Source organism: Bos javanicus, chromosome 2, assembly GCF_032452875.1.
Source record: "Bos javanicus breed banteng chromosome 2, ARS-OSU_banteng_1.0, whole genome shotgun sequence".
NCBI classification, from domain to species: domain Eukaryota; kingdom Metazoa; phylum Chordata; class Mammalia; order Artiodactyla; family Bovidae; genus Bos; species Bos javanicus.
This window is the reverse complement of record NC_083869.1, coordinates 112,130,843-112,419,200: the sequence shown is the minus strand read 5'-3', so window position 1 is coordinate 112,419,200 and position 288,358 is coordinate 112,130,843. Positions and strand designations below refer to the sequence as shown.

Sequence of the window (288,358 nt, the reverse complement as noted above, 5' to 3'; positions counted from 1 at the left end):
TCATGACTGTTACATTAGATGGCCAAGGAAGATGGTCCAGTGGCCCTGACTCAATCCTGTGTGACCTTCAAAAGCAGAGCATCTTCTTCTGGTCACCGAGGAAAAAGTTAGAGATGAAGCCCAAAAAGAATTTGATATACCATTGTTAGCTTGAAGATGGAGGGGACCATGTGGCAAGAAATATGGGTGGCTTTTAGGAGCTAAAAATAGTCCTGGCTCAGAACTAGCAAAGAAACAGGGATCTCAATTCCAAGGAACTGAATCTGGCCAAAAACCTGAATGAACTTGGAAGTCACTCATTCCTAGAGCTTCCGGATAAAAGCCCAGCTTGGGCAGCACTTCAACTTCAGCTTTGTGCAATCCTAAGCAAAGAACCAGGACTGTGTGATGATAAATAGGTGTTGTGTTAGGTTGCCATGGACATGGCTACTTGTTATACTGCAATCGTAAAGAGGCCACCAAGAAGGATAAGGTAGGAATCGTTGCGGAGTCTGAGTTGGGAGGACACTCACTCTGGGAGAGAGGCAACTGTACATGAATCCTGATCAAATGCAAAATTCTCTTGAGGGTTTCTCTTGTGGCTCAGTTGGTAAAGAATCCATCTGCAATGTGGGAAACCTGGGTTTGATCCCTGGGTTGGGAAGATCCCCTGGAGAAGGGAAAGGTTACCCACTCCAGTATTCTGGCCTGGAGAATTCCATGGACTATACAGTCCATGGGGTCACAAAGAGTCGGACACGACTGAGTGACTTTCACTTTTTCACTTGAGGCCACTAGTAGGAAAAGACTTGATTCCGGGTTCCAAGAGGAAGCCCAAGTCCAGAGCACTACCCAGGAAGGGATGGCTAAGCTTTGGCTCAAATCTACTGGGCCAGGCAGGAAAATCCAGGGGTCCAGGGGATGTCTTCTCCTTTTCTGTATGGTGCATGCCATGTTTGTCAGGACAACTTTACAACAACATTAAACATATTTTTAAAGAAAATGTTTATCCATAACACCATTTACCTACCTACCAGCTTAGTAACTGCTACTACTGCTGCTAAGTTGCTTCAGTCATGTCTGACTCTGTGCGACCTCATAGACGGAAGCCCACCAGGCTCTCCCGTCCCTGGGATTCTCCAGGCAAGAACACTGGAGTGGGTTGCCATTTCCTTCTCCAATGCGTGAAAGTGAAAAGTGAAAGGGATGTCGCTCAGTCGCGTCCGACTCTTAGCGACCCCATGGACTGCAGCCTACCAGGCTCCGCCGCCCATGGGATTTTCCAGGCAAGAGTACTGGAGTGGGGTGCCATTGCCTTCTCTGCCAGATTAGTAAAGTCTTCAAGAATAACTCTTTTTGAGGACCAAGTTTCGTACTTTTAGGCATTGAAAACTAATTCTGATCCAGAAATTAGTTGTTTATTTAAAATATCTCACTTTCCACATTGAATATTAAGTTGCCAGCAAATAAATATTAGATCATGGAGAAAAATATAAAATAAAAGCCAAATCAAATAATTCAGAGAAACACAAGTTACATTTTTAAATAATCTTACCTAATTTTTTCTCTTTGTAAAGTAGCACATGTATCTTGGGGGAAAAATTAAATTTGAACAGGTGAAAAATGGAAAATAAAAATAACTTGCAATTTCACCTCTGAAATTGCATCAATATTTTGTATCTATGCATATGTTTATATATACCTTCCCTCATAACCAGATCATTCTGTGCAGATCATCTGTTAAGGAATTTATGAGTACACACATACATTTCATTTTATACAACTGAAACATCTTTCTATGTCATTATGTATTATCTTCCTGCCACATTATTTGTGTATTTTTTATTGAAGTAGAGTTGGATTACAATGTTCTGTTACTATGACCGCAAAGTGACTCAGTTATACATACGTGTGTGTATATATACATATATATATATACACACACACATTCTTTTTCATATTCTTCTCCATTATAGTTTATTAAAGGATACTAAATATGGTTCCCTGTGCAATACAGTAAGACTTTGTTGTTTATCCATTCTATGTGTACCAATTTACATCTGCTAACCAAACTCCCAGTTCAGCACTCTCCCAGCCCATTTTCCTTGGCAATCATCGGCCTGTTCTCTGTGTCTCTGATTCTATGTCTGTTTCATAGATAGGTTCTTTTGTGTCATATTTCAGATTGCACATACAAGTGATATCAGGTGGCATTTGTATTTCTCTTTCTGACTTACTTCTCTTTGTATGATGTTCTCCTGTTGCATCCACGTTGCTGCAAATGATATCATTTTGTTCTTTTTTATGGCTGAGTAGTATTCCATTGTATATATGTACCACATCTTCTTCATTCATCTGTTGATGGACATTTACATTGTTTCTATGTCTTGGCTATTGTGAATAGTGCCCTTATGAATACAGGGGTATATGTATTTTTGATTTATAGTTTCACCTGGATATAAGCCCAGGAGTGGGAATGCTGGATCATATGATAATTCTATTTTTAGTTTTCTGAAATCTCTATACTGTTTTCCACAGTGACTACCCCAACTAATATTTCCACCAACAGTGTGGGAGGGTTCCCTTTTCCCCACAGCTTCTCCAGCATTTTTTTTTTTTTAAGACTTTTAAATAATGGCCATTCTGACTGGTGTGAGTTGCTCACTCACTGTAGTTATGATTTGCATTTCTCTAACAATTAGTCATGAAATTAAAAGACATTTACTTCTTGGAGGAAAGTTATGACCAACCTAGATAGCATATTCAAAAGCAGAGACATTACTTTGCCAACAAAGGTCCGTCTAGTCAAGGCTATGGTTTTTCCTGTGGTCATGTATGGATGTGAGAGTTGGACTGTCAAGAAAGCTGAGTGCCGAAGAATTGATGCTTTTGAACTGTGGTGTTGGAGAAGACTCTTGAGAGTCCCTTGGACTGCAAGGAGATCCAACCAGTCCATTCTAAAGATCAGCCCTGGGTGTTCTTTGGAAGGACTGATGCTAAAGCTGAAACTCCAGTACTTTGGCCACCTCATGGGAAGAGTTGACTCATTGGAAAAGACACTGATGCTGGGAGGGGTTGAGGGCAGGAGGAAAAGGGGACGACAAAGGATGAGATGGCTGGATGGCATCATCAACTCGATGGACGTGAGTTTGAGTGAAATCTGGGAGTTGGTGATGGATAGGGAGGCCTGGTGTGCTGCGATTCATGGGGTCGCAAAGAGTCGGACACGACTGAGCGACTGAACTGAACTGAACTGAACAATTAGTCAAAGTTGAGTATCTTTTCACATGCCTGTTAGCCATCTGTCTTTCTTCTTTGGAGAAATGTCTTTAGGTCCTCTCATTTTTTGATGGGATTTTTGGGGTTTTTTTGTCAAGTTGTATGAGCTGTTTGTATATTTTGGAAATTAAGCCCTTGTTGGTTGCATCACTTACAAATATTTTCTCCCAAGCTGTAGGTTGTCTCTTCATTTTGTTCATGATTTCCTTTGCTGGGCAAAAGCTTATAAGTTTGATTAGATCCATTAGTTTATTTTCATTTTTATTTCTATCACCTTGGGAGAGTAGCCTAAGAAAAACATTAATACAATTTATGTTAGAGAATGTTTTGCCTATGTACTCTTTTAGTTTTATGGTGTCATGTCTTACGTTTAAGTCTTTAAGCCATTTTGAGTTTATTTTTGTGTATGGTAATAGGGTGCTTGCCATATTATTTGAATGCCTATTTTGTAATACATTCAATGGCTGTTGTATTTCTCCATAAGCAGGCAATGGCATTTCAGAGCAGCAGCCGGGGGCCTTAGTCAGTTAAGCTCCCTTGATAACTGTGAGGTTCATTCAAAGGTCACCAAAGATGTACTAACGTTTATTTAACCAATGGTGGGGAACAAGATTTTAAGGTGGTCCAATTGTTTGCTATGTTTAAAAATGCTGCAAAACTATTTTTGTGGTTGGGTTTCTTTTCCCATCTCAGAATCTTTTAAAATTACATTTCCAGAAGTATAAAAGCTAGGTCAAAGGTTATATACATTAGATAGGTATTAAAAATCTGCCCTACAGAGAGGTCGAGTCAATTTACACTTCTGACAACAAGATGAGAGAGAGCCTGTTTCCTGCAGACTCACCAATATGGGATATGGTCATTTAAAAGTCATTGCCAATTTGAGAAGTGGAAAATGCTGTTTCATTTTAAGTTATAGTCTTTGATTATTTATTAAATTCATCATCTTTTTAGGTTTTTGGTCAAGTTATGCTTTTACTTTATGACTTAGCCTACTCATAATGTCCTATGCCTATTTTTCTGGCAGAGGTATTACACTTTTATTGATTGATTTATGTAAGTTGTTTTTTTTAACTGGATCGTGAAGCACAGGGAACCCTGGCATGCTGCAGTTCACCAGGTCGCAAAGAATTGGACACAACTTAATGACTGAACAACAACAGCAAAAGTATAGAGAGAATCAGACACTCTTTATACGGGGAATATACTACCCTTAGATGGTCTGCCTTAGCTGTTGCAAATGTTATTTTCCTAGCTTTTCATTTATCTTCTGGGCTTCCCAGGTGATGCTAGTGGTAAAGAATCCACCTGCCAATGCAGGAGATGCCAGAGTTGCAGGTTAAATCTGTTGGTCAGGGAGACTCCCCTAGAGGAGAAGATGGCAATGTGCCCCAGTATTTTTGCCTGGAAAATTTCACAGACAGAGGAGCCTGGCGGGCTATAGTCTGTGGGGCCACAAAGAGTTGGACATAACTTGCACACACACATTTATCTTCTAGTTCTGCTTAGAGCAAATTGGTTTTGTTTTGCTTTGCTTTGAAGCACGGAGTTTTTCTATTTTAATATAATCAAATCAATTCATTCTCCTTTCCCTTCTACCTTTCTTCCTCCTTTTTAGAAAGACTCTCTCTACCACAAGATTATTTACATAGTCATCTGTATATTCCTCTAGAAGTTCTGGTTCTTAATTCATCTGGACTTTATTTTAGAGTAGAATATAAAGAAAGGATTGAATTTTTCTTCTCATGTATCTAGCCAATTGTCACAACACTTTTTATCAAATAAATCATAATGTTCTATCATTTAAAAATGATACTTTTCCCATGCAATCATGATAAAAAACCATTATTGAATAATAACTGTATTCCGGAAACTATGCCAAGTGCTTTTCATGTATTAGCTCCTTTCATCCTCACCCCAGGAGTTGCTATTATTGTCTTCTTTTTACTGAGAAGAGCATGATCACAGACGGTCTGGTGATCACACAGTTAAGTGGCAAGCCAGCAATCAAACTCAATCAGGCTAGCTCCAGAGTCTAAATGCTGTAAGTACTACACCAAGCTGCCTCTCTAATTTTTAATATACCCTTCAGCTGATGTGGGGATATTGTATTCTGTTTAGTTGTTTTTCCTTGATGTATTACATTGCTCTTACGATTATACAATATATTTTACTCTTGGGTTGGATGAGTCTCTATGAGTCAGAGCCTGCGCTTAGGGTTCCTCAGCTTGCTTTGCACGCCAAAGATGTGATCAGCAGGCACACTGTGGCCATGTTTCCAGTCCTGAAACCAGAAGCTCCTTCTCTTCTTCCACTGTAGACCCTTGCCGCTGGATGCACGAGGTACCTTCTGCAGAGAGGAGAGCCACTTCTACTTCCTAGAAGGGCTCTGAAAGTCCGTTTTTCAAGGCTTGCTCAGTCAGGGCCCTGTTCTGCTGTATCTGCATAAATTCCTTGACATTTTGGGAATGCAAATGCCTCGTTCTCTTGTCCTGATACAGTCATTTCAACAGCAATTTGGGAAGTACATGCATTGATTCAAAACAGAGTCTTGACAATGTTCTTGTTTTATCTGTTGAGGGTAAAATCCAGATTCTAGCTAATCTAGGTAAGTGCTTAGGGTAAATGCTTCTGATGGAACTAGGCAGAATAAGAAAGAAGTACAAAGAATTAGGCTAGTGATACTGTGTCAGAAGTGCTGCGGCTGCGACTGACCAGGCGAAAACACAGCCGAGAGGAGCTACCCCATGCTTGACGTCGGGGCAGCGACTGAGAGCACCAGACTGTGATGGCACAGGAGTGGCCGAAAGGAGCTGTCCCACGTCCGAGGTCAGGGGCGGCTGCCAAGAGGAGCAACCCCATGTCCAAGGAGCGGCAGCTACAAGGGCTGAGAGGAGCTACTCCACGTTCAAGGTCAGGAGGGGCGACCTCGTCCAAGGTAAGGAGCAGGGGCTGCGCTTTGCTGAAGCAGCTGTGAAGAGATACCCCACATCCCAGGTAAGAGAAACCCAAGTAAGACGGTAGGTGTTACAAGAGGGCATCAGAGGGCAGACACACTGAAACCATAATCACAGAAAACTAGCCAATCTGATCACATGGATCACAGCCTTGTCTAACTCAGTGAAACTAAGCCATGCCCTGTGAAGCCACCCAAGACGGGCAGGTCATGGTGGAGAGATCTGACAGAAAGTGGTCCACTGGAGAAGGGAATGGCAAACCACTTCAGTATTCTTGCCTTGAGAAACCCATGAACAGTATGAAAAGGCGAAATGATAGGACACTGAAAGAGGAACTCCCCAGGTTGGTAGGTGCCCAATATGCTACTGGAGATCAGTGGAGAAATAACTCCAGAAAGAATGAAGGAATGGAGCCAAAGCAAAAACAATACCCAGTTGTGGATGTGACTGGTGATAGAAGCAAGGTCCAATGGTGTAAAAAGCAATATTGCATTTTGTTAGGTCCTGGAATGTTAGGTCCATGAATCAAGGCAAATTGGAAGGGGTCAAACAGGGGACAGCAAGAGTGAACATCGACATTCTAGGAATCAGCGAACTGAAATGGACTGGAATGGGTGAATTTAACTCAGATGACCATTATATCTACACTGTGGGCAGGAATCCCTTAGAAGAAATGGAATAGCCATCATGATCAACAAAAGAGTCCAAAATGCAGTACTTGGATGCAATCTCAAAAACGACAGAATGATCTCTGTTTGTTTCCAAGGCAAATCATTCAATATCACAGTAATCCAAGCCTATGCCCCAACCAGTAATGCTGAAGAAGTTGAAGTTGAATGGTTCTATGAAGACCTACAAGACCTTTTAGAACTAACACCCAAAAAAGATGTCCTTTTCATTATAGGGGACTGGAATGCAAAAGTAGGAAGTCAAGAAACACCTGGAGTAACAGGCAAATTTGGCCTTGGAGTACGGAATGAAGCAGGGCAAAGACTAATAGAGTTTTGCCAAGAAAATGCACTGGTCATAGCGAACACCCTCTTCCAACAACACAAGAGAAGACTCTACACATGGACATCACCAGATGGTCAACACCGAAATCAGATTGATTATATTCTTTGCAGCCAAAGATAGAGACGCTCTATACAGTCAGCAAAAAAAAGACCGGGAGCTGACTGTGGCTCAGATCATGAAGTCCTTATTGCCAAATTCAGACTGAAATTGAAGAAAGTGAGGAAAACCACCAGACCATTCAGGTATGACCTAAATCAAGTCCCTTATGATTGTACAGTGGAAGTGAGAAATAGATTTAAGGGACTAGATCTGATAGAGTGCCTGATGGACTATGGACGGAGGTTCATGACATTGTACAGGAGACAGGGATCAAGACCATCCCCATGGGAAAGAAATGCAAAAAAGCAAAATGGCTGTCTGGGGAGGCCTTACAAATAGCTGTGAAAAGAAGAGAAGCAAAAGCAAAGGAGAAAAGGAAAGATATAAGCATCTAAACGCAGAGTTCCAAAGAATAGCAAGAAGAGATAAGAAAGCCTTTCTCAGCGATGAATGCAAATAAATAGAGGAAAACAACAGAATGGGAAAGACTAGAGATCTCTTCAAGAAAATCAGAGATACCAAGGGAACATTTCATGCAAAAATGGGCTCAATAAAGGACAGAAATGGTATGGACCAAACAGAAGCAGATATTAAGAAGAGGTGGCAAGAATACACAGAAGAACTCACGACTCAGATAATCACAATGGTGTGATCACTCACCTAGAGCCAGACATCCTGGAATGTGAAGTCAAGTGGGCCTTAGAAAGCATCACTACGAACAAAGCTAGTGGAGGTGATGGAACTCCAGTTGAGCTATTTCAAATCCTGGAAGATGATGCTGTGAAAGTGCTGCACTCAATATGCCAGCAAATTTGGAAAACTCAGCAGTGGCCACAGGACTGGAAAAGGTGAATTTTCATCCCAACCCCAAAGAAAGGCAATGCCAAAAAATGCTCAAACTACTGCACAATTGCACGCATCTCACATGCTAGTAAAGAAATGCTCAAAATTCTGCAAGCCAGGCTTCAGCAATACGTGAACCGTGAACTTCCAGATGTTCAAGCTGGTTTTAGAAAAGGCAGAGGAATTAGAGATCAAATTGCTAACATCTGCTGGATCATTGAAAAAGCAAGAGAGTTCCAGAAAATCATCTATTTCTGCTTTATTGACTATGCCAAAGCCTTTGACTGTGTGGATCACAATAAACTGTGGAAAATGCGGAAAGATGGGCATACCAGACCACCTGACCTGCCTCTTGAGAAACCTATATGCAGGTCAGGAAGTAACAGTTCGAACTGGACATGGAACAACAGACTGGTTCCAAATAGGAAAGGGAGTACATCAAGGCTGTATATTGTCATCCTGCTTATTTAACTGATATGCAGAGTATATCATGAGAAACGCTGGGCTGGAGGAAGCACAAGCTAGAATCAAGATTGCTGGGAGAAATATCAATAACCTCGGATATGCAGATGACACCACCCTTAAAGCAGAAAGCGAAGAAGAGCTAAAGAGCCTCTTGATGAAAGTGAAAGAGGAGAGTGAAAAAGTTGGCTTAAAGCTCAACATTAGAAAACTAAGATCATGGCATCTGGTCCCATCACTTCATGGGAAATAGATGGGGAAACAGTGGAAACAGTGTCAGACTTCATTTTTTGGGGCTCCAAAACCACTACAGAGGGTGACTGCAGCCATGAAATTAAAAGACGCTTACTCCTTGGATGGAAAGTTATGACCAACCTAGATAGCATATTCAAAAGCAGAGACATTACTTTGCCAACAAAGGTTCGTCTAGTCAAGGCTATGGTTTTTCCAGTGGTCATGTATGTATGTGAGAGTTGGACTGTGAAGAAAGCTGAGTGCTGAAGAATTGATGCTTTTGAACTGTGGTGTTGGAGAAGACTCTTGAGAGTCCCTTGGACTGCAAGGAGATCCAACCAGTCCATTCTGAAGGAGATAGCCCTGGGATTTCTTTGGAAGGAATGATGCTAAAGCTGAAACTCCAGTACTTTGGCCACCTCATGTGAAGAGTTGACTCACTGGAAAAAACTCTGATGCTGGGAGGGATTGGGGGAAGGAGGAGAAGGGGACGACAGAGGATGGCATCACTGACTTGATAGACGTGAGTCTGGGTGAACCCCGGGAGTTGGTGATGGACAGGGAGGCCTGGCGCGCTGCGATTCATGGGGTCGCAAAGAGTTGGACATGACTGAGTGACTGAACTGAACTGAACTGAACTGAACTAGGGTGGTCATAACTTTCTTTCCAAGGTTTAAGCATTTTTTCATTTCATGGCTGCAATCACCATCCACAGTGATTTTGGAGCCCAGAAAAATAAAATCAGTCATTGTTTCCACTGTTTCCCCATCTATTTGCCATGAAGTTATGGGACCAGATACCATGATCTTAGTTTTCTAATGTTGAGCTTTAAGCCAACTTTTTCACTCTCCTCTTTCACTTTCATCAAGAGGCTCTTTAGCTCTTCTTCGCTTTCTGCCTTAAGGGTGGTATCATCTGCATATCTGAGGTTATTGATATTTCTCCCAGCAACCTTGATTCCAGCTTGTGCTTCCTCCAGCCCAGCGTTTCTCATGATGTACTCTGCATATAAGTTAAATAAGCAGGATGACAATATACAGCCTTGACATACTCCCTTTCCTATTTGGAACCAGTCTGTTGTTCCATGTCCAGTTCAAACTGTTGCTTCCTGACCTGCATACAGGTTTCTCAAGAGGCAGGTCAGGTGGTCTGGTATGCCCATCTTTCCGCATTTTCCACAGTTTATTGTGATCCACACATCAAAGGCTTTGGCATAGTCAATAAAGCAGAAAGAGATGTTTTTCTGGATATATAATGTTGCCTATTGCACCTCCATTCTGAAACCTCTCTGGTGTAAGGAAGGCCCCTTTCAATTTCCCCTCAGTCACGTGTTGGTGCCCTTTTCAGTCCACTCCAGCTCCTTCTGACTGTGGTCAATGCTTCTCTCTTCTACCCACTTCCATTGGCCTTCCAGAATTCCAACCGACAGTTCACTGAGACCTCGACATGCCCATTCTGCCTCACATCTCTGACACTCACCACAGGCTCTAAGACAGCCTCTTAGAACTCTTTGAAGATCAAAATGAAAAAGCAGATTCTGATAAAGAGTAAATTAACTTCTGGCCAAACCAAGTTCTCATGGGCCTTGTGCTTTTGAAAACATCCTACCATGTTACCAAAGCAGGATGTGATTCATCCCCAAGCAGGGGACCTCTCAGTTACACACATCAGTAAAGCAAAGCTTGGGCCAAATGCAACACAACTGCAGGCATCCTCACAGAGCATACTTTCCATGGAATGTGCCCTTTGCCTTCACTTGGCTTATGTCTGTGATGAAATCAGCTTCTACCTTTTGAATTCACATCAGATTGCAATGCTATGGGTGCTTAAGGGTAAGCTGGGTGGGGATGAAGATGTTGACCTGGGACATTTCTTTAAAAAAAAAAAAAAACCTTTTTATTTTGTGTTGGAGTATAGCTGATTAACAGTGTTCAGTGTTGTGATAGTTTCAGTTGAACAGCGAAGGGACTCAGCCATACATACACATGTATCCTCTTTGGGACTTTACATTTCTTACAATATGTTAGTAACCTCTCCAAGGTGATGATTAAAAAAGAAAACTGGTGATTAAAGGAGAAAATGGCCAGATTGCAAGAGGAGGGCTTTCCAAGAATTATCAACTTTGCCAAACAAACACCCTATGCCAGTGCCTGGAACACAGCGGGTCTTAGGGAAAGTTCTCTGCCCCTTGCAGGATGTTAGGGCAGGGGAAAGCATGGGGTGGACTAGAAGGAACACTCAAACCTGTGCCTGGTACCTCTAGCCCTATGTTTCCACTTGACCTTCTCAATCCTGCCACACACTGAGCCCAGATCACCCCAGTCCCTAAATGTCTCCCCTCCTCCTAACCTGACCCTAACTCTGCCCTTCACCTAGAGTGTTTTTCATTTAAAATCTCCCTTCCGAAGGACGAAATCTGCCTGCTATGCACCTGTCCAAAGCTAATATAACTTGGGTGGGGGAGGGGCTACCCCTTCTTTTCATATTAGGTTGCTATCTTGCATCATCTACCCCTTTCCCACTTTCTGTGTCACTTTACCTTATTCGTGTCCCTGTCAGTTTAGCAGAAATACAGCAGCCATTTGTATATATAAAAAAAGAGAACTGTGTTTCTTTAATATGGAGAAGGAATGTAGATTACAAATACAAAGGAAGTCTTATGGGTCTTGTGAAGCTAATGGTTAAAGACTTGACATCTCAGGCCTGAGATGACTTCAGTGGGGGAAAAATCAGCTTTTAATGAAACTCACTGGAAAATTTGGGGCTTTCTTGGGCTTTGTACTATATTTTAGAGAAGAAATTAAATAAAAAGAGAAATCCAAGGGCTCATCTGGAGATTTATGTAACTTGTCTATTACACAATGACTTTTTAACAGCCACGTCATCATGTCTTGCAAGATCTTAAAGGCTCTGTTCTTATGTACAAGTTCTCGTCTTCCTATGTGACACAAAGCTATTTTAGATGATGAGGGTTGTTTGAATGGGCCTGCTTGTCCTTCATCTCACTTTCCACTGACATTCTTCTGCCAGCAAAACACACACACACCTAAGCACATCAATGCTTTAGATCAAGGCAATTTTATAGAAAATATCTGAGGGACTCCCCTGGCAGTTTAGTGGTTGGGAATTCACCTTCCAGTGCAAGGGGCATGGGTTCAATTCCTGGTGGCAGAGCTAAGATTCCACATTCCTCATGGTCAGAAAACCAAAACATAAAACAGAAACAGTATTGTAACAAATTCGATAAAGACTTTAAAAAACAGTCTACATTAAAAAAAAAAAAAAAAACCTTAAAATTTTATTTATTTATTTTAATTGGAGGCTAATTACTTTACAGTATTGTAGTAGGTTTTGCCAAACACTGACATGAATCAGCCACAGGTGTACATGTGTTTCCCATCCTGAACCCCCCTCCTACCTCTCTGCCCATCCCATCCCCATGGGTCATGTCAGTGCACCAGCCCTGAGCACCTTGTCTCATGCATTGAACCTGGACTGGCGATCTGTTTCACATATGATAATATACATGTTTCAATGCTATTCTCTCAAATAATCCCACCCTCGTTTCTCCCACAGAGTCCAAAAGACTGTTCTATACATCTGTGTCTCTTTTGCTGTCTCACATATAGGGTCATAGTTACCATCTTTCTGAATCCCATATATATGCGTTAGTATACTGTATTGGTATTTTTCTTTCTGATTTACTTCACTCTGTATAATAGGCTCCAGTTTCATCCACCTCATTAGAACTGATTCAAATGTATTCTTTTTAATGGCTGAGTAATATTCCATTGTGTATATGTACCACAGCTTTCTTTATCCATTCATCTGCTGATGGACATCTAGGTTGCTTCCATGTCCTGGCTGTTATAAACAGTGCTGTGATGAACATAGGGGTACATGTGTCTCTTTCAATTCTGGTTTTCTCGGTGTGTATGCCCAGCAGTGGGATTGCTGGGTCCTATGGCAGTTCTATTTTCAGATTTTTAAGGAATCTCCACACTGTTCTCCATAGTGGCTGTACTAGTTTGCATTCCCACCAACAGTGTAAGAGGGTTCCCTTTTCTCCACACCCTCTCCAGCATTTATTGTTTGTAGATTTTTCGATAGCAGCCATTCTGACCGGCATGAGATGGTATTTCATTGTGGTTTTGATTTGCATTTCTCTGATAATGAGTGATGTTGAGCTTGTTTTCATGTGTTTGTTAGCCATCTGCATGTCTTCTTTGGAGAAATGTCTATTTAGTTCTTTGGCCCATTTTTTGATTGGGTCATTTATTCTTCTGGAATTGAGCTGCAGGAGTTGCTTGTATATTTTTGAGATTAATTCTTTGTCAGTTGCTTCGTTTGCTATTATTTTCTCCCATTCTGAAGGCTGTCTTTTCACCTTGCTTATAGTTTCTTTCATTGTGCAAAAGTTTTAAGTTTAATTAGGTCCCATTTGTTTATTTTTGCTTCTATTTCCCTTACTCTGGGAGGTGGGTTGTAGAGGATCCTGCTGTGACTTATGTCAGAGAGTGTTTTGCCTATGTTTTCCTCTAGGAGTTTTATAGTTTTGGGTCTTGCATTTAGATCTTTAATCCATTTTGAGTTTATTTTGTGTGTGGTGTTAGAGAGTGTTCTAGTTTCAGTGGTTGGGACTTCGCCTTCCAGTGCAAGGGGCGTGGGTTCAATCCTGGTGGCAAAGCTAAGATTCCACATTCCTTACGGTCAAAAAAACAAAACAGAAAACAGAAACAGTATTGTAACAAATTCAATAAAGACTTTTTAAAAAAACAATCCACATCAAAAAAAATCTTTAAAAAACTTTTTTTAATTAAAAATAAAAGTATTTGGATTCAGCAGGGTTTTCTTCCTTTGATAACTCAGTTTTGAGAGTCTAGATACAGCCAAGCTAAATCCACTCTCATTTGCATTTATGCCTTATTACATGATTTAGTAGGTCATGGATCGTCCACCATTGTAATCCCGGTGGGGACTGGTGACACTGTAGCATAAATAAATTGAGGGTAAAACACAACAGTCTCCAGAGAAGTTCTTTCAGTATCAAATTTGTAATTGAATTTATACTTGGGTTTTAGAAATTTTTCTCTTTTATTTTTTTAAATTGATAATTTAATCAAACTAAATTGATAATTAAAATTGATAATTTAATTGATCAGAAAGACACGGTATCACAATACTTTTAACCATTCATTTTCAATGGACTCTTGTTGGCAAGTGATCTTTCAAATGAAGATCTGTTCTATTTAAATTTATTCTGGTTACAAGAGCCTTAATGTAATACCTCAGTGCAAAGTATATGTCTCTCAAGCATTGTTAACACCACTAGAGTCAAGAACAAGACCTGTTTTCTTTTTCTCACTCTATAGAATTGTACAGGCTCCTGATAATTTCTGATGTTTTCCACTTTTTTATTAGGAGGGTCTCCTGCAAAGAACGGAGAAGGCAATGGCACCCCACTCCAGTACTCTTGCCTGGAAAATCCCATGGACGGAGGAGCCTGGAAGGCTGCAGTCCATGGGGTTGCTGAGGGTTGGACATGACTGAGCAACTTCACTTTCACTTTTCACTTTCATGCATCGGAAAAGGAAACGGCAACCCACTCCAGTGTTCTTGCCTGGAGAATCCCGGGGACGGGGGAGCCTGGTGGGCTGCCATCTATGGGGTCGCACAGAGTCGGACACGACTGAAGTGACTTAGTAGTAGTAGTAGTAGCCTGAAAAGCAATTACTCAAAGCCTCATATGCTCCACTTGAATTTACTTCCATGGAGCAGCCCTCTTTCAAGGCAATAAGCAAAGCATTCAGTAATTCCTTGAACTTAACCCCTAACATATTCATCACTGGGGCTCTTACAGTGGAGTTACTTTGCCAAAATCTCACTACCTTCAGAATATTTTGTTAAGGTTTTAATGTTTTCCAATCAGAGCCATAAAATCTTTTTAAAAAATGTGGCAATATGTTCTAACATAAATCTTACTTAGCTGCGTATTCTTAATACTTTTCTTAAATGAAATGCACATGGTCTTCACTAAACTCCCCACCCCAACCCAAGTGCTACCCTCCCGGTCTGGCCACAGGATAGTGGGTAAGCACTGCTGTTGCTGCTGCTGCTGCTGCGTTGCTTCAGTCGTGTCCGACTCTGTGCGATCCCATAGACGGCAGCCCACCAGACTCCCCCATCCCTGGGATTCTCCAGGCAAGAACACTGGAGTGGGTTGCCATTTCCTTCTCCGATGCATGAAAGTGAAAAAATAAAGTGAAGTCTCTCAGTCATGTCCGACTCCTAGCTACCCCATGGACTGCAGCCCACCAGGCCCCTCCGTCCATGGGATTTTCCAGGCAAGAGTACTGGAGTGGGTTGCCATTGCCTTCTCCCGGGTTAGCACTAGGACACACCATTGTCTATCTGGAGTTCTCTTTAAATGTTGGGTAGTTCCAGAAATATCCATGTGAGGTTATACCCAGAAGACTTGGAAATTACCTGTGGTGTGATTTCTAGGCTGTTGCTTCCTAGAGTGGCTTGAGGAACAGAAGCACGATGCTGTATTTCTGGGCAGTTTGGCTTCACTTATTACAAGTTTTTGGCTTTGGTTTTGGTTGTTCTTTAACATCCATAATCTCCAAAATTAGTCTTAAAAGGAGCATGACAGGGGTCCTTGATGGGAGACTACTACTAATATGACGCCCAATAAAGTACAAATATTTTTGAAGCTATTCTGGGACTCATAATCCAATTTTCTTGATGTTTAGAAAGGAATGCATTTCATTCCCTCCTTCTACCGCAGAAGAACAGGTTTACTTGTTTCTTTGAAGTGACTGTCATGATTATTATGTTTTCCCTTCATGTAGACATATAGCAGAGATGAGAGAGGAGAAAATAAAGTCAAGTTACAGTAAATTTTCATCTGATCTGGTGAAACAATTTTGTTTTAATTTTTGTTTTAAAGCCTCATGCATTTTTGATGGCTTTCACACCTTTGTTATTCACCAGAGGTTATTTAGTCTTGAATTTTCTGTCACCAACTACTGGCCAGAAGAGGGCTCAAAAGTGTTGAGATTTCAATAGGCAACCCCTGTTATTTTTTTTTCCTTGAACTGACTTGTACATATTAAAAATTGCTTTTGTAAATTATCTCACAGGATCTTGGGTCTCATTTTAGATAAAGTTTTTCTCTCTCTTATGCACTTCCCAAGATAACAGTATTTAATTTGGTGCAGCACAGGTTTTTATGGTTCAGCAATATTTTTTCTAATTACAAATATCTTGTGTCTTTAATGCAGTGAGTCAATAACACATTTGGAGTAATTTGATTAATATGACGCATTTTAAAACTGTCAACAAAATTCCAACTGTGTTCCATAGCTTCAATTCAACAGAAAAAATGTACATGCTTTAACTATCGTGACAACCTTAATGTAACCCACATTTGAAGCACTTTAGTCCTTTGTCTCTACAGTTAATGCCTAGCTTTATCACTTCCTGGCCTTTGTTTACTTGTCATCCCTCCTCCACCCCGCCCTCTATTACTTTCAGACCATTTATAAGAACAGTTTCTACGTCAAATTTAGTACATTGAGGTTCAAGGTTACATTACTCAAGATGACTCACATGAGGAAAAGTAGATCCAGAAATAAGCAGCCTTGTTGCCCTGAGCAAGTCATTTAATCTTTGTGAAACCCAGAAAAACAAAGCTGATGATCTCTGAGGTTGGTTTCAAAATACAAGCTGTGTAATCCTCTAGCTAGAAATGCATATCCTCGGGGAAGGCATAGGGGTGACACACTCTTTTTTGAATACAATTTTCATAAGATCCTAGGTAAATACCTAGTCCCAGCTCTAAAGGGCTAAGGGTTGGCAGAACTAGGGTTGCCAGATAACATAGGAGACCCAAGGAATCCATGAGATAAGTTTATACTAAAAATTATTTAATGCTTATCTGAAATTAACTGCTCTATATTTTTATTTGCTATCTAGCAGGACTTTTTGCTGCTGCTTACAAGTGCTCAGTCATGTCAGACTCTTTGTAACCCCATGGACTATAGTCTGCCAGGCTCCTCTGTCCATGGGGTTTTTCCAGATAAGAATACTGGAGTGGTCGCCATTTCGTTTTCCAGAGGATCTTTCCAACCCAGAGTTCGAAACCAGGTCTCTTGTGTCTGCTGCATCAGCAGGCAGATTCTTTACCAGGAGCACCACCTGGGAACTCCACCTGGGCCTTTAACCAGAACTAATTCTTTGGTCATTAGATACTCTAGTACTATCACAATAGAAAGAAGTTTCATCATTAATGCCAAACGTTATGGATTGCACAATAGGCAGATTACAGTTACCTGAAACTTTGCAGGCTCTATAGTCTTAGAGCCCAGAACAAATTTACCCTAAGGTTATGTAAAATCCTTGAACGGGCACTGTTTTAATACAAGAGGCTTCTCTGAGCTATATTCACTCTGCAACCTCAGTCACTCTGCAGTCTTAGCGGCTGGCATATTAGCTATGCTCAGTGGACTACCTGGCTAGGCAGGTATGTTTCCTAGTCATTCGGGGCCACCTGAAAAGTAACAGGGAGACTTAGGGTGGTCTTTCCAATCAGCCAGTGATTATAGTTCGTCGTGCAGTTTATGGTTTAAACAATGATATTTCTTTCTGTAGTCCTGTTGCTTTTGAATGCCAAGAAATTGGTTCATCTTCCAAAGAAAATTTAGGTATAGAACCTCATCATTCCCGTCTTACAACTCAGAGCTCCGTTTTCTCTTTGTGCAGCAGGGAAGCCAACAACATATCATATAACCAAGACATTACAAATTCTATTATCCCTTTATTCTCTAGACCATTGCTTTTCAAATTTTCATGCGCACACCTTGCAAATGGGGATCTTGTTAAGATGCAAACTATTGTTTAGTTTGGGGTGGGGGCCAGATGCTGTGTTTATAAGATTTGGGGAGATGCTGCTGTTGCTGGACTGTGACCATTCAGAATAGCAAGGTAAACCACAGCACTCACCAAGCAACTCCTCACCTGTTCAGGGCATACAAGACCCCAGTCATTCCAGTAAGGAATGAGATAGTCAAGCCACTTAGGTTTATCCATGGAAGTCTGCTCCATATTATCTTTTTCACCCATTCCAGATGAAATTGTTTGTTTAGTAACCCCAACATGTAGCTCAAAGTCCAATTTCAATTCTCCTAAATTATCCCTGGAGTAGATTAAATCTTATAATCCCTGAGTAGCTAACACTACACTCACGGCACGTATTTACTACTTAAAAAATCATTATAAAAATATCAGCAGTGGATGGGGAGACAGCACCAATAAGTGAAATGACTTTACTTACTAAGGTTTTATAGTTTTCCTATTGATATTCTAATGTTCCCCCCTCACTACTAATTGCATAATCTCCTTAGTTTATTCAGAAGACAGTGAAGGCTATCATATGATTGTATTCTGAGTAGGGTCTATATGGCAAAATCACTGTAGGTCAAAGATGAAGCAAAAGCAGAAAATGTTATTCTTTTCTTCAAACACAGGCAGACTTTGAATGTCTACAATGCAGTAAGCTTTTTTTTTTTTTTTTTTTACATTTTATATACTTTATCTCTTTAAATTTTTTCAGTAACCCTCTAGAGTGGTTGTATTATAATCCTCACTTGAAAGACCAAGAACTACTTCAATCTAAAAAGTTTCTGCAGAGCAAAGGAAATCATCAAACAAATGAAAAAACAACCTATGAAATGGGAGAAAATGTGTGGAAACTACATATCTGATAATGTAGTGTGTGTGTTAGTTGCTCAGTTGGGTTTGACCATGAGCTATAGCCCACCAGGGTCCTCTGTCCATGGAATTCTCCAGAATATTGTAGTCAGATGGCTAACAAATACATGAAAAGATGCTCAACATCACTCATTATCAGAGAAATGCAAATCAAAACCACAATGAGGTACCATCTCATGCCAGTCAGAATGGCCGCTATCAAAAAGTCTACAAACAATAAATTCTGGAGAGGGTGTGGAGAAAAGGGAACCCTCTTACACTTTTGGTGGGAATGCAAACTAGTACAGCCACAATGGAGAACAGTGTGGAGATTCCTTAAAAAACTGGAAATAGAACTGCCATCAGTCAGTTCAGTCAGTTCAGTCGCTCAGTCATGTCTGACTCTTTGCAACCCCATGAATTGCAGCACACCAGGCCTCCCTGTCCATCACCAACTCCCAGAGTTCACTCAGACTCATGTCCATTGAGTCAGTGATGCCATCCAGCCATCTCATCCTCTGTCGTCCCCTTCTCCTCCTGCCCACAATCCCTCCCAGCATCAGAGTCTTTTCCATTGAGTCAACTTTTTGCATGAGGTGGCCAAAGTATTGGAGTTTCAGCTTTAGCATCAGTCCTTCCAATGAACACCCAGGACTGATCTCCTTCAGAATGGACTGGTTAGATCTCCTTGCAGTCCAAGTGACTCTCAAGAGTCTTCTCCAACACCACAGTTCAAAAGCATCAATTCTTCAGCACTCAGCTTTCTTCACAGTCCAACTCTCACATCCATACATGACCACTGGAAAAACCATAGCCTTGACTAGACGGACCTTTGTTGGCAAAGTAATGTCTCTGTTTTTGAATATGCTATCTAGGTTGGTCATAACTTTCCTTCCAAGGAGTAAGGGTCTTTTAATTTCATGGCTGCAATCACCATCTGCAGTGATTTTGGAACTGCCATAGGACCCAGCAATCCCACTGCTGGGCATACACACTGAGAAAACCAGAATTGAAAGAGATATGTGTACCCCAATGTTCATCACAGCACTGTTTACAATAGCCAGGAAATGGAAGCAACCTAGATGTCCATCAGCAGACGAATGGATAAGAAATCTGTGGTACATATACACAATGGAATATTATTCAGCTGTTAAAAAGAATGTATTTGAATCAGTTCTAATGAGGTGGATGAAACTGGAGCCTATTATACAGAGTGAAAAACACCAATACAGTATATCCATGCATATATATGGAATTTAGAAAGATGGTAACAATGACCCTATATGTGAGACAGCAAAAGAGACACAGAATTAAAGAACAGACTTTTGGACTCTGTGGGAGAAGATGAGGGTGGGATGATTTGAGAGAATAGCACTGAAACATGTATATTACCATATGTGAAATAAGATCACCAGTCCGAGTTCAATGCATGAAACAGGGCACTCTAAGCTGTTGCACTGGGGCAATATTGAGGGATGGGATGGGGAGGGAGGTGGCGGGGTGGGGGTTCAGGACGGGGAACACACACATGCACACCCAAGGCTGATTCATGTCAGTGTGTGGCAAAAAAAAAAAATATATATATATATATATATATATATAGTACAGTAATTAGCCTCCAATTAAATTAAATTAATTAAAAAAAAAAGAATACTGTAGTGGGTTGCCATTTCCTTCTCCAGGGGATCTTTCTGACCACAGATTGAACCCAGGTCTCCTGCATTGCGGCAGAGTCTTTACCTCTGAGCCACCAGGGAAGACATATCTGATAAGGAGTTAATATCTAACGTGTGAAGAGAATTCATATAACTCAATTGCTCATATAACTATTAACTCTAATAACTAGTAATTCATATAACTAAAAAAAAAAAAAAACCCACGAATAACCTAGCTAAAAGATGGGCACAGAACCTGAACAGGCCATTGAAGACATACAAATAGCCACCAGGTACATGAGAAAAGTGCTTAATGTCATTAATCATCTGGGAAATGCAAATCAAAACCACAGTAAGTTGCCACCTCACCTTCCCCAGGCCTTCCATTTCCGCCACCAAAACCCACACCCATTCTCGACTTTCATGACTTCTGTTCCCAGACCACTTCTGCACCAGTCCGGTGGCCTCACCCTCCTCCAGGAAGCCCCCCTCACTCCACCCTCACTTCTGGGACCTGGACTCCTTCCTGTCTTGAGCCTCCTTAAGGGAAGCTTCTTCTTATTCCTATGCCAAAGCCTTTGACTGTGTGGATCACAACTAACTGTGAAAAATTCTTGAAGAGATGGGAATACCAGATGACCTTACCTGCCTCCTAAGAAAGCTGTATGCAGGTCAAGAAGCAACAGTTAGAACTGGGCGTAGAACAACAGACTGGTTCCAAATTGGGAAAGGAGTAAGTCAAGGCTGTATATTGTCCCCCTGCTTATTTAACTTAAATGCAGAGTACATCATGTGAAATGCCGGGCTGGATGAAGCCCAAGCTGGAATCAAGATTGCCAGGAGAAATATCAATAACCTCAGATATGCAGATGACACCACCCTTATGGCAGAAAGTGAAGAAATAATAAAGAACCTTTCGATGAAAGTGAAAGAGAAGAGTGAAAAAGCTGGCTTAAAACTCAACCTTCAGAAAACTAATATCATGGCATCCAGTCCCATGACTTCATAGCAAATAGATGGGGAAACAATGGAAACAGTGACAGACTTTATTTTCTTGGCCTCCAAAAATCACTGCAGATGGTTACTGCAGCCATGAAATTAAAGGATACTTGCTCCTTGGAAGAAAAGCTATGACCAACTTAGACAGCATATTAAAACAAAGGTCTGTCTAGTCAAAGCTATGGTTTTTCCAGTAGTCATATATGAATGTGAGAGTTGGACCATAAAGAAAGCTGAGCACCAAAGAATTGATGCTTTTGAACTGTGGTGTTGGAGAAGACTCTAAACAGTCCCTTGGACAGCAAGGAGATCAAACCAGTCAATGCTCAAGGAAATCAGTCCTGAATATTCACTGGAGGGACTGATGCCGAAGCTCCAATACTTTGGCCACCTGATGCAAAGCATTGACTCATTAGAAAATACCCTGATGCTGGGAAAGATTGAAGACAGGACAAAAAGGGGACACAGAGGATGAGATGGTTGGATGGTGTCACCGACTCAATGGACATGAGTTTGAGCAAGTTCCAGGAGTTGATGATGGACAGGGCAGCCCGATGTGCTGCAGTCCATGGGGTCCCAAAGAGTCAGACACGACTGAGTGACTGAACTGAGCTCACATTTTTTAGGATGTTTGTTATCAAAAAGACAAGAGATAACAAAATGCTGGCGAGAATGTGGAGAAAATGGAACTCTGGTACAGTGTAGGTGGGAATGTAAATGAGTGCAGCCACTATAAAAGGTAGTATGGAGGTTCCTCAAGAAGATAAAAACAGAACTACCATATGATCCAGCCATCTTCTGGGTATATATCCAAAGGGAACAAAATCACTATCATGCAAAGATAATCTGTACTCCCAGGTTCGTTGCAGCATAATTCACAATAGCCAAGGTATGGCAACAAGCTCAATGTGTGTTGATGGATATATGAATAAAGTAAATGTGAGATATATTTCAGCATTTAAAAAGACAGAAATTCTGCCATTTGCAACAACCAACATGTATGAACCTGGAGAGCATCATGCTAAGTGACAGAAACAAGTCAGGGAAAGGCAAATACTGCATGGTATCACTTATTTGTGGGATCTAGAACAAAGGTCAAACTCAGTTCATTTTATTTAGCCCATACTATGTTCCACTTTCTCTGCTAGGTGCTTTATAGATACTACCTTATTCTGTCCTCAAATTTTAAGTGGATGTTATTCCAGAGAAAATCCTAATTCAAAAAGATGCATGTACATGTGCATAGCAGAGCTATTTGCAAAAGCTAAGACATGGAAGTAACCTCAGAGTGCACTGACAGATGAATGGATAGAAAAGAAGGGGTACATGTATGCAATGGATATTACTCAGCCATAGAAAAGAATGAAATCATGTCATTTGCAACAACTTGGATGGACCCAGAGATGACCATACTAAGTGAAATAAGCCAAGCAAAGAAAAAGACCATAATATATCACTTATATATGGAATCTAAAATATGACATGCCTGTTAGTCACTCAGTCATGTCCCACTCTTTGTGATTCCATGGACTAAATAGCCCACAAGTCTCCTCTGTTCATGGAATTCTCTAGGCAAGAATACTGAAGCGCATAGTCATTCCCTTCTCCAGACTGTCTTCCCAACCCAGGGCTGGAACCTGCTTCTCCTGCATTGCAGGCAGACTCTAACATCTGAGCCACCTCTCTCATTATTTTCCCAGATTCCTTAACTTTTCACAATTTTATAAAATCTCTCTGTTTATCATTGAATCTTATGAAAACCAAGTTCAAGGGAAATGTCCACCATTTGTCCGAATGCCTTTTCCTGCAACTATTCTTTTCATTTCTCTTTTTTTCTTTTATATCCATCTTGCACTCCCATCCAGGAAAGTCAAAACAATGTTTTTTTCCTGCAATATCTGAACTTTGAGTTGACTATTGGCATCAACCTTCATCCATTTACAACAGTCCTTTTCCTAATCAGAATTATAGTTGATGAGAAACTTGACATCATTTTTAGTACAATCAAGGTTACTTGGAAACACAGGAGAGACTATAGTTCAGAATGGTAAGTTAGGCTTTTATTCACACAATAGTAATCTGTAGATTCTTCCACAATATCTCATTTTAAATAGCCTCTTGTGTTTAAAGCCAGAAGGTGGAGAGTGAATCGAGGGAGAAGATTGTGTGCCAAGAACATTCCTCAGTGGGAATTTGACTTGAGGTCCAACATGCCCACTTGCCTGGGAGTGGCCAGTCATTTTGGGTAGATCTGGACCAAGCTTCCACCTTGAATCAGGGCAGAAAGGTCCTTGTCTTCTTGAGTAATGACTTCGGTGAAGAGAATGAGAAATAAATGTGATTTTTCACAGCACCCAGGCCATTTACTGGCAAAACAGTTCTTACATGCAAAGAATTGAGTACTTGGCAATGCCCTGTCTTTCCAGATGCCTGACATGGGGCTACTTTCCACTGACCTGGACTGCCTGGACACCCTAAATTAGGGTCTCTCCTTTGCACCAGGGGAGAGTGCTATGCCTTTCACAGGTCACGACACTGACTGAAGTAAGGGGCCTGGATAGGATGGAAGATTTCCCTTCCATCCTTCCTTCTGGATTAACTGAAGAAGTATTTTCTATCATTGGAACACAGGCCCATGAGAATCAGGGCCCTGTCTGTTGTGTTCACCTTGAGTTCCCAGATCTTATCAAAGTGCCTGTTAAAAAGAAAGGCTTTTCAAGGAACATTGTGGACTCAGTGAATATGGAACAAACTAATGAATGAGTGAGATTCTGCATTAAGCACCCAGTGGATATTGTCCATTGTACACCTTCTGTGACTGATGCTATGAATTGTAAGACAGTATTCTATAAAGGGCTCTGCTAGCCTATTTTTGCCCCCTCTGGATGCCAAAGCCTGAGTGTCTGGTCCACCCTCACCAGATACCCCTTGAGAGCATACCTTAGAGGTTCTTTAAAAAAAAAAATTTTTTTTAACTGAAGGATAATTGCTTTACAATATTGTGTTGGTTTCTGCCATACATCAACATGAATCAGCCATAGGTACACATACGTTCCCTTTCTCTTGAATCTCCCTCCTGGGGTGTGCTTAATGTAAGGTTTATGACAGAGATATAAGTCATTGAAAAAGATTGAGGATGATCAATCCCACACCCCTAATGAGAACAAGTTCCAGTGTCTTAAACACAGGCATACATGAGCCACCATGAAGGGAAGACAATGGGTTTTATATTGATTTTTAGTTCCTCTTCACTAAAAGGCTGGTATCCAGTTTAACCAGGGTCGCTAAGGCCTCTGTATGGGTCCTCTCTGTTTCCTTTCCTGGGGGTTCCACGTTGCTTTTGTCTTCCAAGCTCCCTTTCTTACTCAGGAGTCCTTAGCATGATCACAGAGAGTCGTGAGACTTTGGCTAACCTGCATTCTTTGCCCTGAAATCCTGTCAGTACTTTCTGTGCCGCCCACAGCCTGATCCGGGAATGCCTGAATCATGGAAAATTTGCAAATCCCTTTGCCAGGAGGCAGAGGGAGTCATTACCTGCTCAGAGCCTATCAGAGGTTGTGCTCCTATTTGTCATCATCATGACATCCTCTGAGCATCAGCCCTGAACATCTTTCATATGCAAGCAGTGAGATGTTGCTATCTAAGCCTTTCAAGCCCAGAACCCTTGCATGCATGTCCACATATTACTTGTTTTTCTTAAATTTTTTTTTATTGTCACATAAATTTTTATTTTTTAAAAAATCACACAAAATATACTATTTTAGCATATTTGACTGTACAGTTCAGTGGCACTAAGTACATTCACATTGTTTTGAAACTTTCACCATCATCCACCATCAGAATTTGTCACCTTCCTAAACTGAAATTCTGTTCCCATTAAATACCAACTCCCCAACTCCCTTCTCCACTTTCTACTACCTCCCCACCACCTCGCCCCTGGCATCTCAGTTCAGTCGCTCAATCGTGTCCGACTTTTTGTGACCCCATGGACCACAGCATGCCAGGCCTTCCTGCCCATCACCAACTCCTGGAGTTTACTCAAACGCATCTCCATTGAGTTGGTGATGCCATCCAACCATCTCATCCTCTGTCGTCCCCTTCTCCTCCTGCCTTCAATCTTTCCCAGCATCTACTCATGTACTTTCTGACTCTGAATTTGACTATTTTGGGTACCTGGTATAAATGTATGGCTCAGTGGTAAAGAACCTGCATGAAATGCTGGCGACTCAAGTTCGATCCCTAGGTTGGGAAGCTCCCCTGGAGAAGGAATTGGTAGCCCACTCCAGTATTCTTGCCTGGGAAATCCCATGGACAGAGGAGCCTGGTGGGCTACAGTCCACGGGGTCACAAAGATTCAGACAGGACTTAGCGACTAAACAACAACAAAGTGTGTGTGTGAAGTAGATGGCTGATGAGGGGCTACTGTACATAGCAATTTTTTCAGTTCCTATGATCACTATCATTGTCCCATTTTTCAAAATTTGCTAAAGGCAGACTTTCCCAAGGTGCATCCCATGAAACCTTAGCTATCCAGATACTTCATTCTGAAAAAAAGTATTCCAAGTTTGAAAAAAGATGCATAAATCCCCTTCTTAAATATTCCCAGTGCACATGAATCTCACTATAAAAATAACTCATTTAGCTGCTTTTAACCCAGCGGTTCCCACACTTTGATCTCTCTGTTCCTATATAACACCTTTGGAAATTGGGGCCTAAACCACAGACCCAGTGAGAAGGAGTAAGAGAGAAGGCAGAGGTGTGAATCTGTGGTTTGATGACTCTTACCTAGCTCACTATACAGCACACTTTCTTTTACCAGTTCATTAATATGTATGTTTTTCATAATATATATGTGTTTGCCACAGTATACATAAGTATTGTTGTTTAGTCACTAATTCATGTCTGACTCTGCAACCCCATGGACTGCAGCATGCCAGGCTTCCCTGTCCTTCACTGTCTCTCAAGAGTTTGCTCAAACTCATGTCCATTGAGTTGATGATGCCACTCAGCCATCCTGCATCCTGCATCATAATCTTAGAATTTCTTTGGTGGGCATTTTCCTAAAGCACATCCTCTATCACTCCCTTCTCCTCCTGCCTTCAATCTTTCCCAGCGTCACTCAGCATCTTTTCCAAAGAATCAGTTCTAGGATTGCCTGGTTCTAAATGAAATCAAATACATAAGTATATGGCACAGTATATCACAGCTACCTTCTTCTTCTTCTTCTTTTTTTTTTTTACTTGTTCATTAATACTCATAAATTAATCTGAATACTTATGTAGAATGCTGTAGGGAGAAAATGTGAACCTGAGGGAAAAATATATAGGACCTTTTTGGAAAAGGGACTGGAGACAAACACAAAGGACCAAGAGGGATTATGTCCAGGCTGAATAACTTACAATAAATGGAAGAAAGTTTAAGAAACAGCCCAGCAGTTTCCAGGCTTTGGGCATCACCAGTACCAATATCCTTCACATTTACATGGCACTCAACAGTTTGGAAAACCCCTGTAAATGTATCATAAAATTTGATTCTCAAAGCTAACATGGCTGGTAAGTATGGGGATTCTGCTTCTGTGAATAAATGAAGCATCCAGAACTCACACAATGTCCATACAATTTGTACTCTAGTTGGGAGTTGAGCACAACACTTATTTTAATCCAGGGTCTTTCTAGGCTGAGGCTGTGTGGTTGATGAGAGATGAGGCTACAGTGGAAAGGAAATAAAACCTGGAACAAATTAAGAGAAAAAGCCAGAGACCACTGATTTCACAATTTACCCTGGAACTGGCCGCAGGAGGCCAGTCCATCTAGAGAGCCCCACACAAAGGGCAGGGCCCTTGTTCCAACCCTGGAGACACACTCTTCTACTCTGTCCCTGACAGGTGTTGCCTTGGCTGGTGAGACATTTGGGAATATTAAGAATTAAATAGGTTTGGAACAAAGATTTTCACAGGCTGATACTCCCTCCCACAAAGTGGACAGAGGAACAAAGGAAAAATCAGAGAGGCTGGTGAGTCAGGACCGTGTTAGGTTTCCTGGGTTCAGAAGCTGGATGATTTGAGGAAATCCTGAGTTAAAAGGAACAAGGCAGTTTGGCAAGTGGTAAAATTAAAAGTTGGTTTGTAAAAGGGTAAAAATTCTTCAAAAGAATGAAAACCAAGTGTTCAGACATCCCAGAAAGGAGAACTTCAAGGGAGTCCTAATTGAATCATGATCATTGAGTCATAAATGATTTCCAATGAAAGACAAAAATTTCCTTTTCTCCTGCATCATAATCTTAGAATTTCTTTGGTGGGCATTTTCCTAAAGCACAAGCATTGTGGTAAGATAACAAAGTGGCTGGTCCCATTGACCATGACATTAAATGATGCATATACACTTAAGTTTACCACAAATGAGGAAAGAGTAATGATGCCTAACTTTCTGAACTCCTGGCTGTTATGTACCATCCAAACCCCCAAATGCTTTCTTTTTCCCCAGAAAATGAAGGATGAGTTTCTAAAATCCTGGCTTTTGAAATAGGAACAAACTTTTCCTTTCATTAACATTAACCAGATTTCTTCCTTCACCTCAATGAAGCTCTAAAGCCACTGCTTCCCCCATCCTTTCTGGGACCCCCACTTCTCCTGGCAACTTGCTTTCAGGACCAACAGGCTTAGCAATTTCCTGACCATCCTCCAGTAGCCTGTGATGTACAGTGGGGTCTATGTACCCATCTGAGTGAACCTGGAGCATGTGTGTTCATGCCTCTATTCCATCTAAAGTACTTCGATCTTTAATGAATGAAAGCTACCAGTATAATAGTACTATACTACTCTCCTTCCCCCATCTTTAGCATTTTTATTCCCGTTCCTTAGAATGTTCTCACTTTACTGCCTCTTCCTCCTCCTCCCTTTTTTAATGGACATTTGTGTTTTAGGTGGAGAAGGCAATGGCAACCCACTCCAGTACTCTTGCCTGGAAAATCCCATGGACGGAGGAGCCTGGTAGACTGCAATCCATGGGGTCGCTAAGAGTCGGACACGACTGAGCAACTTCACTTTCACTTTTCACTTTCATGCATTGGAGAAGGATATGGCAACCCACTCCAGTGTTCTTGCCTGGAGAATCCCAGGGACAGGGGAGCCTGGTGGGCTGCTGTCTGTAGGATCACACAGAGTTGGACACGACTGAAGTGACTTAGCAGCAGCAGCAGCAGCAGCAGCAGCGTGTTTTAGGTTGAGCCCCACCTCCTCCAAGAAGCCTTCCTTTGACTCCTTATCAGACCAGACTAGATTCTTCTCTGTATCTTGAATTTACCCTTAGTACTTGGTGACCGTCATTATTAGGTTGTATTTGCCAGTTAAATTAAAATCTTTAAAGGCAAAAAAAGAAAACACGTGGTCCCTGCCCCATCCCCTGCTGAAGAAGGTCAGGACACTTTAGCATGGTGTGCAAGGTCTTTATCGCATGTCCTTCATCTATGTGCCTAGTCTCAACTGGCATGTTTCCGTTCTGCAACTTACCCCCTGAACCTCAGACTCTCTGAGATTTTTGCCTTTACACAAACGGGCCAGCTACATTCCGTCCCATATCCAAGGTTCAGCTCACAGAGTCACCCAACCTGAAAGTCTGTCACCACAAGTTCCCACCCCTTTGTTCTTAGTTGAGCCACCTCCTCACACTCTAAGACTCAGTTCAAGTGTCATTTCCAGAAGTTTTTCCTTTATCCCATCCGCCCAAAACCCCATATGCATTAGAAGAACACCAAGGTTTATGCTGCCATCCCACTAAAAGTAGTGTAATCATCTCTTGATCTATCTACGTTCATTACACAATCATTTATTCTATGTTTGCTATATATTGAATATTCTAGAGAGCAAAACAAACATTCAGCTTACAATCTAGTGGGGAAAACCAATGATCAAATGATCAGATATAAAAATAAAACCATCGACTGTGCTAAGTGCTATTAAGGAAGAAAAAAAGGATTCTGTGAGTGCAGACAGTTATAGGTTGGAGATGGATTCTTTTAAGAGGTTTTAACTGGGTTGGAATCTAAAGAGTAAATAAGAATTAAATAATTGAAGAGAGGGGCTTCCCAGGTGGCGCTAGTGGTAAAGAACCAGTTTGCCAATGCAGGAGACGTTTAAGTTTGATCCCGGGGTGGGGAAGAACCCCTGGAGGAGGGCATAGCAACCCACTCCAATATTGCTGCCTGGAAAATGCCATGGACAGAGGAGCCTGGCAGGCTACAGTCCTTGGGGTCACAAAGAGTTGGACACAATATGCAAGTGAAGAGATTTGAACATGTACGTGAAGCATTTGGAATAGGACAGGAAGTCCTGCCTTTATTTCTCTCTAAGCCTTAAGGCATAGGGTCATGAAACAGTATGTTGGGAGATTGAAGGCATGAACAAAGAAGGGATTTAATGAATGAATGATATCAGAGACCCTGGAGCCCTGAGGATAGCCTCCTGTCTCCATGTTATCAGCCAAAGAACTTATTCTGATAGTCACTGAAGGCCTTCTCTGGCAGTCCAGTGGTTAAGACTCTGTGCTTCCACTGCAAAGAGCATGAGTTTCATCCCTGATTGGGAAACTAAGATCCTGCATGCCACACAGCGCAGCCAAAACTTTAAAGAGAAGAAAGGTACTGAAACTGCCCAATGAGTCTACTGTCACACCCCTTCTTCCCATCGCCTGAGGATAAGGAAAGTGGATTCAAGGGTCAACCCTCAAGAACCATCTGACACCAAAGAATGGTCAACAGTCAGGAAGTCGGGAAGAAAATAGCCTCTCAGAAGTGGAGTCTGGGCCAAAAAGATCTGAAAAATAAGGGCAATGTTGGGAAAGAGGAGGGGAAGTAAAGATAAAAGAAGAGAGTGAGACTCATGCAAAGACACTTCTGGCCACAGAAGAGGCAGCAGCTGAACTCTTTAGTTTGGTCAGAGGCCAGGCATAATGATTAAGAGCAAGATCCTGCTGTAGAAATGGTGAGAGGAAATCTGAACCCCTGGGCTCTGCATAAGTGAGAGTTTGTTTGTTTTCACTGACCAGACTGTGTGTTTACTCTCAGGCCTTAGAGTTATTTGTCGCTGTGAGACCTCCCAGGGCTGTGGGAGGATTTCCATGGAGAATGGGTCTCAGTGCTGGAAGTCAAACTGAGACCAGTTTTACCTGAGGGGTCTCCTCAGAGGGAGACTTAGGGAGTGTTTGTTTATATTTTTTATAATAAAAATGGTGTTACTGTTACCCTGATCTCATTAGGTCATTTTCTCTTTCATTCTTCTAACTCACTGTGCAGGGAGCTTTAGTAATTAATTTTTTCTCTTAAACCTCTAAAGTGATGCCAGGAACAGATATGTCACTGTTCCTCTCAGGAGGGAGTGTTACTTTTCAATCTGGAAAAGCATTTAAGAGCTGCTCCTTATTGATTTTTTGGTCAAAGCCTTTGTCACTACTGTCATCATAGGTGGCTGCCCCATCCTGAAGGGAGTCATTTGCCCAAATACCTGCTCTTTCATGCTACTCCAGACCCAGTACTAATCTGCAAATCTGCATTCAGTTTTCACACCCTCCCACCCCACTCACACCCTCCAGAAACAAGGGTGTACCAATCATTGGCATATGTTCTGAAATATCTCTGACTAGAACTCAGCCCCTTGAAACCTCAATTTTATAAGGAAGGTTTTTTTTTTGTTTTGTTTTTTTTTGTTTTAAAAAGGAAGGAAAGAAGAAAGGAGAATCAAGAAGTAAAAGTACCATGGGCAACCAGGAGCCGCAGGGAAAGTCTCATGAATGGAATTTTGAGCACACTCCTGATAGGAACACATTTCTAGATTTTCACAGTAGCAAAATGCTGGTAAGGAAAGAGTACTGACTGTGAAGCCAGGCAGACCCTTGTCAAGTCTCACCCCTTTCAGTGATCAACTGTGTGAACCTGGATCCATTTTGGTGAGAGGTCCCCATTTCCTCTATCCATAAATCAGCCATATGAAATTTAGATTAAAAGGCTATTATGATTGGAGGTTAGAAAATAAGATCTCAAAGGTAATTATTGTCTTCTTTCCAACATAAATACAGAGGGCTTCCTTCTCTGGTTTTATCCAAGTCCACCTGAGTAGCCCAAGAATTTGAAGCAGTGAGACACTCCCCTGGATGGTGGTGAGAAAGACTCTCGGGTCATCTGATACCAAAGAAAAAGCTGGCACCAGAATTCAAATTGTCCATCTCCCTGCAGTCTTGTAGGGCCCAGAATAAGAGAAAATAGTCTTACTCTCCTATAAAAACTCGGCAAAGAATAGTTCAGTACGACAACACCTACCTCCTGCCCCCAAAGTTTACATTCTATCCAGAATATTATAGTTAAGAAGACAGGGAGTAAGAAAGATTTTGGAAGTATTTTCATCCACGATTTTTCAAGTTTCACTCAATTAACATCTTTCAAATTTTTACTGAGGCCCTGTCACATTTCAGGCACTGATCAATACTTTGGATCAGCAAACAAAACAGACATCTCTTGGGCAGCTTAAATTTTTGCCAAGAGAAACAGGCAATAAACAATGAATTATGCAAGGAAGCAAGCATACACTGTGTTCAAAGGTGCTAACAGTGACAGAAGAAACACAGGGTATAGGTGATACAAGTCAGGAGACGGGCAAAGGAGAGGAGTGGGCTACAGTTTTCAGTAGACAGTCAGGGAGGCCTCAAAAGAAGTTTTGTACTTAAAGGAAAAACTCTCTGATGTTGGATAAAAAAAAAAAAAGAGTTCTGGGAAAGCTGATAATCACAACTCTTTTTCTGTTATTGAATTCATAAACTGGGATTCGACTTTGTATCTCATTGCCCGAGTAGACTTCAAGTCTTTGAGAATGAGCTCAGGTGTGTATCTCACAGTGCCCAGGATATCAAGAGGCATTACATGTGTGAGCTATTTTGATGAATGAACAAATAAATGATGAATAAATGAAACTCTCTCCTCTGAGAAATCATGGCTTAATTTGTTCTAACAAACTGAGTGCCTACTATCTTCCAAGGATTTTGGTCATCTTGTACCCTAGAACAAGAATACCTCTTTCTCCCTACTTCTCTCCCTGATGAATTTCCCATTCACTGCCCCCAAGAGAGAAGATGTCCTTAAGTCAGTATGGAAGGTTTCACTATGAAACTCGACTGTCAGGCAGAATCAGCCCAAGCTACCTCATTATTGAATTTCCCTTACAGTTCCATTTGGTTATGAAGAAGGCCTGAGAACCAGTGTATTGTGTTTAGGGAGACAAGGTCCTAGGGAGGGAGAAACTATAGACTGAACCTCCCAAGACACATTCTTCAGAAGGAGGTTGCAAGAAAGGCAGTCACGTACTGTTTTGTCAACCAGCATGTGGGCAAGCTAAATCACTTCAGTCATGTCCAACTCTGAATGATTCTATGGACTGTAGCCCACCAGGCTCCTCTGTCCATGGAATTCTCTGGGCAAGAATACTGGAGAGGGTTGCCATTTCCTTCTCCAGGAAGAACCAGCAGGTACATGTAGTTTCAAGAACAAATTAGAAAATGGGGAGAGTGAGGCTGAGATTATGAGATAATCTCCTGAGTTGCTGTAGGAAATCTCCCTGGTTTTCATCTTGATACCTTTTACTGCAAGCTGCAGACAGAACTTGAGTAGATTCAAAAGGCTAGACAAAAGCTGGCCCTTAGCCAGGAAACAACCAAGATACTAAATTCTCAAATGTAGAATGCTTTTTATTATATACACTGAACAAACAATTGTGCTTCCCGTATTTAGACTTATTCCTACGTCAAATCACCCATCTGCAAAATCTCAAAAGTTGACTTCGTATCCTAAGTAAGTCCTGGGACAAAGGCCGTATTTGAGAAAATTTATCCAAACCAAAACCCCAGGAACGGAGCTTTATGGAAGTGTTCGCTGAACCACATGGCTGGGCTTGAATCAGTTCTCAAATATCTGAACCACCTGTACCTTTCCATGCCTTTGTTTGGAGGTCCTTCATGTCTGAACAGGCATCTCTTTCCTTTTTGTAGCCAACTCAGGGCCCCACACGAGGCCTTCAGCAGAGCAGAAAGCAGCCTGCTGGAAATGAGTTAAGATGTGCTCTAATTACCAAGGGGGTGGTTACTAGGATGGCCTGGTAAAAACCAACCCGGTTTAAAATGGAGATGACCACACGCTGCAGTCCTCCAGGTTTTCATTTTCCAAGTGTGGGGCAGGGTAGGGCTATATGTCTGATACCTGCCCTTTTCATTAGAATATTTCTAATTTTGTGATCTCACTTCTGGTTGATTACTTGGTTCAGTTCTGGCCTCAGAGCATTTTCTCACCCTATGTACATGTACATTGCACCTACAGGTCCATACTATAGTATAAATAATGAATTTCATATTTGTAAAACATCATATAAGCTATGTGTTATACGTCTATTAAGCAAGGATATACATATGTATGGGCTTCCCAGGTGGTGCTATTTGTTAAAGAATCCATCTGCCAAGCAGAATATGCGGGGTTTGATCCCTGGGTCGGGAAGATCCCCTGGAGAAGGAAATAGCAGCCTACTCCACTATTCTTGCCTGGAGAATTCCATGGACAAAAGAGCCTGGCAGGCTACAGTCCATAGGGTTGCAGAGTCAGACATGACTGAAGCTCCTTAGTACACACACATATATATTTACATACACATACATACATATATGTGTGTGCTAAGTCACTCTTTGGGACCCTATGGACTGTAGCCTGCCAGGTTCCTCTGGTTCATGGGATTCTCCAGGCAAGAACACTGGAGTGGGTTGCCATGCCCTCCTCTAGAGGATCTTCCCAACCCAGGGATCGAACCCGCATGTCCTGTGGCTCCTGCATTGCAGGTGCATTCTTGATGCTTTTGCGCTGAGCCACCAGGGAAGCCCATATACATGTATATCAAATATATATTGATTGGTTCAAACTCTGAGGGTCCGAAAGGAGCAGAAAAACTAAGCTATAGACACTGGGGCAGCTGTTTGGTGGAAATGAGCCATGACTTGTTCCATGAGGCAGCGGCTGTGAAGGGCGTGGGCAAGGATGGATGTGGCCGTCAGGGAGACAAACTCCTAAACCTCACTGGCTCCTTGGCCAGGATTGTGCTCAGGCCCAAACCACACACTAAGTCAAGCTTCTCAGATTCCTCTCAGAACCTTCTTTCTCTGCTCCGCTGTCTGGCAATCATTTCAAGGCCAGTTCCTCCCAGACCATCTTCCATAGCCTCTGCTTCATCCAAACTTGGCTTTGCCCCCAAACAGCAGCTCCCTTGGGTCCACCGCCTCTTTCCTGCTTCCTCTGCAATATCTTTTTACTAACATTTCTTTTATTAACAAGGCCTGAGGACTGGAGCCCTTTTTTTCTGGTGTTCTTTTTTAATAAAATAAACTACTTCCATGTTATTTGTTTTATTTCGTTTCTGAATAATCCCACTGTAGGAGTGACTTTTGTTGTTATTTTCAGAGAGGTTTTTGGTTGTTGTTTGTTTAAGGAGGCCTAGGCTGAAGACACTGTGATGTCCCCCTGGCCCTGCCTCCGGGCTCTGGAATTTTCCTTCAGCCCTGGCCAGCCACGCCCTCGGCTTCCTGTGGGCCCTGGCCTGGCCGGAGCTGCACAGCTGGAGCAGGGCTGTCTGGCCTGAGTGCCTCCCTGTTCAGCCTCCCGCTCTGCAGAACTCTCTGGGAACCATGAATACCCAAATTCCCATGCTTCTCCCCAGACACTCTCAGGTCGCCAGACTCCTCGCAGAGTATTTCCTATCTTTATTTTCCAGCACTCCATAATTTAAATAGGTTGTTTTTCAGGGGAGGTGCAATTGATACCATCCAAAATCAAAACCTTCTGGAGGAAGTCTATAAAGTGAGCAGCTCCTTGTAACACAGTACATCCCCCCAGCCCCCAAATTTATTTTTTAATTTAAGGACAAGGTACTGTTACCAGCACTGAGAACCCTTAAAGATGGGGAAATCCTTTGGATTTCAATACACTGGAGCTAAGAACCACAAAAGCAGGGAGCTCTGTTTTGTATACTGATGTATCCCAAGCCTTCACATTTAACAGACACTCAGGAAAAAGTTTCCCAGAGGGAAGAAAGAGCTCATTATTTAAGTCATTAATATATGAGAGACCCACTGATACAGCTCATTAAGTTTAAACATTGAAATGGTCTAATCTACACCAATGCCCTTGCCAAAAAATAAAATTTCCTCTTCCACCTGTTGTCACACTGTGAATTTTGATAATTTTAAGATCTGTTCCACTCTTTATTAGACTGAATTCCAACCAAGATGCCCCAACAAAGAAAAAGCTCACAGGAAAACAAATTTTAAGGGTGCTAATAATGAATCTGAACATTAAATTCTTTTTTTATATATACTCTTATAGTACAAACATTACCTGAATTTCCAAGATGAAGGCTTTTGACAATGTTTAGTTCAAGTAGATACATAATAAAATATGTTATTTGTTTAATGTCACTAATTCCAAGTCACTCCTGGAAAGTTTTCTGGCAATAAACTTCTTTCTGCTAATAAAACTGATGTTTACACAAAAAGGCTGTATTTAATATATTTATGTTTATAGAACCTGGTACATAACAGATACCCAAAAAATGTTTGTAAAGGGAATGACTTTGGAAATACTTTGTCACCGGGTGAATAGTACCATATTTTGAAGGCTGAATTTGACCAAATGGCCAGCAACATTGGTATACAAACACTGTGGAGCTATAATCTCTCCCTGAAGCATCCCATATTTTAAAAAGGAATGAAAAAGATGAGCCTGGTTTATCTTATTTTGCAGAAAATAGGCTATGAGAAATCTTTGCCTGCTTCCTTGTCTTAGAGAGGGAAGAGGTTGATGAGATGGTGTTTTGCAAAAGTTTTATTTTCGTTTAGGTTTGAAGGATTTGTTAACAAAAGAAACCACTCATTCACAAATAAACAACTTCAATTTTTAATAGAAGATTATTTAACTTGATTTTAATATAGAGTCATTGGGGAAAAAAAAAGAAACAGAAACAATAGAAGTAACAGCATATACACCACCAAATTGAGCTGACCTACATCTAGACTTAAACAGCACAGGGAAGTCCCTCATTAGCAGCAATCTGGAGTCCTAATTGGGAAAAGGTCCCAGGCAGTGTGTCCACTCCAAGGGTGAGACTTCAAATTGTAGCTTTGTGGGCTCACACTTATAATCCGAGGCTGCAAACTGATATCATCATCAGTTTGATGCAAAAATGCAGCTCTAGTTTTCCTTTAATTTTTACAATGCTGTTTGTTTCACCTTGTGATTCACAAGACTTCTTAGACTCCAGGGGTTGGCCAGACCTACAGGGGCTTAAAGAGATTCCAAAACTCACTCCCTTTCTTATCTACAGTGCTGCCTGACTTGCTGTGCTTGCAGGCAGGCGTGGAATCCGGTCAGTATTCAGGCAGGTCAGAGGTAAGTCAGAGGTCAGCTCTCCCACTACTGAAACCTGAACAAGACTTCCTCCATTTTAATTTCCCTAATCAATAGAGTAGACTAGAAAGTTTCCCAGGTTTTCTGAGAGCACTGGATGGGAATAGTATTAAACAGAATAAGCTCATTTGGTCTTAAAAGTGACAACGATATCTCGGGGAGGGCCTCGGAATCTGCGTTTTAAAACATATTCCCTGAGGTGGATTTTTAACTTTGCCCAAGTGGCTAACATTCTCCACTCTTCCCTGTATCCGTGCCACTTGCAGTCTTGCAATGTGGTATTGCAGCTCTTCCCATAAAGATGGGAAGTCTATTTTCCATCTTGAATTTGGGCTACTCTGTTGACTTACTTTGACAAACTGAGTATGGCAGAAGGAACAGTGGGCCAGTTCTGAGCCTAAACCTCCAGAAGCCTCGCTTGTTTCCATTCTTGTGTTTGCTGCTACCACCATTATGATCTATGACCATCAGGTACATGATCCATGAGCATCACAAACCTTCTAAAAATAGATTTCAGTTTCCCCATCCCTCAGCAGAACTGATATAAAAGCAAGTTGTGTTAATCCTAGAGTAACAGTCTATGGTGCAATCATGATCTTCAAGTGAAGAATTTGAGGGCCTGGAAATGGGAACTGAATCCTTCATTTTTTAGCAATGGCTGCATTCTGCACTCCTTCTAATCTCTGGCCTAATAGCAACACTGTGCATTAGTATAGTGATGAAAGTCTATTGTGTGTATGCAGCTTGATTGCTTAATGACCGGACAGAGAATTCTGTGCATACCGACAGGCAAGTTGTCTTAGAGTTATTAATCATCAAAAAGTGAACTCCACTGAGTCACGGGGAAAGAATAAGACCTTAGTCATATTCACTATTTTTTAAACCACTTAAAAATAATTTTATTTATTCATTTAAGGTCTCATTGCTGCATGGGCTTTTCTCTGGTTTCAGGGAACGGAGGCTGCTCTGTAGTTGCAATCCATAGATTTCTCATTGTGGATGCTTCTCTTGGTGCAGAGCACAGGCTCTAGGCACACGGGCTTCAGTAGTTGCAGCTCAAGGGCTCTAGAGCCCAGGTTCAATATTTGCGGTGCATAGTTGCTACACAGCACGTGGGTTCTTTCTGAACCAAGGTTCAAACCTGTGCCTCTTTCATTAGTGGATGGATTCTTCATCACTGAGTCACAAGGGAAGCCCTGTATTCGCCATTTTTCATTTGCCTTCAGGTCAGCTAGAATGCACAGAGCAAGGCAGTACAGGAAAGTTATGTCGAGTGAAGACACCAGGAGTCAAGTTGCTTGAACCAGTCCACATTCCCTTGTGTTTTGGAGGCTGATGAATGAGCGGCAACATGACCCTAACGATCTGACAGCAACAAGGAAATCAAACTACTTTTTCAATTAACACATGGATTAAAGATTTCACAAGTACTTTTATTCTCCTTTTATCTGCTAATAGGTTTTCTTATTGGAGAAAAAGAAAGCCTGGCATATTCTACCCTATTATAATATTTCACTAAAACCAGTGACATTTTGAAATAATAAAAGAAAATAGCACCATAAAAGGTGATCCAAAAAGTAATACCTTTTAAAACAAATTTGCCTGACTATTAAAAATTCATATTATGTTTTGTTTAGCATAAAATAGGTTTAGAAGAGAGTCTATATTCTTTGAGAAACCTTCTTTTATGAGCCAGATTATGAGCTGAAATAACAATATTTCAAGTGGAAGAAGACTGAAGGAATAAAAGAAACCCTGGCTGTGTGTAGCTTTTGTGCTTTGAAGAGTCCTTTGGCATGCATAAGATAATTTCCTTCAATCTCATCTAAGAAGTAGATAGGGCATGTTTTGCTTCACTCAATGTGCAAATGAAGAAATTGATATTAACGTGCTAAGTACACATTCTAGAGCCGATAATCAAGCACATTTAAAACAAGTAGGTTAAAATATACACACTACTATATATAAAACGGGGCTTTCCTGGTAGTTCAGTTGGTGAAGAATTCTCCTGCAATGCAGGAAACCCTGGTTCGATTCCTGAGTCTAGAAGATCCACCGGGGAAGGGATAGTCTACCCACTCTAGTATTCTTGGACTTTCCTTATGGCTCAGCTGGTAAAGAATCTGTATGCAATGTGGGAGATCTGGGTTTGATCCCTGGGTTGGGAAGATCCCCTGGAGAAGGGAAAGGCTGCCCAGTCTAGTATTCTGGCCTGGAGAATTCCATGGACTGTATACTCCGCTGCTGCTACTGCTAAGTCGCTTCAGTCGTGTCCGACTCTGTGCGACCCCATGGACTACAGCCTACCAGGCTCCTCCATCCATGGAATTTTCCAGGCAAGAGTACTGGAGTGGGGTGCCATTGCCTTCTCCGACTGTATACTCTATGGGGTCGCAAAGAGTCAGACATGACTGACTGACTTTCACTTACACTTTTGATATATAAAATATTAAATATATAACCAACACGGACCCACTGTATAGCACAGGGAACTCTACCCAATATCTTGTAATAATGTATAATGAAAAAGAATCTTAAAAAGAATACACCGGGACTTCCCTGGAGATCCAGTGGTTAAGACTCTGTGCTTCTACTGCAGAGGGCATGGGTTCAATCCCTGGTCAGGAAACTAAGATCCCGCATGCCACACAGTGTGGCCTAAAAAATAAATAAAAATAATACATATGTATGTATATATACATATATGTGTGTAACTGAATCACTTTGCTTTATACTTGAAACTAATACAACACTGTAAATCAACTATATACTTCAATAACAATTTAAAAAATAAAATTAGATTAAAAAATAAAACAAGTAGGTAACTTCCACTCCACGGTGGTATATTAGACCAGTGCATCTGTCTGCTTTCCCATCTGTGCCCACACTAAATTTATTGCAATGGATTAATAGTAGCCACAGCAACAACAGGTATAACAGCATAGTAATAGGTATTTGTGTTTCTTCTCACAACAAAGGAAAGAAAGGGGAGACCATCAATAGATTTAAGATTTCAATAAACTCCTAGAAAAATGGAAAGCAGACGCTAGAGTTGTGGATGATTCAAGTGGAGGAACTTGTGGTCAATAACAAGTAGAGAGATGGGTGAGCATCAGGGAAGGGAAATGATTGCCTGATTTCAAGAAGTACAGGAAAGCTTGAATTTGGGGATTCAAAGTACAACAGAGGGTCAGAGTGGGTCATGACAGGGGAACAACTGAAGTCTGTGGACTAACAGGTTAAGCCAACCTTCACCCCAGGAGCAGGTGCCCAGGACAGGCATTACTTTCCCTTCCAATAAGGAGTTCTTTTCTTGATTGAATGGAAGATTCAAGAGAACTAAGATCTTTATGTGGAAGATGGTACCCTAGAGAAATATTCTCTACATTCTAACTTTAGAGTCTCTAAAGCAAAAGAGCTGGATCACCACTCTTTCACTCTGACTTAGTAAACAAGCTTCACCCTTCTGCATAGAGCTACTTAGTAACTCTTCTGGGATCTTTGATTTTTTAATACACACGTTTATTTCTTTAACATTTTTGAAAGCTATCTTCATACATTTAGAAATTAAAACTAAAGTAAACTTCTTACTAAATTATCATCTTAGAGCTCATTTCCCATATATGTTTATAATTTCATATTAGCTACAAATCATAACACTTTTAATATTTTCCTGGCTTTAAAAAAATACCCTAAAGTAACTTTTTAAGTCTGTGAAGTTAGTTATCAGATTGATCTTCACACCATTAATGTTAGAGCAAAAGAAAAAGTTTAAAAAGAAGACAATATGGAAGTGATTAAATAAATCACTTGAATAAAATGAAAATTTATGCAGCTAGTCAAGTTTTTAGACTAAAATTTATTTTCATAAAATATTTATATATTGTTGAGTGAAAAGTAAGTTACAAAATACTGTATAAGGCATTATTATCATTTTATTTAAGTTATACTTAAATATGGGTACATGCATTAAAAAATCAAATTTAACAAAATGGCCCTGGATGGTGAGATTATAATAGTTTACACTTTTTTCTTTTTTACTATGTTTTCTGAATTTTCTATATAAACATGGCATATTTAAGTAATTTAACAGTTCTTTTCTTGTTTTTCCATTTGCCATCCAGCCATCTCATCCTCTGTCGTCCCCTTCTCCTCCTGCCCCCAATCCCTCCCAGCATCAGAGTCTTTTCCAATGAGTCAACTCTTTGCATGAGGTGGCCAAAGTACTGGAGTTTCAACTTTAGCATCATTCCTTCCAAAGAACACCCAGGAGTGACTTCCTTTAGGATGGACTGGTTGGATCTCCTTGCAGTCCAAAGGACTCTCAAGAGTCTTCTCCAACACCACAGTTCAAAAGCATCAATTCTTCGGTGCTCAGCTTTCTTCACAGTCCAACTCTCACATCCATACATGACTACTGGAAAAACCATAGCCTTGACTAGACGGACCTTTGTTGGCAAAGTAATGTCTCTGCTTTTCAATATGCTATCTAGGTTGATCATAACCTTCCTTCCAAGGAGTAAGTGTCTTTTAATTTCATGGCTGCAGTCACCATCTGCAGTGATTTTGGAGCCCCAAAAATAAAGTCTGACACTGTTTCCACTGTTTCCCCATCTATTTCCCATGAAGTGTTGGGACCGGATGCCATGATCTTAGTTTTCTGAATGTTGAGCTTTAAGCCAACTTTTTCACTCTCCTCTTTCACTTTCATCAAGAGGCTTTTGAGTTCCTCTTCACTTTCTGCCATAAGGGTGGTGTCATCTGCATATCTGAGGTTATTGATATTTTTCCCGTCAATCTTGATTCCAGCTTGTGCTTCTTCCAGCCCAGCGTTTCTCATGATGTATTCTGCATAGAAGTTAAATAAGCAGGGTGACAATATACAGCCTTGACATACTCCTTTTCCTATTTGGAACCAGTCTGTTGTTCCATGTCCAGTTCTAACTGTTGCTTCCTGAACTGCATATAGGTTTCTCAAGAGGCAGGTCAGGTGGTCTGGTATTCCCATCTCTTTCAGAATTTTCCACAGTTTATTGTGATCCACACAGTCAAAGGCTTCGGCATAGTCAATAAAGCAAAAATAGATGTTTTTCTGGAACTCTCTTGCTTTTTCCATGTTCCAGAGGATGTTGGCAATTTGATCTCTGGTTCCTCTGCCTTTTCTAAAACCATCTTGAACATCTGGAAGTTCGCGGTTCACATATTGCTGAAGCCAGGCTTGAAGAATTTTGAGCATTATTTTACTAGTGTGTGAGATGAGTGCAATTGTGTCGTAGTTTCAGCATTCTTTGGGATTGGAATGAAAACTGACCTTTTCCAGTCCTATGGCCACTGCTGAGTTTTCCAAATTTGCTGGCATATTGAGTGTAGCACTTTCATAGCATCATCTTTCAGGATTTGAAAGAGATCAACTGGAATTCCATCACCTCCACTAGCTTTTTTTTTTTTTTAACATCTTAGTATAAGCAAATAAATACTTTTAGTAAAAAATGTTTTGCCTAATGTACTCAGACTCTTTTTTTAAAAAAAGTAGTATGTGTACATACTACTATATTATCAACACTATATTATAATTTATTCCCCTGGAGAAGGAAATGGGAACTCACTCCAGTATTCTTGCCTGGAAAATTCTGTGGACAGAGGAGCCTAGCAGGCTATAGTCCATGGGGTCGCAAAGAGTTGGATATGGCTGAGCTCACATGAAGTATCATACTTTATTTAAACATTCCTCTATTATTTGATTTTTTGGAATTACAAATAATGCTGAAAGAAAAACCGGACTTAAAACTCTTTATCTCATCTCTCAGTTTCCTGAAAATGCTTTCTTAGAAGTAGAATTACTAGATTTAGGAATTTGAATTTTACTAGGGCACATGGTATATGTCACCATATTTTACACTTGCAAATCTTTCTGCAGCTCTATTTTTTTTTTAATAATTTCACTTCTTGGATTTAACCCTTTAATATTCTTGTCATAGCTATAAGGCAAGATTATAAATTTAATTTTACCCCCTGGCAGAGGGGAGGGTCTCAGTTGTTCAGTCGTGTCTAACTCTTTCGACCCTGTGGACTATAGCCTGCCAGGCTCCTCTGTCCATGAAACTTTCTGAGCAAGAATACTGGAGTGGGTTGCCATTTCCTACTCCATTATCTCCCAGATATCTAGTCAACTTTCCCAACAATGTTAAAAACCACTTTATTATGTTCGGTACCGTATCTGTGTATGTACATGCTCTGTTGGTTACAGAACTACCTGCTCTTTTCTGGTGATCTTCATCACCTTTTGTTGCTACAAATGACATGGTTTTGATGATCAAACTTTTAAAATGAATTTTAAAATCTCAGATAATAAAGCTTTTCTTAATACTCCTTATTTTCAAAATTTTCCAAGCAGTTCTTACCGTATTAATTTTATATGGCTGTACAACAAAGCTTAGCATCACTTTAAGCACAACACAAGCTTAGTGTCTTAAAACAACACAACCTTACAGTTTTTTCAGGTCAGCGCTTCACAAACCTGAGTGGGTTTCAAGGTGTCAGAAGGGCTGTGATTCTTATCTGAGGATTGGAAACCTCTCCCTAGCTCTCTTACTGTTACAGAATTGAATTTCTTGTGGTTGTACAACTCTATTTAAGTTGTAAGTTAAGCGCTAATCATTTATGATATGATCTGGCAATAATGATCTGCAAAATATCACCATCTGAAAGTCCTAACTAAGGACTTATTAGAAGCAAGGATAAGCATGACTCTGGAGAGTCAATCACACAGACATTTTTGTCTTTTCAAACATTTGAACATTTTTAAATACTTTGACATTTTGGGAGAGCTAATATATAAGGAGGTTGGCTGGTTGCTCTGAATTTTGAAGGACAAAGTGAGGAAACAAAAGGATGATCTCAGTTATAGCGCTAGCGAGGTGGCAATCCTTAGCCACCTAGTTCTCCAGATGGCTGTTTATGCTCTGAACCAACATTCAATATATGGTGTGCTGTTTCTCCCATAACCAGGGTTTAAGAGTCCAGGATCAAGAGGTCAGATGGGAGTGGCACCACTTACCATTACCCTTAGTGACACACTAGCAAAAGCTTTGCTTCCTGTCTCTGTGACCTTATGTTCTGCTGGTCTAGAGGTCTTAGTTCCAAACAGAGCAATGCTTCCACCAGTAGACACAACAATGATTTCATTGAACTGGAAATCAAAACTGTCACCTGGTCACTTTGGGTTCCTCATACTTCTGAATCATCAGGCAAAGAAAAGAGTTACTGTTGTCTGGGGAGATTGGTTCTGAGTGTCAAGGGGAAATTGGACTGTAGCTCCACAAAGTGGGTAAGGAAGAGTGGGTCTGAAATACAGAAGCTCTCTTACGGTATCTCTTAGTATTCCCAAGCCTGCTGATTAACGTCAATGGAAAACTGCAACAAGCTCATCTAGACAGGACTACTGCTGGCCCAGATTCTTCAGGAATGAAGGCAGGGCTGAGTCATCTCTCTTGGTAAAGAACAATGACCAGCTAAGACGTTTGCCAATAGCCAAAGGAATATAGAATGAATGGTGGAAGAAGCAGTACAAATACCAGCTACAATCACCATGATCAGTTACAGAAATGAGTACATAACTGTCAAGTGTATTTCCTCCTTACTTTGTTATGAATATGTTTGCATGTATGTACTAATATTTCTGGGCTACTTAGGTGGCTCAGTGGTAAAGAATCTGCCTACCAATGCAGGAGACATAGGTTCGATCCCTGTCAGGAAGATCCCCTGGAGAAGGAAATAGCAACCCACTCTGGTACTCTTGACTGGAGAGATCCCACGGACAGAGAAACCCAGCAGGCTACAGTCCATGGGGTCACATTTTCTTTGTTTTCTCCCCTCTTACTCCCTTATCTTGCAACATAAGATGTACTGACTCTATATCATAATACTTAAGTCTACTCATCATTGGAATTTACTAATAGACACATTTATCATTGTAATTTTCCAAATAAACTTCAGAGGAGTTCAGTTAAGTTCTAAAAGAAAATCTCATGGAAATGTTTCTCTACTTGCAGAAGACGAAACATCTTATTAACGTATAGCATTTACACAGAAAAGTATACAAATCACAGGCACATACTCAAATTTTCACAGAACTAATACTTGCTCAAGTGAAAGTGAAAGTCTCTCAGTCGTGTCCAACTCTTTGTCACCCCACAGACTATGCTGTCCATGGAATTCTCTAGGCCAGAATACTGGAGTGGGTAGCCTTTCCCTTCTCAAGGGGATCTTCCCAACCCGGGGATTGAACCCAGGTCTCCCGCATTGTGGGCGCATTCTTTACCAGCTGAGCCATACTTCCTCAGCCTGCCTGATCTATCTCCATTGTTGTTGCTGTTCAGTCACTCAGTCGTGTGCAACTCTTTGCGACCCCATGGACAGTAGCACACCAGGCTTCCCTGTCTTTCACTAACTCCTGGAGTTTACTCAAACTCATGTCCATTGAATTGGTGATTCAATCCAACCATCTCATCCTCTGTCACCCACTTTTCCTCCTGCCCTCAATTTTTCTCAGCATCAGGGTCTTTTCCAATGAGTCAGCTCTTTGCATCAGCTGGCATTATGTTTGTAAAATTCATCCAAATTGTAATTTGTAGTTGCTGATTCTCATTGCTGTATAGTATTCCATTGTGGGAATCCACAATTTATTTATACATTCTGCTGGATCATTTCCAAATGTTTGTTATAATGAGTTGTGCAGCTATAATCATTCTTGAACATATGCTTTGGTGAACATATAGCCATGGGGATTTTAATTAGAATTTCTACAAACTCCATACATAACTTTGGCAAGAATTGAATACTTTCTTTCCTTGATCCAGTAACTTGATAGATCTATCCATTTATTTAAAATTCAAGTCTATTTCAGTGGTGATTTTTCTATACTTACCCAATTTGATGCCCATTAGCCCTGGTCAAAGAGATAGAAAGAAGACAAGAGCAAGGAAATTCCTTTTTTTTAGGGATTTATATTTATTTTTAGGGATGTATATTTTAGGGATTTATGTCTAAATAAATTTTTAGAGATGTATATCTTATTTATTTTTATGGAGTATAGTTGCTTTACAATGGTGTGCTGATTTCTACTGCACAGCAAAACATATCAGCTATATACATATATCCCCTCTTTTTGGATTTCCTTCCCATTTAGTTCACCACAGAGCACTGAGTAGAGTTCCCTTTGCTATATAGTACATTCTTATTAGTTGTCTATTTTATCAGTTCAGTTTTATACACAGTATCAATAGTGTATGTATGTCAATCCCAATTCATCCCTGCCCCCTACAGGGCCAAGGAAATTCTGACATCTCTCTTACCTGCTAATGTTCACTATCTTGTCAAAAAATTGTTCTGGGCCATTTCCCCCATATTCTGCTCTGAGAACAGATATTACAACTTTAGCTTCCTTCACTTTTCACAAGTGCTCCTTGAGCCCAGGCATTTGCTTTCACAACACATTTCTTGCTTTCCTTCTTGGTTATCTCTGGCTCATTCAGTTTTTTTTGTACATGACCTTTTAAAATGTGCACTCACTGGGTAGCTCCCTGGGGGACTATTTGGGGTGTTTTTAGAGACTTCCTTTTCTACATCATGCACTTTTAGAAATGCCCTTCCCTTTTGAATCATACTCTTGTTTAGAATCTTTTCTTCACATTTATAAAAATATCTGCTTTGGTAATATCTTGGACGTGTGTCTTACTATGTCTAGAATTCGTTCCAAATAATGAAATGGTCATCAAGAAATGCCAGACATTGAGCAGATATTCTGCCCTAGGCAAACAAACCTTCTAGCTGATGGTGCAGTGCTAAAGCCTTCTGTCACTATCATATCTTAACTTTTAACTGAGCTGGTTTGATAAATTTTCATTAGAAAAACATCTGCTAGACCAAATAGTCTGTAAATGATGGGATCTCATCATGGGCTCTGGACATGTACTTTGGGACACTGAGCACCTTCCAATGATCTCTAGGTGGGCAGCATTTCCCTTGTCACCTGGTCAAGAGTACAACTCTGTTCTTTCCTTCAACCTCTGTGCTCTTTGACCTGGAGCAAAAAGAACCCTGCGATCCTTTTCCAGGCCCTCTAAGAGCCATGGGAAATATTAGTTCTCCAGGTACACCAGACCACAGTCCAAACTCACTCTTCGCATCCCATCTTCTCCATTAAGCATCCTTTGTTATTCAGTTGCTCAATCGTGTCCAACTCTATGCAACCCCATGGACTGCAGCACACCAGGCTTCCCCATTCTTCACTATTTCCCAGAGTTTGCTCAAATTCATGTCTATCGAGTCGGTGAAGCCCTCCAACCATCTCTTCCTCATCGCACGCTTCTACTCCTGCTTTCAATCTTTCCCAGCATCAGGTTCTTTTCCAATGAGTCAGCTCTTTGCATTAGGTGGCCAAAGTATTGGAGCTTCAGCTTCAGCATCCTACCTTTGCATAATTCTAGGTGAGAAGCAGTCACAAACTCTCCCTGTTTACTGATGACCCCAGGCTCCCCAGAATCTTCATGACACTTGTACAGTAACTCCCTCACTGCACTCAGACACCAGGGTCAACCTGCCCACCAGATAGCTTAGTCAGTCTTCTCTCCATGAAGCAGATGTGGTCTTTCCAACTTCAACTCCAGAAACAAATCTCTTGGAGATTCCAGGGTCACTTGGCTGGGCAGAGTGGAGGAAGTAACCTTTCATCTTTACTCAAAGCCAGTGGTCCTTTGCTTTCTCTCTCTCTTTCCAGCTCCCTTTTTTTTTTCTAGAAATTCTCCCTACCCTTTTGTTGGGGTTAACAGGGCCATTTTCTGCAGCTGTTTAGATAGACCCAAGGGAAGGGCTGGCCCTGATTTCTTATGCCAATTTTTAGAATTCAGGAGTATGTAACAAATGATTTGTCCTCAGTTTTGAGCCTAAGTCAGCTATCTAAAAATAATATAAAAGGTCTCCATCAACAAAAGGTTACAAAGGATATATATAACAATGCTTTCCCAAGTGCTATGAAGAAAATGAAATTGTGTAACATGATAAAAGGAGATAGGATTCATTTTACATATGAAGATCAAGGACAGCCTCCTGGAGAAGGTGGTACCTGAGCATCCACCAAAATGATGGAAATCACTGAGCCCTTTGGAGATATGGGAAGAGATAATTTCAGGCAAATGGAGCAGCATGTGCAAAGACTCTGAGGTGGGAGTAAGCTTAGCTATTTTGAGAAGCATAGAGAAAGCCAGTGTTCCTTACAATATGAATTTTGCCTGGATTGGGCAAGACTACACCCTCATCCTCAGCCTCCCACACAAATGGCACACTTCTCTTATCTATGAGAGTGCATTGCAGCATGTCTCCTATGTCTCCTAATAATAAAGTCAAGGGATAGGTGATGCTCAGTGAAATTGTTCTTAGAATGACCAAGAAGCACATTTGACATAAACACATCATTAAACCTTGGAACCTTAGATATCATTAATGTAAAAACTATTCTTGTCTACTTTTAGGTAATGTGTATACTTCTGGAAAGGCTACCCTGGGGGTAATTATCCTCTGTTGATGTCTGGATATTCTTTAAAATAAAGAAACCAACTGAAGTCTTCAAAAAGATTCCTGGTACCTAGAAAGCAGCAGTCTACAGTGCTGAGTAATATAATCAGAGTGACTTTTTAAACAGTCAGATGAAAAAGACAAAGAAATGTGTTTCTTGGGATGCAAATTATCAGCAACAAAGCAAAATAAGTTTGTGGACATTTTATGGCAATTTCTAGGAAGGGAAATGATAAAAATATTTCCCAGAAAGTGGTAAAATAGAAATTAATTTCAAAATTCCCATGCTTAGCTGGGATTTATAAAATGTCATTGATATTTCCTTAAAAATCAAATTTTTATTAAAAAGAAGATTTTTTTTTAAAAACCACTTAATCTTATCCCCTGAATGCAGAGCTATGACCAGGATTCACAGTCAATCCACAGTGGTAGTGGGAAGTGTGAGCTGAATTGTTCTTTTTGTCTCTTCCACCACTCTTGGACACCCACTGACAAAGACAAAACAAAACAAAAGCTCTCCTCTTTCCTCCTTCAGTCAAAAAACAAGTCTCTGTGCATGTCAGCTCATAGTCAAGTAGCTTCATTGTCTGACCTTTCTACTCCATAGAAAACCAAGTCTTGCAAAACTCTAATACTTACAAAGATGTGGTACTGACCATCACAATTATAAGAGAGTCCTCACAGTCCTCTCCCCTGAGCCCTGTGTACCTTTGTCTAGTTCCTGGAACTGTGAATATGATCAGTTTTACTCTCTTGATTAGGTTACATTTATGCCATAATTGACCTTGAGGTAGGGAGATAATCTGGGTTCAGTTTAGATCAGTTCAGTTGCTAAGTCGTGTCCGACTCTTTGCAACCCCATGGACTGCCACACGCCAGACTTCCCCGTCCTTTTACCGTCTCCTGGAGCTTGCTCAAACTCATGTCCACTGAGTTGGTGATGCCATCCAACCATCTCATCCTCTGTCATCCCTGCCTGAGCTAATCACCGGAGCTCTTTGAAGGCAGAGAGTTTCTCCAGCTCATCACAGAAGAGAAAGTGAGAGATTGGGAGTTGGAAAGGATTCCATGAACACTTGCTGACTGGCAGATGGAGGTCATGAGGCAAGGAATGTGGGCAGCTTGTAGAAACAGAGAGCAGCCTTTGGCTGAAAAGCCAGCAGAGAAATGGGGAGCTTAGTCCCACAACTGTAGGGAACTGAATTCTGCCAATAATCTGAATGAGCCTGGAAGTGGATTCTTCCCTGGAGCCCACAGATAAGAGCTCAACCAGACTGATGCATTAATTTCAGCCTTTGAGACTCTTCAGAAATCCTAGACACACCATGCCTTCTGATCTGTAACACTGTGGGCTAATAAGTGAGTGTTGTTATATATCAACTATATCTCAGGATTATTTTTATAAAAAGAAGAAGAGCATTACTTAATTGTTTACCTTTTTCCCAGATCTTTTTCCTTCCATTCTCTGACATGTAGGTAGGCATCTTTCTCATGGACTAATTGCCTATTTCCCTTACTTATTAAATACTTCCTTAGACATAACAGCTTAGCCTGTATCCCTTCTATGTGGGCTGAATGTAGGAGGACAGAGTGAACAGAGATGGTGTACAAGAAAGAAGAAGAAAGAAAGATAAGAGAGAAAAGAAGAAAAGAAAGTAGGGAAGAAGAAGAAAGAGCAGAGAAGGAAGGAAAAAGGAATGGAGGGATGGAGGGAAAAATGAGAGAGGGGGTGCTCTGGTTATCTCTAGCTGTGTAACAAATCACTCTAAAATTTGTAGTTTAAAAAAACAGCTATTCCGTTTTTTCATGATCCTGTGGATTGACTGGCTCTGATGAGTGACACTTCAGCTTCATATGATACTGGCTAGGGCTGCAGATATTAAGGGACTTGGCTGGGCTGGAATGTCCAAGATGGCACTGACCCATGACCATGCCAACTGCTGTCTGGGAGGGATCTTAGCTGGGGCTCTAAAGCACAACCTCATGGTTCTCCTCTATGGGGTGTCTCCATGTGCCTTGGGCTCCTCCTAGCATGGTTGCTGGGTTTCAAGAGGCTAGAAGCAGAAATGACCCATTTTGCTTAGATCTGGGGCAGCAGTGCAATAATGTCACATCCCCTGCATTCTTGTCAGAGCCAGTTGTAAGAGCTTAGATTCAAGAGGAGAGGAAATAGGCTCTGCTTCTTGAAATGAGAAGAGATTTATGTTTACAGGTTGGGGAAGGATTCTTGTGAGACATCATTGGAGGGTCACTACCACAGGAAGTAAGAGAGAAATATATAGAGAACCACCACCACCTGCCCAGGGATCTTCCTAAAACTTAAGTCGGATCACACCGCTCCACCACTCAGGGTCCTACCACTGTCTGCAAAGGAATACACAACCTGCTCCAACCCTTGAGCTCTTCTGAATCCAACTTCTTTTACTCTCTCCCTGGCTCATTGCACTCCAGACACACTGATCTCCTGGCTGTTTTTCAAGCACTTTCTTATCTTAGAGACATTGCCTTTGCTGTTTGTCTGTCTGGAAAGCGTTCTCCAGTAATCCACAAGTTTTCTTGCCTCACTTCTTTATCTCTCAGATCAAATGTCAGGGGAGCTTGTCCCAGCCATCCTACATAAAATAGCAACTTGCATCATCTCACCACTGTGACTGAATTGTGTCCCCTCAACATTCACATGTTGAAGCTATAACCCCCAATGTGACTATATTTGGAAAAGGAAATAATATTAAGTGAGGTCATAAGAATGGAAACTGAATCTGATTTGCATTCTTATAAGCACTCCCTCTTTCTCTGTCATGTGAAGACACACCAAGAAGGTGGCCATCTGCCAGCCAGGAAGAGAATCCTCACCAGGAACTGAATCAGCCAGTGCCCTGACCTTGAACTTTTCAGGCACCAGAGCTGTGAGAATCAATTTCTTTTGTGTAAGCCACTCAGCCTATGGTATTTGTTATGACAGTTCAAATGGAGGAACGTGCTTATCAACACCCTCTAACCACCTATCCTACCTAGTTCTTTATAGCCCTTTATCACCACCTGGACTTTGTATATATATTTGTTATTTGTGTGCTGTTTGGCTCTCCCCATCAGAATACATGCTCAATGGAGAAAAACTTTGTCTGTTATAAGTGCTGCTGCACCAAAAAACTATTGAGAAATACCTGTCAAAAATTTTGAGTGAAACAGTAAGAAGGGATTTTTAGCATTGATGACGGTGGAAAGAGCATTGTTGCTTCACCAAGTGAAAGCATCACACTTAACCTGCCTTTATCAGCAAAGAGAGCAAACATTTTCAAAACGTAGCACAGATGAAATGCTGCCAGGACAACACCTTACTTAAACCTATGAGAGCAAAATGGAACAGGAAATGAAATAGTGTGATGGTGCTAGATGATGCTGGACAGTGAACAGACTAGTCGAGTATGGGGGACATGTTTCTTACCTGTTGGTATCTTTGCAGTGTATTTGAGTGCCTCTCACCCACAGTAACCTGTTAGTGTAGCATAGGTTAGATAGACATGTCCACTGGGAAAAAGTGCTTTAGCTCATTACAGACCAGTGATGTGTGTTTTGAATCTTCACTAAAGGTATATCTCAGAGCATCATCTAAGAGCTCTGGGCCTTTGTTTCCATGACAGGCTTACTGACGGTGCCCACTGAGACATTGCATCATGAATCTGTGGTGGAATATGTTGATGCCAGAATATTAACCCTTTACAGGGGATCATCACTAACTTGCAACACCAAAGGTTAAGGTTGCAACAGCTTCTGGGACAAAGGAACTTGGAAGCAACAATGACACCAGTTCCTTGGGCTTAGTACTGCTCACTTTCTGGCCAGTGGTTGAGTAAAGCAGCTGATGGTGCAGTCCTGTTTTACCAACCAGGAAACTGATATGGAATAAATTGTTTAAGGCCAGGTCACAGAAAGAATTAAAGAGAAATCAAGATGAGGAGTTGAAGAATTCAAACTAGTGATCTGTTTTTAGTTCCAGTTTAGAAAATTCTGCAGCAAGAAAATAAAATTGACCACTTAAGAGGCCATATTTTGTGTGTGTGTGTGTGTACTCAGTCATATCCAACTCTTCTCAAGCCCATGGACTGTAGCCCCCAGGCTCCTCTGTCCATGGAATTTTCCAGGAAAGAATACTAGAATGGGTTGCCATTTCCTACTCCAGGGAATCTTCTTGACTCAGGGATCGAGCCTGCATCTCTTATATCCTCTATATTGGCAGGAGGATTGTTTACCACTATACCCTCTGGGAAACCCCAAGAGGTCACATTATGGGACCCATTTCTGGCTTCCAAGCCAAAGCATTCAGCTCAATTTCTCCATCAAGAAGCCATTTCTCAGAAGGTACACTTTGACCCTGGTGAGACACCAGAGCTCTATGGAACTCTGTGGAAGCAGATCCACAGAAAAAAATGTGACAGGTACTCTGTATCAGTTTCCTGGGGCTGTCACTGCAAATTGCCATGAGCTTGGTGCTTAAAACAGAGAAATAATTTATGGTTTGGAAACCAGAAGTCTGAAATCAGTAAGATAGGTTCCTTCTGGAAGTTCTGACATGGAATCCATTCTATACCTCTCTCCTAGATACTAGTGGCTCTGAGAATCCTTGGTATTTTTTGACTTGTGGACAGATTACTCCAATATCTGCCTTCATCTTCATATGGCTTTCTGCTCTGTATCTGTCTTCTTTTCTGGCTGTTACAGACACTCATCATTGGGTTTAATGATCTTAACTAGTGAACTCTACTTTAATTACATCTACAAAGACCCTTATTCCAAATAAGATCACATTCTGAGGTTCCAGGAGTTAAGACTTGAACATATGTTTTAGGAGGACACTATTCAACCCATTGTCATCATGTCCAACTCTTTGACTGTGTGGACTGTAGCACACCAGGCTACTCTGTCCTCCACTATCTCCCAGAGTTGCTCAAATTCATGTTCATTGAGTCAGTGATTCTATCCAACCATCTCATCCTCTGCCACCCCTTTCTCCTTTTGCCTTCAATCTTTCTCAGCATCATGGTCTTTTCCGATGAGTCGACTCTTTACATTAGGTGGCCAAAGTACTGGAACCTCAACTTCAGCTTCAGTCCTTTCAATGAATATTCAGGGTTGATCTCCTTTAGGATTGACTGGTTTGATCTCCTTGCAGTCCAAGGGATTGTCAAGAGTCTTCTCTAGTGCTACAATTCGAAAGTGTCAGTTCTTCAACACTCAGCCTTCTTTATGGTCCAACTCTCCTTTAACACACTACATGCTCTTAACCCAAGTTCTCAGCAGGGTCCCAGTCACAGGGCCACAAATATGTGCATCACTTGGTTTTAAAGCTCAGATAAGATGAATAGCATTGTGCCCTTGTAATTCTGCAGTGCTCCTCCTCTCTCTAAAGCCCTGTTTCATTCATCTTCAAATCTCTTCTTGATTCATATCTTCCCAAATCACAATAATTTCTATAGATTCCAGCAACTCCCTCCCAAAATCCTGCTTGTTCCTCAGGCACCTCTATTTCTGCAAATCCATATCTTATTACAGAGTATGTTGAAAAACATATAATTCTGATTATTTATCTATTTTGTACACAGCAACATATATATATATTGATCCCAATCTCCCAACCTATTTCCCCCCACACCCTCTTGGTGTCCATACATTGGTTCTCTATGTTCGTATCTCTATTTCTACTTTGCGAATATTGATAGGTTCTAATGAGAACCTTGGAGAAGGAAATGGCAACCCACTGCAGTACTTTTGCCTGAAGAATCCCATGGACAGAGGATCCTGGCAGCCTACCGTCAATGGGGTCTCAAGAGTCAGACACAACTTAGCGACTAAACCACCACCACCACCAATGAGAACCTGCTATAAAGCAAAGTAGAAGGTACAATCTATTTGTAGAACATATTTTAAGTTAACCTTAAAAACACATTCCAAAAGACTGTTCTATACATCAGTGTCTCTTTTGCTATCTCGTATGCAGGGTTATTGTTACCATCTTTCTAAATTCCATATATATGCGTTAGTATACTGTATTGGTGTTTTTCTTTCTGACTTACTTCACTCTGTATAATAGGCTCCAGTTTCATCCACCTCATTAGAACTGATTCAAATGTATTCTTTTTAATGGCTAGTAATACTCCATTGTATATATGTACCACAGCTTTCTTTATCCATTCATCTGCTGATGGATATCTAGGTTGTTTCCGTGTCCTGGCTATTATAAACAGTGCTGCGATGAACATTGGGGTACACGTGTCTCTTTCAATTCTGGTTTCCTCAGTGTGTATGCCCAGTAGTGGGATTGCTGGATCATAAGGCAGTTCTATTTCCAGTTTTTTAAGGAATCTCCACACTGTTAGCCATAGTGGCTGTACTAGTTTGCATTCCCACCAACGGTGTAAGAGGGTTCCCTTTTCTCCACACCCTCTTTAGCATTTATTGCTTGTAGACTTTTGGATTGCAGCCATTCTGACTGGCGTGAAATGGTACCTCATAGTGGTTTTGATTTGCATTTCTCTGATAATGAGTGATGTTGAGCATCTTTTCATGTGTTTGTTAGCCATCTGTATGTCTTCTTTGGAGAAATGTCTATTTAGTTCTTTGGCCCATTTTTTGATTGGGTCATTTATTTTTCTGGAATTGAGCTGTAGGAGTTGCTTGTATATTTTTGAGATTAGTTGTTTGTCTGTTGCTTCATTTGCTATTATTTTCTCCCATTCTGAAGGCTGTCTTTTCACCTTGCTTATAGTTTCCTCTGTTGTGCAGAAACTTTTAAGTTTAATTAGGTCCCATTTGTTTATTTTTGCTTTTATTTCCAATATTCTGGGAGGTGGGTCATAGAGGATCCTGCTGTGATGTATGTCAGAGAGTGTTTTGCCTATGTTCTCCTCTAGGAGTTTTATAGTTTCTGGTCTTCCGTTTAGATCTTTAATCCATTTTGAGTTTATTTTTGTCTATGGTGTTAGAAAGTGCTCTAGTTTCATTCTTTTACAAGTGGTGGACCAGTTTTCCCAGCACCACTTGTTAAAGAGATTGTCTTTAATCCATTGTATATTCTTGCCTCCTTTGTCAAAGATAAGGTGTCCATATGTGCGTGAATTTATCTCTGGGCTTTCTATTTTGTTCCATTGATCTATATTTCTGTCTTTGTGCCAGTACCATACTGTCTTGATGACTGTGGCTTTGTAGTAGAGCTTGAAGTCAGACAGGTTGATTCCTCCAGTTCCATTCTTTCTCAAGATAGCTTTGGCTATTCTAGGTTTTTTGTATTTCCATACAAATTGTGAAATTATTTGTTCTAGTTCTGTGAAGAATACTGTTGGTAGCTTGATAGGGATTGCATTGAATCTATAAATTGCTTTGGGTAGTATATTCTTTTTCACTATATTGATTCTTCCAATCCAGGGCTTACCAATGGATGATGAAATTATTTATAGGTTCTTTTGATTTCCCTTTTTATAATTTCTATGCTTTCAACATTTGTAATTTTTATAAACAGAAAAATATGTAAACAATAAAGAAACTTTATTCTATAGTAAAAAAAAAAAAACACATTCCAAACACATTAGGGGCAGACAAATTCTGTTTTATTCCACTTATTCAAAATGCCTAGACTTGTTAAATTCATACAGTCAGAAAGTACATTGGTAGATACCAGGAGCTAGGGGGTAGAGAGGGTGGGGAGGGGGAATGGGGAGTTAGTGTTCAATGGAGACCAAGTTTTAGTTTAGGAAGATGAATAATTCAGGAGATGGATGATGGCGAGAGTTTCATTGTACATTCATACAACTATGTGAATGTACTTAGTGCCACTGAACTGTTCAGTTAATATGGTTAAAATAGTATGTTTTATATTATGTGACTTTTACTACAATTAAAAAAAAAAAGCATATGATCCTGGCCCTGTCACTTTGTCATGTCACCATGGAGGAGGTATGAACCTCTCTGAGGCTCAGTCTCCTTACCTAAGAAATAGGGATCACCGTAAGAATTAATGATATTTTGTAGAGTCCATCTGGTGGCTCAGATGGTAAAGATTCTGCCTGCAATGCAAGAGACATGGGTTCTATCCTAGGGTTGAGAAGATCCACTGGAGAAGGAAATGGCAACCCACTCCAGTATTCTTACCTGAGGAATCCCATGGACAGAGGAGCCTGGCGGGCTACAGTCCATGGAGTCCCAAAGAATCAGACAGGACTGAGCAACTAAGAACACACACACACACACACACACACACACACACACACACACAAATACACAAAGCACCAGTTCAGTGCCTTTCCCCTATACAGCAAAGAGTCAGTCAATGCTAGCCAGTATTACTGTTCTTCCAGTGAACACAATTTTTTTTTTTTTCTGGGTGACATTAAGTGTCTACACTTGGTATGGCACAGTAGTAACAGGCTTAATGGGAATGTTTCTGAAGCTGGAGAAGAAACATCATTGCTTCTAGAGAATTAACAAAGAGATTTTCCTGTGTTCTGAAATTCCTAGAGGAAGATTTGGTAATGCTCTTGAATGCAACCAGCACAGGTCATGGCTTTTTCTGCCTCTAGGAAGGCAAGTACTCTCACCATTACTGATGATAGGATTATTTATCTTAATTTAAAAACCTCTTCCAAAAAGAAATTACGTTTCCTCTCTTGAAAACCTGCTTTAGGTAGCAGCTTCTTGGCAACTCTTACAAACTAGATAAGCCCATGTCCTGCTAAGTTTTCATGTGATTACTGACTTTCCACCTTTCATTCACTTTTTAGCAATCTTCTCTTGTTCTAAATTGTGGGCAGTGGATTCTAAAGATCTAACCTAATCACAGCAAGTTCCTAAGAGCATTAAATCCCTCCTTGTGTCCCCCTCTGGATTTCCCTGATACAATGAGACTACTGCTCAAAGCATCACCAGGCACTTTTAGTGTCTTCTGAATCATTAATATTAGTCGTTAAGTCGTGTCTGACTCTTTCACGACTCCGTGGACTATAACCCGCCAGGCTCCTCTGTCTGTGGGATTCTCCAGGCAAGAATACTGGAGTGGGTTGCAATAATGAATCATTAAGAGAATCAATAATAATAAGTCAAGTTGGGATGCTAAATACATTTTCCCCTCTGCCAATTTCATGGAAATGGCAAATCTGCATGTTGTTGGTAAGATAAAACTCATGGCTTGCAATCGTGAATCAGAAATCATGATGTTGATAAGCCATCTGCTCTGTTCCCTAGTCCTACCAGATAGCAGAACATTATTATTTTCTAGGATCATTCTGGCTGCTATTACTTAAATCTTGTGTCTCAGTTTTGGGGCCTCCCCGATGGCTCAGCAGTAAAGAATCTGCCTGCAATGCAGGAGACGTGGGTTCCATCTCTGGTTCAGGAAGATCCCCTGAAGGAGGCAATGGCAATCCACTCCAGTATTCTTGTCTGGAGAATCCCATGGACAGAGGAGCCTGGGGGGCTACAGTCCATGGAGTCACAGAGTTGGACACAACTAAGCAAGTAAGCACACATGCACATCTCTCAGTTCAAGACAAGGGCTGTACACTGATAGCTCATGTAACTAATACTGTCCCCAGGTGAGTTTTCTTTGGAAGACATAGGATAAAAACCTTTTTATTTTTTTGCTTTTAAGTAATCAAGTACTCCCCAGTTCAATGTGGTTCCTACCACTCTCCTTTTCATTTTTATTCACTTATGCCATTGCCTGAGGCATCTGAAATGATTTCTAGAGAGATGTAGCAATTTCACTGGAAGATGTTCGGTAGTGTTGGCTAATAGACCCACATAGGATTATTAATGACTCCTAAGTCTGCTAGGCACACCCATGCAGAGCTGGTTTGTTCATCCTGACTCATGGATTCATATTTCAAGTTTACTCAGATAGTTAATTGTCAGATTGTTTGATTCCAAGAACCACAGGCTAACTTTCACTGGGTTATGGTACTTTGGTATTCCCTAAGATGTGCTATAAAAACACCAGAAACAATATACCTGAATTTTTCCTTCAGTGGAATGTTTAATTTTTAATTTAGAATTTTAAATAAAATCTAAACTGGCCCAATAAATCCCAGGACAAAAGTGAAAAATGTACCCAGGAGACTGAGTTCTTGTGGCAGAACAAACACCAAACAGCTAATATCAGTTTTCCCACTTTTGATCTCAAGTTAGTGGATGTTCCACACAACAAGTGTTCCTTGGTCAAATATATTGGGCAAATTCTCTGATTGTTGTTGAGTTCAGCTCAGTCACTCACTCATGTCGGACTCTTTGTGACCCTATGGACTGTAGCTCATCAGGCTTCCCTGTCCATCACCAACTCCCAGAGCTTGCTCAAACTCATGCCCATTGAGTCGGTGATGCCATCCAAACATCTCATCCACTGTTATCCCCTTCTCCCTCCTGCCTTCAGTCTTTCCTAGCATCAGGATCTTTTCTAACGAGTCAATGCTTCAAATCAGGTGGCCAAAGTATTGGAGCTTCGGCTTTAGCATCAGTCCTTCCAATGAATATTCAGGACTGATTTCCTTTAGGATGGATTGGTTGGAACTCCTTGTAGTCCAAGGGACTATCAAGAGTCTTCTCCAACACCACAGTTCAAAAACATCAATTCTTTATCCATACTGGACTACTGGAAAAACCATAGCTTTGACTAGACCGACCTTTGTTGGTAAAGTAATGTCTCTACTTTTTAATATGCTGTCTAGGTTTGTCATTTAATATGCTGATTTTTGTTGCTGTTGTTATTTAGTTGCTAAGCTGTGTCTAACTCTTGTGATCCAATGGACTATAGGCCGCCAGGCTCCTTTGTTCATGGGATTTCCTAGGCAAGAATACTGGAATGTGTAGCTATTTCCTCCTCCAGGGGATCTTCCAGACCCAGAGATCAAAGCTGCGTCTCCTGCATTGGCAGGCAGAATCTTTACCACTGAGCCACATAGGTAAAGAAAGCCCAAATTCTCTGATAAATGTAGTCAAATGTAGTTTTTACTGTAGAATCTGTGTTGTCAGTATGTTCCAAGAAAAGATACAGTACATGCTACTTTCTAAATTCATCTGTCTAGCAAAATCTATGCCCAGAGCCTCTGTTCACCAGTATTGTAAGGCACATACTTTGAAAAAAATGCCAGTGCAATCTGTTGGGCAGAATTGATGACAAATACTAAATACTTTAGCATCACCCCTGGTGACTGAGCCACCCTTAAAAATTATAAGACCTTTATGAGACCTTGAGCAAGTTTCAAAACTCCTGTGAGTCACTCTGTCTTCATCTGGAAAGTGAATAAGTTTTCTTCCAGCTTGAAGTTTCTGATTTGCCCCAGAGCATTATGATATGGCATTTGGTCTTTTTCACTAAGTAGCTAAAGGGGATGAAGAAAAGGAATGCTATCCTATAAAACAGAGTTCTAGGACTTCTCAGACCCACCTGACTTGGCAGAAATACAGTTAGGATTTCAAGGCTAAGTGGTTATTTTTCCCCAGAGACACGCCGATTTGCTCCTTAAGTGGCATTTCAAGCCTTTGTGTGTTAAGATCACTAAAAATGTCTGCTGATGGCTGCTTCATCAATTCAAGATTTTTCATGGAATTATCATGAGAACTCTTACTCATTTGAATAAGGAAACTGAGAGAGGCTAACAGACTTTATTATTCAGTTTCTTAAACATGATAGAAGTGGGTCTGAAGTTAGGACCCCTCCAGTGTTTCCAGTTTATCCTCGGGTTAGATTTTCTTTCTTCATTACACTAAGCAAGGATGGAAAAGGAGGTCACAGACTCAACTCCTCTCCCTCTGAGTCTTCACTTCCTGGGGTTTAAATCTAATGACTCATCTTCAGGATTGGCTTAAATGACCAGACAACAACCCCACTATTTTCAACATTCAGAAAGAAGTAGAAGCAGTTTGTGCAAGTCACAAATACAGGTCACCAACCTCTGCAACTTATGAGTTTTCTTTCTAATTCCAAGAAATAAAAATAAATATTTCTGCTTGTTTCCCAACCTAAGGAAGAAAATAGGTTTTTTGGTTATGTATGAGAACAGAGCTTTGTCTGAATGTTATTCTTCCAGGTAGGTAAGAAGGTTGTTATAAAGTAAAATTCCCATTAAGCAACTATTCTTATTACTGTTTGTTCTTATCACAGATGCAAACATATGCTTTGATTTTTTTTTTTTTTTCTGGATGGTAATCTGTACTTGAAGAATTAAAAGTCTTCTGTTACAAATTTAAGAGAGTCCAGGAAAGCTACCTAACTGTCCTCTATGAGGAGCTGCCAATGTTTGGTGGTGGACGGAACCCATACATGAATTTATATCTAAGTTTTCTATCAAAATTTGGTGAAAATGAGGAAAAAAAATTGGAAGTTGTGTTGACTGAAAGAGATGGAAATAAAACTCAGACTAGCATTTCAGCCAAAAAGACAATGTGTTGGCTGGGAAGTCTGATATGTGCATCTTGCTTCAAGGATAGTGAGATCTGGGGCTGTTTGTGACACTTGAACTCGCTCCCTCTTCATCTTTCCATTCACCACTGCTCGGTTTTAGTCTCAGGCACTTTCTCCATCTGACCTGAAGACTCTATTCATGGCCCCAAGCACCCCTTGTCTATCTTCTGATTCTGGAGGAAGAAAGAGACTATCTTCCAGTATTCTCAATATAAAAATCTCATGGAAGGGCTCTGGTGGGACTTGCTTGAGTCACATGCTCATGGCTACTCCAATAAACGTGACCAGAGTAAAGAGCTACTCTGATTGGCCAATCTTAGGTCATGTGCCCACCCTAGGTCAAGAAAAGCATGGCTGATATCCCACTATCATGGTGGAAGGGACAGTTTTCCAAAAGAAGAAAGTCTGACAGGCACACACAAGGGATGGCTAATACAAAAGACACCGGCTTCCTGACAACCATAGCACTGGAGAGCTGAAGGGAACTTCAGCTCAGCTAGCCTCCTCTCCCTATGCAAGGCACTGCTAAGGAGTCCTACCAGTTGTGATATCTTATACCACATGTGTAAAACCTCTTCCCCAACTATCCCCCTCTCTCTGAGATGCATGAGAATTGGAGACTTGACACCCAGACACTCAAAAATGTGCCAACAATAAAAAGAGGTTTAGTGAGACAAAATGCCTAGAATTCAAAGAAAACATTTTAAAAATATATCTATTGAAAAATTATGCTTCATTTGTGTGCTTGTGTGCTCGGGCTCAGTCACGTCTGACTCTGTGGCCCCAGGGAGTGTAGCCTGCCAGGCTTCTCTGCCCATGGAATTTTCCAGGCAAGAAAATTCTGGAGTGTGTTGCCATTTCCTACTCCAGGGGGGATCTTCCCAACTCAGGGATCAAACCTGCGTCTTTTGAGTCTCCTGCATTAGATAAAGAATCTAATCTGCATTAGATTCTTTACCACTAGCCTCAACTGGGGAACTCCTATGTTTCATTTAGACTTCAAGAATTCCCTCTCACCCCAATCCCCCCACCTCTAGTATTCAGTTGCTTAAAATGAGGTTAAAAACTTTTTTTTTAATACTATCCTTCTATCTTACTCAGATATCCCCCAACCCAGAAGCTAGTCAACTGTTATGAGAACTATGAATCATCCTATGATTGAATACTCAATACTAATACTAATACTGAATACTCAATACTCAGCCTAAAAACATTTGCTGAAGATTTTAGGTAGAGTCAGTGATTCATGGTAGAACATTCTTAAAATTCCAGCTTGCCCTCTGAGTCATGGTTTTCACACTTTCTATTTCCCTTCCTGGGACATCCATCTTTCTTTTCACATCTATATCCCTTCTCCCTTTTCTTTTCAACTTCACAGAGAAGCTCTCTTGCCTGATGTATAATAAAGGCCACTTATCTGTTATTCTCTATTATAGAGCTTCATTTGCTTCCCTCATGGGGCTAATCACACTTGACTACAGGTTTATTTATTTCTTTGCCTGTCTCCTGTTAGTCCTAGATTGTAAGACCCATGAACTCAGGGACATGCATTATTTGCTAACACACATCGAGCAACTAGCACAATGTCTGGCACATTGTAGAGAATGAAAAATGACTCTTATCAAGGGGAAGAGTTGGGGAAGGGATTGTTAGGAAATTTGGGACGAACATGCACACACTGCTATATTTAAGATGGATAACCAACAAGGTCCTACTGGGAACTCTGTAGCTTCCACAGGGAACTCTGCTCAATGTTATGTGGCAGCTCGGATGGGAGGGGAGTTTAGAGGAGAATGGATACATGAATATGTAAGGCTGAGTCACTCTGCTGTGCACCTGAAGTTGTCACAACGTTGTTAATCAGCTATACTCCAATATAAAATGAAAAGTTAAAGCCAAAACAAAAAAGAAAAATGACTGAATAAAGTTAGCCAGAAGAAAGAAGTAACTTAGGACTTCTTGGTTATTAACCAGGCTAAGAAAAGTAGGGAGAATTTAACCTACTAGGCACTGACCATTTCTTTTTTGCAGAAACTGAGAAGGTGATGAGCTGGAGTGGCAGGAGGGGACCAGAACCTCCGCCTTAACCATCTTGTATGATTCCTCCCATCTCCCAGTTTCCATTTCACTATATGTTGTCCACTCTCTGCCCTGGCAAAACTTGCTGTTAGGAAGGAACGAATAAACTCCTACACTCTGTTGTATGTGACTAAGAACAGCTTAACATAATAACTTTTTAATAGAACTGATACTGAAGCTGAAGTTCCAATACTTTAGCCACCTGATGCGAAGAGCTGGCTCACTGGAAAAGACCCTGATGCTGGAAAAGACTGAAGGCTAGAGGAGAAGGTGGTGGTAGAGAAAGAGATGGTTAGATAGAATCACCGACTCTATGGACATGAATTTGAGCAAACTCTGGGAGACAGTGGAAGGCAGAGCAGCCTGGCGTGCTGCATTCCGTGGGACCACAAAGAGTCAGACGTGACTTAGCAACTGAACAGCAACAACAAAGCCTCAAACATCCGGCTATAGATCTCCGCCTTGGAAGCCGGGGGACTTAGGCAATATATGGGGTGTCCGTAGAGTCTGGGAAAAAAGTAAATAAGTAAAATATTCTCTGTGAGACCCTCAGTATATAAAGAAATAGCATAACATTATGTTTCTATACTTAATGGACACCCTGTATTTCCTATCTATATTCATATTTCTTATAATGTGTTCATGAAAGGAAAGGAATCTTTAAAATACACACTTTTAGAAGTTTCTGGAACTGAGAGAAAAATAGATTTTTCTTGATTAAAAGTAAAGAAGAGAAAAGGCAAATAGTCTAGCACTCTGGAGAAATTTTCATGAAAGGCTTTGGGATAAGGGAGAGAGCCAAGTGGGAAAACACAAGAAAAGGAGAGGGACTTCCCTGGCTATCTAGTAGTTAAGATTCCATGCTTCCAGCTCAGAGAGTGCAAGTTCAACCCCTGGTCTGGGGACTATGATCCCACATGTCATTCGGTGTGCAAAACAAAAAGTAAAGATGAATGGGAAAAAGGAAAATGGGGCAAAGCCTTCTTAATCTTGATGAGTTCTAAGAGGAAGGCTGGAAGGAACTACTTTCTCCTGGAGCAGATTAACCAAGGTATTCCCTTCTCCAAGGGATCTTCCCGACCCAGGGATCAAAGCCGAGTCGCCCACATTACTGGCAGATTCTTTACTGTCTGAGCCATCAGGGAAGCCCTAACAAGGGTATAAAGTGTGTTTACTTGTTGGAACATTTTTTTTTCTTTGATCTTATGAAGACTTGAATCTGAAGTCTGAATAAATACATCCTTTACCACTGGCTCAAAGAATTGTCTAGTCAATATCAACGGAATTTATATTTCTTAAAAAAAGTCTGCTTCTTCTGGGACACACCCTCTTGGTTTATAGGCTTTTGCTAATCCCTCTTAAAACACAGAAATGCATTTAATCACCCTCTGAGTATGAATCCAAAGTAAAAACTCTATCATAGTGCCCTATTAATAAAGGCACCAGGTCATCCATGTTTCCATGGATGAAGTCTCTACGCAGTAGCCTGGCCACAGTAGCCTGGTTGTTGTTTAGTTGCTAAGTCGTGTCTGACTCTTTTCGACCCCATGGACTGCAGCAGGCAGGCTTGCCTGTGCTTCAACTATCTCTGGAGTTTGCTCAAATTCATGTCCATTGAGTCAGTGATGTTATCTAGGGCATCTCATTTCCAGACCAGCCATTCCCAGATGATATGGTCTTTTGAGTCCTTGCAGCTGAGCTCACCTCTACCCTGTTACCTATTTCTCCAACTCAGCACTTCAGTGCTCTAAGTAGTATTTATGCCACAGAGTCAACTAAGTGCAACTTACTCAGGAAAATGTAAATAATGCTACCAACCATTATAGATGTTGGGACTTGCTTTACATTACCCTCCCCAACCCCATGGAAGCCACCACTAGAGTTTTAAGGGTGATGAAATGAATAGCTAGGTCCTAGAAATCATCTCGACCCCAGAAAAGACTTGCTGATATCACAGAAACCAAGAGAAGCAGACCTGACTTCCTTCTACTTGTGGTGCTAATGAAAGTGACACTGACCCATACAAAAGAACCTGAAACCGAGGCTCAACTGGCAACTCATGTGCAGGTCATGTGTTTCTGAACCCTGATGACCACTTTTCTGTGGTCAAAGAATAAACATAGTGGTAATAGTGTGCCATTGTCCCCACCAACAAATCTGCCAAGGGGATTTCTCAATACCTTTGTTCTTAACATTAAAGAATAATTTGTTGATACCTTAGTAAATAAGGCCATTGCTTCAAGCATGTGAAATATTTTGATACACCACAAAAGTTTTGAGTTTCCTGTATGTTATTTGTAACCATTTTGAATGGTGGATCCTACTGCTTGATTGAATTTGTATTGGAAATTTCTACACTAACTGACCGTATCCTCTCTGTAAAGTGGTTTGGGAAATCATGAATCCTGGAATTTAATTACATGGATGTATTTTTCCAATAAGGACTTGTTCAGTTTTGGCTGTAGATACACCTTGGGTCAGAACAAGCTGCTTTATGAAAAATAAGGTACATAAATCACTTAGAAAGAGAAACTCCTGAGGTGATGCTACAGCATAAACTAGCACAGTTGTGAAACTCCAAAATGTCTCCAGTCTGTGTCAGTTCTAGTCACATAACTGCAGTCAGGCTGAATCCCTTCTAACCTTTCATTTTACAGGTGAAGACCAGAGAGACTGAAAGCTGTGTCCAAAGTTAGGGAGCTGGTTACTAACAGACCAAGACCAACTCTATACCTTGACACTGAAATGAAGCCCTGCTTTTGCCTTCACATCCTTTTCAAGCCAAACCCGTTCATTATTATTTATTCAATCAGCATGAGCTTATTGGCTGATTACAAAGTACCAGGCACTGGGATTTGACTGTGAAATAATGCAGAATTGGTCACTGCCCTCATGGAGCTTACATCCGGCTGAGTGAAATAGATGAATACATAAGTAAGATGATTACAATGCGTGTGTTCAGTCATGTCCAATTCTTTGTGACCCCATGGGCTCACCAAGCTCCTTTGTCCATAGAATTTTCCAGGCGAGAATACTGCTGTGGGTTGCCATTTTCTCCTTCAGGGGCTCTTTCCGATCCAGTGATCAAACCTGTGTCTCTTGCATCTTCTGCACTGGCAGGTGGATTCTTTACCACTGCCCCACCTAGAAAGCTCCCAGATGATTACTAATTAGCCTATAAGCTCTTAAAAATATTTTTTTAACAGGAAGAAGAGAAAAACAGGGAAGTATCTACTTTAGATACAGCAGCTGCCTATCAAATAATAGCTCCCAACTTTAGACACAAGAGGCATTTAAGGTCAGATCTCTGAGGGGAGAAAAAGAGATAGCCATGAGAAGAGTTCGGAGGGGCATAAGAAAAAGATTCTGAGCATACAAAGGTGCTTTCAATGTTGCTGAGCATGAAGGTCAATCCAGACTGTTCTCTGACATGCTTAAGATGTCCAAGGATGAACCATGCCTGAGTCTTACATATATCTGGTTCAACTCTTCATTCAATTCAAGATAATAAAGCTGGCTTAAAACTCAACATTTAAAATAACTAAGATCATGGCATCCAGTCCCATCACTTCATGGCAAATAGAAAAATGGAAACAGTGACAGACTTTATTTTCTTGGGCTCCAAAATCATTGCAGTGACTGTAATCATGAAATAAAAGACGCTTGCTCCTTGGAAAGAAAGCTGTGACAAACCTAGACAGAGAATTAAAAAGCAGAGACATCACTTTGCCCACAAAATGTCCATATAGTCAAAGCTATAACTTTTCCAGTAGTCATGTATGGATGTGAGAGTTGGAACATAAAGAAGACTGAGAGCCCAAGAATTGATGCTTTCAAATTGTGGTTCTGGAGAAGATTCTTGAGAGTCCCTTGGGCAGCAAGGAGATCAAACCAGTCAATTGTAAAGGAAATCAACCCTGAATTTTCACTGGAAGGACTGAAGCTGAAGCTTTGCTCAGTTTCATACTCGTAGCTCTGCTCAAACCAGCTTGACTTCTTCCCGATTAGACTGAGAGCTGGGCTTCCTGGCAAGAGGAAAAAAAATCAAATATAGGACTTAGGAAATTATTCAGATGATTCATGAGCAGGTGAGAATCCCACCTGTTCTCGTCAGGTATTATATGGTCAGGCCACTCAAGATGGCTGTTCTCTTGCTCTCTGTACATTCGGGCTTTAACAGTCCCTGCTTCACCTACACGGTACTTCCATAAATGTGTTTGCTCCTTGTCCCTCAGACCAGAAGAGCTCCACCTGCTGGTTGGACAAAGGGAACCATTCACCCTTGTGAAGGTCATTAACCTGAGGGTCTGTGAAGGACATTCCCCCCGCTGCTGGTTTCCCTGGTAGCTGATGCACTACCCTGATGTCAATTCCCCTATAAGAGGTAACCTCCTCTCCCACAGGTAACGAAGCCTTCTGCTCTGTCCTGCCCGCTGTCAACTGCATGCTGTGGGAGCCTCATTGCCCCAGGACCTTGCATCAGCTGTGTAAGCCCCCATCTGTTAAATCACTGGTGTCTCTGTCACTGTCTCAGGCTCTTTCTTCTGTCTCGAGGCTGGGCAGCTACAAGGCTGGCAGGCCTGAGGGATACAGGCCAACAGTTATACTTATTGCATAATGAGCTTGTTTTTCAATATTTTATACACTAAACAGATGTGTAGCAAAAATGATGCCCAGAAAGTACAATTACAGTAGACTTGCTCATTTGACAACATGGAAACTTCTGATTGCATCTGAATCTATCGGCCACCTTCAAATTTGTTCTGTTAAAATATCCCAGAGTCACTTATGTTCATCTTTTTGAAAAATAAATCTATTCTCCCTTTTGGGCATAAATAGGATTGTTTCCTCAAAGTTTCAGCCAAACCCCACTAGACTCCATAACATCAGACCTCACACGCTATGATATAAATGTTTTGTAGATAACGCGTATCTAAACCCACCCTGTCTGTCTGACTCAGTCAATAACTTGACCTCCCAGATAATCCTGGATTTAACTGCTGCAGCTTGCCTGAAGACTGGTTGCTCTCCAGCCAGCCGATTCAGCTGGAATGGAAGTAACGAAACTGGGACTACAGACTTGGTTCCCCTGAGGACTAATTAGTTTATCACAGAGAAAAAATTTGTCCAAACTTCCCCCACAACCCCAGCCATCTATTTGGGAAGTGCACTTACTGGGGAAGGAAGGTATTCTAACTCACTCTCCCCAAATCTACAGACTCCCTCTTCTTCTCGACATTTTCTTGCAAGGGATGTTTAGAGTCATTAGCTCAGTTTCCTTTTTTTCAGAGTTATTTCTTCTATGCCCGGATTCCTACCTCCTCCTAACACTCCACTGAAATAATTCCTTCTAAAAACCTCCAACAATCTGCTAACTGCTCTGAGAAAGGACCATTCAGAGCCAATCTATTCTCCCGGGAAGAAAAACAGTGGCAAACATAGTCTTGCTCATAGAAGATAAATGAGCCCTAGTAGAGGCTGTGCTGTCAGCTCCTTCCCCAGCTGCTGGGGCGGTTGGAAGTGAAGGCGTTCAGCTGGGTTGCTCTTTGGGAATCCGCGGCAGCTGAAAGCAGCTGTCTGTCCCGAAGTCTTTACCTTTCTGGGGACCCCATGCAATGACTGGTTGGTGGAGAAGTGAGTATAAAGTGTCAGCCCTCTCTCCTTAAATTAAGACCACCCTACAGGACCATCCTTTCCCCAAGCCCTCTGTGGGATGGACAGAAACCTTTGTTTCAAATGCCGTGACACAACACCATCTCTTGATGAGAACTACCTTGGACTCTCCACCATAGAAGGGACAGCAGTTGACCCTGACAGACATATAAACACATTTTATGGGGTCTGGGTTGGCCTCTTCTTCCCACAGGACCTCACCCAGCAACACTGCGTGAGCATCTGATCCACTGACATGGGTCCTGCATAACGTCATATTGGACCAAAGAACCCACTATAGAGCTCAGAGGTGTTGCAGGGGTCACATGACCATGGGCACTACTGGTCCCATGACTTACTATACCACTCCGAAACTGCTGGCCTGATAGAACAATAGAATGGACTTTATAAGGTATAATTAAGGCACCATCTTGAAGGTGATACCCTGAAAAGGAGCTACCTTCCCTCCCCTCCACCCCGCCAGGACTCAGCATATACTCTAAATCAGTCACCACTGCATGATGTTGGCTCACAGAAGGTAGAACACAGGTATCTAGAATCAATGGGCGGAAGTAGGAGTGGTCCCATCAGCCATGATGCCCAGTGAAATGCTCTTGGTCTTCAAAACTCTACTTCCTATGGATGTAAAGGTCCTAGTTCCCAGAATGGAAACATGCACCAAGGGGCAAGGCAAGGGTCCCACTAAACTTTAAGCTACTGGGCTGCACCAGTCACTTCGCTCTCCTTGTGCCAAGAAACAAGAAGGTAAAGCAAGTTGCCTCTACCCTGGCAGGAGTGGTTGATTCTGATACTCACACGAGATGAGGCTGCTGTTCCAGAAGGAAGATTATATTTCGTACCCAGGTGACCCACCTGAGCCTCTCTTGGTAATGTCATGCCCAGTTTTGATAGTGAATGGGTAACGGTAGCAGCTGCAGCCTGAGAAGGGCAGACTGACCAATGTTCAGACCTCTCAGGCTGGGGGTTCTGGGTCATCCCACCAAGGAACCCTGATGAACCAGCAGAAGTGACAGCTGAGGGTGTGAGAGATCTGGAATAAGCAGATTAGTGGCAGCTCTGAGATGAGCTAAAGTGATGGGACCCATAGTTCATCCTACTAACAGTTTTCTTCCAAGTATCTCTAGAGAAATAGATCAATAGAATCCAAGGAGAGTTATACCCAGAATGTATTATATGACAAAGAGTGGATCCAAGCAGTGTAGAGGGTAAACAGCTGTGCACATGTTCGGGTACAACCCAGATCCTCCCTCTCAAGACTCTGATACCCTCGCCCTCTATTGCTGCAAATTGACAGCAGAGGATTTTCAGATAAGTCGTCTTCCAGAAACTGTCCTCTGCCAAGTAGAGCCACTTCACACAAAACCATGCCTTCTTCTCACTGGCAGCCCATGTTCAGTGACCGGATAATCCTAGGAGAATATAAATAACCACCCCCTTTGCCTCAAGGCAGGATTCACTGAAGGACCATCTCAGTTTCTGAGCTCCCCATAAAACAGGGTGAGGCCTTTGTGACTGCTGCTGCTGTTGTTCTTCAGTCGCCAAGTCGTGTATGATTCTTTGCAACTTCATGGACTGCGGCATGCCAAGCTTCCCTGTCCTTCACTATCTCCCAGAGTTTGCTCAAACTCATGTCCATTGAGTCGGTGATCCATCCAACCATCTCATCCTCTGTCATCCCCTTCTCCTCCCTTCCTCTATCTTTCCCAGTATCAGGGTCTTTTCCAATGAGTCGACTCTTTGCATCAGGTGGCCAAAGGATTGGAGCTTCAGCTTTAGCATCAGTCTTTCCAATGAATATTCAGGGTTGATTTCCTTTAGGATTGATTAGTTTGATCTCCTTGCTGTCCAAGGGACTCCCAAGAGTCTTCTCCAGCACCACAGTGCAAAAGTATCCATTCTTTAGTGCTCACTCTTGTTTATGGTGTGTTACAGTCCAATTTGTTTCTCTGACCAACTCACAATCTCCCATGAGTACTAAGATTGCTGACACTCCCCAATGAACTTTTTACTGACCAACCTCCAACTCACAGTCTGTTCCCTGGGGAAGCTAAGACAGGAGCTTGAATATAAAAATCAGGTATCACAAAGGGTTTAAGGAGAGTGTGGATTCTGAAGATCCATAGAGCTAGTTCCAATTCCATGTACTACTTACTACCTGTGAACTTGTAAGCAAGATGCTTACTTTCTGTTTCTGCATCTGTAAAATGATAATAAGAATGTGACATTCAATGGCATTGAAATATGTATAATATCATATAAGAAATGAATCACCAGTCCAGGTTCGATGCAGGATACAGGATGCTTGGGGTTGGTACACTGGGATGACCCAGAAGGATGGTATGGGGAGGGAGGTGGGAGGGGGGTTCAGGATCGGGAACATGTGTACACCCGTGGCGGATTCATGTTGATGTATGGCAAAACCAATACAATATTGTAAAGTAATTAGCCTCCAATTAAAATAAATAAATTAAAAAAAAAAGAATGTGGCATTCAAATGGCTGCTGCTGCTGAGTAAATTAGATATGATAAAGTTGTTAGCACAGTGTTTGGCATAATAAGCACTCAAATGAAAGCACATATGCTTAAATGTGCCTTCTGCTGGGTTCCTCCTGAAGCAGACCTTGAGTCTAGTTATTTCAGTGTGGGTAGATTACTGGGGAGGTGATCCCAGGAAGCATTCACTGGGGAAAAAGTATGTGAGATGGAGAAAAAAGAGGAAGTCAACAAGATAGTTAATGATGTGGGCAATTAGGACTCAGTCCCACCAGGGAACTCTGAAAGGTTGGGTAGAACTCGCTTTCCTCAAGAAGGGTAAGAAGGACTTCCCTGGTGGTCCAGTGGTTAAGAATCCGCCTGCCGATGCAGGAGACGCCAGTTTGATCCCTGGTCCAGGAAGATCCCCCATGCTTCAGGGGCAACTAAGCCCTGTGCCACAACTACTGAGCCCAGGCTCTAAAGCCCATGCATAGTGACTTTTTGGCCCGAATGCCATAATTACTGAAGCCCAAGCATCGAAAACCCACACTTCACAACAAGAGAAGCTCCCTGCTCACTGCAGCCAGAGAAAGGTTATGCAGCAACAGAGATGCAGCACAGCCAAAAATAAATAAATACATGATTTATTAAAAAAAGAAAAGTAAGGAAGCTGGGACATTTGCCCCTAACTACTATCTGTCATCTGCCGGATCCTTTCCCTAGAGTGTTAATTCCTTGGTAATTTTCATTCTGCCTCACCTGCTCTGGAGCAAACACAATCCAGCAAAGAGAGGGAATACTCAGGCAGAGTGTGAGAGGTGCCTGCAGTTAGAAGCCATAGGTGTGTGGGAATGGTGGATGCTGGGGTTTACAGGCGAGGCAATGACAGCACTTGCTGCTGTCTGCGTTTGCACATGTTATACAATAACAGTAATCTTCTTACACATTTTCACTTTATTCATACAATTTCATTTTCTCTGATCCTCTCCCTTTTTTGTGTTTGGGAGAGTATAGTGGGTTGGGTGTATGCATGCATGTGTGCTCAGTTGCTTCAGTTGTGTCCAACTCTTTATGACCCCATGAACTGTAGCCCATCAGGCTCCTCTAACCATGGGGAGTCTCCAAGCAAGAATACTAGAGTGAATTGCCATGCCCTCCTCCAGGGGATCTTCCAGACCTAGAGACTGAATCTGCATCTCCTGAGTCTCCTGCATTACAGCCAGATTATCTATCCCTGAGCCACCAGAGAAGCCCCATAGTGGATTGGATGGTGTCCCCCCCAAAAAGATACAACTGCATCATAACCCCTGGGACCTGTAAAAGTCAACTTACTTGGAGAAAGGGTCTTTGCAGATGTAAGTCAGTTAAGGATATTGAGATATGGATCTGGGTGGGCCCTAAATTCAATGGTAAATGTCCTTATAAGATAGAGAATCTTATGACTGAGGAGGAGGAGGCAATGTGACCATGGGGTCAGAGATGGGACTGATGTTGCCACAGTCAAGGAATACCTGGAGCCACCAGAAGATGGAAGATGCAGGAAAAGATTCTTCCTTAAAGACTGGAGGGCCACAGCCCTGCCGACACCTTAGATTTGGTCTTCTGGACTGCAGAACCATGCAAAGAATCAATTTGTGTCTGATGTTTTAAGCCTCTCAGTTTATGGCAATTTGTCATAGCAGGCCTAGGAAATGAAAATAGGAAGTCTCCATAAATTTGTTTCTGAATGTGTTTGGCATTCTTTAGAGAAGGGCAGTAGCCATTGCCCTCTTAGAGCCTTTTTGTTTTGTTTTTAAGATTTATTTATTTTATTTTTTGGTTGTGGTGAGTCTCCATTGCTACGGGTGGGCTTTCTCTAGTTGAGGCAAGTGGGGCATGCTCTTTGCTGCAGTGCTCGGGCTTCTCATTACTGTGGCCTCTCCTGTTGTAAGGCATAGGCTCTAGGTGCCTGGGCTTCCACAGTTGCAGTGTGGGCTCAGTAGTTGTGGCACACAGGCCTAGTTGCCTTGTGGCATGTGGGATCTGCTGGGATCAAGGATCGAACCAGTGTCCCTTGCATTGCAAGGCGGATTCTTAACCACAGGACCACCAGGGAAGCCTAAGACAGCTTTTTGCTGCTGTTGCTGCTGCTAAGTCACTTCAGTCGTGTCCGACTCTGTGCGACCCCATAGACGGCAGCCCACCAGGCTCCGCCATCCCTGGGATTCTCTAGGCAAGATCACTGGAGTAGGTTGTCATTTCCTTCTCCAATGCATGAAACTGAAAAGTGAAAGTGAAGTCGCTCAGTCATGTCCGACCCTCAGTGACCCCATGGACTACAGCCCACCAGGCTCCTCCGTCCATGGGGTTTTCCAGGCAAGAGTACTGGAGTGGGGTGCCATCGCCTTCTCCGAAGACAGCTTTTTACTGAGGAATAAAGAAGCTTGCACACAGACCAGTCCTCCAGTCCTACCCAGGCTCTCCCTTGGAGGATCTACACTGACTGCATTTCCCTGACTGGCAGAGGCACACCACGCCTTGAGAACCAGGAGATTCTCAGCACTGGTCCCCTGGCTCCAGACCACAAGCATTATCCTTCTCTGAGGTTCTCTGGCCATTTCAGAGAAGCCAAAGGAGATGGAATCGCTTCTGTACTCACTTAGGCAGTCTGGGTAGAAAAAAATGAGTTAAATTAGAGCTAATTGAAGAAGCTGATTACTCTATTGGAAGCATTTCAAAATGCATTCTGCAAATTGATGAACAAGATGGATATTTATTCCACAATCATTTTTCAGCTTCTCTGGGGCACCAGGAATTTTCCTGGGTGCTAACAGAGATAGGACTCCATAGCGAAAAGTAATGATTTTCTTTTCTATAAAATGGTTTATTGAGGTGCATATTCTCACTCCAGACAAGGGTTTGTGCATGTGGTATGTCAGTGGGGTGAAGATCCATTTTGACTCTGTTCAGAGTTCTAGTCCTCTGTCTGACCTGTTACTTGGGGATGGATGCTCCTCCTATGATTTGCTTACTTCTGAATGTGCTGTTCTGTATAATGTAGCAGGGAGCCCTGTCTCTAGGGGATATTAGGTGCAAAAGCTAAAAGGCTCCCTGGAGCTCCTTTCACATTTTAGAGGACAACATCTACAGGCTTAAAACGGGGGGGAGAGAGGGAGCAGAATATGATCCTTTCCACCCATCCTTCCTGGGCCATTTAGTCCAACCTCCTCCAAAATGCTTCTCAGACTTTTCTGGCCCAAGTAACCCATCTACCGATGGTGCTCTGGGCTGAGCCACCTATGCTGACCCGTACATCTATATTGTTATTTGCCTACTTTGTTAAGTGCAGGGACAGGATCCTAACATTGTCCTAGCTCAGGAAATCTAGTAGATGTTCAGTAATTTGTTTGAATGAGTATAGAATGGAATTCATTAAGCATTTGGGGGAAAAAATGAATAAATCATGACATTTCTCTGCTCAAAGCCTCCTGCTATCGTATCACACTCAAAGGCCAAGGCCAAAGTTAGTACAGTAGCTTAAAGACTCCCTGTGACCCAGCCATCTGCCACCTATAGGACCTCATCTCCTATCAGTCTTCCTCTTGCTCATATCTTGGGCCTTCTTGTTGTTCTTTGAACACACCAAGTGTACGCTTTCCTCAAGACCTAACAAGCCTTCCCAGATTCAGCAAATAAAATACAGCATGCCCAGCTCAAGTTGATTTTCAGATAATTTTTTTTAGTATAAATATGTCCCATGCAATATTGGGAACATACTTATACTAAAAATAATTTGGTTTTTTATCTGAAGTTCAACTTGAACTGGACGTCCTATATTTTATCTGGCTACCCTATGTGGTGATTCTGCCACACAGACCACCCTTTCCCTGGGCCCAGTCTACATGGCTCCATTCCTCACTTCCCTCAGATAGCATCCCATTAGAGAGGGCTGCCCTGGACACTCTGTCTAAAAGAGCAGGTCACCATCATCAACTCCATCCCTCTCCACCCCCATTCCCAAACTAATTCTTCTTCTTAACACTTAGGACCCCCTGACAGAGTATTTTTATAAGGCTCTTGTCCAGATTCTCTACCTGCCTTGTCAACCCCACGTGAATAGGGATTTGTTTCATTTACTGACATTTTTTTTTTTCATTCCTGAGACAGAGTTGGCACAGGATAGATCCTTAGCAACTGTTTGTTGAATAAATAAATATCAATGGCTTATTATTGTTGTTCAGTCTCTAAGTTGTGTCCAACTCTTTGCAACCCCATGGGACTGCAGCATATCAGGCTTCTCTGTCCTCAACTATAATACAGAGTTTGCTTAAGTTCATGTCCATTGAGTAGGTGACACTCTCCAACCATCTCATCCTCTGCTGCCTTCTTCTTCTAATCTTTCCCAGCATTAGGGTCTTTTCCAATGAGTCAGCTCTTAGCATCAGGTGGCCAAAGTCCTGGAGCTTCAGCTTCAGCAATAGTTCTTCCAATGAATATTCAGAGTTGATTTCCTTTAGGCTTCCCTGGTTTGATCTCATTGCTATCTGATGGACTCTCAAGAGTCTTCTCCAGCCCCACAGTTTGAAAGCATCAGTTCTTCAGTGCTCAGACTTTTATGGTCCATCTCTCACATCCATACATGAGCTTTGACTATATGCACCTTTGTCAGCAACATGATGTCTCTCCTTTTTAATATGCTGTCTAGGTTTGTCATAGCTTTTTCTTCCAAGGAGCAAGTGTCTTTTAATTTCATGGCTGAAGTCACCACCCACAGTGATTTTGGAGCCCAAGAAAAGAAAATCTGTCACTGCTGCTACTCTTTCCCCTCCTATTTGCCATGAAGTGATGGGACCAGATGCCATGATCTTAGTTTTTCTAATGCTGAATTTTAAGCCAGCTTTTTCACTCTCCACTTTCACCATCATCAAGACGCTCTTTAGTTCCTCGTCACTTTGTGCCATTAGAGTAGTATCATCTGCATACCTGAGGTTGTTGGTATTTCTCCTAGCAATCTTGATTCCAGCTTGTGAGTCTTCCAGCCTGGCATTTTGCATGATGTACTTTTCATATAAGTTAAATAAACAGGGTGACAATATACAGCCATATCGTACTTTTTTCACAATTTTGAACTAATCAGTTGTTCAATGCAATGTTCTAACTGTTGCTTTTTGACCCACATACAGGTTTCTAAGGAGACAGATAAGGTGGTCTGGTATTCCCATTTCTTTAAGAATTTTCCACAGTTTGTTTTAAATTGTTGATTTCTATAGAGATGATTTGTGTGCTGTGCTTAGTTGCTCAGTTGTGTCCAACTTTTGCGACCCCATGGATTGCAGCCCACCAGGCTCCTCTGTCCGTGGGGATTCTCCAGGCAAGAATACTGGAGTGGGTTGCCATGCCCTTCTCCAGGGGATCTTCCCAACCCAGAGACTGAACCCATGTCTCCCGCATTGTGGGTAGACTCTTTACCAGCTGCACTACCAGGGAAGTCCAGAGATGATTTGCAGGTAAATATTTAAGTGTTAGATTTTAATATTTGTATTCTATCAAGAAAATAGTCTCTCTCACCTTCCCCTTCTCACATCATGACAGACCCTATCCATAAGAAAACACCTTAAACAAGAAGGGAATAGTTTTCTCCAGTCGAATCTTTTACCTTCTTTCTTCCATGCTGAAATCCAGCTTTGAAACATGGAAGTGTTTTTTAAAATATAGTTGATATACAATATTATGCCAGTTTCAGGCATACTATGTCATGATTCAATATTTGCATACATTATAGAATGTTCACCATAATAAGTCTGGTAGCCAGATATCTGCCCCCATACAAAGTTATTTCAACATTATTGACTATACTCCTAATGTGGTTTATTCCATCTCTGTGGCTTATTTATTTTATAACTGGAAGTTTGTACCTCTTCAGTTCAGTTCAGTCACTCAGTCTTGTCTGATTCTTTGCAACTCCATGGACTGCAGCACACCAGATTTCTCTGTCCATTACCAGTTCTCGGAGTTTACTCAAACTCATGTCCGTTGAGTTGGTACCTCTTAATGCTCTTTAATATTTTCCCCACCCCACCCCACTCCCCTCTGGTGACCACCCACTTGTTCTCTATATCTGTATATCAGTTTTCATCTTGTTTTGTTTGCTTTGTTTTCTAGATACTGCATATAAGTGAGATCATATCATACTTGTCCTTCTCTGTCTGACTTATTTCACTTAGCAAAATACCCTCTAGATCTGCCCATGTTGTCCCAAATGGCAAGATTTCATATTTTATTTCATTGTATATGTGTATATTTGTGCATGGGTACTATATATGTATATATACACAAAGCTTTTGCATAGAAAATGAAGCTATCACCAAAATGAAAAGGCAACCTACTGAATGGAAGAACATATCAGCAAAAGGTATATCCCCTAAGGAATTAATGTCCAAAATAGACAAAGAGCTCATACAACTCAACATCAAAAAAACAGACAACACTGTTAAAAAAAAAAAAAAAATGGGCAGGGGACCTGAATAGACATTTTTCCAAAGACACAGAGGGCCAACAGACAGGAAAATATGCTCAACGTCACTCATCATCAGGGAAATGCAAGTCAAAACCACAATGAGGTTATCACCCCAAATCTGTCAGAATGGCTATCATCAAAAAGTCTACAAAGAACAAGTGTAAATAACAAGTGACAAGGATATGGCGGAAAGGGAACCATATGCACTATTGATGGGAATGTAAATTGGAGTAGCCACTATGGAAAAAAGTATGGAGATTCCTCAACAAATTAAAAATAGAACTGCCATATGACTCAGCAATTTCACTTCTGGGTATTTACCTGAAGAAAACATAGGCAGGACTGCCCTGGTGGTCCAGTAGTTAAGAATCTGCCTGCCATCGTAGGGGACATGGGTTCATTCCTGGTCTGGGAAGATCCCACATGCTGAGGAGCAACTAAGCCCATGAACCATAACTATTGAGCCCATGCTCTAGAGCCTGGGAGCCGCAACTACTGAAACCCACACACCCTAGAACCTGTGCTCCACAACAAGAGAAGCCGCCTTAATGAGAAGCCTGAGTACCACAGTTAGAGAGTAGTCCCTGCTCGCCACAACTAGAGAAAGGCCATGTGCAGCAACAAAGAGTCAGCACACCCAAGAAAGCAAGCAAGCATATGTACCCCAATGTTAACTGCAGTATTATTTGCTATAGCTAAGATATGGAAGTAATCTAAGTGTCTGTAGTTAGATGAATGGACAAAGAAGAAATCATTTGTTTAAAACGTATAAGTTCTCATCCTTTAGTTGTCAGAAAAGTATAGCATTAGAAGTCCAGCTGACTCTTGAATTAGAGGATTCATTTGACCTTCACTTTTCCCTGAAGTGGCCTGAGGACCAATTTATCTCTAATTAACAATCTAGGGAAGGCAAAAATGAATGTTAGTCATTAAGGGAATGACCCATGTTATTTCATCCCATGTTCCGATTTTCTATTTGTCCCTTGCCTGGGGATGGGGAGAGAATTGCCTGTTTTTCTAGAGTTCAGATAGAAAGAAAATTGTAGCTGTTGTATCAACTGCCAGGTGAGGCCCACTGTTGTGATTCCTATTTGTCTAGCACTTGAAGGACTAGGCATTGCTTGGAAACATGTAATAGGCAGGTCCCTTAGGAGCTGCAAAGTTGACAAGGAAAGTGATGCTGAGTTCATCCAGCCAGTATCCAACAGGACAGATTTTGCCTTCTGAATCTTTATCCAAAGCAGATATTGGAACCAGGATCACACTGGTGTTCAGTTGACTAAGTGGGGCCCAGGAGAACCCAAAATTCCAAAGCCCTCCAAAACTCCAGTAGTGAAGAGTCTCTGTGACTTCTCCCTGCCCCTACTACCACTACATTGGGCAGGGTTCTGTCACTATGTGCCTGACTTCCTGCCAACCAACACTTGAGTCCAGGCTCTGCCTCAAGAATCTGGAGGTCCCTGCCATGCATTAATCTTCAGGATGTCTTCCACTTATTCAGAAATTGTAGTGATAATATAGCCTCTGCCCAAACAAGAGTCTTCAAAGGCATTCAAAACTTTCCATTATCTACTTTTCCCCACCAGATCAGCCTGCACCCACTCATATCTCTAATTTCTACCTGTCTTTCTGGTCTATATTACCCTCCAGGTGTTCTTTCAGATGCTCTCTTTGACATGTCTTTACCCTAAAACTTACCTCATTTTCAAGATCCTCTTAAGCCTTTATCGATTTCTGCTTGAAGGCCGGAAAGCTCCAAGTTTAAGCATTTCATTAAATACTCACTGCATTTTAAAGTTTTCTATTGTTTTTTTTAACCAAGTAAATTGTAAGTACCCTGAGATCTTGAATAATTATATAGAAAATAAAAACTATACCTGATGATCGATTTATTTGTAAATGGCCCCAGTGGCATAACATATAAAACCTAACACCAACACCTAAGTTCATAGCTACACCCTTGGTTTTCTCTTATAAGTAACTAGAAGAAAAGGGGTCTTTGTTGGTTCACAATACTGGCCTTAGGCTTATTTGACCAAATTTGGGAAATCCTATTATCTTGACATTGGTCCAATAAAGGCTGGTTTATAGATTCTTTTTAAGGAGTCAAAAATAAACATGTATGTGCTTAACATTGATTATACGTTATCTTTAATCCTTATTACAAATGTATGCAAAAGGATTGTTATCCTCATGTTAAGAGTTTAGAAAAGCTTAGTCAGGTAAGAAATGTGCCCAAGCTCACGTAGCTAGTCAGGATTTGAATTACAGGTTGGTCTAACTTTCAGGGCATTTCCCATTCATTCTGTAGGTATTACAGATCTTAAGCACTAACACCATTATTATAGAAAATGGTGAAGAAAAGTGTGTGGGCTCACAGGAGCTGTCAAATGTTCAAATGAACTGGCAGCATCATGAGCCTAGAAATTAGTCAATACACGATTTCTTTACATTCCCACGGATATTTGAAAAATCTCAAATCACAAAATCTTCAGAAAACACCACGTTCACTCAAAATTTTGACTTGCTAAACCTGAGAGTACCCAGAAAATATTAAACATCAAGATATGATTGATTGTCCTCCTGGGGGATGGGGGTGGGGGGCGGTGCAGAGAGTCAATGTTTTAATTTTCCTCAAGTTTGGTAGAGCTTTTTTTAAAAAAAAGATCTTCCTTTAGAAGACTAAATGCTTAATCCAAATGAGTCCTGGGACTCCACAGTGCTTCGCCTTACACAGTTGCATTTTAAAAATGCATGGCTCAACAGCCAAAAAGATTACATAATAGAAATTTCATTCTTTACTTGCATCTCTTATAGAATATCAAGAGATCAAATTCTTAAATCATGGGAATGCGTATCCAAATCCTGTTTCCTCTTATACCTATTTCTCTTCTACACTGAGGCTGTTGGAAGCCTCTCATTTACCAAATCCCCAAAATTCTTTCTGACATTCAACCCACATGAACTCTCTTCTCTTCCACCCTCCTTTCTGGTCCACTATCCCTCTCCATCCATTCTTCTCATTTGACACCACACACAGAGACAGACAGACACACACACACATATAAACAACCAGACTAGCAGCATTGCAACATTCCTAAGTGTGAGAAATAAAAAATGGCCACAATTTTTCATGCTTCTCTATATCCATACCATTTGCAATGTGATTTTGTATCTCCTCTTCTGGACATAGAAGGCTCTATGTGCCAATTCTGAGTTTAGAGTTCAAAAAATACCTTGCCTGTTCTCTCTTTCTAACTTCCTCCCTCCCCGCCACCCCCACCCCCTACCACCGCATTTCTCTCTGTCTCTCTCTCAGCCTGGACATGGCTATATGAACAAGTATAGGTAGCATGCTGGAAGATGAGTAGAGGAGAGCCTGGTTGTTCCATCTGAGAACATCTTAGATAAATATATAGTGAAAGTGTTAGCTGCTCAGTCGTATCTGACTCTCTGCAACCCCATGGACTGGAGCCAGCCAGGTTTCTCTGTCCATGGGATTCTCCAGGCAAGAATACTAGAGTGGGTTGCCATTTCTTTCTCCAAAACATGTAAGAGTATAGCCAATGTCAGCAAAGCCAGCCAGCAGCCAGCCCATGAACCCATCACCTATGCATGAGCAAGTCCAGCTGAGACCAGAAGAACCACCGTGCCAACACACAAATTGATGAGCTAAGTAATGTTTGCTGTTTTAAGCCACTGCTTTTTGGAGTGGTTGTTACACAGCACTAGCTAACTGATAACATTTGTGAAAGAGAGAAATCAAAACCAGAATCAGAAGAGAAAAAGAAAATCCTCATAAAAAATTTCAAATTCATATGACATTCATATGTCATTCTGTTATTCATATGCAATTCTGCATATATATGGAATCTAGAAGAAGAATTTACTTACAAAGTAGCGATGGAGAAACAGACATGGAGAACAGACTTATGGACATGGGGAGAGGGGAGGAGAGGGTGAGATATATGGAGAGAGTTACATGGAAACTTATATTACCATATGTAAAATATATAGCCAACAGGAATTTGCTGTATGGCTAAGAAACTCAAACAGGGGCTCTGTATCAACCTGGAGGGGTGGGATGGGGAGACAGATGGGAGGGAGGTTCAAAAGGGAGGGGATATATGCATACGCTCCAAAATCACTGCAGACGGTGACTGCAGCCATGAAATTAAAAGATGCTTACTCCTTGGAAGGAAAGTTATGACCAACCTAGATAGTATATTCAAAAGCAGAGACATTATTTTGCCAACAAAGGTCCGTCTAGTCAAGGCTATGGTTTTTCCAGTGGTCATGTATGGATGTGAGAGTTGAATTGTGAAGAAAGCTGAGCACCGAAGAATTGATGCTTTTGAACTGTGGTGTTGGAGAAGACTCTTGAGAGTCCCTTGACCTGCAAGGAGATCCAACCAGTCCATTCTAAAGGAGATCAGTCCTGGGTGTTCTTTGGAAGGACTGATGCTAAAGCTGAAACTGCAATACTTTGGCCACCTCATGCAAAGAGTTGACTCATTGGAAAAGACTCTGATGCTGGGAGGATTGGGGGCAGGAGGAGAAGGGGAAGACAGAGGATGAGATGGCTGGATGGCATCACTGACTCAATGGACGTTAGTCTGAGTGAACTCCGGGAGCTGGTGATGGACAGGGAGGCCTGGCGTGCTGTGATTCATGGGGTTGCAAAGAGTCAGACACAACTGAGCGACTGAACTGAACTGAACTGATGGCTAATTCATGTTGAGGTTTGACATAAAACAACAAAATTCTGGAAAGCAATTATACTTCAGTAAAAAAATAAATTAAAAAAATGTTTTTGTTCCCTCCTGGTAGAAGCTGATATTTACCAATGAGAGTTTCTCATAGTCAGCAGCACTGAGTTCAGTGTTACCATCACCTTCTTCTTTTGATCTCATCTACCAAAATAACTCTGGTTAAAAAAAAAAGTACCCATGGACTTCCCATGACAAATGTAAAACTTTTCTCCAGCCCCTACTTATCATATTGAATAACAATTTAATCTGCAATTTTCTATATAATCCAAAGCAAAGGTCTTTTCTATCACACACGTGGCTTCTGGTCAGAGTCCACTGCTTGAGGGTTTTGCTGAGAGTAGTGCCTACATATCAAAAAAGCATTAATCATATTCTGTGAAAGGTTTATGTGTGAGCAACAGCAATGTATAAGTCATTGCTTCCTGACAGAACTGTAATAAAATCTACATATTGGCCTCATCCACTTAGGAAATATTCCCCTTCTGAGGATATTTGTTTGCTTTCAGACATAAATTTTTTGAAGTTAGAGTACATACTTCTGAGATACTGCCAAAGAACTGCTTACATCACATCCAAATTCTATCCCCAGAAGATATTCTGTAGCTTGTTTTCTTTAAAGCAGAGCTATAACATAATAATGATGATAAGGCATTTCCTCAAGATTTAACAAACACATTTCAAGATAAATTGGATTAGGAAATAATATGTAATGTCACCATCTGCTGACTTCTCCAAAATGTTACAACTATCTCCATGCCAATAATCAACATTTTTATTAGTGCCTTAAAGCAAGAAAAGATGTTTTTTAAAAGAACATATGGGAATTGTTTTGTAATATTTAATAATCTACTAAAGAACAGTGTACTGGAGTGTCTTTGAGGGTTCTGTGCTTATAGCACAGAAGTCAATTGTAACTAAATTAAGCAAAAAGGAACTTGTTGAGAAGGATATGGGATGACTGTCATAATCAAAAGAAAAGCTAAAATGAACAAATAAAAAGCCCCCACAGACTACTGAAAAGATAAGAAACAGAGTAGTTCCAAGTATGAGGTGCCAGGATCTCTTTACTATGTCACCCCTTCAGATTGTCATTGTCTTGATGAACAGCCTCCAGCTGTTTTCAGTCTTTTTGTGCCAATTTTCTTTATGATTCCACTTCCAGGAAGACACTTGGCCTAACTTGTGACACCTACTTACTCTTGCCCAAGGGAGGGCTAGGTTGCCTCAGATCCGAAAGGAGTGCATTCAGTGGTGTGTATAGAAGAAAAGGAGGTGGGTCCCCAAAGCAAATCAGGGCTCCGTAATCTGAATAACAAAAAGCAGGTGCTGAGAACTCAAACGTCAGAAGTCTACACAGACAACTACGCCCAGAAGACTTTGGAAAGCTGAATAAAACCTAAAGAAATATCTCCCTCCCATTGCTCCATCATCTTCAGCTCTATGTCAAGACTTACCTGTTGTGCTTACCACTCAGTTGTGTCCAACTCTTTGCAACCCCATGGACTGTAGCCCACCAGGCACCTTTGTCCATGGGGATTCTCCAGGCAAGAATATTGGAGTAGGTTGCCATGACCTCCTCCAGGGGATCTTTCCAACCCAGGGATTGAACCCAGGTCTCTTACATTGCAGGCAGATTCTTTATCATCTGAGCCACCAGGGAAGCCCAAGAATACTGCAGTGGGCCCCAACCCAGGAAATGAACTGAGGTCTTCTGCATTGCAGGCATATTCTTTACCAGATGAGCTACCAGGGAAGCCTATCAAGATTAAGATATCACTAAAAACAATTCATAGACTAGGCCTGGAGTGAAGATGGGGGATAAAATATGTTAAGGGCAATTTGAAAGGAGAGAAGGTATTAGCTTTCAGCTTAATTAGGCATAAAAAAGATCTTACTATAGTCACTAATTCAGATGACCATTATATCTACTAAGGTGGGCAAGAATCCCTTAGAAGAAATGAAATATCCCTCATAGTCAATGAAAGAGGCCGAACTGCAGTACTTGGGTGCAATCTCAAAAACGACAGAATGATATTGGTTCATTTCCACGGTAAACCATTCAGTATCACAGTAATCCAAGTCTATGCCCCAACCACTAATGCCCAAGAAGCTGAACAGTTCTATGAAGACCTACAAGACCTTCTAGAACTAATACAAAAAAGGTGTCCTTTTCATCATACGGACTATAATGCAAAAGTAGAGAGTCAACAGATATTTGGAGTGATAGGCAAGTTTGGCCTTGGCGTACAAAATGAAGCGGGGCAAAGGCTAACAGTTTTGCCAAGAGAAAAATACACTCTTCCAACAACACAAGCGACAACTCTTCAAATGTACATCACCAGATTGTCAATACTGAAATCAGACTGATTATATTCTTTGCCGCCACAGATGGAGAACAGTTAGCAAAAACAAAACCTGGAGCTGACTGTGGCTCAGATCATGAACTCCTTATTGCAGAATTCAGACTTAAATTAAAGAAAGTAGGGAAAACCACCAGGACATTCCCTGCTAAATCAAATTCCTTATGATTATACAGTGGAAGTGACAAATAGATTCAAGGGATTAGATCTGATAGACAGAGTGCCTGAAAAACTATGGACAGAAGTTCATAATATTGTATAGGAAGCAGTTATCAAAACCACCCCCAAAGAAAAGAAATGCAAAGAGGCAAAATGGTTGTGTGAGGAGGTCTTACAAATAGTAGAGAAGAGAAGCGAAAGGCAAAGGAGAAAAGCAAAGATATACCCATTTGAATGCAGAGTTCCAAAGAATAGCAAGGAGAGATAAGAAAGCCTTCTAAGTTAACAGTGCAAAGAAATAGAGGAAAACAATAGAATGGGAAGGACTAGAGATCTCTTCAAGAAAATTAGAGATATCAGGGAACATTTTATGCAAAGATGAGCACAATAAAGGACAGAAACAGTATGGACCTAACAGAAGCAGAAGAGATTAAGAAGAGGTGGCAAGAATACGAAGAAGAACTGTACCAAAAAGGTCTTAAGAACCCGGATAACCATAACAGTGTGATCACTTACCTAGAATCAGACATTCTGGAGTGTGAAGTCAAGTTGACCTTAGGAAGCATCACTATGAACAAGTTAGTAGAGTTAATGGAATTCCAGTTGAGCTATTTCAAATCCTGGACATGGAACAACAGACTGGTTCCAAATAGGAAAAGGAGTACGTCAAGGCTGTATATTGTCACCCTGCTTATTTAACTTATACGCAGAGTACATCATGAGAAACGCTGGACTGGAAGAAGCACAAGCTGGAATCAAGATTGCCAGGAGAAATATCAATAACCTCAGACATGCAGATGACACCACCCTTATGGCAGAAAGTGAAGAGGAACTAAAAAGCCTCTTGATGAAAGTGAAAGTGGAGAGTGAAAAAGTTGGCTTAAAGCACAACATTCAGAAAACAAAGATCATGGCATCCGGTCCCATCATTTCATGGCAAATAGATGGGGAAACAGTGGAAACAGTGTCAGACTTTATTTTTGGGGGCTCCAAAATCACTGCAGATGGTGACTGCAGCCATGAAATTAAAAGACGCTTACTCCTTGGAAGGAAAGTTATGACCAACCTAGATAGCATATTCAAAAGCAGAGACATTACTTTGCCAACAAAGGTCCATCTAGTCAAGGCTATGGTTTTTCCTGTGGTCATGTATGGATGTGAGAGTTGGACTGTGAAGAAGGCTGAGCACCGAAGAATTGATGCTTTTGAACTGTGGTGTTGGAGAAGACTCTTGAGAGTCCCTTGGACTGCAAGGAGATCCAACCAGTCCATTCTGAAGGAGATTTCTTTGGAAGGAATGATGCTAAAGCTGAAACTGCAATACTTTGGCCACCTCATGCGAAGAGTTGACTCATTGGAAAAGACTCTGATGCTGGGAGGGATTGGGGGCAGGAGGAGAAGGGGACGACGGAGGATGAGATGGCTGGATGGCATCACTGACTCAATGGACATGAGTCTGGGTGAACTCTGGGAGTTGGTGATGGACAGGGAGGCCTGGCGTGCTGTGATTCATGGGGTTGCAAAGAGTCAGACATGACTGAGCGACTGAACTGAACTGAACTGAAAAGATGGTGCTGTTAAAATGCTACACTCAATATGCCAGCAAATTTGGAAAACTCAGCAGTAGCCACAGGACTAGAAAAGGTCAGTTTTCATTCCAATCCCAAAGAAAGGCAATGCCAAAGAATGTTCAAACTACTGCACAATTGCACTCATCTCACATGCTAGCAAAGTAATGCTCTAATTCTCCAAGTGAGGCTTCAATTGTATGTGTACTGAGAATTCCCAGATGTTCAAGCTGGTTTTAGAAAAGGCAGAGGAACCAGAGATCAAACTGTCAACATCCACTGGATCATAGGAAAAACAAGAGAATTCTAGAGAAACATCTACTTTTTGCTTCACTCACTTTGCTGAAGACTTTGACTGTGTATATAACAACAAACTGTGGAATATTCTTGAAGAAATGGAAATACCAGACCACCTTCCCTGTGTCAACTAAAAATAGATGTACAACTTGAGAGCTGTGTGTTAAGTTTTATTGGGGGCAAAATGAGGACTGCAGCCCAGGAGGCAGCATCTTAGATAGCTCTGAGAGACTGCCCCAAAGCTGCAGTGGGGGAAAGTCAATATACAAGGTTTTGGTGAAGAGGGAGTTCAATGCCATGAAGCACTCATTTTACAAAAGGTTCCCTGGTGGCTCAGATGGTAAAAGCGTCTGCCTGCAATGCGGAAGACCAGGGTTCGATCCCTGGGTCGGGAAAGTCCCCCGGAGAAGAAAATGGCAACCCACTCCAGTACTCTTACCTTGAAAATCCCATGGGTGGAGGAGCCTGGTAGGCTACAGTCCATGGGGCCCCAAAGAGTCAGACATGACTGAGCAACTTCACTTTCACTTTCTTTTGTTAGTCATGAGGATCTGATGTCACCATCAAGGGATTTGGTGCTTCTCTAGATATGAGGAGATGCAAGGATTGAGATCATAAAATCCGTTCCTAAAAACATCCAACTATTTAAATACCTGTTCCACCAGATCCCCTGTAGCACAGAGTGCCTCTCTCCACCCTGAACTCCCTCAGAGGTTGTTGAAGGTCAACAGCTATAGCAGAATGGGGTTCAGTCTCCATAGAGGCAGATGGCAAATGCCTTTGTTGTTCAGTCATTGGCAATGCTCTTGGTAAGTGCCAATTTGTAGTTGACATGGCCTGTTGTAGTCATAAATCCGACAATACTTTGGGGGGCATTTCATAACCATCTTGTCCCACGTTGCTGGGAAGGCTTGTTTCCAGTTCTGAAGAAGGTTTTGGTTGATAAGCCACTCAATGTGTTATTACTGGACTAGGTCTTAATAGTCAAAGATCTCTGGACACCTGTCTTCTAGTTATGGTCCAGGAAAGTATTCTCTCTCATTGCATCTTTTCATACCTAGAGTTATACTATTACAATCACTGATCATATATCGAGCCATACATTTGATCAGCTGCTTCAAGTCTATCATCATTTTCGTTGGAGGTTCAGTCATACCCTTGGAATATAAGAAATAATAATCTTGTGAAACAAGCAAAATGCAAATGTTAATAATATTAGTGGAATTAAAAGCAAATATTTTAACCATGAGCCTCCCACATCAAACCAGTTTTTTTTTTAAAAGATCATCAAAACTAGGGAATGGGTCACTTAAAGCAGAAATCTGATTTTTCATGTGGTTCAAATGTGTTACATTAAAGGATTTATCAGGTGTGAAAATACAGCATTCAGTTTGAATTATAGCACAGATATCTCCCTGAGATGCTGTAAGGTGTCAAGGGCCTTGCAGTGTGTAGCATTGCCTTTCTCATCATAGAGATCTCAGAATTCAATAGGCTAATAGCCCAATTACTATCATTTAAAGCTTTTGAAAGTTGTTAAGGCTATCCTCTAACCCCATCGAAGGCACACGTGCACACACACACACACACACACACAGCTGCTAAATGGTCATACCAGTAGAATACAGATCCTTGACCCACTGTGATCATACCAGTGGTAGATTGGTTGGGGTTACCTCTAATTTGTTAACATGTATGACCTTAAATTTATGGGAATCCCAGGTTACACCTTCGTATCCATCTCTGTAGATGTGAAGGCTATAACTTAATGCTACAAATCCACTGAGTTCTATACCAATCACTCTCTCTAAGGGTAAAAATAGACATAGCTTATAAAGCACCCAGTCTTGTCTCATAATTACCAGGTTGATCATTTTTAGTGTGATTTAACCCTTCCCAACATAGAGGAGCTTTTAAACTTAAATGACCATAGCCTGGTGTTAACCATGTAGATCCACCCCATAATTGTGGGAATTTTCCTTTTAATAGATGAGAGGTTAATTTTTTTTATTGATACTTAGCTCATCACTCTGATTGAATTTGAATGACCCTAAGAGAAAACTTAAATCTATGGCCAGCATCAGAGCAGGTATTATTAATTTGCCAGGTGAAAGGATCCCATCTAGTAATATCGTGAAAATAGAATAGGACTGAACATTCATCTAAAATAAATTTCCTAGGGGGTATCCAATCAGAGCCCTAGAGCACAGAAATCCACCAAGGTAACCCAGAAGTACTGCTGCTGCTAAGTCACTTTAGTCATGTCCGACTCTGTGTGACCCCATAGAAGACAGCCCACCAGGCTCCCCCTGGAAGAATCCCTGGGATTCTCCAGGCAAGAACACCAGAGTGGGTTGCCATTTCCTTCTCCAATGCATGAAAGTGAAAAGTGAAAGGGAAGTCGCTCAGTCGTGTCCGACTCCTAGCGACCTCATGGACTGCAGCCCACCAGGCTCCTCCGTCCATGGGATTCTCCAGGCAAGAGTACTGGAGTGGGGTGCCATTGCCTTCTCTGAACCCAGAAGTACTAGACACAGGTTATTGGCCACAACCAAACAATTGGTTTGAGTTTTAAACTAGCATAGACTCGTGTCCATGATAGAAAACATTTGATTGATAGGCATAGGTCCAAGGATTCAGGGACATCATAAATGACCATAAGAGTCAGATCAGCATTTTGGGCAAGCTGTCTACTTCTGATGTCATCTTCTCCTCACCCTAGTGTAGTGTAGTTTTCTCTGTTTGAACATTGTTTTAAGGTGAGTCTGAGGTCAGCAAGCCTCTCTATGGACCAGTCCAGCTTAGGGGCCTTTGAAAGTGGGAGTTAACCCAAGAGTTAATTTCCCTTCAATTTCACTGGCCATGAGCTAGTTAAGAGTACCTGATAGAAAGGTCCTTCCATCCAGGTTGGAGACAATTTCTTTTTTTTTTTTTTTTGGAGACAATTTCTTGAATTATGTCTGCTTCCAGTCTTGGTTGCAGGTCATGTGTGAAGTGTCTGATCTTCATCCAAAGACAGATTACTGAGATAAGCTTCAGAAACAACCTTAGCATATCCTTTAATAATTCAATTAAATTTTACATTAATATACCCTAACAGCAAAGAACTATCCAGGAAATGAGTCTTAGTAGATACAGACCTCCATTAACAAACTGGGATTTAACATTCATTGAAACATCTCTTTCTCCCTAAAATCACCATCATTTTTACCAAATATAACTAAGACCTGTTTGTAATATAGGTCTGGTCTCAATAATCTTGGCCTGATGATTTATATAACCATAATTGATCATAGACTCTTGCTTTTGCTGGGACTTTTACAGAGTCTCAGACTGAACTTTTAAAATAAGACTTTTCAGGGCTAGGAAAGTCATGCCAAAGGCTTATCACAGATTTTGCCTAACAGATCTAAGTAAATTTCTCCCGTCTCAAGGTCTCCAAAATTCCTTGAGATTCTGTACCTGTTATTGGGATAACCTTCCTAACTTACCTGATAAAGTTACTGGAAACTAAGAGCTTCCAGTCTCTGGAAGGTTCGGATAGAGAGAAAAGATAAATGTTTCAAATTGTTTATAAAATATAATTTTACCAAATTACTGTCATAATTAGTTTCAGGGGAAGGTTTTTTTTCTTACACCTGGAAAACACAGATTCAAATCAGTAATTTTTCAGATAGAAACCATAAAAGTTATAAGCATATTCACCAGTTCATTCAGTCCTTTTGTTAACCTTTGTGAAGTCATCAGGTTTTCCATTAGAATCCTTACCCAGTTCAGGAACTGGTATTTATCCAAAAGTCCTTTTTATAAATCTTCTTGAAGAGGAAGCATTTTTGCGAAATTTGGTTAGTGCTATGACAATATTTTGAAACAGTAACTAGAATTGTACCTGATAACATTTTACTCAAACATATCAGAATTTTGGAAATTCCATACAGTTTCTAGGATATCTATATTAGTAACATTTAACATCTGCCTCCAATGCGGAAGACACGGGTTCCATCCCTGGGTCGGGAAGATCCCCTGGAGAAGGAAATGGTAACCCTCTTCAGTATTCTTGCCTGGAAAATCCCATGGATGGAGAAGCCTGGTAGGCTACAGTCCATGGGGTCACAAAGAGTCAGACACGACTGAGTGACTTCACTTTCACTTTCACCATACACTATAACCTGAGACTTATTACTCACTTGACAATACTCCCCATGTAATTCTGTATACAAAATGAACCTAATTAGTGTAATATCTCTCTTTGGGATGTTTCAGGGGCCCTCTGAAGCATCCCAAAGTTAGCTAGAAATCTTCTTCATTAGAATGATTCAGGAAGTCTTGTCAACAAATATCAAAATGATTTAAAACACTCAGTCAGATAGGTTTATAGGCCATTGTGAAACAATAGCTATTCATTTCGCCAAAGTAACAATAAAGGATTTCAGAACAGATCATTTAAGAGATAAAGAAACTTAAATCTATTATCACAGGCAGTTCAATATCTGAAGAAAAGATGTTCTCTTAACAGAGAGAAAAGCTAAATTCAAGCTTTTGCATGAGCTCATTTTACTTAAAAGGTAAATTTAATTAACTTTATTTTAAACTTAGACCTAACCATATGCAAAACTCTTTCTTCATGGTTCACTTTTCACAAAACTTACCACTTTCTGTACCCATTACTGTCTTCTCCCATCCTAAAAAGCCACCTGTAAATCAGGCTTACTTCCTTTTCCCTTCATAAAATGCAATTCCATTCCCCATACCTTCTTTACCAAAAACACACTTCCTATTTCCCTTAGGCAACCAAGAACTGATTTTCATATTAGCATTTTATAGATTGTGAGAATAAATACCAGTGATAATTTCTAAAACCTTATTTTCTTAGAGAGAACATTTTAGGATAGCACCAAACATCATTTATTTTTAATCCTAAATCTCTTTAGTTTCTTTGTAAGAGGAAATCAGTGTTTAGTAGCAAATGTTTCAAAATCTTATTTTATTTGGAAATGACATAGCTATTCAATTGACTTCCAATACTTAGTTTAGCACAACCCTTAGAAGTTCAAGTTACCCCAATCCGGAGAGACTATTTTATAAACATATTCCTAAAGAGCATAATTACTTTTAATAGAGTCTATCTAAAGGCTCATATCTCATTTACATTGTTTTAGAAGTTTCTTCACTTGAGGTAATTTCCTTGCTGACAAACTTGTAACAGATATAATGATATTTAACATATTAAACCTAGGTACAATGAAAATATTCTCCTTAATGTTAATTACTCTTAGACATGACTACATTATTTAGATCAACAAATAAACATTAATATCAGGTATTTAATACTGAATATTTTCCAGTTCACATGAACCTGAAATTCATTTAGGTTACTTTCTCTTGTATTTAGAATTATTTGATTTGTAAGTGCTTATAAGGCCAATTAGGTTAGAGCTCATTTACAAACTGATCTCAGCAATCAACAATATTATAAAAAAAAAACAAAGACACACATTGAGACATACATGTATTCAAATAGACACAAGAGATCCTATAGCTTTATTTTCCAAACTTAGTTATGAATAAAAAATAGTTGGAATACAATTTTAAAAGGCTTTGTTCCCCTTTTTTTCCTTTTGGTTTCAGGAATTAGAGATGGTCTAGATAAGTGATCCAGAGAGCTCTGGTCTAAAGGTATAGGAGAAGTTATTTCCTCAGGGCAAGAATTCTTAATGAGATATTTTTCTTCAAGCTTCCTCTGGAGTCTAAAGAATATTGTGACCAAATTGTCAAAAATCATATCTTTTTGTGACCATAGTTTTATAGCCAAAATTTAGACCAGATAGTGCTCAACTTGGCTGATAACAAGGGCAGATCTGTCTTAGCAGGGATTATCCCTCTGGGGAAGTAGGGGTCTTAGTTTGATCAGTCCCCGGCTGTTGATTATAGGAGGAAGTCCTGGACATAAGGGAACTTCAGTCCATTTTCCTATCCTATGTCAATAAAGATCTAAGATTTTTTAGGCCATTTTTCTTGTCATTGGATCACAGCTATAGACTGACCCATCAACATTTTTTTTTAGTTTTTTCCCAAGGGGTTCCCAGATGGAAGCTTGCAGTGTGGAACCTTAAGGAGTGTGGAACCTTACAGTGAGCAATTCCCATATTAGCTCGAGCAGTTTGTTCCAGATATCTGTGTACTCAAACCAAACCAACAAAAGCAAACCAAACCAGAACTTCACCAGCCAGGAGTCACACTCCAAATGAAACAAAAGGCAAAGAGATGCCCAGAAATCAAAAGCCAAATAAATGCCAAACGTGACTTCCCAGTTCGACTAGACCTGTACCTGGCAAAGTCAGTTCTAGCAGCCTTTTTTTAGTTTTGATATAGTTTCAATAAATTTCTTGTTGATTTTCTGTGAAGAATTTACTCTATCATTTCCTGTTTTAGAAGCTTCTAGATACCAGTCAAATCACGGCCGGCCTTTTCTAATCGTGTGTGCAAAAATATCAATTTAGAATATCAAAACAACCCCAATTTGACCATTTTAGGTTGAGATCTCTTTTAGTATAATTTCTCCAATTAACTAGGTACTTCCAAGTATGAGCTCCGTACGTATTGTACATGAATCTGGCTAGAGAGTTAGTCAGAGGCTGGCTTTCTGACACCCCTTCTGTTTCCCATTTTAAGCTGAATTTGTCAGGTATAAAAATCACTCATGAACTTGTGTAGTGGGCCCGTGTGCTGCTTGTGAGCTTAACTCCTCCTGGAGCCTCCCCAAAGTCATTTCAGCTCCTCTTACGTGTCTCAGATTCTGCCTCCAGCGATCCCACCATGGCTGCTCAGGTTGCTGAATGGGCAGTTCTTATGGCAACCCCCAGACGAGCAAGTATTTTAATTAATGAGTGGGTTTCCCTATGGGACCACTGCACAGTATGAGGACTAGGCCTCTACCATGCCCGTAAATTTCTCAGGCACCTGAGAAAACCAAAACTGGCCAGGAGGAGTCTTGTCCCTTTCCTTCAGAGCAGAGCTCTCAACTATTTTCCTCACTTTTATCCTGATAAATTCTACAATGGCAGTTAAATTGAGGAAAATTGTCAGATCAGCCTGTTACTTAACCAGTTAGCCAAGACCATTCAGTCTCCTACAACAGAGTGACCTCGGCATCTTTCAGCCAAGCCCCAGGTATTTCTTGATTCATGGTTGCCATAACTGTCGACTGAAAAAAGATGTACAACTTGAGAGCTGCGAGTTAAGTTATGGCAACTGTGAAGGGACCCAGAGTGGACTTCCTTCCTTCCACTGGACTCTGCGAGGAACTGGAGCTTTGGTACCAGCAGTGGCCACTTGTACCCATCCACCTCCTTGGGGAGTGCAGATGAATTTGGGTAAGACTCTCCTGGTTCTCGAATCTCCCATATTGGTTGAGATTCTGAGTTTTATTTGGTGGTGGAGCAGGTTACCTGCCTCCTCCCAGTAGAAAAGATACTGGCAGGGGGGGTGCCCAGGTGAAACATCTGGGGCACACCCACTCTTGGTCTGGACAATGAGTGGGGCTTGGTTGAAAGATACCAAGAAATTCTCACCCAGTCAAAAGATACTGGGTAGGAGGCTGGCTGACAGATGGCAGGGGAATTGCCCACCCAGTGGAAAGGTCCTGGGGAGGGGGACTTGAGTGGAAAAAAATCAAGAAATACCTGGGGCTCGGCTGAAAGATGCCGAGGTTACTCTATTGTAGGAGACTGAATGGTCTTGGCTAACTGGTTAAGTAAGAGTCTGATCTAACAATTTTCCTCAATTTGACTGCCATTATAGAATTTGTCAGGATAAAAGTGAGGAAAATAGTTGAGACCTCTGCTCTGAAGGAAAGGGACAAGACTCCTCCTGGCCAGTTTTGGTTTTCTCAGGTGCCTGAGAAATTTACGGACGTGGTGGAGGCCTAGTCCTCATACCATGCAGTGGTCCCATAGGGAAACCCACTCGTTAATTAAAATACTTGCTTGTCTGGGGGTCGCCATAAGAACTGGCCATTCCTTCTCCAGAGGATCTTCCTGACCCAAGGATCGAACTCAGATCTCCCACACTGGAGGCAGACGCTTTACCATCTGAGTCACCAGGGAAGTCCATGATGAACTTAGACAGTGTATCAGAAAGCAGAGACATCATTTTGCCAACAAAGGTCCATGTAGTCAAAGCTATGATTTTTCCAGTAGTCATGTATGGATGTGAGAGTTGGACCATAAAGAAGACTGAGTGCCGAAAAACTGATGCTTTTGAACTGTGGTACTGGAGAAGACTCACAGAGTCCCTTAGTCAGCAAGGAGATCCAACCAGTCAATCCTAAAGGAAATCAGTCCTGAATATTCATTGAAATGACTGATGTTGAAGCTGAAGCTCCAATACTTTGGTCATGTGATTCAAAGAGCCGACTCATTGGAAAAGACCCTGATGCTGGGAAAGATCATAGGCAGGAGGAGAAGCGGGTGACAGAGGATGAGATGGTTGGATGGCAACATTAACTGAATGGACACGAGTGAAGGAGACAGTGAAGGACAGGGAGGCCTGGCAAGCTGCAATCCATGGGATTGCAAAGAGCTGGACACAACTGAATGGCTGAAAACAACAACATAGTCACTAAGGCAAAATGAAAAAGGGAGTAGAGAATATGGGGAAGTAAAAAGACACATAAACAATGAAAAGTGAAGAAGATAACAAAAAAAGAAGCCAACTCACGGACATAGAGAACAAACTGGTGGTTACCAGTGGGAGAAGCAAGGGAGGGACAATATAGGGGGAGAGCATTAAGAGATACAAGCTATAAGGTATAAAACAAGCTACAAGTAGGATTTCCCTGGTGGTCCAGTGGCTAAGACTCTGTGTTCCCAACTCAGAGGTCCTGGGTTTGATCTTCAGTCAGGGAACTAAAGCCCACGTGCCACCAGCTAAGATTTTGCATGTTACAACTGAAGATCCCTGTGCTGTGCAACTAAGACTCACTCAGTGCAGCCAAATAAATAAATATGTAATCAATCATATGGATTAAATATTATCTTTCAGTCATACAGAGTAAAGAAAGTCAGAAAGAGAAAGATAAATATCATATATTAATGCATATATATGGGGATCTGGGGAAATGGTATTGCTGAAACTCTTTGCAGAGCAAGAATAGATATGCAGATATAGAGATCAGACTTGTGGCCATAACGGGGGAAGGAGAGGGTGGGACAAACTGAGAGTAGCATTGACAGGTATCCACTACCACGTGTAGAATAGATAGCTAGTCAGAAGCACAGGGAGCTCAGCTCAGTGCTCTGTGGTGACCTAGAGGGGTGGGATGGGGGAGGTGGAAGGGAGCCTCAAGAGGGAGGGAATACATGTATATATATAGCTGATTCACACTGTTGTACAGCATAAACTAACACAACATTGTAAAGCAATTATCCTCCAATAAAATGTTAAATTTAATTTTTTTAAAGCTACAAAGATATATTGTGCAACATGGGGAAGATAGCCAATATTTTGCGATAATTATAAGTGGAGTATGGGGTTTCCCAGATGGGTCAGTGGTAAAGAATCCACCTGCCAATGCAGGAGATGCAAGAGATGCGGGTTGAAAACATCCCCTGAATAATGAAATGACAACCCACTCCAGTACTCTTGCCTGGGAAATTCCATGGACAGAGGAGCCTGGAGGGCTATAGCCTGTGGAGTTGCAAAGAGTTGGATGACTAGCAACTAAACCATCACCACCATAGATGGAGTATAACCTTTACAACTGTGAATCACTATATCACACACCTGTAACTTACATAATATTATACAGCAACTATACATCAATTAAAATATAATGAAACTTTTCAGTTTTAAAAAGTGAAGGAGGCCTCAGTCAGACGAGTGTGGAGATGCTTCGCAACGGCTGCCCAAGGAGAACCCCAAGTTTTGTTCAAACTTGTATTGGTTGGTGATGGTGGTACTGGAAAAACTACATTCGTGAAATGTCATCTGACTGGTGAATTTGAGAAGTGTGTAGCTACCTTGGGTGTTGAGGTCCATCCTCTTTTGTTCCACACCAAGAGGACCGATTAAGTTCAATGTATGGGATACAGCTGGTCGGGAGATGTAACATCGAGAGTTACTTACAAGAACGTGCCTAACTGGCATGGAGATCTGGTACGAGTGTGTGAGAACATCCCGATTGTGTTGTGTGGCAACAAAGTGGATATTAAGGACAGAAAGGTTAAGGCAAAGTCCATTGTCTTCCACCGAAAGAAGAATCTTCAGGACTATGACATTTCTGCCAAAACGAACTACAACTTTGAAAAGCCCTTCCTCTGGATTGCTAGAAAACTGACTGGAGATCCTCACTTGGGGACTGTCGCCATGCCTGCCTGCTCTTGCCCTGCCAGAGGTGTTCATGGACCCAGCCTTGGCTGCACAGTACAAGGACGATTTAGAGGTTGCTCAGACAAATGCTCTCCTGGATGGAGCTCGTGACCTGTGAGAAAGTGAAGCTGGGGCCCAGTGTCAGAAGTCTAGTTATATAGGCAACTGTCCTGTGATGTCAGTGGTGCGGTGTGTTTGCCACTTTATTATATATCTAAGCAGAACATGTGCTTAATCTTTGGATGCTGAAGGAGATGGATGGGCTTTGGAGTGAATATGGCAGTTTAAAAAAAAAAATACCTTCATTTTTTGGACCTGCATATTTAGGTGTTTTGGAACACAGTTGCCATGAAATTAAAAGACGCTTACTCCTTGGAAGGAAAGTTATGCCCAACCTAGATAGCATATTCAAAAGCAGAGACATTACTTTGCCAACAAAGGTTCGTCTAGTCAAGGCTATGGTTTTTCCTGTGGTCATGTATGGATGTGAGAGTTGGACTGTGAAGAAGGCTGAGTGCCGAAGAATTGATGCTTTTGAACTGTGGTGTTGGAGAAGACTCTTGAGAGTCCCTTGGACTGCAAGGAGATCCAACCAGTCCATTCTAAAGGAGATCAGTCCTGGGCGTTCTTTGGAAGGAATGATGCTAAAGCTGAAACTCCAGTACTTTGACCACCTCATGCAAAGAGTTGACTCATTGGAAAAGACTCTGATGCTGGGAGGGATTGGGGGCAGGAGGAGAAGGGGACGACAGAGGATGAGATGGCTGGGTGGCATCATTGACTCGATGGACGTGAGTCTGAGTGCACTCTGGGAGTTGGTGATGGACAGGGAGGCCTGGCATGCTGCGATTCATGGGGTCGCAAAGAGTCGGACACGACTGAGCAACTGATCTGATCTGATCTGATCTGATAGTCATATTACAATATTGAGAGGTGGAATCTTGTTTAGAATCAAAGTAAAGTTATATTTCAAATATCCTTAAAAAAAAAGGGTGAAGGAGAAGGAAATTGATCCATTACGAGGGAAAATGCCATGATAATTACTACTTCCCTGTAAGACCATATAGACTAAACAGATCCACACTGAGTGCTTACCTATGGTAACATCACTGCACTCTATATCTTAAATGTGACTTCAAGGACAATTCCAAGTTTTGTATTTTCTAAGCTTATTCTGCTAAAACTATCTCTGTCCTCTCTTCTTTGTACCTAAACTGACTTTTGTTGTTCTTGTTGTTCAGCTGCAAAGGCTGAACTTTATTATCCCATAGACAGCAGCACATCAGGCTTCTTTGTTCTTCACTAACTCCCAGTTCAGTTCAGTTCAGTTGCTCAGTCGTGTCCAACTCTTTGCAACCCCATGAATTGCAGCACACAGGCCTCCCTCTCCATCACCAACCCCTGGAACTTACCCAAACTCATGTCCATTGAGTTGGTGATGCCATCCAGCCATCTCATCCTCTGTCGTCCCCTTCTCCTACTGCCCTCAATCTTCCCCAGCAACAGGGTCTTTCCCAGTGAGTCAGCTCTTTGTATCAGGTGGCCAAAGTATTGGAGCTTCATCTTCCACATCAGTCCTTCCAAAGAATATTCAGGGTTGGTTTTCTTTAGGATTGACTGGTTTGATCTCCTTGCTGTCCAAGGGACTCTCTGAGTCTTCTCTGGCACCACAGTTCAAAAGCATCAATTCTTTGGCGCTCAGCCTTCTTTATGGTCTAATTCTCATATTCATACATGACTACTGGAAAACCCATAGCTTTGACTATACAGACCTTTGTCAGTAAAGTGATGTCTCTGGTTTTTAATACACTGTAAAGGTTTGCCATAGCTTTTCTTCCAAGGAGCAAGTGTCTTTTAATTTCATGGTTACAGTCACCATCCACAGTGATTTTGGAGCCCAAGAAAATAAAATCTGCCACTGGTTCCATTTTCCCCCCATCTATTTGCCATGAAGTGATGGGACCAGATGCCTTGACTTTTGCCTCTTATAATTAACTTACTTTTATACTGTTATTATTAGTGATGGTGGGGAATAACATGTCATTGCCCTTCCTACAAATATCTCCTTGTGTGCTTACAATTATTAAACCAATTCCAGTCCTGCTGTGAACCAAGCTGAAGGATCAAATGATCTTTTCTCATCAATCCTACGTACTCAGCCCTTAACAAGTTTTCTGAAAGAAAAGGTGAAACCTTCATTATGTTTTCAGAAGGGGTAGAGGTCCCTCTGTTCTCCGTTCAGGATGGAAATGATTTTTTAAAAAGGAAGAATCATATCGAACTGATGGAATTTGATCCCTATCTTCCTTTACAATATATGCATGTGGGACTTCCCTAGTGCCCTAGTGGTAAAGAATCCTCCTGCCCATGCAGGGAACATGGGTTCAGTCCCTGGTCTGGGAAGATCCCACATGGCTTGAGGCAACTGAACCCATGCTCCATAACTACTGAGCTTATGCAGCCTAGAGCCCCTTCCCCATAAGAAAAGCTGCTGCAATGAAAAGCCCTCACATGGCAACTAGAGAGTAGACCTTGCTCCCCACAAATAGAGAAAAGTCCATGCAGAAATGAAGACCCAGCTCAGCCAAAAATAAATAAATAACATTGTAAAAATACATGCATATATATTAATATACATGTGAATATCCTCTCACATGAATGCAATGGCAGAAGTTCCCTAAGGCACATTAAGGCACCTCAGCCTGAGAGTATCGCAGCATTCTAGATTGATGAAGAAAGGACAGAAGCCAAAATAAGGAGCCAGGGCAAAGGCAGCAGGCAGCACCAGTTCTAAGACCAACCAGACCAACCAATCATGCGCTATAGTAATAATATCACACAGTATTTACGTGTGCTGGGCTTTAGGTCAAGTGCTTCACATGCATGGCCTCATGAAATCCTTTTATCTACCCTTGCTCTAGGGTTATTTTTCTCATCTATGGGTAAAGAAACTAGGGCTCAGGTGGTGAAGAAATCTACTCAAGATTTTACTTCATAGAAAGTGTCAGAGCCAGAACTCAGAACAGGAAATCTGGCTCCAAGACCCGGACTAGAAATGGCTGGGTGATACCAGGGTGATCCCCTGTGCTGGAGGTAGAGATGGACTGCCCAGTCTGGTGGGAAGCTGCCTGAGGATTCTGGAGGAAGGTGGTGAATAGCCAGCACCCCAAGAGAACAATTTCTGGACCGGGCAGGCTAAGGGAAATCCTGCGGAGAGGAAAGTCTAATGAATGGAGGCATGGGCAGTTCTAGTGTTACACCTCAGCAAAAATCCATATGGCAGTGTCGAAGTCTGATTGTCTCAGGCAAGCCCAGGATGAAGACCAGAGACCCGGTAGGTGTTGTTCAAACTGTACTCATGAGCCAATGAGAGACAAGCCTGGCAACATATTCAGTTGCCAAACCACCAGAGCCACACTCGTGTCTGACCCGGAGCCGACAGTTACCTAAAAGATCAGAGCGGGAACCAGAACCTGCATACTCCCTCCAGCCCTGCTCACAGCCAGCACTGTGTGTGGCCCCTCACTGGATCCAGCCAGATCCTGATCCATTCCCTGCTGGACTAGAACCCTAAAAACCTGCTCAGCCCCTTCCTGCCTCCTTGTTTCTCCAGTGAGCTGAACCCTGTTCCTCAACCCAACAGCCATTTGTCAGTAACGCTGCTTCATCCTGGATATATCCCCCGTGGATTCAAAATACCAACCATTGATGTTGGTTACTATGGCTACTCAGAGGTCTTATTACTGTACCCTTGGTCTTCAAACTGGACCAGCTTTCTGCTTATGCCAGGCCTGATTAAACCCAATCTTACCTGATAGTTAAGATGGCTAGCTACCTTCCTTGGGCAGGATCTCCTAAATGGTCACTCCCAATTGTTCCAGTCCCTGCAGCTCTAGCCCAGTCTGAGTCTGCTTACCTGCCCCACAGGCCTGTGGAGGAGTCCCTACATCCTTGGGGACCAACTTGGAATATGTCATCATAACACAGGCTGCAAACAGAAGGCAGGTTTGATGGACCAGCCCTACATGATGAGGGGCAGGCACTGCGCTCCTTAGCATAGGCCACCAGGACAAGGGCCATTGCGAGCTGCCTGGCTCCACACAAGCAGGGCTGGGAGTCACGGGACCTGATGTGACCTTGCTCCCTCTTGTACGCCCTCCCACTTCTCGGGATCTGTCCTGGATATTCTGTTTTCGGGGGCCTGCCTCCTCTCACCTCTGCCCAGATTTCCCCTAGATATCCACTGGCTTTTCCCATTTTGAAACTGCATTTCTTCTTTACTCATTGCATTTTTGGGAGAAAAAAAAAAGTTATGAAAGCCCTTCCTGTGCTGTCCTCTTGACCGGGCTCCTCGCAGGTGGCACCCTGGTCTTACAGGTATTGGGCTATTAAAGCCAACGGCTTTACTCAGGTCAGGCAAACTGAACCACTCGGGGCAGCCCTCACAAAGAATAACATCAGCCCCGCTGTTACTCAGTTGCTATCAGAAGTGGGGATGAAGGAAGTACTTTTTTTCCCAAAAGTCTGCAATTCTGCCCCTTGAGGCAGGACTTTTAAGCTCAGGAATGAGAGTGAGTTTCAGGAGTCCACAATAGGAGTCACTGTATTTATATAAAATGTTGTGAAGGTTCATTTTCCTGAAAATGGGATCCACGGCTTTGACGAGACACTACCCTCCGCCCACCCTTTCTCCATCCTATCACTACTCTTCCTGGACCATATCTGCACCTGTGTTCTTCCTCCATCACCATGGTCTGAGCCATCAGAGCTTCTGCAATTTCTTCCCAGGGGCCTCCTGACCTATGCTCGTGCCACCCTTTACCAGCAGACTCAAACCAGGGCCAGAATGATCTTTTAAAATGCAGTGCTGATGGGGGCAGCCTGTTGACTTAGAGGGTTCCACCCTTCCACTCCCATTCATCCACTGAAATATTTTGCTTTTGCTTCTTTCATTTCTTCCCTTTTGCTCTGCTCTCCATGGGTGTTCTGCTTTTGTCAGCGCACTTCTCATGATTCTTGTGATCCTGATTCAAGATGAATATTTGGAGAGATGGTACATAGAGAGGTGGGAGGAAAAAGGTGAGGTTGGGGACTTCTCTGGCAGTCCAGTGGTTAAGACTCCACACTTCCAATCAGGGAATGCGGGTTTGATCCCTTATCAGGGAACTAAGATCCCACCCACAAGCTGTGTGGTGCAGCCAAAATTTTTTTAAAAGGAGAGGTCATGGGAAAGCCATGGCCCTGCAGGCTTGGGCAGGTTGTATGTTGCAGATTGATATGCCATAACAAAAGCACTAGAGGGAAATGGCCTGTAACCCTTCACCTAGTCCTACCAAGGTATCATCTTGCACAACTGTGTTTGTGTGTGTGTGTGTGTTTAGTTGTTCAGTTATATCCAACTTTTTTCGACCCCATGGACTGTAGCTTGCCAGGCTCTTCTGTCCATGGAATTTTCCAGGCAAGAACAATAGAGTGGTTTGCCATTTCTTTCTCTGAGGGATCTTCCTGACCCAGGGATTGAACCTTGGTTTCCTGCATTGCAGGCTCGGCATATTCTTTACCATCTGAGCTACTAGGGAAGCACAGCTTAGAGCACATAACTTTATTTCTTTCTTTCTTTTAGAAGAAAGAGAGAAATTGTTATGGTCTCCAGGACCCATCCTGTGTCATCTGGAGCCTGCAGACCTCTTCAGTCTGCGATGTACCACGCCCTCCCCCAACCTCTCAGCCTCATCCTATAGATCTTCAGTTTCCTCCAGGGCATCATGCTAGTGCTTTTCATACACTGTGCCCCATCCCTATACCTTCCTCCTTCTATACCTGCTTTCAGACCTCTGTTCACACACGTCACTTGCTAAGTGAAGTCTTAACATCACTCCTTTTCAGTCTAAATTATACCCTTCCAGTTTTCCCTCACATAGTTTCTTATGCTTTCCTTTCTTACTGATTATCACAGTTTTTCATTTTATGTGTATGTGATTATTGATCAATCTCTTTTTTGCTGCCACTTCTCAGTAAATATTTATTTAAAATGAATGAGTGAGCAAATGGGTGAATTCTAAAAAAGGCTTTGGATTCTCCCCAAAGTTAATTGCTTTAAAATATTCTAAAGTAGGATGTATTCATGATGATGCTTTTGGCTGCAAGTAAAAGAAATAATGATTCAAAATTCCCAAGACAATATGGGCTATTTATTACCTCATATAACTTGGTGTTCCTAGGTACGGCATCTCCTGAGTTGGTTAATTCAGCAGCTCAGTGACATCATCAAAGACTCAGAGTCTTTCTTTTGTCTCTTCCATCCCCAGGGTGTAACTTAGTTCCTCCCACAGTCACAAGGTGATTGCTGTAGTTCTGGGCAACAAATAGAAGTGATCCCCTCTTTCAGTACAAACCACTTTTTATCATCAAGACAACCTTTTTCAGAAGCTTCCTGCCAATTGACTTCCCTACAGATAATTTCTACCTCTAAACCAAGCACTGGCAAAGAGAATAAAATTATTGCTGACCAAGATTAAAGAGGATTTACTTCTAAAATAGGTATCAGAGACATAGATGGATAGATGCCTGAATGAAATTCTGATTCTGCTAGCAAGAAAGGGGGATGGCATTCACAGACAAACCACTGTTGCTACACAGTGGTTGGCAACTTTACAGACTTATTGCCAGATTTTGATCTGAGTACAGAATGTATTATGTGAATATATATTTTGATATATTAATAGGTGTCAGATAAAATTGCTATTGAGCTAGTTGTCTTGCTGTAGGGTAGTACAGAGTGTATTTTCCCATGAATAAGAGTCAGAAGCATTCAGTGTTACAAAGATATGTATTCTAGAACACATGAAGACCTTTTCTCATGAGTAAATCAGAGTAAACGTCCAGGATATAGGTTTAAAGAGGCACTGAGTGGGTTATTTCACATCTACGTCTTAGGATGTACTCCACAGGCCTGCAAGCCCTTATTTGCTCAGCCTCAAGACTGAAAAAAGAGTCCAGAATCAGTTACAGAGACTTCAGTGGTTTAATGGATAGGGAGGAGCTTAGACTTTGGAAGCAAGGTCTTGAACTGACAGTCCACCGTGTGTGGCAGACAATAGGCAGGACTAGGCAGCAGTCTTCACCGGCAGGGAGAGGAGAGGGGCTGGGAAGGGGGAGAGGGAGGTCACCATCTATACAGAGAATTGACATTAGGGAAACCAACAGAAGGAGATGGCCCTTTGATAAACTATCCTAGTAGAGATGGTTCTGATCTAAAGTTTAGAACAATCACCAGCTGGGGCTGAGGGCAAGTATGTTAGCATTCAGTGATTGGGCTCTACGACTAAGAGAAAAGGTCAGTTAGGGAAACAAAGTGTAGGTGAAGCTGGTCAAGCAGGAGATGTACAGTGAGCAAGAGATGGGACACTCTCAGAGCCATTGGGTATCATATATACGGATATAACTTATGCATTAAAACTTTAGCATAGCGACGCTGGAGATGCCCCATGCCTCAGCAGCAACAAACACGCATGGTGCCCAGATATTCATTTCTAAATGCTGCTCCCCAATAAAAGGACTCAGGGCTCTTGAAGAAATGACTGATTCTAGGACTCTGTAGAGAATATAAGATGAGCCTATACCATCATATAAATGCCCTAACAACTTGATAATATATTGCTCACTGTTTAGTGTTTAAGACAAGAGCTTATTAAAATGCAAATATTATTTGAAAGGAAGTGAATCTTCCCAGGTGGCGCTAGTGGTAAAGAACCTGCCTTGCCAATGCAGGAGACATAAGAGATTCGGGTTAGATCCCTGGGTCCAGAAGATCCCCTGGAGGAGGGCATGGCAACCCACTCCAGTATTCTTGCCTGGAGAATCCCATCAACAAAAAGAAGCCCGGCAGATTACATTCCATAGGGTTGCAAAGAGTCGGACACAACTGAAGCAACTTAACATTAGCATGAAGCAAGTGTTACATTTGCTTATCACCTTGCCTGGCCCATCCTCTGGAATGAGGCGCAGAGAAGGTGACTTTTGATGTGTCAGGGTAAGATCCTAAGTTTATTGAGCTTTCCAGGAGATGGGAAGAGGAGGAGCCCCCTTTAGGAAGGCTGTAGGGAGTCTGTGTGGGAATGCTGGGGGTCAGAGGAGGGTGAAGAAAGGGAGAAGCCCCTGAAGGCAGTGGAAATGTGCAAACAAACACCTCACTCACCTGATCATTTCTCCAGGGGGTGGTTGTCTCTGCTGGACATGAAGGAAGGGCCAAGCTAGGAGGAGCTGGGAAGCAGGGTCTGAGAAGAAGCTGCATGATGTTGCGTTTACTTTCCTTTTGAGGGCCCCCACCCTTGTCCTCATTCTTTCAAACCCCAGAATGTAAATTAGATAGAATAGTCTCAAAAAGACCAAATTTATCCAAAGCACTACTTTTCCCATTTCTTGCAAGCAACATGGGATGCCCAGGAGGCATCACAGAATCAGGAAATCCAAGTTAGAGTAATGATCATCAGAGCTGTTTACTGAGAATTTTTCAGGTGCTCTTTACATGCTTTTCATCTTACCTTTTCAACAGGCCTATGAAACCTCATTAACAATGAATAACGGGAAGTTTAGTGCTATGTTCAGGGGCTTACCTAAGACTTTAGGCTAGAAGATAGGGGTGCCTGGATTTGAACAGGGGTCTACCTGACTGCAAGCATAGGTTCCTATCCAGTTACCCATATCATCCCATGGTTTACCCATGTGACCTTGGGCAAGTCAACTGGGTTCTTGGATCCCAGCTGCCTTGTATATAAGTGAGTTTGAGCAATCTTCTTAAATTTGAATGTTCATATGGCTCAAGTGGGGATCTTGTTCTGATTCACTAGGTCTGGGATAAGGCCTGAGATTCTGGATCTCTAACAAGCTACTCAGTGATACTGATACCACCAGTCTAAGGACTATGTCTTCAGAAGTAAGGGTTTGACCAAACAGATAAAGAAAAATAACGTATGATATCGCTTATGTGTGGAATCTAAAAAACAGTGAAGCAAATGAACTTATTTACAAAACAGAAATAGACCCTGTTAAATTAAAATTGAGGAAATCTTATTCAGAATTCATAAGCAGGATAGCTGGCCTCTGACCTGCTTCTGACCTGCCTGGGCACTGCCAGGATTCTGTGACTGCCTGTAAGCACAGCAGATCAGGCAGCACTTTAGATAAGAAAGAGAGCGGGCCCTATAATTTCTTAAACCCCTGAGGGTCTGGCCAGGACCCCTCTCCCCTTAGGGCCTTAGCCCAGGGCCTAAGAAATGTTGTGACTTACAAGGTGAAACAAGCAGCACTGCAAATGTAAAACCAGAGCTGCATTTTTGCATGCAAACTAATGATACCAGTTTCTGGCCTGAGATTATAAGGGGGAGCCCCCCAAACTGCAATTCAAATTCTCACCCGTGGAGTGGATGCACCTCCCAGGACACTTTCTCACTTGGGATTCCAGATTGCTGTTAACGGGAGACTTCCCAGCACTGTTCAATTCTGGTAGTTGGCCCAATTTGGTGATGTATATGCTGTCCTATATGCAGGTCAGGAAGCAACAGTTAGAACTGGACATGGAACAACAGACTGGTTCCAAATAGGAAAAGGAGTACGTCAAGGCTGTATATTGTCACCCTGCTTATTTAACTTCTATGCAGGGTACATCATGAGAAACGCTGGGCTGGAAGAAGCACAAGCTGGAATCAAGATTGACGGGAGAAATATCAATAATCTCAGATATGCAGATGATACCACCCTTATGGCAGAAAGTGAAGAGGAACTCAAAAGCCTCTTGATGAAAGTGAAAGAGGAGAGTGAAAAAGTTGGCTTAAAGCTCAACATTCAGAAAATGAAGATCATGGCATCTGGTCCCATCACTTCATGGGAAATAGATGGGGAAACAGTGGAAACAGTGGCAGACTTTATTTTGGGGGGCTGCAAAATCACTGCAGATGGTCATTGCAGCCATGAAATTAAAAGACACTTACTTCTTGGAAGGGAAGTTATGACCAACCTAGGTAGCATATTAAAAAGCAGAGACATTACTTTGCCAAGAAAGGTCCATCTAGTCAACGCTATGGTTTTTCCAGTGGTCATGTATGGATGTGAGAGTTGGACTGTGAAGACAGCTGAGTGCCGAAGAATTGATGCTTTGGAACTGTGGTGTTGGAGAAGACTCTTGAGAGTCCCTTGGACTGCAAGGAGATCCAACCAGTCCATTGTAAAGGAGATCAGTCCTGGGTGTTCTTTGGAAGGACTGATGCTAAAGCTGAAACTCCAGTACTTTGGCCACCTCATGTGAACAGTTGACTCATTGGAAAAGACTCCGATGCTGGGAGGGATTAGGGGCAGGAGGAGAAGGGGACGACGGAGGATGAGATGGTTGGATGGCATCACCAACTCAATGGACATGAGTTTGAGTGATCTCCAGGAGTTGGTGATGGACAGGGAAGCCTGGCGTGCTGCAATTCATGGGGTCGCAAAGAGTCGGACACAACTGAGCGACTGAACTGACTGAACTGACTGATGCTGTTACTTCTCTCTGTTGTTTCTATTTCTTTCCTTTTAATGACTGTATATTGAGATTAAGTCAAATAATCTATAAAAAACTGAAATTGCTTATTTGTGAATAAAGAGTGGTTTATTTTGTTAACAAATCCTTCAAACCTAAAACTCAAGTAAAACTTTTGGTAAAACAGGCCCACAGACACAGAAAACAAACTTATGGTTACCAAAGGATAAAGGGGTGAGGGGAGTTAGAAGTTTGGAACTCACACACACACACACACACACACACACATGTAAACAACAAGAATCTACTGTATAGCACAGGGAACTCTACTTAATATTTTGTAATAACCTATAAGGGAAAAGAATCTGAAAAAGAATAGATATAAACATGTATAACTGAATCATTGTACTGTACATCTGAAACTAACACAACTTGATAAATCAACTATACTTCAATTAAAATTTTTTTAAAGAAGTAAAGGCTTGGACTACATCAGTGTTTAGATGTATGTGTATAAATGATGTATATGATAGGCCTGTTAAAAAATTCATATTGAGATGGCTGCTGAATGAATAGATCTTGAGATGGATTCCCAGGTGCAACTTTAATAAGAATTTCAAAAATGATCTTGCAGCCATCTTTGGATTATACTTTTAAGAAATGCTGGCCTGTTGATCAGTAAGGTTCCTTCTTCACTCCAGAAGTCTTTGAAGAAATGTTCAATGCTAAGATGATACAGCATTAACACGTCAACAGCATGTGTTAATAGATACAGTTAGTCAAAGATCACACTTACAGGTTCAGTCATTGGTTCCTAGATCCTTCAGGGTCAGTTCAGTTCAGTTCAGTCACTCAGTCGTGTCCAACTCTTTGCGACCCCATGAATTGCAGCACGCCAGGCCTCCCTGTCCATCACCAACTCCTGGAGTTCACTCAGACTCACGTCCATCAAGTCAGTGATGCCATCCAGCCATCTCATCCTCTGTCGTCCCCTTCTCCTCCTGCCCCCAATCCCTCCCAGCATCAGAGTCTTTTCCAATGAGTCAACTCTTAGCATGAGGTGGCCAAAGTATTGCAGTTTCAGCTTTAGCATCAGTCCTTCCAAAGAATGCCCAGGACTGGTCTCCTTTAGGATGGACTGGTTGGATCTCCTTGCAGTTCAAGGGACTCTCAAGAGTCTTCTCCAACACCACAGTTCCAAAGTATCAATTCTTCGGCGCTCAGCTTTCTTCACAGTCCAACTTTCACATCCATACATGACCACTGGAAAAACTATAGCCTTAACTAGACGCACCTTTGTCGGCAAAGTAATATCTCTGCTTTTGAATATGCTATCTAGGTTGGTCATAACTTTCCTTCCAAGGAGTAAGCGTCTTTTAATTCCATGGCTGCAATCACCACCTGCAGTGATTTTGGTAGAAATGCACAAAGCATAGTTTGGAAAGACTACAGAGGCTTCTTTAGTGGTCCCCTATGGAATTACTACTTTAAAAATGACAATGGATTTCTATGTCTGGTATGATTTAATAATTGACTTTTTCTTTAATAAGAACCAGTCTTATTATTATTATCTCAGGGTCTCATAAGGATGGGACATGATTATCCGCATTAAATCTAAAATGGTGTATAAGGAGAGTTGATAAGGGGGAAGCTGAAGAGGGTAGAACACAAGGACCTTCTCCACAACAAAGATGCTGGAAGCTTGGGACAGCAAGAACTGCCCTGCAGGGAGGCAAGAGGCAGTGCATTTCAGCTCCTGCCCTGTGACTGGCTACAGAGATTATTAAACACACTGTGATTTTTTTTTTTCAATTTCTTTTTCACTCAGAAGCCATTCTTGAGATTTTAAACCCTAGTTATTCTCTCTGCAATCTGAGTCACCTTTGTTAATTCAGGGGTCTTCCTGAACACTTGAAGACAGCTTTCTAACCTGGTGAAGTTGGGAACCTAGAAAAAGACATTCCTTCTGTTTAGAACTGGAAATCTCAGAACACTTGGCTTCACTTTCCCCTTCCCAAACATCTGTCCATAGGGACTGGAAAAACAATAATAAATGCTATTATCTATTGATTTTTATGATGTGCCAGGCACTATGGAAGGCACACCAGAAGAGTTGGTATAGAGCAGAATCAACAAAGAACCAAGACAGACCAGTGAAGATCAAATGCGTGACTTCCTCAGTGGCCCAGTAGCCTTTGTTCTCCTAGAGTAAGGTGTCCAGGTTTGATCCCTGATCAGGGAACTAGATTTCACATGCTGCAATTAAAACCTGGAGCACCCAAATAAATAAACATTTAAAAAAAAAACAAAAACAATCAATTGTGTGTTTCAGAATTAACAATAATAATGTTGAGGGCTGAATGTTTGTGTTCTCCCAGAAAGAACAACAGTGCATGCATGCTAAGTGGCTTCAGTCATGGCTGACTCTTTGCAACCCTTTGGACTGTAGCCCACCAGGCTCCTCTGTCCATGTGATTTCCCAGGCAAGGATACTGGAGTGGGTTGCCATTTCTTCCTCCAGGGGATCTTCCTGACCCAGAGATCGAACTCACATCTCTTATGTCTCCTGCATTGGCAGGTGGGTTCTTTACTTCTAAGTGCCACCTGAGATGCCCCAAACAACAGTAATGTTATGAATGAATGCTTGTCCCCCCAAAATTTATCTGTTGTAGCCCTATTCTGCAGTGTGACAGAATTTAGAAACAGGGTCTTTATGGAAGAAACTAAGATTAAATGAGGTCGTGAGGGTGGGGCCCTGATCCAATAGGCTTAGTTTCCTTATAAGAGGGACTTCAGAGTTCTCTTTTTCTCTCTCCCATTCACAGGCACGAAGAAGAGATCATGTGAGCACACAATGGAAAGAAGGCACCCAGAACCAAAGGGGGAGTGTCTCATCAGAAACTGACCATGCTGGCACCCTGATCTTGGAATTCCAGCCTCCAGAACTGAGAGAAAATAAATTTCTGTTCCTTAAGCCACTCAGTCTACGTATTTTGTTATGGCAGCCCAACCAGAGTAATATAAGTAATAATATCTGTGAAGTTCTTTGGATTTCAAAAAATGCTTACTGCTAAATATCATATTCTCTCTCATGACAAACCTAAAAAGGCATTGCTATTCTTCTTTCAAACTGAGGCTCAGAGAAATCAAATTACTTGCTCACAAACACAATCAAGAGGAGGCAGAATGGGACAGTAACCTAGGCCTTCTGGTTCCCAGTGTCTGGTCTTCTAGTTCTACCCCCAGGCAATGGTATAGGGAGCTAGAAGAGAACACAGAAATGAAAACTTAAAGATATGAAAAAAATTGTGATTGCCTTCAAGTTACAGCCTAAACCAAAAGCTTATAACCAAGACAGGATGTGGTCATGAGACATAAACAACCCATACTTAGAGCTGCATACTTAGAGTGCTGAGTGAGGAGATCTCAACACCAGCTAGGCTGAGAAGGGGAAATTGTGAAGCATGAAAATTATTAATTCAGTGGCAGAGAAAGATAGTGAACTAAGTCCAAAATTGATACCTCCCAACCTACGGGTCCTTTGCAAAGTGATTTTTCCACTTCTCTTGTTTTATGCTAAAATGTGTCTCTCCAAAATTCATATGTTGAAGCCCCAACCAGTGTGGGGCTAATTTGAAGATAAGCTTTTCAGGGAAGTAATTAGGATTGTTTTTCAGTTGCTAAGTCACATCTGACTCTTTGCAACCCTACTGCCTGCAGCATACCAGGCCTCCCTGTCCTTCACAGTCTCCTGGAGTTTGCTCAAATTCATGTCCATTGAGTCAGTGATACCATCCAACTATTTCATTCTATGTCATCCCTTTCTCTTCCTGCTCTCAATCTTTCCCAGCATCAGGGTTTTTTCCAATGAATTGGCTCTTTGCATCAGATGGCCAAAGTATTGGAACTTCAGCATCAGTCCTTCCAATGAATATTCAGGGTTGATTTCCTTTAGGATTAACTGGTTTGATCTCCTTGCTGTCCCAGGGACTCTCAGAGTCTTCTCCAGCACCACAGTTGGAAAGAATCAATTCTTCACTGCTCAGCATTCTTTACGGTCCACCTCTGACATCTGTACATCACTACTGGAAAAACCATAGCTTTGACTATGCAGACCTTTGTCAACAAAGCGATGTCTCTGCTTTTTAATACGCTATCTAGATTTATCATAGCTTTTCTTCCAGGGAGCAAGCATCTTTTAATTTCATGGCTGCAGTCACTACTGCAGTGATTTTGGAGCCCAATAAAAAGAAAATCTGCCACTATTTTCATTTTTTTCCCATCTATTTGCCATGAAGTGATGGGACTGGTGAGTTTTAAGGCAGACTTTTCACTCTCCTCTTTCACCTTCATCAAGAGGCTCTTTAGTGCCTCTTTGCTTTCTGCCATTAGAGTGCTATTTTCTGCATATCTGTGAGGAAACAAGTGTGAGGCTCTTCTCTAATATGACTGGTGTCCTTATAAAAGGAAACAACAACAAAGATCTCTCTCTCTCTCTCTTCATGCACACAAAAAGACTACAGGAGGACACAGTGAGAAGGCTGTCATGTGCAAGACAGGAAGATAGGTCTCACCAGAAACCAACCCTAAGAGTACCTTGATCTTGCATTTCTAAGATCTCTGTGTGAGAAAAAATGTCTGTTGTTTAAGTCTGTGATATATTATTCTGGCAGCTCTAGGAGACTATTGTCTCTCTCATCAAGAAGCAGAGTCTACTACTCCTCCTTCTTTGAGATAGTCCTACTTTGAATGTCACAGAAGTGACTGAATGCAACAGAGGTGTATGTATGTGAAAGTCGCTCAGTTATGTCCGACTCTTTGTGACCCCATGGACTATACAATCCATGGAATTCTCCAGGTCAGAATACTTGAGTGGGTAGCCTATCACTTCTCCAGAGGATCTTCCCAACTCAGGAATTGAACTGGGGTCTCCTGCATTGCAGCTGAGATACCAGGGAAGCCTTGCAACGGAAGTGACACTGTACTAAATCCAAGGCTAGTCCTTAAGAGGTCTTGCAAGTTCTGGTTTCACCCTCTCAGAGTCTTGCGCTATCATGTAAAGAAGTCTGCATATTGCTGGAAAATCAATGTAGAAAGAAGCCTCTTAGTTTGAAATATGAAAGGAGGGGAAAGGCCCATAAAGATGAACGAAGTGGAGGAGAGAGAAGATGGAGTTCCAGCCAAGCCTGTTTAGGGTCCATATATGTGAATGGTACCATCTTAAATCTTGCAGCTGCGCATGTCCGACAACACTAGGTGAGTCAGAGATGAACCATCCTAGCTGAAGTGTGCCCAGCTAACCCATAAAACTGTGAACTAACGAAATAGCTACTTTAAGCCATTAAGATTAGGATAGTACATAATATAAGGCTAGAAATTGATACAGGTGGAAAGAAAAGGTATTTGGGGTAGATAGAATGGTTCAAACAAGGGTACAATAGTAGAAAACTATAATATAAATTTAGATGAGCAATTCTCATTGGTAAAGCCTTTATGAACATATTAGAGAAAATAAGAGGATAAGGTTAGCAAGGTAGGTTAGAGTTAGAGTGTGGTGAGGTTTCAATGTAATAATTTCTTACTGAGCACTTACTATCTACATTCAGCTAAACCCTTTTAATGGACCATCTGGTTCTCACATAACTCTCGTGTAGGTTATACTATTACTTGAGGCTCAGAGGTTAAGTTACTTGGAAAAAAAAAAAATGCTTTGATGAGACTGGTATTTGAACTCAGGCACTCTAACTCCAGAACCTATGACACCAACCTCTACAAAAGATGGCCTAAGCCAAAGAATTTGGACCTTAGTGTTAAGTATGAAACCATTTTAAGCAATGAAGTGGCATAATTGAAGCAGTGCTTTAGAAAATTAAGCAGGCAGAGGTGGATAGAATCTGGAAGCAGAAAGTTTAGGATACATTGGAGTGGTCCAGGTATGAAGTGAAAAGAGTCTGAACTAATTTGAAAAAAAAAAAAAAAAAGAGCAAGGGATAAATATGAGAGACATCTGCTGCTGCTGCTGCTGCTAAGTCCCTTCAGTCGCGTCCTACTCTGTGTGACCCCATAGATGGCAGCCCACCAGGCTCCCCCGTCCCTGGGATTCTCCAGGCAAGAACACCAGAGTGGGTTGCCATTTTCTTCTCCAATGCATGAAAGTGAAAACTGAAAGTGAAGTCGCTCAGTCGTGTCCTATTCTTAGGGACTCCATGGACTGCAGCCTACCAGGCTCCTCCATCCATGGGATTTTCCAGGCAAGAGTGCTGGAGTGATGAGAGACATCAGGAAGACGCTATTAATCCCATCCAGGAAATGGCTGGATATAGGATAAATAAAGGAAAGAGGTGTTGTCAGAATTCATTTCCATCTTCTCGTTTCTGTGACTGAGATGGTAGTCATCCCTTTAAAACCCTTGTGGCAGTGGTCCCCAACCTCTTAGATCCAATGCCTGATGATCTGAGGTGGAATTGACATAATAATAATAGAAATAAAGTTCACAATAAATGTAATGTGTTTGAATCATTCTGAAACCAGCCCTCTTATCCCCTACCCATGGAAAAAAAATAGTATTCCATGAAACTGTTCCCTGTTGCCCAAAAGGTTGCAGACTGCTGCCTTATGGAGTTCAGGAGGAAGAGATGCTTTGTCAGGGAGATAATAAATTGGCTTTAGACATGTTAGGTGGGAGGCGATGGTGGGATATGAATTAGAAGTATCTGCCAGGTATTTGGAGATAATAGGAGTAGGAACTTGGACAGGGGTCAAGGCCATCTGTAGATACAGACTTGAAAATCATCCAGAACTAAGAAAAATTACATGCATCTAGAATGTCTCTGTTAAGAGTCCTTGGTTACAAGCAACAGAAACCAAATCTAACTAAAGAAGAGTCCAGTGAGGACTTCTAATCAGAAGAGTCAGGGACCAAGGTGGTTCTGGAGATCCAGATGGGAAGAACTCATAAACAATCTTAGCAAGCTAGGATGAGTCAGTTCCAACTACTTTCCCCACTCCTTTCAGTATTCAGGGTCCTGGGAAGGGATCCAGTGAGTTTGGTCATATGTCCATCCCTTGGCTAGAAGAAGTTAAAGACACCATGTCATCCACTGCTAACAAGGTGATGCATAAAGCAGGAGAGGTAATTCTCCAACGGCAACCAGATTTGGCAATCAAAAGACAGGGAATAGATGGGGGTGGCCACAAACCAATCAATGGTCCTGCCACTGACAGAATATTTGAAGGAGAGGAGACAGCTAAGGGCAGACAAGTATATGGCACATGTGGCATATGTGGCAGGAGGAAGATTTAATGAGCCAAAGATAAAGGCTGGCTGAGGAACTGGAGGATAGAGAAAAAGCAAAGGAATTTCAAAAATGGACAAAACAGCAGAGTTCAATGGTGCTAAGAGAACAAGGGTGATAATGAATGATGGAAAACCACTGGGGTTGGCATTGGAAGTTACTGGTAACTTTTGAGAGAGAAGGGTCGTGAGGGAGATACAGTGACGCAGGTATGAAGAGAGGGCAGAGAGAGTATAAAAGAAGAGACGTGGCATCCCTGTTCAGTGATAAAAGGAAGAAGAGTTAGGCTCTTGTTTTAATGGGGGAGCATCACAATGACCCTCAGCGCCCAGGGCTTTCCATTTTCTTTGGTCAAATACAAGTAGCAAGTCATCCTCAACACAGCACCTAGCGATATCTTTTCTCTGAAGCTCTTGGGGGAAAGTATTGATGACAATGGGAAAGCGTGAATTGTTTCAGAAGTTACAGCAAGAGGAAACTGGATTTATTTGAAAGCCAACTTGAAAGAGAAATAAAAAGACAATTGCCTATTACAAGCTAAAAAAAAAAGAAAAAGAAAGAAATTAGACCAATGCAACAGCCCCAGAAACTAATTGTCTAAGTGAACTATTGTAACCAATCTCCTTGCCTCTGGTTAAAACCATCTTATGAAACAGCATTTGCATCTGTGAAGTTGTGTAACAAGTCGAGTTGTGATGAAATGTATTTTAAATAGAGGTTAGATAGGAGAGGAGCAACCATTATTATCTTATTATAGAAACATCAGTAGTTCTTCCAGACAAAACACCATCACCCATTGGGAGCTAAGGGTAGTTTTTATTTAAATACAAGGTCATACTGTTTGGGTGTTTGAGGGAATGGTGGGGGTGGGGCGGGGGGGGGGGGGTGGATTTTCATCTTCTTCCAAAGCACTCAAAGCTGGACCTCTTCCAAGAGAGGAAACGAGACTAAATAGATCATTTGTTTTATTCTGTTTGGGCATTTTCTTGCATTTCTCCCAACTGCAGCTTATGGACACAAAGCCAAACTCAGAGACTGGCTGGAGCTGGCTAAACTCCAGGTCACTTGAAAAAAAAAATTTTTTTTTAAGGAATAAACAATTTGAAGCTCTATCAGAGGATTAAGGCAAGCCACACAATTGAAGGACAAAATGAAATCCTGCTATGAATGTGAAGTCGTAAAAAAAGAAGTGGATAGGAGCATTAAACGATTTGGATTTTTCAAACAAAACAGAGGTAGAGACAGGAGGGAAATGCTGATTGAAAATGCACACCAGTGAAAAATCCATTTCAGTGAGGGTTAAACACCAGAGGAACTGCTGCTCATGGGCACCAAGTGAGGTAGGAACAACACAGCTACTTTTGGGCAGCCCCTAATGATGGGTATCAACGTGCCTGGTCACTTGAGTGCCATGGAAAGCTTGGGAGATTGCACCTATGTCCTCTTGCTGGCAATGGGGAGACTGGCCAGCAGCCTCCATGCACATTCTGTAGCAAGCATAGTTGATATTCCCAGCATATCGCACTGGCAGAATGGGTCTTTGTCTTGAATCACTTCCCTCTGGGAGGCACTCATTGGCAGTCTCATCCAATGTCCAAGGAGAGAGAAAGGCCCATTAGTGGCTAGGCATAGTTCAGCATATTAGTTAACACTGCATCCTGTCTGATTTCAGAATTGACAAGTCATGTACAGTATTGCTCAAAACATTCCTTCGACAGTCCTGGGTAGAGCGGAGAAGTGAATGGTCAGAGACAAGTTCCAAAGATTTCGGACTGTCTTTTAGAGATGAAGAATCTGAACCCTCACTGTGTTCTAATTGGGAAAATAAAACATTTTTCACCTTAAAAAAAAAGTTGATTCCATTAAAACAAGAGACTGACACCCTCTAAAATAATATTCATTTCTTTCAAAAATCAGAGTAATTTTACCAAAAAATTTGAAATTGAAAGTAATTACCAAAGTGTTTGAGACATGAATCAATCTAGCCATGTTAATATCCTGATTATGATATTATACAGTAGTTTCACAAAATGCTACCCAATTATCTCAATAAAAGTGTTCAGTTTAAAAAACATGATGGAGTAAGCAGATAAGAATCCACCTGCCAATGCAGGGGACATGGGTTTGATCCCTGGTCCAGGAAGATTCCACATGCCACAGGAGCAACTAAGCCAGTGTGCCACAGATACTGAGCCCACGTGTTGCAACTACTGAAGCTCGCGAGCCCTCAAGCCTGTGCTCTACAACAAGAGAAGCCACCGCAATGAGAAGCCAGTGCATTGACCCTAGAGAGTGGCCCCCACTCGCCACAAGTGGAGAAAGCCCACACACAGCAACAAAGACACAGTGCAGCCAAAAATGAATAAAATGTTTTCAAAAGTGATAGAGATAGAAATGGATGGGGGGGATCATGCAGGCTTTCATAAGCTGGCTTCACCTACATCTTGGTTCTCATTTGTTTCTCCTCTAGTCCCCTGGATGACTCCTATCTGGAAGACATTAATCCCAGTTTCTCAAACACATGAATCCCAGTTTCTCCATCTCTGGGCTTTCTCCTCTAACCTCTTCCACCTCCATCTCATTGTTCCCAGCTCCAGCTCACCCTGCCAGATGAGACCAAGCGATAACCCTGTCCCTGGAGCAATACCTAACCTTGCTAAGAGTCACTTGGCACTTGTCCACCCATTAGTCAACAAATACTTATTGAGCAACTACTTTGATGGAGTACTGGCTTCAGGCACTAAGAACTAGGTGAGTTAGAAACCATATTCAACTGGTTTCTCTTCCCTGCTTTCTGGGAGTATATATTCTAATGAAGAAGGATGGGGAAAAAACTAGCCAAGAAACAGGTGGAAGAGAAAAATCATGATGAGAGTTACGAAGAATGTAATGGGTTGGAGAAAGGAAGAAGTGGCTTTAGCTCAAGTGACCAGGAAAGGTTTTCTAGAGATGGTGACATTTGAGTTGTGACCCGAGGTAAAAGGAAGTAGTCATGAGGAAGACCGTAGGGAGAAAAAAAAAGGCATTTCTGGCAGAGGGAACAACAAGAAAAAAGGATCTGTATCATGCATATAACTGAATATAAATACTAGACATGAGAGTAAAGCAGTGAAAGGCATTTTCTCTTTGTGGACTGTTTCCTTTTTGTTTTAGGACCAAACCTCCCATAGATAGTTTCCCTATATGAGAGGCTGTGAAAACCCTTCTAAGAGTCCAAGATGCTCTCATCAGTACGTGCAAGCTTAGTTCAAGGATGTGTTTCAGATTTACTTTTTTTTTTTTTTTTTTCACAGTTGGGGCCGTAGGCCTGGTGATGAGGATTCCGCACTGTATAAGGGCGACATAAATTATATGTCATTAAAGTTGGGTACCCACGAACCTAAGTTGACGCAAAGGAGGGCTGAATACGGGAGATCTGGGTAACACAGATGGAAGCGGGACAGTGATTTGTCGCCAGCCTCTGGGGTCTGTGCCTCTCTGCAGCGCACAAGGTCCCATCGGCGGCAGTAACCGGTTGGGAAGGGCCAGATGCCCTGGGCTCTGCGGCTACCTTACGCTGTCACCACAAGCAGGAATTCAGTTTTTTGGATTCCCTCGTCTGCCTATTGCCTAGGGCGACCAGCGGCCGCTCCTCTGTCCCCGAGGCCGGGAGAAGTCGGCTCTGGGGCACCCGGCGATCTGTCCGTCCCCAGCCGCGACCTGGCACCGTTCACCCCATCACCCGGAACGGTAGGCAGTCTCCCGGGCGTCCCAACCCGTCTCTCCTGGGGTGGGCTGGGGGATGCGGGGTTGGGGAACAAGCCCAGACGACTCGGCTGGCGTCCCAGGGACGCACCGCGAGTCCTCGGGTCCCTCCCCACCTCCCACACCCCCCGCCGAGCCCGGCGACCCACGTGCAGCACGGCCGGGGCTGGCGCCGCACCTCGGGGTCGGCGTGTCTCCCGGCGCTTTCCGGGCGCAGCCCCGGGACGGGGACCCGCGGGGAGGGGGTGGCCTCAGCGGGGCGGCGGCGGGAGCGGGGGCGCCCCGGAGTGCGGGCGCGGGGACGCGGCAGCCGCCGGCACACAAAGAAGGCGGCGGGAAGGCGGGGCGGGGCGGGCCGGGGGCGGGGGCGGCAGGAAGGGGCGGGGGCCGCGCGGGCAGCCGATAAAGCCCCCGCCGCCGTGGCCGGCGGTTCGCGCTGTAGGGCTGCCGGGCTGCGCGGCTTGTGCAGGCGCCGCTGCCTCTCTCCTCGCCGCTCTTCCTCCTCAGACTTCCCCCGCCCCGCCAATACCCGGCTCCGGCTCGGGCCGCGCCGCGCCCCGCGGCAGCCACCTGGGGATCACGATCGAGGGGCGGTGAGTACGGGGCTGCGCGCCCGCGGCCGATCCCGGGCGCCCGAGGGGCGGGAGGGAAGCGGCCGGGGCTGCCCGCCACGCCGGGGACGGTCCCGGGGCTCAGCGCGCCGCAGGCTCCGCGCCGCGACCTTGCGCCCGGCCGGGAGGCTGCGGGGCGAGCGGGGCCCGAGGGCGCCGGCGTCGGGCGGAGGAACTTTCTCAGTCTCGCCCGACCGGGCTGCCTCGGCCACGGCGGCGTGCGGGCCCGGCCCCGCGGGGAGTCGGGGTGGGACCAGGGCTGGTAGCCGAGGGGCCGCGCGTGCGGTGGCGTCCAGGTGTGCCCGCGACCGGGAGTTCTGGAGCCGCCGTGGCTGCTGCCGGTCCGTCCTAGCGGGCGCCCCTGACCCTGAACTTGGGGTACCCAGGTACTCGCGGGCGTCCCCTACCCCGTACTTTACTGGTGCACCTTCTGTTAGAGAGGACTCCTACGGACTCCTACTTGTTACCGCTGCCTGAGCAGGGTAGGGGTAACCGGTGGTTTGGGGGAGAACCTTTAAATTGGTTTCCTGCCTCCGATTTAACACTGTGGAGCAGATCTTTCTTTCTTTCTTTCTTTTTTAATCGCCTGTCGCAATGGGACTTGCAATACTGATTAGTGCCTACAGGTAAGGTGAAAGTACTCAGAAATTCTGGGGGAACTGGGTGTTTAATTTGCCTACAAACTGAGTGCGGAGGGAAGGCTTCTATTACATAAGACAGCACTCCACCTTCAGGTGTCATGGAAGATGCTCTCAAAGGTTTTACTGTTTTAATGAACGAAAAATAATCTTCGCCTATGTCTCTCTTGAGAAATCTCTAATGCTGCTGTGGCTTGCTTTGACTACTTCTCAGGGAGCGTTTTTATATTTATATTCTTATATTTAGCATCAACATAAAAAGGTGTTTGAAGATTTGACTTCCTCTTTCAAGCCAGGAAGCAGTTTACTCCTCTGAACTGTTAAGGAGCAATCTACGTGATAATTTTATACTTTGGAGATTTTATATCGAAAGTTGAACACTGATAACTGGGAAAAATGTAAGCGTTGCTAATTTGTATATAGAAAGCACACTTCAGAAATTGAAGATACCTTCCATGCTGTCTGCATATCTAAATCAGTAATTATGTGCTGTTTGCAGTATTTTAGTGAAAATTTTCTTCAGGCATGCAAATAAAGGTTTTAGCTGAAATCATGTAAGGTTTCTTTCAACTCTGAGTTTTGATTCTTTCTTGAAATGAGGTTCAAAAATATTGTACAGTGTAGGGCAATTACTGAAGGTCAGCAAGGTGTCATCTTTCTTTTTTTTAATTCTTTAAAAAACGAATCTATGCAGAAAATTTCATCCCCCGTGAACTTTACTTATTAGTGTAATTTTTAAAGGACAGAAATGAGTCAGTCTCTAAAGGACAGTAATTTTCAGTTCCACACGTCAGTAACTAGATACTAGTCAGAGATTGTTTGAGGTGGCAGAGTTGGAAATGAGGTGGGGACCTAGTCAGGTCCCAGCTACCCGTCTCTGTGGCTGTCCTCTGCCAACCTGTCCCACAGCATGGACAGTTGACCCGTGGGCTTTCTCTCCTCCCCTCGTCCCACAGTTCATGTGGAAGATGCTCCCATGCCTGCTTCTTTGACCATCTCAATTCCAGGGACCTCTACCCACTCTCACTACTGGGTCCTGTACATCCGGGTCTTGCCCTCACCCAGAGTTGCTCAGCTTCTGAAATCAGCATCTCAGTGTCTCTGCACTGCAAGCTCTTTCCTTCCGGGTTGCAGACTGGTCCTCCCATCACAACTCTTCTTGACCACAGGAGATCTCTTCCCTACCCACCTTCCACTTTGGCAGGTGACTCATGACCCATTCAAATCCTGAAAGACAATGCTGTGAAAGTGCTGCACTCAATATGCCAGCAAATTTGGAAAACTCAGCAGTGGCCACAGGACTGGAAAAGGTCAGTTTTCATTCCAATCCTAAAGAAAGGCAATGCCAAAGAATGCTCGAACTACCGCACAATTGTACTCATCTCGCACACTAGTAAAGTAATGCTCAAAATTCTCCAAGCTAGGCATCAGCAGTACGTGAACCATGAACTTCCTGATGTTCAAGCTGGTTTTAGAAAAGGCAGAGGAACCAGAGATCAAATTGCCAACATCCGCTGGATCATGGAAAAATCAAGAGAGTTCCAGAAAAACATCATTTCTGCTTTATTGACTATGCCAAAGCCTTTGACTATGTGGAAAATTCTTCAAGAGATGGGAATACTGGACTACCTGACCTGCCTCTTGAGAAACCTATATGCAGATCAGGAAGCAACAGTTAGAACTGGACATGGAACAACAGGCTGTTTCCAAATAGGAAAAGGAGTACGTCAAGGCTGTATATTGTCACCCTGCTTATTTAACTTCTATGCAGATTACATCATGAGAAACGCTGGGCTGGAAGAAGCACAAGCTGGAATCAAGATTGCTGGGAGAAATATCAATAACCTCAGATATGCAGATGACACCACCCTTATGGCAGAAAGAAGAGGAACTAAAAAGGCTCTTGATGAAAGTGAAAGAGGAGAGTGAAAAAGTTGGCTTAAAGCTCAACATTCAGAAAACGAAGATCATGGCATCTGGTCCCATCACTTCATGGGAAATAGATGGGGAAACAGTGGAAACAGTGTCAGACTTTATTTTTGGAGCTCCAAAATCACTGCAGATGGTGATTGCAGCCATGAAATTAAAAGACGCTTACTCCTTGGAAGGAAAGTTATGCCCAACCTAGATAGCATATTAAGAAGCAGAGATATTACTTTTCCAACAAAGGTCCGTCTAGTCAAGTCTATGGTTTTTCCAGTGGTCATGTATGGATGTGAGAGTTGGACTGTGAAGAAAGCTGAGCACTGAAGAATTGATGCTTTTGAACTGTGGTGTTGGAGAAAACTCTTGAGAGTCCTTTGGACTGCAAGGAGATCCAACCAGTCCATCCTAAAGAAGATCTGTCTTGGTTGTTCATTGGAAGGACTGATGGTGAAGCTGAAACTCCAATACTTTGGCCACCTCATGCAAAGAGTTGACTCATTGGAAAAGACTCTGATGCTGGGAGGGATTGGGGGCAGGAGGAGAAGGGGAGGACAGAGGATGAAATGGCTGGATGGTATCACTGACTCGATGGACGTGAGTCTGAGTGAACTCTGGGAGTTTGTGATAGACAGGGAGGCCTGGCGTGCTGCGATTCATGGGGTTGCAAAGAGTTGGACACGACTGAGCGACTGAACTGAACTGAATGACCCCTTCTGCCAGGAAAACAGGAATCACTGGATTGATGTCTCTCCATGTCCTACCCCATTTCCTTCCCGCAGACTTTTCCACAGTTACCCACATCCAGGAAATCTTAAGCAGCTGTTGTGTCCAAGCACTTTGTTAGGCCCTGATGTATGGTAAACAGCAGGTCCCTGCTCTCCTAGAACAGTCTTTCTTGTGGAAGCAGGCAGACACAAAGCAAACGTAACTATGCTCTGATAGAGTTGCAATAAGGTAGAATAATAGAAGAAAAATCGGGGGATGGTCAGGGACTTAAGAGAAGATCAGAGAGACAGACACACATATGACAGTGCTCCATGTCTCCCCATGAACTTTTTAAAAAATTTATTTATTTATTTTAATTGGAGGGTAATTACTTTACAATGTAGTGGTGGTTTTTGCCATACATTGACATGAATCAGCCATGGGTGTACATGTTATCAGTATTTTTAAAACACCATAACCTCCTTGTCCCTGCATCCCCAACTCAGCTACAGTGACCACCTGTGTATCCAAGTCTTCTTAAGTGAGTTAACCCTTCCTTAGGCTTCCCTTTCTTCTCAACTCTCTGCAACCTGGCCAATCTCACCACAGTAGGAGTTGTTGTTCAGTCGCTCAGTTGTGTCCGGCTCTTCGTGACCCCATGGACTGCAGCACACCAGGCTTCCCTGTCCTTCACCATCTCCCAGAGTTTGCTCAAACTCATGTCCATTGAGTTGAGGATGCCATCCAACCATCTCATCCTTTGTCACCCCGCTCTCCTCCTGCCCTTAATCTTTCCCAGCATCAGGGTCTTTTCCACTGAGTCAGCTCTTCCGCATCAGGTGGCCAAAGTATTGGAAGTTAAACTTCAGCATCAGTCCTTTCAGTGAATATTCAGGGTTGATTTGCTTTAGGATTGATTGGTTTGATCTACTTGATGTGCAAGGGACTCTTAAGAGTCTTCTCCAACACCACAGCTCAAACTCATCAATTCTTTGGCACTCAGCCTACTTTATGGTCCAACCATACATGACTACTGGAAAAATCATAGCTTAGACTATATGGACCCTTGTCGGCAAAGTGATGTCTCTGCTTTTCAATATGCTGTCTAGGTTTGTCATAGCTTTTCTTCCAAGGAGCAAACGTCTTTTAATTTCATGGCTGCAGTCACCATCTGCAGTGATTTTTGGAGCCCAAGCAAATAAAGTCTGTCACCGTTTCCATTCTTTCCCTATCTAGACACCACAATTCCTGAAGGATCTGAGGAAGTCCTGTAGACCTTTCTGTAGGACTGGGTATGGATCTTTCCTCTTTTTCTCATGGGTACTTTTCTTCTTCCCTAGTTGCCATCTCCTCCTGGTTTGCCTTCTGCCTCCCTGGCAACTCCACTACCTCCTGGAGTTTCCTGGGGCTCAGTTCTCATCCATATTGAGCTCTACGAGGAGTGTTAGAGTTACCATTTTCCCATGGCTTCCACTTTCACAGTTCAAAGTCCCAGATTGTATCTCCAGCTAGTTCCCCACAGTCTAGTTGGCTGATCCATGCTCTTGAGGTAGAAAACCCACAATAAGTCCAAAAGCAATTTTAGTTTTTAATCATGCACCCCACACCTGTTTCATCCTTAGTGAAAACCTGTCCTGTTTTATGTGATGGCGCCACCATTGACCAGGGTGCTAAAGCAGGGACCTCCCAGGGTCACCAGACTCCTCCAGCAACCACCAGCCCCCCAACATCCAGACAGTCACCAAGTCCTGTCCTAGTGCTGGTGCTGTAAAATCCATTAAGCTTCTGCTCCAGTCACCGTGGCCCTGTTCTGCTTTGCAGTCCAGAAGTGGCACAGTGATGGCCAGTGTGCCACTTCTAGCTGGCAGACATGTCGTTGGCCTGAACACAAGTCTACAGAAATTGACTTAATCTTTAGAAAGGTTAAGTTATCCCTTGGATTTACAGCTACTCTTAAAAACCAGGGGCCCTGGAACAGGAGGCCTGCATTGCCATGTAGCAGCACGTGGCTGGCATGGAGCTCCCAGGGCCCGGGTAGGCTGGAGACTGCTTGCTTTCCACTCCCCCTGGACCCCCTGGTCCCCGCTTACAGCAGCTTCCCAGTGCCCATGGTCTTCTGAGCTGGCAACCACAGGCTGGGGAATGACCACGGGCAGTCCTGAGTGACTGACGGCACCATCTCCTGCCTGGTCTTTCACGCTAGTTTTGTACCCCTTTCAAACCATCGTCCACGTTGCTGCTGGGCCTACTTGCCGTGGGCCCCTTAAATCAGAATCCGTTTGTGTCCCTCCCGAGAAAACTCAGTGCCTCCCTCTTGGGGACAAAGCCCTATTCTGAAAGAGTAGCTGTGTTGTGTCACAAGGTAGGTATCTCAGACTGAAGAGGTGATCTTTCTGTTCACATTTAAAGGTGCTGTACCAGAGTTTCTCAAAATACTTTTGAGCCTCTTCAAGGAGGGTTGCTGATACATAATTCTGGTGTTGTCTCACCTGTGCTGAGATGCAGTCTCTGCTGTTTATAAACCATGTCCATAGACCTCACCACACTCCTCCTGCCCCATTACCCCTGGAGGAGACAGGGCAGGCTGAATTCCACGTCCCAAGGCCATTAGACCTCAGCCCTTGGAACACGGCGGAGCTCATTTCACGTGGTGCCCAGAGTCATGCGCTGTGTTCCCAAGATCGCTTAGCTCCCTTTGGGCAGTCCTATCCCAGAAGTCCTCAGCACTCAGCCAGGGAACTTTCCACAGTGCCCTTCTCTCCAGTACCTCCCCAGGCTGCTGGCCATTAGTAATGACCTTACAAAGGCCAAGCTTCCCACCTCCCTGCTTTGTTGTTGTTCAGTTGCTAAGTTGTGTCCAACTCTTTGTGACCCTGTGGACTACAGCACACCAGGCTTCCCTGACCTTCACTATCTCCCAGAGCTTGCTCAAACTTGTGTCCATTGAGTTGGTGATGCCATCCCACCATCTCATCCTTTGTCACCCCCTTCTCCTCCTGCCTTCAATCCTTCCCAGCATCCAGGTCTTTTCTAGAGAGTCGGCTCTTGGCATCAGGTGGCCAAAGTATTGGAGCTTCAGCTTCAGTGTCAGTCCTTGCAATGAATATTCAGAGTTGATGTCCTTCAGGATTGACTGGTTTGATTTCCTTGCTCTCCAAGGGACTCTCAAGAGTCTTCTCTAATACCACAACTTTATTTTCTTGCAAAACTGAACTCCCTGCAGACTTCTCACACCATGATGCTGCCCTTGCCTCCTTACTTTGGCTCCTACTGGACCTCTGTCTGGAATTCTCATTCTCCATCTTCTGCATTCATTATCTGGCCAACTTCCACTTTTTCAGGACTCACGGCTAGTGTCACCTGTTCCAAAAAATCTTTCCTGAAGACTGGTAGTGTCCGCCAGTCCTCCCTGATGTACATGTGGTGTGTTTACACACGCATGTACACTACGCAGTGAATGCCTTTCTGACGGTGGTTACTGTGTCATAGCAAAGGGATGTTGAACTAAACCATTTTCATATCTTGCATAAGTTGGCTGCACATTTTATGAAACAGTGCTTGTCTTCTGGGCTTAAAGGGGAGCTTTGCGTCTAGACCTCTACCCCTGGTGCTGGTACTTCTGCACTTAATCAATCTATATCCTAACATAAAAACAATATTTGATCAACCATGTCTTCTAAGACAGAACATTACTGAGAAAAAAGTGGAAGTCTAACACAGAAGGGCTTCCGTGGCTGTGTTCACTTCAGTTATCCCCATTTGAACCCTTTTTGGCTTCGTTCTGTCTTCCTTGAAGTCCACTGGCTATTCTTCATATTTCACAATTTGTACAAAGTAGAATTCTTGTTCAGTTTGTGAGTCGTGTCCCACTCTTTGCGACCCCATGGACCATAGCCCACCAGACTCCTCTGTCCATGGGTTTCTCCAGGCAAGAATATTAGAGTGAGTTGCCATTTGCTTCTCCAGGGGTCTTCCCAGACCAGGGATTGAACCCATGTCTTCTGCATTAGCAGGTGGATTTTTTACCACTGAGCCACCAGGGAAGCCCACAAGGTAGAATACCTTCTAGCTTATTTCCACTAACCTTTTCAATAATGGCATAGCTTCTTTGTGACCCATTTTTTTGTTGTTATGATTTTTTTTTTTTCTTTCAGTTTTTGCCAGGGCAGTTTTTGGGCTAATGTCTTCAGCTAAGCTTAGTGGAAGAAGGCCTGGGTTGGGAGAGGCCTGCCCTGTGCCATAAAGGATTTATATAGTTGATCATTTGGATCTTAATTTCCTTACCTATACAATAGGTATGTTGAAATAGTGATCTCAAACATGTCTTATTTAAAAAACAAAACAGTTTAACTTCTTGGCTTATTTTCCTTTCTGATCCAGCTTTCTCATAAATATCAGGCCTAGATGAAATTTTTTCTTAAATGCAGTTTTATGTTTATCTGCATGAAATTAATTCTTCTCTTTCATTTTTTCTTTTGAACCAAATAAATCATTCAGTTTGGCTCTTTAGGGCTCAGGAATAGCATTGAGGCCCAACAGGAAGATGTATTTGGTTTGTATTCCTACTTGGAGGCATTTATAAAAATGTGTGATACATTGAGTCCCGTATATTGGGATCTTCTTTGTAAACCTCTGTCTCCATTCATAAATGTGTCTGCCTTCTCTTTGCAGAACTATCTTTCCTCATGAGTAGATTGCATGTCTAATCTAAAAATCAATATTGTGTTTAAAAAAATACCCTTAGGTATGGAATGGAGTCAAATGCAATAAACTACATCTTTAGGTTATTTCTTATCTCTAAGTTCACAATTTGTCTAAGAACACTGAAAGACTAGGACAATTTTATTTCTCTTTTGAGAAATGCTACCTTTCACCCAACAGGCCAAGTCAATTTACACAGTAAATGATTCTCCCTTTATTCTGCTGTTAGATTTCCAGGTCTGGATGTCAGCCCAGTCCAGAGAAGTTGGCGTTCCTTCTGGGCCTCTTTTTTGTGCATGGGGATGGCCACTGAGCCTCAGCAGTCTTCTATTGTAATTCCATTCATGCATTTTGACAAACATTTCATCCCCATTTCCTCCCTGAATTCCTTCAAAGGTTGGGGTGGATGCCCTAATTCAAGATGAGACCAGGAACACCCCATGCTCCTGCCTCAGTCTGACCTCAGACTTTGCCCTTTTGACTCAGAAGATAATTGGAAAATTGGAGCCCACTGTGCCTTTTTATTTTTATCAGTTCATTTTTGGGAGAATGATAATATGCGGACATTTTAATGTAAAACAGAATTAAATCCTATGAAAAGGCAGAAAGGATTTCTTACAGTGATTGTAAACCTTGGTGAATATACTTCGTTTTGTTTTTGTAATGCCCTCCCCCACCTTACAGCAGTAAGAAGTCCAGTAACCTGGGGAGTTTCTATGAGCAAGATAAAAATAGCATCAGTCCTTTGTTCCAGGCCAGTGCCCCACCCCCTACATACCCTCTGTATTTAGTGTCAACTGGGAAATAGATGGGGAAACAGTGGAAACAGTGGCAGACTTTATTTTGGGGGGCTCCAAAATCACTGCAGATGGTGACTGCAGCCATGAAATTAAAAGACGCTTACTCCTTGGAAGAAAAGTTATGACCAACCTAGATAGCATATTGAAAAGCAGAGACATTACTTTGCCAACAAAGGTCCATCTAGTCAGGGCTATGGTTTTTCCAGTGGTCATGTATGGATGTGAGAGTTAGACTGTGAAGAAAGCTGAGCGCCAAAGAATCGATGCTTTTGAACTGTGGTGTCGGAGAAGACTCTTGAGAGTCCCTTGGACGGCAAGGAGCTCCAACCGGTCCATTCTGAAGGAGATCAGCCCTGGGATTTCTTTGGAAGGACTAATGCTAAAGCTGAAACTCCAGTACTTTGGCCACCTCATGCGAAGAGATGACTCATTGGAAAAGACTCTGATGCTGGGAGCGATTGGGGGCAGGAGGAGAAGGGAACGACAGAGGATGAGATGGCTGGATGGCATCACTGACTCAATGGACGTTAGTCTGAGTGAACTCCGGGAGTTGGTGATGGACAGGGAGGCCTGGCGTGCTGCTATTCTTGGGGTCGCAAAGAGTCGGACACGACTGAGCGACTGAACTGAACTGAACTGAATACAGCTATAGAAAAAAATAACTGTTTTTGGCCCCAGTTTTTACGGGCCAAATCTTGAAAGTGAATATGGGCAAGTGAGAAAGTTTAACGCCGAATACGAACCCCACTGGAAAATGAACAAGGTGACTGAAAATGAAAATAGATGTTTCTTTCTTTTGAGAAAATGAGTATAAATAATGGCAGTGTTTGTCTTTTATAACCAATGAATCCACTTAGGAGAAAATTATTTTTATTGAGGACTTGGTTACTGATTAGATTATATGCGCTTTAATTATGTCTGATCTTTTGGTTACAAGTGCAGAAGTAAAATCAAGTGTAATCAAAATAACTGACTCAAAAACGGAGAGCCTGGGAGGAGCTACTGGCTTACGTTGCTGACCCCGAGCCAGGGCAAGGGTGCTTTGGCCCTGCAGGTGACCGGAACTAGAGACTCACGTCCTTGAGCCTCTTTTCTCTCCCACCCTGTCTTGTCTTGTCTCTGAACATGACTGCAGGCACCTTCAGGCTGACCTCCCTACAGCCTCAAGATCAAAGAGGAAAGATGAGCTTCCGGGCTGTTCAGGTCAGAAAAAAAATCCCAGGGAGGCACTCTGATTGGCTCAGGTTGAGTCATGTGCCTTTCCCTGGACCAATGGCTGTGGTCAAAGGAATAAGTGCCTGTGATTGGCCAGGTTCTGAGTCACATGTTCAAAGCCTGCTGTCAGAGGAGGAAGGAGTATTGAGAGAGGTGTGGTGATTAGTATTTGTATGCAGTTGACAGAGGCTCAGCGTCATCTCCTCCAGCTTCATGGCTCCTTGTAGGACAGATACGAACATCATTCCCATTCAGACAGTTGTGCAGAAGAGTGTAGAGCAGCCCAGGTATCCGTGGTTACTCATACAGCCTGTATGTGTCAGTGCCAGAGGCTGAACCCAGGTCTGTAAACGCGTGAGCTCTGAGCTCATACTATGAACCGCCAAAGATTTATGACTCATCAATATTTATAACCTCTCAAGAAGAAACCCGTGTCAAACCGTGGGCCTCCTTTCAAGAGACTATCTTCTTTCCTTGCTCTATGATGTCCTTCAATAAGACAAACAAAACAGAGACGGAAAGAGGCTAATACTTTTGTGTTACTTTTGAAGTTATGTTTTCACGCCTTTGGGCCCCTGGGCCCAGTTGTTTCTTAGATACTTGTTTTATTTCCTGGGACTCACACTCTAAAATTAATACTGACCTTTGGATTGAAAAGGTAGAGTGCATATACCCAGAGTCCAAGGGAATAACATATCTTTAAGCTGGATAAAACTAAAGAACAAATGTGACATTTTTAAAGGAGGTCTACTCCACAACTGTTTAGAGACTTAGGTTAAAACATTGAGATTTAACTTGTTTTATGGTTTTCTTTGTATTTAACTTTATTTCAGAGTTTGTCATATCTTGTGGTATATATTCTCCCCATCCTCCTCCTCCTCCTTTGTATAGTGTAGTAATTAAGAGTATGGAGGATGTAGAGATGAATGGGCTTTCATCTCTATCTAGATTATATCGGATACTAGCTGGAGGTCAGGAGGCTGTAGCCAATTTACTAGACTTCTCCAAGCCTCAGTTTCTTCATCTGTGAACTGGGCGTGAAGGTAATCACATCTTAAGTGTTGTGAGGATGCAATGGAGAGTATGCTTTAGGTGCTGAGCACAGAGTCTCGAATGGAGTTGACTTCCAGGACATGAGATGGAGGTGGGGTTCTATTTGTCACAGTAGTCCATGTGAATGTTTCACTCCTCTGGGACCTGCGTTTTCATTGTGCCTTTGACCTCATGAATGAGTGACTTGCTGTCTGTGTTTGCATGCTTAGTTTCCAGACCCTTTTTCTGTAAAACTCTCCTGAGCAGTGTTCCCAGTGATCAGCTGGTCATCTGTCTTTTCCACAGGCTTCCAGCTCCTCCAGTATTGGCCACAGAGCAAAGGATAGCTGGTGCATGAAATCAACTCCCTTTTAGTCCACCTTTGAGGAAATGTAAGCAGCAGTGTTACCATTAGGTCTTTATAGGGGTGCATTGCAGGCTCGCCTTGTCAGACTGGGTGCTTTTTTTTTTCTTATTGTAGTTATGAAGAATGAATAAATTACACAATAGGAAAAGTAATCTTAGGTAAAAGTAAGCTTTAATATTTAGGTTTCTGCAGATGCAGCATCCAAAGTCTTCTCCTTTTGTTCTTGTTTGTCCGACTGTGAAAAAGTCATTCTGTTGTATTCAGTGATGTCCATATATCCAGAAATAGCCATTTTAAGCACATGGTGAACATACTTAAAACCCATGGTCATCTAATTATGATTTGATTCCTTCAGTATACAAAAGAGTTCTGTGAATGTTGGATTAACCATTGCCAACATTCCTAGATAGGAAATGTATTTTCTACTGCCATTAGTATGATTTAAGAATTTTACTGGCAAATATCCACGTGGGACTTTTTATAGCACCCAGTGTATGCCCGAACCTAAATTGTTGCTCAGACAAAGAGTTGGGAAATGCCAAGGAGATTCTGGGTGATGACTTAATTTAGAAAGAGTTTTCTAGTTTCTAAAAGTGTGAATTTTCTCTTTGAGGTTACTTTAGTGATAGACTCATATCATGTCTTGCCAAACCTGTGTTCATTTCTTAAAGACACGTTAATTAAAATAGCAACTCAGAAGATTGGCCAGAGATGCTGAACTGTTCATAGTGAACCTCTTCTTGTGCAGCTAGGTCATTAATCATGACCAGTGCTAGTCATACTAATGTGAATTGATTCAGCAGTTACTGAACACAGAGTTGTTTCATGCACGTGTATCACTTATTAGTCTAAAATTTCTTTAAGAAGGATAAATATATTTTTTATATATACATTGGTAAAAATGTGCTTTTCTCATACCCTCTATCATGTGTTCTAGTTATTTGAGTGTGTCTTCTCTGCCCCACTAGGAAATCTTCAGGATTTTGTAGTCTCTTTTATTCCTCTGGTCTCCTTCCACAGTACTTGACACAGAGGAGCCCAGAAGATGCTTGAAATGGAGAATGAAGTGAAAGATCACTGGGTCATCAGGGTGTCAAGTGCTCTGAGACACCTTTTATACATGATCTTGTTGAATCTAAACAGAAGGAAATTAAATAAGGTGGAAATTAGTCATACTTCACAGGTGAGAACACTGAGATTCAAGTGTGTGAAGCACCCTTCTGAGATTCCTGCCCATGGGGTGTTCACTCCAGGTCTGGGTGTCTCAGTAGAGATTTTTGATTCTGAAACAGTGTTTTCAGGGAACAACTAAGGCTAAACAATGGTGGTCGAACCCACAGACCATGGCTGGATGGAGGGTGACTTGGGAAGTCAAACGAACCTGGACTTAAATGTCTTGTTCTACGCTTAGTAGTTTTGTATCTGCAAAATACTCTCTGCGTCCTCCACCCCCGCCCCCGCCATCAGTCCTGAGCACCATTTCCAAAGCTAAAGAATGGAGATGATAAAGGATGCAGCTTCATTGCAGAGAGAGATTGAACTGTTCCTGTTTTACAGACACGGAAATAGGAAGTATTACGAATTACGTCACTTGACCAGCCCTAGGATGTTCTGTTGGAGAAGGCAATGGCACCTCACTCCAGTACTCTTGCCTGGAAAATCCCATGGACAGAGGAGCCTGGAAGGCTGCAGTCCATGGGGTCGCCGAGGGTCGGACACGACTGAGCGACTTCACTTTCACTTTTCACTTTCATGCATTGGAGAAGGAAATGGCAACCCACTCCAGTGTTCTTGCCTGGAGAATCCCAGGGATGGGGGAGCCTGGTGGACTGCCGTCTTTGGGGTCGCACAGAGTCGGACATGACTGAAGTGACTTAGCAGCAGGATGTTCTGTGAATGAGGAGCTCGGAGGCTTCCTGAGGGTCAGGAAGCTGGGCAAGAAATGGACTGTGTCCAGGTCTCAGTTTCCTCCCCCTTGAATTGAGCATTGTGATACCCACTTTCCAGGAGCCTGGAAGGCTCAGCCATGCTGATGCTAAAGCCCTTTACTCAGAGGACTTCCTAAATGTCAGTCGCTACAACTCACGTGTGTTCATATGCGTGTGTCTGTATGTGTTGAGGTAAAGTGTGCACAGTGTGAAGTGTTGGCTTGTGGCTAACAAGCACAAACGTGCAGACGGCCCTCTTGGGTAATGTGGCCCTTTCTTTTTCTTTCAGGTTACTTTCCACAAAATCCGTTTTGCCCTAAATTGTGTAGAATTGCTATTTACTGATTTGTATCCATAATAAAAGTTGGCCATTTAGTCTCTTATGGGCTCCTGGCAGAGAGATCAGATCGCATAAAAAATATGGAAGTTTTAATGTATGACTTTGGAAAGTGTAAAATGTTACTTGCATGTTACTTTCACTTTCAGTAAATACTCTAGACTTCAAGACACTGAAGTGTCCCAAATTGCAGCAAGGCCTGCTCTTTTCTGGGTCAGGTATGCCAAACGGGTATTTTGGAGATGCCTTAATGAGTCACTAAAAAGCATTGCAGTCATGCTAAGTCAGTCACTTCCGTTGTATCCGACTCTTTGCAACCCTATGGACTGTGGCCTTTCAGGCTCCTCTGTCCATGGGATTCTCCAGGCAAGAATACGGTAGTGGGTTGCCTTACCGTAGTCTTTCAGGAGATCTTCCCAATCCAGGGATCGAACCCACATCTCTTACATCTCCTACATTGACAGCTGGGTTCTTTACCACCAGCATCATCTGGGAAGCCCCCAGAGGCACTAAAATGGGGGAATTTTGTCTGTGAAAAAGAGAGTGTCCTAGTTCAAAACCTGTGTGAATATGAAGTGAAAATTTTTCTGAAATTGTCCCTCAGCCAAAGAGAGGTTTGCTCTATATTGGGGTCCTTACAAAATCTTCCATTTTGCAAAGATCTTGATATGTTTATTGGTCACAGCTTACCAAAAGCACCGGATGGGTGAGACTCATGAGAATACAGACAGAAAGCACATAAGCCTGAAATCACCTTTATCAATACTTAGTATGAGTGCTTAGAGAGATTGCATGATGAAAAGGCATTTTTTTAAAAAGGCAGAGAAATTGAATACAGGCTTAGTCGTTATTCCTGAGGTCATGGTTTCACAGTCATCAAATGTTGAATGTGTTGTGTTAGTTATGGTCATGCTAGTTGCTGTAAAAAGTTAACCCAAACATATGCCATAGTGCAGATGTGATGGAACGTTATTCTCTGCTTGCATAAAGCCCCAGATTGGTGCGTTCTTTTCCAACCTGGTGATTCAGTAACACAGCCTCTTTCCATCATGTGGTTCCACTTCGTTTATCAGGTGGATTCCGAGGGCATGATGCTGGTCAGCATCAAGCTGGTGGAACCAGAAAGGTCATGGCAGGTTGCATAGGGCAGGTCTGGATGGGCCAGGCCTGTGGGCAGCATTTCTACTCCCATTTTGTTCACTGCATTTCAGTCTTGTGGTCACTCCCACCTACAGCACAAGCTATTGCCCCGTCTTCAGAAGAGGAAACAGGTTTGCTGAGAAGGTTAGCTACTCTGTCAGGTCAAATTTAAGCCACAAAGGGTCACTTTAAAATGTAACACAGCCAGTAATATGCTGTGGGGATCGCGGATATAGTTTTGTCTGTGAGGGCCACTGTTCTGATGATCTGTGGAGGGGCTTCTTATGGCTTAGGATAGACTTTTTTCATGAAGTGTCACACACAGATTTGAAAAGTACAGTATCACAGGGAGCTCGGAAGGAAAGTAGATAATGTGCTGAAGGAAATGGTTAGACTCAAAAAGCGATGACAGGCATGGAGAAGACGTGTGGGGAGAACTCTGAATTAAATTGCTTCATGGAAGGTGGAAATGGAAAGGTTCTATTTCTAGATCATAATATATGTGATTTCACATACTAAGCCATAAAGTTTATTTAGTCATGTTGACCAGAACTTGTGGGTTGGGCGTGCTGGGATGGAGGTGTTGGGATTCTCTCGCTGGACAAGGGAACTGTCCTTTTTGGGAGACACTATGTATTCAAGCACAGATGATACTTAGAACATAAAAAAACAGACTTTCATGCTGGAAGAAGGGGCGCCTTTTGCAGCAGCGTGGCGGACGCTTGGCAGATGTGCTCAGAACACACTGTTCAGCATCCAGGAGCAGAAGTTAAGGCGAAGCTGGGGGAAGGGATCAGCACCAACCCTGAGCTCTGACTTGGGGGGTGAAAGAGGATCCAGAGGGAGTGGACGAGGGGAGGCAAGTGACGGGACCACCTCTGCACTCTCTCCGGGAGAAGCCTCTGGCAATGTCTGTCACGTGGTGGTGGGCATGTCCATGTCGTCTAAGGCCTCTTTCTTGCTGTGTGATGTGAGACAGATGACTCAGCCTCTCTGCATCCCTGTTAATTCAGCTCTAACCCAAAGGGCTCATGTGAGATTCAGTAAGACCATGCATTCACAGGGCTGTGCACACAGGAAGAGCTTCATAAACTAGCCCTCCCCTCTCCTGTGTGCAGTGACTCACTAGCTCCCCAGTTATGGTGAACATAACTGGTCCTCAGAAACTGGAGAGACATTCTCCCCTACAAACTGTATTGTTGTTGTTTTTCAGTCGCTCAGTCACATCTTACTCTGAGACCCTATGGACTGCAGCACGCCAGGCTTCCCTGTCCTTCACCATCTCCCTGAGTTTGCTCAAACTCATGTCCATTGAGTCAGTGATGCCATCCAACCATCTCGTCCTCTGTCGTCCCCTTCTCCTCCCACCTTCAATTTTTCCCAACATCAGGGTCTTTTCTAAAGAGTAGTTCTTCACATCGGGTGGTCAAAGTAATGGAGCTTCAGCTTCAGCATCAGTCCTTCCAATTAATATTCAGGGTTGATTTCCTTTAGGATTGATTAGTTTGATCGCCTTGCTGTCCAAGGGACTCTCAGGAGTCTTCTCCAGCACCACAGTTTGAAAACATGAATTCTTTGGCACTCAGCCCTCTTTATGGTCCAACTATCACATCTATACATGGCTGCTGGAAAAACTGTAGCTTTGACTATATGGACCTATATGGCAAAGTTATGTCTCTATTTTTTAATATACTGTCTAGTTTTGCCATAGCTTTTCTTCCAAGGAGCAAGCATCTTTTAATATCATGGCTGCAGTCACCATCCACAGTGAGTTTGGAGCCCCCCCAAAAACTGTGACTTCCTGACAAAAAGAAGCCCAGCCTCCTCCATCCCTAATGATCTCTCACTGCAGTATCTTATAGCAGAGGTTAGAGATGGGTGAGGAGAACTTCCATTAAGTCACTGATTTTTTTTTTTTTTTGGTATATCTGGTACTGATTCTCTTTTTTTTTTATTTTATTGGAGTATAATTGATTTACAGTGCTGTACACCTAAAACTGAAAACCAACATAGTGTTGTAAGTCCTTGATTTTTAATTCCAGAAATCCCTGTTCTCCCTCAGCTTTGTGTAAAGGCCTGTCCCATGAGGAAGAGTTCTGTGGGACCAAAGAGTTGTCAGGTCACCTCTCAGGATGGTGTCTCGTGTGTGGATTTTGCTGTTTGGGGGAGGGGGCAGGTATCACTGATTTGATGGCAGAGCGGAGTCACAGAGCAGGGATGGAATTTATCCCACACAGGCAGGCCTAGGGCTCAATAGTCTTATTCCATCACCGTGTCCAAGTAGACATAGGTTAGAACACCTCCCCTCCCCTGCTCCCCCTCCCCTCGCCAGATTCCTTCAGAAAGCACCAGCAGGGACCTCAGTGAGGAAAACTGAGTCAGACTAAAGGAAGAACCTCGGTATTGGGTGACTGAAGCCAAATTTGAAATTATACTTCCCATCACTTCAGATGGTTTCTAAGTTTTGCGTAACTTTGCTGGTTGGATGGTTCTTGCCAGGGTGTGGCAACAGACAACATATACATATAGAGTGGTGTGTTAGTTGCTCAGTTGCATCTGACTCTTTGTGACCCCATGGACTGAAGCCCACCAGGATCCTCTGTCTATGGGATTCTCTAGGCAAGAATACTGGAGTGGGGTGCCATCCCCTTCTCCAGGGGGTCTCCCCGAACCAGGGATTGAACTTAGATCTCCTGCATTGTAGGCGGTTTCTTTGCCAATTGAGCCACCAGGGAAGATGGGATAAATATAGAGTGGTCATCTTCTTAAATATTCCTTTGGATTTTGTTTAAATACTCGTTGCTGTCTCCTGGGGGATTTTGTCTGGGCCTCGTGTGTACTAAGTCACTTCATTCACTGTTTGTGACCCTATGGGCTGTAGCCTGGCAGGCTCTGTCCATGGGATTCTGCAGGCAGAAATACTGGAGTGGGTTGCCATGCCCTCTTGCAGGGGATCTTCCTGACCCAGGGATCAAACCAGCATCTCGTGTGTCTCCTGCATTGGCAGGTGGGTACTTTACCACTAGTACCACCTGGGAAGCCCTCTCTGGGCCACAGAGGTCTGAATCCATCAAGTCCAGGAATGTTTGTATTCTTGGGAAACACAGCCCTCTTAAAGCCATTGTTAAAAAAGTCACCTGGAGCATTAAAAACCTCAGGTCATCAATTCCTGGTGTGAAAATTTAAGAGTGTTGGGGCTTCAGGCAAGCAGTATTGACTGAAATGTGCAGAACACTTTAAGACAGCATTTGATTGTACGTTTTAAAACAGGGAACGCAAATTGAAATTCCTCCTGGGGGCTTTCGCTCATGCATTCTACGTGCAGTATTTTCAATTAGCTGCAGAAAAAAGTACATTCAGTGTGGGTCTATTTTTACAGCTGGGAATTGCTCTGAGAACACAATTGGTTATTTCATACATGTGAGACTTATTTAAATGACTCGTGGGAGTATTTGCAGTTTAACCAATAATTGAAAATATTATTGCAGTGTGGCAGGTAAAAGTAGGAAGTCATTTTGAATTCTTCCAAGCTCAATAGCCTTATGTTAGTCTTAAGGGGCAGGTGGTCGACAGGGTCAGAGTAGTGTTGAGATTCCATCCTTCCCACTTCATTCCTGGACTCTGCCACAGCATGGAAAGAAAGAGAACTTGCGGCTGCCTGCGGGAGGGCACTCAGCAAGGACTCGAACGAAGCATTAAGGTGTCCTCTTGGCGCTCTCTCCTGTTTTCATGCACCAGGCACAGATAGAAGGTTAGATCAAACATAAGAAGCCTCATCCTTCCCCCAGTTCTTCTCGGACTACCTGCTCCATCCCCCCACCCCCACCATACTTTTCTTCCTGTTTCACTTCAGCTCCTCACCTAGTGTACTGGTGCAGAAAGCTAGCTTGAGTCTCTCAGAATGGACCCACCAGCCCCTCCGTGGTTGTTCATAAATGTTACGAGAGGCTTGAAATGCGTATTCCCACGGAATTGAAAAGATGTAAATGCCGGTTAGGTAACATTGTATTAAAATGCATTCTTGAACTTCACTGACAGACCAGTTGTTAGGACTCTGAGCTTCTGCTGCAGGGATGTGTGTGTTCGATCCCTGGTCAGGGAACTAAGATCCCCTATGCCACATGGCAAGCCCCCTCAAAAATGCATCCCTTGGATACATGTTTACGTATAGCTGAATCCTTTCACTGTTCACCTGAAACTATCACAACACTGTTAATTGGCTATGAAAGTGTAAAGTTAAAGTAGCTCAGTCGTGTCCGACTCTTTGTGACCCCGTGGACTATACAGTCTATGGAATTCTCCGGGCCAATACCCTTCTCCAAGGGATCTTCCCAACCCAGGGATCAAACCCAGGTCTCCCACGTTGCAGGTGGATTCTTTACCAGCTGAGCCACAAGGGAAGTCTAAGAATACTGGAATGGGTAGCCTATCCCTTCTCCAGCAGATCTTCCTGACCCAAGAACCAAACTGGGGTCTCCTGCATTGCAGGTGGATTCTTTATCAACTGAGCTATCAGGGATATACCCCAATACAAAATTAAAAGTTTTTTTAAAAATAAAATTTAGATATTAGAAAAAATGCATTCTTGCTCCTGCAATTCAATCAAAGCATGGGTTAATTAGGCATTCTGTGAGCAGAATTGAAGTCTTAACCACTAGTATTTAACTTTTCTCAGGATCAACAGTTCTTAGCCAGGGGTGAGCCCCCTTTCTCCCAGCAACGTTTGTCAGTGTCTGTAGACATTTGTTTGTCACAGCCACATGAGTGATGCTACAGGTATCTGATAGGAGAGCCCAGGGAGACAACCAAACACCCTATAATACACAGGGCATGCCTTGCAACACAGAGCTATCCAACACGGAAAGTCAGTAGTGCCAAAGTTGTGAAGCCCTGGTCTAGAAAGTTTTTTGTTTTGTTTTAGAAAAAAAGAAATGACTCCCCAAATAGTGGGTTGGTCAAAAGATTCCTTTGGATTTTTCCATAACATTTAATGGAAAAATCTGAACGAACCTTTCGGTGCTTGCAAGATGGTGGCTTCTGTAATGGATGTTAGCTGTGGTTTAGTTGCTAAATTGTATCTAACTCCTCCAAGGGATCTTCCCCATCCAGAGATCTAACCCATGTCTCCTGCATCACAGGGTGGATTCTTTAGCCACCAGGGAAGCCCCAAATCAGTATTATTACATGAGGTGAATTCAGGTGATCACCAAAGGCCTGGCTTCTTCACCGATGGCCTGGTTACCAAGAGGGCGCTGTGGTGTCCCATGCGCAGCACTGGATGCTGGGGAAGTGTGAACAGGACAGAAGAAATGCACTTCCCCTCACCCCCACCCTGCCCCCATACCCCACCCCACCCCCGACACAAAGAGAAGAGGAGGCAACAAGTGTGGTAGTCAGAGCAGGATTATAGACGCCTGAAGCTAGAGAGAGCCTGGCAGGTTTTGCATACTGCCAGGGGGAGAGTGTAGCTGCAGAGGAAGCCAGATCAGACCAGACTGGCCGGGTTGGAGGCTGTGGGAGGGTAAGAGCTCAGGGAAGACCTGTTTGATGCAGGTCTTGGTGTCGAGGGTCAAGGTCAGCCTTCCCTATCAGCAAGGTCACTGGACAGGGCAGACTCTGGGCTGGATGTGGGAGACTGATGTCCTCTTCCATGAATGTCGGTGGCTTGCTGAGTACAAAGGAGGTGGAGAACATAGACCATTCAGGAAGCATCTTAGAGGTAGAAGGATAGAGCTTGCTGATGGTTAAATGGGGTCAGGGAGAAGATGCAGGGTGACTCCCAGACTTTCTGCTTAGACTCTTGGATGGATGGGGAGCTACCCTTATTGGGATGTAGGTAGTACAGGGAGGAACAGCAAGTTTAGAGGAGGGCTCTTTTTTCTTCCCATCCTAGAATTTCTGTGAAAACCGGTAAGGGGACTTCTCTGTATCTTTCTACCTCGTGTCTCTTTTGAAAAGAAACATTGGGTTTTAGAGTCTGCTCTGTGAGCTAAAATCTAACATATTTCTCCCGGGTTGCTTCTTCTCTCCAGTTACCATCATAATAGGCTTTCCAGTGCAGCTCAGAGTGATTTCTAAATGGCTTCCTTGGGCAATCATCAAGCATTTTCTGTATTAGACTTCCCCTCTACCTAGGTAAATAAAACAGTAATGAGACTCCGCTCACCATTCACGCTTCTGAAACAGGGCTCGTCTGGCTTTGCCACGCTGAAACTGTTTTCTGAATTTTATCAGTCTGGTCCTGCCCTATTTCATTTTCAGCTGGTAGGAAACATGTCTCCTTATGCCTGAGCCTGGCAGTCTCAGAAGAAGCACCAGAAAGTCACTGGAGCCTGATACCCATATCCTAGGTCACCCAGTGACATCAGATACATTTTTCTAAAAAAAAAAAAAAAATTCTAGAGCAGCCCTGACACCATCACCAGGGCTGTTCCAGGAGGCTTCACGGGGCCCAGCTGCTGCCCTGGGAGGGCAAGGCTGCTCTCAGGTCCCTTCCCTGAGGACCTGTGCCCACACGTGAAACTCTGATAAAGTCAGACGGTAGATCCTTGAAGCCCAAAGAAATGAAGGAAATGGCCCACACTTGCAAAGAGACCATGAATAAAACAGAAAAGGCAGCTTTAAAAATTCCCTTTGATTTTCAGAGATTGGAATTTGGGGAAATTTTGCAGTTGAGGAAGAACTGTTAGGATGGGCTCAAGAGTCTATGTTCAGAGACTGAGGACAGAGACCCAAGGACTCCTTGGTGTTCAGGAACTGTCCAAAGAACCTGAGCTGTGTTGCCCTTTTTCATTCCTCACATCAGCGCATCAGCAGGGACTACTGTTACATGCCCTGTGCAGTAGGCAGGTGAAGTATAGTGCTTGTCAGAAATCAGGCAGTGAATTGGTGGGGGACCCAGTTTGAATTTGAGTGGTTTGTCTCCGGAGCTTACAGCGGCCAAGACAGCTAAGAATTGGTGCTCTCTCAAAGAATTATGAAAAGGCAGAATTATTCAGACACATAGTTTTGACATCTTTTTTTTTTTTTTTAGAATATTGACATTTTTAGTGTGCTTGCAGTATTGGGAAAAGAAAGTAAATAATGAAAAGGTCTGTCTTAAGGTGCATTTGCTGACTAAAATTTTAAAATAATGCTTTTTATTTTTAATTTTTCATTTTAAGATAGTTGCAGATGGATATGCCATAACAAAAAACAGTAGAGGGAAATTGCCTGTAACCCTTCACCTAGTTCCTACAAGGGTATCATCTTGCACAACTGTGTGTGTGTGTGTGTGTGTGTGTGTGTTTAGTCACTCAGTTATATCCTACTTCTTGCGACCTCATGGACTGTAGCTTGCCAGGTTCCTCTGTCCATGGAATTTTCCAGGCAAGAATACTGGAGTGTGTTGTCATTTCCCACGCCAGGGGATCTTCCAGACCCAGGGATCAAACCTGCGTCTCTTGCATCTCCTGCATTAGCAGGCAGGTTCTTCACCACTGTACCACCTGGAAAGCCCTTGCACAACTGTAGTACCCAGCAATATATATTATATTGTACTATATACACTGTACTATAACTACAGTACTGCAACTAAGATATTAACATTGAATTGTATAATCCTCCACCTTGTTCAGATTTCATGCAGTTTTACATGTACTTGTGTGTGTGTGTGTATTGACTCCTATCCAGCTTTATCATATTGTAGATTCGTGTTACTACCATAGTCAAGACACAGAACAGTTTCATCATTAGGACCCCTCATGTCAGCCTTTTATAGTCACATCCACCCACCTCCCTCTCAGACCGCTGATTCCTGGTTACTACTAGTATGTTCTCCATCTCTATAATTTTGTTATTTGAGAACTATTTTATCAAGGAAATCATACAGCATACATGATTTTGGGGCTTGGGTTTGTTGTTGTTGTTTTGGCTGTGCCGTGTGATTTGTAGGGGATCTTAGTTTCCCAACCAGGCATTGAACCTGGGCCCCAGCAGTGAAACCATTGAGTCCTAACCACCGGGCTGCCAGAGAATTCCCCAGTGGGTAACCCTTTGGAATGGACTTTTTCACTCAGAGTAATTCCCTTGAGACCCATCCTGGTTGCAGTGTGTATCCATGGCTTGTCCCTTCTTTGTGCTGTGTTCCATGTAGGATGTGCCACAGTTTATTTAACCAGTCACTTGTTGAAGGACATCTTGGTTGTTTCCAGTTTGAAGCTATTACAGATAAAGCTGCTACAACACTGGTGCAGGTTTTTGTGTGATGATAAGTTTCCATTTCTCTTAAGTAAAGTCTAAGATAGCTGGATCGTATGGTTCAACACGTACAAGAAACTGCCAAACTGTTGTCTCGATTGGCTGTATCCCTTTACATTCCCACTAGCAATGTGTAAGCAATCCAGATTCTCTGCATCTTCTCCAGCATTTGGTATTATCACTAGTTTTTATTTTAGCCGTTCTGATAGGAGTGTAGTACCAGCCTGTGGTGGTGTTTTAATTTGTGTTTCCCTAAGAGAGTTCCAGAAAAACATCTATTTCTGCTTTATTGACTATGCCAAAGCCTTTGACTGTGTGGATCACAATAAACTGTGGAAATTTCTGAATGAGATGGAAATACCAGACCACCTGACCTGCCTCTTGAGAAACCTGTATGCAGGTCAGGAAGCAACAATTAGAACTGGACATGGAACAACAGACTGGTTCCAAATAGGAAAAGGAGTCCATCAAGGCTGTATATTGTCACCCTGCTTATTTAACTTCTATGCAGAGTACATCATGAGAAACGCTGGGCTGGAAGAAGCACAAGCTGGAATCAAGATTGCTGGGAGAAATATCAATAATCTCAGATATGCAGATGACAGCACCCTTACGGCAGAAGGTGAAGAGGAGCTAAAGAGCCTCTTGATGAAAGTGAAAGCAGAGAGTGAAAAGGTTGGCTTAAAGCTCAACATTCAGAAAACTAAGATCATGGCATCTGGTCCCATCACTTCATGGGAAGTAGATTTTTGGGCTCCAGAATCACTGCAGATGGTGACTGCAGCCATGAAATTAAAAGACGCTTACTTCTTGGAAGAAAAGTTATGACCAACCTAGATAGCATATTCAGAAGCAGAGACATTACTTTGCCAACAAAGGCTAAAACTTTGCTATAGTTTTTCCAGTGCAGGTATGGATGTGAGAGTTGGACTGTGAAGAAAGCTGAGCACTGAAGAATTGATGCTTTTAAACTGCGATGTTGGAGAAGACTCTTGAGAGTCCCTTGGACTGCAAGGAGATCCAACCAGTCCATCCTAAAGGAGATCGGTCCTGGGTGTTCATTGGAAGGACTGATGCTGAAGCTGAAACTCCAATACTTTGGCTACCTTGTGCGAAGAGTTGACTCATTGGAAAAGACTCTGATGCTGGGAGGGATTGGGGGCAGGAGGAGAAGGGGACGACAGAGGATGTGATGGCTGGATGGCATCACCGACTCAATGGACATGAGTATGAGTGAACTCCGGGAGTTGGTGATGGACAGGGAGGCCTGGCGTGCTGGGATTCATGGGGCCACAAAGAGTCGGACATGACTGAGCGACTGAACTGAACTGAATGGCTCATGATGTTGAATATCTTTTCATGGGCCTATTTGCCTTTTGTATGTTCTCTTCAAGGAAATGTCAGTCTGTTTCTTTGGCCCATTTTCAGATTGAATTGTTTGGTGTTTTTTTTACTTCTTTGTTATGAGAGTTGTTTGTGTGTTCTAAATACCATATTAGACTTTTGTTAGATAGGATGTTTGCAAATATTTTCTGCTAATCTGTAGCTTGTCTTTTCATCATCCTTGCAGAGTCCTTGGTAGAGCAAATATTTTTTTAGCTTTTTATTTTGTATTGGGGCATAGCCAATTAACAATGCTGTGACAGTTTCAGGTGAATACCAAAGGGACTCAGCCATACATATCCATGTATCCATTCTCCTCCAAACTCCCCTCCCATCCAGGCTGTCACATACAATTGAGCAGAGTTCTCTGTGCTGTACAGTAGGTCCTTGTTGGTTATCCATTTTAAATATAGCAGTGTGTATATGTCCATTCCCAGCTCCCCAACTATCCCTTCCCCATCCTTCCCCCTGGCAACCATAAGTTTGTTTAGAGCAAATGTTTTTATTTTTTATGAAAATAAAAAGTGAAAGTGTTCGTCGCTCAGTAGTGTTCTACTCTCTGCTAGGCTCCTCTGTCCCTGGAATTCTCCAGGCAAGAATACTGGGGTAGGTAGCCATTCCCTTCTCCAGGGGATCTTCCTGACCCAGAGATCAAACCTGGCAAATGGGCAGGCAAATTCTTTACCAGTGAGCCACCAGGTACAGTTCATCAGTTTTTCATTTTGGGGGTCATACTTTTAATTTCAAAGCTAAGACAAAATAGGTTCCTGCCTCCTTTAACTTGCAGTGTCTGATTGTGGGTCCCGAAGGCGGGGGTGAGGGGACAGGATGGATGTTGGATTGTGAAGCGTTGTTCTTCCAGCCTCTGTCTAGTTTAGACTCAGGAGGTGTGTGTCATGATGAGTTGTTCTTAAGGTTATGGCCCCAGGTTAGACCTGGTCCTACAAGGACTATAGGATGATGATGGTGTTAAAAAAAAAAAAAAATCAAAATCTCTGTTTTCAGAACCATCCACAGTACCTCCTGACACAAAACTTTTTTGCACATGAGATCCTCTGTTGGAGCACTCTCCCCTGCCCCCAGCTTCCTCCCCCTTTGTCCTTTTGAGCTCATCCTGCAAGGCTGGCCCTTCCTCAGAGCACCTCCCCAACCCCTGCCTGTCCCTCCTTCTCCCCAGGTGTGTCTCGGCTCCTCTGTTGTGCATTGTACTTGCTGTCAGAGCACTTGCAAAGCAGATATGTCAGTGTGAATGTAAGCATCCACCCAGGATTCATGATGGTCTCATTGAAGTCTGTTTCCCTCTAGTCCAAGGTTTCTCAACCTCGACCCTCTTGACGTTTTGGAATGGACAGGTCCTTGTGCAGGGCTGTCCTAAGCCTTGGAGGGTGTTGAGCACCACCCTGGCCTCTGCCCACTAGATGCCCATAGCACCCTACCCTCTACACCCAGTTGTCATGACGGAAGACCTCCAGCTGTTTCCAGATGTTCCCTGGGGGACAGACCACCCCAGTGGAGAACCGCATCACTAGACTGTTCCAGAGGGTAGGCGCCGAGCCCGTTCTGTCCAGGTTCTCCCCCTAGTCCTCCTGGCACACCAGTGCCTCGTTAATATTTGTGAAATTGATAAATGGAAGAACAGTACCTCCTCATTAAACAGGTCTTTATGTGGCATCCTCAGAAAGACCACCTGATTTCAAAAGAACCAAATGGGTTTCGTTGTGAATTTGAGCCTTCGAAATCTAGAGTTCCTCTTCTTAGCTGAGTATGGTTTCCTTACTCCCTTCCCCTGCTGCCTGGAGTAAGGATGCAGGAGTCTTCGACTTCGTGCCTGATTAAAGCCCACATCCTCTGTTAACACTGCCAGGGCAGGGGCCCTCAGAGCCTAGAAAAAGCATCTCCATCATTCCCAGAGCTAGGAGGTCTCCTGCTACCTCTGAATGCTCCTTCTGAGGAGCATCTCTACGGGCAGAACGGGAACCTCCTGCAGGTGGCATTTTGCGGGTAATTTGGCGCAGGCCTTGCCTGGAGACGCAATTCAGCATTCATCAGCTGAGTTACCTCCCCTCTCTTGCTGGCCTCTGCTCCCTTTTCATGAGAAAAGGGAGGAAAATAGAGGTTTGGGCTCAGTTTTGCTTAGCTAAGCATGTAACTGAATATAATTAGTTCAGAAACATGCCAAGGAGTAAGCGCAGTCAGCCGTAAGTATAAATGTAGGGTATGTGTGAGCGGTTTAGGCTTTTCTCTGTACCTGGCAGTTTTGGTGCCGTGAGCCTGAATGATAGAGTGGGCTTTGCTTTGCATGCGTGCTCAGTCACATCCAACCCTTTGTGATCCCATGGACTGTAGCCTGCCAGGCTCCTCCATCTATGAAATTTTCCAAGCAAGAATACTGGAGTGGGTTGCCATTTCCTTCTCCAGGGATCAAACCCGCGTCTCTTGCATCTCCTGCATTGGCAGGTGGATTCTTTACCATTGAACCACTGAGGTGGGCGGTGGGGCGGAGAAAGAAAGGACTGCTGGGTGTGGAGGAGTAGGCAGTGGGGAGGGGGCAGGCTGATGGGGGTAATAACTGGTTACTCCTGCTTTATGGGAGGAACATCAAGGGTGAGCCGCAGCAGAGGGAGGCTCGGGCTGGTCCTCCTGCGGTGCAGGAGCACCTGGGCCTGCTGTTAATGCCTTCCGAGCTGCTCCTTGCAGGGGGCTCGGGGTGACATGGGCACCACCCCCTGCTCCAGCCGCAGAACTTCACAGGCTTGTAGAAGAGCCCGATTTGATAAGGCGGCTGACAGGCCACAGCTTTATCTAATGGTAACACAAAGCTTCCCGTCTGGGATTCCCAAAAGGGATGGGCAGGCTGCCTTCCTCCCCTAGGTAGAGAAGCCTGGGGTCCAAAGTTCCAGGGAGAGTCACTGTGACATTTGTCGCTTTGATAAGAAACAAGTCTTGTGATCGGACTGAAGCGTCGATTCTAAGTTAAGGAAAGTCAGTCATGACACACGAGGGAAGAGTGCACATGTGTGCTTTTTTGTGCTGGAACAGCCTTCTTATCCTCAGCACAACTAACATTTGGGGCTGGATGACTCTTTGCAGCGGGGAGCCGGCTCAGGCAGCGTCCCTGGCCTCAACCCGTGAAAAGCCAGCAGCACCCCCTCCCATGTACAGCAAACCCAAACATCTCCGGACCTTGCCAAATGTCCCTTGGGGCAGGGGAGGGGGGCAGTGTCACTCCCCCTCCCAGTTGGAACCACGGCCCTAGAGGAACAAGCATTCTGTTCAGTTCCTGTGCTCTGTAGAGCTGTGGTCACTTGTTTACTCTGAGTATTTGATGATTTAAGCACAGGACAGAGAGGTAGAAAGAAGGCAGTGTTTCTTTACTCTTCCCTCAGCTGACCTTTTAAACTGCATCCCAAAAGTCAGCATGATAGACTGGCTAAATGTGTCAGTTTTCAGACATCTCTTCACCTTGTATGATCTGTATGAGCTGGGAGGTTTATTTAATTTTTCTGGGCAGAATGGTGTATGCAACCTCCCAGGCACTTACAGCCCACTAAGATTGTGGGCTCCAACTCGCAGTGGCAAGCCTCTGAAAATAACGGGTACATAGAGTTAACATCAAAGCACACAGAAGCTGGAGGAAAAGGGCACAGAGCTGCTAAGAGGTCACCCACAGTGTCCCTCCCTTGGAAATTTAGGTTGCAGTGACCATTGCTGTTGCAATTATCTATTGCAAAGAATATTGTGGTGATTTTGCTACGAGAAACAACTCCACAGTGAACCTTTTTAGGCTCAAATCTTTTATAATTATTATTGTTACTTTAAGATTGAAGAGCTCTTACTGTTCCAGTAGGTATACACACTTTTAAGAATTTTCATACCAAGAATTGTTTTTCAGAAAGAATTTTATCAATTTACACTTTCAGCACTTACTGTTCACTCTTTTTTTTTTTTTTTTAAGCAACAAGTCTAGAGAGCATTGATTTCTGACCTATGAATTGAAGACCTGTAGACGACAACAGAGTTATTCTCAAGGGTCAGAAAAGTCATGTTCCTGGTCTAACTTTCAGTATAGACTGAATAAATAATATCTCAAAACATGATTGTCTTAAAATGTATCAAGATGCTACTATATATAAATAGAAATAATTTGCATTTTAATGGTGTTTATGGATTCATGGTAGTATTTTATTGTGTCTTTTCACCAATACTAAAAATATAATTAGTCATGAAGCATCCATAATACTTTTCTTAGGTCTCAAAAATGTGCTGCCTTGTTCTAAAGATTGAGAACCACCAGTCCGTATCACTCTAATATTTTAGGCTATTGATTAGAAAGTCATCCATATAAACTGTTGTGTCTTAAAGATTTGTCAATAAGGAAGTCTATAGGACTTGACATCACATGTAAAACATTTAATGGCCCAAATCAGCAGCCTAAAAAAACATCTCACACAACCATTAAAGGTTTTTTGGAACATACTTACCTGCCTCCCATGCTCAGTTGCTCAGTCTTGTGAAAGTCTTTGTGTACCCATGGATGTAGCCTGCCAGGTTCCCCTGTCCGTGGGATTTCCCAGGCAAGAATACTGGAGTGGGTTGCCATTTCCTCTTGCAGGAGATCTTTCTGACACAGGGATAAAACCCACGTCTCCTGCATCAGCAGGTGGATTCTTTACCACTGCACCACTTGGGAAGCCCTACCTATCTCCACTCCCACCATATAAAACCCCTTCTTTCTCTTATAAAGATTTGGGAACACACCAGCACTGTATTGCTCTGTGTAAATAGTCTGGTGGTGGTTTAGTCACTCAGTCGTGTCTGACTCCTGCGACCCCATGAACTGTAGCCCGCCAGGCTCCTCTGTCCATGGGATTCTCCAGGCAAGAATACTGGAGTGGGTTGCTGTCTCCTTTTTCGTAAATAGTCTAAAGAAGTTGTAAAGATACAGACAGGGCTCTATTAAGGTGGAAGTATTGTTTGACCTGTTTTCTTAGCTCGATCCTTGAGACTTTCTTAATAGCTATTGAAATGAAAATCAGAGACTGTTTGAGCATCAAGGGAGACGAAACAACATTTACTGAGCCCCCTCCTCTGAGCCAGGCACTGTGCTCGGTCCTGTCTGCCTTTCTGTTGTGCAGATGGCATTCCCATGACCACCCTTGAAATTTGATTTCTAATACAGTAAATGAGAAAGCTGAAGTTGATAAAGATTGTGACTTACCTTGGATCTCTTTGTTAGTGGATGGTAAAACTGGGATTTGAGCCTTAGATAAATTTACCCTGACACTTAGAGGAAAAGAAAATAAATGTCTCATTATCTTGTATTTTAAAAATTGGACAATTCTCAATTTTTAAGAAAAGAACCATAAAAAAAGAGATGGACAACTAACAAAACCCCAATTACCTTCTTTCTCCTAGCCTTTCCCTTTCACCCCAAAAGAGATTTCAGAATGAATGGTGTGTGGATGAAAGGCACTTGGATGTCGGTTAGAGTGTACTTACAATGTGTGTCTCTTGGTTGAAGGAACCTTTTAGACGCTGATGCCATACATTTCCGTGGCTGAACATTTCTTTCCTGGGTATTTTTAGGTTCCTTTTTGGCAAAGGGAATTAGTGTCACAGATCAAGCATCTGCTTTGAAGTCTTAAAAAATTTAAGAAAAAATCCAAAGAGGTCTCTCTAAGCCTCTCTCCAGTAACCTGAAAGGAGACATTTTAAAACCACCAAGCTGCTGTCACTTTGATCAGTTGGCATTTCCTGTTTGTTCTCTTAAGTCTTAAGAATGCTAACTCATTCAGATAACACTCCATACCTTCCCAAGAAGGATATCAAGATGCCCTTTCGTTTTGCTTGTTTATCTAATTTTCTATCTTAAGAGAATGTGGTAGATATTTGGAAACGAGGACAGATTCTGGTGGCCATATATCAGTAATGTTTGTAGAGGTTTGAGGGACTGGAGTCCCCCTCTCTCCATCATAGGACCAGACTTAACCACAGTTACTTGTGCTTTAACAGCTACAGTCACTTTGCAGACACGGACTTCACCTCCGTAGAGCAACTCCTGAAGTTCTCCAGGCTGCCTCTTGCCAAGTACCCTTACCAATTGGGCCATTGCCTGTTGGCAAAGCATTGGTGAGAAACATTGGCCTGATGGCTAGGCAGCACAGTCCTACTTCAGGCCTCTTAGAGGTCTCAGTCCGGCAGCCCAACACCTTTCCTTCACATTTACTTCTTTGGGAAGCTCTATCAAGAAATCTGTTGGGAGATGTCATGATTCTAATATAATCTGATGTGCTGTTCTTTTTCTCTACCTCCTGTAGCCCCCTGCTAGAAGAATTGGTTAATCCAGAGGCAAATTAATGAAGGGTCTTAGTTTCTAAGAACCAGGATCCTAGAAGCACTGAAATCAGAAGGATATTAACCATTTCCAGTTTCCTAATACTTGAGAATATGTCAGCGTTTATCAAGGGGAGGGAGCTGATTGTCATGCCTCCCCTCTCCCCCTCATAAACTGGGGGACTCTCCTTGTCATGCTGTGGGCCAGTTGTTCATTCTAGGAGCTTGCATTGTTAGGGTCTCACTCAGGATGGGGTTGATCCAGGAGACTTACCACCTCCACATGAGAGTGATCCGTTTTAATTATCCTAGCTCAACTTCTAATGCCCAGCTCATACCCTCATCTTCTCAGCATCCAGGACTATAAGGGCTGTATAGCCCTGGGAAGCAAACCAGTTCACATGTAAGCAATCTGTCTTCCATAATTTGAATTTTAATATTTGGCTGTAGTCCAGAGAGAGATGTAAATGGATTTTGTATTTTTCCATATTGTTGTTGCCCAGTATCCCCACGGTTAATTTAGGGTTTATTTGATCAGGATACTAAGATTGTGGTCTCTAAATACTGTCTCCCACTAAAAGGAACCAGAGTTCCCTAGAGAAGTATCTGGTTCCAACTGGGACAGGAAGTATGTCAAACAAGCCTAGAACATCTTGCCAAACCAGAAACAAGGGAGCTATTGAGACTGCAGGGTCATATAAAAGGTTCAGGGGCCAGCCTGAAGAGGCTTGTTCTGAGCACCAATAAAAGTAATAGTATCTCAGTCAATCAAAAGCCTTAAAATATGTTGGAAAACATGCGTTCATAATTATACTAAGCAAACAAACAAGGAAACCCCCTCTGGTTAACATTAAGAATTCTGGGTAACCAAGTCATTATTTGGAGAATGATATAAGGAATGGATTATTGCCTTTGCTATACAAACTGAACCTCAAGACAACCAAATAGTTGGTTATGGGAAATTTCTTTTTACAGAAATATTCCAACTAATAAAGAAAGAAAGAATTACAACAGCACCATTTGGCAAGCCGTAATAAAACAATGCACTTAGGCAATGATCATGAGTAAGTGCTAACATCACAAAAAAGACACAGACAGCCTCTGTCTCCTGATTCCAGCCCCTTGTACAAAACCTCTGTGAAATACTCTTTCAAAAAAAGAGATTTAAATCTGATCAGCCTCTGGAGCAGAAGTTGGCAAACTTCCTGTGAAGGGCCAGGTAGTAAATGTTTCTTGGCTTTGCGGTCCAACGGGGCAGCTGTCTGTTCAACTTGCTGTAAGAGCTTAAATGCGACCGGAGACAAAGCAACAAAGCGTGGCCAGATCTGACCCAGGAGTTTGCAGACCAACGTTCTAGGTCTAAGTATGGGTTTACAGAAAGGAAGGAAGACAGAGGAGCTTGTTAAACAGCATCACATGAATGCAGTTAGCAAAATCTCAACTGGGAAATGATGGAACAGACAAATTGGTCTCTTCAAAGAAAGACTTCCCCAGGAAAAAGTTAAAAATAAAGTAACTAGGGAAAGATTTTTAAAAAGACAAGAGACATGTCAACCAGTTGCCAGGTATGGAGCTTATTGAGATCCTGATTTAATTATTTAGATCCTGATTTAAATAAACTGCAAAAATGGAAGACAATCGGGGAAATTTGAACACTGATTAGATATTTAACATAATAAACAGTTATTAATTTTTGAGGGGGATAATATGTGTATGTATTCCTTGGGTTTAGAGTATGTATTGAAAATACTTTGAATTATATACTGTCTAGCATTTGCTTCCAAAATAATCTTTGATTTTAAAAGAAAATAAGCCACAAGTTAACAGTTATTTTATCTGGATGTTAGGTATTGAGGATTTATTTTTGCATATACTTGAAATCTTTTATGACAGAAAGATTTTTAAAATATATACATTTTACCAAATACATCACTTTAAACATATTTTGGAGAATAAGAAGGGATGGAGCATTTTTTATTAGACACTCCTGTGTCCTCTTAAAACAGATGGGAATCATCTGCCTAAAAGTTGGCACCAAAAGTCTTTCCAGTGTTTTTCCCCCAAAACTGTTTATAGACATCTTATTTGTTATTTTAAATAGACTCAGCAGATACCACATTATTTATCATTTGAGCTCACAAGTATATTACTTATCATTTGCTCACATGTTATATGTAAAAGATGTTTTGTTAAAAAAAAAAAGAGAGAGAATTTATAAGACTGAAAATAAGCTTCATCTTTTGTGACCAGCTCCACTGGTCCCCCGTTGTTTAACTGATGAGTGATTGCAGGAATCTGGCCACAAGGCCTTTCCACAAGGGAGGTAATGTGAGTGACGGCAACTGGCGGGGATGAGGCGGTGGGGTGCAGTGGGAGCCAGGGATGCAGAAAAGCAGGCGTCAGCTCCAGGGGTGGTTGCTGTGCGGGATGTCTGCCGTGGGAATGAGGGCCCTGTGTTACCAGATGCCCATCAATTTTCCTTTTTCCTGAGAAGAACTCTACATCTAGATTGTATGTGACATATTCTAACTTTACTGGCCTGTTAGGAAGCAGGCCGCACAGCAGGAGGTGAGCAAAATGTCTGTATTTACAGCCGCCCCCCATCACTCGCATTACATCCCAAGCTCCGCCTCTTGTCAGAGCAGCCGTGCAATAGGTTCTCACGGGAGTACTAACCCTACTGTGAACTGTGCATGCAAGACAGCTAGGTTGTGTGTTCCTTATGCAGGTCACCCTAAAACCATCCCCCCACTCCCATCTTCGGTCCATGGAAAAACTGTCTTCCATGAAACTGGTCCCTGGTGCCAGAAAGGTTGGGGACTGCTGGCCCGAAATATTTCTAGAGCACCTTGTATTCCAGACCAGACCCTCACATGGCTGGATTAGACCTCAGATTTAGCTTTCCTCCCCAGTGGCAGGGCCCTAAACGAGAGCCTGAGGGCATGGGGGTTCTAAAGTGCTCTGGCCCTGCTTTCTGTGAACTTCCAGTCTAGTTGGGAGGGAAAAAAATACTTGAAAAACAAAATGAGAGGTGCAGATAGAAAATGCTGTGGGAATTCAGAGAAGGGGGTGGCTAGTCCCATCGGAGGCAATAAGGGAGTACTTCCCACAGGCCGTGGAAGGAGTTGGGGGAAGCTCTGGTGTGCTAGGTGGAGGGCCAGGGAGAGAAGGAATGCCGCAGACAGGGGCAAGAGCAAGACCCAGCCACGGGAAACCAACCGTTTAAGAGAAGAGTTGGGGAGTTTCCTGGTGGTCCAGTGGCTAAGGTGCCACGCTCCCAATGCAGGGGGCCCGTGTTTGATGCCAGGTCAGGCAACTAGATCCCATGTACCACAACTAAGAGTTTGCACACTGCAACTAAAAAGGATCCCACAACAAAGACCAAAGATCACATGTGCCACAACTAAGACCCAGGGCGGCCAAATAAATGTAAGAGATTTCGGCCAGTGGCCCTCCACAACCCACCAGGGAAGAGTTTTCAGGCCGAGATAGTGTTCTGCACAATCAGATGAATAGTCAGCAAACAGTGGGAAGCATGGCACTGAAATTTGGCTGAGCATGTGAGCTGCACACTGGAGCCATCGTCTTCCTAGAAGTGATGGTTGAGTCACAGGCCCTGTAAAGAGTGTGTTTCTTTAATGGCTGCCCTTGATAGGTGGTACATTTGTATAGGTGGTACATTTGTATAGGTGGTCAGAGTGCTCTCTGGGTCTGGCACTTGCAAGACTGATGGTGGTTTAGTTGCTAAGTTGTGTTCAACTCTTGCGACCCCATAGACTGTGGCCTGCTGGGCTCCTCTGTCCATGGGATTCTCCTGGCAAGAATACTGGAGTGGGTTACCATCTCCTTCTCCAGGGGATCTTCCCGACCTAGGGATCAAACCTGCTTCTCCTGGATTGCAGGCAGATTCTTCCCTGACTGAGCCACCAGGGAAGCCCTGTTTGCAAAACTGCCAACCCATTATTTACAACACTGTGTGTGCATGCGTGCTGAGCCGCTTCAGTCGTGTCCGACTCTCTGCAACCCTACAGACTAGCCCACTAGGCTCCTCTGTCCATGGGATTCTCCAGGCAAGAATACTGTAGTGTGTTGCCATTTCCTCCTCCAGGGGATCTTCACGACCAAGGGATCAAACCCACGTCTCTCGTGTTTCCTGCATCGGCAGGCAGGTTCTTTACCACTAGTGCCATTTGGGAAGCCAGATTTACAACACTAAATCTCACTTAAAGCTCAAAAACATTCCTCACTCTGGAAAGGAAAGATTTGAAGTCAGAAACAAGAAGTTCATGGGGAAACAGAAGCCCACATTTGGAAGGATATACCTATAATAATGGGCTTCCTTGTGGCTCAGCTGGTAAAAAATATGCCTGCGATGTGGGAGACCTGGGTTCAATCCCTGGGTTGGAAAGATCCCTTGGAGAAGGGAAAGGCTACCCACTCCAGTATTCTGGCCTGGAGAATTCCATGGACTGTTGCAAAGAGTTGGACATGACTGAGTGACTTTCATTTTCACCTGAAATAATGGCTTTATTTATAGGTTTGTGATCTCCCTACAAGAATGGCTTAAAGTAGAGACTTTTCACTACTATGAAAAGATTATTCAAGAAATGGGAGCCTGGTGGGCTGCCGTCTATGGGGTCGCACAGAGTCGGACACAACTGATGTGACTTAGCAGCAGCAGCAGCAGGATCGTCCATATTGATGCTGTGTAATACATTTGGGCGACATCTTTATTCCTTCTTTTACCTGAACATTTAAAGTGTGATTTCTTTCAAAAAAATAAAATAGGATGTTATTATGTTCCTCCCATAATGAGAATCTCTTCCTTCTAGAGAGTAAGCATTTCAAAGCCTGATAACTCTAACAGTTATTTCATGTAAAAGACTGTTTGAAGATGAATATGTATTCATATCAGGAATGTTATCAGCCGATAGTAATGTTTGGATTAATACTCACTGTCCTGGCTACAGAACTTTGGGAAGAAGTAAAAGCTTAATCTTAGACACGCGCACAAGCCAGGTAAGTTTAGACAGCTGAGCATTTAGCCTATGAAACTGAGGCCAAGAAGAAGTTCTGCCCAGAACATCAATCACAAACAGCTCTGATTCCAAGTTCTGCACAGCCCCGGACCCTGTCGCAGTGTACTGTTATGAAACTACACACAGACATCTCTCAAAAACTTCCCAACCCAAGGAACCAAGAAAAACACCCCTGGCAGACTTCCCCCACTTTATAATGAAACTGTTCTTTTAGCTAAAATTCACGACCAAGCAAAATTCTGCTAAATAAGGTGGCTGTTTATTTGGGAGACAGTCTTTGCTGATTCCAAGACCTTGGAATGTAGCTTTTCCTGGTTACTGATCCTTTCTACCCGTTTTACAATCTTCTACATAAATCTATAGTGTTTGGGTAAATCAGCTTTAAGCTAGCAGAGGCTAAACCAATTTGGTGTCCTTTCTGAGTATGCAGATTCAAATATTTGCTAATCCGGGAGAATTTTGTTGGGAGGTTTGGGGAGTATGGATTATGGCACACTGAAGGCAGCTGCCAGAGTCCACCAAAATGCGAGAGTCAACAGTTCACATTGATTAAGTTGGTACCAGTCACCGGATTTGGCCCATTTGTAACAAAGATGGTACTGACTATTTTATATTTATGCTGGCTTTGTAGTATCTCAAAGGTTAAAGCAGACATTTATTTCCAGAAAAAAAAAAAAAAAGAAGGGAGGGAGAGGGGATGGATACAGTGTCTAATGTTTAATTTTTAGATGCATTGAGTAAAGCTTCCATAGTCAGGTTTGGGAAGCTCTGCATTGTCAACCAGGCCAAAAGAAACTCAGAGGATTGTTGTGGTATTAGAGCCGGTCCAAGGTGCCAAAGTCGGACTAGGCCACCCTGGCTATAGGAAAGCCCTGAGTGGGAGTGTATGTAGGTCACTTACATGTTTTGAATTTAGACAGGCTGTATTTACACTCATTCTACAGTTAAGCTCTGAATGTTCTGAATTTTTTGTAATGTGCTTGTTTCCCAATATAAAGAATATTCCACCATCACCTTTCACTGATGGCCTTAGTGGTTCACCTTGGGGCCCTGCGTGTTCGGTGGGGAGCAGGTGGGGAAGTAGTGGGTGCCTCTTCCCACTCCAGTGCATTTTACTCTGTTGGAAAATGTTTGAAGCTAAAAGTGAGTGAGGCTCAGGACTAAACAGAATCATTTTCTTAGGACTTCCCTGGTGGTCCAGTGGTTAAGAATCCACCTGCCAATGCAGTGGACAGGGGTTCAATCCCTGGTCCAGGAAGATTCCATGCTGTGGGGCAACTAAACCGTGTGCATAACAGCTGCTCAAGCCTGCGAGCCTAGAACCCGTGCTCCACAACCAGAGAAAGCCTGTGTGCAGCCAGAGAAATATAAATAAGATACATTTTTTAAAAGGAATCATTTTCTAGTCATGCTCAATAACATTATTTTGATGCAATGAAAAATAACAAAAATAGAACGTATATAAGGCATTAAGTTTAATCCCACATGCATTTATTGAACACCTACTGGAGTGGGGAGCAGGAAAAGTAAATAGAGAGGAAGGCAAGAGAACACGGAGCTCCCCAGGTGGCTCAGTGGTAAAGACTCCATCCGCCAATGCAGGAAATGTGGATTCAATCCCTGGGTTGGGAAGGTCCCCTGGAGAAGGAAATGGCAACCCACTCCAGTATTCTTGCCTGAAAAATCCCATAGACAGAGGAGCCTGGTGGTTGCAGAGAGTCAGACACGACTTAGTGACTAAACAAGAACTAAGGGAACACACATTCCCGTGTTGCCTGATGCTGTCCTGGTTCCGTTTCCTTCCCTGGAGCACATGGACACTATTTTCCCCTCCAGGTTACCTCTGCTAAAAGGCTCCCCTCAGTCTTATTCTCTGAAGACACACCCTCTACCTTCCCCATGCAAATACGCATAGTGTCCATGGTATTCTCCAGGCAAGAATACTGGAGTGGGTGCCATTTCCTTCTCCAGGGGATCTTCCTTCCTGACCCAGGGATCAAACCCTGGTCTCCTGCATTGCACGCAGATTCTTTACCATCTGAGCCACCAGGGAAGCATGTAACAGGAGGACCAGTTGTTTCCTGGAGAAACTTGTGCCCATCAGGAGCTCAGATCTAGGGAGGAGCCAAGTTAGCCACACCTTGAGTTCTGTGCTGGTTTTACCAGTTGTCACTTCCAAGTTCTTGTTTAACGAGAGTATTTGCTTTTCCATAAACACATGTAAATTTCATACCTCTTACTTGTCACAGCCAAAGAAAGCTCAGCAGTAATCAAGGAAGAAAGCGTATTTCAAAGGAATCACCACAACTGGCAATATCTGTAAACAATGCCGTCTTCACAGTTGCTGAATTTGCCGATTGCTTTGCCCTCTTGCAGGTTTACATTTATTTTCACTTAAATTTAGTTTCATTAAGCATTCTTTAGTTAAGAAAATCATATGCTTATCGTAAAAATCATGTACGTGTAGTTAATAAGATAATCGCAGCAACCTGAGAGATTCACTCCTTGTTTCAAACCCTCCAGTGGTTTCTCACGACCTGTAGAATGAAATGCAAGAGCCGGACGGGGCTTGACAAGCCCTTCAGAATCTGGCCCCTTTTGCTTCTTCACCCCCTCCCCGACCCCCCCTCCCCATGTCCCTTATATTGCAGCCGCATCAACCTCTGATAACCCATCCTCTGCCCCTCCGCCTGGCACATCCTTTCCCCTGATCCGCACTTCTTCTGGTTACTCTGGCCTTGGCACGTGTGTCCCTCTGCAGAAGTGACTTCCCTGCCCATCCAGGCCCATGCTGCCCCACCCCTACTGCTTCCTTCACTTACATCACCATTCATACTGTCATGACCCTGCTCCCTCTCTGTAATGACTCTATTGCCTCCTGGTTTTCTGTGTCTCCTCTGGAATATAAGCTCCCGGAGGGCAGGGCTCATGGCCATTTTCTTTACAGTCTGTGCTCAGCACTTAGACAAGGGCCTGGCACACTGCGGGTGCTCAGTAAATATTGGTATGATGGGATGAAGGGTGGTTACGAAAAAAAAATAATGATTAGAGTCGTGTTTGCTGCAGTCTTGGGACCAGCAAGTGGAAGTTTCCTTCCTGTAGCTCCCCATCCCCCTCACAAATTATAAAGGAAAACAGTTTCATCTATGTTGTTCTATCTTGACTATATTAAAGATCTGCAGTTACACTGGATTTAATAAATCATAGCCACCTGGGTACAGAGTTGTTTTGTTGTTGTTAAGTCGCTGAGTCGTGTCTGACTCTTTTTGTGACCCCTAGACTGTAGCCTGCCAGCTCCTTTGTTCATGGGGTTTTCCAGGCAAGAATATTGGAAAGGGTTGCCATTTCCTTCTCCAAGGGATATTGCCTATCCAGGGATCAAACTTGTGTCTCCTGCATTGGCAGGCGGATTCTTTACCACGGAGCCACCAGGGAAGCCTGAGTACAAAGTAATTCCTCCATAAATGTTTGTTCAGTATAGAACGTAAATATTTTCTCTGTCTCCTCTTTCAGGTTGTCCTTGCCGGAAGGAACCATGAATTGGCATTTCCCCTTCTTCCTGGTGGCCTCCGTGACGTGGCCCTCTGTGTGCTCCCAGTTCAACCCTCTGTCTCTGGAGGAACTCGGCTCCGACACGGGCATCCAAGTTTTCAATCAGATCGTCAAGTCCCAGCCTCATGACAACATCATCATTTCTCCGCATGGGATTGCGTCCGTCCTGGGGATGCTACAGCTGGGAGCGGATGGCAGGACCAAGAAGCAGCTCACCACGGTGATGAGATACGGCGTGAACGGTGCGTGTGTCCGGGCCTGGCTGTACAGGCGTCCCGGGCAGGAGGGCCCCTTGCTCAGCCAGGAGGGGTCTCGCTAGTGCGCCCTGGGCCTGAGGACCAGCCTCCTCTAAGGGCCAGTGGCAGCGCTGGGGCTCGGGAGAGCTGGGCTCTGGGCTTTGCTCTGCAGCTGTGGGGCTACAGGCAGGCACTTGATCTCTGGATGCTCCTGTTTTCTCATCTCAAACAAAACTTCCCATCTGCCCCACCCCAATGGTATACAGGGCTCAGAATGCATTATGGCTGTGAATATGCTTTTAAATCCATAAGCTTGGGGAGGTAGGTGGCTGTGACCATGGAGGGCAGCAGCGGGGAGCCTTGTGCTAGGGAATCCATCTGCGTCTTCACTGGTGGTGGACACATGAGTCTCCGCAGGGGATGAAATTACAAAGAGCTGCACACACACACGCACACACACACACGCACACACACACACACATGCACACACACACATGCGTGTAAAACAAGTGCGTGGGAGCCTGGGCCAGTGGCAGTTTTCTGGTTGTGGGTCTGTATCCTACCATCATGCAAGATACTATCATTGGGAAATTCGGGTGAAAGGTAGAAATATACAGGGAAAAATATATGGTGTTGCAACGTCCTGTGACTCTATCACTATTGCAAAATAAAAAGCTTGATTTCTTTTTCAAGTAAAGCCCGATAGGAATGGTTTCGTTTTCTTGAAGGAAAACCCTGTTTGAATTACCTGCCTAAACTTAGGAGCTTGCATCTCTAAGCGTTGTCACTCAGCCTTAGCTGAGGTTTTCTTACCTGAGTCCCCATCCACCACCTCCTCCAGGGCATGGGGTATGTGGGGCAGCACTGGTCTTTGGCACCAGCAGGCACCGTGACCTTGAACAATTCCTTTCTCACGTCTGGTTCTTGGTTGCTTTATTGGGAAGTGAAGGTGCTTTCCCACCCACATTCTTCCACTCCCACTTGCCATCAGGTTCTAGGAGTCTTGACCCTGTTGACACTCGGAGCAGAGGAGAGAGATGGGGGTTTGGGAGCTTGAGTGCCTCCCTCTGCACCCCAGCTTGATTCTTCTCTAAGCAGCCTCCTCTGGGGCCACCAGCCCCAGAGGCCTACCCACCCCTGCCCTCCCACGCTGGCCCTCACTCTTGTTTACACAGCATGAAACCTCCTCTTGAGTTTGCAGTTCGTTCACCTGTTGGAAGCACAGGAGGACTAAATGCTTGGAACACACTGTGCTGCCCTCGTTGGAAGCCCACAGAACTCTTGGTGATTTATAACTTCAGAGCAAACCACCCATAGGGTTCTTGGCCTCTCCCAGGGCCGGCCAGGCCCTGCCGGCCAACACCATTTTAAAAGAGCAACTAGATTCTTGTTTGTTTTCCCGCCAAGCCACATCCATGTCAGGTAGTATTTCTAAAATGTTGACAATATCGGTCGCTGGGCAGCCTCCCCTGACCAAAGTCAGTTCACATGACAGACTCATCCAGGGGAGCCCGGGTGGGCTGTCAGGCCCTGGTTTGGGCTCAGCCTCTGGGAACTCAGAATGGCGGTACGTGGGTTGTGGAGGGAGGTGAGGCAATCCAGGGCAGGGGAGGAGGACTTACCCTGACCTTTTCTGAGGAGGGGGCCAGGGCCGGTGGAGGAGGCCGTGCAGCTGAAAGGAACGAGTGCCAGGATTGGGCCCTGGCGGCGGCTGGTCCCTTCATCATACAGGGGGCCTGCCCGCTCCTGCTGGGCCCGCCTCTCAGAACCCACGAGGGGTGGGGTCCCCAGAGGCCTCACAAAGGGCCGGACCGTGGGGCTCTCACCTGCCCTTTTCCAGAGTGACCGTCAAGGTGACCCTGCTGGTTGTTTTAGAACAGTGTCATTTTGAAAGGACCCCAAGTGAGTTAGACGGATCTGTAAGTTGAGCTCTCTTGTAGGCACGCATTTCATCCTCTGTGACTTCTTTCCCTCTTTTCCATGCCCTGAAACCAGATGGAGCGCATACAAGTCACGTGTAAAATAAAGCTTAGTGAAAAGTGAAAAGTGAAGTTGCTCAGTTGTGTCCTACTCTTTGTGACCCCCATGGACTGTAGCCTACTAGGCTGCTCCGTCCATGGGATTTTCCAGGCAAGGGTACTGGAGTGGGTTGCCATTTACTTCTCCAGGAGATCTTCCGGGCCCAGGGATTGAACCCGGGTCTCCTGGATTGTAGGCAGACGCTTTACTGTCTGAGCCACCAGGGAAGTCAAAAATAAAGCTTATGTTGCCATAGAATGAATCCCCTTTGTGAGCTTGGTATCAAGTAAAAATCACATTGTTCTTGGATGGTGGCGCGTGGCAGTTTTTCGTAGTCTTTCTGACGTTTCTTGATACCTTTTTTTTTTTTTTTCAAAATAGAGACAAGAAATTGAACTATTAAATCTTTGTCAGGAAAGGAAATAGCGCTTCAGAAGAAAGAGAGACAGATTAGGGAAAATCCTTGGGCTGATTCCCCCATGGGTACATAACTGACGAGGGTTCCAGTCTCCCTGTTGGCCTGGTGCCAGGAACCTCTTCAGGAGAGCGAGGCCTACACGGGGAAGGTGTGGAGAAGCCCAGGGAGAGGCCTGTTTTCAGGCAAGACGTACAGTTGATCTCGTTTGTCTGTGTGCTCAGTCATGTTTGATACTTTGCGATCCATGGACTGACTGTAGCCCACCAGACTCCTCTGTCCATGGGATTTCCCAGGCAAGAAAACTGGAGTGGCTTGCCATTTCCTTGTCCAGGAGATCTTCCCAACTCAGGGATAGAACTTGCATCTCCTGCATTGGCAGGCGGATTCTTTACCACTGAGCCATCTGGGAAGCCCGCAGTTGATCTTGAGGGGTTGTGAATGGTTATGTATCATTTTCCACCCTCCCCTCTTTTCTTAACAGGAGGCCACTGAAAAATCAGATGATTTAGTCTCTTGCTCCTCATACTCATCTTTTTTATTATACTGTTCTTATTTTCCATACTACAGATGATATATTTTTTTTTTTTAAAAAGAAAGCCTTGAATTCTTATGGAAATATCTCTGCATTTTCTCCTTTCTGCTTCAGGAGTCGGTAAGATGTTAAAGAAGATCAACAAGGCCATCGTCTCCAAGAAGAATAAAGACATTGTGATGGTGGCCAACGCCGTGTTTGTGAAGAACGACTCTAAGATGGAAGTGCCCTTCGTCACGAGGAACAAGGACGTGTTCCAGTGTGAAGTCCGGAACGCGAACTTCGAGGACCCGGCCTCCGCCTGTGCGTCCATCAATGCGTGGGTCAGGAACGAGACGCAGGGTGAGTGGCCATGGGTCCCAGGGCAAGTGGGGGTGGTTTTCTGCTTTGTGGACAGAGGCGTGAGTTAGGCTCTGAGACCCTACCTGGGGTCAGTGAGTCCAGCGGCCTGTCCGTGGTGAAAGCCCTGGACCCCACTGACTGCACCATCCTCTCCCTCTTAGCAGCCCCATGGCTCAGTCTTCTTCCTTCCCTTTTCCTGCTGTGGGCACAGCTCATCCCCACCCCCACCACCGGGGACTTGTCTCCCTGTGGCTCAGGGACCAGGGCAGAATACAGCTCCAAGGATTCTTTTTCTTCCTCGATGCATCTCATCTCCAGGTCCCTGCCCCCAGGCTCTTGTCTGTTCTGCAGATTTTTTTTGCTCATTTCTTCCTACTTCTATACTTGCATCTCCCTTGCCCAGAATTTGCTTCTCAGCCTGTAAGGTTGAGGACTGAGCCCTCCCCACACCTTCCTGCTTCTCTTTATTGAAGTATAGTTGATGTACAGTATTATATAAGGTACGGTGTACAGTGTAGCAATTCACGGGTTTTAGAGGTTGCACTCCATGTACGGTTATTACAGAATATTAGCTATATGCCCCATGCTGTACAATACATCCTTGTAGCGTATTTTCTACATAATCGTTTGGACCTCTCGGCCCCCTGCCCCTGTGTTGCCTCTCTCCTCCCCTTCCTCCCCTCTCACCTGTCATTGCAGGAAGTAGGTGTGTTGGTGGGTTGTGGTTGGCATGTGCTTACACGACTGTGCCCTTCATTAGATACAGCACGTCCACCGTGATGGTCATTTGTGCATGTGTGTCCCTTCCCCCGTGAAACTGAAGAAATGTCTGACATCAGTGTTTTTAGCCTGTTCACACGTGAAGTGCAGTTTCAGGTGGAAACATTCAGGAGGTGGGATAGGCACAGAACAACAGGGAAAAGTTAAGGCTAGAAACAGAGATTTGGAAGCCATCTTTCACAAAGAGGGGAGTTAAGGTCATGAGAGTGGAAGCAAAAGAGACTCAAGAAGGAGAATAAGCCCAAAGAGGAAGCTTGGAGAAACTCTGTCTCTTCCGGTCACATCTCTCAAAGCACGGTTCCAGCCTCAGAATGGCCCGGGGCATGTGTTTAGAATTCTGATCCCTGGACCCCCAGTCTGCTGAGGCAGAAGCTCTGAGGCAGGGGCCTAGCCTTCTGCACTAAAACAAGTTCTCCCCTAGTCTCCCTCCAAACTTGTCAAGGCAAATATTTGCAAACCACATGAAGGGCTAGAAAAGATGCTCCAGAGGGTGGATGAGAGCCAGGGTGGTGTTGGTAAACCTGTGCCATCCCTTCTAAACAGGACCCTGCACGGTGCAACCTAGGCTCCCTTCCTGAAACCACGAAATGATCAGGAGACCAGCGAGTGGGAGGGGATTAGTGTGACTTCTGAGCCTGTAGGACTGAGAACAGAGGCAGGAAGCTGATGGCACTCAGATACAGAGTGGCTGTGTGATGTGACATGTCAGATCCCACCTAGTCTTCTCCTCTGCTGTGTCCTGGGAGCAGTAAGTCCCTTAGGATGCCGCCCGACAGTTTCAGGCCACTTTGAACACACACTGACTCAATGCATTGCTCATAGCATCTGGGGAAAGGAAAACAGTAAGGCTAAACAAGTACTCTTCAACCCTGCAGACCTAACACTAGCTGTCAAAAAAAGATTTTCATACTCTCTTGAAGTGAAATGCATAGCTCCTGTAACCTATGCACACATACATAAATTTTAAAAAATTAATATAATGCCAAGCTGTAATACTAGGAAAAACAAAAGTAGTTTATGGATGTAGTTCAATAGGTAAACCCTTGGGTACAGCCACCCCTGAATATGCAACAGAATCTTAGAATAAGAATTGACATGGGAATTGACATTCACACTGACTGTGAATTGACAGCCACAAAAGCAGAGTCAGGCCCACTCTACTGGTGACATAAAAACCACAGGCTGTGTTGCCATCACTGATGCAGTTTTTTTCTAAAACACTGCAAAACTCTTTGTAAATTTCCGAACAAAACAAGTACAGGCCCTTCTTGGTTTGCGTGGTCATCACTTTCCTGGCAAATTCAGTGTCTGTCAACAGTACGCAAAATATATGGCAGAAACCAACACAATACTGTAAAGTGGTTATCCTCCAATTAAAAATAAATTATTTTAAAAAAAAGATACTTTGTGTTTACCAGCAAGAAGAGTGAGGTTCTGGGCTCAGACGACCTTGAGCAGGTTTCTCAGCAACATGACTCTGCAGCGGAGTGTTGGAAAGTTATGCCAGAAGCAGGACCGTTCATGGCGTGGGGCTGTTTTGAACATCACAAGACAGGTAGCATCTCTGGTCACTGTCCACTCAGCCAGAAACACTCCTACAGATTTTCAGACGGCCCCACTCAGAGGCACTTGGCTACATGCGAAGTCTCAGAGAGACACTGGAGGTGAATCAGTCCACATGTGGAAGACCACCACGTGGAGATGACAGATCCTGCCCTGCAGAGGGTGGGGGAGACTTTCCAGTGTGCCAGGGATATGGTGACGGCTTGCCTGGGACACCCTCTCCATGGCCTCGGACCCAGCCACGCGGGCCCCCTCCCAATCTCTCGGCCATCCTGTCTCCAATCACAGACACCCTCGTGCATCCTGCTTCCTGGAATGCTTTCTCTCCCCAGTAGCCCCTGGCCTGTTCATTTCACACTATCTCATGAATGGCATAGCCCTTACAAGCTTAAGTGCCTAGTTTGAATATCAGTTCTGCCACCTACTGGCCGTGTAACCTCAGGCCGGTTACTTAACCTCCCTGTGCCTCAGCATCCTCCTCTGTAAAATGGGAAGATGATATAATAGTGGTACAGGACTTCCCCGACGTCCAGTGATTGGGACTCAGTGCTTTCACTGCCGAGGTCACGGGTTCGATCCCCGGTGGGGGAACTAAGATCCTGCCAGCCTCATGGTGCAGCCAAAAAAAGAAAGACGGAAGGAAAAAAAAGACAGTGGTGCCTACTAGAATTCTTGTAATAACATTAAGGCTGTTATGGGAATATGAATAATACTCATAAGGCATTTAAAGTTGACACTTTAGAAATAATGTTCAGCAAATGTGAGCTATTTTTACAGCTGTGGGTTCATGTAATACTTCCTCAAGGAGCCCACCCATCCCTGATCTCACTGACCAGATCGCATCCCCCTCTTACTTGCCCTCACATCCTTAAGTATCCATACTTTTACTGCAGGATATTTATTACAATTGTATTTCCAAGTCACTTATGTCAGCCTCCACCTCCCTCTAATCTATAGCTTTTTGAGGGACAGGGTTTATTTTTGTTTTGTTTTCTTACCTAAAAGAATCCCTGGCACATGGTAGGCAGGCATCAAAGAATGAATGCGTGGATAGATGATGGATGCATGTTCATGACAATTATTGATGGCAGGTCCCTCCTTGCCTCTAAACCATGCATTTTTTTCTCCTTATTTCTTTGTGCTCCCTTATTATATCTCAGTTCTACCAGTAGCAGTGTTCTTGTTTAATTGCTAGGTTGCATCTGACCCTTTTGTGACCACCCCCCCCCTGCCCCGGACTGTAGCCCACTAGGCTCCTCTGTCCCTGGGATTTGCTAGGCAAGAATACTGGAGTGGGTTGCCATTTCCTTCTCCAGGGGAATTTCCTGACCCAGGGATTGAACCTGTGTCTCCTGCATCGGCAGGCAGGTTCTTTACCACTGAGCAAGCCTAAACCTAGTGGCCGTAAGAGGCTTTATCTGTCTCAGGAAAAAGGGCAGAAGAGATTGCTTCAGACTCTTGGTATGCACCGACAGAAGAGTGAACGTAGCGTCTTAGGTGTGATTTTTCAATAATTGATGACAGGGTGCTTGCTCTTGTACAGCTCACAGTTTAGTTGAGGGAGACAGATGTTACATTTGGTTAGAATAAAATGCTGCAGTGTAACAATAGTGCTGAGCATTGGGTTTTATGGAAACTCCTGGGAGATGGGAGGAGGGTCAGACAAGAGTTCTAAGAGGGGACCATTGAGCTGTATCTCAAAGGTATGTAGGAGTTGGACTGGATGGATAATGGTCCCAGCGAAGGCAAGACACAGCTATTGGGAAACCGACTTGCTGGAGCACAGAATTCTCACTTCCTTCCCACAGGATCCAGTGTTCACAGAGGCCGCTTGCATAGAAAAATGGCTCTTTATAGCGCTTGTGTTCTTGCAGATCCTGCTATAAGGGGGCGTTGGCGCCCCCTGGTGTAAGTAAAGAACAGTGATGACACTGACTGACTTAAGAGAACCCTGCGGGTCAGGGTATCCATCCTGGTGTGCTTCTTAACCATGACTCACATAAACATCTGTTTATTGTCCATCTGAGTCTTCTTGAGCTTCATCTAAAAGGACTTAAAGCTCTCTCTGCTGAATTAGATAGTCTTGCTTCTTCAGAAGCTGTTGGTTTTATTCCCACCGTTTAAGGTATTGTAACAGGCATTTATATTAGGTACTTTTTGGATTAAAAGCTACAGTGAACTCATTTTTAATAGTTTTGGTATTAGTGATCTCTCTTAAACCTGTACACACTCAGAGAGACAGATACACACACATACACAGGTGCACACACACACCAACACACAGTTGAATCTTTAAACGCCAAGCAAAAGGAACCTAAATGAAAATCCAAAGCTTCAGGCAGAGATGGCACTTGAGGGGGATCTTCATGCATTCACAAGAGCATCCTGAAACCACAACAGCTATGTTTGCTCCTTCACTCCTGCACAAACAAGCTGGACCACCCCGATGTCTTGTGAAGAGCTCTTCCTTAACAAATAGTTTTTTCGTACAGACAGACCCTGGTTCTTTTTAATCTCTGTAATATGAGCCTAGACGGATCCCTGACCCATCAATATAGACACCGATTTTAGTCCTACCTCTTCTTTAAGTAGCTTTGTAATAACCAGGGATTCCAAACTAATGCTCCACATTCCTAAAATCTTAAGAGAAATTAAGCATTTAGCTTTGATAACATTGCATAGGCTGAAATGTTCCTTTATTTTTAACTGGGATTAAATCAACCCAAGAGTTAAAACAAATCAACATGACACCAGTTTATCTTGTACCAACCAAAGCCCTCAATGGCAGTCATACATGTCAGTTATTATCAAACACAGAAATGAATTAATGAGTATAGCTTATGAGGATAAGTAAAATGTTCTTACGGAGAAGGCAATGGCACCCCACTCCAGTACTCTTGCCTGGAGAATCCCATGGACAGAGGAGCCTGGTAGGCTACAGTCCATGGGGTCGCTAAGAGTCGGACACAACTGAGCAACTTCACTTTCACTTTACACTTTCATGCACTGGAGAAGGAAATGGCAACCCACTCCAGTGTTCTTGCCTGGAGAATCCCAGGGACGGGGGATCCTGGTGGGCTGCTGTCTATGGGGTCGCACAGAGTCGGACACGACTGAAGTGACGCAGCAGCAGCAAAATGTTCTTAAAACGGGCTTATAGGGAATTAGTTATCACATCAGATCACATAAGTCGCTCAGTCGTGTCCGACTCTTTGCGACCCCATGAATCGCAGCATGCCAGGCCTCCCTGTCCATCACCAACTCCCGGAGTTCACTGAGACTCAACATCCATTGAGTCAGTGATGCCATCCATCCATCTCATCCTCTGTCGTCCCCTTCTCCTCCTGCCCCCAATCCCTCCCAGCATCAGAGTCTTTTCCAGTGAGTCAACTCTTCGCATGAGGTGGCCAAAGTACTGGAGTTTCAGCTTCAGCATCATTCCTTCCAAAGAAATCCCAGGGCTGATCTCCTTCAGAATGGACTGGTTGGATCTCCTTTCAGTCCAAGGGACTCTCAAGAGTCTTCTCCAACACCACAGTTCAAAAGCATCAATTCTTCGGTGCTCAGCCTTCTTCACAGTCCAACTCTCACATCCACACATGACCACAGGAAAAACCATAGCCTTGACTAGACGGACCTTTGTTGGCAAAGTAATGTCTCTGCTTTTGAATATGCTATCTAGGTTGGTCATAACTTTCCTTCCAAGGAGTAAGCGTCTTTTAATTTCATGGCTGCAGTCACCATCTGTAGTGATTTTGGAGCCTAGAAAAATAAAGTCTGACACTGTTTCCACTGTTTCCCCATCTATTTCCCATGAAGTGGTGGGACCAGATGCCATGATCTTTGTTTTCTGAATGTTGAGCTTTAAGCCAACTTTTTCACTCTCCACTTTCACTTTTATCAAGAGGCTTTTTAGTTCCTCTTCACTTTCTGCCATAAGGGTGGTGTCATCTGCATATCTGAGGTTATTGATATTTCTCCTGGCAATCTTGATTCCAGTTTGTGTTTCTTCCAGTCCAGCGTTTCTCATGATGTGCTTTGCATATAAGTTAAATAAACAGGGTGACAATGTACAGCCTTGACGTACTCCTTTTCCTATTTGGAACCAGTCTGTTGTTCCATGTCCAGTTCTAACTGTTGCTTCTTGACCTGCATACAAATTTCTCAAGAGGCAGATCAGGTGGTCTGGTATTCCCATCTCTTTCAGAATTTTCCACAGTTTATTGTGATCCACACAGTCAAAGGCTTTGGCATAGTCAATAAAGCAGAAATAGATGTTTTTCTAGAACTCTCTTGCTTTTTCTATGATCCAGTGGATGTTGGCAATTTGATCTCTGGTTCAGTGTTCTTGTCTTGTGCTTTTATCAGATATATTCCTTTGATTATTTTTGATGCTATTATAAGTGGATTTGTTCTCATTTTATTTTTTAATTGGTCATTCTGAGTGTACAGAAACAGAGATTTTTAGTATGTTGCTCTTATATCCTACAACTTTAAAAGAATTTCTTGAAGAAAAGTTTGGTGACTCTAAATAGAGGGTCTCTGAAGTCTTTTCTAGTTCACTGATTTTTAATTTTTTTTTCAGCTTTTAATTTTTAGTGAGGAAAACAATTAGAAGGACAAGAGGATATTGTGAAAGGTCTTTTAAAACTCTTTGAATCTTAAAACTTGTTAGATTTTTTCATTCCCCCTGACCCCTCAGCTGCCTTTGCCCGCTAATGGATGGCCGGTCCCAAGTGTCCTCCATGTCTGTTCTCTGCCTGCACAGGTATGATCGACAATCTGCTGTCCCCAGATCTTCTCAACGGCGTCCTCACCAGACTGGTCCTGGTCAACGCAGTGTATTTTAAGGGTTTGTGGAGATCACGGTTTCTGCCTGAGAACACCAAGAAGCGCACATTTGTGGCAGCTGATGGGAAATCCTACCAAGTGCCCATGCTGGCCCAGCTCTCTGTGTTCCGCTGCGGTAAGTTCACCCTGGGTGAGGCTGTGTTGTAGAATGTGCCAGCCATGGAAAGGCCCTTGAGTGCTGTCACTAAGTTCAGGGGCAGTCTGCCTTCTCAGTTTTTAAAAAGCACAGGGGAGGGGAGGGCAGGATTTTTTAAGAGCTCATGGTAAGTCTTGGCATTATTTACAAAGGTTATGTATTACTGTGGGCTTTCCTGATGGCTCAGTGGTAAAGAATCTGCCTGCCACTGCAGGAGACGTGGGTTTGATTCCTGGGTTGGGAAGATACCCTGGAGAAGGAAATGGCAACCCCCTCCAGTATTCTTGCCTGGAAATCCCATGGACAGAGGAGCCTGGTGGGCTACAGTCCGTGGGGTCATGAAAGTGTGGGACACCACTTAGCGACTAAACAGCAACATGTATTAGTATGTAACACATGCATCCCTTTTAGGTTGAAATTTAAGGATAAAAGGGCAATTTAGGACCCAAGAAGTATAAATGGACAGTAAACGTATGAATGCGTTGTCAACTCATCATTAGCAATCTTACAATACCAAATTAAAAATGAAAGTAAAAATTAGATTTCTTTTCCACTGATCAGATTAGCAAAAATTGCAAAAGTTGACAAGGCCAGCCCAGTCATGACTCTGGTGTGCGGGCACATGGGCGCCCTTGAGTGCTGTGGGGCTGGGGGGACTGTGGTCTGACTGACTTCCTAGAAGCTGTGCCCCAACAGTTTCACACCAAGGAATTTATAATCTGAAGATAATCACACACTGGCAAACAACTAGAAGCTATACACGTACATGTAGTGGAACACACATGACAATTAGATTTATGTAAGTAGAAAGTTATATAATATGTGGTTGATTTCAGAAAACAAGTTACAGAACAGCAGATGCTGTTTCATCTCGTTTATGTAAAATACTTTCTATATATTCATACAGTCATGTCTTGGAGGATGTTCAATAAGATGTTAAGTGGTAGTATTTCAAATGATTATTTTTGCTTTGAGTTTGAAAATTTTTTAAATGAGCATATGTCAGTTTTATAGCCGGGGGGGTGGGGGTGGGGAATGACCTATTTCTGCCTCATTACCACAGAGAACTAAGGCTGGTGATTATTTGATAAACCTGCTTTCATTGAAATACTTGTGGTCCAGTTAAACTACCTTTTCATTTGTAAGTTAACCTTCATGTCTCCAATCTGTATGTGGATGTGTGGGTCCCAAGCACTGCGTTTGCATATACAGTGTGTATTAGATCAGGCACTTCTCTTCATGTCTCTAGCTGCCTAATTCTTTAGAGTAAGGAATGACTCACGGGAGGGACGCAATAAGCAGTCACTTTTCTTCCTCTTGTCATCTATTAAGCTTCCAGGTGGTATTTTGTCGCCCACTCAGTACATTTTTTTAAAGATAATATGTATTTAAAAGTCCTACAGAAAGGTGTCATGCAAAGAAACTGAGGAGAATAAAAATCTCTTGGGAATTCCCTGGCAGTCCAGAGTCCTAACCACTCTCTCCACACTCTCATGGGTTCAGTCCTTGGTCAGAGAACTAAAATCCCACAAGCCACGCAGCATGGCCAAAAAAAAAAAGCAAATAAATAAAATTTTAAAAATAGAAGGCAAAAAAAAAAAATAGAAGGCTCATTTTGTCTATAAATCACTTGCAGGTTACGTTTCCTAGGAAGACATCTTTCGGAAAACTAGAATTGCCTCTAGCTCCTATCCGAAGAAAAGCTATTTTGTTTTAGATCAGTATTTGTACATTCTAATAAACCAAATTGGAGAGGGCCTCACTGTATATTTCTATTGCTGAAAAATAACGAATAAGTCAGGAAAGATTCAAATGCAAGGCTTCTGTAGACATTCCCATGAAGAGCAAAATGTTTATATTCGTAGGAATTTCTTGAACATATAGGATGTTTCCTGGGAGGGAGTTACATCTCCAGGTGGCTTCTCAATTAAGAACTAATTTATCTAAGAATATGTGTGTGCTTTACAGAAAGCGAGACAAATACATTCTTAGTGTGGGGAATCTCTTCCCCGCCTTCTCTGATCATGTTCCTTCATTCCCTTCTGAGCCCCCAGGAGTCCGCATCAGTGGGTTTCCTTGCCCCTGGGCTTCCTGTTGGTTGGCTGATGGGGTGAACCAGCAGGTGGTGGAGTAAAGGGGGAGGGCAGGGTCAGGCACTGGCACTCCAGGGCTCTCCCTGCATCACCGGGCCGCCTCATCCCTCCAGGCAAGGTCTCCCGCTGTCAGGACCTGCCCTAGGGCCCTTTGTCTCTGGGCCAACACCTCCTCCCCTCAGCCCTCCCCGCCTAGGGCTGGTAATGGTGCTCAGGTTTGTGGTCCAGGGTACCATTCTATGACTCCTCTGTGTTCTCCCCTTGCTTCCTAAATGGTCCCTCCATGAATTTAATTGCCCTGTTTGGTGTCCTGCCTGTTAGCCGTTGGACCCTGACTCACCTGTGCTGAATTCAGAGCAGACCATGAAAGTCCTGACGGTCCTGTTCCCTCCCAAGTCAACACTGCAAGTGGCCCAGGGCCGTCCTTCCTGCCCCACTTTCTTTACCTGGGATTGGAACCCAGGGCCTTCCATGGCATTGTCTGTTCCCAGGTTTCCCCATTGGGCCGGCAAGGCAGCTTTTCATGGAAAGAGGGGGCCAGTTTGTCTTGTGAAGAAAGCCCAATAGTCCATGGTGGCCGCAGGCAGGCATTTGTTTTCATGACAGCAGACTGCCCAGCGGGTCACCCATTTCCTGCCTGTCTCATCACTGTCTGACCACATGACCAGCCAGGGCTGGGAGGCAGGCGGTCCTGGCAGTTGGTCACTCACATGGCCTCTGGTGCCTGCTGCCCAGCTTCTCGTGGGCCTCAGCCAAGCTGAGCCATCCTTGGTCACTTTGCTGGAACATTGCTGTTCCATTTACCCATTTATCAGCCTTCCTGACTTTTCACCCGAGATGTCAAGGTCTCTGAGAGGATTCACTTAATAAAACAGTAAGGGAGAGGATGGAAATAAGAGGGGAAAACCCTTCTGACTTACGTTCTATAAACTGTAAGTACTTTGAGGGCAGAAATTTTTCCATTAAAAAAAAGCTTTAAAATTAGTGGAAGTATATTTCACACTCATTACAAAATCTTCAAACATAACAGTATGTAAGGTAGAAAAAAAATAATCCCCTTTCTAGTATAAAAACTCCTATTAAGTGTTTGGTGTATCATTTGAGACCTTTTCGGTGGGTATATAAAATGTCTGTGCAACTTTTTGCATACATGGGATTACACTATAATTTCTATTCAGTAACCTTTTTTATTAGACAATCTCCCTTGGAAAACTTTATGTCATTTCTTTGGATCTGCTTGATCCTTTTATCAGCTACATAGCATTCCGCATATCATAGTATCCTCTGGATAGCCATTTACTTTTTTTCTGTGACAGCACTAGAATGAGCATTCTTGCACATGAATCTTTAGATGTTTGTGTTGGAACTGCTAGAGATAATTTCCTTGGGAATTCCCTGGTGGTTCAGTGGTTAGGATGCTGTGCTTCCACTGCCAGGGCCCCGGGTTTGATTCCTGGTCAAGGAAATAAGATCCCACAAACCATGCAGCATGGCCAAATGAATAAATTAATAATTCAATAAAGGCAATTTCCTTGGATAGGAATTGCTGAGTCAAAGTTGTTAACAAGTTTTTTATTTTTATTGCTATGAATTTAGACTTAAGAGACTCACTTATTTTGAAAAAGACCACAGAAGAATCCAGACATACATGTATATGAACATGTGCATGTGTGTTCTGTGAATACCCAGTATGTTTCCAGCTTCCACTCTCCTCGGAGCTTATGGCTTGTACCTGTGTGTCCATATGACATGTCCGCTTAGTTGTCTACCAAGTTCTCGTCCCGCAGGTAGACACGCTATTGCCCTCACCATCTGCTTCTCCCCACAGTGTTCCTTTGCCCAACAAATGGCACCAGTACTCAACCCAGTTGCTCAAACCACATCTCCTTCTCCATCAACTCTCCCCAGACTCCCTTTCCATTGCAGCCCGATTGTAGACTACCATGTACAGTGGATCGTGTGCTTCTTTTTCTCAAATATATATTTCGATTTCTACTTAAGAATAGCCTGAACAGTTCCTTAAGAACTCCGAAATCCACAAAGCTGCTTGTAGTAGAAGTAATTAGACGGACTTTCATCTACAAGGATTTCTTGATACTGAATATTTAAAATATTCTGTCTATTTTACAGGCTGAGAAGGGCTCTTAACACTTAAGAACCGTGGTTATCTCCTCCATTATAGGACTTAAAGTAGGAATCAGAGTACTTTACAGGGCTTTCCAGAAAAACCAGACCATCCGCAAAGCACCACCTACAGAAAGTTCTATATCTTCTCTGTATTTTCAAGGTTTGATTCTTTGCCTGTTCATTAAAAGATTTTCTGGATCGCCATTCATCTAAGAGGGCTTCTCTAGTGGCTCAGCAGTAAAGAATCCGCCTGCAATGTAGGGAATACAGGAGATGCGGGTTTGATCCCTGGATTGGAAAGATGCCCTAGAGAAGGAACTGGCAACCTGCTCCAGTATTCTTGCCTGGAGAATCCCATGGACAGAGGAGCCTGGTGGGCTACAGTCCATGGGGGTCACAAAGAGTCAGACACACCAAGCAACTAACATTTTCACTTTCATTCATCTAAAAGAAAAAACTGATTTTTCCCTCTTTCACCTTTTCCCTTCTCTTTAGAATGAATGGGGCTGCTCCATTCACATCTCTATATACTCCAGGAATTTTCCTCACTGGAGAACACTCAGTCTGCTTCCCAGATGTTAAAGGATGGAGGGTCTGGGGCAGAAAGAGGTCTGGGATGGCAACAGGCTCCCTGCTTTGACACAAAATCCCTAGATGCCCCTTCCTCGCCTGGTTCATTCCACCCAGGAGCTGTGCCCCACTGAAGCAGGTGTGGTTTCTCCTGATGGATCAGTTCTGGCACTCAGGAAGTAAAGTATCTTACAAAGCTGCTCATACCCATAGATGAAGGCTTTTTGCTGTGTGCAGCCACTGGGCTGAGCTGCAGGCACGAGTTATCTCATTTGATTTTCACAACAGCTGTGTAAGGTGGGTACTGTCATCCCATTTTACAGACAGAGAAACTGAGACTTGGAGTTCAGGAACTTGCCCAAGTCCCAGAGCTAGTGTGTTGGAGCCAGGGTTTGAATCCAGGTCCTCTGACTCCAGATAATTGTGTCTTTAACCTTTGCCCTCTGTAAAACCATGCTATGAAAGCGGTACTTCCATGATTGGGTGGACAGAGAGGAAAAGTGTTTTTTAACCCTGGTGGCTCAGACGATAAAGAATCTGCCTGCAGCGCAGGAGACCTGGGTTTGATACCTGGATCAGGAAGATCCCTTGAATGGCTACCCACTCCAGGATTATTTCCTAGAGAATTCTGTGGACAAAGGAGCCTGGTGGGCTACAGTCCCTGGGGTCACAGAGTCGGACACGACTGAGCAACTAACACTTTCACTTTCACTTTCCACAAGCAAAGATAAGCGTGGAAGGGGGCTATCTATGGAGTCTTCCTAGCTGACATTTGTCATCTGCTCCTGTGATGAGAAGTGGGGCCAGGGAGAAATGGAACATCAGGCAGCTTTGAGCGACTAGATGCAAATTGATTAGCTGTTATTCACCTTACTGATCAGTTAACGATGTATCCCCTCGAGGCTGGATTCCCTGGTAGAAGTAGCAGCTCTCGCCCCACCTAAAACACATTCCAGCTCATAACTTCATTTTTCATGACCCTGATTCTCACCAGAACAGAAAACACTTCTAGAAGTGGTTAATGAACACCTCCGGGTCCTTATTTCATGCAACGGAGCAGTCCTTTATTAGCAACTTCCCAGATTTCACAGTTTCCAAAAATGAGCTCTACCAGCATAGGAACCTAATGTTTTCTTTGAGAATTAAAAGGTTTATTAGGAAGTGGTTTGTTGTTGTTTTTTTTCTCTTTCCCATCATTTTCAGTTTCTGCTGAGACCATTTTATGATGCAGGGGAAAGACACAGAATCTCATCTTGGATTCTCCGGCAGCCCTGAGACAGAACCTGGGTGAGAGTGAGGTCCACGTGTGTCCTGAGCTGAGACCAGCACCCCAGGTGCCTGGGCAGTTCCACAGGCAGAAGCATATGGTGGGAACAGGAGACACCAAGTGACTCACGAATTGCTCGAATAGTTCTTCCTCAAGGAGAGCCTGTCATGTCCTCCTGTAGTGTCATGTATTCTAAGAGCTTCACCATTTTGTCATATTACTGGTGGCTCATACGGTAAGGAATCTGCCTGCAATGCGGGAGACCCAGGTTCGATCCCTGCATTGGGAAGATCTCCTGGAGAAGGGAATGACTACCCACTCATTCTTTCCTGGAGAATTCCATGGACAGAGGATCCTGGCAAACTACAGTCTATAGAGTCACAAAGAGTCAGATAGGACCGAACCACTCACACACACACAGCTAAAGGTGTTTCTTACATACCCTGATAGCTCAGTTGGTAAAGAATCTGCCTGCAATGGCAGGAGACCCTGGTTTGATTTCTGGGTCAGGAAAATCCACTGGAGAAGGGATAGGCTACCCACTCCAGTATTCTTGGGCTTCCCTTGTGGCTCATCTGGTAAAGCATTCCCCTGCAATGCGGGAGACCTGGGTCCAGTCCCTGGGTTGGGAAGATCGCCTGGAGAAGGGAAAAGCTACCCACTCCAGCGTTCTGGCCTGGAGAATTCCGTGGACTATATAGTTCATGGGGTCACAAAGAGTCGGACACGACTGAGCGACTTTCATTTCACTTCACTATGTATCAAAGTTCGCAGTCTCTCTCACAAAGAGTCAGACAGGACTGAGCGACTTTCACTTCACTTCACTATGTATCAAAGTTCGCAGTCTCTTCCTTCATCAGGACCTCCCTCCCAACCCCTATCTGGAGAAAGGGCTTACTGAAGTTCCTTGTCTCAGATGCAGCGATTAGCAAAGGTCATCCCCCAAAAACAGTCAAGTGAAGATCACGAGAGAAACTCACTTTCTCTTTTCTCTTATCCTTAAATGTTTTGTCCTTCTTGGTCATTCAGAGGAGGAGGAAGAGGGGCCCAGCATTCACTGGGCACCCACCATGGCCGGGCCCTGCTGGGAACCTTGTTTAATCACTAAGTTGTGTCCAATTCTGCGACCCCATGGACTGTATAGCCCGCCAGGCTCTTCTGTCCATGGGATTTTTCCCAGGCAAGAATACTGGAGTGAGTTGCCATTTCCTCCTCCAGGGGATCTTCCCAAGCCAGAGATCAAACCCATGCCTCCTGCATCGGCAGGTGAGTTCTTTACCACTAAGCCACCAGGGAAACCCCGCTGAGTACCTTGTATATGGCTTCATTCATCCTCACAATGATCTTGTGGGCTACACACTTTTTAACTTTTTATTTTATATTAGAGTATAGCTGATTAACAACGTTGGGATAGTTTCAGGTGGGCAGCAAAGGGACTCGACCATATACATATACATATACATGTATCCGCTCTCCGTCAAGTCCCCGCTCCAGACTGCCACTTAACATTGAGCAGAGTTCCCTGTGCTGTTACAGTAGGACCTGGTTGGTTACATGTTTTCACACTTTTTGTTTTCTTGATCTCTCTGTTCTCCAAACCAGGAGGCGCACAGAGGTTAAGGAACCTCACCAGGATCACCGAGGTCTTCTTCTAAAGTTGGAAGTGTTCAAGAAAACATTTCAGAATTCCACATAATCTAGAAATGCTGGGTTTCCATTCACGTAGTTGACTCTTACAGCTGTCCCATTGCGTGGCTAAGGTGAAGGTTTCTTGGGGTGCTCAGGCATACTCTGTGGAAGGCTCTTTTCCTGGGATGCTCGTGGCCCCTCTGGGCCCCACACCCCCGCCCTGGGCTTCTCCCCAACACCCGCCATGACTGCACTCGTGCTCTCTCTGATGGGCGATCCTCAGTTGTCCTGCTTAGTTTTGTTTTGAATGTTTCACATGGGATTGTTGTTGTTATGTAGTCACTAAGTCATGTCCAGCCCTTTGTGACCCCATGGACTATAGCCCACCAGGCTCCTCTGTCCATGGGATTCTCCAGGCAAGGATACTGGAGTGGGCAGCCATTTCATTCTCCAGAGTCTTCCAGACCCAGGAATTGAGCCCAGGAATTGTCTCCTGCCTTGGCAGGCAGAATCTTTACCACCAAGCTGCTAGGGAAGCCCCTTCACGTGGGATAAAAGGATTCTGAGATCAAATAAATTTAGGAAACCTGGGAATAACTAGAGTTAAACAGTTTTCTTCAGGACCTCTCAGAGCCTTTCTTGGACTGTTGTGTATTATGGATGTGCAAGAAGGATCAAGTGTCCGGAGCTTCCTGGGATGTGGAATTCGTTTTGTCTACCAGGTGTCTTGCAGGCTATGTGTTCTCTAGATGACTTTGTGAGAAGTGCTGGTTTAAATCACTCTTGGGTCTTTATTAGTAAGCACGGGTACCATAAACTATCAGAAAGCCCTCATGGTAATTACCGGAATGGATGAAGAATGAGTAGGGAGTCTGGGAGTGAAGGAGGAGCACCTTTGGGTTTAGACGTACTGAGTCATTATGGAGCTCTGCTCCACTTCTCAGCCACGTGTCCCTTCTTGACAAGTTAGTGTCTCTAATTGTAGCCTCCTTAGCTATAAAATTCTTCCCTGGTGGCTCAGATGGTAAAGAATCTGCCTGCGATGCAGGAGACCCATGTTCGATCCCTTAGTCAGGAAGATCCCCTGGAGAAGGGAATGACAGCCCACTCCAGTATTCTTACTGGGAGAATCCCATGGGCAGAGGAACCTGGCTGGCTACAGTCCATGGGGTTGCAAAGTCAGACATGACTGGGTGACTAACACTTTCACTTTCACAGCTGTAAAATAAGACTGCTTAAATCTACTTTGTGGGGTGCTGTAGATTCTAAATGTGTTGGCATAATTGGTGTGGGCCTGGCACAGAGTGGACCCTAAACAGGGGAAGCTGTTTACTACACCCCCTGCCATAACTCCTTCACACACACAGAGGCTCCACCAAAAGAATCATGCTTAGGCAGCTCACATTCACCCCTTCATCCATCTGATACAGGTCGACTTCTTACAAAGCACTGTATTCTACATGCCTTGTGATCTGGTTTAATTCTGCTTAGATTTAGTGTGGCCAAAGGCATTCTAGACATGTCTAGACTAAAGAATTCTTTACCAGGGAAGGAAAAAATAATTGCCCTTGTCTTTTATTTTCTAAGAAAGCTGTTTTTGGAAGCTTTCATAAAAACAGAAAATGAAGGGGGAAAGCAGTGAGTGCTGTGTAGACTAACGTGGCTGGGCCTTTATTTGTCTTCTAGAGATCTTATAATACAAAAAATGAAATAAAAGGCGAAGCAGTTAGGACCCAACCACCTGACACACTCACCTGAATGTTATCACGATTTTGAAAATGAGCTGTTTCTCATCTTTTAAAAATACACATATGGTGCCTGAATATCAGTTGTCTTCTTACTATTAAAAGGACAATGGATGCCCATCCTTTGAAAATGAAGTGTTTGTTGATGCCTCCTATGTGGTATGTGGTGGGGGCTTCCCTGGTGGCTCAGACAGTAAAGAACCCGCCTGCCAGTGCAGGAGACGTAAGAGACGCAGATTTGATCCCTGGGTGGGTGAGGAAGATCCCCTGAAAACGGAAATGGCAACCCAGTCCAGTATTCTTGCCTAGGATAATCCCATGGACAGAGGAACCTGGTGGGCTCCAGTCCATGGCATCACAAAGAGTTGGATGCGACTGGGCGACTCACACACACACTATATGGTAGGTCCCGAAGATTTGAAAGATTCAAAAGGTGAATAAACATGTTTGGGAAATGGGCATATAAAAAATGGAGAACGATAAAAGTATGTGCCCCAAAGTCAACACAATGAAATAAATAAAAAACTACCCTGGCTATCAGCAACCGCTCATGCCCCTTCTGGAAGTCACCAAGGGTGCCCTGAACCTGCCTCTGATTTCTTTAGGGTCTACAAGCACCCCCAGTGGCCTATGGTACAACTTCATCGAGCTGCCCTACCACGGCGAAAGCATCAGCATGCTGATCGCGCTGCCAACAGAGAGCTCCGTCCCACTCTCGGCCATTGTCCCTCACATCAGCACCAAGACCATCGACAGCTGGGTGAGCACCATGGTGCCCAAGCGAGTGCAGGTCATCCTGCCCAAGTAAGTAGCCCCTGTTCCTAAAAGAGAAAACAGCGGGAGCCCTCGAGCCCTGGGAGTGACTGTGTCACATACCGGACAACCGAAGGGTGACGCATCATGAAACCCCACTTTATTTTGCAGAAATTGCATAGTGGGAAGACAAAGCTATGCTTTTGTAGAAGTTGGTTTTCAATCCCTGTGCCTCTTCTGTGGCAGGATAATGATGATGGGGAAGCAGAGAAAACAGCCTGGTCACTAAGCCCTCTACCAGACCACAGGCTGCTGTGCCACTACAAGGGTTTATAGTATATCTCACTGTTCATAGGGGGCTTCTCTGGTGGCTCAGTGGTCAGGAATTCACCTGCCAGTGCAGGAGATGAGGGTTTGATCTCTGGGTCGGGAAAATCCCCTGGCATAGGAAATGGCAACCCACTCCAGTATTCTTGCCTGAGAAATCCCATGGACAAGAGGAACCTGGTGGGCTACATCTATGGGGTCGCCCGTTGGATACAATCGAACACACACACATGTATACCTTCCAGTTCTGATAGCTTTTAATTCTCTAATCACTGAGATAAGCAATCAGAGGCATATATTCATAATAAGTATTATAGTAATCCTCCCAAGAGTTTTTTGTTGTAAAATAAGCCTTCGCATAAGGCAATGCTTGCCATAAATGAATAGGCTGGTGATGTACATAAATTATAATTGTAAGTAAATTACCATTACAGCCCATCTGTGATGGGTCTGCTCACTTACCCTTGCTGCTCTCCCACAGGATGTGATAAAATCTGGTAAACACATCTTTTGTTGACAGATTTAATAACTGACATTTACATATGTATAGCTATAATGCCAGATAGTCCAAGCATCCCACAAATCCATATCATATGCAAAAGAATATCGTTCCTAATGTTTACCCCTGTTTTAATGATAAAATGCTTCCAGAATGCAAACACTTAACTAGCAGGAATGTATCTCCTCCCTTTGACCATCCACAATCCCAATAACCATGGTGGTTCTGTGGTTGGATACAGGGGAAGACTGTAGAATACTGAACACTTGTCAAGACCCTGTTACCGAGTCTACTGCTCATCAAGAACAGACCAATAAAGAGATGAGTTGCTGGGGCTTCCCTGGTGGTCCAATAGCTAAGACTTCCTCCTCCCAATGCAAGGGGCCTGAGTTCAATCCCTGGTCAGGGAACTAGGTCCCACATTCCACAGTTAAAGATCCCACATGCCGCAACAAAGATCAAAGATCCCAAGTGCCGCGGCTAAGACCTGGAGCAGCCAAATAAATATTCTAAAAGAAAGGGAAGAGAGAGAGACATGAGTTGCTGGAGCAAGGAATAGCGACTTTATTCAGAGAGCCAGCAGACTATTAAGATGGTGGACCAGTGTCCCAAAGAACCATCTTGCCTGAGTTAGAATTCAGGCTTCTTTTATACTAAAAAGGGAGGGAGTAAAGTTGAACATTTCCTGGTTTCCATCAGTCTCCAGAGGGGATGTGTCAATTTCTTCCTCCCTGCAATCATTCAAAGGTGGGCCTGGCCTATTTCCTATGAGCTAAACAAAAGTGTGTTAGCTTAGTGTTGATTACCTGAGAGGCAGGGTTCCCAGAGATGGGCCAATAGGTATAATTTAAGCGTAAAGGCAACATCCCTTTAGCAATTAACTTGTAAGAGAATACAGAGATTCTTTCCTATCGCAACCCTGCATCTCCCCATTCAGCATAAGAGAAAGTACTTCCATAGCTCTTCCTCAGGCTAGAATGGGGAGCCTGTTGCCCACGAGGTTGAGGACCCCCCTATTGCTGTTACTGTTCCGTTTTGCCATATATATGTTTGAGAGATGGATCGTTCTCTACTTACCTGGCACTTTAATCTTGGGGTTAAAATTTAAGATATGACTGTTCAGAGTATACATTTAAAAACATGTTTGTAAACATTTTTTCCCACTGGCATTGAATATATCATTTTGTATCATTTATAATGATGTTCCCCCTGTTTTCTGCTTTTGTGCTAGGTTCACAGCCGTAGCACAGACAGATTTGAAGGAGCCGCTGAAAGTCCTTGGCATCACTGATATGTTTGATCCATCAAAGGCGAATTTTGCAAAAATAACAAGTATGTTCAATTTAGAATTTGCTCTTAAACTTGAACAGTGTGTTATAAACCAAGTTTCTGATTTGTTCAGGAAGAAAAGGTCAGCATTAGGGATGTGTTGCTGTGAAACTCTTCAGGGTTTCATTGGATGCCTCACTGAATGACGCTGCCGAGCCTCCATCACTTATATCAGCATGAGTCATGCATCCCTTACATTTCCCATGTACATTTCATGGGAAACCTACGTGACTGCATGCATTTAAAGAAACATTTCATGTATTGTTTCCATTACCTAAAAATTTGGCTCTTAATTAGATATTAGTCTCTTCTTTTTCCAAATGCACAATTTTCCCCTGTATTTTCAAATTTTCAAGATCAAGAATGTTTGAGCTCTCAAATGGCTTAACTTCCACCAAACAACTGCAGGTGCCAGTATGTGCAAATAGGATTTTGGCATCTCAATCCCATTAATCTGAAATATAAATTCAAAGGAGGCTGATTAATTGCCTTTGCCACACCATCTAGGACACAGCTGGTATGATATCCCTTCATTTGCCAGTTACATGTAATTTTTTTCCCTAGAGTCATATCTCAATGTTTGGTCATTGTCTTTTTAATTGATAGCACAGCCAGCTCCTTCCACAGACAAGACTTAAACATTATTTGTGCTCTATTTTGTACTTTTACCCCTGAGTGATAAGAGAATAGTTCAGTACCAACCTCAGTTGCCTTTTAGTGAACACCTGGGTACCTGTCGTGGGGATTAACGCGACTCCCCTGGTAAAACTGCAGCTCCATGGATGTTCTGAGACTCTCATCCCGTGTTAACCAAACTCTCTTCCCTCATCCAGCTGCATTAGCATCACCCTGTCTGAAATTCACGATCGTGGGTCTGACTCAGACCTAGAGTCAGCGTCTTTGCTTGAACAAGGCTCCTCATCCCAGTGAAGCCGGGGAAGTGCTGTTTTACCCTGCACTTTCCCCTTCAGGATTACGCATTGTAGCTTACATACTAGATACCTGTGACAGGGTGTTCACAGGGGTTCCGAGGGAGGAGCAGGTGCCAGAAATTCTCCTGAGACGTTCTGTTTAACCGTGCAGGTGACGAGGGCCCTGGAAACGCATCTCTCATTCATGATCAGTCACATTAGAGCCGAGCACCAGTGCAGACGGTTTAAAAGCAGACAACACAAAAAGCACTTTTCTCCCTTTGCACCAGACCTGTGTCCCATCAGGGTCAACATTAACTTCTGTTTGCATTCTCCTCAAACTGACCCCAGTGAGTGTTGCTGGAATGGTGAGATTTGCTGAGAAGGAAAGGGTGTTCAGTAGAAGGTCCCAGGGGCCTAGCTGCACTTCTGAGCCTGGCTCCTCCTCCTCTGTCACTGCTCTGCCCTTAAGTGAGGGACTTTTGTTAGGAAAAGAGGGCTCTTCCTCTGCCACTAATGAGCCATGTGACTGGGGGACAGTTTCTTAACACTCTGGGCCACAGGTTCCCTGTGTGTAAGTGCTATGTTTTTTCTGGATGTGAGATTCTGTAATTGAAAAGTAATATTGTTGGCTTGCTTCTTCCAGAAAACTAGATTACCTTTTTAAAGCTCCGCTCTTTTTATTTTTTTAATAAAATTCTTAAGTGATGGGAGTTGAACCGACAGAGGCACTAACACGCTTGGGGTCCTAGACTCCCTGCTGTGAAGTGAGGTCACAGTCCACTTAGCAGAGACTGAAATTCACCACAGTGACAGTCACCCTACACCCTTCCATCATGGGGACTGTCAGAAGTCACTTCCTCTGACACTTCTTTGTTTTGATTTTTGGGTTTTTTTAAAATTTATTTTTAATTGAAGGATAATTGCTTTACAATATTGTCTTGGTTTCTGCCATCCATCAACATGCATCAGCCATAGGTATACATATGTCCCTCCCTCTGGAACCCCCTCCAACCCCATGCCATCCCTCTAGGTTATCATGGTTTGAGCTCCCCACGTGTCATACAGCAAATTCCCACTGGCTATCTATTTTACATATGGTAATGTATATGTGGCCATGCTACTGTCTCAATTCATCCCACCCTCTCCTAGCACCTTTTAAGGACTGAAACTTGCCATGGCTTCAAAATTACTTCTCTCACCCAACCCAGTGGCCTGCATATCAAGCAAATGCTGTTTCTGTTTTATTTTCTGGAAACAGGGTCAGAAAACCTTCATGTTTCTCACATCTTGCAAAAAGCAAAAATCGAAGTCAGTGAAGATGGAACCAAAGCTTCAGCAGCAACAAGTAAGTAAGCCCTGGGTCTCGGGGTTGGGAGCAAGTACACCCAGTTCCTTCATCAACTCAGCTACTGTGTCCTGAGCCGCATTTCTAGCCAGGCATTGCGGGTTGACCTCGGGAGACAGTGGTGAATTTGGGGAAACCCATGTCCGTGAAGCTCAGGGTCTGTTACATTATGGAAAGTACTTCAGTAGAAATTCCTCCAGGACAGGGGTCAGCAGACCTTTTCCGCCAAGAGCTGGATGGGACCTAGTTTATGATTTTGTGGATTGTACAGGCTCCCTCTCCACTTCTCAGCTCTGCCTTTGCAGTGTGAAAGCAGCATAGACCGACTTACAAGCAAATAGGCACGGCTGTGTGCTAGTACGTCTTTCTTCACAAGAACAGGACCCCTCAGACTTGACCTAAGGGTGGTGCTTAACTGACACGCCCGCCCCCACTCTCAGATGGATCAAGCATATTGTGGCTTCTTACTGGCAGTAAAGCCCCATCTTCATATTGAAACACAAAATACTAGCAACTACTAATAGGAAAATAGCCAATTGAGTCTATCTAGGACCAAGTGAAGAATTAGCAAGCAACTGTTGAATTCTGGCAGGATTGCTCCGCAGCCTTCCTCGATAATTCCACATTTGCTTTCTCCTCAATGGCTCATATAATGAAGGAGAAAACAGAACAGTCTTAGGTTGGTTTTTGTACCCCCTAATTATCCATATGAAATTGGATGAATAGATCTGGCCAAACTCTGTGAACTCATAAACTGACTGTCTTAGCTTTACTTGTAACTGGGTCAAATATTTCTGGTCATTAAAATGTACCATTTGTACTCAAAATAGACCCTTTATTGCCTTTCTAGAATAAACATTTAATTTTTATTTCCTTAAAATAACATTTAAAACAAAGAGCTAGAAAGTGACATCTAAATTTTGCCAAAGTTATTGAGAAGTGTTGCCAATTAGTACTGTCAGGACCACCTACGTAAGTTGCAGGGCCCCGTGCTAAATGAAAACATGGAGCCTTTTGTTCAAAACTTACTAAGAATTTCAAGGACTTCCCTGGTGGTCCAGTGGCTAAGACTGTGCTCCCAATGCAGGGGGCCTGGGTTCAATCCCTCCTCAGGGAACTAGACCCCACACGCCACAACTAAAGATCCTGCATGCCACAGCTATGACCCAGTACAGTCAAATAAGTAAATAATACTTAAAAAAAAAAAAAAACAATTTCAAATCAACATCCACAAAGCACTAGACCAAGTATGGGGCCACTGTGAGTGTGGGGTCCTGTGACGGCCCAGGTCACATGCTCCTGAAGCCAGCCCTGCTGTGTTAGTCTGCTAGGACTGCCATGGCAAGCTACCACAGAGTAGGCGGCTTAAGCAAAAGAAATTTACCTCTCATTTCTGGAGGCAGAAGTCCAGTATCAAGGTGTTGTCAGGGTCGGTGTCTCCTGAGGCCTCGCTCCTTGGCTTGCAGACGGCCACCTGCTCGCTGTATCCCCCCCATGGCCTTTTCTGTCTGTTCACATCCCTGGCCTCTCATTCTCTTCCTGTAAGGGCACCAGTCCTGTTAGATTCGAGCCCTACCTTCACGGCCTCATTTAAACTTAAAGCCTTCCTGGGGCTTCCCTCGTGGCTCAGTGGTAAAGAATCTGCCTGCCGGTGCAGGAGACACAGGTTTGATCCCTGATCCAGGAAGATCCCACATGCCATGGAGCAACTAAGCCCGTGTGCCACAACTACTGAGCCTGTGCCCTGGAGCCTAGGGAGCCAAACCCACTGAAGCCCTTGTGCCCTGGAGCCTGTGCTCCCCAAAAATAGAAGCCACCTCAATGAGAAGCCTGCGTACCGCAACTAGAGAAAAACCTGCGCAGCAACGAAGACCCAGCACAGCCAAAATAAAATTTTAAAAATTTGAAAATAAACTTAAAGACTTCCCTAAAGACCCTGTACGCAAATACACTCACACTTGGGGCTAGGAATTCAGCAGACAGATTTTGAGGGATACAGTTCAGTCCATATCTCTTACTGACTCTTGATTTGATTGTAATAACCCTAGGTTGAGTTTGTCTAAACATAGCTACAGCTGTTTCCCTTACAACATCAAGCCCAAGTTATTAAGGCTTCCCAGGGGTTTGAGGAAGAATACTGGGCCATTGCAGCAAGCATGGGGCAGTTATGCCAGGTATCCACCCTTCTGCAAGGCCTTATCACTGGCTTATTAGATCAAAACTACCATTGGGAAACAGAGCAGAGGAAACGTGTCTAAGACCATAAGCGTAGATACGTTTGCTTCCAGTGTCTGCACCAGATGAGCTGAACAGCAGCGTCAGGCAGTAGGCCCCAGATGAGCACTCTACACTGCCAATGTGAAGAAAGTCTAGATGATGAGCCCTAGGGAGAAGGCACAGACAAAATGGATAAGTGAGCTGGTCCTTGGTACCAAGAAAGGATCTGGATAGGCCAGAAGGACCAGGGGCCAGGCCTCAGCTAGGTAGATGGTATGAATGAAGCACAGTTCATAGTAACAGTGAATGTGCGTTGGGTGCTTATTAAGTGGCAAACACTGTTAAAGGACCCACCTGCCTATGCAGGAGGTGCATGAGACACAGGTTCAATCTCTGGGTCTGGAAGATCCCCTGGAGGAGGAAATGGTAACCCACTCCAGTATTCTTGCCTGGGAAATCCCATAGACAGAGGAGCCTGGTGGGCTACAGTCCATGGGGTTGCAGAGAGTCAGACACAACTGAGTGACTGAGCACATACACACACATTGTTCTAAGAGCTGTCATATGTTTCAGTTCATCCTCATAACAGCGCTACCTGGAGTAAGCATGGTTTTTAAAGGAGATGGGCTTGTGTGAACTAAATGAGGCAGATTGGAAAAGGCCTGGCCTATGGTGGCTGTGCTGTCAGTGGTGACCACAGGGCCTGTTGTTTCATGGCCAGCCTCTGGGACAGGAATGATGTCCTGCCTTGAATTACATGCTGCCTTTGCTGGCCTCATGCTGGGTGTACAATGGGTTTTCCTTTTCTTCCTGCAGCTGCAATTCTGATTGCAAGGTCATCACCTCCCTGGTTTATAGTAGACAGACCTTTTCTGTTTTTCATCCGACATAATCCTACAGGTGAGTGATTGCCTTCTCCCATTGTTCTGTAGCTGTGAGTTAACTCCAGCAGTGCAGCTTTGAATCCCTCTGCCATGTGTCAACAAGTGCCAACGCTTTGAGTCATGTAACTGCCCCCTTTGCAGAGAAAGGAGAATCAGACTGTTTTTACATGGTGTGATGGCATCTCTCAAACACAGGATTTTAGGTTTTGTCGCTTTGCTTTTTTTTTTTTTAAATATCTGAAGAGCTCTGCAGTCCTTTGGGGCTTTTTGACATCTGCTGACTTTTTTTTTTAAATAAATGCAATTAGGTAAATTTTTCAGGAAGCTACATGTCCTCAACCTTTATAAGGGCACCCTGCTGTTATGACCTGAGAATTGTTAGTTCAGTCAGTCTTAGCTCCGTGAGTCATGGCTTCAGAGTTGGCACTGTCTTTTAGCTTCATCTTTAAAGTTAGAATAACAGTAATTCCTACCTCTTAGTACAGTTATGAAGAATAATTAAGACTGTCTTTGTAAAGAGGTTGTCTTCATGTTGGTACAGAGTAGAAACTAACATATTCTAGCTTTTATTCTGCTTTTGATCGATAACCTAAGCTGCCTCCTATCCTTTTATCTCATTGCACTTTAATCATTATAATTAGTATGCTCCTGAGCCAAACAGTCCAAATGGGAGCCTCTAGCCACACGTGAGACTTAGCTTTTTAACTTTAATTAAAATGAAGGGCTTCCCAGGTGGCTCAGTGGTAAAGAATTTACCTGCCAATGCAGGAGACTTGGGGTCAATCCCTGGGTTAGGGAGATCCCATGGAGAAGGAAGTGGCAACCCACTCCAGTATTCTTGCCTAGAAAATCCCATGGACAGAAGAGCCTGGCAGGCTACAGTCCATGGGGTTGCAAAGAGTTGGACGTGACTTAGTGACTAAACAACAATTGAAATGTAATTTAAAATTCAGTTTCTTAAACCACATTTCAAAGGCTTAATAGCCACACGTGACCAGTGCTACCATATTGGACAATGAAGATGCAGACCACTCCCATCACTGCAGAAAGTTCCATTGGATAGCATTGCTTAAGAGCAGTGGGGTTAAAGACAGCCCAGAAACCTCCCCTTAGATATATCTTCCATCTTATCTGAAGGACTAGAGTTATGTATTGTTTCCTTTTAATTCTCTAGGTGCTGTCTTATTCATGGGGCAGATAAACAAACCCTGAAGAATATATGGAAGGAAACATGCAAAGCAAAGACTACTTTGCTATGAAGAAAAGACTCCTTTCCTACATCTTTCCTAGTTCTGTTAAATATTTTTGTACATGACTTTCTTTTTCAAAACTAGTTCTTAGGTTCAGAGACTCAATGATGCAGCATTTCTGTTCTGGGAAGTCTTAAGTGGGGTAAGGGGCAGGATGGTGGAACACTGTACTGAGAAATGAATAGAAAGGTTTCAAAATGTCTAAAAGATTCTTTAAACTACTGAGCAGTTACCTAGGTTAACAACCCTCTTGAGTATTTACTGTCCAGTTCAGGATTTTTGTTTTGTTTTGTTTATATGTGTGGCTTTTCAGAAAAATTTAATCAGTGTGATGGGGGAGGGGAAAAAAAGGACATTTTATGGTAGCTTTTACTTTTATATGGAAAAAAAATATTATTGGCCTTTTAAAAATTTTTTTGGGTCTCATCCAAAGTCTTGAAAGTAATCTTGCATTACTTTGGGGGTAGAAATAGTGAAATCTTTAGCCTCTTTGTGTGTTTTTGTTGTTGTTATTTTATATAATGCATGTATCCACTAAAATAAAGTTTAAAAAACTAATGTCTTGCTAGACAAGGTTTGCTGTTGTGCAGTGTGCCTGTCAACTACTGGTCTGTACTCTTTGGATTTGCATTTTTGTATTTTGTACAAAGTAAAAATAAAGTGTTATGAGTAGTAAAAAAAGAAGAAGAAGAAAAAGCCATTTCTCTGCTATTTGAAAATACAACAAAAGAAACAGCCTTTTAAAAATACCTCAGTCTCTTCTAATAAACCTTTGCACTTAGGCAAACAGCAAAAAAAAACCCTGGCCTTCCCATCCCTCACCTAAATCTGGCAGTCACTGTTCCTGCCCCAGCACCTCCCCAAATCTCCCTTCCAGTGCAGGAGAAACAAGAGACCTGGGTTCAATCCCTGAGTGGAAAAGATCCCCTGGAGGAGGGCATAGCAACCTACTCCAGTATTCTTGACTGAAGAATTCTGAGGATAGAAGAGCCTGGCAGGCTACAGTCAGTGGGGTTGCAAAGAGTCGGATGCAACTGAGTGACTTAGCATAGCACACACAGTTCAGTCGCTCAGTCATGTCTGACTCTTCTCGACCCCATGGACTGTAGCACGCCAGGCCTCCCTGTCCATCAATAACTCCCGGAGTTCACCCAAACTCATGTCCATTGAGTCGGTGATGCCATCCAACCATCTCATCCTCTGTCGTTCCCTTCTCCTGCCTTCCATCTTTCCCAGCATCAGGGTCTTTTCTAAGGAGTCAGCTCTTCGCATCAGATGGCCAAAGTATTGGAACTTTAGCTTCAGCATCAGTCCTTCCAATGAATATTCAGGACTGATTTCCTTTAGGATTGACTGGTTTGATCTTTCAATTCAAGGGACTCTCAAGAGTTTTCTCCAACATCACAGTTCAAAAGCATCAGTTCCGGGGAACCACTATCACAGAGAAATCCTGTCTCTAATTTCAGATAGGGTTCCTCAGGCCAGGGCTCAGGCTTCCCAGCAAAGGTAGGGAGGGGTTTGGTAGCAAGAGCAGAAGGAAATTACTCGGTGAACAGTGGCTGTTCCATTTTTGATGATAGGCTAGAACGCTTGTTTTTCAAAGCAAGTTTTTGTGGATTTTTTCTTTGTCTTTTGTGTTTTTGGAAAACTCATCACAATTCTAAGTTTACCTTTTTTTTGTTTGTTTTATTAATTTTCTAGAGATTTGGGTACCCTTATCTAAATAAGAATAGTTTGTATTCTAAATAAGAATAGTTTGTAAGAACAGTAGTTATCAAAAACTACTTTTTTTTTTAAACCTATTAGCTCTATTCCTCTCCTTGCACATTAAAACCTCACATTCAACTCTTCACCAGTTTGTTGTTTACAATTATTTGTCAGATGGACTGAGTCTTGCTGTTTGCAACTATTTAAATGTGGATACCTTGATTGTTAGGGCTTCCAGGTGGTTCAGAGGTAAAGAATCCACCTGCCAAGCAGGAGCCTCGGGTTTGATCCCTTGATTTGGGTAGATCCCCTGGAGAAGGAAATGGCAACCTTCCCTAGTATTCTCTAGCTACTGTCCATGGGGTCGTAAAGAATCGGATGTGACTCAGCAAGTGAACAATAACAACCTTGATTATTAACCAAGAGAGAAGGGAGAAAGGGGACAATTGTTTTCCTGATTTAAGTGTAAATGCCAAAGAATTATTTTGAATGGTTACCTAAGACCACTTGTATTCTAGCAAACATGCTAGTATAGTTCAGTTCAGTTCAGTTCAGTTGCTCAGTCGTGTCCGACTCTTTGCGACCCCATGAATCGCAGCATGCCAGGCCTCCCTGTCCATCACCAACTCCTGAAGTTCACTGAGACTCACGTCCATCGAGTCAGTGATGCCATCCCGCCATCTCATCCTCTGTCGTCCCCTTCTCCTCCTGCCCCCAATCCCTCCCAGCATCAGGGTCTTTTCCAATGAGTCAACTCTTCACATGAGGTGGCCAAAGTATTGGAGTTTCAGCTTCAGCATCAGTCCTTCCAGTGAACACCCAGGACTGATCTCCTTTAAGATGGACTGGTTGGATCTCCTTGCAGTCCAAGGGACTCTCAAGAATCTTCTCCAACACCACAGTTCAAAAGCATCAATTCTTCGGTGCTCAGCTTTCTTCACAGTCTCATATCCATATATGACCACTGGAAAAACCATAGCCTTGACTAGACGGACCTTTGTTGGCAAGGTAATATCTGCTTTTGAATATGCTATCTAGGTTGGTCATAACTTTCCTTCCAAGGAGTAAGCGTCTTTTAATTTCATGACTGCAATCACCATCTTCAGTGATTTTGGAGCCCAGAAAAATAAAGTCTGACACTGTTTCCACTGTTTCCACATCTATTTCCCATGAAGTGATGGGACCAGATGCCATGATCTTAGTTTTCTGAATGTTGAGCTTTAATATATTTGTATATCCTCTCTTTTTCATTTTATCCTCTCAACTTACTCATCTTTAGCCCTTCCTCCTGTTGACCTAAAACATGTAGAATGCCATGTTATGGCATTCAGCAAAGGTGGGTTTATTCAGGATAGGCAGAGAATTACAATTTGGGATATGCAACTACGGTGAGAGGAGTACTATCTACACCCGTGGCAAGAGAAGGAAATGCTTTTATAGAGGAGAACAGGAAGTTGAGGAGCTGTGATAAAAAGGGTTCATGGCTTCCCACTGGCTGAGTCCTTGCCAGAAAAGAAAAGTATTTTTCTTTGTTGGGCTCATCTGTTTTCACAGGTGTGAGAGCTCCCCCTTCTGGTCTCCAGTTTCTATTGCAGTTTCTATTAACATTTTTATTTTTTAGGTTTTTATTTTTTATTACTTTACAATATTGTACTGGTTTTGCCATACATCAACATGAACCCACCACAGGTGTACACGTGTTCCCCATCCTGAACCGCCCTCCGACTTCCCTCCCCATCCCATCCCTCTTGGTCATCCCAGTGCATCAGCCCCGAGCATCCTGTATCATGCATCGAACCTGGACTGGCGATTCGTTTCACATATGATAATATACATGTTTCAATGCCATTCTCCCAAATCTTCCCACCCTCGCCCTCTCCCACAGAGTTCAAAAGACTGTTCTATACATTTGTGTCTCTTTTGGTGTCTTGCATACAGGGTTATCGTTACCTGCCGGGAGCCGGCCGGCGGTGAGGAGCTCCACACATGGCAAAGGTCATGAGGAAGGAGGCTCGGCATACGCAAAGGCGGGATCGAGCCTCAGGAGTCCCCCTGGAAATTCTCGAGCATCTACCCCTAAAACCAGAGTCTGACTACTTTCTGCTTTGTGCTCTCACCTACACCTCTGACTTTATGGGGGGCTGTCCCCCACTACCTCTCTCTGAAAAAAAGAGTTAACTTACAGCTCCAGTTAATAAAGTTCCTGGGTGTGATAGTGTTTCAACCTACAAACTCCTTTGGAAGTCCTCTAGCCTGCCTGAATAGGTTTTTCTGGCCACATGTGATTGCTCAGAGCCTCCCAACTGTGAGAGGCAGGAGATGTTCTAAACTGTCTAAACACAGATTCCTTTGAGCAGTTAAAAGATTGATTAGAAATTGTATTGGTGAAGGGTTTTTCACTTGTTGGGCCAATGTTTGCTGCTAAGTCTCCATATCCCTTACCTGCTGTGTCCCTGGCAGTGTATTGATTAATATGATTGGTGTAAGTAGTAGCTTTAATGTTTGTAACCTTGGACCCTTGAGTTAATTCTTTTTCTTGTTATAGCCCACCACACCTTTGCCCTATAGGAATGCAACTTTAATGCTTTTGGAGGGTGGCACCTGACTAATCACCTTTAGAGAAAAATAAGTTTTCTGAAGAAAGGGTCTTAAAATGTTAACAGGCCTCTGGGCCAGAAGATGATGCAAATCACCTAAGCTTTTGCATATGATAAGTTTGCAGGAAGAAAGCCTGGCTTGCTGCATGACTCTACCCCTTCCCCCATTATCCTATATGCATAACTTAAGGTATAAAAACTACTTTGGAAAATAAAGTGCGGGCCTTGTTCACCGAAACTTGGTCTCCCCATGTCGTTCTTTCTCTCACCTTCTGGCTGAATTATTCAGCCTCTTTTCTCCACTGAATTTCCTCACTGAGCTATCCTTATTTAATCACTCTTTATATCTTTAATTAACATTTAAATAAGCTGTTGTTTCCTGATCGCCGATGCCGTCTCCCCTTCGAAACCCCTGGATCCATCGGGGCTGGACCCCGGCAGTTACCATCTTTCTAAATTCCATATATATGCGTTAGTATCCTGTATTGGTGTTTTTCTTTCTGGCTTACTTCACTCTGTACAATAGGCTTCAGTTTAACTTTTTTTATACTCCAGTCAATACCCAGTTTCGATCCTGGCTGACTCCTGTGCTTGTGCTTAGTTGCTCAGTCATGTCTGACTCTTGTGACCCCATAGACTATAGGCCCTGCAGGCACCTCTGTCCATGGAGATTCTCCAGGCAAGAATACTGGGTGGGTTGCCAAGCCCTTCTCCAGGGGATCTTCCCAGCCCAGAGAGCTGATTTGTAAAACTTGTTTATAATTCCTGGATTTAGGGGGAAAGTTCATCGAATTATTTTTCTAAAGTTCAACTTTTATCTTTTGATACACTTAGTAGGTCTGAAGGCCTTGCCTTCAAATGATAACATTTATGAAAACTTTGAAGGAAACGAATACATTTAAAATACAGAGATTGCCACAAATATGACAGACCTGGGGTAAAAGATTATATTTGCTGTGCTGTTTTGATTTATAATAAAAATATATATATACAGTATTTGTTCCTCATCCCAGCTTCTGGCACAGAACTCCCAAAACCCTTGGAATGTCTTAAGTGAGAAGCACAGTAAAGGTGCCTTTTGTTATGTTAATATGTTAAAATAACTTGCAGCTCCCAGGGATGGGGACTGGTCATGAGGAATACCAACCATCTGATTCGGGGGCCCCACACCCCAACCTCGGGCTGGGGGGCTGGCTAGAGGTTCTATCAGTCACTGATGGCCAATGATTTCACCAATCATGCTTATGAAACCAGGTGGCTCAGTGGTAAAGAATCTGTCTGCCAGTGCAGGAGATGCGAGTTCAATCCCTGGGTCAGGAAGATGCCCTGGAGAAGGAAATGGCAGCCCACTCCAGCATTCTTGCCTGGGAAATCCCCTGGACAGAGGAGCCTGATGGGCTACAGTCCTTGGGGTTGCCAAGAGTCAGACCCAACTTAGCAACTAAACAGCAGCAACAGCAGCAGGTTATGACATGAAGTCTCTGTGAAAACCCAAGATGACGGCTTGCAGAGCTCCTGGATTGGTGAACTCAACAGTTGAGATACAGGGAGGGCACCATGCTCCTTGAAAACTTCTTGCCCTTGCCCTTCCCTCAGCCCTTGCCCTATTGGTCTCCTCCATCTGGCTGTCCTTATGTCCTCTTATAAGAAACCAGTAATCTAGTAAATGAAATATTCCTCTGCATTCTGGGAGCTGCTCTGGCAAATTTATTGAACCCAAGGAGAGGTCATGGAAACCTCTCATTTATAGCCAGTGGGTCAATGGCAACCTGGGCTTGCACTTGGCATGTCAAATGGAGCAGTCTTATGAGCCCTTAATCTGTGGAATCTGATGCTCTCTTCAGGTGGGTAGTGTTGGAATTGAGTTGAATTGTAGGACCCTCAGCTGGTGTGGGGAAAACCCCCGCACAAGCTGGAACTGGGTATCAGAATCTTTATTTGCTATGTAGATATTTGAGCAAACAATTCTTATGTGGATTAGATGTCACATTGAAGTTGGACAGGAGATTGGCTGCGATTTCCCTAAGGTCACAAAATGGTAAACTTATGGAAAAGTGGAGATCAACAACCAGGAAACTCACTCCTTGGACACTTAATGAGATGGGGATTTCAATTCACCTGAGACACAATGGAAAAAGAGTGGGCACTGACCCAAATAAGTTGAAAGTGCTGTCTTGTCAGCCTTTGAGTCTTTGTCCTGAAAAGGAAATGATGACAGATGACCTGAAAAAAATGCCAATCATTTTTACAAAAAGACACAAAGGAGTGGCTTTTGTCCCTGTAGCTCTTTGTTTTTCTGAAAATTAAAAACTGAAGGACACCTGAGCTCCACACTGAAGGACCTAAAAACTGAAAGAGGAAGGGTGGAGTTTGCTGGGAACAAGCGGAGTAGCTGTGATTGGTGGTGACTCCCTAGGAGAGGTGAGGTTTTTTGTAAGCTGATGGCCGATTGCTATGTCCTTGACGTCCTGTGATGCAGAAAGACACTGTGTCCTACCAAGAGTCCACTTTGGACGGCCAAAGAGTAGACAACACCACTGCCTAAGCTCCATTTCTTTCAAGATTCCCCAAACTGTACCTCTCACACTCACTGAAATCTTGAAGAAAAAAGGAGGCAGTTGTGATTTAAAGGAGGAATTTGCTAAATGAGAAACCAGTACTCTACACAATACCAGGTACATTGTTGCTTGCAGATTAAATTACTGTATATGAGGTAGCAAAATGTAAACAAGTTTTTTTAACTTCTTAATGCTGTACCTCTTTCATCTAAAGTTTGTAATCCTGGGTCTTCCCTGGTGGTCCAGTGGTTAAGACTTTGCCTTCTAACGCAGGGGGTGCATTCCCTGATTGAGGAACTAAGACCCCATGTGCCTTGGGGCCAAAAAACCAAAACATAATTATTGTAACGAGTTCAATAAAGACTTTAAAATGGTCCACATTAGAAACAAAGTTTAATAAAAAATAACAAAAAACTTTGAAGTTTATAATCCCATCTGCAGAAGGTAAAGAGAAGACTGGAGGCCTTCATGCTTGTCCCTCTTGGACAAAAAGCAATCCCAGGATCAAAACCTGAGTGGCAGGTTGTCAGGAGCCTGACCTAATGGTGATCGTTGTTGTTAGTCTGAGGGTTGTGCTGTTTTGACTGCATTTGCCTCATTAACTGTATTGTCTGCTGATAAATATCTCTTACTGACATGTTGTCTTGCTGTAGAGACGCTGATACCAATAGTTTATGTAAAGGAAGTGTCATCAGAGAGTCAGGTAGACCTTCCTCGTCTAACTAGAAATGTCCTTCTCCAGCTGACAATGTCCTCATTTCTCTTCTCCAAACTCATTAAAATAAAGTCACAGGTTCACTGTGCAATTTTACTGCACAACAGATAGGTTAAAAAAGTGTTCTATGAATACTCAAATAATGGGTTCCTCCTCAATTGAAGGGGAATAAACTAACGTATTCCATTTTCTCCATCTCAGAAAATTTTCTTAAAACCCTTACTCTTTGGTCGTTAGTGAGACCTAACAGGTAGCCAGGTTATTGAACAAGAGCCCATGAACACTGAGTGGGAAGCACAGATACTACTAATATCAAGAAAGCTTGCTTCTTTCAGGAGCCTGTGTGCTTGTGGTTATGATTTTTGACTGCATGCATTTTTTTTCTTGGAAAAATTGTCCTCAGTTTGCAAGATTCAATTCAGTCTAGCAATCAGCCTTGGTATCCCAGAAAGAACTGTGGCTTTCGAATGCTCTGAGAAGCAACAGAAGTTGTGAACCATGGTTCTAGAATCTAGCGACCATGCTGGAGGGCTTCACCAATGGAGACGACTCAGGGATCTGCTGAAGGGAAGAAAAAAGGTGGGCCTGAAGATGCAGAGGTGTGCAGCATGCTGCCTGCTGGGCATCCTCAAGGGGCTGCCTGCAGCTGGGGAAAGCTGTGAGCTGGACCCCACCCTTCCCTACCCCGAGAAGGATGGCAACATCTGGTGTCAAGACGGACAGTGTCCCTTGCTTCTGCAGTGCATTTTCTTCCATCATAAAAATGAGGAGGAAAGAATAACAAGAAGGGGCCAAAAAAAGAAGAAAAAAAAAGGTCTTTTGAACATATTATCTTTGACAACCCTTAAATTTTCACTTTTCTAGTAAAGATAAAAAGAGCTCCAAACATTGGCTCTTTCATCAGAAGTGAATTGCTCAGAAAAGGCGAGCTCGCAGAAGAGAGCTGTAAGAGGTCTAGAAAAGTCATATTTCACTATAATTCTATGTAATCAGTCTTTCCTGTTTGGGGAGAAAAGTGTTCCCCCTAATGTTACTTTGCATGCTACTAATACTTCACTGAGAAGTAGGGTTAGAACACCATCTTGTGGCCAAAATCCCTAAAATGCTGAGCACTAAAAAACAGTCTCGTTTGTTTCATTCCTAACTAGGATAAAAGTTTGGGGGGAGTTTTTTGCCTTTTTTAAAATTAAAGTGTAGTTGATTTACAATGTTGTGTTAATTTCTGTTGTACAGCAAAGTGACTCAGTTATCCACATACATACATTCCTTTAATATTCTTTTCCGTTTTGGTTTATCCCAGAATACTGAGTACAGTTCCCAACAGTAGGACCTTGTTTATCGATTCAATATGTAATATAGAAGTTCCAGTCTATTCCTCTCCCATCCCCACTGGCAACCACAAGTTTGTTCTCTGTATCTGTGAGTTTGTTTTTGTTTCATAATTACATTCATTTGTGCCATATTTTGGATTCCACATATAAGTGATACCATATGGTATTTTTTTCTGACTTACTTCACTTACTATAATGTATAGTTGCAGAGATAGTTTTTACTAATATTTCACTTCCTTAAAACCACATAAGATACTTTTGAGAATAATATGCCCTATTTTATATATGCATATAATAACATATGAACTATAGTAAAAAAAATAAGGCTTAGATAACTGAGTCTATAGACATCAATATTACACTTTTGGATAAGGAACTTTTTTGGGGCTGAGGAAACTGGAGGATGGGAGTGTCTGAATTTCAAAGTAAATAACTTCAACATCTTTCTTCTCCAGTACCAAGGTTTAGTCAGTGCTTTCATATGCCACCAACTTCCCACGGTTATAACGACTGTCTTCTCAACATGGACTAAACATCAGTCAAAAAGGGGTCCTGGAATGGTCACTGAGTGCTCTTGGGTACAGTCCTTTGGCAACACCCTCATACCCACATGGTCCTCTTGCCCACACATCAAACTTCTGTAATACTTACTCTCATATAGCAAATTAAGTAGTCGTTCAAGTTGGTCCCAAGTGTCAAGCTGTTTCACATGGAAGGGCGAGAGTGTATTAATTGTCTTCTACATTCTAGTTCATGGTATTTTGATTGGTGCTTTTTAAAGGTACCGGCTTCTCTGGTGTTTCAGATGGTAAAGAATCTGCCTGCAAAGAAGGAGACCCAGGTTCAATCCCTGGGTCGGAAGATCCCCTGAAGAACGATTGGCTACCCACTCCCAGTATTCTTGCCTGGAGAATTCCATAGACAGAGGGGCCTGGCAGGCTACAGTCCACGGGGTTGCAGAGTCGGACACAACTGAGCAACTAACGCCACACTGCTGCTGCTGCTGCTAAGTCACTTCAGTCGTGTCCGACTCTGCGACCCCATAGACAGCAGCCCACCAGGCTCTCGGTCCCTGGGATTGTCCAGGCAAGAACACTGGAGTGGGTTGCCATTTCCTTCTCCAACGCCACACTACAAAGTAGTTTTTATGAACTAGAGACCTAGACTTGTTGCACGTGTAACCCTAAAAGCATTCAAGGATTAGCAGATTGAAAAACCTAAGGGTGAAGATAATTCCCCTCCAAACTTGTAGATTACGGTCCTGCAAACTGCCCTGAGCAGGAGAAATATATCCATAGAATTTACAGAGAAGGAAAGGATTACTCAGAAAAAAAAAAAGGATTACTCAGTTTACAACTAAGTTCTCCAAAGACTTTTGGGAAAAAATATTCAACTAAAATAAAACTAGAACATTGGTCTAGCACATGCTGGATGAGAAGTGGTTAGAGGACACATACCATCTTTTGCTTCCCAGAAACTTTTTATATAGTATCTCTTTTCTCCTATGTTGTCAATGAGATACTTGATGTATTTACTTGTGGATGATACGTTTAAGGGTACCATTTCACTATTGGGTTTGGTCCTCTATCCCTGTGCTGAATTATTAGAGGAGTTGGAATTACTCTCAAAAGAAAGATGAAAGAGTTTACACTTAACCTAACCAATCCAGCCAACTAGGTAATTCTCAAACTCCCCTTCGAAAGCAGTCTCTGTGTTAGCTGTCATAGCTATAAGTCTTCTTTTTTCACCTTGTTTAGTCGCCAAGTTGCATCCAACCCTTTGCGACCCCTAAAGTCCACTGTGCTCCTCCATCTATGGGATTTCCCAGGCAAGAATACTGCAGTGGCTTGCCATTTCCTTCTTCAGTAAGTCCTCCTAGATGATATTAAGTCCGCTTTGAAACTGCTTGCCTGAGACTGGTTAGGAGTTTCAAAGATTCTTCATCTTCCTTTACAAAAAGATTTCATGGCAAAAAGTGTTACCAATTTAAACATTTTACCTCTTTTCTATTCTCAACTCCCACTTTTCTTGTTAACTTCTGGGGAGTGACTGCTGGCAGACTAAAACTGAAAATTATTACTGTTGCCAAAAAGTTTAAAAGAAATAAAGGGAATTTGCAGTAGGAAGATTACTAAATTAAACACAAAGGATTAAAGAATCAGAAAGACACACTCTTAAGATGTGTCTTCTACTGAATTAACTGTGTAGAAATATTTAAGAGCTGTGCTTGGGACATGGTCACCATGATTATGGAATACTAAATTGATAAATACATACTTTATTTTTCCATTAGCTTCAACATTTTAATCTGCTTTTGATTTTCATGTTTTATTTTGAAAGCATAAAATGTACATCCCTGCCATTCATTTTATAGAAATTAAATAGCTATGAAATTAACTTGCATACAGAATTTTAAACCGAGGCTTCTCTCACCATGGACCACAGGCTCTAAGAACACAGGCTCAGTAGTCGCCACCTAAGTTATCGTAAATGCCTAATTGTTATAATCAGCACCTTACATTTCTAAAAGTTAAGAGTTATAACTATTTTAGCTAAAACTGTATTAGAGAGGCAGGGTTCACTAATCTGGGTAAATCAAATTAAGCTACAATGAAATACATGAAGAATAACTTTTTTTAATTGGCATTACAGCAAACTTCATGTAAAATATACAAATTATGATACTTCAAAGTCAGAAAGGAATAAAATACACCTAACTGTACAATTTAAATACAATAATAAGATGAAGAATTTGAGTTAAAATTTATCAGGAAAATACCAAAAGATCAAAAGATTTTTGACAGAACAAAAATGACTAAAAAGAAAATAAAAGAAGTGACCTGATAAACATTTGTTCAATCTTAGGAATTCAGTATGAGGAATAAGACATATTTCTTTACAATTTAAAAAACGTCCAGCTTGGATCATCTTTTGACGTTTGTTAGTCTCGCTGTTTTGCTCACAAGTTTCAGGCTGCACATCTCTGGCTGGCTAGCTGGCAGCAATGGTCTTTTCTGCTCTCACAGGCTCTTTGGGCCTAGAGTAGTCCCAGGGCTGGCGATTCTCAGTGAACCCGTAGAGTTTCCTAAGTGCCACTCGAGCAGCTTCTTCTTCTGCAACCAGTACCGTCTCCCCAGGGCCTTCTGCAATCAGCTTTTTATCACTAGGAAAAAAACCCAACAATAGCCTGAAATTACACGGTGCATCATAAAACAAAGCACACAGATCAGTTTTCCCTGGTCTAATTTTCGCAGCAATATTCACCAAAACTATCAGAAATATCGTGCCTTTTCTTTTCTTTCTACCAGCAGTGTATGAACTGCTGATGAAGGATGCGTTTAAAGCTTGCCAATCTGAAAAGCAAGAGCATCTCATTTTGCTTTGCACTTCAATTAAAATTAAAGATGCAACATCTTACACCACCATCAATTTTCTCCTTTGCAATGTCTTCCACTGCTTTTATACCTATGAAGTCCTACATCATATAAAATCAGAAAAATATTTACCTAAATTTTAAAAGTCATCGTAAATATTTTCATAGTTTACACTTAACACTTCTATCCACCTGAAATCAACCTGAGGCAGGTCGACTGTTACTAAGAAACCTAAAAGTTCTCAGCATGGGCTGACTTATTTTGATGGGCAACGTTCAATTTCTTTTTCAGTTCTAGGCTCAATTGAAGCTGTTACAAGTGTGGACTGGGGTTAAATCTCTATTACAAGTCAAATTTTTTTTAAAGAAATGTTTAGATTAGCAGGATACTCTATGAGATTTCCATCGTAAATGGTTGGTTAACAAAAGCTACTATTAGCAAACCACAGATTACCTACCTTCCCCTAAGGATGACCAGCAGGAAAGGAAGTAGTTAGTGACTAGATCACCAAGGGAATGAGGTTTTCAAAAAATCCTTTAATGCAATTCGAGGTTTATTAAAGAACTGTGAAAAGTCAGTTTTTAAGACTTCTGATCAATATTATAAAGATTAAAATGTTACTAACCAGTATAAGCCAACAAAATACACAGGCAAAGCTGTGGTGCTTCCAGATTGCCTAGTGAGTCTAGATTCAGGAACTGAAATATTCCTTTTCTTCAGTTCTTGTACCAGTAGCCCCATGGGATTTATTATCTTCCAAATCTCAAAGAGTTCTTTTCCTGTCATTTGAGTAATTAAGAAGTCCTGCATATAAAAACATAATTTATACATTTAAATTAGTATAAGGAAAATAAGGACCATAATTTAAAGTTCACTTCTAACAGAAACTTTAAAATTTAATGCGATTAAAAGGTATGAGCTAGTATGTATTCGGTTGACCAAAAAAGTCCATTTGGGTTTTTCCATAAGATGTGACAGAATAACCTAAAGAAACTTTTTGGGCAACTCAATATAAAATAAATAAAGTACAAGCGTATGTTGTACAGCAAAGGGAATATGCTCCTCAAGGTTTCTTCCTGGAATGACCTTCTTGGGGCAAATGTCACTTCTGTAAAACTTCCCTAATCCTGCTGGAAATAGTAGTTGCCTCCCCTGAGTTCCCTCTACACTTTATAATACCTGAGGGCACTGTCCACATTCTACTCTCTCTGCCTATGAGCTGTGAGCAAAGACTGAATCCTATTAAACTCTGGTTCCAGTGCTTGGCACAGTGCCTGGCACACAGGAAACAATAAATATTAGGTGAGCAAATGAATGAAATAAGACCATTCAAACCAGTCAGTTCCACTATGGAGAGTGGCTGTCCTCACACTATACCACTAACACAGTAAGTTCTACTATGGGAGATGTCACAGCTCTTGACTGAGAAGTAAGATATTTGAATCATCTATCTCTTTGAGGATCTATAGACTTCCCTGGTGGCTCAGACAGTAAAGCGTCTATCTATAATGCGGGAGACCTGAGGATCTATAATTGGAACTGTCAACAGAGGCACTAAAATATGGTAAACAAGTATTTCCAAAATGGTCTCATGACTACCCTGTGAAAATTTCAAAATGGTGACCAAAAATTGTTTAGATAGTTCTAAGACTCTACATAAGCTATAGTGATTGGGAGAGAATGGAAATCAAGGGAGGATTTTGTTAGAATTTCTTTATAAAAAAATGTTTAATTGCAGGGGAAAGAGGGGGCAAGCGAGGCTTTCCTTTTCACCTCAGGCCTGCTGTTGCTGCTGCTGCTAAGTTGCTTCAGTTGTGTCCAACTCTGTGTGACCCCATAGACGGCAGCCCACCAAGCTCCCCCATCCCTGGGATTCTCCAGGCAGGAACACTGGAGTGGGTTGCCATTTCCTTCTCCAATGCAGGAAAGTGAAAAGTGAAAGTGAAGTCACTCGGTCGTGTCCGACTTTTAGCGACCCCATGGACTGTAGTCTACCAGGCTCCTCCATCCATGGGATTTTCCAGGCAAGAGTACTGGAGTTGGGTGCCATTGCCTTCTCCTAGAGGGCTTCAAAGGGTCCCCTGGCCTCCGAATGAGGCAATGGATGTTCAGTCAACTGGCAGTCAACAAACACTCCCGCTTAAGGCGACAGTCTGGCAGAAGTTACCTGCAGTAATGGGGCCGAAGTCTGCACCTGATGTCAGGGGTATAAAAATCCTTAAGACCTGAGGTGGGATTCATAGCAGGGATGTCATTTTGAAAGGAACCCTATCCAGAAAACTAGAAGCTGACAGCCAATGCCCACATGAAGGTACATGGTTGTAAGGTTCCAGCTGGGAACAAAATGCTCACTAGTGTCTGTTTAAACAGTGAGCAGACTCAGAAAGCACTAAACCAGCTTTCAGCCATCAAGTCAAGTAAACACCTTCTGCCTTCCCTTCCTTCTATTTCCCTCAGCTCCATCTCCAGAGGTGTCAGTTAAAAACCTGCTTCCATAATACAGACAGACAGATAAGTCCTGGCTGGGAAGTTGGAAGGGAGACCTTAACTCTGAATGAAGTCTGAGTGCTGGTTAATGCAAGTATCCTTCTTGATCAAAATGATCAGATCAACTTAAGTGTCAAAACTAAATACATAGATTCCAACAGTAAGGGAAACTAGTTTAAAACAACTAATTTCAAAGGCCTGAGTCAAGACTCTTTTTTGTGACTTGAATGATTGCCTGGACTATCCATTATGTAAGAAAGACCAAAACTCATGTTTTCATCCAAAAGCAAAGAATAAAACTTCTCCCAATTGACAACTTCTAAAAGGACAGTGGAGTTAAATCATACCAATTACTCAAGTATTTTAATTAGGCAAGCTACTGGCTAACAAGGAATTTGGTGTATATAATGAAAGTGTTACTCACTCAGTTGTGTCTGACTCTTTGCAACCCCATGGACTGTATCCCGCCAGGCTCCTCTGTCCATGGGATTTTCCAGCCAAGAATACTGGAGTGGGTAGCCATGCTGATCCAGGGATTGAACCTAGGTCTCCTGCATTGCAGGGGGATTCTTTACCGTCTGAGCCACCAGCAAAGCCCATAATAGGGACTCAGAAATCCAAGACTGTATCACTCAGAAAAGCAGAATAGCAGCTGGTACTTAAGCAAGGAGCTGCCAAACCACACTAGGCCCTCCAGCGGTGTGCTTTGGACTCATTCACTCACTAAACTCCTGAGCCTCTACTGTGCAGGCACTACCCTTGTCCCTTAGGATGTAAAGCTAAAAACATGGCTTGCAGTCCTGCCATGAGGTAAACACTAAATTTAATATTTAATTCACCTCTAATTATTCAAGAATAATTAAGATACTATCATAAAAATAATTAAGATACTATCATAAAAAGCTTTTTTTAGAAAAGGCAGAGGAACCAGAGATCAAATTGCCAACATCTGTTGGATCATTGAAAAAGCAAGAGAATTCCAGAAAAACATCTACTTCTGCTTTATTGACTATGCCAAAGCCTTTGATTGTGTGGATCACAACAAACTCTGGAAAATTCTTAAGGAGATGGGAATACTAGACCACCTGACCTGCCTCCTGAGAAATCTGTATGCAGGTCAGGAAGCAACAATTAGAACTGGACATAGAACAACAGACTGGTTCCAAATAGGAAAAGGAGTACGTCAAGACTGTATATTGTCACCCTACTTATTTACATGCTTATCTTACATGCAGAGTACATCATGTGAAATGCCGGGCTGGATGAAGCACAAGCTAGAATCAAGATTGCAGGGAGAAACATCAATAACCTCAGATATGCAGATGACACCACCCTAATGCCAGAAAGCGAAGAGGAACTAAAGAGCCTCTTGATGAAAGTGGAAGAGGACAGTGAAAAAGTTGGCCTGAGGCTCAACATTCAGAAAACTAGGATTATGGCATCTGGTCCCATCACTTCATGGCAAATAGATGGGGAGACAGTGGAAACAGTGATGGACTATTTTTGGGGGGCTCCAAAATCACTGCAGATGGTGACTGCAGCCATGAAATTAAAAGATGCTTGTTCCTTGGAAGAAAAGTTATGACCAACCTAGACAGCATATTAAAAAGCAGAGACATTACTTTGCCAACAAAGGTCCATCTAGTCAAAGCTATGGTTTTTCCAGTAGTCATGTATGAATGTTAAAGTTGGACTAAAGAAAGCTGAGCACCGAAGAATTGATGCTTTTGAACTGTGGTGTTGGAGAAGACTCTTGAGAGTCCCTTGGACTGCAAGGAGATCCAACCAGTCCATCCTAAAGGAAATCAATCCTGAATATTCATTGGAAGGACTGAATGCTGAAACCTGATACCAAGAACTGACTTCTTGGAAAAGACCCTGATGCTGGGAAAGATTGAAGGCAGGAGGAGAAGGGGATGACAGAGGATGAGATGGCTGGATGGCATCACCATCTCAATGGACATGAGTTTGAATCAACTCCAGGAGTTGGTGATGGATAGGGAGGCCGGGCGTGCTGCAGTCCATGGAGTCGCAAAGAGTCAGACACAACTGAGTGACTGAGCTGAACTGATAAAAAGCTTTAGGTCTTTCTCAGTTTGGATCAGGAGAATAATTCACATGTAACCTGCCAAGGTCATAGCACAAAGAAGTAAAGTACAAAAAGAAATGTTTCTTTCTACCTCAAGCATGTTCCAGCATGTGCAACTAACAATCACCTACCCTGATGAAGAGTGCAGTCCTCTCGGGTCCACTGCTGTGTAGCAGGGCTCCAATCACTGCAAAGAAAGTCTGCCGTAACACAGCTGGGGGGACAGGGAAGTCTGCACTCAACGTCAACTGCTCCACTGCCAAGTTCCTAGCCACGTGACACACAACTTCCTCACCGGTGAGATAGTCAACCAGACTTTTAACGCCTTCAGTGGGCAAGTCTGGGAACGCGTCCTCAAAAAATTGCGTGAGGCATGTCTGTGAAAAAGATGTCCCTTGTTCAGATAGTTCTTGATTATCTTTGAGGTTCAGAAGAACAGCTTCCTTCTCTATACCAAGTTTTTGGCGTTTGGCCTCCTCGCTTTTAATATAGCAGCTATTAACAAATGCAGTTTTGAGAAGATCTAGTGAAAAAGTTTCCTGTAACCGAGGGCCAAATGCTTGTATTTCAGCATGGTAATCCCAGTTGGGCTTCTCTGAACTGAAAATGTAAAACAGAAGACAGTAAGAGATAATAAAGAGAACAAGATGTTGCTGTGATGCAAACATTTCTCGTTGTGATGCAATTTTATTTAATTATATAAAATTTTAGAAAATTTTAAAATGAAGATTGAGCTTCATTTTAATTCCAGAATCTGATTTTCTAAAAATTACTTATGTCAGCTGATTACTTATGGTCCTCTGCTGGATTAATTGTCCCTCTGAGTCAACTGCCACATCAAAGCAGTTCATCAACAGAGACTAAGACCTTAGCCTCACTTTTAGGTTCTACTGTTATAACCACGGAACTGTGCTTTATACTTACACATGAAACACAGATTATAATGTCATATGTTCAAGTCATAAACACTAAGTATATTATAGTTATCTTGTATTTCATTATTGTAAGATTTGGAAGCATTCAGTGAAAATTAGCAACAAAATCTAGTTATCAATATTGTAAGTAGGTTAAAACTTCACAATCATTCTCAAGAACGACTAAAAGGTCTTTTAAAAACTAAAGACAATAAACCAAAAATAAAACTCTCAAGTAAAAAGGGGCTGCAAAAAGATCTGGGTTGTAAGTCATTAAGATATATATAATCTATATAATATATAAAGTTTCTAACAACTATTAAAGCCTGAAATGACTAACCTCACTATAACCAAATGTAGATTAAGAAGGAACACTATTTTACTATTGTTTTTAGGAGAAAACTTAATATTCTGTGTTGAAAAAATATAGAACTATGAACATATATATTCCTACCAGGTGTATAAACTAGATCGGCTTTTTTGGGGGGAGGGCAATATTAAAATAGCTATCAATTTTCATACTAAATTTCCAAAGGAGCAGTAACTTCAAAGCTATTCGGTGTTACATCGGTTGTAATAGCAACAGTAACTCAAACACCCATCAAACGGAGCCATCAAAGAGTGAGGTGCATCTATTTGTACGACCACGACACACGTCAAAGAAACATTATTTTAAAAAATGCAAAACCTCACGTATAAGGGGATCTTTTCTGGAGTTATATAAAGATCTGAGGGTCTTCCTACCAGACTTTCCACTAGCAGAACAAGATTAATAATGGCAAAAACCTAAAGCCAAACTGTTTTCCCTTTCCTCTGGATAGTGGACTTGTGATTGTGTACTTTTTCTTACCCTATATCGCAATACTGTTTTGTGCTTTCCTCCCTCTTGTCCGTACCCAAGGAATTCTGAGGCAGCAATATAAAGGGGCTAAAACACCCAAGCCCGGGTATAGTTTACCCTCTGCTGCTGCTGCGTCGCTTTAGCCCACCAGGCTTCCCGTCCCTGGGATTCTCCAGGCAAGAATACTGGAGTGGGTTGCCATTTCCTTCTCCAATGCATGAAAGTGAAAAGTGAAAGTGAAGTTGCTCAGTCGTGTCCGACTCTAGCGACCCCATGGACTGCAGCCTACCAGGCTCCTCCGTCCATGGGATTTTCTAGGCAAGAGTACTGGAGTGGGGTGCCATTGCCTTCTCCGAGGTTACCCTCTAGCTGGCCTTATTTCTCACAAGTTTCAGTCTACAGGACTCCAAATAGGAGTTCCAAGAGCGTCGGGGGCAGCCATGAGCCCAACTCCTCAGCAGAAATGTATTCCCTTTACCTCCGCCACGCGTCCACGACCCGTGGGTGTCTCTATCGCACAACTAGGGTCAGGCCAGGAGCAAACGAGCGATGAGCATCCCTACCCGCCACCCGGCCGAAGCCGCGGGGAAGCGCGCCCCGGCTCCAGGACCGCCACCCCTAACCTCTTTCCCCGGTGGCTCCTACCGGCGTACAGGCGGCGGCGGGCACCGGAGCAGGCGCCACCGCTCTAACTCCTTCTGGAACCGGAAAGCGGCGCGAAATCCCTTCTTCACTCCCCGAACAGGCGGGATGAGAGTGAGGCCGGCCGTTGCCAGGAGGCAACGGGGACCTCGCAGCAGCAACCTCGTCAGGCCGGACGCCATTGCACCGGAGAAAGCAATGGAGGGCGGAAAAAGGAGAGCCGGAGTAGTGTCACGGTAACACAGTTCCCCCGGAAACCAGGAGACGCGGGAGAGGCGGGGGCTGAGCCAGCGCCCGGTGGGTGGGGGCCAGTGGGGGTGTTTTAGTGGGCATGCGCAAACGTTGGATTTTTTTTTTTTGTTGTTTTGTTTTGTTTTGTTTTGTTTTTTCCCCTCAGTTCAGTCCAGTGGCTCATTCGTGTCTGGCTCTTTGCCAACGAACCGTCTCATCCTCTGTCGTCCCCTTCTCCTGCCTTCAGTCTTTCCCAGCATCAGGGTCTTTTCCAAAGAGTCAGTTCTTTGCATCAGGTGGCCAAAGTATTGGAGCTTCAGTTCCAGCGTCAGTGGCTCCAGTGAATATTCAGGGTTGATTTTTTTGTAGGATTGACTGTTGAATCTCCTTGCAGTCCAAGGGACTCTCAAGACTTTTCCAACACCACAGTTCAAAAGCATCAATTCTTCAACATCCAGTCTTCTTTCTGGTCCAACTCTCACATCCATACGTGACTACTGGAAAAACTATAGCTTTGACTAGATGGACCTTTGTCGGCAAATTAACGTCTCTGCTTTTTAATATGCTGTCTAGCTGGTCATAGCTTTTCTTCCAAGGAGCAAGCATCTTTTCATTTAATGGCTTTAGTCACTATTCACAGTGATTTTGGAGGCCAAGAAAAAGAGGATCTGCCACTGTTTTCATTTTTTCCCCATCTGTTTGCCATGAAGTGATGGGACAGGATGCCATGATCTGCTTTTTGAATGTTGAGTTGTTTTTTTTTTTTTTAATATGGAATGCTTCACAAATTTGCATATCATCCTTGCGCAGGGGCCATGCTAACCTCTGTATCGTTCCAGTTTTAGCATATGTGCTGACGCGAGCTGGAATGTTGAGTTTTAAGTGATTTTTTTGCTCTCCTCTTTCACTTTCATCAAGAGGCTCTTTAGTTCCTCTTCGCTTCTGGCATTAGGGTGGTGTCATCTGCATATTTGAGGTTATTGATATTTCTCCCTGCAATCTTGATTCTAGCTTGTGTTTCATCCAGCCCGGCATTTCAAATGATGTACTGTGCATGTAAGTTAAATAAGCAGGGTGACAATATACAGCCTTGATGTACTTCTTTCCCAATTTGGAACCAGACCGTTGTTCCATGTCCAGTTCTAACTGTTGCTTCTTGACGTGCATACAGATTTCTCAGGAGGCAGGTCAGGTGGTCTGGTATTCCCATCTCTTTAAGAATTTTCCAAAGTTTGTTGTGATCCAAACAGTCAAAGTCTTTAGCGTTGTCAGTGAAGCAGATGTTTTTCTGAAATTCTCTTGCTTTTTTAATGATCCAATGGATGTTGACAATTTTATCTCTGGTAATTTGACCTTTTCATTCCTACCTGGATATTAATTACTCTTGAGTGTACAGAGCTTCATGGGCTTTGGGGTCCAGAAATTTCTGGAAGAAGTTTCTTCATCTTGTCTGTTGCTCTTGTTCCTTCTGTCCTAATTAAAGTAAGACAAGCTGTTTCATGTTTAAAGAAAACTCTTAAATTCTTAAAAAGAAAATACTTCTTATCAAGGCGTAGTCTTAAAGAGTTCAAGACAATGAATCTAGCAGCTGTTTATGGACAAATATTTACCTGGCATGTCTCGAGAAGCCTTCCTTTTAGGAGCCCTAGACTAAGAGATTATTGAATCCAAAATAAACATTTTTATTTAAAAACAATCTAAGTACAAACTGTTTTACAGCAAAAGGGGGAGGAGGATGGGAGAAATGGGTCAAAATGGGAACAGTGGATTTATGTCATTTTTTCTCTTTATCTTTCACTCTTTAGCAATATCATTATATCACTTTCTTTATTGTTCAGTCACTCAGTCGGATCCAGCTCTTTGCCTCCTCATGGACTGCAGCACATCAGGCTTCCCAGTCCTTCACCATCTCCTGGAGTTTGCTTAAAATCATGTCCATCGTGTAGGAAATGCCATCCAACCATCTCATATTCTGTCGTCCCCTTCCCCTCCTGCCTTCGATCTTTCCCAGCATCAGGGTCTTTTTCAATGAGTCAGTTCTTCACATAAGGTGGCCAAAGTATTGAAGCTTCAGTTTCAGCATCAGTCCTTCCAATGAATATTGCTTTCTTACCAAACTGTTAATTTATTTTTTAAACTTAATATTAAGTCACAAAAGAAGACTGAATCCTCAAATTTTGAACTGCCCACAAAACATGTAGATATTGAAAGAGCACCTCTTTCTGTGATCTCTCTACTTGTTAATGGCATCCCCCATAGTCACCCAGGTTGGACTGCTATGTCTTCAGTTGTTCCTATTTCCACAAATACCCTCTTTTGTCCAGGTGGCAAGTCTTCTTTCAGTTTATTTCCATAGGAGCTACCTGATGGCCAGCCTACCCCTCTCCCAGGTTATTGTAGTCAGCCTCCACTGTAATCAATCTTCTTCCTTCCTTTCTTCCTGGACACATCTCACTTACATTCATCTCCCTGAAAACTGGTTCATAACAATGTACAGGAGGTGGTGACCAAAACCATCCCAAAGCATGCTACGACTTAGCTCAAGAATCTCCAGTGTTAGGATCTGGCAAAGATTCTCCTTGACCAAACTTCAGTCTGGCTTCTCTAAGCCCTCTTCTCAACAAGGCTTCCACCTCAGGCTCTAGTCTGCCCTGTTGACAGGCCTGCATCACAGTTTCAGCAATAAAGTTAAGTCAGTTTAGAGAGGCTCCTCCCACCCAATGTCTGACAATCCTTGATATCTAATCAAATTCATAAACCTTACTATCCTCCAGTTATGTCTGATCACCCTGGCCTGCCTTTTGTAAAAATTTTGTCAACTTAGTTTAGGCAGAATCCCTTAGTACCCCTGATGTTTCCTCCTGGTACTTTTCTAGTCACTGACCTCTACCCTACACCTTGGCTTTAAATCCCTACTTCAGTTCAGTTCAGTCTCTCAGTTATATCCAATTCTTTGTGACCCCGTGGACTGCAGCAGGGCAGGTTTCCCTGTCCATCACCAACTCCTGGAGCTTGCTCAAAGTCATGTCCATTGAGTCGGTGATGCCAACCAACCATCTCAGCCTCTGTCATCCTCTTCTCTTCCTGCCTTCAACCTTTCCCAGCATCAGGGTCTTTTCCAATGAGTCAGTTTTTCGCATCAGGTGGCCAAAGTATTGGAGCTTCAGCATCAGTCCTTCTAATGTATATTCAGGACTGATTTCCTTTAGGACTGACTGGTTTGATCTCCTTGCAGTCCAAGGGACCCTCAAGAGTCTTCTCCAACACCACAGTTCAAAAATCGCCACTTGTCCATGCTGTATTGGAAACTGAGCCCAGTTCTATGCTGGTGTGTCTTTTCCCCTATTTTTAGGGGAATAGTTCCTAAATAGTTCCTAAATAGAATGTATTAACTACTGTCCAGCTCTCATTTTTCTTTGACAGGTCATATAATTCAGTTCAGATCTCTTAGCTTAACCTATCAAGAGGAAGAATCTGAATGGTTCATTCCAGTTTGTAAAAGGGTTCCCTATGGGGAGGGAGAGAAGAAAAGAGGGATATGACACATATGGTAAAACAAGCTTATGTATTTCTGGGTGAAGCAAGTTCTCTCAGAAGAGGTGAGAGGGGATTGTGATTGGGCTTTGTGTTACATTGCATGTGAAATACTGAAAATTCATGGAATATCATTCAAATAAATTGAAGAAAGCACAAGGAACTGTTATTTTTGCAGTATTTCATTAATTGAGAGAAATACTCTAATAAATGATCTACTAATATAGTTGGAGAGAGGAGTATTAAAGGAAACGGGGGACCACAGTTTTTTGTTTACAGAAAAAGGCTCGAGTCACTGACCTTTCCTGAGTTCCAAAGAGTGGTTACTAATTAGGGGAGTGAGGGAACACAGAAACAAAGGAAAAGCGGTCATCAAGAAAAGTAATAGTAGCTTAAACAGTAGTTCAGTGGTAACAGTCCTTGTTCCTCCTCAAGGGAGAGTCTAGCAATCTGATGCATATCTTTGAGTTGTTTTGCAGAAACTAAGACCCGCTCCACTCAGGTGGAGAATGGTGTCTACAGGCTGACCAAAAGTACCAGTACCCTAGACAAGTGGAAACCAGAAGGTTGATGATTAAGATTTCTAAACATAGCCAGTCACCACCAAGCAACCAGAAGAAAGTCATGAGTCGCAACCCTTACCCCAAATGTTGCCTTTAAAACCTTCACTGAAAGCCATTCTGGGAATTGGCTCTTTTGAGCATGAGCTGCCTGTTCTCCTTGCTTCTCTTACACAGCTGCTTAGTCATGTTTTTTGTTTTGGTGTTTTCTTTTGTGAACCCACATACTGTATAGCCTACCAGGCTCCTCTGTCCATGGAATTCTCCAGGCAAGAATCCTAGAGTGGATAGCCATTCCCTTTTCCAGGGGAATCTTCCCTACCCAGAGATCAAACTTGGGTCTCCTGTGTTGCAGGTAGATTCTTCAGTGTTTGAGCCATCAGGGAAGCCAACCTGCAAATTAACTCTGACTTTCCTTCACTACAGTGTGGTGGCAGTAGCTTTGCTGTGCTTGGGGCTAACAGATCCAAATTTGGTTCAGCAACATTTATGCTCCACAGATACTAGCTGTGAGCACCCAGCCAGCTCCTAGCAACACCCAAGTCTGACTGACAGTACCAAGCCAACTCCTAGAAGTCAAAGGCTGCTTTTCTCTTTCTCATAGCTTTGTGACCTTAAACAAGTGATTCAACTTCTCCATGGTTCAGTTTTGTAATTTCCAAAGTGAGACTGCGAGAGCACTTACCTCTTCACCTCTTAAATTGTTATCTGGATGAAGATAACCCATGTAAAAAAGCTATGGTTTTTCCAGTAGTCATGTATGGATGTGAGAGTTGAACTACAAAGAAAGCTGAGGCCAAAGAATTAATGCTTTTAAACTGTGGTGTTGGAGGAGACTCGAGAGTCCCTTGAACTGCAAGATCAAACCAGTCAATCCTAAAGGAAATCCATCATGAATATTCATTGAAAAGACTGATGCTGAAGCTCCAATACTTTGGACACCTGATGCAAAGAGCTGCCTCATTGGAAAAGACCTTGATGTTGGGAAAGATTGAAGGCAGGAGAAGGGGACGACAGAGAATGAGGTGGTTGGATGGCATCACCGACTTGATACATGAGTTTGAGCAATCTCCGGGAGTTGGTGATGGACAGGGAAGGCTGGCGTGCTGCAGTCCATGGGGTCGCAAAGAGTCGTACACGACTGAGCGACTGAACTGACTGAACCCAATAAAGATTTTAGGATCGTGCTTGGTATACAGTCACCACTCAATGAGTGCCTTTCAAAGATTCTAAATTGCATTCTTATTTTTCGCACTTTAACATGTCTGGAATGGAGGTGTGGTCCAAACAAAGGCTTCTTAGAATGGATACAGTATAGTATTGTTATTTTCGATAGGTTCTAGTTTGAGGGACAATTCCTTTTCACCGCCAACTGCTCAATCCATTCCTGGGTCCGTGAGTTTCCTTTTCGAACTTTGTAACCTCCCCCACTTCTCAGGCGAGCCCTTTACAGGCCTCTCCTGGCCACGTAATTTTTTTATCTGCGCGGCTTCCTCAGCCAATACGGTAGGCGGCGGACGCACTCGGGAGCTTACGGCGGCGCGGCACCCACGCGGCCGAGGGAGCCGGAGCGAAACCCAACTGGTCCCCGCCCGCCCGCAGTCAGCTGATGGGCCGCCCGTCGCGGAGACCGCCGCCGCCGCTCGAACATGGCGGCCGAGATCCACTCCAGGCCGCAGAGCAGCCGCCCGGTGCTGCTGAGCAAGATAGAGGGGCACCAGGACGCCGTCACGGCCGCGCTGCTTATCCCCAAGGAGGACGGAGTGATCACGGCCAGCGAGGACAGGTAGGGCCGGCGGCTGGTGCGCGGCGGGGCCGAGGCGCGACGAGGGCGGCCCGGATTCCACCGGCTCCCGAGTGTGGGGGCCGTGGGGGTCGCCAGCCTTGGCCCTCTCCGCGTGGGGGCGTCCGCGGTCCCCGGGTCCCACGGCCCGTCGCCCCCCGCCAGACCTTCTTGGTCGCCGGGACCCCCTCCCTCGAGTTCCCGCCTGTGGGGTCCTCTAGTCTTGACCCGCCGCCGCGCTTCTCTGGTCTCAGACCCCAGTCTGTGCTTCTCACCTCCCGGTCCGGGACACCTGTCCCAACCCCCGGCCACTGCGCTCTCCCAGCCAGGGACCCTCATCTCCGCCGCGCCCCTCCGGTCCGAGACCCCCCATGGTATACCCTTCGAGCCCGGGACCCCCGCGCGCACCCCCCGCCCCTTTGCCTAGAGCTGGAAGCGTCTCCTCCGCGGTCCGTTCCAAGCCGCCTTCTCTGGTAGCCAGGACTGGCCTCTGGTTCCCGCGGGACCGGGTGCCAGGGATCCCTTTCTTGAAACAAACCTCCAGGGGCTTCAGCACTCTTCTGCTCTGTGCTGGGGTTTACACCTCTCTCTGGCGCTCACCAGGTCTCTAGATCAGTTACTTTTCCACAGCTGTTAGAACCACTTGAATTGTTATTTACAAAACAAGGTCCCCCCCCCGCCCCTCCCCAGAAGTGACTCACTTAAGACTCTAAGAATAATAAAAATGCTTTTATTTTTAAAGAAATTTGATGTTTCCACTGTTAATGGAAAACCAGTTATCCCTTTCCATAAAAAATGGATGGCTAAAACGTTCATCTCTGTGCACCTAAAGTCAGCTCTTGTCTTGTTAACAGGGCGTCTTGCCTATCATACTTTGGGAAACACTGATCCTATGCGATTTTCTCATTCTCCCCAAGAGGAAACAGGTTCGTAGAAAGGCACAGAGATTCTGGTGACGCCAGAAATGCACTCCAAGATTCCCCAGTCCAGCTCTCTGGTCTTTCTAGGGTTTTGTGATTGTATGGGAGAGAGATTATTTGTGTTGTAACTTTAGCGTTTTGTAAACCCTTAAAAGTTTCAAAGGTTAGTGGCTTTACTGTGGGAATTTGGAGGAAATGACTGATGTTTTTGAGAGAAACTGTTTCCTTGCTGCAGTGAGTGTTCTTAAACGGTGATATTGCAAAAGAGGAAAGTCTTTCTGGAAGAAGGGAGGTTGTGCTGTTTTGTTAAAGCGGGAGGCACGGTACAGCCTTTTGTCGTCTAGTTTTTGAAGTCGGTAGTTTTGAGGGCCTGCTCCCACTGATAAGAGGAAACCTTAAGCCCCCAGTGCCTATTTGACCTTTGTATTTGGCTTTTGAGTGAGTTTGTTGTGAGCAGGCTATTTACCAGTCACTGACCGCCAACGAGGTGGAGAGTGATTGGTTAAACCTGAATGTGGGTGTGTCACCAGGAAGGAGTGGGAGACAGGGGGGTGCCTGAGCCACAGGGTGAAATTGTTCTTGTTCAGTTGCTAAGTCTCCTGTCCTTCTCAGGGAGAAGAGGGAACTGTTTAAAAAAAAGACAAAGGACACAATAATGATATTTGCATGATGTGAACATAGATGGAGACATCACTTTATACAAGTTAGCTGTCTTTGTTCAGTAAAATATTTTAGTCGTGACTCATGTGTGTTGGGTAAATTGCTGAGTATTTGCGATTACTGGCCAGGAGCAGTGTTGATCAGTGTTTTATGGAAAGTGATTACTTAGCTGCTCTGGGACTGAAGTGTTCCAGGAAACACTTTCATGGGGGCACAGCAGGGTCCTGGCAGAGGACTGGACCAGGTGGGGGTTGGGGCCTTGGGTTTTTAATTTGTGTTTCAGGCCCATGGAACTTCCTGGGAGGCAGGACACTGGTTGAAACAGGTTCTACACTTTCTGAGATTTATGAAAGCACATGGCTATGAGGTTTTTTTGTTGTTGGATATGGTGGTTTGTTTTCACATTGTCATAAGTCTGTGTCATATTCTTCAGTCGTTTGTTTATTCACTCATTTATAGATTTAGAAATAATCTCCTTATTGAGTGCCAGGCCCTGGACAGAACAAAGAGCAAAAGTCATAGCACTTGCCCTTATATAACTTCTGATTCATGATTTTATGGCCCCCGACCTTTTAGAACCAGCCAGGAAATAGAACACTGACCACCATTTATCATCAAACAAGCATTTATTGGGCACTTTCTGTGTGGCAGGCCCGTCTTAGATCTGTGGGTAGAAAACATGCTGAAATTGATGTTCCCAAAGGGCTGGATGGTATGGTGAAGAGATGGCCCTGTGCTCTCAACTCCCTGGGTGCTGGGGAGACACAGGGGAAGGAGGGTCCTTGGGTGAGCACTGGGTTTCAAGAAAAGCCTCCTGGAAGAGATATCACTGGTGAAAGGAGTGGTCTCTGTTACCCTGGTCCAGGCAGAGGGAAAGGACAGGAGGGAATCACAGGCGGTACAGAACCATGGTTATTTCTAGATGCCCAGAGCAGAAAGTGTACTGAGAGCTGAAGGCCCAGTGTCCAGTTATAGAAGGATCTGCCTTGTGTGCCACTGCTAAGATTTGGACTTCAGTTTGCGAGCAGTGAGAGACCATCAAAGAGTTTAAAGCAAGCAAATGATACCCTCAGAATGTGTATGTGAAATCTTTCTTTTTTTCAAAATGTTTACTCATTTATTTGGCACAAGGGGGTCTTAGTTGCATCATGTGTGCTTGGTCACTCTGTCATGTCCGACTCTCTGTGACCCCATAGACTGTAGCCCGCCTGGCCCCTTTGTCCTTGGGATTGTCCAGGTAAGAATATTGGAGTGGGTTGCCATTTCATCCTCCAAGGAATCTTCCCGGCCGAGGGATCTAACCTGCATCTCTTCTCCTGCATTGGCAGGCGGATTCTTAACCACTGCATGTGGGATCTAGCTCCCTGACCGGGGATCCAACCCAGGCCCGCTGTATGGGGAGTATGGCGTCTTGGCCACTGGACCACCAGGGAAGTCCCCCAGCATTTGTACTTTAAAAATAGCAATAGTTAACCTTTACAAGTCCCCTCCCTCTTTCAGTAGAGAATTGGACCAGTGTATGTGACTGCATCCAGTCCTCACATCTCCTGGTGAGATGGTTTCAATCACTTTCTCTTATCAACAGTTCCAAAATTCAAGGTATTGTAAAAGTCAGAGGTGTTTTTGTTTGTTTGTTTTTGTGAGTTAGGCCTGAAAACTCATTGGTGCTAAAACTTGACCTCAATAGATGAGAGTATTTGTAATCTGTATTAATCCCATGTGGCATGAATATTCATTTGTTTTACTGTGGAGATATCAGTGCATTTTATTGCGGGTCCTACTGGGAGTTTTATGGAACATGTAGTGTAGGTGTCTTATTGTAATGAGCATTTGGCCATTTAGAAAACTGGGGTGCAAGGGGCACTGAAGTAACTATTAATACCCGAGGTCACGTTGCCAGTAAATGATGGGAATGAGATTTGAACCCAGGTCTGATTCTGAGGCCCAGGTTCTTTCTGCCGGGCCTACACGTTTGGAGAACCTGAGTTGAGGCAGTGTCAGTGGTTGATGACTCCAGCAACAAGTGTAAAATGCTAGGATTCTGCCTTTTGCCCTCCCCTCCGCCCGCTGGGGGAGGGGCATTTGGCAATATCTGGAGATATTTTGGTTGTCATAACTGGGGGAGGGTACTCCTGGAATCTAGCGGGTAGAGGATGTAACATCCTGTAACACACAGGACAGTCCCTCATGAAAAGGATTGGCCAGCTCCAAATGTCATTAATGCCAGTGCTGAGTTGGAGAAACCCTTGTCTAGGCTTAATGTACTTGTTCGTCTGATTTGCCTAGATAGTGGTTCTCAGGGCTTGCATGTGCATCAGGGTCACTTGGAGAGGGATCTTGTTAAAGCACAAAGATCCTGGTTCAGTAAGTCTGGGGCTGGGCCCCAGAATTTGCCTTTCTGTCAAGTTCCCAGTGATGTCCATGCTGATGCTGCTGGTCACACTTGGAGGGCAATTGCTTTACGCAAAAGAGAATTATTCGTCGTTCTTGTCTGTGGAGAGGCACTGGGAAAGAATACTGTTTATACCTTGTCCTCTTTTTTTTTTTTTTGGTCAGTTTATGGGATATATTTGCCTGGAGCCATTTACATATACCCATCTATTTCCTAGTAAAACCGAGCTATATCTGGTAGTGCTAAATACAGAGAATTCCCCCAAGGAGTAATAAACTAATATGGAGGATTCAGCTTAATTCCATGGGACCTGGAGTCACTGCTAATGGTTTGGGCAGCAAGTTTAGGGGTCTAATCAGAAACATTCAGGGATTACTGTGCCCTGAAGGGTTAACAGAGAACGTGCTGCTCTTTCATGCGGATTCATTTGTATTTTGTTGGGGCTTCCCAGGTGGCTCAATGATAAAAGAATCTGCCTGCCAATGCAGGAGGTATGGGTTCAATCCCTGGGTCAGGAAGATCCCCTGAGGAGGAAATCGCAACCCACTCCTGTATTATTGCCTGGGAAATCCCATGGACAGAGGAGCTTGGTGAGCTACAGTCCATGAGGTCGCAAAGAGCGACACATCTGAATGATTAAGCACATACACACAAATTCCTTTGTTTAAGCTTCGTTATTCATGAAACCTTAGTATTTTTAAATTTTAGTTTTCAAAAGTTGCACGTTGAAACTAGAATATCTGAGCATGCAGCGTAGAAAAACGATACATTGGTAAAGTAAAAAAAAAGATATTCTTGAGTCAGTGGAGTATGACTGTCTTTCTAGTCAGGAAACTGTAAAAATAAAAGTAATAACCTCAGTATTACGTTTCAGAATTTAACTGCAGCAGTCATTTTTCTGGTCAGAGAAACAGAAATGAGACTGTACTTTCAGGACAGAACTGAAATGTTGTGAGGCAATTGGAAATGATCCCCCAGACACGTTTGCTTTCTGAACTTCTTGGAGTTGCACCAAATATTTAGACAGTTGGTTGAAAAGGATAGATAGCATTTTTTTAAAGGTAAAATCTTACTAAAAGTCTTACCAGTAAGTTAAGGCTGTGGGCTAGCTATCTTCAATTTTGAAAAATAGAGTTTGGAGAGATACCTGCTGATACTACTGTTTCAGGGGCCTAAAGGTCAAGGTTGATTTCTGCAAGAAATTGTTTTGTCTGGCCTAAGTCGAACAAAGAGAGATTGCGTATATTTTAAGATATTTTAGGATGTTGCACTTAGGCTGGTAAGCAATAGAGATCACAGAAGACCAACTTTTAAAATATTTTTGGTAGCATCTTCCTTCCCCCCTGCCAATAAACATTTCCCCCCTAATAAACGTTAGCTGTTTATTTTTTTGTTTCCTTTTAGACATTTCTAGGCATATTAAGATGGTTTGAAGGAAAATTGTGTATTTAGTAGCTGTTCTTATAGAAACAATGCTAAATAAACAAGCAACTTGATTTTTAAGTGTTATCCTTGGGAAGAAACCTGGTGTAGCTGGAAGTTTTCAGTTTATACAGAAAACCAGAATGTTAACTGCTGTATTTTTGTTGTCTTGCAGTGCCTAAAAATAGACTTTCATTTGTGTTACAAGATAAAGTGAAGAAGTGAGAAGTTGGAAGCCTGGGCAGGAAAGCATCTATTGCTGTGTCGTTAGGAATGGGTTTTCATTGTTAAGATCATTTTCTTTCATAGCATAGTTTAGAACAGATTCTGAATCTTGAATGCCTGAGTTTGAATCCTAGCCATGTGACCTTGGGCAGGTTACTTTTTTCTCCCAGTGTTGTAGTTCTGTCATCTGTAAAATGGAGATAATAAAGGCTCCAGCCTCCTAATTGTGGGAATTAGATGAATTCACATGTAAAACACTTAGAACTGTACCTGGCACAGAGTTCATGTGTGTTGGCTATTATTATTTTCATTCCCATTTATTTTGCAGTTAATTGCTTTAATCTCATCAGAAGCTAAACATGTCTTTGCTTACGGTGACTTTTGAGTATGCATGTGCGTGCGTGCTCAGTTGTGTCTGACTCTCTGCAACCCTATGAACTGTAGCCTGCCAGGCTCCTCTGTCCATGGGGTTCTCTAGGCAAGAATCCTCCAGTGGGTTGCCATCTCCTCCCCCAGGGGATCTTCCTGACCCAGGGATCAAAGCCACATCTCTGGCGTCTCCTGCATTGCAGGTGTGTTCCTTACCACTGAGCCATATAGGAAGCCCCTGGTATATATGTGTGTGTGTAAATAATGTGAAATTTTTCCTGCCTGAATAGAACAGTTTCAGAGCAATAGATGCCTTCCTGCCCAGGCTTCCGACTTCTCACTTCTTCACTTTATTTTGTAACACAAATGAAAGAGTCTATTTTTAGGCACTGCGAGACAACAAAAATACAGCAGTTAACATTTTGGTTTTGTGTATAAACTGAGAACTTCCACTTTGGGGGTCCCTTACAGACCTTATAACTGTCTTTGAGTCATGCCTTTTCAGCATTTCCATATTTGGTCGCTTGCAAGTCATGTCAGTCACATGTTTTCACTTATAAAAGTACTTGCCCTGCTTGCTGTGTAAGGGACCCCCCGGACCACTGCCAGGTTCCTTGATTCACGAGGAGGACTGCCACTGAGTGGTCATCCTCACGGCCTCGCTGTATTTCAGTGGGAGGACAGGGAACAAAATCGATGATGGGAAAGGTATGGGGTGAAGTCCAGAGGAAACCAAGCGTGAGCTTCCAGGAGTCCTGGCCCTGTACAAACTCTCAGGAGACGTTCCATTCCCCCAGCCTGGAGTCATCCCACACGTGTGAAATACTCACACTGGCTACCTCCAAGCTGTTTAGAGGCTCAAGATACCCAGGCTCTCACTGGGGGATGTTCCTGAAGGCAGCCTCTGCCTCACACGTGCCGAAATCCCAGACTCCCAGAAGGAAAGCAGGAGGTCATTGGTCTCTCAAATGGTAGTTTGGTTTTGGTTTTATTTTTTTCCCATATTTAATTATTTGGCTGTGCTGGGTCTTAGTGGCAGCATGCAAACTCTTGGTTGTGGTGTGTGGCATCTAGTTCCCTGACCAGGGATCAGACCCAGGCCCTCTGCATCCGGAGCTCAGAATCTTAACCCCTGAACCCCCAGGGAAGTTGCTCAAATGTTAATTTGAGAAAACCCTCAGTAAATAAATCTGGAAGAAGCATGGACCAGAATTGCAAAACAGCCTCACTGTCTCCAATTGTTTTTCTTTTAAGTTTGTTTGCCCTTGTATTTCTAGACTTCAAGGCTGTGAAGAGTTTGGAATGTTTTTGGGTTTTTTTTGTAATTTGGAAGTTAATGTTGCATGGACCCTACCTGGACTGACTCCATCCTCTCCTCCTGCTCCTCAGAGGTTGTAATAGCTTTTACCCTCACACTGGCTCACAGGGTAAAATAGCTTTTACCCTCCTGGGTGGCACAGAGGTCACAAAAGATAATTTTGAGGCTGACAGTGGAAACAGCAACAGGAATGGTTCCTCAAGTCAGAAAGAAAACATCTTCTAGGTGGAAGACCCAGCCACCCGGCTTGTGGAGCCATTATTCTAATTTAGGGGCTGGCAAAGGTGCACATGCCCTTTTCCCCTGGGTAAAAGTCTGCTGGTGACAGAATCAGCAGTCTGAGGGTCACCAGTGTCATGGACAGGATTCCTTCCCTAGACTGTAGAAGGGGATGGAAATTTAAATTTTCTAAGCCAATCTGATTTTCCTTTATTCAAAAGAGGCAAGTTTCCCTGCCTTTCAGTTTAGTTAATTCAGTAAAAATCTAGTGTTTTCTCCCTTTGTTATTCAAAGAGGAAGGCTGCTTTCTGTCATACTAATGAATAGGGCAGAGTTCAAGAGACTTGGCTGGAAGGAAACTGCTGTTTGTTTGATAAAAACAGATAGTACCATTAGGGCTTCCCTGGTGGCTTATTGTTAAGGAACCCAGCTGACAATACTGGAGGCCTGAGTTGGATCCCTGGGTAGGGAAGATCCCTTGGAGGAGGAAATGGCAACCCATTCCAGTATTCTGGTCTGGGAAATCCCATGGACAGAGAAGCCTAGTGGACTACAGTCCATAGGGTCACAAAAGAGTCGGACACAACTGAAGCCACTGAAACAGCATTGTACCGTATCCTTTCCTCCTCTCCCTTTTAGGCCAACATCTTAGTGTTACATCAGTAGAAATTACTCGGGCTATCAGAGTTATGCATTTTTATCTGTAACCCTGGAGATACTGTCAGACTAGGAAAACACATCCTTTGACATAGGTAACACAAATGTTTGGTCATTTATCAAGGTATAAAATAGCATCAGCAATCCTAAGAGCGACTGGAAAATCAGAGTTCCCCAAACTTACTATTTTTTCCAAGTTTAAAAAAAGTCAGGCTTGGGGCTTAATTTGTAACACATGCTATATTCTGTATTCTTTTAAGCCAATTCAATGAATAAGCCCTGTATATCAGTTTACAATTTAAAGATGATTAAATTGCTTTGAGTTAGCTATTTGGGGATGATTAGGGTGTTTTTTGGAGAGCTTTTTGAAAGAGCCGGTTTTAGAAATGCTGATGTATCAGGCAAGGTAGAATTTGGCCTTGGGATTTTATAGAAATACCTGTGTGCTATTTGAATCTCTTTATCAAAGTATGGGCATGATTTTCAAAGTAACCATACCAGAAAATAATATGTACTGAACCCAAATGTATGTTCTCATTGGGCGATAGGTTTGAAAACGGTATTAATCGTGACTTGCACAAGGTGCCTCCTGGGTTGAGAGCCAGTGCTTTTCAGGAGGAAAATTATGCTTTAATCTGTCTTTTCTCTGTGTTGTAGCATATGTAAATGAGATTTTATAAACTTGGTGATTTCCTAAAGTATCTTTTTAACTCGCTTTTCACCAGTTCTTTGACAGAGTGAAACCAAGGGGCTAGAAAAGATCAAAGGAACCTTTGTTCCTCATCAGGAGTATCTTGTGAGCAGGTCACAGATTCATCTCCCTGGAATAGGTGCTTCTTTCTCAAACCTGTTGGTTTTAGTCTGCTTTTTATGTATCTACTCCAGTAAGTTAAAGGAACATACAGAATTCTTATTCTTGATAGGATGAAAAATATTGAGTAATATTTAATTAAGAGTAATATGATCATTTGTGCTTTTGCATAACTTCAATTTCTTGGAAATCAAATTAGCATCTGAGCAGAGTGAGGAGAAGGCAATGGCACCCCACTCCGGTACTTTTGCCTAGAAAATCCCATGGACGGAGGAGCCTGGTAGGCTGCAGTCCATTGGGTCGCTAGAGTCGGACACAACTGAGCGACTTCACTTTCACTTTTCACTTTAATACATCGGAGAAGGAAATGGCAGCCCACTCCAGTGTTCTTGCCTGGAGAATCCCAGGGACGGGAAGCCTGGTGGGCTGCTGTCTATGGGGTCACACAGAGTCGGACACGACTAAAGCGATGCAGCAGCAGCAGCAGAGTGAGGATCCTAGAGCTCAGTTAAAATTAAAAGTGGACTTAATGTGTTTACTAAGTACTCTGAAATTTTTGGCACTTGGTCAATGCCAAATGCTGTTTTTATTTCCAATTTTAAGGTCAGAGTCCTAATTATTCTTAAAGATGTACTACTTGGAACAGGCAGCATTGTATCGGTTAGCTCTTTGCTGTGTTGCAGGCCGTCGTGAAATTTAGAGGCTTAAAACAAGAAGTGTCGTCATTGCTTGTGAGCCTGTGAATCCCCTAGACAGTTCACCTGCTCACAGCCAGGCTTGCTTATACACGTGTTGGCCCTGCTCATTTCAGCCAGTCTCTTCACGGGGCTTGCTGGCCACAGACTGGTAGAGGATGGCATCACCTGACACTTGGAGCTCTCTTCCTTGTGGTCCATCCTCTAGCGGGCTAACCCCTCTTCTTCATGTAGACGTAGCCTTTACTCAGGCCCAGTATAGAGCCGGTACTGCATTGCTGCAGCCACGTTCTCTGGGCCAAAGCAAGTCTCAGGACAGCCCATCTCCAAGGTTGGAGCAATAGTTTCCACCTCTTGTTGGGAAGAACTGCAAGGGCACATTGTAAAGCGCACACAAGCAGGGAGGGGTAAGAATTGGGCTTGTTCTTGCAATTTACCACCCCAAGCACTTAAATACCATATTGGATACTGTAGTTGATCTTAAGGTACTGAGAAATTTTGTTAGAATAACTATTCCTGTTTAGCGCAGAAGTTGGGTTTTTATTATTATTTTTTTTTAACCAAGTGAGAGTTTTGGGGTTGAACCTAGACTTTTCCACATTCTGCATTTATTTGGAGAAAAAAGGAATCAGCTTTGGAGGATAAAATGTAGAGTTTTCTGAATGCCCTTTAGAAAATTGTTCTGTGTATTAATTGCCATATGAAGCGTCTTTACTTTGAATTATTTACATTGGTGTTGTCTTGAAATGTGAATTTTCATCACCTTCTGGCAGAATAAGTAGACAAGAGTCAGAAAATCTGATCCAGTGCTGCTGTTGGCTTGTTTGATTTGTAGGGCTTTCTCCCTCCTGGCTTCTGCTTCCCTAAGTATAAAACAGAAGTCTTGGCTGGCATCTTTGTCGAGAGGATGTGGCCAGCATGTACTCAACAGACCACAATTTTTCTAGATTCCTGATGCGGTAGAAGGCAGAAGGTGTTGCCTGTGCCGCTGGGGTTCTTCACTGTGAACTCTAAGAGTTAAGCACGTTTCTGCAGTTGTTCTTATTGTTGTTCAGTCGTCCAGTGGTGTCCGACTCTGTGACCCATGGACTGCAGCATGCCTTCCCTGTCCTTCACCATATCCCAGAGTTTGCTCAAACTCCTGTCCATTGAGTCGGTGATGCCATCCCACCATCTCATCCTCTGTGGTGCCCTTCTCCTCCTCCTTTCAATCTTTCCCAGCATCAGAATCTTTTCCAGTGAGTTAGCTCTTTGCATCAGGTGACCAAAGTATTGGAGCTTCAAATTGAGTATCAGTCCTTCCAGTGAATATTCAGGACTGATTTCTGTTAGGATGGACTGGTTGGATCTCCTTGCAGTCCAAGGGACTCTAAAGAGTCTTCTCCAATATCACAGTTCAAAAGCATCAATTCTTCGGTGCTCAGCTTTCCTTATAGTCCAACTCTCACATCCATATGTGACTGCTGGAAAAACCATAGCTTTGACTAGATGGACCTTTGTTGGCAAAGTCATGTCTCTGCTTTTTAATATACTGTCTAGGTTGGTCATAGCTTTTCTTCCAAGGAGCAAGCAGCTTTTAATTTCATGGCTGCAATCACCATCTGCAGTGATTTTGGAGCCCAAGAAAATAAAATCTGTCACTGTTTCTGCTGTGTCCCCATCTATTTGCCATGAAGTGATGGGACCAGATGCCATATCTTTTAGTTTTTTGAATGTTGAGTTTTAAGCCAGCTTTTTCACTCTCCTCTTTCTCTTTCATCAAGAGGCTCTTGAGTTCTTTACTTTTTGCCATAAGAGTGGTATCATATGCATACCAGAAGATATTAATATTTCTCCTGGCAATCTTGATTCTAGCTTGTGCTTCATCCAGCCCAGCATTTCGCATGATGTACTCTCCATATAAGTTAAACAAGCAGGGTGACAATATACATCCTTGACATACTCCTTTCCCAATTTGGAACCAGTCCATTGTTCCATGTCTGGTTCTAACTGTGGCTTCTTGACCTGGATACAGATTTCTCAGGAGGCGATTAAGGTGGTCTGGTATTCCCACCTCTTTGAGAATTCTCCAGAGTTTGTTGTGATCCACACAATCAAAAGCTTTAGTATTTTCAGTGAAGCAGAAGTAGATGTTTTTCTGGAATTCTCTTGCTTTTGCTATGATCCAGCAGAAGTTGGAAATTTGATCTCTGCTTTCTCTGCCTTTTCTAAATCCACCTTGAACATCTGGAGGTTCTTGGTTCACGTACTGTTGAAGCCTGGCTTGGAGAATTTTGAGCACTACTTTGCTGGCATGTTAGATGAATGCAATTGTGCGGTAGTTTGAACATTCTTTGGCATTGTTTTTCTTTGGGATTGGAATGAAAACTGACCTTTTCCAGTCCTGTGGCCACTGCTGAGTTTTCCAAATTTGCTGGCATATTGAGCGCAACACTTTCACAGCATCATCTTTTAGGACTTGAAATAGCTCAGCTGGAATTCCATCACCTTTACTAGCTTTGTTCATAGTGATGCTTCATAAGATCCACTTGACTTCAGATTCCAAGATGTCTGGTTCTAGGTGAGTGATCACACCATCATGGCTATCTAGCTCATTAAGATCTTTTTTGTATAGTTCTTCTGTGTATTCATGTCCCCTTTTCTTAATATCTTCTACTTCTGTTAGGCCCATAATGTTTCTGTCCTTTATTGTGCCCATCTTTGCATGAAATGTTCCCGTGTTATGTATAATTTTCTTGAAGAGAGAGATCTCTAGTCTTTCCCATTGTATTGTTTTCCTCTGTTTCTTTGCATTGATCACTGAGGAAGGCTTTCTTACCTCTCTTTGCTATTCTTTGGAACTCTGCATTCAGATAGGTGTATCTTTCCTTTTCTCCTTTGCCTTTAGCTTCTCTTCTTTTCTCATTTATTTGTAAGGCCTCCTCAGACAACCATTTTACCTTTTTCCATTTCTTTTTCTTGGGGATGGTCTTGATCACTGCCTCATGTACAGTGTCATGAACCTCCATCCATAGTTCTTTAGGCACTCTATGGGATCTCAACCCTTGAATCTATTTGTCACTTCTACTGTATAATCCTAAGGAATTTGATTTAGGTAATTCCTGAATGGTCTAGTGGTTTCCCCTACTTCAATTTAAGTCTGAATTTGGTAGTAAGAAGTTCATGATCTGAGCCACAGTCAGCTCCTGGTCTTGTTTTTGCTGACTGTATAGAGCTTCTCCATCTTTGACTGCAAAGAATATAATCAGTCTGATTTTGGTATTGACCATCGGGTGATGTCCATGTGTAAAGTTGTCTCTTGTGTTGTTGGAGGAGGGTGTTTGCTGTGACCAGTGTGTTCTCTTGGCAAAACTGGATTAGCCTTTGCCCTGCTTAATTTTGTACTCCAAGGCCGAACTTGCCTGTTACTCTAGGTAACTCTTGACTTCCTACTTTTGCATTCCAGTCCCCTATGATGGAAGGGACGTTTTATTTTGGTGTTAGTTCTAGAAGGTCTTGTAGGTCATTGTAGAATAGTTCAACTTCAGCTTCTTCGGTATTAGTGGTTGGGGCATAGACTTGGATTACTATGATATTGAATGCACAGAGGCATGGTTTATTGCTTATATTTTTCAGGCCAGTGAGTCCCTGCCTTTTGGTGCCTTCTCTTTCCTGCCTTTCTGCCCCAGACTTCTTTGCTCTGCCCTGCCCCTGTTCACAGATCCCAGGGAGTAACTGTTGCTCTCAAGGCCCCATCCACCCAACACCTCTCGCCCTTGTGTCCAAGCCCTCCTCAGCCCTCTGTGCTGACCTCCATGGATACATCAGCTGGACTCTGAGCAGCCACAGAGCCTCTCAGAGTCTGCCACACCAAAAATAAAGTGGTTGTATCCTGTTTGAAACTGCCTCTGATTCCCAGGTGGCTCAGTGGTAATCCTCCTGCCAGTGTAGGAGCTGCGGAAGATGCAGGTTTGGTCCCTGGATTGGGAAGATCCCCTGGAGGAGGAAATGGCAGCCCACTCCAGTATTCTTGCCTGGAGAATCCCATGGACAGAGCCTGGTGGGCTACAGTCCATGGGTTCACAGACAGTGACCACAGACACAACTGAGCGAGTGAGCACGCCAGCACTGATTCTAGTGCCTGCAGCTGCCCAGAGCTTCAGGCTGATCCTGTTTCACTCCTCACCCTCTCTTGCTTTCAGTGGTAACAATTTGTTAAGCACACTTCCAGGGAGTGGATGGTTTTTACATTTAGAATTTGAGATAGCCACACTTGAAAAATCAGACAAAATAAGACCTATGTACCTCAAGGCTTATGAAAGTGTTAGTCGTTCAGCTGTTTCTGACTCTGTGCAACCCCATGGACTTGAGCCCACCAGGCTCCTCTGTCCATGGGATTGATTCTCCAGGCAAAAATACTGGAGTGGTTTGCCATTTCCTCCTCCAGGGAATCTTCCTGACCCAGGGATCGAACCCAGGCATCCTCCATTGCAGGTAGATTCTTTACTGTCTGAGCCACCAGGGAGGCCCCAAGGCTTATGACGAAGTGTTTAATAGTTGGTGGCCCTGCTGTCCTCCTGCTTCTCAGCTGCTCCACATCTTTTCTCTGGGGACCACCCCCCATCCTGCCCTCCTCAGAAGCCAAAATCCTAGTCTACCTTGAAGGCGTGTTCACTTCTCTCTTTCTGCCCCTCATCAGCCTTCTTGCCCTCTCTGCCCAGCCTGACTCAGCGTGGCTGTGGAATTTAGTTCCATTATCTTTTATTATGCTTAAAAAAAATTGTAAACATTTCTTCATGCTACATGGTCATCATAACTCATCTTAGTGACTATATAGGCTATTGAATTAATATGTCATTAACCGATTTGATTATATGGCATTTTCCTTTAATTTTTACTCTTTTGAATAAGGCTCATATGAACTTTTAAAAATACATAGTTCTTTTCTCTTCATCTATTAAAAAGTTTCTGCAGATCAGTTACCAAGCCTGGAATTCCTAAATCAGTTTATTGTTTTTATCATCATCATCATTACTGTTATTATTATTAGGTAGGTAATGTGTTTCTCACTAAATGGAACAGGATTCTTGCCACAGAAGTAGTTCTAATGTGCAGTGCTGACAAAACATCATGAGAACCCTGGAAATGGCACGTTATTGTTGTTCTCAGTTGTTCCTTGCTTAGCCCTGCTCAGCAGTTTCAGTCTGAAATATTTAAAATAAAGAAATATAATCCAGCTCTGGCATTTTCATTTTCCCAGAAATTAAATGAATGATGATCCACTGGGGTGAACAGCAAGACAAATAAGATCATGATTTGATCTCTTACGAAGAGACCTCTCTCTGTTTTCTCTCCATGAAAAACTCTGCAGCCCTACGTGAGTTCATGCTTCTCGGACTAGGAGGGCAAAGGAGACTGATGGTAGGGCCCTCCACACGATCAGCAGGAGTGTAAGGAAGTTTAAAAAGCACTTTAAAAGCACATTTCTTCTCTGGAAGAAATGACACATTTCCTTTCTAAGTACCTTTTGGAAAAGTTTCAGGCTATTGTTTTAAAATAACCTAAACATAGAGCTTGGCAAAATGAACACGTTTCTAAAATTTTTTTTTCTACATTGACACAGTCTTAGACTGTCCAAGAAAATCCCTCTACTAGAAAAATGGGTAGAATAAGCAGCAAGCAAAACGTACAATGAGTTTAGGTGAGTGGGTGTAAGTTGTCAAAACAGTGAAGGAAAAGGAAGCTATTTTATCTTGGTGCAGAGCATGGCTTCCCTAGTGGCTCAGATGATTGAGAATCTGCCCACAATGCGGGAGGCCCAGGTTTGATTCCTGGAGAAGGAAATGGCAACCCACTCCAGTATTCTTGCCTGGAAAATCCCATGGACAGTGGAGCCTGGCGGGCTACAGCCTGTGGGGTTGCGAAGAGTTGGACACGACTGATCGAGTAACACAGAGAGTATGGCTTAGACATTCATGAAGGTAGTTTTTGTAAAAATAAAGCCATCTGGTCTTGATACTTTGATACAGTTTATTAATATCATTCAGGAGTTTTTAATAGCTTGTGCCTATAAAATGTTGCTAAACTGTATTGTTGTGAATAGTAGATTTTGTTTCCAGTTTGCTTAATAGTAAATTTTTTTAGTCTGGAATTTGTTGATTTTTAAAAATAAAACAGCCCAACTTAAGCCTGTTTTAATAACCATTTTTTAAACCAATGAGACGTATCCTAAATACAAAACAAATTTCTGTATTACTTAATAAAAGTTATACAACTTTGTTTAATACACAGTTTCTTGAGAGTGCTGGAGTATTAGGAGTTGAACTTAATATTGTTTTGATTTTATCTCAGAAGTGGGAGATTTTAATTTGTCACCCAAGGAAGTAAAGGAGTATGCCTGGAAAAAGAGCAAGAAGGAATTTTAGATAGAACGTGTGAATATGGAAGTAGAGCCAGCTATCAAGGTCAGCTGCCTGGTTTGAAACCTGATTCTCAAGCAAGGATGGTCTTCTCTCAGCCTGAATGTGATAAAAATTTTTTCAGGTGAAACACCCCCAACAAATAGTACAAGTCTTGCCAATTTTCTAGTGTGTCCGCTTGAGCTGGGTGCAGACCACATGGTAGTCTGATGTTTGTCCTCCAAAGGAAATACTACTGTGTTTCAGAGTTCCTGGGGTCTAGGTAGGTCGCATTTTGACCTTGGGCCAGTTTATCATTCTGAAGCTTCATGAAGTTAAGTGTGATTTTTTCAGGTTAGATGATTGAATGGAAGAGGTGACTTTAAGGTTTTCTGCTCACAGCAGCTTCTCTGCTGTCTGAAATCATTCTTCTTTCAAGAAGACACAGGGAAGAGCACGTCCCCTGAGGCCTCCATTGAACTACTGACGCATTTGTGACTACAACTTTTGGGGTTGATTTTGGGGGGTTTAGAATATGTCCGCATTCTGATCTTTAGACCCTTAAAACCACACAGATAGGGAGCTTGTTAATCGCTTTGAGTGAAGGAAGGTGCTGCCCGACACCCTCATCTCCAAGTGCCTTGGCCTTTACTGTCCTGTTTTCGAGTGGAGTAGAATCCTTGAACAGGCTTTAATGTAATTTTTAGAAATATTTATTTATTTGGCTGCACTGGATCTTAGTTGCAGCCTGTGAACTCTTAGTTGAGGCGTGTGAATTCTTCACTCACGGCACACGGGATCTAGTCCCCCAACTAGAGATCGAACCCTAGGGGCCTTGCATTGGGAGCATGGAGTCATAGCCACCAGACCACCGGGGAAGTCCCTCCTGGAGCAGATTTAATGCTTAGAGGAGAGTTGGCCTTTACCTTCTTATAATTCCTTCTGTTTCATCCCCTGGGTTGAACATATATAATGGAATGTATCCATAAGCATTCTATACTAAGTAACAAAATACTGTCAACAAAATGTGATATTGTGTTAGTAGTTCAGGCCTACTACTACTACTAAGTCGCTTCAGTCGTGTCCGACTCTGTGCGACCCCATAGACTGCAGCCTACCAGGCTTCTCCGTCCATAGGATTCTCCAGGCAAGAACACTGGAGTGGGTTGCCATTTCCTTCTCCAGTGCATGAAAGTGGAAAGTGAAAGTGAAGTCGCTCAATCGTGTCTGACTCTTAGCGACCCCATGGACTGCAGCCTACCAGGCTCCTCCATCCATGGGATTTTCCGGGCAACAGTACTGGAGTGGGGTGCCATTGCCTTCTCCCATTTCAGGCCTAAGGATCATCATTATAAGCGTCTATTGATGATTTTAGGTAAGAGAAAGTGAAAGTCACTCAGTTGTGTCTGACTCTTTGCAACTCCATGTACTATATAGTCCATGGAATTCTCCAGGCAAGAATACTGGAGTGGGTAGCCTTTCCCTTCTCCAGGGGATCTTCCCAACCCAGTTATCCAACCCAGGTATCCCGCATTGCATGCAGATTCTTTACCAGCTGAGCCACCAGGGAAGCCCTTAGATGTGGAAGGCCATGCCAAATGCTACTCATCCTGTGGTGTGCTGCCCAGGGGGACTACTGCCTGGAGAGAAAAGTCCTTGGTAGGGAGGTGAGGGACGAGGGCTTCTGATACAACCTGAGCTCGGTATTTTGGGCACCTGAGGATGACAGCTTGCTAGGATGCAGGGTCTGGGTGTGGGAATCACAAGCATGTCAGTTGAACCCCTGATTTGAGACTACCACTGGTGGTCTCTGAGCCCAGGGGCAATGGGATGCATGGCTCCTTGGGAGTTGTCGCCAGTAGTTGACATACCCAAGGTGGTCTGGAGGGAGGAGCCCACCAGGTAACCTGGGAGGAGGGTGCACTGAGGCATGAGTGGTGAGGGTTGGATGTTGGTGGACGTGCCAAGAACAGAGGCAAGGCCCAGTGTCTTAGGTTGGAATTATTTCTTAAAAAATAAGCAGAAACCTACAACACTGTTATCACATCTAAAGAACAGTGTCTTTTAATATCAGATATCTAGTCAGTGTTCCTATTATCAGCTGTTTCATGATAATATTGGAGAAGGCAATGGCACCCCACTCCAGTGCTCTTGCCTGGAAAATCCCATGGACAGAGGAGCCTGGTAGGCTGCAGTCCATGGGATTGCTAAGTCAGACACGACTGAGTGACTTCACTTTCACTTTTCACTTTCATGCCTTGGAGAAGGAAATGGCAACCCACTCCAGTGTTCTTGCCTGGAGAATCCCAGGGATGGGGGAGCCTGGTGGGCTGCTGTCTGTGGGGTCGCACAGAGTCAGACATGACTGAAGCGACTTAGTAGCAGCAGCAGCAGCATGATAATATAGGCATGTATATGTAACAGTTTGACAGAATCAGGATCTAATAAGTTTCCACATGGTGATTACTTGATGTGTCTGTTAAACCTCTATAGTGGTAGGCTGGTCCTCCATCTCTGTGTTTCCCCCCTTGCAAATTATGTGTTGAAGAAACTAGGTCATTTGTCTACAGAGTTTCCTGTAGTCTTGCTTTTTTGCTGAATAAACCCCAGTGGTGGTGGTTATTGTGTTCCTCTGCATTTCCTGTAGACTGATAGTTGGATCTAGAGGTTTGACCAGATGTATTGTAAAATAAAGTTGGTATCATACTGCACTTATCAATTTTATATAGGGCCTTTTACTTAACATTGTATAATGAACATTTTCCCATGCCATTAAGTATTTTTTCTGTTTCATAACTTCATTTAAATGGTTTCCAACTAGAAAGATCTGTTCCATCAGTTCAGTTCAGTTGCTCAGTCCTGTCCGACTCTTTGCATCCCCACGGACTGCAGCACGCCAAGCTTCCCTGTCCATCACCAACTCGCGGAGTTTGCTCAAACTCTTGTCCATCGAGTCAGTGATGCCATCCACCCATCTCATCCTCTGTCATCCCCTTCTCTTCCTGTTCTGTTCCTTCTGTTCTTGGAAATATCTTAACCTCTGAGATTTGTGGAAGAAGAAAACTAAATAATCGTGAACAGTAACCAAGAACCCACAAATAGTAACAGAGCGGTTTAAACATTACCTCAGAGTGTCAAATTTTGATTTAAGATGTTGAACTACAAACAGTAAACAGTATAGATCTGTTTACACATGCTTTAGTCTGATCTGTGTCTCGCTTTCCCTTTTAATTTTGGATGTGAACTTGAACTTCCTAGAACTTCCTATCACAGTACAGGTACTCATGGAGGAGTCTGCCTGATTCTTGCTTTGTGAACCGTGTGACGTAGGAGCTCGTTTGATGGTGCTTGAACAAAGAGACTGCGTGTCACCATGTCTTCATGGTGCCCATGGCAGACGTGGTATATTAGTACCTGCTTGATTGCAAATGATGAAAATCACTCAGATTCGCTGAGGCTGCTGAGGGTGATTGTGGTGAGGATGCTCGGGTGTCTGCCTCACAGAACCCTCAGAACACAGGAGGGGCCTCAAGAACAGCTGGTGTGAGGCCCCTCCACCTGAACTGTCTCCAGCTTCTTTTCATAGGTCGGCTTCATTCTTCCCCATTTATTAACGTACAGAATTCTCCAGTCCAAACTGCAAAACGTGTGGCCAGAAACAGTCATTTCAACTCCAGGAGAGGTAGAGTCTGTTTCTCTCTCCTGGTTTCTGATTTCCCAGGGAAGGAACTGACTAATCTCTTCTCTGGTCTGACCAGTGGTGATCAGAGGTGGGATAATGTAGAGGAAAATCCTGGATTCAACTTGGCAAAGATTCTGTTGTGACCAGTCCACCGTGGCTGGAAGATGGGACGTGTTGTACAAATGGCAGTTCATACACCAAGGCCTGTCTCCAGGTCACATATAAAATAGCATGATGCCCCCTGTGCTGTTCAGTCATCTTATTTATTTGGATAAATGAGGGTCAACATCTAGTCTTTCTTTATTACGGTCTAATCATTCACAATGATCTTAAATAAGCTAGGCAGATTCTGACACATGCATATACCCACATCACCACCTTTCCACAGCCTGACACGGCCCCAGAAAGTTCCCTCGTATCCCTTTGCTGTGTTCTGTCCTTTCTCAACCCGGGAAGCAGCCACTGTTCCAGTTTTTATCCTCAGAGACCAGTCTTCCTTGTCTCGAACTTCAAACAGAATGGAAACAGAGAGTGTCAGCACTTAGCCTTAATGTATTCTAGCTCAAGGTTGTAAACATTAATTCAGTGCTGGCTGTGAGCCAGAATCTCATTGCTGTTGGAAATACAAGAGTGGCTGTGACAGAGCTGACAGTAAGGGACAAGAGAGAGCTGGGACTCAAGGCGAAGGCAGAGCACGGCTGTGCTGGGCAAGGCGGCCGGTGTCCTGCTCCGAAGGGGATGAGCCCGAGAGCTTCCAGGAGGCTAGGTGGAGTGCAGGAGAGGCATTCCTTATTGTTCTTCTGAGAGAATGAGCCAAAATATTAAACCTGGGCTGTTTTGGTCGTGTGTCCTTTGCCCACCTGTGGGCAGGACTTCCTCATCTCCCACGTGTGCTCTGGTGAAAGGAGAGGCCCAGGGACTGGTGTGGAAGGGTTTCCTCCCAAGGCCAAGATGGCTGGGAACTCTCGGTGAATGAACAGTGATAATGGGCTCCACTCTGTATGCAGGTCTCTCCCAGTTCTCCAGAAACATTTTCTTTCTGTTTACCTCAGCTGCTTTCCTCATTTGGGTGGGATGGCCAAGACACCAAGTTTGCAGTTGGTTGCCAAGAAATCAGTAGTCCTCAGCGTTATTTGTATATCGCTATATAATGAGCACTTTCCATGTTACTGATATTATTTAGAATCCTGACTCCTAGTTCTTTCATAACTTACCATGTATAGACATAACTGTAGGTAGCTATTGGGTTGGCCAAAAAGTTCATTTGTTTGTAAGTAAAAATAAAAGACATATTTTTCATTTTCACCAAGAACTTTATTGAACAGTGTAGTCACTTAACCAAGTGAACTTCCTGGCCAGCCTGCAGGAAAGCCTGGGTTTTCAGACATGACTGAGTGACTGAATAGCAACAATAAATATGTAGAGTATGTGTGTACATGTACATACTAGTATAATATACCATGTTCTCTATGTGTGTGTATGTGTGTGTATTTGTCTAATTTGTCCAATTGATTAATGTTATAAGGTCAATGGGAAATAGTATTGAAAATAAGAAGTTAACGTGGGTGACAAAGAGGATAAATTTATTAAAGACTACTCATTCTTTTCTTTTCTCTACAGGACTATCCGAGTATGGCTGAAAAGAGACAGCGGTCAGTACTGGCCCAGCATTTACCACACAATGGCCTGTGAGTAGCCGCTCTGTTCCACCCAAGAAGAATGTCTTTGATGATTTAAATTTCAAAATGAGCTTGTTGGTTACCCAATACCTACAGCATTCTGTGTTAAAATGCAGGAAGACTCCCCTTCTCTTGCAAAAAGGAAGCTGAGTCAACTGGTTTAACTGAATCAACTTGAACAAAACTGGGGAAAAAAAATAGGAAGAGGAAAGCTGCCCACCTCCCCCATTTTCCTTTGTCTTCATTTTGCCAACTTATGTTAGTAGTAGTTTTCTACTTAGTAATAGCCGATACTGACACTAAATCAGATTCTGAACACTCCTTTGTCTCATTCCTGGCCTTTGTGCTGCTTTTTCTTAAACTGTGGGTACTGTTGGGAAGTTTGGTCCAAGGCACGACACATCCTAAATGGAGATTTTTTTTTCTCAGTAGTCAAACATGTTCTAAAAATAAACCCCAAAAATAAAGATTTTGTATTGAAATTTTAGAAGAGCCCTGAGATGTAGTGACATAAAATTGCAATTAAATCCTGCCCTTCCTGCCTATCTAAGCTTTGCCTCCTTCTCTCCCACTTCTCCATCCCTTTCTTGAAAAAAAGATGTGGTACCACCCAGGTCCAAGCTGGAATCGAGTCCTACCGCCCCAGTGGCCACATGGAAGGCATCATAGCTGCTTATTTCTGGGTGGTTTTGGTCCTTAATGAGATTTTCCTCAGTTAAGGTTTCAATGTGCAGAAGCCCCCCCTGGGAAAAGATACACGGTTCTGGGGCAGGCTTGATGGTCTGTTACTGAAGACCATTATGAAGTTCTCCAAAGAAGAGTGCTTGCCAGGGCCAAACTCTGCGGACACTGCAGCTCCATGAAGAGTTACTGCAGGGGCTGTGGGGTGTGTTACAAACGCAGAGTAGCCAGTTATTCAGCAGATTCTATTCCGTCAGCTTGAGTCACCCTTCCAAGCACTGCCTGTCTTGCTAGCACTTTCTCATTTATTGCAGGGTACCTGCGGGATTTCAATCCTATAAATATTTCCACAAAGGATTAGTAGTTTATCAGGATTTTCCTTTGTCCTACCTTCCACTAACAGCTTGGGCAGGCCGGTCACCTTCTGTCTTGATAACCATTCAATGAGAATGAAGTAGACTTTTTGGAATACTGGTATAAAGCTAACTATTACAAAAGGACCCTTTTATATAATTATAAAATAGTTATAAAAAACTATTATAAAAAGTAAAACTTCATTGTATGTATGTAGTGTGTTAAGACTACCTGAAACCCTAATCATGGTCTCTCGTGCAGGCAGTAGTATCTTCTGTCCTACGTTCACCTTTATTTGTGGGTGGGTCACCTTGGTTACTCAGTGTGGAACATGAAGTGGCCATTGTCTCAGTAAATGTCCTTCAGATCAGATCAGATCAGTCACTCAGTCGTGTCCGACTCTTTGCGACCCCATGAATCGCAACACGCCAGGCCTCCCTGTCCATCACCAACTCCCGGAGTTCACTCAGACTCACGTCCATCGAGTTAGTGATGCCATCCAGCCATCTCATCCTCTGTCGTCCCCTTCTCCTCTTGCCCCCAATCCCTCCCAGCATCAGAGTCTTTTCTAATGAGTCAGCTCTTCGCATGAGGTGGCCAAAGTACTGGAGTTTCAGCTTTAGCATCATTCCTTCCAAAGAAATCCCAGGGCTGATCTCCTTCAGAATGGACTGGTTAGATCTCCTTGCAGTCCAAGGAACTCTCAAGAGTCTTCTCCAACACCACAATTCAAAAGCATTAATTTTTCGGTGCTCAGCCTTCTTCACAGTCCAACTCTCACATCCATACATGACCACAGGAAAAACCATAGCCTTGACTAGACGAACTTTTGTTGGCAAAGTAATGTCTCTGCTTTTCAATGTGCTATCTAGGTTGGTCATAACTTTCCTTCCAAGGAGTAAGCGTCTTTTAATTTCATGGCTGCAGTCACCATCTGCAGTGATTTTGGAGCCCAGAAATATAAAGTCTGACACTGTTTCCACTGTTTCCCCATCTATTTCCCATGAAGTGATGGGACCAGATGCCATGATCTTTGTTTTCTGAATGTTGAGTTTTAAGCCAACTTTTTCACTCTCCACTTTGACTTTCATCAAGAGGCTTTGTAGTTTCTCTTCACTTTCTGCCATAAGGGTGGTGTCATCTGCATATCTGAGGTTATTGCTATTTCTCCCGGCAATCTTAATTCCAGCTTGTGCTTCTTCCAGTCCAGCGTTTCTCATGATGTGCTCTGCATATAAGTTAAATAAGCAGGGTGACAATATACAGCCTTGACGAACTCCTTTTCCTATTTGGAACCAGTCTGTTGTTCCATGTCCAGTCCTAACTGTTGCTTCCTGACCTGTATACAAATTTCTCCATTTAATAAATTTACTTTGGGATTTTGGGGAAGTGGGGCAAAGGTAGATGGAACACCCTCATCCTCTGAGCCTACCTTTTACTCAACTGGGAAAAAAAAAGGCTTCTCTTAGATGAGTAACTCCTTACTTCCAATGGTCCAGTGATGGGTCCGTAGCTGGAAATAGCCACGGCAACCCGGGGACCTCTGACAGTGCTGGGAGATGGTTTGTCATCCTTGTGGATGGTCTTATTAATGCTGTTGACTGTGATTGTTCCCTCCTTCCCTTACACTTCAGATTTTGGCCATAGCTCAGTCTCCTTGAGACCTCAACTGTGGAGTTTATGCCTTTAGAACAAGGAGAGTCTAAGATGGATTTTTCTTGCATTTCCCCCAAATTCTTAGTTCACTTTGTAACTGATTTCTTTCTTGGGACACCAGAACCTAGCAGCAGCAGCACACACTCTTCCTTGGCTTTTGAGTCTTGGGCACATGGCTTTGCTTTCTCCATTGCCATCCCTTGCTATCTTGGCTTAACTGTATCCTCCGGAAGTAGCTCCCAGAACTCTGTGGCTGGAAGGATCAGGAAAAAACAGGACAGAACAGGCACAGCTTCTCTGCCGTGGGTGACTGACACCTTCGTGTTTGTATACATGCATGCAGCCTTTTGCTTCCGGATAGTGGTTATGACCTCCAGCTAGAGCAGTATCTGTGGGTGAAACTGCAGGAACACTGCCAGAAGAAAACAGAATGAATGGATGTTGAGAAATTTGCTTGTCTGTTTTAGGGTGACTTTTAAAATTGAATTCAAAACCCAAGAAGAAAAGTGCCATGTTGCATTTAAAAACTACTGCAGATTCACCAGTTGACATTTTAGTGGTCATCCGTGGATTTAAACTGTTCCCCATGATGAAACAGAGGTGATCAGTAAGTGAAACCTTAGAATATCGCTGTACGTGGACCAATTATGAATCATAACAATCCTCACGTAACAAAAAGAACTTTGAGAATCTGCTTTAGCTGAAGAGAAGTGTAACTGTCAGTTTCTGTTTCTACTGTGTGTGCTGCTCAGATGCTCAGTCATGTCCAAGTCTTTGCAACTCCGTGGACCATGGACTGTAGCCTGCCCAGCTCCTCTGTCCATGGGATTCTCCAGGCAAGAATACTGCAGTGGGTTGCTGTTTCCTCTTCCAGGAGGTCTTCCCAACCCAGAGATTAAGCCTGTGTCTTTTATGTCTCCTACTTTGGCAGGCGGGTTCTTTACCACTAGCACCACCTGGAAAGCCCATCTTCTCTGTGTCTCATGCATTTTTCTTGGTACTATTTTACCAAATCATCACAACAGCTGTTATAAGAAAGATGATATTTTCATCATTTAGTAGACAAGGAAACTGAGGCCAGAGGTTGGAATTCCAGTCCATGTGCATCCAACTCCAGAACTGGGCTGCTCACCACAGTGTGGGGTGGGTCCACAGACTTCTCCTACAAAGGACCAGACATAAATATTAGACTTTGTGGGCCAGACAGTCTCTGTGGCAGCTTCTCAACTCTACCATTGCAGAATCAAAAGCAGTCATAAAGAATACATAGATGAATGAGACTGGCTGTATTCCAGAAAACCCTTTGTTTATAAAACTAGAGTTTAAAGCAAATGATTTTGTACTGCATTGACCTTTTTAAAAGGTCTCTGATTTGAAAGATGATTTGTGTTTTCCTTGTTTGTAAAACTATGTTAACATTCACATTAAAAAAAAAAAGATTATCTTTTTAAAAAAAGTTTATCTGACTAGAAGCCTCCCTTCTAGGAAAAAAGAGCATTTTTATATACTAAACAAATAAACCAGGAAGGCTTGCTTTGTTTTTTTTCAATGTGAGATGTCTCTAACCTTATAAAATTACTCAGCATGTTGTAATTTTTACACAAAGGAGAGGTTTTACATATTCATGTGCAGTTTGTTATAGGATTGAGCATAAAAGAATTGAAAAGAAGCTTAAAACTAAAACATTAAGATTTAGTAACAACTGAAAAGCAAGCAAAAATGATGACAGTGAATCTTTAAAATCATCAAAGGCATTTGATTTGTTGAATATAATTTTGTGTGTGATTATTAAAGAGCATTTTGTGTGACAATAGCATCTATCGTTGGGCTTCCCCAGTGGCTCAGTGGTAAAGAACCTGCCTGCCAATGCAGGAGATGCGGGTTTGATCCCTGGGTCAGGAGAAGGAAATGGCAACTCATTCCAGTATTCTTGGCTGGGAAATCCCATGGACAAAGGAGCCTGGTGGGCTGCAGTCCAGGGGGGTTGCAAGAATTGGACACGACTTAGTGACTAAAACAAACAAACGTGTATCTTTGTGGTTATAATCCTTAAACATGATCATTCTTTGTAGTTTCAAACATCAATATGGTGGATAAGGGTGTACAAACTTGTAGTCTATTCTAATTGTTAGGTGTTAGACAATTTTAGTATCTACATTTCAACGACATAGTTCTTGGAATGCAACTGAAATAGTCTTTTTCTATAGTCTGATCATGCAGCTAACTAACTATGTTTCTGCCTTTGAGTACAATCCAGCTTTTCTTCCAGTTTTCTTCCTTTGGTGGAGAATATCCGCCATGGTAGTTAGAGAACTTTAAACTGTTTTCAAGTGGTAACTTCATTTATAGGATTTTTCTCTTTTACTTTTTTATAAGACGTTTTATTTCAAAGTAAGCTCGAGTTTGTTTGTTTGTTTCTTGGCATTTATTTCTTTCCGTGGTCAATTAAAATTCTTAAGGCTGAAGTGAACCCAAATATTTCTTTTTCCAAGTGTTCCATTTTCTAAATCACTTTAATTTTGATTTTTAGCAGAAGGAAGGGATTTAGAGTTTCTCCTTTCTGAAACTCATTCTCTGGCACACGTTTTCTGGAAGAAGTTTAGGTGGAACCTGGAAGGGTCATGTCTAAGGGAAGAGTCAGGCTGTCTCAGTCACATGACGCTGCTTTAGACAAAGAAACAAGCTGGGATTGTATGAGTCACTGCAAAACGGAACCTTTTTTGACCATTGGGGAAAAAAGACAACAACAAGTAATCCCCAAGTAGCCTCCCCAGTTTGCTCACATGCCTTGGAATGGGAATTGTGGTACTGGACACCTCTCTTTCCACAGATGCCCGCCACTGTTTTGCCTGTGATGGGGAAGGGAGGAGGGGCAGGATGACCCACAGAGTTTGGGTGGCAGATCACCTGCTCTAAACACTGGTCCCCACACCTTTCCAGAACTAGGTAGGAATTTCAGTCAGATGAAACTTCACGCTGACTCGCTTCACCCAAAGTCATAAAAGTAACTTGGAAGGTTATTAAAGTTAAAATTTGAAACTAAAACAGCAGAAAGAAATTTAATAACATTTTTTAAAATAAAACATCTTTGCCCTCTTTTTTTTTTTAACCTAAGTCATATAGCTCTTTTTAATAAAGTACCTTGAACAATGACTTAACGTGCTTAACTCTGCTCATAATATGATCTTTGTCTTTCTGGCAGCTCCCTGCTCTGCTATGGCTTACCATCATGATAGTAGACGGATATTTGTGGGCCAGGATAATGGAGCTGTGATGGTAGGTAGCTTCCAGAATGTATTCATTGTATTGACCTCCCCATGTTCACCGTTGGACAGTTTAAATAAAGCTAACAAAGAATGCCCAGTTGTTTGGCATTAGGAAATGTTTCATTCAGTACAGATGGTAGACCCCAAAATGGATTAATTCTAGAATTAACTAGCATTAATTAATAAATTAATAAACTCCAGATTTTCCTTGACTTATGACGAGGCTTTGTTCTGATAAACCCATTGTAAGTTTAAAAATATCGTTAAGTTGAAAATACACTTAATACACCTACTGAATATCATAGCTTAGCCTCACCCACCTTAAACATGCTCAGAACACTTACATTAGCCTACCATTGGATGAAGTCATCTAACACAAAGCCTATTTTATACTAAAATATTGAATATCTCATGTAATTTATTGAATACTGTACTGAAAGTGAAAAACAGAATGATTGTATGAGTCCAGCATGGTTGTGTGTCGGTTGTTCACCCTCAGGACGCTGAATAGGGGCTGTGGCTGCCCTTGTCCAGCATCACAAGAGAGGATCATACGGCTTATCACCCTTCTGGGAAAAGATCAACATTCAAAAGTCAAAGTATAGTTTCTACTGAATGTGTACCGATTTTACACCATTGTAAAACTGAAAAATCATAAGTTGAGCCATCCTAAGTCAGGGACCAGCTGTAGCTCCACGGAGCTCTGATGATTGATGGCTGATTCTCAGGCTAACCCACAATGCACAGCCTTTGTACAGGAAACATGAGTCGCGTGGCAGCCCCATCCCTGAGCCCATGAAGGAGGAGACTGGGGCAAGGAGGACGTGGGGGAGATCACGCGCATGCGTGTGTGTGTGTGTGTGTATGACAGAGGAGGGAGAAGAAGAACAAGATCAGGGACCAGTCATTCGGCCAACAACTCGTGTAACTCTTTGAGGCAGTGCTTCTCAAACCATCTTTGGTTAAGGACCAGATATTTAAATTTTCAATTTATTAGAGATTGGTGTTTTTGTAAGTCTAATTGTGTGTGTGTATGTATATATTTCATTAAGATGTAATTCATATAGCATAAAATTCACCAAAGTGTGCAATTCAGTGGTTTTATAGTATAGTTACAAAATTGAAAGTGAAAGTGTAGTCACTCGGTCGTGTCTGACTTTGCGACCCCATGGACTGTAGCCTGCCGGGCTCCTCTGTTCGTGGGATAACCCAGGCAAGAATACTGGAGTGGGCTGCCATTCCCTTCTCCAGGGGATCTTCCCGACCCGGGGATTGAACTTGGATCTCCCTCATTGCGGTCAGATTCTTTACTGTCAGAGCCACAGGGTGCGTATGCATATATCTCATTGAGATATACTTCATATACCATGAAATTCACCAGCTTGACGTGTGCGGTTCAGTGGTTTTATAGTATAGTTTCAAGATTATACAACCGTTAATAGTCTAGATTATTTTTATCAGTGCCTCCCACCCCCAAAAATAAATCCCATATCCTTTAGCAATCACTCTGCATTGTACCTTTCTTCAGTTCCTAGCAGTCTGTAATATACTTTCTGAGTTCATTCTGAACATTTTATGTAAATAGAATCATTAAATGTATAGCTTTTTATATTTGGCTTTTTTCACTTAGCATCATATTTTCAAGGTTCATCTGTGTTGTAGCTTGAATTAATCCTTCAGTCCTTTTTGTGGTGGAATAATATTCTGTTGTATGCCACACTTTGTTTATCCATTCATTAGTTGATAGATAGTTGGATTATATCTACCTTTTGGCTACTATGAATAATGTTGCTATGAACAGTCACATAAAAGTGTGTGTGTGAACCTGAGTTTTCCATTTTATTGGGTATACACATCTAGGAATGGAATTGTGGGTCATATGGTAACTCTGTATTTAATTTTTTACAGAACTGCCAAACTGTTTTCGAAATTACTGTACCATTTTACATTCCCACCAGCAATCTATGAAGGTTCTAAATTTTTACATATTTACCAACACTTATTATTTTCTGATTTTGTTTATTTCCTAGTCAGTGTGAAATGATGTCTAGCTTATCTAATTTGTTGGGAAATCATTGTTGATAGCAGCCTTTTTTAGTCCTGTTTATTTCTGTAAGATTTAATAGTCCCCTTTTCATTCCTGAGTTTAGTAGTTTGAGTCATTTCTCTTTTTTTTCCACCACTCTAGCTACATGTTTGTCAATTTTGTTAGTTTTTTCGAAAGAACCAGTTTTCATTGATTCTCTGTTGATTTCTCTATTATTTTTCTAGTCTCTGATAATGTGTTTCAGATTTTTCCTTTGGTTTGCTTTGAGTTTAGTTTGCTTGGTTAATATTTTGGATATTACATTATTAAGGGAGAAAATTTGGAAGGATCCCTGGTGGCTCAGATGGTAATCTGCCTGCAATGCAGGAGACCCAGGTTTGATCCCTGGGTCGGGAAGATCCCCTGAAGAAGAGAATAGCAACCCACCCCAGTATTTTTGCCTGGAGAATTCTGTGGACAGAGGCTACAGTCCATGGGGTCGCAAAGAGTCTAGCACGACTGGATGACTTTCACTTTTAACTTTATCCGCTTGAATGTCATGATGATATTAAATTGCTGGAAAGTTTTCTGAACACTCATTCCCTAATTTTCTGCTTTAAAGAAGCAGACCTCATTTTGAGTAGCACTGCTCTACAGAACTGGGAATGGTAACAATAAGTAAGATTTGGCTAGTGGGGTTCCATCACATGTAAAGTGAAGAATGCACACAGAGCAGTGAGAGCACAGGCCGGCGCCTGCACTCATCCGGCCGGAGAGAGTGGCATGGCCAACCTGTAACTGTGCTAAGCCCTAGAGGGTGGCGAGGAGTTAACCAGGAGAGGAGGAGGACTTGCAGACACAGAGGACTGTACGAGCAAAGACAGGTTTTCAAGGTCAGAGTGTGTGCAGAGAGAAAGAATGAAGTGGTTTGGCAGCATGAAACATGTAAGACTGAAGAGGTGGCTAGAGCAGGTCAGAGAGAGCCGTGCGTTCAGATTTTACTCAGCACTGGGTGTCCTGCAGAATGCCGATTAAGAAGGAAGTAGACATGGGCCCTGCTCCCAGGGGTCTTTTGGACTAGTAAGGAGGACAGGTAATACACAAGTGAGCATCGCATTGCAGGTCGTGTTGAGCACTGTGGAGAAATGAACAGGAGTGGGAAGGAGAGGGTCCAGAGAGGTGTGTGGCCCCGCGCCCAGCAGACAGGATCTGCAGGAAGGAGGGCCGCTCCAAGGCTGTGACGTCCAGCTGAGGCCTGAAGGGCAGGCAGGAGACAACCAGGCAGAGCAGGTTTTCCAGGAGTGAAGGTATGTGTGGAGGCACAAGGCAGGACGTCTCTGTGTGTCTGAGGACTTGGAGGACATCCTCTTGGCTGGTTGGTGCTGAGTGACAGGGCAGCTCTGGGGGTGATGGGACCAGGTGGGCTGAGGGCAGGTCATTCAAGGCCTTGTGGGTCGGGGTGAGGTTTTCAGTTTTGTAAACCCGTGGGAAGCTCTTCCAGGGTTTTCAGCAGAAGAATGGTGTCATTTAATTTACAAAGATCCCCCTGGCTGCTCAGTGGAGCACGGATTGGAGGGCAACAAGAGTGGAGGTGGGAGGGAATTCCCTGGTGGTCCAGTGGTTAGTATTCGGCCTTTTCATTGCTCAGGGCCCAGGTTCTTCCTTCTCTGGTCAGGGAGTTAAGATCCTGCAAAACCATGCAGTGCAGCCGAAAAAAACCACACATGCTCTAACACCATATATAAAAATAAACTCAAAATGGACCAAAGACCTAAATGCAAGTATAAGGCCAGACACTATAAAACTCTTAGAGGAAAACACAGGCAGAACATTCTTTGACACAAATCGCATTCAATATCTTTTGTGATCCACCTTCTAGAGTAAAGAAAATTAAAAATGAACACATGGAACCTAATTAAACTTAAAAGATTCTCAAGGCAAAGGAAACCATAAAACAAAAAGACAGCCCACAGAATGGGAGAAAATATTTGCAAATGAAGCTACTGACAAGGGATTAATCTCCAAAATATACAAACACCTCATGCAACTCTAAGTTAAAAAAAAACAAAAACCCAATCAGAAAATGGCCAGAAGATCTAAATAGATATTACTGCAAAGAAGACATACAGATGGCCAAGAGGCACATGAAAAGATGATCAACATCAAGAGAAATACATATCAAAACTAAAATGAGATATCACCTCACAATGGCCATCATTAAAAAATCTATAAACAATAAATGCTGAAAAGGGTGTGGAGAAAAGGGAACCCTTTACAGTGATAATGGGAATATAAATTGGTACAACCATTATGGAAAACAGTATGGCAGTTCATTAAAAAACTAAAAATAGAACTACCATGTGATCTAGCAATCCCACTCCGGGCATATATCCAGAGAAAACTCTAATTCGAAAAGATAACATACACCCCAGTGTTCATTTCAGCACTGTTTACAATAGAAGCAACCTAACTGTCCATTGAAAGATGAATGGATGAAGAAGATGGACTATTATTCAGCCATAAAAAGAATGAAATAATGCCTTTTGCAGCAACATGGATGGACCTAGAGATTATCATACAAAGTAAACCAGGTGGAGAAAGACAAATATATGATGTCGCTTCCATGTGCATGGTAAAACATGGCACAAATGAATCTATTTACAAGACAGAAATAGAGTCACAGATGTAGAAAACAGATTTGTTGTTAGCAGAGGGGGAAGTAGAGGGGAGAAATAAATTGAGACATTGGGATTGATAATATACACACTTTTGTATATAAAATAGGTAAATAATAATAGACCATATAGCACAGGAAACTCTACTCAATACTCTGTAATGACCTATAATGGAAAGGAATCTAAAAAGAGTGGCTATATATGTGTGCCTGTTCGGCTCTGTTGTACAGCGCAGACTAACACACATTGTAAATCAATTATACTGCCACAAAAATTTTACAAATGGAGGCAGAAATATCAATTGTTGTCGCCATCTGGGTGAGAAGGTTGTGGCAGTGATAACGGACAGAAGCAGATGTCTTGAGCTGCAGCTGTGGCAGGTTGGGTGCAGGGGTGGGGAGAGGAGCAAGCCGGATGACAGCTGGGTTTTTGGCTTGAGTGTCTGGTGGATGGTGCATCATTGAGAAGAAATGGCTTAAGGGTGTGCGGGGAGAGGGCATTTAGAGCAAAAGGACAGTGAGGAATCAGTGGTGCAGTTAAGATACCGGGGAGACACCATTCATGGGTGATGCGAAATGGGCCAACGGGTGGGAGGACCAGCCAGGACAGTGGTCATGGTAGCTGGAGGGGCAGTAGGTTTCAGGTGGGGCAGAGAGAGGATGAGATCAGGACAGGAACATGACCTTGGGGATGGCAGTTAGCAGCTGGTGGCTGCAGGGAGAGCCGTTTCCATGCAGTGGGGTGGTGCCCTGGGGTGCAGTGGATTGAAGGGTGACTGGGGTGAGGAGCTAGAAAGCCTCAGTTGTTGAGTGTGGGCTGATCTATAGAGAAGGTTTTGGCTGGGATGGGTTGGAGGGGGGCGGCAAAGAAACTCTTAGCATTGTTAAAAGGGTTTTTTGTTCACTTGTTTTGCTTTTTAAATTAGAAGAAGTCTTGAGTATGTTTAAGAGCCAGGAAGGAAAGAGCTAGGCTCTCTTGCTAGGCTGTCTGCATAAGAAGTTCACTGGACAATAGACAGGCGGTGAGAACGGAGGGCGGGCTAGGGGATCTGCATGGTTGGGGGTTGATGCCCACCAGTTTTTTGCTGCTGTAAATCCGTTGTGTGATAATAAATGCCAGTGGTCTCGTTTTTCTCCTTCTGAAGATTTTTATCAGAATATGGTGATGTGCCTACACATAATAAGAGGCCAGGAGTGCAGGCCTCAAGTAACATCTCCAGGAGTGGCAGTGGCCGTGAATTTTTTTCTCTAGGGACCCTTCTTGTGGCTCCTGGTTCAAGGGTACTCTCTACTGCCATTATAGAATGGCATATAAAACTCTTACAGCTCTTCGGTTGAAAGGGGCATTGTAAGTCCAATTTAGCATTAGTTAGTATTGAACTGTTGATTTCCCATCAGAGATTGTGGTGGTGGTTTAGCCGCTAAGTCATGTCTGACTCTTGTGACCCCTTGGACTGTAGCCTGCCAGTCTCCTCTGTCCATGGGATTCTCCAGGCAAGAATACTGGGGTGGGTTGCCATTTCTTTCTCCAGAGGATCTTCCCAACCCAGGAATTGAACCTGGATCTCGTACATTGTGGGTGGATTCTTTACGGACTGAGCTATGAGTCCCAGCAAAGATTAGTATGTATAAAATGCCGATACATTTTTGTACTTTGTAGAACCAAGATGAAGAACAAGAAATCAGTATTCCTTTGTGGATTTTTTTTCATCCTGACCAATCAACAATTCATAATGTCCATGTTATCTAGACAGTTAAGAGCTTACCAATTTAGCACTGATCAATAGAATTTTTAAGTAGTGTATTTTCTTTAGAGTTTTATCTTAGTCTTATGCCTGAGGCTCATTTTTTTTCCATTAAGAAGCGCATACTTTTAATTTTTCCTAGTTAGAAAGTATTACACAGTCCATAAAAACTTTGGCAGATAAAAAAGGAAAATCACCACAATCTTTAAATTTCTTTTTTGTGTGTGTGTTTGTGTGTTAAATATATGTAATATGCCCCTTCTGTTGCTTCAGATACCCAATGCCTTATTTTCACTGGTACTGAGAACTCTGTCAGTAATGGGTCTTTGTATATCACTTTGCTTTGGATGTATCACCTTGAGAAACTTTTAGTGATACCAAGACAGCAAAGTTAACAGGATGCCTCCTTTGCAATTAGAGGGAAAGGAAGTGTAGAGCACTCATTTGTAGAGGAAGAAGTAGACAAAAATTCTGTGGTGGTCAGCAGCACTTTCTTTACTTGTCTGGTTCCAAAATAAATAGTGTTGCAAGGACAGGACCAAGAAGCAATTCTCTGCTGTTCTTGGGGAGCCAGTCTTGAGTCATAAGGCTGGTGATGGCCAGTTTTAGATTTTACATCCTTTTGGAAGATGAGTTCCTATTGTTTTTAAAACTATAACTGTTCTCTTATTGCATGTTTTTACTTTTAGGAATTCCACGTTTCTGAAGATTTTAATAAAATGAACTTTATCAAGACCTACCCAGGTAATTATAATACACACACTCATTTGCACACATATACATGTAGATACACACAAAAATAAACTAGAACACCATGTCTTATGATCAAAATTAGATTTTCACATTAACTTTTTAAAAGGTTGGTTACCCCAGTTATTAAGAGAGGCTGTTATCTCTTCAGAGTTATTTACACATCCTTTTCCTGCTTATTAACATTTGAAATTTTGTATACTGTTCCACTGGGTGCGTGTGTCGGATTTAGTTTAACCATTCCTCTATTTTTGAAAATGTGTACTGCTCCCATTTTTTGATAACACATACTAAGACATATGATGATATGTACATAGGCATGTGTGTTTATATATATCTGTGTGTTTTTATATATATATATATATGTATAAAAGTGATTTCATATATATGTGTGTGTGTGTCCTTGATGGTTACTGACTCAGATCCTATAACTCTTATTACTTTAAGATAGATTACTAAAAGTAGAATAACTGGATCAAACATTAAAACTTTTTTTTAATACTCTAGATTTATTTTGCAAAACTCTTTCCAGCAATAGTGTAAATATTTTAATGAGTAGTGATCGAGAAAGTGCCTGTTCATTAAGTCTTCATTGTTCTTTTTAAATGCTTATTGCCAGTTTGATAGTTAAAATAGTTCTGTTTTAAAATTATTTAAACTTTATTTGATATTGGCCATTTGTTATGTTTTATGAATGTCTACATGACTACGCCTGCATTTCCAGGGGGTTGTAGTGTTTTCTGGTTAATTTATAAGAAACAGTCCCTCTGTTTTTCTGAAGCAGCCTGTACAGCTGAGAGTAAGGTCAGATGTGTCTCTGTCTAGCTTCTGACTTCATTCATCAGACTTGGCATTTATTAAACACCAGCTGTATGCAAGACCCTGCTCCACGTAGACAGGTCACTGCCCTGGTATGGCTTAAAATTGACCTGGAGATAGAAATATTCCAGAAGTTAGGTAATAGAATACTTCCTCATTCTCAGCTATTACTTTGGAATGTGGAACTTTACAAATGCTTCATCTTAGAAATAATAAAAAGTTTATTTCAGAAAATTTCAGTTGCCCTTTTCACAATGCCACTGTTTTCTAAAGAGTCAAAGCACTAAAGGTACAGACAAAAACAAACAAACCTGTTCTGTTAAGAAAAGACTACTGCTTTCCATACGAAACTCATTGATAGTTGTTTGAGATTTTTTTTTAATCTGTCCTCTGATATACTATTTGAATCCCTCTTGAGCATTATTCTTTAAAGGATATGTAGCTTCTGATGGTCTCCTCCCTTGCAGGGAGGCAGAGGGCAGGGCCTCGGAGAGCCTGCCCATTAGATCATGGGTTGGGGGTCGGGCAGATTCTCTGCCGCCTGTTGAGAGTGCAGGCTTTCCAGGGTGGGCCTGTCCAGCCTGTGAGTCTGCAGGCTGACTGGGTGGAGAAGGGGACCCCCAGTTCCCACCCACTGAGACTGGATTGCCCAGGTCGTGTTTCTTCTCTGCTCCCGCAGCTCATCAGAACCGGGTGACGGCGATCATCTTCAGCCTGGCCACCGAGTGGGTGATCAGCACTGGCCACGACAAGTGTGTCAGTTGGATGTGCACCCGCAGCGGGAACATGCTCGGGAGGCACTTCTTCTCTTCCTGGGCCTCGTGTCTGCAGTATCCTTCCCAGTCTCAGCAGTTAGCTCTGCATCTGATCCTCAACTGCTAATTGAGACCTAAAGGCTGAATGATTCCTACATATTTCACATAAAATCGAAGAATTTATGTCTCTCTTTTCTTGGGTATAAAATTGGTTTATTAGGACTTGGTGGTTAAGACTTGGCCTCCCAATGCAGAGGGTGTAGGTTCGATCCCTGGTCGGGGAACTAAAATCCCTCACGCCTCTTGGCCAACACCCCAAAACAGAAAACAGAAAAACTATGGTAACACATTCAGAAAGGACTTTAAAAGTGGTCCACATTAAAACAAACAAATGAAATACTTTTAAAAACGGTTTATTAAAAGTGATAAATGAATTGCTGTTCTCTGCTGGGGTGTGCCATAGGTGTTTTAATATAGAAATCTCAGAAAATCTAAACCTCATTAATACAGACCCCTCCTTCACTCCTTTGCTTTTTGAAGTGAAAGAAAAGACTTTTTGTTGCGTAAAGAGGGAAAAAAAGGAATGAATCTTCTAGTAGTGGGTTATTTGCAGACCTGGCAAGAGAATATAAGAATTTGTGACCCTGGAATTCATAAAAGGGCTACAAGGAGTTTTTTCATTTTCTTGTGTGTGTTTGAAGAGGGTTCATAATCCTTATATGACTCTCGAAGGTGCCTCTGGATCCCTCAGATGTTAAGAAATTGCCACTCTGAAATTCTGCTGCTGTATTCGTTTCATGTAGAGTGCGCTCTTGCATCAGGCTGCCTGTGGTAGCTATGTATCTTAGTGCTGGCAAGGTCAAGGCTGTCAGCCGCAGGCAAACGCCCCATGGTATTTTCTCTTTCCGTGTTGGACATCTGGTGTAGTGAAATTCTTTCTTCCATTGAGAGCCTTTATAAAAATGTTTGCTACAAATGAACGTACATCATGAGATACTTAAAATAGTACCATACACTTTAGAATCAAACAAGGGAAGACTACTCAGATATATCATGTGCTATATAGGCTTTTCTGTTATGTGTTTCATATGGATTGATAGAAAATAGCACAGAATTACATCTTTGTGGTCCAGCCTGTGGTCTTCCTTTTGATCCATGTTTTGGAATTAAAACAGTAATTATCTTATTGTGTGTAGACACCTGATTTACCACAAACTGCTATGGCCATAGAGTAACTGAGTGTTAATGGCAAGTTGTTACCAATAGTTAATATATTTTTAAATTTTAAATTTACTACTGCCCCAAATGACTGCCTTTTGGACGGCTAAACTCTTCACAGCAATTTAAAGTAAACCATCTTCTTCACTTAAATCTAAATCCTCTAGGCCCCCCAAAAGATGAGTTCCCATCATTTGCTCTCAGTTTTACATTATTTCCAGAGATAATTTCATAAAAAGCATTTTTCTTCCAGTTCTTTTTGACTGTTTTCATTATTGAATATTTTACATTTTAAAACTTTACTATAATATGATTACTTATTTTTATGTCTCTCTCTATATATATCAGCTCTTTTATCTTTTTTGTTGCCAATTCCTAGGATATTAGTTGAAATAATAACAGGTACTCAGTGAATGCTTATTGAATGAATGAATATTAACTTTCCTGATAATTCTAGCTTAAAGCATTTTTTCCTTTGGTGTTTCCATGCTGTATGATTTTCAGTGGAGTGTTTCTTTTCTCAGAGTTTTAGGTTTGTGCTTACCCTTTATAGAATGTACATTTTCTGCTTTGTAACTTTGAGATGGATTGTGTTATACATCCTTGACTGCTTCTCCACAGATACGACTTTGATACTCAGTATGCGTTTGTTGGTGATTACTCTGGACAGATCACCCTGCTGAAACTTGAACAGAGCACCTGTTCAGTTATTACCACCCTTAAAGGACATGAAGGTAGGCTGTGTGATCACTGCTGTTTTTCACTTAATATGTGTGCATGTATGCCTGCTCAGTCGCTTCAGTCATGTCCAACTCTTTGCAGCCCTATGGACTGTATGTAGCCCTCCAGGCTCCTCTGTCCATGGGGATTCTCCAGGCAAGAATACTGGAGTGGGTTGCCATGTTCTCCTCCAGGGGATCTTCTTGATTCAGGGATCGAATGAGTCTCTTACATCTCCTTCATTGGCAGGTGGTTTCTTTACCACCAGCGTCACCTGGGAAGCCCTTTTCACCCAATATGGGCATCCAAATCTAGTTCTTGCCTCTGTGGTTTCATGAATGATTAGCTCCCTAAGATCTTGTCAGGTTTCAGTTTGACTGGCCAGATGTGGGACTTCAGTCCCAGAAGATCTTATGAAAACTAAGTGAAGGCAAGGTATGGGGTTAGGTGTCATGATCCCTTCTAGATTTGTAATACTTATGTGACATTACTTTCTGTTCTGTTCCCCTTCTTTAATTAAAATTTAAATTTAATTTAAAGTAATTTAATTTTGTTCCCCTTTTTAAAATTTTATATAAATGGTAAGACCTTTGGAAAAAGATTGTTATTTTAAATTTGTTGCTTTCTAGGACACCAAGACACAGTAGGTCCGTCAGTACAATTGGAAGTGTATGAGCTGGTTCTGTCTTTATTTGGGAAACATCCACTGGGGAGGGACCAAGGGAAAAGAATGATTGGGCGGAATTCTGTTATTTCTGTAGCAGAGTGATCTGGCAGGGCTTCGTGGAAAGGTTTTAAAGCTCAATTGACTGTATTTCGTAACATTAGAAGCTTTGAGGCCATCTGGTTCAGATTGAAGAATTAGGAGTTTGTTGAAGGAATTAATGATGGATTGATTTATGAAAATAGTGTTTTTAAGTATAGCCAGTTTAAATGTCCTCTGTAGGTAATTTATTTAGATAAATCTGGGTCTGTGACCTTGTAGAGGAAAAGGGGGAGGGAAGGACAGTAAGTTTGAGTAGATAAATCTAAAGGCAGGAAAACACAGGCCCTCAGAAACCACTTTCTGTTTATGACTCATGGTCTCATGATCCCAGGCTCTTAAGTATTCTCTGGGTTGCTCAGGACAGAATGAGTTCTGATAACTGCTCAGCAGGGTTCATGTAGAAAGAGTTGGCCTGTCTGCTGTTAGGCTCTAGCTGAAAAACGTGGGTCATAGGATCAAACAGGGCTAAGGTTTCTACAGAATTGATCCCTGAAGCCAGTTTTGCACAGTACTTCTTTTTTCACTTTGGTTAAGCTTCTGTGAGAAACAAGTCTCTTGTGGTTTGCTTCTGAATATGGCTTTACCAGTTTTCTATACACCCACCAAAAATACTGTTAGCTTGTGTGACTGGTTTAATAAGTTTATTACTTTTTCTAGGCAAGCAGCAATTAATGGAACAATGAAGAGATCTGTTGAAAGAGAAATCTGTAGAAAGAAAGAGTTTTCCCAAGGGTATCAAATTTAGTAAGTTTAGTCAATACAGAATGTGAAACGTAGGATTTGGATTTTTACCTACGTTCTTTGGCATAATTGTGTGGTACGATTTCACTTTTTTTTCCCTTCCTCTAAGACACTTAATTTCCTTAAACAGAGGCATCCTGGAGTAGGACACCCACAAGGTCCCAGAGACCTGGAATAATCCAGACTTTTAAATCAGAAAACTCCTGAAACCTTCACTGCCTTTGCTTTTTAGATACTGGTAGCTATTTTTTTTTTTTCCCCCTTCAAAAGCTTTTTCTGAACTAACCCTCATTTACAGCTATAAAATAGTTTTTTGGTATAGAGGAGGAAAATCTTATTTTAAACACCTTTGTGTTCAGAGTAGTCTGATATACAACTCCTGAAAATCCTCTTCTTGTAGCTTGGGTAGGGACTGTGCTGTGTCTCCCCTGTGACTCATGATAAAGTGTTAGATGCCCTTTTATACCAAGAAGATCCATTTTACATCCAGACTCAGCTGGTCCCGGTTCAGTCTTCCCTTGTCAGTTGTGTGCCAGTGGAGTGTTCCAGCTAACCTCCCTCTCTCACCCCTAGGGAGTATCGCCTGCCTCTGGTGGGACCCTATTCAACGGTTACTCTTCTCAGGAGCGTCTGACAACAGCGTCATCATGTGGGACATCGGGGGAAGGAAGGGCCGCACACTCCTGCTCCAGGGCCACCAGTGCGTGACTGGGGGGCGGGGGTGGGGGTGGAATCCGAGCTGGGGCGAGGCGGGGGGAGGCATGAGTACTCTGAGACCACTGTCTCCAAATCGCATCCTTTCAGCTGTCCAGGTGATAGGGCTTTCTCCCACCTTTCTCTGCCAAGGAGTCACCCCAGTGAAATGTCTGCTTCAGGCAAATGTGAGTTAGAGACCATGGATGGGGACTTTGACCTTGGAAGATGGCCTGCGGTACGACACTTAAGCCAGTCTCATTAGTGAATTTCATTAAGGAATAATGTCTGGATTGACCCAGTCCTGCTTCGCCTAAGCTATGGCATTTTAATGCTCAGGTTTTTGCCATCTAGTCTTGAAGAGGAACCCTTTCCTCGTCATTGGGTAGGCTTGTCTGTTGCTTGGCTACGAGCAGAGTCAAGTTGAAAAGCAGCCAAGGAGAGGAAAGCTTCTCCCCACAAATCTACAGGTCAGGAGGTTGTTTCCTAGGGCATCCAGAAGAGGAACCAGACAAGCATGCAGGAGCAGGGCAGACTCCCTTACCCTGTCAGAGTGTGTGCGTGCACGCACGTGCGCACCAGTAATCTCCATCGTGTTCAATTGCTAGTTCTTACGGATTATGTAAGTAAGGGAGTTACACCTCCTTTAAGAGGTGAACACCTCTTAAGTTCTGAAGACCTACTTGTTCAGAAACAATCTTGTGCACCTGGCAAGAAATTATAGTGGTTGGTCCAGAAAACTATGGTCACCATCTCCTCTCTGACCTGCAGTTCTTAATGACGGACTTGAAAGCAGTAGCATTTATTTCATAGTAACTGTTATTCTGTATAGTACATTATAGAATGCCTGGTAACGTATATACAGGGATCCAGATGACCATACCAACTAGTTAGTGATAAAATGCCAGTTGCTGATTCCAGCGAGGGGAGACCCTGGAGCCTGCATAGAGACTGCGTGTGTCCCAGCTTGAGGCAGTGACTGCTGTCTGTTTGCAGTGACAGAGTGCAGGCGCTGTGTTACCTGCAGCTCACGAGGCAGCTGGTCTCCTGTTCCTCGGATGGTGGAATTGCAGTGTGGAACATGGATGTCAGCAGAGAGGAGGTAAGAGGGAGCAAGGCAGGGCTGACCCGGGGAGGTCCCACAGCCCGCCTCTTGGTTTTCCACCCTTTGGCTGGAGATGCAGGCAGTCCCAGCTCCTCCCCGCTGTGCTTACTGGTTGCTGTCCAATGCGGTCCTGTATGTCACCGTCACTGTGTCCTCTACTCACTGGAGAGTTTCCATGGGGACAAGCAGTAACCACACATGGGGCATTGGGCTGATTTTCACAGAGAAGTGCATGGAGAGGACGCTGGAGACAGCCCAGCCCGTCCAGGGAATGGACTGCAGGCAGGTGCTCCAGGGTGGTGCTCCACATCTGCCATGGGGTCCCCAAGACACTCACCAGGGACATAGCTCATCTGGGAAAATATTTCCCCATTCTCTGCTTTTATTTCCCATGAGCTCTGTCCCACTGAGTCCGTGTCACTCTAGTGTTCTTTTCAGGAGACCTGAGTTTAAGTGCCTTAATTTCCTCGTCTCTGTTCCTTCTTCCATCAAGTGAAATAATTGAATGAGACGACTTCTAAGCTCTCCTCCAGTTATTTAGACAGACACTATAAACAGTCTCTCCTTTTTCTCTATTTTAAATAATGCTGCAGTGAACATTTTTGACCTTGTCATTGTGTGATTGTTCAGTTATTTATTTCAGACAAAATTCTGAAAATAGACCCTTCGGGTCAAGGGTATATACAGTCTTAAGGCTTTTTCTAGATGTTGTCAGATGATTTCCAGGCAGGATTTCCATTCTCATCTTTACCGGCATAGGTGTTATTTGTCTTTCCCAAGTGACGTCTACCACCTGTGGTGTAGAGAGTGGCATTGATTCCAAAGATTTTTTTGTGAGGGGGTTAGGGTCTTATGGTTTAACCTCAGACACATTTACTGATTAGCTAAACGGTAGCCCTAAAGTCTGGAAACTTAGCCACATATACCTCGTAAATGATATTGTATTGTGGTGCATATTAGGTGGCTCAGTGGTAAAGAATCTGCCTGCCAATGCTGGAGACACAGGTTTGATCCCTGGGTCAGGAAGATACAGGTTTGATCCCTGGGTCAGGAAGATCCCTTGGAGAAGGAAGTGGCAACCCACTCCAGTATTCTTGCCTGGAAAATCCCATGGACAGAGGAGCCTGGAGGGCTACAGTCTATGGGGTTGCACAATTGAGCAGCTAATCAGAAACAACTCATACTCTGATGTCACGCTGTGTGTTCCAAGTGCTGTCCTTTATACAGCGTGTAGGTCAGCTTGCTGCCCACTGCAGTGGATGCTGGGCGTGAATGCAGCATTCCCCACAAGCCCTGCACATGCTGCTTTGTGTCGCCTCTGATTACTTGCGAGTCTGATTCTCCCTGAATACAGTTGCATCTTTAGCATACCCTCGGGGACATAATCAGAGGGGTTCCGTCTATTAAAAAAAAACAGCGACATTACTTTACAGGACATTACACTTGCAGGCTTTATAATTACTGTGCTCTATACATAAAGATCGGAGAAGGCAATGGCAACCCACTCCAGTACTCTTGCCTGGAAAATCCCATGGATGGACAAGTCTGGTGGGCTGCAGTCCATGGGGTCGCTAGAAGTCGGACACACCTGAGCGACTTCACTTTCACTTTTCACTTTCATGCATTGGAGAAGGAAACGGCAACCCACTCCAGTGTTACTGCCTGGAGAATCCCAGGGACGGGGGAGCCTGGTGGGCTGCCATCTATGGGGTCGCACAGAGTTGGACACGACTGAAGCGACTTAGCAACAGCAGCAGCAGCATACATAAAGATTCTTGCCTGCCAAAAACTTGCAATCTAATGAAGGAAGTAGATTCCCATATAAATAATAAAATTTCGTTCGTAATCTGGAGTACTGATTGCTAGTTTTTTAGTGACCTTGTGAGACAAGTCAGAGGAAATATTGATGGCATATCTGCTGGTTAATTTCTCTATTTGAATTTTCTAAAAAGCTTTTTGGTAAGGCTTAGAATAACTTGTTATTAAACATATGTAAAATTGACTCAGTATTACAGAATGTGTAATACTGCCTTTGCAAATGTTTATCTGAACTGGGTTATGTATTTGTCATCTCCTAGTTTCACGCAACATCAGCAGCTAGTGTACTGCACTGTTGCCTCAGTTCAGTTTAGTCACTCATTTGTGTCCGACTCTGCAGCCCCATGCACTGCAGTGCACCAGGCCCTGTTTCCTAGACTTGTTGCTCTTCAGTCTAATTCTGAGAGAGCAGGAACTCGGGGAGGATGGGGAGAGGATGTGTTCCCTAAATCAGGAGGGAGGAGACCATCGGGGCCTGATGCTACTAGTGGCTCTTGTAAGGGTTTAGTTACTTGGATTTCAGTCCACTGTTCTCATCCTTGCTAAGTCCTTTTAGAAGTGGAAAGTAGAAGCAGGGTTCTTACCTCCAAGGTTATGTGAGTGTGAGGTTATTTGTACCTCTAGGGAAAGAAGAGAGTCCCATCTTCTCTTTGGGGGCTATTCATTCAAGGTGCTTCCTGTGTGTGTAGGGGAGGACTCTTTTCCTCTGAATCACTTATAGGCAATTATCCCAAATCATGTGCACACTGGCTGGTAACACTGTCTCAGTGGTTGGCAGTGTTGGTGGGAAATAAAATTATGTCAAAATGATGCAATATTTTTAGTAGGACTTTTTGGTTTGGTTGTTGTTTTGTTTTTACCAACTGAGTATATAAGTGCAAAAGTAAGCAGCCTGTGGTATATGAGATTCTGACCTTGCATTAGGGTTTTCTACAATTTGTAGGACTTCCTTAGGCACCAGCTGAGAGGATTAACCCCAGATTCTCTAGCCCCACAGCCCTTGCTGGGAGTTTCTTTCTGAGTCACCTGGAAACACTGACTGGGGCATCTCCAACCCACAGTGGCTGTCGGCCACCACACAGGCAGGTTGGAAGCAGACGATCCCTGCCTGATTGTAATCAAAGGGACTCCTTTTTGGAAGGAGGCAAGAGACGTAAATGAGCAAGTAGCCATAATAAATCCACATGAAGAAATTGTATTTGAAGCTAGCTGGTTACAGAATGGGAAGTATTTTATACATTAGTGCAAAACAGATTATCAGTGCCCTGGGGTTCTTGTTACATCATCTTTGTCCAGGTTAGGCAGGTGGAACAAGATTTAGAAAAGAGAGTGCAATAGTCAGAATACTTGAATAATGTTCTCTTTTGCTCTTCTCAGCACAAAAGAAAATTTTTTCTCCTTAGAGAATGAGCATTCAGTAGGATGGTTCATGAGAGCCTATACCATAACACTTAATCCTATTAAAAGAAACAAAGTCACGGTTATTTCTTATATTAAAATATGTTCCAAAAATATATTTCTGAGTTTGTTTTTTTGTCCATTATCTGATTATCTTAAGCATATTTTTTCTTTCCTTGTGTCCCTGTCCCTTCCAGCTCAGCAAAATGATATTCTTCCCTAACCCTTAGACAGAATTATGCTCCCTGAGGGCAGAAATTCAGTCCCATTGGTTGTCATATTCCAGAAACATGTTTGGAGACCCTGTTGAAATGAAGAGGACCATGTCCAGAGGCTGTGTAGAGTGCAGTGGACAAGCACAAAGATGTGGGCGGGACTCCTGCATCTCCTGGGAGCTCCGCCCACTGACCAACCGTGGACAGGCCACCTCAGTCTCTGAGCCACAGTGTCTTTGCCTGTCAAACTGAGAGAATGTTCTTCTGCATCTCCTAGGGTTGTGTTGAGAACGAAGCACACTGGTGGACTGTATGGCACTTGCTGTATACCAGGCACTGTGCAAAGCACTGCATTTAATGCTCACAGCCTTATCCATGGTGTGCTCATACTTGAATGTCGCTGCCATGAAGACATTTTTGTGCTGATTGTTCCATGTGACTGCTCCACATACGGGTAGTGTTGCTGGAGTTACACTGGCCTGTGTCACAAACTAAGACTAGACAGTGGCCCTGCTTTCCTTCCACTGCAATTAAACATTCCTATGGTGTTGGCAGCAGGCCCCACTGTGTCACGGGTTTTCCTTGAGGGACGTTGTTCACAGGCAGGGTTCTCAAACCCCCTCCTCTCTTCCCTGATCACAGAAATGAGCAGTTCTACATCGGGTAGTAACCTTGTCACGTGGGTATGCATTTCCTCTTCACTCTTTCTGTCCTCCCTTCCCACTTCCAGCATTGCCCCAGTCATTTACGGAAGGCTCTTCTGTCTTAGCCTGCTTCATTCTGTTTGTGGGTCCCTTCTCCACCCCCACTCCAGGAGGAAAGACTTTTGTAATGGCTGTCTTATGTAGAAATACTTGTAATGCCATATCTAAAATAAGAAATAGGAAAGCCAAAGGTTTTGATGCAATAGGAAACAAAAAATTAGGGGCACTCAACTCTTTAAACCACCTTGTCAAATCTGTAAAGCTGACCATCTTCACTGAAGATTTTTTAAGAGTCAGTGTAGTTTGATTTCTCTGGTTCTCCCATATTGTCTCTTCTTATCAGATAAACTTTTCTTGAGTGTTAACTTTCAGAATCAAGAAAAGATTATTCCTTACTTCATGATCTTTGGTATAACCTTAGAGTATTTTCTGTTTTTATTGCATATATATGATGCCAAGTGATTGAGGTCAAATATGCAAGGACAACTCTTAAGAGTTCATAATGCAGATTGAATTCCTCCCTCCTGTCTATAGGTAGAACAATCTAAAATTAAACAATCTTGAAAACATTGCAAAAATGGCAAAGATTACTCAAAACACAAACGTAATATTGAATGAATATGGAAACAGCTATAATACATAGGAAAAAAAAAAAAAAGAACCCCAGTGAGGTCTAGAACTGTTGTATTAATTTCTGAAAACTTGGTATAAATCAGCAGATGCTCTGATGTTGGGTCTGACTTTCTCCTCCCCCAGGCTCCTCAGTGGTTGGAAAGTGATTCTTGTCAGAAATGTGAACAGCCCTTTTTCTGGAATATTAAGCAGATGTGGGACACGAAGACACTGGGGTTGAGACAGGTGAGTAGCTGGCATCCAGTTGTCACTGTGTTAATCTCATATTTTGTTATTTATATGATTAGTCTAACATTTTATTTGGAATCACACTTTTCCCTATGAATGCTGTTAATTCCTACGTTTGTGATGTCACCCATCATTGTGTGACAAACATGAGCAGATCTTTCCTGGGGTAATAGTGAGACTTAACTTTCCCAAAGTATGCCATCACTCATCCTGCTCTGGAAAAGCAGGGTTGTCCAGAAAACCCCCAGAGCCTGTTTGTAAAGGGATGAAAGAGCTCTGAGTTTAGGGCTATTACTTGTTAAAGTTAGTATTTGTACCAGCCCAGCACAAAATCAGAATGAACTCGGCCTCTAAGCCTTAAACTTTCACGAACAGACGAAAAGTAACAGGTTAGCCCTCGCTGAAATATTCTGACAGTAAGAATTTTAGCTTGTTCCATGTGCATATACCCGCAGCATTTCTGTTAAGCATGTTTCAAGTATGTACTGTTTTTTAATTTTGTAAATTAATTGAAAAAACGTGTTCCAGATAGCCTATAGATTTCAAGGAAGCTGTTACCATTAGGTATTCATGTAATACTAAAGTTCTACAAAAAGCATAGTTCTATAGCAAGCTTGAAGGTAGCCACTCACTCAGACTGAATGTGAATTTGTGCAGGTAAGTAAAAATGGAATGCCAATTTTAATAGCTTTTCTTATGGGTTGTACCCTCTCTAAGGAATTGGTGCAGTTTGTGTGTGTCAATAAAGTTTTACTTATGAAGCTGCTCTGTAGCAAGGTCAGATATAAGACTGCCAGTGTAGGAATTATTTTATCACTCATAACATTCTAACGCTCAGAAATTGCAGCAATATTCTGTCTTTAGCCTCGTTCTCACAACACGTGGCTGGTAGTAACTGGTGGGTGAAGTAGGCCCTAATTCAAAGGAAACATGGAGAATTAATTTTAATCTTATGAGTTAACAGCTAATAGAAGAGCATGGAAAGGTATGGGTCACAAAATTTCAGTGGTTTAAAAATATATATATGTCAAAAGTAGTGATAATAGCTGAACTATTTTGGAATGTTCTTGAAGCTCATTTTCAGAATCATCATTTGAAAGAGTAAAAGAAAGAACAAAACATGATTATGGATGTTTGTTTCTTAATGAGGGCAAATTACATTTAAAACTTTACTTCCATTTAAAACTTTTCTTTGTTACAGGATTGTTTTTTCTTCCCAAAGTCTCTAGCCATTTGGGTTCCTAAGTGAGCTTGAACTTGGTTTTAAACGTCGTTTGTTGTCATCTAGGCCGAAAATATGAAAGAATAAAAATCAGTATTTCACCAATAACAAAGCAAGGATATTTGGAAATCCTTAAAAGTGTTGAAATCGTCAGCCTTTGGTGTGTTAATTGATACACTGAATTAGGGGTGATTATAATTCATGGAGAAGGGAATGGCAAGCCACTCTAGTATCTTGCCTGGAGAATCCTATGGACAGAGGAGCCTGGCGGCCTACGGTCCATGGGGTCACAAAGAGACACGACTGAAGTGACTTTGCAGTATCATTCAAGGCACATCATCCCCAATCCCATTCCCCTGCTCTGAAGGGAAACCACGTACCTTAAAACAAGAGGTTAACTCCCCCTTTCCCTCCTTCCTTCTGGAAGCATCACTGCCGGAAGTGTGGGCAGGCTGTCTGTGGCAAGTGCAGCAGCAAGCGCTCCAGCTACCCCGTCATGGGCTTCGAGTTCCAGGTCCGAGTCTGTGATTCCTGCTACGACTCCATCAAGGACGAGGAGTGAGTGTTTGCCTGTCTCTGTCTTACTGTGTGTTCATCTGCAGTGGGAGAGCCTGGGAAATGACATGGATACACAGTTGACCCTTGCACAACAGTTAGGGTCCTGTCCTCCATGCAGTGGAAAATCTGGGTACAACTTAAAGAGTTGGGTGTAGCGTATACCTTAGACCCTCTGGGTCTGACTGGGTATAAAAATCTGGATATAACTTAGACCTTCCTATCCATGGGTCTGTAGATCATTTAGTGCTATGATATTTACTAGTAAAAAAAAAAATCCGGATATAAGTGGACCAGTATAGTTTGAATCTGTGTTGTTCAAGGATCCACTGTATTGATCTTTTGTCTCTTGTAAACAGTTTCCAAGGAGAGAATTCTGCCCTGGCTTTGTGACTTAACACAAGTTTCTCCCAAACACTTGAAGGAATGATTCTGCTCAGACCGGTCAGGCCGTGAGTGGCCGGCCCTGAGACTCCAAGCCACTCAGAGTGCTGTGAGGGTCAAGGCTGTGTGTACACTGGTGGGTGGCTGAGCAGGCGCTCTACAGAGGCACCCCGGCTTCAACCTGTGCTCACACTCATGGACAATTTATTAGTGGGAAAACCCTGGAGACCCACATTCTCTCCCACATAAAGTCTGACCTAGTGATCTATGCTTAAATAACTGTGTATAAGACATGTCTGTCCCCCATTCAGTTCTGAATCAGATAGATCCATGAAGGCAGGACCAGCATTTTCTTTTGCTCCTTTTTTTAAAAAATGTATTTTATTGAAATGCAGTTGAGTTATTTTGGTGTGTTAATTTCAGCTATGCATGCTAAGTCGCGAAGTCGTGTCTGGCTCTTTGCGACCACATGGATCATAGCCCTCCAGTCTCCTCTGTCCATAGGATTTTCTAGGCAAGAATATTGGAGTGGGGTGCCATTTCCTTCTCTACTTCTGCTCATTTTTGAATCATCTTTGAAAGCAGTAGCTGGGCACACCTTGGTGGATGCCCAAGTAGGAAGGCTGGTGTGACACCACCACTGCTCTTGGTCAGTGAGCTGGTGATGTGGCCAGGGTGTGGGCTTCGGAGTAGAGTGAGGGTCAGCACCCCGGGGCAGCACTGCCTCTCCAGCCTGGATTAGCGGGGAGCCTGCAGCCTGTGATCTCATGCAGTGTAGTTCCTCTTCTCTGTTAAAGGTTCTCATTCTGAAAGGTTGTTGAATCACGCGAATACACCGGGATTCTTGGTCCCCGGAGGAGAAGAATTCAATCCGGGGCCAGAGACGAGGCTTGATCACTCAGAGCTTTTGTGTAATAAAGTTTTATTAAAGTATAAAGGAGATAGAGAAAGCTTCTGACATAGGCATCAGAAGGGGGCAGAAAGAGTACCCGCTTGCTAGTGTTGACAATGAGGTTATATAATCCAAAGAATGTCTGGAGGTTGTAAAGACCTTAACAGACCTACTCCCATAATTTACATTTTAAGATAACACTGTCCTCAGGCAAGATACATCCTTGTAAAGACCAGGTCTACTCCCATAATTAACATTGTAAGATAACAGAAGGTTGAATCTAAAGACTGTCCTTTGGCAGGATACATTATTGTTATATAATCCTAAGGAATGTGGAGAAAGAAAAAAAGTTTGTCCTTTCTTCCTCCTTGAGAATTCCAGACCCCTCTCCTTGGGGACCCCTAGACTCCCTATCAACCTGACTAGGAAATGACTCTCTCAATTCTGATGTCTAGGAATGTACAAGCCTGTCCACTAAAAGAAAATCAAATATTTTGGGAATTTTGGAAAATACTTTATAAAACTGCCTTTGGGAATCCCCCTGGAGGTCCAGTGGTCAGACCTCTGCTCTTACCACCGAGGGTGCAAGTGCAGTCCCTGGTTGAGTAACCAAGATCCCTGAGGTTGTACGGCACAACCAAAAACAAACAGAAAGACCAAAAAAACCCCCCAGAAAACCAGTCCTGCAACTTCGGCTTTCTGTCATCCTTTAATTAAAATTGGTTTTCAAAACCATAGCCACATTTCGGGGAGCAAATTTTGACACTGTTACCGTAAACATTTCCTTTATGTTGCTAAGACGACTCATCCCTCAGCTCTAGAAACCATCGGGTGAGTTTAAATGGCCTCTCTTCTCTCTGTTAGTCGGACATCTCTAGCAACCTTCCACGAAGGAAAACATAACATCTCCCACATGTCCATGGATGTTGCTAGGGGCCTGATGGTGACCTGCGGGACCGACCGCGTGGTGAAGGTAAGCTGCCTAATTGTCCCAATTAGCACCTCCGTGCAGACTGCTCCACTGATATGCTGTGAGTGTGTAAGGCAGTTCAGATGGACAAGCTCGCCTTCCCTTTGGATGAACTCCCCATGGCGAGGTGAAAGCCCTGGCTAACAAATTGCATGTTTGTGAGTTTCCATGCCCTTCCCGGTGGCTCAGTCCAGTGGGGTCTCCCTGCACTGTCTCAGTCTCTCCAAGTAAGCTGGTGAGGGTCTGCCACCTCTCTGTCGCTATCTGCCCTGAGCCGGCCCCAGGGTCCTCCCTCCCACTGCCTGGCCTTAGCTGACGTCTTTCTCTGGTCGCTTCTTCCCTGGCTAATGGTCCTTTATCCTGGATAGAATACTCCCCATTTATAAGAAATAACCATACTTTCCTTTGTTAAATCCCTGAGTGACTAGCACAGAAACTGAGTGTGAGCGCTTTATCCTTAGTACTGTTCTTGAGTTATAAAACTGCCATGCCTGCATAGTGCTCAGCCGCTCACTTGTCTCTAACGGTTTGTGACCCCGTGGACTGTAGCCCACCAGCCTCCTCTGTCTGTGGAATTATCCCAGCAGGAATACTGGAGTGGGGTGCCGTTTCCTCCTCCAAGGGATCTTCCCAAGCCAGGAATTGAGCCCATGTCTCCTGTGGCTCCTGCTTTGGCAGGTCGATTCTTTTACCACTGAGCCACCTGAGAAACCCCGTAAAACTGTCATAATTTGTTTCATAATTTTAAAAATGGACTTTTTCCCAGTGGGCTTTTTATTAAAAATAAAAGTAAATTGTAGTGAAACATTATTATGATGTAATTCGCAGGTGTTGAGAGAAATACTGCTTATAAGCTTTTTTTGTGTTCTAGCCAACCACATTGTCTTGTCACTGTGTAAATCTCCAGAAGCTTTATAGGGAAAGAAGAGGCTGAGCTGTGTGTCTTGACCTGCGGGCCAGTGTACCAGCTGTCTGTCCTCCTGTGGGACCACGTAGCCAGTGCCACCTCTCCAGGTCCTCCCCCTCCTTCTCTTGCAGATTTGGGACATGACGCCCGTGGTGGGCTGCAGTCTGGCAACCGGCTTCTCTCCACACTGATGCAGGGGCCAGCGGGGTCTGAGTCTTCACGGCGGCCACCTTCCCCTACACACAACGCTTCCCTCTAGCTCCACAGTCCCTTTCAGGTGGATGGACAGCCAGCCACTAAAATCAAATCAGCATTTTTATAAAGAACAAAACGTGAACGTGTGTTTTTGGGCATTTATGGAACTATCCGTGGGGACTGACATAGCGGGTCCCCAAGGAGTGGAGTTACTCCAGCGAGACGTCCCGCGAGCAGTGAGCTGATGTGTGCCGAGACAGTAATTTAGCACACGAGAGTTTCAGAAGAAAAACACTGAACGAAAAACTTAAAGCCTAGAAGTTTCTTCAAGCAATTCCAAGTGCAAACACACTCCCCTCCTCCCAGACTTGCTGGGCCCTCGGGGGTTCCCACGCATCTCTGTGGTCAGAGCCGGGGTCCAGGGAGGAGGACTTGCGTTCTCTCTTGGGGGGGTGCAGGGGTCTTAGAAACCCAGAGCCCCTCCTCGTCCACTGGCGTCTGTGAACATTCTCTGCCCCTAGTCACTGACAAACCTCTTGATGGTACCTGTCCTCTCCAGGTAGTGCCATGTGTGCACTTAGTGTGTGGTCCACTTCAGTTGTTTCTCATCCCAGCCAGCGTGCCGTGGGCGGATCCTTACTGTTGTCACCAAGTGAGCTGTACAGTGTCTATACTAACCAAGGGAGTCCACATCCTTCCCTGTCCCCCAGATGTGCTCTGAGGACAAGATGTCTCTATGGTGCTGTTAACATGGGACTCGCACAAGCCGCCTGACTTTTTCTCATTGCAATTAGGGATGACTAATGGAAAACCCAGCTACCAGCGTGACTGGGATGGGAAACGAGCAGTCCGCTCCGTGGAACAGCCCAGTCCTCCTGAAAGACACAGTCTATTTGCAGCCCAAGATGAGCCCCTGTAAATACCGTGACACTTCAGTAGACACCTCAGAAGAGAACTCCAAAGCTTTTTAAACTAGGTTGACTTTTAGTTAAAACTTATTTCGTAGAAGGAAATTGGTAACCCAGAGCAGTGACTATTAACAAGGTCCTGCACAGGTATTCCTAACTTGTAAGTTATTCCCAGAACAGTTAGCAAAATCTCTTGTTATCAAATGGCATTTTAATTTAAAAGTTTTTGGCCACTTAGTACTAGGATTGGGGAAGAGGTAGGAAATGGGGAGCCTGTCTTTTAATATTCAGATATTTATTTGTTTTTAACCGGCAGTACATGTGTCTTGTTACTTTAGGGCTATTTTAAGGATAGATTTTAAAATAGATAGCAGCAGTATTTTTGTTAGTCTTACTGATGGATATAGAAAAATACTACTGCATTGCTTTTAGGGGATCAAACCAAGACAGCATCATTCTGTGTGACATAACTAAGGGACTTGATAGTTTTAAATAACAGTTGTTAATGAAAGTGTGTTTTTAATAACAGTTTAAGACAGGCAATTAAACTAAGATGTCTTAATGGCCAGTGGCACAAATTAGGAAAGGAGATCAGGTCATCATGTTCTAGAATGATCTGCAGTAGATGTCGACTTGCCTTTAGAAATAAGACTGAAGGGTTTTATTGCTCCTTGTAATTTTTGTGTTGTATCACCTGAAAAAGGTGTTTTCTTTCAAAACTTGCCCTAGGCCCTTGGCAGAATGTGTGTTGCTGACATAATCCAGGAGAAAAATCGAGTGGTGGTAACTTGAACGGTAGTGTTGAATGTCAGCTTAATTTAGTTAATGGTTTGGCTCATACACACAAAGGTGCTATGTTGGGGATTCTCTGAAGTCCTGAAAGGAAAAGAGAATATGAACTATTCCTTGCCGTGCTGAAGAATGCTACACGATGGTTTTGCTTTCTTTCAGCCTCTGTAAAATGTGATTTTATGATGCTGTGGTAGACTGAGCAGTTTCGCAGCTGTCAAGGATATGCCATAGCTTTTTGACTTTTTTTTATTTTAAAAGATTCCTAATGAAAAACCTAATGTTTTACAGAGAGTGTAAGGCTGATACAGTGCCTCCTTAGGGGTTAAGCTAACATAAGTCAAGAGGGAGAGGTCTGTGTCAGGAAGAATTGGAGCCAGGTATCTGGAAAAGGAAAGGAGAAAGTTTCAATATATTTTCTTTCCACCAGAGCTTACTACCATTTTTTGTTTTAAACACACATGTGGTAGGCTTGCCTTGTCTCTGTCACACACAAGGTAGTAAATGGGGTAATATTTTTTATAGAGGTGGGGAAAAATTTTAGTGATTGGGCACATATAGTTAGACTTCTGGTTATTGCCTTATTTTGACTGCATTACTTTTAAACGGGTCACTGACAATATATAGTTCTTCAAATAATGGTTTACCAGTTTTCCATTCCTGAATGCTCCTGCAGAGTCCCACTTGGGGATCACGAAGAACAGAATGTTAAGAGAAGATCTTTCTGTTTAGATCTAGTATGCGTGGGGTCGCAGAGTTGGCCACGACTTAGCGACTGAACAACAACAACAAAAGGTTCGTGATCAAGACTTGCCAGTTCTTCCTTCTAAACATGTTTTAAAATTGCTCTTTATTAGTGGAAGCGATAGGAATATACTCTTGTAGCATTAGATGGAAGCAGACTCTTCATTACTTGTAAATCTCTGTTTACTGTGTCTTAGTTCTGTCCTGCTGCCTAGAGGCCATAAACGAAACACACTGCTTTATACTTTAGAAGGTGGTGTCACTTTGTTCTCCCCCTACAGCATTCAGTTTGGTAGTACCTACAGATTTAAACTGTTGAAACTGGCCTAAGTATGGAATAAAACCACAGTGGCTCAGATTCAAGGAGTTATTTTCTAAAAGCAGTTTTCATTAATTACTTCCTACTTCATTCCTGGATCTGGTATCTCTTAAAATGTAAGAAACCGGTTACTATTAATGATAAACCATCTGCTCATTTTAAATGTGAAGTTTAACAAATAAGTAATACATGCTGTATTTGTGTGTCTATTGCTTAATTGTTAATTGTGAGCAGATTATTGAATGCCTACTCTATTTTCTGCAGTTTACTACACAATAACTCTTTGAGTAAGTTGATGTTTAATTGTGCAACAAATTTATATTAGAATACAATTTAAAGTGTTTTTCTCTCTAGACTTTTTTGACTAGGGAGGCAAAGGGCAATGTTGATTAGTACATTTTGTCTTGTACTACTAGCTACGTTTCTATAAGATAGGGTGCCCTGCGTGTCCCAGAGAGCTAGAAACCTTTGTTCTTTGCTCCTGTTTGTGGGTTCTGTTTTTGTGGGTTTTTTGAGAACATGCATACAATAAAATGTTCCTTGCTTGTTACCCGGTTGTTTAATTTAGCTTTTGTTCTGTTTGACCTGGACATAGTACAGCAGGAGTAACTACCATGAGTTTAGTGCTGCCTGTGTGCTGGGTGCCCTGCCGACCTCGTACTATTTAATCCTGGCAACACTTCTGCAAGGCACTGTTTTCTCCATTTTACAAATGAGAAAACGAAGTGAATCTTGTCTGTCTGTCTGACTCAAAAGCACGTGCCTTCTTTATATCGCGTGCCTTAATGTGCTAGCGTGTAATGAGGGTTTGGTATAAAGGAAGTAGGTATGATCTGTCTTGAAGTTTATGAGGCCCTGGAGTGAGATTGCTCAGGATACCCAGGCCCCCTGAGAGCACTGAGCCTCGTGGAGACAGCATGAGCTCTGCCCTGGGTCCCCTCACAAACAGCTCAGTTTTATGAAGAAACAGGATGATTCAGATCCAGGAGAACAGAGTCCTTGGCTTAACTGATGAGGGGTTGATTTAGAGATCAGAACAGCAGTTTATTGAGAGTTGTTTTTTTTTTTAAGAACCAAAGCTTTATTTTCTCTCATCATCAGAATGTTTATTGGCAGTTCCCTGGTGGTCCAGTGGTTTGGAATCAGTGCTGTCCCTGTCAGGGGCCCTGGTTCCCTCCCTGGTTGGGGAGCTACGATCCCACAAAGTGTGCAGCGTGGCCAAAGAAAAAAATATAATAATATGTTTATTGCAATAAAAAAAAGGAAAATAAAAAGATAATACCAAAAAAGTATTTAAAATATTTATTTTTAAAAAGTCCTTTAGTGCATGCAACCATGCAGAGACACCACTGTTAAATTTATGCCATATATCTTCCCAGTATTTTTGCTTTTTTTTTTTAACGCATATGTACATATAGGACACATACTTATAGACCTGTTGTTAATGGGTACCTACCTTCTTGCCACACCTGATGTAGTGTGGAGAGTTTGCCCCATGCCCAAAAGTTGTGCCCCCTATTAGCCTCATCAGCTGCTGTAGAGTTGAAGTGGATGCTGGCTCTGTGCCCATGCACTGGGACTGTCAGCCTCCTACTCTGTGAAGGTAGGTAAGCCCACGTGACTTGCTTCAGCCCATGACGTGCAGTCAGGAGAGTTTAATTGCAGGTAAGAGGCTTAACCACCAGTTTCTTCGGGATGCCAAGCCATCCCATGAAACCCAACGTGCTCTGGATCTACAGTGGGTGTTACTAAATCTTCTGTTGTTTTAGTCTGCTGAGATAAGGGTTTTCAGTTCAGTTGCTCAGTCGTGTCTGACTCTTTGTGGCCCCATGGACTGCAGCACACCAGGCTTCCCTGTGCATCACCAACTCCCAGAGCTTGCTCAAAGTCATGTCATCAAGTCAGTGATACCATCCAACCATCTCATCCTCTGTCGTCCCCTTCTTCCACCTTCAGTCTTACCCAGTATCAGGGTCTTTCCCAATGAGTCAGTTCTTCCCATCAGGTGACCAAAGTATTGGGTTTTCAGCTTCAGCATCAGTCCTTCCAATGAACATTCAGGACTGATTGTCTTTAGAATTGACTGGTTTGATCTCCTTGAAGTCCAAGGAACTCTCAAGAGTCTTCTCCAACACCGCAGATTTTTAGCTGCAGTATAATCTAGCCTGGACAACTGTATTCCATTATTCCATTATGTGACTAAACCATCCTTTATTTCACTGATCCCATTAGTTGAAGTTAGGTTATACATTTTTAGAATATTTAAATTTTCAAATAAAACTAAACATTTAAAAATACTAAACTCAGCATGCTTGTATATTCATATTTGCACATTTTTCCAATTATTTTCTTAGGATGCATTCTTAGAAGTAGGAATTGCTAGGTCAAAGAATATCTGTTCTAAGTTTTTAACTCTTATTGCAAATATCCTCATACCATTGCCAATACTTGAATTGGTTCCTTTGCACAGGCAATAAACAGGCATAACTTAGTGTCCTAGTCTATGAAATTCCAGTTTATTAATGTTTGAGTTTCTGTGGGACAGTCTAGATAGAACCCCAGTCACCCCAGGAAGGCTGCTTAGTGGACAGGATGCAGAGGAAGAAGGGTTGGTGGATGACCTTGCTGCTGTCACGACGGCCTGATAGGCGTGTCTCCAAGGTCGCTGGAGGGTGAGCTGGTCTCTACTTGGAAAGTGGAAGCAAGACACAAGACGATGGAAAGTGGAAGCAAGACACAAGAGGAGTTCTTGTGTCCTGCCTTCCCTTTTAGGTGTTACCTGGCTTCCTTGTGAAAACACTCTCAGGAGGAGAATGTAGGTACTTGAGATATGCTTCCTTTCCCAACCGCCAGTCTTTAGTCCCTAAGTTTCCTTGACAACAGTATAATTAGATGTCTTTCTATATCCTTTCACCACACATACAGACCATCCCTTAGAAGGCTTGTCCCATACTGATACATATGGTTTCCCATAAAAGTTGAGACCATGAGTCCTATCATTTGTAGCATAGAGATGGAGCCTGAGAGAAAGTTTACCAGGTCAAACCCAAGTGGAAGACTGAAGAGTCAAGCTGCGGTCCATCTGACCTCAAAACCCATGCTCCTCTTTCTAGTGCCCCATCTAGCTCTTTCTTTGAAAAAAACCTTTCTTTGAAGACCATTTAAATCCTGAACTTGACATTCTGAAGAATGATGAAGTAATAGAGGTTTATTTATACTGTTAACAAGGGTTGTGTGGCATGTTTCCCCACAGCCTAGTGTTTGAGATCGAGAGGGCCATTAGGACTCTATTTACCCCCCAGTCATGAATCAGCGGTGGCCCTAAAAAGTGGCTTCTTTGGTGACATAATGCCAAAATTTCTTACAAGCCAATCATTTCCCATATATTCTGAAGAACAGGGATCCTTAATCTATGCTTTATGATACTTAATGATTCTCTGTTATTTTTACATAATTTCACAGTGGTTAAATTCCTTCTAGAAAGTAAATTTTATTTTTGTCTGAAATAGATTAATGCACAATAAAGAATGTAGGCATGCCCCCAAATCAAAAATTTGAAAGAACTTGGGAATCACTCTTCTAAAGTATGGCTGTTAAAGCGTATGACACTTGTAACAGATTTGTATTTAGATCTGCCCTCATAATGAGGATTATCATCTATTCCTGCAACATTTAAGAATGGCCAGTAGCCTGTAGACTCTAGAAACAATCAAACTCACCTAATGGAGTCTCATGTTACATTTACATGTTTCATGATTTTACTGTTTCAGAATTCAGAGTGTCATTCCCTTATTAAATATGATAATTCTTTTGACAATATAATGGTAACCAAGTATTTCCGTAGATGTTCCCAGTTAATGCAGTGATATTAAAACTTGCATGATTGCACAATTTGTTGAATTCAAGATAACTTAAGTCATAGAAAGGCAAATGATTTTCCAACACTTGCAGGTTTATTTAAACTCTTCTGTACCCACCACATACTTTAAATCATGACAGGAAAGTCGCCACGTGCATGGTGATGGCCTGCTAACATGTGCACTGGTTCCTGCCAGACAGCCTCTGGAAGGCAGGGACTAGCCTTTCTGTGTTGTCATTGCCCATCATACCCGAGTTTCTCCCCATCCGTTGAGAATGCCACATTAGGCTGAATGCGTTGGTTTTGTGTGCTCTTCCTTGAGCTGTTACCTAGAGTTGGAGGAACTAATTAGAGAGCAGCTTCTAAAATGAAGTAGAAATATCTGGTGGACTTAACCCAGTGTGGTGTCAAAAGGGAACTTCCCAGTTGGCTTAGTGGTACAGAATCCATCTGCCAATGCGGGACATGCAGGTTTGATCCCTGGGTCGGGAAGATCCCCAGGAGGAGGAAATGGAAACCCACTCCAGAGGAAAAAGCATATGGTCAAACAAATTTGTTTATTTCTGGACTTACTTGCATAAAAATAATTTTTTGCTCAAGTGACTTGGGACTTTATTTCTACATTATTAACGTACTTTCCTGTTGTTTGTATTTTATTGACATTGAATTGTCTTTTGCTGCAGGAGTCTATCAACTGTATCTATGTAATGAGTCCCACGTTGCAAACATGTGTTGAAATAACAGACAAGCTTGCAGACCCAAGCCTCAGTACAAGTCTAGTGGCTCTGCCCTCAGAGTGCATCCTCCCAGTACGGCCATTTTTCACCTGTTACCACGGTTCAGTTCCCTGTCATCTGGATTGTGCCAGTGGCCTCCTAACCTGTCCCCCAGCTCCTGCCCCTACCAGCCTTTTCTCAACATGCCTGTTAAAACACAACTCTGATCATGCCATTGTTGGACACAAAACCCTCAAAACTCCACCCCACCCACAGTAGACACCCTAGTTGTAAACAATCCAGTCATCACCTCCCTGACCTCTGCTCTCCTCGCTCACTCTGGTCTAGCCACGCAGCTGTTGTGTTCATCTCTCTAACTGCTATGGGACAGAGAATTTGTGCAAACAGCATAGACCTCGGTAGGCAATCAATAATGAATGATGTGGGACTTCCCTGGTGGTCCAGTGCTTACTTAAGACTCTGTGCTTCCACGTCAGGAAGCATGGGTTCCATCCCTGAGAACAAAGATTCATTGTGCAAGCCTTGTGCCACCACAGCCAAAAAAAAATTTTTAACTAGCAATACTTTAAAAAATAAATACATAATGTTACCTGTATGTGTACAGTTTGGATGCCGTGTGCATAAATGACAAGGAACTTAGGTGAATTTTCTTAGGGAGTGAGTCGGTAGTGTGAAATTCCTGTTCCTCCACTGCCATCATTCCTGCCCACCCTGTCCTACCTTCCAAGCTACTCAAACAGTTTCCAGCGGCCAGAAGGAACAGTTAGAGAAAAGTGGGGAGATATTACAGGGGCTAAGTACACAGGGGACATGAGACACTTCTAAAACATCAAACACTAATTCCGGGTTTCTGATCATCATAAGACCTAATCAGATGTAACCAGTCTGCAGCTTCGTGCTTGAAGCGGTGTGTGATTTTAAAATATTTCTGCAAATGCTTAGACCTTCCTTCTGTTGAGTGGTGGGTCTTATGTACCTTCCCCTTGAATCTGGACCAGCCTTAGTGATTCACCAATAGAATGTGGCAGGAGGGACTCTGCAATATCTGAGGCTAGATTAGAACATGCCCTGCTGCTTCCACCTGGTTCTCTGTGGGACACCAGGCACCTCAGACCAACAGGTGTCTGGTCAGCCGCCAAGCTTGAGCTCTCGCTGATGGCCAGCATTAACTGCCAGCTGAGTGCGTGTGCCTTCTTGGACGTCTAGCCCAGCTGAGCTTTCAGATGTCTGCAGATCAAGCTGCCAACTGCCATAGCAGGAGAGACACCCAGCTGAGGACTACCAAGATGAGCCCTTCCCGAATTCCAGATCCACAAACTGTCAACAAAATAAAGTACTTGTTTGAAGCTGCTAAGTTGTGGAGTGATTTGTTTTGTAGCAATAGAGTAACCTGAACAAGGAGCCATTAATTCCCCATCTGGGAACCAGAGGGCAGAGCGCTACCCCTCCCCTCCCCCTCCAACCTTAGCAAGAAAAGTGGACCCAAGTCACCATAGTATTGTGAGCTGATTCAGAAACAATGAGTTTTTTTGCATGAGTATTCTACAGGCCTATAGCTAATGGGTCATGAGCCTTGTTATTTTTTTCTTCAGATTTCCTTCATTTTCCTGCCCACCTAGCCTCATCCTTCTATTTCCATTCCAAATTTTTCTTTGAGGTTTTCATTTTGGCCACATTGACTTTGGTTTTGAATTAACCCCGTCTGTACTAAGCACATTCAGATTTTATATGGGCCATATTTAAGGGGGCTCAATTTTCTCAGTGTTTTTGCCCATTATGGAAATGTAAGTTATATACCATGATTAGGGCATAGGGAGTTCTGAATTACGGAATTTCCAGTTTTCCAAGCACTGAAACATCACTGTGAGATGCATATCATATATATTGTGTTTCTGTTGACACAACACCATTCTTTGAAAAATTAATCTACCATGTATAGGTACTATTCTAGATCCTTGGAAAAAAAAAATGAACTAAACAAAGATCCTGCTCTTGTGGAGTCTACATTCTTGCAGTGGGAGACAATAAACGTAAAAGACAGATGAATTATATAGCATACTTCGAAGGTGGGTTTCCCAGGTGTCCCACTGGTAAAGAATTCTTTACACTGGTAAAGAATCTCAGTGCAGGAGAGGTGGGTTGGAGCTCTGAATTGGGAAGATCCCCTGAAGAAGGAAATGGCATGGACAGAGGAGCCTGGCAGGCAACAGTCCACGGGGTCTCGAAGAGTCAGACACGACTGAGCACACGCCCATACTCTAATGGTGCTACAGAGCAGGTTTCTGCAAATGGAGTGTGTAGGTGAGGGGCAATTTGTCAGAATTCACAGGCAGGGAACACTGCTGGATCAGAGGTTCCTAGACAGGAGTGAGGTTGGTGTGTCAGGAAACAGCAAAGAGCACAGAGTGGCTGCAGTGGTCTGGATGAAGGAGAGAGTTAGCAGAGACGGTGAGGGCTTCGTGGGGGCTGGATCATGGAGGCCACTGCAAGGATGTTGGCTTTTACTGAATGAGGTAGGAGCCATCTGAAGGTTTTGAGTATAGGAGCGATGTGATCTGACTCTTACATTAGGGTCACCAGCCACTCTGCTGTTCTTTGCCTGTAGTGGCAAGAATGGGGAGTAATTGAGGCAAAAAGTGACAGTGGCTCAGTCAGAAAAGGCTCCAAGGTTTGCCCTGAGCATTGGAAGGCCAAAGCTCACATATAGCTCAGAATTATGATCAGTTGTTGAGCTGAAGAGTAGATGCTGGGAACCTTTATCTGAACCTCATACCACAAAAAAGAACCCAGCGTATTTGGACCAGATGCTGAACTAATACTCCTTGTGCATTTTTGCTTGATTTCACACAACATTCATGAATGAGGATGAATCCTCATTTTACAGAGAAGGAAACTAAAGTTCTGAAAGGTTCAGACACATTAAAGTTCAGTGACCTTGCCCAACCTACTAAGAGGAGGAGCCAGAATTCAATTCCATTTCGACTCTACTGCCTATTGATTCTGCTGCACCCTAGTTGAGGGGAGGGGGAGCAGGGAGCTTTCCTCCACTAGGACCTTGTTATTGTTGGTCAATCGCTCAGTCATGTCCAACCCTTTGGGACCCCATGGATTGCAGTACACCAGGTTTCCCTGTCCTTCACCATCTCCTGGAACTTACTCAAACTCATGTCTACTGAGTTGGTGATGCCATCCAACCATCTCGTCCTCTGTTGTCCCCTTCTCCTGTCTTCAGTCTTTCCCAGCATCAGGGTCAGCATCAAGGTCTTTTTCTAGGACCTTAGCAGCTGGCATTTTCACTATTACTTTATCATAATATGTTGCTTAACTATGCAGTTGTGTAGGACAAAAATATTGACTAAAAAGTATCACAGAGCTTCCCAGGTGATGCAGTGGTAAAGAAACTGCCTGCCAATGCAGGAGACGTGGGTTGGATCTCTGGGTTGGGAAGATCCCCTAGGACGAAATGGCAACCCACAGCAGTATTCTTGCATGGAAAAAATCATGGACCTAGGAGCCTGTGGCCTGTAGGAACTGTAGCACCTATAGTCTGGCAGACTACAGCCCACGGGGTCACAAAAGAGTCAGACACAAATTAGTGACAACAACAAAAAGTGTCACTGCCTTCTAAATCATTTTTCTGAACTAATACATTCTCCAGTATCCTTATACTTACAAATCGACTTGATTTAATCCATTCAACTTGAATGGCTTCTGTTCTTACTGTTTTATTATCTTGTATAGCTCGAACACATTGCTGCCAAAGATTGTTGAAGTCAAGTTTCTTTGAGTCCTACCTATAGTTATCTAGTAATAAATACCTAGGGTTTCCAAGCATAGGTATATAAGTTACCTATAGTTTCTGGATCTTTGCTGTGCTGATTTTGGCACCATTTTATTTTTGACATCTGAATTCTCTATGATGCCAGATGATCTGTTTATTAGGAATGCCTGATAAACTACGTTTTTTTCTTAAATCTTCATAGACTTCTATTCTATGCAATAGGAGGATATTGAAAAACAGTGGCAGGGCTGGCTGAGGAGTTACTGCTGCATAAATGCCCATGTCTGCTGGACTCTTGGGTTTCCCTGGTTGCTCAGACAGTAAAGAATCTGCCTGCAATGAGGGAGACCTGGGGTCAATCCTTGAGTTTGGAAGATCCCCTAGAGGAGGGCCTGACAACCTACTTCAGTATTCTTGCCTGGAGAATCACCGTGGACTGGCAAGCTGCAGTCCATGGGGTTGCAAAGAGCTGGGCACGACTGAGCAACTAAGAACAGCACAGCACGTATAGATACCTTCCTAGACTCTTAATAGGATCACATCCCCCAAAACCCACTATTTTGGTGGGAGAATCTTTCTTCCCCAACCAGTGATTTTGGTTCTCCTTTACAGTTTTGCACATTTTGTATTAAATTTATTCCCAAATGTTTTTTTCTTTTCATTTTGTTGATTTGAAAGCTTCTCATTATATCCTCTAATTGGTAATTGTATATATGAAGGTTATTGATTTTTTTTTTCTCTTTTGAAATTATACCTAACTTCTTGGCTGATTTTTTTTTTTATTGAGTGCTGACTGTTTTAAAAAATTTTGTGTTTCTGCCTCTGCTCCCAAAAAACCTGTTAGTTTTCATAAAACCTGGACATCATTGATATGCAGTGATTTACTTGAAGAATTTTTCCTGCTACATTTCAACCCAACTTGTAAAACTAGATCAATGAAAATTAAGAAATGTACATTTCAATATAGTGTTCTCTCAAATCTTCATATTTAACTAGGTTAAAAAAAAGTCAAACTTTTAACCATTGTTTATAAATATTAAACAGATTATACTTACACGAATTTGAACCACTCAAAACTTACAAAAAATATTTAATTGGAGTATAATTACTTTACAGTGTTGTTTTAGTTTTTACTTTACAACAATGTTAATCAGCCTTATGTATACATATATCTCCTCTCTCTTGAGCTTCCCTCCCACCTCCCCCATCTCACCCACCTAAGTGAGCTCCCTGTGCTATACAGCAGGTTCCACCAGCTATCTGTTTTACACACGGTAATGTATATATGTCAATGCTACTCTCTCAATTCATCCCATCCTCTCCTTCCCACCCTATGTGCAGTCCATTCTCTATGTCTGCATCTCTATTCCTACCCTGAAAAATAGGTTCATCTGTACTATTTTTCTAGATTCCACATGTCAACTACAAATTGGCACTTACCAAGGAAGGGCATTTGCTAACAACAGACTGGTTCCAAATAGGAAATGGAGTACGTCAAGGCTGTATATTGTCACTTTGCTTATTTAATTTATATGCAGAGTACATAATGAGAAACGCTGGGCTGGAAGAAGCACAAGCTGGAATCAAGATTGCCGGGAGAAATATCAATAACCTCAGATATGCAGATGACACCACCCCTATGACAGAAAGTGAAGAGGAACTAAAGAGCCTCTTGATGAAAGTGTAAGAGGAGAGTGAAAAAGTTGGCTTAAAGCTCAACATTCAGAAAATGAAGATCATGGCATCCGGTCCCATCACTTCATGGGAAATAGATGGGGAAACAGTGGAAACAGTGTCAGACTTTATTTTTCTGGGCTCCAAAGTCACTGCAGATGGTGATTGCAGCCATGAAATTAAAAGACGCTTACTCCTTAGAAGGAAAGTTATGACCAACCTAGACAGCATATTAAAAAGCAGAGACATTACTTTGCCAACAAATGTCCGTCTAGTCAAGTCTATGTTTTTTCCAGTGGTCATGTATGGATGTGACTTGGACTGTGAAGAAGGCTGAGCACCGAAAAATTGATGCTTTTGAACTGTGGTGTTGGAGAAGACTCTTGAGAGTCCCTTGGACTGCAAGGAGATCCAACCAGTCCATTCTGAAGGAGATCAGCCCTGGGATTTCTTTGAAAAGAATGATGCTAAAGCTGAAACTCCAGTACTTTGGCCACCTGATGCGAAGAGTTGACTCATTGGGAAAGACTCTGATGCTGGGAGGGATTGGGGCAGGAGGAGAAGGGGACGACAGAGGATGAGATGGCTGGATGGCATCACTAACTCGATGGACATGAGTTTGAGTGAACTCCGGGAGTTGGTGATGGACAGGGAGGCCTGGCATGCTGCATTTCATGGGATCGAAAAGAGCTGGACATGACTGAGTGACTGAACCGAACTGAACTGAACCAAAGGAAAGGCATTTGCCATCTGCCTCTGAAGGGATGGAATCCTGTGCTGCTGTAGCTGCTGACCTTCAACACACCCAAAGGGTGTTCAGGATGGGGAATGAGGCACTCTGTGCTCCAGGAAAACTGGTGAAACAGGTCTTTAGATAGACATTCTCAGGAACTAATTTCATGATCCCAATCTTTGCATTTCCTCATATCTAGAAAAACACTTTATCCCTTCGTGGTGACATCAGCTTCCTGTGTCTGGTAGAATAAGATAAACACTTGATTTCATGAACTCTCCCTTAACCGAAATCACGTATATTGATCTTCCCCCACTCTCTCTTTAGAGCAGTCTCTCAGAGCCATCTGAGGTGCTGTCTCCCAGGCTGCAGTCCTCATTTTGCCCCAAATAAGACTTAACTTGCAATTCTCATGTTGTGCATCTTTTTTAGTCGACACGTATGCCACAGGAAGGCGGACCCCTTCCAGGGCCTGAAAGTGGGCTTTTGTCTAACACTAGGAAATGAATTGTCCAAGAAGACACGTGATGACAAAGCAAGAGATTTTATTGGGAAAGGGTGCCAGGGCGGAGGACAGTAGGGTAAGGGAACCCAGGAGAACTGCTCTGTCACTCTGGCTTGCAATCTGGGTTTTATGGTGATGGGATTAGTTTCCCAGTTGTCTTTAGCCAATCATTCTGACTCAGAGTCCTTCCTGGTGGTGCACGCCTTGTTCAGCCAAGATGGCTGGCAGAGAGAAGGATTCTGGGAGGCGGTTGGACATGTGGTGTCACTTTTTGACCTTTCTTGAACTCTACGGTTGGTGGTGGCTTATTAGTTCCTTATTCCTTATCTGGACCTCCTGTCGTAAAACAACTCATGCAAATGGTTACTATGGTGCCTGGCCAGGGTGGGCTGTTTCAGTGTGCTTCCCTAACACATTTATGTGTTAATATATGATATTTGTTTTTCTTTTTCTGACTTACTTCACTCTGTATGACATACTCTAGGTTCACCATTCAAAACTTGAGCAACCTATTGGGTAAAGGGTAAAGAGAAAACTCCATATATTTTTCAGATTGCCAAAAGGCAGTAGACAAAGACAGTCCCCCCGGCCCCCAATCTAAGGGTTTATGTGTTAAAGTGTATTAATTAAGGATTGTACACAATTAAGCACCTAATTGTGTTGAAAATGCAATTACACACTTAGGAGAATTGTCACTAGTTACAAAGTTGTTTCTGTAGTCCTATAATCATTTTAATTGTTCCTTAATCTCCCAATGTAAACTATTTATCTGCATCCTAATGAATTCAGTGAAAGCTTCTAATTAAATCCAGTGTTGAATATTTCCACCTATTGCCTAAGCCTCAAAACTAAGTCATGGCAGGATTCAGAAGGGCATTTACATCTCAGAAAATAAGATACCATTATAGAATTTATCTCAATGTTTGTGCTCAGTGTCTAGAAATCAAGTATCCAAAATGCCATAAAAGGAAGTATGTGTACTTCTTAAAGCTTTGTTCCCTTTTTTAATCTTTCCCACCATCACAGAGTTCAGAGTTAATTCAATGGAAAAAAATGTCCAATATATTCTTCTATATACCTTTGGTGAAATGAAAGAATATTGGGTTATTACTTAGAGCCGACTAGTGCTTTCAACAAAGTCAAATTAAAAAGTAGAGCATTGAAGAACCCGTTTTTCAAAGAGGGTAAATATTGATTCATGTGTTTATTTATTTATTCACTTTTTCAAATATCTTCTTCACATATTTAGTTTCTGGCACCGTTTTAAGAAAAACACTAGGAATATAGCAATGGATTTTATATCACATGACAGAATGAGAGAAATCATTCGCTGAAATTTTGGTTGTCCAGGGACTATTGATAATCTATCTGGATCTTAATTAAAATTACAGGGTCTTTGTGTGATACCCAGAGTTTAACAAGAAGGAAAAGTCCATCTTCCAGGGAAGCTTCCATTAATTGGAGATGACTCCTTAGTTGGTGTTGATACAGGAACACTGAGTAGGATATGAAGATGGTTAGCAAAGGACTAATTAGATTGGTTAGTAAAACAGCCCTATGGGATAAAGATATAGATCTATGTCTAGATATACAACTTTAATAAAGTCATTCTCTGGAAAAAATGACAAAACTGAGTAGGAAGTTATGCAGCAGCTACTGCATACTAAGGATTTTTAAAACATAGATCAGTTCAGTTCAGTCACTCAGTCATGTCCAACAGTTTGGGACTCCATGGACTGCAGCACGTTGGGTTTCCCTGTCCATCACCAACTCCTGGAGCTTGCTCAAACTCATGTCCATCAAACAGGTGATGCCATCCAACCATCTCATCCTCTGCCGTCCCCTTCTCCTCCTATCTTCAATCTTGCACAGCATCAGGGTCTTTTCCAATGAGTCAGCTCTTTGCATCAGGTGGCCAAAGTATTGGAGTTTCAGCTTTAACATCACTCCTTCCAGTAAATATTCAGGACTGATTTCCTTTAGGATGGACTGGTTGGATCTCCTTGCTGTCCAAGAGAATCTTAAGATTCTTCTCCCACACCGCAATTCAAAAGCATCTGTTCTTCAGTGCTCAGTTTTGTTTATGGCCCAACTCTTACATCCATACATGACTACTGGAAAAACCATAGCTGTGACTAGACTACCTTTGTTGGCAAAGTAATGTCTCTGCTTTTTAATATGCTGTCTACGTTGGTCATAGGTTTTCTTCCAAGGGGTAAGCGTCTTTTAATTTCATGGCTGCAATCACCATCTGCAGTGATTTTGGAGCCCAAGAAAATAAAGTCTCTCACTGTTTCCATTGTTTCCCCATCAATATGCCATGAAGTGATGGAACCAGCTGATGGTGATTGCAGCCAAGAAAGTAAAAGACACTTATTCCTTGGAAGGAAATTTCTCAGTTCATGTACTGCTGAAGCCTAGCTTGGAGAATTTTGAACACTGTTTGCTAGTGTGTGAGATGGGTGCAATGTGTGGTGGTTTGAACATTCTTTGGCATTGCCTTTCTTTGGGATTGGAATGAAAACTGACCTTTTCCAGTCCTGTGGCCATTGCTGAGTTTTCCAAATTTGCTGGCATATTGAGTGCAGCACTTTCACAGCATCATCTTTCAGGATTTGAAATAGCTCAACTGGAATTCTATCACCTCCTCTAGGTTTGTTTGTAATGATGCTTCCTAAGGCCCATTTGACTTTGCACTCCAGGATGTCTGTTTCTAGGTGAGTGATAATACCATCATGGATATCTGGGTCATTAAGATCTTTTTTGTATAGTTCTGTGTATTCTTGCCACCTCCTCTTAATATCTTCTGCTTCTGTTAGGACCATACTGTTTCTATCCTTTATTGTGCCCATCTTTGCATGAAATGTTCCCTTGGTATCTCTAATTTCCTTGAAAAGATCTCTGGTCTTTCCCCTTCTATTGTTTTCCTCTATTTCTTTTCATTGTTCACTTAGGAAGGTTTTCTTATTTCTCCTTGCTATTCTTTGGAATGCTGCGTTTAGATAGATATATCTTTCCTTTTCTCCTTTGCCTTTTGCTTCTCTTCTTTTTTCGGCTATTTGTAAGCCCTTCTCAGACAACCATTTAGCCTTTTTGCATTTCTTTTTCTTGGAGATGGTTTTGATCACTGCCTCCTATACAATGTTATGAACCATGAGGAGGTCCATGCCATTTCATCTTTTCATCTTTAATTTACAGCTTTTCCTACATTGGCTCCCTATAACTGTAATCTTAAAACACTTTAATAAGCTTGTTTCTTACCATTTGCCATATTTTTATAAAAATAAACTTGAAAATGTTCACCTTCAAAGAATAGCTTCTTGCAAGCTGAAAAAATCAACAACCTCACAGATAATACCACTCTAATGGTAGAAAGCAAAGAGGAACTAGAGAGCCTTTTGATGAGAGTGAAAGAGAGAGTGAAAAAGTTCACTTAAAACTTCAACATTAAAAAAATTAAGATAACTGGTCCTATCACTTCATGGCAAATACATAGGGAAAATGTGGAAACAGTGTCAGATTTCACTTTGTTGGCCTCCAAAATCAATGCAGATGGTGACTGCAGCCACAAAATTAAAAGATGGTTGTTTCTTGGAAGAATAGTTATGACAAACCTAGACAGCATATTAAAAAGCAGAGACATTACTTTGCCCACCAAGATCCACATAGTCAAAGCTATGATTTTTCCAGTAGTCATGTATGGATGTGAGAGTTGAACCATAAAGAAGGCTGAGCTCCAAAGAATTGATGCTTTTGAACTGCGGTGTTGAAGAAGACTCTTGAGAGTCCCTTGGACAGCAAGGAAACCAAACTAGTCAATCCTAAAGGAAATCAGTCCTGAATATTCTTTGGAAGAACTGATGCTGAAGCTGAAGTTCCAATACTTTGGCCACCTAATGGGAAAAGCTGACTCACTGGAAAAGACCCTGCTGCTGGGAAAGACTGTCAGCAAGAGGAGAAGGGGACAACAGAGGACAAGATGTTTGAATGGCATCACTGGCTCAATGGATACGAGTTTGAGCAAACTCCTGGAAATAGTGAAGGACAGGGAAGCCTGTAGTCCTGCAGTCCATCGGGTCTCAAAGAGTCTGTCACAACTTAATGACTGAGCAACCAGCTATGCTGAAATTTGTAAAAAATGGTAAAAGTAGGCATAGAATTGAATTATATTTTGTTTTTGAATCCAGTGCTTGTGTTTTAGCATGGATGTGTGTGGGTGTGTGTGCTCAGTCGTGTCCAACTCTTTGCAACCCAATGAACTGTAACCCACTAGTTCCTCTGTCCATGGAATCTTCCAGGCAACAGTATTGTAGTGCATTGCCATTCCAGGGGATCTTCCCAGCTCAGGGATCAAACCCACATCTCTTGTGACTCATGCATTGGCAAGAAGATTCTTTACCACTGTGCCACCTTGGAAGACCTTTCAGTATGGGAACATCAGTCACTCAGTGGTGTCTGATTCTTTGCAACCTCATGGACTGTAGCCCACTAGGCAGCGGGGCTGGCCCAATTCTGACAACACAGCATCTCAGAACTCTGTGTTTTGTTATTTGTTGCTTTCTCTTTGCATGTGTGATTTTCTCTGTTGAATTTCCGGCAGTTCTTTAAAAATTTTTAGTTTTCCTGGTGGTCCGGAGATAAGGACTCAGTATTTTCCTAGCAATGGCCCTGGGTTCGCTCCCTGGTCAAGGAACTAAGCTCACAAAATCTGAGTGGTGTGGCCAAAAAAAAATTTCGAATCAGAACTTAACTAATTTCTCTACTGAAAACATATTTGCTAGCATATGATTACTTATTTTATTTCTTTAGTTGTGCTGAGTCTTCATTGAGGTTCAGGGGCTTAGTTGTCCAGCAGCATGAGGGATCTTAGTTCCCAGAAAGAAAGAAAGTGAAGTTTCTCAGTCGTGTCTGACTCTTTGCGACCCGATGGACTGTAGTTTACCAGTCTCCTCAGTGCGTGGACTTTTCTAGGCAAGAGTACTGGAGTGGGTCACCATTTCCTTCTCCAGGGGATTTTCCCAACCCAGGGATCGAACCCGGGTTTCCCGCACTACAGGCAGATGCTTTACCGTCTGAGACCAGGGATCAAGCCCATGTCCCCTGCATTGGAAGGCAGGTTCTCAACCACTGTGCCACCAGGAAAGTCCCAGCACATGATTTTAAATTGTATTCATTAGAAACCAAGCCTGTCTGGATATAAAATTACATGTTTACACCACCTACTTCTTTTTTTTTTTTTTTCTTTTCTTTTACCACCACACTGCTCCTTCATCTTCCAAATGGCCTGGTGTTACTGCTTCTCTTGTGTGAGGTCCAGTTTTTGTTCACCTGTTGTCCAGAGGAGATAGAGGAGGAAAATAATGGAAGAGGAAGGGTCGTGGTGCTTATTCTTTTTTAATCTTGGTGCTAAATTCTTTATTTGGGTTTTTTCATTTAACCCTTTTAAGAACCCTTTCTGGTAGGAACTATTTTAATTCCTATTTTGCAGATAAATAAATGGTCCTTAAATACTGTTTTGTTTTGTTTTTCCTACCCAAACATTGATTCTGGCATCCTAGAGGAAGCCCAGGGGAAGTGCTAATAAGCACCTTCAAAGACAGCATGGGGTAGAAAGAGCATGTATTTTGGTTTGAATTCCAGCACTGCTGTTCACTGGCTAGGTTAACACTGGTGAGTTATGCAAACATCCTGGCTGTTCATTGCTTTAATTACCTGTAGAATCAGTACAATAATATTGTATATGTGAAAGCATAAAGTTTTTGAAGTAGCTAGCCTAGCATTCGTACTAGATATTAGTTTCTCTCTCCTCTTTCCCTTCACTAGAAGTGATGGAGTTAAAGTGGAGATTGAACCTGCTCTGGGGAGGCTGATGGGGGATAGAGGTGTGTGTGAGACACGTTCCTTGAAGCAAGGCTCACTTTAGGGTGGAGAGTTAAGGTGTGTGGCCTGATGGCATCTTGAATTCCTGGTTCACAGCCTAAAGAGAACACTGGATGCTTTAACAAAATGCCTATACTGGGCAGGGCACGCAGGTGGGTACTTGTTATCAGTTAGAGAAAAATAAACATAAATCTGAATGAGCAGGACTGCGGATTATGGGTGAGGCCGCCTCTCCAAAGGTGGCTACGAGTGATCTGTAGTCATGAAGGGCAAACACCTTCCATGGGCCGGGAATTGACCTGCTGGCCAAGAAGCGCATAGGGGCCAGAAAGGAAGGGAAGGGGCTGGGAGAATCTGGAACCTAGGAACACTGCTCAGTGGGATCTTGAATCTTGAAGTGAGTTGCATTTTGATTCATTCAAGCATTCACTCAACATTGATTCACTCAACATGTATTCATTAAGCAGCCACTCTGCAGAGCTGTGGGGGTTCAGAGTATTGGTGGTGACCAAGACCATGGGCTGTGGAGCCGACTGCCTGGACTTGAGGTTCCTTTAGGAGCTGTGTGGTCTCAAACTGGTTATTTAACCTCTGGCTTAAGAGTTCTTTACCCAGGTGGTGGGGACAGTAATTGCCTGCGGAGGGTCTTGTAGTGAAGGTGAAATGAGTTAATATATGCAAAATGTTTTGAACATTGCCTGCCACATTCAATGCCCAATAAATTTGCACTTTTTTGATGCACCAGCCTGGGCCAGAAGATTAGAAATTCAACGAATAATAATGTATCTCAGAGGCCTCCAAAACACTCAGAGGCCCCTCGTGCCCAGCAGGTGGAGTCTGGGAGTCCTTATCCAGGGAGAGATAGTGTCAAGCAGGTCCTCCACCCAGTTCCCAGCCCTGCTTGATGAGAGGGTATTTGAAGAGTCCAACATGCTTCTCATGGTTTCATGTCTGAGTCTGTCTTCCCTGGTTCCTGACTGGCCTTTTGTACTCAGGTCTTTTTTGGGAACAGAGACCACAGTGTTCCCAAACACTGACAGCCAAGCTTGGGGAGTGCCATATATTTGGACAAGTTGCAGTGGGGACTCTTTCAGGCCTGGGAATTTGGGTGGAAGTTTTGAAAGTTACTAGTTGAACACAGCTGAGAAGAGCCTACAAGAGCACCAAATCCAATCCCCTAGTTCCTTCTTGACCCTGAGACCGGGTGAAGCTCAGTGACATAACCACCCAAGGCAAAGGCAACTCTAGAACCCAGATCTCCAGTCGTCATCACAGGCTCCTGAAAGTTGAGAGTTGAAATGGCCGCTGGATAGTACATGGACCAAATGTACTATGCTCACCGATGGTAACACCATGTCTCATCAAGGCTGAAAGACAGCTCATTACTGACCCAACTTCTTTTTTTTTTTTCCTGCAGATCCATTTATTTTATTAATGTTTTTTATTGTAAAAGTCACATAATATAATACATACTCTTTTAACCATATTTACCTGTACATTTCAGTGGCACGAAGTACATTCATATTGTTGTGCAACTCTCACTATCATCTATCTCCTGAACTTTTCACTTTCTGAACTGAAACACTGTTCCCTTTAAACACTGATTCCTCGCTCCCCACCCCATTCCCAGCCCTTGGCATCTACCAATGTTCTTTCTGACTCTATGAATTTGACTATTCTAGGTACTGTCTATGGGCTTCCCAGGTGGTTCTGGTAGTAAAGAATCTGCCTGCCAATACAGGATGTAAGAGGTGCGGCTTCAATCCCTGGGTTGGGAAAATCCCCTGGAGGAGAGCATGGCAATCCACTCCAGTATTCTTGCCTGGAGAATCCCACAGATATAGGAGCCTGACGGGCCACGGTCCAGAGGGTCACAAAGAGTTGGACGTGACTGAAACAACTTAGAATGTATGCCAATGCAGGAGATGTAAGAGACACAGGTTTGATCCCTGGGTTGGGAAGTTCCCCTGGAAGAGGGCATATCAGTCCATCCAGTATTCTTGCCTAGAGAATCCCACGGACAGAGGAGCCTGGTGGGCTACAGTCCATAGGGTTGTAATGTGTCAGATACAACTGAAGCAACTTGGCAGGCATGCATGCAGGTGACTTATGTAAGTGGACTCAAACTGTACTTGTCTGCACCTAATGTATATTGGAATGCATTTGTAAGGCTAACTTCCTATTTCTTAGTGCCACTGAATCTGAGCTGACTTTCTTAAGTTGTATTTGGAAATATGGCAACTAATTACAGAGAAAAAAAAATAAACTTCTTAAGAATGGCTCTGGTGCATAAAGAACATTTTTACACTTCTATAATTTTCTTTTTTTTAATGTGAAATGTCACTTGTTTTTATTAATAAATAAATGGACTCTTTTCTCATATAGGTTATCACAGAATATTAGGTAGAGTTGCCTGGACTAGACAGCAGGTCCCCATCAGTCATCTGTCGTATATAGTAGTGAATTGTGTTCATTCCAAGCTCCTGATTTATTCTTTCTGTTTCTAATCAGGGGAAAACCAGGTTCATGCCAGTCGCTATTACTCAGAATGAACACACGGGGTCTCTCCTGCCATGTTTTGGCTGAAATCAGCTCACTCTTGGTCTTCTTTGAAAGCTATACTAACACCTAACTCTCCTAAGACTGTTTGAATCTAGTCTTTAAATCCAGCAGAGACAGAAAAGATTATTTATTCCTCTGAGAGCTTCATTTCACCAGAAATCAGTTCAGTTCAGTTCAGTCGCTCAGTTGTGTCCGACTGTGACCCCATGAATCGCAGCACGCCAGGCCTCCCTGTCCATCACCAACTCCCAGAGTTCACTCAAACTCACGTCCATCGAGTCGGTGATGCCATCCAGCCATGTCATCCTCTGTCATCCCCTTCTCCTCCTTCCCCCAATCCCTCCCAGCATCAGAGTCTTTTCCAATGAGTCAGCTCTTCGCATGAGGTGGCCAAAGTATTGGAGTTTCAGCTTTAGCATCAGTCCTTCCAAGGAACACCCAGGACTGATCTCCTTTAGGATGGACTGGTTGGATCTCCTTGCAGTCCAAGGGACTCTCAAGAGTCTTCTCCAACACCACAGTTCAGAAGCATCAATTCTTTGGTGCTCAGCTTTCTTCACAATCCAACTTTCACATCCATACATGATCACTGGAAAAACCATAGACTTGACTAGACGGACCTTTGTTGGCAAAGTAATGTCTCTGCTTTTG

General features: G+C 43.0%; 3 protein-coding genes and 2 pseudogenes across 4 annotated transcripts; 3 read left to right on the top strand and 2 right to left on the bottom strand.

Moving 5' to 3' along the window:
* The window catches only part of LOC133256229 (GTP-binding nuclear protein Ran-like), a 109,226-nt pseudogene extending 11,313 nt beyond the window's left edge, over window positions 1-97,913 (top strand).
* A 20,555-nt stretch (window positions 97,914-118,468) lies between these two features.
* On the top strand, window positions 118,469-188,895 carry SERPINE2 (serpin family E member 2). 2 transcript variants are annotated; one of them, XM_061386477.1, is made up of 9 exons: window positions 118,469-118,551; window positions 158,473-158,753; window positions 161,831-162,058; window positions 169,170-169,367; window positions 179,425-179,623; window positions 181,630-181,730; window positions 183,900-183,986; window positions 187,020-187,103; window positions 188,262-188,895. In XM_061386477.1, exons 2-9 carry the CDS (start codon window positions 158,495-158,497, stop codon window positions 188,297-188,299), a joined length of 1,194 nt encoding a protein of 397 aa, XP_061242461.1. In that variant the 5' UTR covers window positions 118,469-118,551; window positions 158,473-158,494; the 3' UTR covers window positions 188,300-188,895. The 2 variants fall into 2 exon arrangements, with proteins under 2 accessions (XP_061242461.1, XP_061242453.1); XM_061386469.1 differs by lacking the exon at window positions 118,469-118,551 and adding an exon at window positions 119,075-119,159.
* A 10,612-nt stretch (window positions 188,896-199,507) lies between these two features.
* Window positions 199,508-207,827, bottom strand: MRPL44 (mitochondrial ribosomal protein L44). Its single transcript, XM_061386489.1, has 4 exons — window positions 207,596-207,827; window positions 205,327-205,795; window positions 201,245-201,423; window positions 199,508-200,408 (listed from the first exon to the last, which is right to left on the bottom strand). Exons 1-4 carry the CDS (start codon window positions 207,772-207,774, stop codon window positions 200,237-200,239), a joined length of 999 nt encoding a protein of 332 aa, XP_061242473.1. The 5' UTR covers window positions 207,775-207,827; the 3' UTR covers window positions 199,508-200,236.
* A 761-nt stretch (window positions 207,828-208,588) lies between these two features.
* Window positions 208,589-208,683, bottom strand: LOC133236032 (U6 spliceosomal RNA; annotated as a pseudogene).
* A 4,789-nt stretch (window positions 208,684-213,472) lies between these two features.
* Window positions 213,473-268,526, top strand: WDFY1 (WD repeat and FYVE domain containing 1). Its single transcript, XM_061386456.1, has 12 exons — window positions 213,473-213,703; window positions 235,068-235,135; window positions 241,020-241,093; window positions 248,218-248,272; window positions 249,777-249,927; window positions 251,692-251,804; window positions 253,871-253,997; window positions 254,987-255,092; window positions 259,987-260,088; window positions 261,741-261,871; window positions 264,009-264,117; window positions 265,153-268,526. Exons 1-12 carry the CDS (start codon window positions 213,567-213,569, stop codon window positions 265,210-265,212), a joined length of 1,233 nt encoding a protein of 410 aa, XP_061242440.1. The 5' UTR covers window positions 213,473-213,566; the 3' UTR covers window positions 265,213-268,526.
* The last annotated feature ends 19,832 nt before the right edge of the window (window positions 268,527-288,358 follow it).

Coding starts and splice junctions, on each gene's coding strand:
- SERPINE2 (XM_061386477.1), top strand. CDS start 158,495: ATGAATTGGCATTTCCCCTTCTTCCTGGTGGCCTCCGTGACGTGGCCC. Junction 169,368..179,424: donor GCTCTCTGTGTTCCGCTGCG/GTAAGTTCACCC, acceptor TGATTTCTTTAG/GGTCTACAAGCACCCCCAGT. Junction 183,987..187,019: donor CAAAGCTTCAGCAGCAACAA/GTAAGTAAGCCC, acceptor TTCTTCCTGCAG/CTGCAATTCTGATTGCAAGG.
- MRPL44 (XM_061386489.1), bottom strand. CDS start 207,774: ATGGCGTCCGGCCTGACGAGGTTGCTGCTGCGAGGTCCCCGTTGCCTC. Junction 205,796..207,595: donor CCGCCGCCGCCTGTACGCCG/GTAGGAGCCACC, acceptor TTACATTTTCAG/TTCAGAGAAGCCCAACTGGG. Junction 200,409..201,244: donor TATTTTGTTGGCTTATACTG/GTTAGTAACATT, acceptor TTTTTTTCCTAG/TGATAAAAAGCTGATTGCAG.
- WDFY1 (XM_061386456.1), top strand. CDS start 213,567: ATGGCGGCCGAGATCCACTCCAGGCCGCAGAGCAGCCGCCCGGTGCTG. Junction 248,273..249,776: donor CTTTATCAAGACCTACCCAG/GTAATTATAATA, acceptor CTGCTCCCGCAG/CTCATCAGAACCGGGTGACG. Junction 264,118..265,152: donor GGACCGACCGCGTGGTGAAG/GTAAGCTGCCTA, acceptor CTTCTCTTGCAG/ATTTGGGACATGACGCCCGT.